The sequence below is a fragment of the Pelobates fuscus genome, chromosome 3 (assembly GCF_036172605.1).
Source record: "Pelobates fuscus isolate aPelFus1 chromosome 3, aPelFus1.pri, whole genome shotgun sequence".
Lineage (NCBI taxonomy): Eukaryota > Metazoa > Chordata > Amphibia > Anura > Pelobatidae > Pelobates > Pelobates fuscus.
In genome coordinates, this window is record NC_086319.1 from 259,819,657 (window position 1) to 260,108,014 (window position 288,358).

Consider the following 288,358-nt stretch of genomic DNA (forward strand, 5'->3'; position numbering starts at 1 on the left):
ATTGCTGAAACCACTCATATGTAACAGATTTTCCTCCACAATAGCCCCTCCTCGCCCCGTTCAGGTGGAGGGTCAGGAGGAGTATGAGGTTAACTCTATTATTGATTCTCGAATCTCCCGGGGGAGAGTACAATATCTGATCTGGGTACCTCAGGAGGATGTTCATGCTCCCCGTCTCCGCAGGGCGTATCACTCTCGCTTCCCATCTCGTCCCGGTTCATTCCGCCCGGTGGGCGTATCTGAGAGGGGGGGTACTGTCAGGGTACCTGTGGTCTCTACCTCCGAAAGAGGTAGAGACTTAGCTGTTCCTCCATCCAGACGGTCTGATGGCTCCCTTCCCCGTGGTCTATCCGGTCATGCTAGGCCGGCGGCGAGGGAGTGACTGCCTTTTACAGCATCTAGGCAGGAAGTAGTCATCAGGACACTCCCCCGGAACAACCTGTCAGTCAATGGCTGCAGGACCAATCAGGACGCCTTGGAGGCGTGGTTACTGCTCTGAACAGGGTATTTAACAGAGCTTCTTTCATTAGCTCATTGCCCTGTCGTGGTTCTAGCTTGTTCTAGTCACTCAGTGCTTGTGTATTCTATTATCCCTTTTGGTTTTGACCCGGCTTGTTTACCTTACTCTGCTTATCTCTGTTACCCTTGATTCGGCTTGTCTCTCGCTTACCTGTCTTCTGTTACCCTCGACCTCGGCTTGTCTTTGACCATTCTATACTGTACTACTTACGTTAGTCCGGCCATTCTAAGGTCCGGTATACGTATCTGGCTACTGTTTGTACTCTGCGTGTTGGATCCCTGTCCCGATCCTGACCACTACAAATTTGTTGTATTAGTAGAGCCCAGGCGATGTATGGTCTCCCCGCACCCCCACACCACCCATAAAGCACCTTTTAAGTGATTAAAGCGTTATTGTATAATGCAACAGCTGAATTTCACCCCTCTTTTATTAAAAAATTTTTTGTCAATGGCAATTATGTTTCTCTCTTTTCCGAATTTGGAGGACTTGTATCCTGAGGTACAGAGACTGTCAGCGGCTTTGTCCTTTACTCTGGAAATACAATGCTACATTAGATTTTATTGATATTCATTGATTTTCCAGTAAACTTAATTATGGAATTGCAATCTGTGACCAAAATAGTATGGTTTAGTTTTTTATAAATACATTTCTAAAGACTATCACACAATGAATTAGAATTATATCCAGGACCCTAAGACCAATATGCGTTGCACCAATGCAGTATACATGCTTACAGCTGCCGAAAGTCTTTTTCCACCAAACCACTGACACCTTTCCACCTGCCTGTATAGGTTTAGGATTTTCTGTTTCAGCATGTTTTAGAATGAATGTAAGGATCTATCTGTATTTAACCACCTGTCTATTAAATGCAAACATCCCATTTCACTTCACACTGGATGCCAAACAGCTGACAGGGAGCTAATTTTTTCAGTCCTAAATGATAGCTCTGTCTGTCGATCTGTAACTGAAAAAATGAATAACACATTTGAACAATTAATAAAAATTTTTATATGAGACACAACCAAAGTAAGCAAAAACAAATTAAACAAACAGAGGACAATATCATATAAGCTTCTCAAGCAGTTTGTTAAAGGTGATCTCAGTGCCGCCATCAAAATACCCCCCACAGTATTTGTCTAACATAAAGACACATTTACTATGCACACACACATACACATCATCCACCACACAAACTGCATCCACTACACAAACACACACATAGCATCTACTACACAAACACACAAACTGCATTCACCATACACACTCTGCAGTCACTATACACACTGCATCTAATACACACAAACACTACATCCACAACACATGCACACTACATCCACTACACACACAGTACATCCACTACACAAACACACACACTACATTCACTACAGAAACATACACTCTGCATTTTCTATACATACACTACATACACTACACAAACACACACACTACATTAACTACAGAAACATACACTCTGCATTTTCTATACATACACTACATACACTACAAAAACACACACTCTGCTTTTACTATACATACACTACATCCACCACACAAACACACACTCTGCATTCACTATACACAAAAAACATCCACTACACAAACACCCACTGTGCATTCACTATGCACACACAACATCCACTACACAAACACGCATTCTGCATTCACTATACACACTACATCCACTACACAAACATACATTCTGCATTCACTATGCACACTACATCCACTACACAAACAGGCACTCTGCTTCCACTATACACACAATACATTCACTATACGAAAACACTCTGCATCTAGTACACACAAACATACAATCTGCATCCACTATAAACACTGCAACCATAACACACACACTCTATCTACTACACAAACACACTCTGCATCTAATACACACAAACATGCAATCTGCATCCAGTCTAAACACTGCATCCACGACACACACCACATCCACTATACACACACCAAATTCAGTACACACTTCATCCTTGTGGGTGGACTCAAGATAGGCCCTGTGGTTGGACTCAAGGGCAGGCCATGTGGGCAGACTCGGGGGGCGGGTCATTTGGGCTGACTCAGGGGCCCAGACCTTGGGCTGCATCAGGGGCCCCAAAATTTCCGATGGCAGCCCTGGGTGATCTCTATGTATCTATAATTTAAGTGTCTAATCTAAGAACAAAAAGTCATTGTGTGTTCAGAAAGCAGCTCATGCACAAAACGGCTCTCCAAAATCCACTGTGCAAGGCCAAAGGCATAATTTGTTTGCCAGCTTTGAGGGACATCAACCAACAAGACCCCATAGATATTATACTAGAACACTGCCTGGATATGCAATGGCACCCATTACAGTGCCCATCTTCAGGCACATGGTCAAGGCATGTTTTGCTGGTATATTACAAAATGTCTATGAGCGTCCATCGTCTTTCCCTCATTTGTTTACTTGAAATTATTTTCTAGGTCACTTGAATTTCTGCTTGTGGCAAACAATAGGGATTGTGGCTCTTGATATTATTGACTTCTTATTTCTCCAAATTGTATTTCATGCCTAGCATCTAAACTATCTAGCTGATTGCCGTGGTCCAGCTGTCATGGTGCAAGGTAATTTTGGCAATGTACAGTTTATGTAAAGCTGATTTGAGAATTGTAGAGAATACTTCAGACAGGTCATTGTGAATGGTTAAAATTCTTTAAGTCTAAACTGAAACCAGCTGCCCCTTAGATTGGTCTCAGCAGCTGATTGACAAGGTAAAGAAGTTTCTCCTTCTCTTACCTTTCCAAATAAAGATAGGTATTTATGTCTGACACGTATAAGATTCTGTGCTACATTGGGAAGCAATAAAGTCATTTCCAACAAATGCATAGATTGATACAGAAACCTACTTGATGATCTCTTATGTTCCCAAGAAAATGTAACTCACCCCAAATGACGCACATAGCATTTCATAATGCCATAACACATGATATCTGGGGGACACTTATATGTTTTATGGTCTCCATGTTTGTAGGTTTGGAACTTTGCCACCACTTCACAGCAACGTGAATTTAAAAATGAATGTATTGAATATCCATTAGTTTGCAGTTAAAAGCAGCTTTTCAAAGCATAAATCGGTCAAATTTGTTGCAGTGGCAGATCCAAGGAGGGAGCATTGCGGCAAATGCTTCTTCAAGAAGCCTGTGTATTTATGTATGACTGGCCTCAGTCAGGAGTCGGACAGGCGCTAATTGAGGGGTCTCCCCAACCCTGTCCCTAAATTCCTGCATCTAAGTTATTAAAATATTTTTAGAAATTCCATGGTCACCACTTGTTGAGTTTTCCACTTACAGGTGGAAAGGGGCCATTTAGTGGATTTGCCAGGCAGGAATCAGGATATCAGTGTCAGAGCAGACGTTGCATGCCTAAATGTGTGTAGGTAACTGCCACTATATGCATATTTATACATTTGTACATCTGTATTTTAAAATTCGCCACATATCTTCAATCTAATATCTTTAATAAAATGGAAAGCAGATGAAAAAATGCATGCAAAAAAAAAAAAGCAACCCACCAACTATAAAGGGGTCTCTGAATAATTTGTTACAATAAAAAGACTAATAATAACTACGTGTCATGCTGATCAACTGTGACAGCATATACCAGTATCTTAACATACTAATGGTGGAGAATTAGTGTTCTAATTAGTGTTCTTTCCATTCCATCTGCAGATCAGAGCAATAAATACATACACAGTAAATCATTAGGACCTCGAGAGACATTAGGACTTTGTTATTTTTCTTTTTTGCTCCCTCACCATGATGAAGGGGACGTGTATATTTAATTTTTCTGTAATAAAAGTTGTGTTTCATTGGGATTCAGATTCAAGCGCTGAATTTTCTGCAAATGCCTTTGCTGCATAGTGGAAAGATGTTACCTGCATCTGAGATGGAACTTCAGGACAAAACATATAGGGCAGAAATAAGTGTGGAGGACACCATGTGATAAGAAAACCACGTTGATAAAGTGCTTGCATTATTATTTGATTTAGGAGTGCTGGGGATCCTGTGATGTATATAAAGAAAACATACCCCAGAAATTGTCTTAACACCCCTTGAAAACAGTTGTGTTAAAATTGTAGAACCATCTGATTCCGCATTTGCCTGGACAATTGGAAAATAGTTTGGTACATTTGTCGCTTATCATGATTCCAACTAAATATTTATATAATTAAAATGTATCAATATATTTTCAACTGGCAAGCACCTGAGCTATACCTACTTCCACTATTTGTGCCCATAAAACCTCCCCTGATATAGGTCATATTTTTTTTGAAATTGTGGTGTGTATGTTGCTGTATTCTGCTTGTGATATTTATGGGTGCTGCAGTTGCTTTGTAACATTGTATTTGTGCATATGTGGGCTGTTATATTGTATATGTTCACGAGTAGTTTGTGGTATTTTATATGATACCTCTAAATATGGGCTGTGTATAGGGACTCCTTGTGGGATTGTGTTTGTGGATGATGTCACATTATGTGTTTGGTATGTATATGTGTGGGACTGCTTGTGGTATTGCATGTGAGAGGCTGCTGGTGGGGTTGTGTTGTGCATGTGGATTGTCATTGGTGTCAAGTATGTGTGGACTGTGTTTGTGTCTGGGCTATTTCTATTATTTGTATGAGGCGGATGATTCTTCTGCAGCTTCGTGGCTTTCCTGGGGTCCAGTGGGACCGGGCTGGCCGGGTACAGGTCAATGGCAGGAGACACGTGGAGCTGTTGTGGGCTGCCATACTCCAATGCGGATCTCCATTGTCAAGTGCAAGGAGGAAGTGATTTGACATCACGTGTGCCATAGGTTGCTGATCCCTGATCCCTGGTCTAAATCAATACAATCATTTATTGAATTATATTACAATTATATTACAAGTTAATGTATACTTGCCATGGTAAAAATAATGTATAATTAAACTATATTGAATAAAAGAAAAGCTATGCAATGTTCTGTCAAATTGTAGGAGATTTGTTTATTACATTATATATAGAGAGATAGCACAAGAGAAAGATGTACATAACTGTACTGTAAATCTCGTATTAGGGGAAAATAACCCCATTGAGGGGTTATAGAGACATCACAATAAACCACAATTCGGAATCATCCCAAAAGGGCATCATAATTCTTGCTTCACTATTTTGTATATACGATATTAGGATTGGTGTGTTTGGCTTGGAATTAGGCGTAGTGCTATAGTTAATTTTAGGTAACTGAAGGGGTTAAGTTAAAGTGTTTTTTGATAGAGCAGCATTTGGATGTGCTGAAAAAGCGTGTATTCTACAGGTAAGTATATTTTATCATTTATACATATTCCAACAGGTTTCCTAGTACAGTGCATAGATTAAATGTATGTATATACCATTGCAGCTGATGAAATGCAAACCGTGTCCAGTTCTCCTTGGGATGTGGTATGTCTCTCTCCTTTTGCTCCTCTGTTATCTGTGTACGACAGGTCTGCCACGATTTTAATGTCTTTTAAAAATTATCATTTATGCACCTAAGGTAGCTTCAACTCCTTCTTCCATCTATTTCCCTCTGTGGAGTGCAGGAATTTGAGATTTCATACTATGACATACCTGGAGCTACCATTGGGAGTCACACGTTTAGAGGATGTCAGGTCCACTATAAACATTATTTTAATGGGATGTATACCTCAAAAACAACTTCCTAACCATGACTTTAAAAAGGAACTGTCACATCCAGAGATATTCTGTTCAGATCTGCAGTGACTAATTCATTTGGATGCTTTGCCCAGTGTGGCTAGCAATGCATATAAATTATAATAAAAATAAATATATATAGAATTTTAAAAACATTTAGTTAGTCATTTGTATTTCTCATATGGAACAGATGTACCACCTAAATTTAGTTTTATATATTCGTACTTTTAAAAGAACTTTATCAAAGCAGCTTCCAATATATCCTCTGTCACGAATCTCATTAAGTTCAGCCTTCCAGTGTTATTTTTACTGTAGGATACCTGATTCATTTGAAGCACTCAAATAGAACTGTATAGTGTGGTTATTACCCTATTATTAATAGACATATCAAAATGGCATATCTCAATATCAGTGAGCAGAACCATTAAGGACCACTGCCTCAATGTAATATTTTAAGATGCAATTTTATATTTTAGGATAAACTTTTTAAATGATTTAATATTATAAAGATATTTTAAAATGTTGTTTTATATATATATATATATATATATTTAACGTTATTTCTCCATGTCTTTCATTTACTATAAGTAAAATTTGTGCAGGTATTTTGACATGCATATCACAACTGTATTGATACCTCTTTTATATCTTACGGTGACATGTCTACGCATATCTGTGTTTTTGTCATTGCTCTACAAAAATAAAATTGCCAAAAATATATATATTTCTTGTTTCTGATTTCCCTAGTTTAGAATCTAAGTATCCAATCAACATTTGTATGACATGCTAAACACCAGACAATTTCAGACGTGCTGGGAGGATGCTGCACATTGTATATCAATTAGTGACTGCCAGTCAGGATGAGAAAGTCTGTCTGCTTAATGACTTGACTGATGTGGATTGAGACTAGTCAGACATCAGTGTTTTGACCTCTGTGCTTGTGGATTGGTCCTAGTCAGTTGTGTATGTTTAGACTGCTTTAGTTTGAGTTCTCAGATTTGTTTTTGTTGACAGTTCGTGTAGAAGTCAATACACATACATATTATACTACCTAAAGGCCATAATTAACAGTACATATAGTTCTTTAGTGTCGTTAATCCTAATAAATCTATATACAGCGTACTCAAACGGCCTAATCTGAGTCCAACTCGGTTTTTAGAAATCAGTGGGATTTATATGCTAAAAAAATGAGATGTAGCAGCAGTTAATTTTGGTTTTAAGATTTAGGTTACAGAAGCTGAGATGGAAAATTACATATTGAGACATATTGAGTTATGCAGTTTTTTTCTTGCATCTTGTTTTTTACAATCTTCATTTGAAAGAGAATTTTACCAAAACAGTAGAAATCATTTTGACATTTCCATAGCCAAATGTATTAAAGTAAACAACAACAAAAGTTAATATATGCATTCGAAATTACACCGTGATTTGTGAATTTAAACTTGATAAAAAGCATAGTTATCATCACAAAATTACAGCAGATGACTTGTCCAAGCAATGGAGTGTGCTGACATTCTGTCTTCTCTTCCATAACTCAATTTTTCTCTTTTTTAGAGACCAACTATTATTAATGGAGCTTGGGGGTACTGTCAAGTTCCACTTGAGGGGAAGCAGGGACTTGGCAGCATTTAGCATGTGCCTCTTGCGTGTTCTGCTGTTCTGGTCTAATTTTTGCAAATCAATGTTCAAGCCATATCAATTATGTCTTTTGGGAATTCCGGCCAAAATTATGGAAAGCAAGTGCTCTTATGTATCGAGTACATTTTACTTACATTTATTTTGAATTATTCACTAAAGAGAGGAATGTGTTTAACTGGAAACTACATTTATATTTTAAAATTTTGGATAAAGCAAATATAAAAGTTCTCACCTTACCCCTTTGCCGGTCCTTACGCTGAATTCCTATATCCTTTAGCATTCTTTTCAAATCCCAGTGCTCAACTACAATGCAAGTTGTACCTATATACAAAGCTTGTCTTTCCAATTACATGTATATCCTTCTTGTCTATTGCAAAGTGCAGTAGAATATTCTAGCACTTTGTATATATTAGCTATATTAATAATTAACACATAATTACTAGAGAAAAGGATTTGTTCTGTGCGACCCAGAGTCACATTTTAATTTAGACCGAAAAAAGACACAAGTGAGTTCAATAAATATAAAGTTGTGTTGAGAACAAACATGCAACATTTAGCCCATAATAGCAGAGATGGATAAAATCTCAGCTAATTATATTGTATTTCAATATTAATTTATGTAATGGATAAAAGAGATATAACATACTGGAAACGTGATAAAAATGTATTTATTTGAGACCATGATAAATTGTAATTGAGTCTGTGCTATGTTTTGACCATGATAGATAGGAAAATAGTTTGTGGAATAAAATAAAATGTGACAGTGATAAACCATTTGTGTAGTTTGATTATTTCCTTTAACCATATCAACTATAAATAGGAACACCAATAAAATATGCACTGTGCAGTTCAGCAGTAATGTTCTGTTACATACATTTTTGCATGGCTATCTAGACCAATAATAGCCTATAGCAGGGATTCCAAACCCAGTCTACAAGGCACCCCAATGGTCCATGTTTTGTCAGTATCTCCATGGGAACAGAACTGTGGAATGTTGCATACTGGGCAGTTTCTGTGTATTGAGGACTGGGTTGGGAAGAAGTGCTTTACACATCCAATGGGATACACATCCAATGACTGGTGAACTGCAAACCCCATGATTCATTGAAAGTAGTAACAAGTAAAAAAGATGACTGGTGATCAGTGAATCATGCTGTAGATAGTGAGGTTTTTGAATGAACTATGCTGCTGCTTAATAGCATGGGATGGGAATGATGTCTGCTAATCATGGGATGCCCTAAATATAAATGTATAGTTTTTTTTCCACTTACCTGAGGTTTGTGGGGAACTGGCTAGGCTATGGGATTTATATTTTTATACTAAATTAGCTGATTTGGGTAAATAGCCAATTTGTAGATTATTTCCAAATTGTGGTTTAAAATTAGAAGTATGTTTTTGAATTGACATCAGTTGCCAGTTTAGTGAATAAACCTTTTTAAAGTTATTTACTAAATTGCAAACTGACTCAGGAAATGTACATGTTGTCTTGAGTATAATATAGTAGGGTTCGATAATGTTTCCAACTCTGCTATTTTGGACTAAATATATCATTTCTTTTGTGTATTCTCCACATGTCAGTTTAGTGAATAAATATCTATTATGTATACCTTGTTATTGCCTTTATTAGTGTGGAATGTGAATTAATTCACCATTTGAATATCTTCCTTGGCCATTTAAAATTATGTAAACACACAAGCAATTCAAGTATCATACATTGTCCAGAGAAATATAAGAACAACTTCAGAATGCTAATTCAAACTTGTATTTAATATATTCATAGCAATTACTAACAAATACATAACATACAATACATATAAAAGCTTAAACAGTTTACTCTGCCAAAATATATTTATTTTTCCTTCATCTTTTATATATACAGTATTATACAGATCCATATATACATTATATACAGAGTAGACGTAGGGCCACTTATGATACCCCTGCTGATGTTGTTGATCTGGAGAACCTCACAGAGGTAGAATATAATCTTTAGCAGTTGGAGACCCAGATAAGTCCTTTCCATACTACCATATAAAGTCACTTAAGGATTCTGGTCCTTTACAGTAAATAAATTAGAATACAAACAGTTTATTGTAATCATTAAGAAAAAATATTCAGCTGCACCCACATTCCTCAACAACCATGTCCTCGTGGTGCTTCAAAACGACGTCATTGCCTTCAAAATACAACATAGACAATGCACTCATCTTCACTGGAATGCAGGCTGGACACTCCACTCGTTCCGGTTGATACAGCTTAACCACACTCTGTAAATTCATCAGAGAAAAGAAAGGCTTGTTAAAAAATTGTCAAACTTTATTACTAAATACAATATATGCATACATCTGTAAACAAAGCACCGGAGGGATTCTTGATCTTGGTGCAATCAACACAGCATCAGACTATCTATTAATAAATACCTAATTTTTAGAGCATTTTCTGATATATAACAAGATGCTATCAACATTCGCCCTCCTAGTCAGTCTTAAACAGCTCGGCTGCCTGAGAATTTGTAAATAATGGTTTGTCACATTTGTCTTGTTGGCTTAATGTTCCCACTATCTGTAGCCAGCAAGTGGCCAGGGATGATGAGAGTCATGCTTCAAATGCAGTTAGGACGATCTATGGTCACCCAAATCTACTTGAAATTACTGTTTAGCAATTATTTTGCTAACATTTAGAAATGTATACATTTTCTATATTCAGGTGTTTTAAATGTTTCAATGATAACAAAAGAGTATTAAACTCAGTTGTATCGTTACCTTCATGTAAGCATGGTTCGTTGGCTTGAAGGTCTCATTCAAGGGGATTGGACAGGCTCCTTCACACCGGTATGCATTGTACTTTCTTGGATAGACAATCCAGCTCTCCCAACCAATTTTCTGAAAATCTACAATCATGTCTACCTTCCTGCAAAGATGTTTCCCAACTTCCACTGGATTTGAGGGTCCATTGCCCGTGAACAGATGGTGCTTTTCATTCCTGTTCCTTCTGTGTCTCCTTATACTTGACAGTCTGGTACTTTTCTCAAGTGTAACATGCTTCGATGTCTCCACTGTTTTGATGAGGCTAAGGGAACTAGAAAGGTTGGCAGATGGCTTGTCCTTGGAAAACACCACCAGCATAACTCTTTCTGTGGTGATGAAGGGCACATCCACACTATCTGTATTCTGCCGAAGACTATTTTCTGTCTGAGCTAACATTTCTGCTACCCTTGTCTCCATGTTATTTCTTTCTGTTCTCTTAATCCACATATCTTCTGTGTGAGAATATTTGTCTAGTTGATTGAGGTAGCGCTGAATTATATCAGTAAGATTGAAAACCTTCCAGGAGGAGTTTTGTTCAACAGAAAAGTCAGTGGCAAATGACCCTAAAAACATATTATGTCCATTCTTGCTATGATAGATCTCCACCGTCACATTGCGTGATGTCTCCAGAGATGGAAGATGGATTCTTAGCTGTGCCAACCTTAATTCATTGTTGTTGGAAATGGAAGACATGTCAAAAAGCAGTGCCCAATTACCGTCTTTTTGAAAGCATTCTAAAGAAGATTAAAAAAAACACTCAAAATTAATAACCTACTACAAAGTTAATATTTAATGTTTTATATTATAGAGGAAAAGAAAAGGTAGTAGACAACTCAAATAATCTTTCAGTAGAACTAATACTAGGCAAGTTCATAAAACTATGCTGAGTATGAATATAGTAATATAAGCATGATAATTCAAAAGAACAAAAAGACACTAGTAGCTGAATGCATTCTGTCTATGTTTTTGTCTGTTTTATAATTTCGTTTTGTTAAATTTTTCTTTATCATTCAGATCACTATAGACTGAACAGCAGTTACTTCACCAAATGTAAAAAACATTGCATCCTTGTTTTGTGGTAAGTAGGTGCTATTTTTACATGGGGCCAAGTCCCAATACACAAAATCTAATGAGCCTATGATTGTTTTAACACTCGTCTGAGCAGGGGGCTGTCTGATAAATGATGGTCCATCTTAATCACAAGGGAACAAACACAGGACCAATGACATAACACAACAACAAAAACATCAGTTAAGTAAATACAGAATCAACATTCACTCTTAGTTACATTTCTACTAAATAGTTTACTATTCTATTTTTTTAAAAATGTATTTTGAAAATCGCATATTTTTTCCATACAAATATTTTACCATTGTGGCTTTAAGTTATAAATAATTCAAAATGTCATGTACAAAAAGATGTAATTAAATGAACAGAATTACGACAGTAAAATAAGCCAAAGCAATAAATATTAATAAAAAAACAAAAAAAACTATGGCGAGTAAACATTAAAAAGTAATAGTACATGTCATCTACATACCTTTAGCAACCAAGTTTAGAACAGTGTCATATTCTGGAAGGGAATAATGTTCAGGCATGGGAACGTCTGAGTGGCGTCTGTTGCTTAGAGTTTGGTAGAGCTGCATCATGTAAAATGGAAATTTTGTATCTTGGTGATGCCTCTTTCCATAAAGAGTGCTTAATACCTTTGATCCTAAGTCAGATCCAGAAAAGTGCATTCTGGCTTCTCCTCTGTCTACAAAGGAGGGTAAGCAGTGGACCAAGCAAAAGAGAGTAAAGCACAGAACAGTTTTAAGCACAGCCATCTCTTAAGTTCTCTTCTGAATTGCTGTCTCACAGCAGATGTTGATTGCTAACTAACTGTTTCACGTTTGACCTGGCTGAGGAATACCCTGGCTTTATATAGGAGGTGAAGCCTGAGCTTACATGGCTTTTCACACCTATGACCTTTTTGATCTAAATGACCTCACCATCAAAAAGCCAAAAGGCCCTAGGACTAATGTACAATTAATGGCATCCTACTGTTAAGCTAACAGTCCTAAGACTGCAAGTTCTCTAACATTTCACAGATAGATATAAAATACATGACACACAAGGATGCAATTATTTCCTGCATCTCTGAAGCAGAAATAATACAAGACAAGCAAAAAATCATGCATAGTAACACAAGATTAAAAAGGATTACATTTCTAGCTGTTGAATGCAAATTATATGTATATTCTGCTGCAACTGTAATCTGTACACCAACCTAAATAATGTTATTATCGAGCTTAATGACGGCTGGACGCACATCGTGCAAACTCCAAGCTTGTTGCTCAAACTTTAGGGAATAACAGATTTCCAGCTATTCAAAACACTGCACTCTGAATCTTACCTGTGCAAGGAGCCTTGGGCCATCCAATTATTGCACCTATCAGAGGTTACAGCGGGGCCCAGTGGACCTAAAAAGCAGGTAAAGCTGCTCTATCGCAGGAACACCTGGAGGTCCCATTTCCCCTCCCCCCTCTGGACCAGTGGGGGTCATCCCGGTCCCCACCTCTACCACGCAATAATCACCTGCGCTTTGACTCACTATACTCATACAGCGGTGCGCTGACTACTCGGCCTCAAGATGGGGACGGATCTAGAGCCCACGCAGGGGTCCGTGGCACATTTACTCACGAGGTGGAGGGAAGCCTTTATGCCCGCTTTGACCAAGTATGTGCACGATGCTGGTCAGGCCTGCAACAGAGAGCAACCACAGCCGACTCACCTAATGGGAAGAAGCAGAGTGACAGAGGGTCTCTTTTGGATCCTGAGGCCGACAAGCCACCTTTACAACCGCTTAGAAGCACCCAATGTCAACTAGCATAACGGAGGTGGTGGAGGCACTTTCTGCACATCTCGAGGCAGGTGGGATGCAGACCGAAATCAGCACTGCATACTCTTATCATGAAAAGGGGGAGTGTGAGGAGAGATACAGGATGGAGAAGGCAGCACCCGCATGTTCAAGAACCACGACTGACACTAATGGCACTGGGCCTGCAAAATGGCGATCTTGACTGGGATAGCATCCTCCCCTTAACAGGAATCGGCTGACCGCAAGGCTGAGACTCTTAATGCTTGTTTGCGCATTGCCTATTGATTGCTCCTGCTGACCACCCATTGTGAAGTTATGTTATGTTTAGTTCTAGTATACCCAGATAATAGCCGTCATCTTGCTATAATAATCTCTCTGCTCCTTGATGTCCCCTCAGCTACTTGGGGTGGTATATCTACTTATAGTTTACACATATAGAATTAGCCTGCTAATCCTTCTATCATTTATTCATGCATTCTAAGCCTGTCTATTAGAACAAAGTTGATGAGTTTGGATCCTATGGCCTCCATTAGCTGTAATCCACATGTCTACTTTTAACTCACTACTTACAAGCCTAGTTTCTGCTCTGTGAGTAGACTTGTTTTTTTCTCCTTTCAGTTGTTATTTTTTTCTTTCACTAACTTAAAGTTATCCATGTCAAACAATTGTCTGTCTATGTCTACTGAAACGCTGGCAACAGCTGTTGTGGCATAGCAAGAATTCCTGTAATGTGTATTATCTATGCACGGAAAATAAAGAATTTTAAAAACAGAATTAAAAAAATAAAATAATGTTATTATCTGATTTTGTATTTTTTAATTAGTATCAATCTGTAAGTGAATACATACATTTGTTTAAGAGTAATTGTCATTGCTGTATCTTGCCACCCCAGTCGGATGCCTCTTGTGATGGTTTCGCAGGAGTCATGTGCAAATTTTTCCTCTAAAGCAAAATTTTATGGTGTTAGAAGTCTGACACATGGAGGGATTACATCTTTTTAAATGGCCTGTCCATCAGAGGTGGTCATTCCCTTGATCTGACAGCTCCTAAAATGCTCAAGGATGCGTCCAATCCAGTACTTAATTATTTTGATGCTCCTGCGCCATAAACCCTGCATTTTTCTATTCCTGCCTTCCATGTTTTGTCCTCTGTTTCCTGCTCGTGCTCTTCATTAGTATTGGATTCTAACTTGACCAACTGCTTCCAAAATTACATTGCTTGTCCTTTGCACTGGACTGACCATTCTTTACCTGAACTCTCTTGAATATTACATATTAAATGCCTTTGTTCTAATAAAGACCCCACAGACCACTGCATACCTCCTGGAGCCCTGATGCAATCATCAAGCCCTCCTGAAAGTTTATACTTAAGATTTCTAATATCCAAAACTGTATTCCTGCACCAAACTAAGCCCTCCACCCTTGATAATAATTGATAGCAAAAGAAAAAATGTCCAATAGCAGGAACTTAAATACCTAATTATTAAATGGTAAGTTCACACAAGCTGCTCTATCACAGGAACACCTGGAGGTCCCCCCAACCCTCCTTACCAGTAGTGGGATTAAATTTTTTTAGTAACCAGTTTTAACTCCACAGAGTCGGCCCAAGACATTGTGCTGCCTGGGACAAAGACTCCATCCCCCACAGTCATTCATGCACACACACACAAGCACATCAACGCAGTCACACATATATACCCTGGGGGGGGGGCAAAAATACCCTGGGGGGTAAGGGAATGCTATTAATGCAGTAAATGCATACATCTTGTAAATTATGCCAATGAGCAATAACTGAGTAAACCTTGTATATCATGCCAATGAGCAATAAATACAAAAATTAGGTATACCATACCAATGAGCAATAAATACATAAACTTGATGTATCATGCTAATGAGCAGTAAATGCGTAAACTTGGCATATCATGCCAATGAAGCTATAAATACATAAACTAGGTATATCATACCAATGAACAGTAAATTCTTAAACTTTGTATATCATGCCAATAAGCCAAATGTGCCTCCAAATAGTCTACTAGTGCCACGTGTCCCCAAACAACCTGCCAGTGCCATCTCTCTGCCCTTAGCCTCATCCCTGTGTGGGATGGTGACTATGTGGAGATAGTGACAGTGTGAAGGGATGGTGACAATTTTGAAGGTGGTGACAGTGTGAGGATAGTGACATTGTGGGGATAGTGACAGTATGGTAGGTGGTGACAGTGTGGGGATGATTATTTAGGGGGTGACAGTGTGGGAGGTGGTGACAGTGTTTCGTATGTGACATTGTGGAAAGTGGTGATAGTGTGGGGGAAAGGTGACAGTGTAGGAGGTGATGACAGTTTGTGGGGTTAGTGACAATGTTTTGGAGGTGATAGTATGGGGGTGGTGACAGTGTGGGGGGATGGTGAAAGTGTGGGGGAATGGTAACAGTGTGGGAGGTGGTGACCGTGTCTGAGGACGGTGACAGTGTGTGGGGATGGTGACTGTGGGGAGGTGGTAGTGTGTGGGGAAGATGACAGTGGGGGGAGGTAGTGTGGGGGAAAGATGACAGTACGGGGAGGTAGTGTGTGTGGAAGGTGACAGTAAAGGGGGAGGTAGTGTGTGGGGAAGGTGACAGTAAGGGGAGAGGTAGTGTGTAGGGAAGGTGACAGTAAGGGGGGGAGTAGTGTGTGGGGAAGTTGTCAGTGGGGGGAGGTAATGAGTGGGGAAGATGACAGTGGGGGAGAGGTAATGTGTGGGGAAGGTGACAGTAGGGGGACTAATGTTTGGGGAAGATGACGGGGGGAGGTAGTGTGTGGGGAAGGTGACAGTGGGGGGGGGAGGTAGTGTGTGGGGAAGGTGCCAGTGGGGAGAGGTAGTATGTGGGGAAGGTGACAGTAGGGATGATGACTGTGTGTAGGGATGATGACTGTGGGGAGGTGGTAGTGTGTGGGGAAGGTGACAGGGGAGGTAGTGTGGGGGAAAGATGACAGTACGGGGAGGTAGTGTGTGTGGAAGGTGACAGTAAATGGGAGGTAGTGTGTGGGGAAGGTGACAGTAAGGGGAGAGGTAGTGTGTAGGGAAGGTGACAGTAAGGGGGGGAAGTAGTGTGTGGGGAAGTTAACAGTGGGGGGAGGTAATGAGTGGGGAAGGTGACAGTGGGGAGAGGTAATGAGTGGGAAAGGTGACAGTGGGGGAGAGGTAATGTGTGGGGAAGATGACAGGAGGGGAGGTAGTGTGTGGGGAAGGTGACAGTAGGGGGAGTAATGTGTGGGGAAGATGACGGGGGGGAGGTAGTGTGTGGGGAAGGTGACAGTAGGGGGAGTAATGTGTGGGGAAGATGACAGGGGGGGAGGTAGTGTGTGGGGACGTTGTTATTTAATTACCAGCCACCAGACCCTGGTGGTACAGTGGTCTCCTCTTGCCCCATGGTGGTCCAGTGGGCTGGGTATGTAGTCTCTCAGAGGCTCCCTGTCTGCAGCTATGCCGGGTGCAGAGCTGCAGACTATGGAGTAGAGATCTCGCGAGCTCCGGTAACAGCGTTGACGTGGTAACCTGCGGCAACGCTGTGATTGTCCGGAGATCGCAAGATCTCTAATCCATGGTCTGCAGCTTTGTGCCCGGCAAAGCTGCAGACAGGGAGCCTCTGAGAGACTACATGGAGGGGCCTTGCACCTGGCGGCATACAGGGCAAGCTGCCGGGCCCCTTTGTGGTGTCGGCCCTTGGATGTACCGAGGAGCCGACACTTCAGTCAGCTGTGTGAGCAACCAGTTCGGCGAACTTGTTAAATTTTAATAACAGGTTTGCACGAACCGGTGTGAACCGACTGAATTCCACTACTGCTCCTTACCACCTATTACCTCAACCACTTCAGCAGCACACTCACACCAGTTTCCCTCAAGTAATATCATTCATCACTACCTCAGCAGCATGTCGTTCCAGAATCTAAAACCTATTCTAAAAGCCACACTCTCTGAGCTAAATGTTCCCTCCTATTTCTCCACAACAGGTTTAAAGGGACACTATAGGCACCCAGACCACTTTATCTCATTGAAGTGGCCTGGGTGCAGTGCCCCTGTCCCCCTTAGTCCTGCAATGTAAAACATTGCAGTTTTAGAGTTCCAAGACTGCATCTAGTGGCTGTCTACCAGACAGCTAGAGGCACTTCCTGGAGTTTGACTTTTGACAACCTTACACTTTACATAAGGACATCCAGCTTCAGAGAAAACCGCACAGGAAAACATTGAGGCAATGCTTATCTATGAGGAACACCTAATACTTGTGCATTAGGTCCCCCCCCACCAGATGACGTCAGATGAGTCAGACCACAACCTAGCACCGAGGGACATCGGCACTGGCATCACATAAGTAATTCAAGTTTTTTTTTTTTACCTTTTATGTGCCTGAGATGGGGGGGTGGGGGGAAGGGAGGGAGGGCGCGAAGGAGGGGGGGACAAGAGGGCATTATAATGTTAGGAACACAACTTTGTATTCCTAACATTATAGATTTCCTTTAAGTCATTCTACCTATGCAGCGTAATGCACATTTGTAAGCCATTTCCTCACTACTTGCTCGTTACTATGAGAATATTCTACTCATTCCAGTTCTTCTTTAATCCACAATACTTCAGCAGCTTGCTCTTTCCAGTTTTCATCTCCCTTAACTCGCAAGTCTTTAACAATTAAAAACTGTAGGTCTTAAAATAGAAAATGAATTAATTAATTTCTTACAGTCTTTTTAAATACATCATATTATAAAATGTATAGTGTTTAGACAGGGATAATATATAAAAAATATTATACAAATTAATGAACCATTATAAATATTAACTCGCCAACATTATAACTGGAATGATCATAAGTATACATTGCTGGACAGGGATTTATGGGATCAGTTTAGACCATATACATTAGAATGAGAGGCTTCTGATTTCATGAGCATCGTTCTGGTCTTGGAGTGGCTCACTGTGGTTAACCTGAGCAAGAACAATAGCTGTATGTGCTGAGATCAAGTGGGTTACCCTTAGAAACTGGATATTTGATCTCTTGTAATCCACACTCACAGTAATTAAAGAGGACTGCTTTAAGTAGTAAGTAGAGTAAGGCCTACTCTGGACATTAGGGAGGGCACTACATCATTGGGAATTAGGACATATAGTAGTATTGTTACGGCTGCAATTAGAGTTAAGGGATCCTGTAGGGACCATAATGCTTCATCTAATCGATGTGGTGATAGTGTCTGGAGTCCACTGGTACTGTCATTTCATTCAGTATTAAAACCATTTTAATGTTTTAATGCTAAACGTAAAAGTTGAGTATATACGAGACCTATCTGGAAAGTATCCAGCCAGGTAATTTGAAAAATAGAGATATTTAAAGAAGAAGATACAAGAAACATTGTACGTAAGTCAATGCCGCTTCAGTCTCCTTCAAAGTAGGCACCTTGGTACCCCACACAGTTCTCCCAGCATCTCTTCCGCTCTTCAAAGCACTCTGCAAAATCCTTTGATGGAATCGCCATCAGCTGCCTTGTCCAATTTACCTGAACCTCATCGACAGTCTGAAATCTCTTCCCTTTTAAAGGTGATTTTACTTTTCAGAAAAGCCAGATGTTCAACATTCTCAACCATCTTTGAAGTGTTTGTGCCACACTTTTATTTGCACTGCACTCATTGCAGTGTGCCCGAAAGCCTTCTGAATCATCCGAATCCGGAGGAATGTTCAAGCTTAACTTAAAATTTGATGCAGATTCGTTGCTCTACTCACTCAGTCATTTTGAATGTGGTGGCCACACACACAGTACACATGCTCACTCAACAGCATCTAGTACTCCCACTGACTAGTACAGTGAAGTCGTCATTGTTCACGCATGCGCATGCGCATTCCAGTCCACTCTCCTTGGTTGTGACGTTACATCAGTATTGGCAATCCGTTCTTGTTATAGTAACAATGACTTGTACAGTATATATATTTTTTTTATTTTTGTTTTACATTTATAATGACGTTATTTTGTATTTTTATGCATTATTTATATAATGTATTAATAAAAAACTGACCGCTTCCAGCCTAAGGTTTCCCTTACATAAGGGAAGTCAGTTGTTTATATACATTATATCATGAAAGTGTAAGCACTATATCTGAATTGTCTTGTTTCTTTGGTGATACGTCAATGGACATATATTCACTAAACACTGAATTGGGGTGAATTGAAACAAATTGCACAATTTAGTCAAAAGGTACAAATGTGGAAAGATTCTCCATTTCAACTATAGTTACAGCTTAACTATTTTAGCTAAAAGTTTGCAATTTGGTTTTCAATTCACCCAAATTCAGTGTTTAATAAATAAACCACTTAGTATTAGTGCCCATGGTAAGACACAGTGGCAGTGACATCTAGTGGTCAATTTTTATTTAACGGAAAGTTCCTTAAATCCAGGATCTCAAACTCTTGTCCTCCAGAAGCTAATGGCACAGAATTTTAATATTTTTGTAAATGCAGTAGATGACCAGAGAATCATGAGAGTTGTAGTTCAGCAACATCAGCTGGGAGGGAGGAGTTTAAGATGCCTGCTTTAAATAGAAATGTTATGGTTATTCAGTATATAAATCATGGGAAACCAAGCAATAGGTGTTCTGCCATTTCTGTCTCCTTTAAAAAAATCCATGCCCTGTTCCCTTTAAATGGACACCCACAACCAGTTTATTTATAGGGTACAGAAAATTACTTACATTGCCATCATCGTAACAGAGACACTACCAGGGAAAAGCAGGAGTGACTTCACGCATCAACGCCGGAAAAAACAGAACTGACTTAACCAGGAAGGCTTTACCTACACAGCACGTCCATAGTAAACCAACACAAACAATAAACCCTGGCAGCTGTCCCTGGTATCGATGGTAGCAAAATGTGTAGTTAAATTAAAATCACAAAAAAATAAATTCACAAGTGTAATACACAGTAAAGTGCACAGTGCTTAATAAACCTTACGATACTGCCACTATTATTATATTTACCTTAGGCCACTATTAAAGGTATACCATTCTGACTAAATGTATTAAACTAAAGACTAGATAGTAGGCAGGAATAAAAACTAGAATTTCATACATGTGAGTAAGTCAGTCTTAAAATGACAAAAGTATGAATCCACAGTGACTAAAAGTGCAAAATAATAGATCAAAATATACAAAAAAAGTAAAAAAGTATAACATTAAAAATAGTAAACTGCAATTACATATCCATTTAATAGCCAACTTCTATACACAAGTCTGGAACAAATAGTTTCACGATCTGGGGAAAGTGTGACAGACCCACACAAGACAAAAATCCACAAAACCTAAAAAAATGAATACAAATAGATTAAAAAAATAACCAATTCTAATTAAATAAAATTAGTCACAACCTAGTTCAAGTTTCAACTTTTTTGAAAAATAGAATCCAGTTCCCTGATCCAAAAGGCTTTGTGTAACATCATTTTTTTCATTCTATCTTCACCCTGTATGGTTCCAGGTATTTGGTAATATTTTGAAACGTGAGAGATATTATGTTTAGCAGTCTCAATGTGAGATGCCAAAGAAAAATCCGTTACACATGTATGTGTAGTGGACTTATGCTTGGAAAATCTCTATTTCATCCTTTGAGTAGTTTAACCAACATACATGGGACCAAAAGGGCATTTAAGGAGATAGTTGACAAAAGAAGAGCTAGAAGTCACGAAATGTTGGACATTGTATTATTGTCTATATTAAGGTGATAGAAAACGTCCCCACGAATTACATCAAACTCGGCATGGAAAATTACTTTTCTTTGTACTGCTCTCCCTAGAGTTCTGTAGTCCTGCATTAACCAGCCTATCCCTGAATCAAGGGCATCTTTTGTAATCTGCCATAGGAAGCACCAAAAATTCCTAAATATTTGGATTACAGTTGGACAAAATACTCCAATGTCTCTTAATAACCTTCTGGGAGACCAATTCCAAAAATGAGAAACAAATTTAATAATTTTTGTACTTCTGTCTAGTTTTCATATTAGTTAAAAGATCATAACCCCCCAATGTATACAACATTAGTTGTTGCTCATACCGTTTATATTGAAACACAATCATTTTACTTCTTGTAAATTTACTTTTTATTATTAAAATGTAAAAACAAAAGGTGGATGAAAACTACTCAAAGCTAAGAATAATTGTTGGTTGGCTTTCTATATAAGATAGCTTGTAAACAAAATATTGTTGGAGATCAACATCAAGGTTACCCCGTTTACTGTATAGGTTAGAATAAAAGTCAATGCTTTAGAGAGGATGGAAAGTGCATCTATGGTAATGTCATATTGTCACACTCGATAAATTAACTACAGTATATTCTTCCTTTTTTATTCTCATGATTCTCCTTTTCCCCTCGAGATGTGGTGTCTCCCCTAAAAATAAGAGAGTGCTATTGTGTGAGTTTTCAGATCCCAGATAAGAATGTGGTTCGGGAACAATTCTAGTTTTGTCTTTATTTGTAGGCATGTTGGACTCCGGGCGCTATGAGCATGCCCCCTTTTATGACCCTCCCTGATGTTTTGAGGGGGGTGGTTTTAAAGCAAAACATGCTCCCCTATAAATAGAGCTCCTTTTGCTTTTGTTCAGTGCCATATTGTGGTATATCTGTTTTTCCTTCTGGTGCTATTGTATTTCCGATTAGTGTTTACTGGTATTTTTGACTTGGCTTGAATTTGGATTATTCTACTTACCTGGTATCCTTGATTCGGCTCATTTTCTCGTTTATCCTGTTTTCTGGCTTTCTGACTCAGCTATTCCTTATTGTTATCCTGATCTCTGGTTTTCCTAGACTTTGGCTATTTCCTGACTGTTCTCTCACTAACCACATTAAATCGGACCATTCTTAGGTCCGGTAATACGCTCGGTCTATTTAGGGCTGCATTCTGCGTGTTGGGGTCACTTTGTCGTGACATTTACAGAGCAATCTTATTTACAGTAATGTAGGCAGTATAAGGGTTTTTAAAGGACCAATAAGACCATTGTGGGAACATTTGGCTGGAGTCATGATGTTATTGCAGTTTCTATTGTATCTTATAGGGAGATATTTTTTTTCTTAATGTAAACCCTTAATTTTTTTGGCATTGCATCCCTAAGCAAACATTGCTCGGGATTCCTTCTTGTACATCTCCTTTTAGAGTTTTTCCCATAACTTTTGCCTTGTAGCTTCTGTTTCTCTGTCTGTATTTTCCTGGTTTATATATTTTTTTTTTTTTCAGAATGTTTCTATACATCATACACTGAATTTGCCTCTGTTCACTGTTCTCACCATCATTGTTTTGCTCAACTTCCTACTATTTATGCAACTCCTCTGTTTCCCCCATTGTTTCTCCACCAGCCTCCTTTACCTAACTTGAAAATTTGTAATTAGAGATGGGTGTGCAAGTGTGTAATGGGAACTGTATGTGAATGCATTTGTGTGTGGGGAGAGTTGCATTTGAAAGTGGGGCTGCTGCATGTGCATAACAGGAGATGTGTGTAAAGGGACAATAAATGCGTGTGGTGCCTGCGTGTGTGTAACTGTGAGTGTGCTGGCAGTTACATGTGTAGGACTACAAAAGTGTTTGCAACTATGATGGTGGTTGTGTGTGTAGAGGGCTTATTGTGTGTTTTAATAGGTGTCTGATTGGCAGCATGTGTGTTTGAAGATGAGTGTGTGAGGTGCATGTCCGAGTATAAGGAAATTGAATGTGTATTATGGTAATTTGAAAAGGTGTGTGCATGTAATGGATGATGTTTGTGAAGGTTGTGTGTGGAAAGACTGCTTTTGTTACTCAGGCAGTCACTCAAGGACACTCACAAGAAACAATCATGCAGACACAAACAGGCATGCATTAGTAGGCACACATACACACAACTACAGACACATTCACTGATACATTTTAATTTGACCCACTTTATTATTAATGTACAGTATTATGTGTGTACAGTAGGGGACCATATTTCCAGCAATAAAATCAAGAAGTTGTGTTTTGATGGATGGTCGCATAATCGGAGCAAATCTATTTACAGAATCAATGTGAATATTCCACTATTGAACTAGATGGTGTGTGTTTAGTAAATTGAAGTAAGAATAATAATCTACAGACTGAGAAGTGGATTTATGGGTTATATAAAATATAATTTATGTTAGTAGTTAATATTGTGATAAAATTATTTCTTTAGCATTATAATGACTGTTGATAGAACCTTTGTAGTGAAACACTGCTCATTTTCATATATATTAATAATAATAACAACAGCAAAGTATTTAACCAGGAAATTACACTTACTCTTGTTTCCAAGTATGTCCTGGGGATGTTACTTAAGCCCAACATCCAAAGGATGTTACTATTACCCCATTTTTTTTTTTTGAATTCTTTATTTTTGTAGTGCAGTATTATGCAAACAGCTTCATGTAGACATTGTTAAGGGTGAAACAAGATAAAGCATTGGTGGAACATACAATATCAGGAAAAAATGCACTGTTTTTATATTAATACATGACATGGTGGATCAGCATGTGTCAAACGATTTTCAGACTATTACCCCATTTTTAATGGTACTCATTTATTTACCTCAGAAGGATGCAACCCCAAGGGTTGAATATTTTCTATTTATGGTGCATTAACCCGCTGAGGTATCTCACTGGCTATATCCTATAGCATAAAAAAAATATAAGAAAATGGTCAAGTAATTAATTCTCACTCAACTTCATCCTTTTTAGGTTGACATATGGGTCTTTTGGTGATCAATGTAATCAGAGCCTTCACTATAGTTTTCATTAAATGTATCATAAGCATTGTCCTTCCCCAACATGTGGGTTTTTTCATGTGCCTTGAAAATGGAGTTCTGGGTAAAGGATTTCCCACACTCTCTGCATATATATGGTCTCCCTCCGGTGTGTGATATCTCGTGCATAGTCAGACTAGCCAGGCTTTTAAATGTCTTGTCACAATCCACGCAAGCAAAAGGTTTGTCTCCCTCGTGAGTTCTCTGGTGAATAACTAGGCTTGAACCACGTGTAAAACTTTTTCCACACTCAGAACAAACATATGGAGTCTCCCTTTTGTGAGTTGTTTGGTGTCTGGTAAGGTAGGACTTGCGGGTGAAGGACTTCCCACAGTCTGCACAAATGTAGCATTTTACACCTTTGTGGACCCTCTGATGTTTACATAAGCTGGAGTTACTGGTGTAGCTCACACCGCATTCCTCACATGTATACAACCTAAATCCTTTATGCGTTTTCTTGTGTTTAACAAGCCGTACGCCTCGTGCAAAACTCTTTCCACATTCTTCACACACGTAAGGCCTCTCATTTGTGTGGATTCTTTGGTGAACCACCAATGTGGAGCGATCTCTAAAGCTTTTCCCACATTCTATGCAGGTGTAAGGCCGCTCACCTGTGTGACTTTTGTAGTGCGTCACCAGAGCAGAACAGCAGTTAAAACTTTTCCCACATTCTGTACAATCATATGGCTTTTCACCAGTGTGCGTCCTTTGATGTATTACCAAGTTAGAGCTCCGAGTATAACTTTTCCCACATTCTGTGCAGGTGTATGGTTTTTCCCCTCTGTGGTCTCTTTTATGTCTAGCCAAGGTTGAACTATGATTAAAACATTTGCCACACTCCAGACACAGATACAACTTCTGTGGTTTTTCCTGTGTTGATGTTTCCGCTTCCTCCTGGACAGTACAGTCTTTTCTGCAGCCAGCTTGTGTGGCACTGTCTTTTTCTAAACCAAGCTTGGTAGATTTGGGTTTGGGTAAATTATGATTTTGTAGATTCTCTGTTTCATTGTCCAAAGAACAATCGTCTTCCTTTACTTCTCCAGATGATCCTGTGTCAGAAAGTACTTTTTGTCTTGTGTCAATGCTGTCTGTCTTGATTTTATAAGATGAATATTTGTCTTTATCTACCATATTCTGATCTGGAAGGTCTTCTTTCATACATCCATTAAAGAACTTATCTGCAATAAAAAAAGATCAGTTCATTATACAATGTTTAAATGTTGAATAGAAAATCTAATTTTTATCTAAAGTTTTGGAAATATTGTTTTTTTTTTGTCTAGTAAACCACTGCTGTTACTTTCTATCCAGTGGTGGGCACTCATCAAGACTGAACACAACTGCAGGGACGTAGTGAAGAGCAATCAATGTAGTGAAGCTCCAATAAGAAAACAGACAGTGAAGATGTAATTTAACAGACATGCCCACTGCAAGTCATTTTCACTGGGCGCCTCTTTACACTATGCAACACAGAAGCACAGATTATGGCCTTTTTTTTTTTACAAGTTACAATATATCTGGTTTATCTGAATGAAGTGGAAAAAGATTCCAGGTACTAGGGAGTCTTTGCTATGATATTAAAAGAGAGAAGGATCAAACTTGAGGTAAACCAGGAGGACATGGATGCTGATCTTGTTAATGCCAAGATCCCAGCATGGGTTCCCTCAACCAGAGAAGAACAAGATATTTTGAGTCACCCAAGCCATCAGCAACATGATAACCTTTAAGAACATATTGCAAGCCTGGCTGGAGGAGCAGATACATGTATGGCAGATACATTTCATATTAAATAACTTGCCCTCCATCACGTTCAAAATAAAACACGTTCAGGGAAAAACAGAAAGCAGCTGTTGGAATTTAACAGATCAGTACACATTTTAACAAAAACAACAATAGCAGATCTCTAAAAACACTATGTTTTAGCTTGCTCTATTGGTGTCTACATGAAAAATCTATAAAAGTTAGACTAACACAGCTGATCAATTCTGATTTAAAGAATATTCTAACAATTCGGGGGTGTGCCTGACTTCCGGCATCATCGGACGCATGGAGTGAGAGCTCCGTTCCGTGAGAGCCTTGAGAAGCGAGTGTTTCGCTAGAGAAGCGTTTGGCCACTACTTACAGTCTAACATTTATCTGCTGCCTTTGCTGCTGTTACTGCCTCCAGTGCATAGAAAGCTGGCGATTTTGGGAAGCTTACGAGGTATTTAAAAAAAAAAAAATAGCTCCCGGTTTCAGACTGCTAAAAACTGTTGGTATGTCTCCAGCTAAACAAACTAAGCTGACAGATACAGCACGGTATAGCAAGAGGGAGCGCCAAAAACAGTCCCAAGAGGACGCCCAAGATGCCCAGATCAGAGCACATTCTCCGGAGTCAGGGGATCAGACGGAAAGTCAAATAGATACAGACTCGCCACAAAGTAGCATGGAAGACGGGTAGGTGACTAAAGAATACCTGAAGCAAATACTACAAGACTTGAGGGTTACCATCCGAGATGACTTCACCAATAGCTTAATTATTGATAATATGGAGGTCTTGAGTTAGATAGTCGGTATTATTGTATATCAATTCTATAAGTTTATAGACTATCTAGTTTGTTCTTTTATGCTGTAATGATGTAAAGCTGATATGAAGCATTTGTGGCTTATATATTTTTAAGTTCCCACTCACCCTACTATTCTGCACGATGCAAGGTTGCACAGCTGATAAATCAGCAGGTTGTAAGAGAGGCTATATATTAACAAGCTCAAGGCTTATTTTAGCTGTTTGGTATGTTACAGGGTAGATATGGCAACATGCTATACTCGTGGTTACTCTCTGAGCAGCATGCAGCTGGATGGTATGCTCGGATTCATCAGTGGCAAATACAGTAGCAACTTATTGTTATCGTATCTAGTTTCTTTTTGCTACAACATTTCTAAAAGCCAATAAGACAATTAGTTGCACTTAAAGTTAAAGCTTATACACCGATTAGCCTGCAGTTTAGCTACTTTGATGATATGTGTTACAATGTTGCAAAGCTGATAAGCTAACATGCTATAGCAAGGGTTTATACTTCCATAAATCTTTATGAGCTTTGTATATGTTGAGTTGTAAAACTGACAAGTTAACAGGTTGTAACCCAGGGTGTATATGTATATATATAATATAAAAGGAAGAAAAAGAAGAAAAAAATAGAAAAAAAAAGTATATAGTTTACTTATTTTGGTTTTTAGCTTACAATGATGCAAAGTTGAAGAAAGCAGCAAGTTATACCAGGGGGTTATATAGCTATATATTTACCCAATTTATTTATTTGTATTATGTAATATCGCTAAGCAGACAAGATAATGTGATGCACCGGGTCCAACTCTTTGAGAAATAAGATGTTGGGAGCTATCCCTATTTTTATCCCCATTTGTATTTTTTCAATTATTTGGAAGTTGCAATAGGTGATCTAGATAATTGTTAACGATGTAAATCACTAAAACGCAGGCATTAGTATTAATAGATATTAAAGGCGATAAATAACAATGTTAGATTAAATAGATTAAATAGATTAAAGGCTCAGGAACGGGACCGTTCCACACAACCCCTCTTAGGGACGTTTATTGGGATGTTTCCCAATGTGACCCCAAAATTATTCTCAAATTTGAGAATTACTGTAAATATTTTTATTTTTGTTTTTTCTATTTCTTTTTCTTTTTTTCCCCCACTTACATTTTTTTTTTGTTTGTTCTTTTTTTTTTTTTTTTAATTTTTTTTTTTTGCAGTGCATTTAGTGATTACAACAGGCTCTAGGTACCCCAACGGCATTCCTTGAGCTTCATGGCATAGAGAAGACATAGGGTAATTGCTAGACAATGCACATTTTTTGTATAATAGAAACAGGTTAAGGTTACATGCAGGTAATACATTCTTTTCTAAGTGTGTAGGCAATAGTTGTACCTCCGTGTGGGTTTAGATGCGTGTGGCTGTGTGGAGCTATGTGTAACCCCGGCCGCCAAAGCAGGAGACAGGAGTATTAGCTTGCAAGGTGTGTGACAGGTGAATGTGCAGTAGCTTGTCTGACCTAGGGAGTTTGGTGGTCAGTTAGATCAGGTATGTGGTCAGTTAGATCAGATGTGGTCGGTTAGATCAGATCAGGTTTGTGGTCAGTTAGATCAGATATATGACAAGTGAAAAGAGTCCAGTAATGTGTACAGGAACATGTGCACAAACTTGTAAGTTCGGATCATCAGAGCTTAAGTGTCAACGCTTGTTTCTGGGTAGCGTCCATTGCGTTGGTTGCCTGTATTTGGTGAGTCATCCTATTCCTTTAGCGGGGATCTGTGGCAATGGCGACGTGTAAGCACAGGTGTTGGCTAACCGCCAAGAGCAGGCCGACTTTTCCCTCCAGCTCCGGGCCATCGACAAGGCCGGCATTGTTTTCCCACGGACTCGGGAGCTGCTAGAGACCGGGTCCTTCCCTGGTGGGACAGGTCTGGGGGCCTTGAGGTGTTTGCCCCGCTTGCGGCGGGCAGGCCTCCGCCTGCGTGGGTGATGCGATGGGGTTGTACCCCTAGCGGCCTTCGGCCCGGATGGGCTGATGCGGTGAGTGACAGGCTGTTTCGGCGAAGTAGTGCCCGAGGGTTGTTCAGGCCCCCTCCGAGTGTCGCCTCCCTGTGCACTTTCGGTGCTCCTGATCTCCCGCTGCTGGATCCGTGTAGCATTGTACCTCGACTCAATCTTTGCCCAGAAGTTGCTGAACAATTTGTTCAGGCGAATGCTCAGAGGCTCGGTGGCAAGGTTTTGGTGCTCCGTCGGCAAGCTTCCTGCGCTGGGGCATGTGTCCGCCATGTCAGACTGGCACGCGGCCTGCAGGTTTTGTGCGTGGCTGGGAGTTGTGTCGAGTCTCGGAGACCACGGAGGTATGATGGTCGAAGCTGTTTGGACAGGGATAACCCCTGCCGGTCCTGTGGGGGGGGGGGGAGCCAGAGGTCGCGGAGGCTGTTTGTAGTGATGGGCTGGGAGAGCGGCCGTCAAATTAAACATAAAAGAACCTACATTCACAGAGATATGCCTGGCTATTACAAGTTAAAGCTAACAATTATTTTTTTCACTTGTATGTCTATGAATGTCAACGGGTTAAATAGCCCGATTAAGAAGCGAGTAGCACTGCAGGAGATAAATAACTCTAAAGCATCAATAATATGCTTTCAAGAAACACACTTTTGTATAAGGAACCCTCCTACCTTTAAACCCATTAAATACCCACAGATTTACCATGCTTTCTCCCCTCACAAATCAAAAGGGGTCTCTATAATGTTCCATCAGGATTGGATATTTAAACAGGACATAATATATAGGGACAAGCTAGGGAGGCTACTAGTTGTGGTAGGAAACTTAAATGGAATACAATTAACAGTTGCCTCAATATATGCCCCTAATAAGTCACACATTTCTTTTTTGAGTTTTCTAAAATCATAACTCTTCGCAGAGGTCATACTATAATATGCGATGATTTTAACTGCATATTAGATCCAAACATGGATATAAAGAGGAGTAATGGTAAACATCCGTTACACCAGACCACCCTCTTGAGTACAAAATTTTCTAAACTCATTAATTCGTGTGATCTGTATGATACATGGTGCAGTTTATACCCAAACGATAAAGATTACACCTTTTTTTCAAATGCCCATAGCACTTACTCTCGGATAGACATGTGTCTAGTGGATAAATTAACATTAATGAATGTCTCTGAGATAAAAATAGATACTACTTTGGTCTGATCATGCACCGGTTGTCACCACCTTTAGAACACAATTCGCAGTAAGGGGTAGAAGCACATGGCGCCTTAATGAATCTCTTTTAAATCAAACAAACCTAGTCTCCCAAATAAGTACGGCAAAAGGGTCTTTTTATAATGATCATCTCTTTGATACTTCAAGCACTGTAATAAAATGGATGACATTTAAGGCAGTCTTGAGAGGGTTATTTATTCAAGCAGGCTCAATACAGAAAAGAAAGATATTGGCAGATAAAGAAAGTCTCCTAAACAAACTCAGTGAATTAGATAAAGCAAATAAATTGAACCCCACTAAAATAATATCTCAACAGATAGCTAAAATTAAACAAGAAATACAAGAGATGTCCGTAAATATAATAGAGAGACAATTAAGGAAACTAAAACAGACACATTACTCGCAGGGCGATAAGGCTGGTAAATTATTAGCAAGCAAATTAAAGTCCCAATATTTACAGACTAAAATTCCATTCTTGATAGATTCAAACGGCATAAAATTGTACAATCCGCAAGATGTAGTGGAGGAGTTGGGCTCCTTCTACCAGAAATTATATAATTTAAGACTGGATATAGCCTTCAAAAGATGAAATATCTACTTTTCTTAACGAGGTTAATTTGCCTAGATTAACTACTCAACAATGTAATGTTCTTTCTTAACAGTTTTCTGAAGATGAAGTAAGAAAGGCGATATATACACTTCCTAAAAATAAAGCTCCGGGCCCAGATGGGTTTCCAAATAACTTCTATGTAATTTTTGAAGCTCAACTTACACCACATCTTGCAAATTTATTTAATTATTTTAAGGTAGCCGGGTCCTTACCGGAAGAAATGCTTTTGGCCCATATTATTACTTTACCCAAACCAGGTAAAGTGCCTAATAAATGTGTTAATTTAAGACTGATTTCTCTACTAAATACAGACATAAAAATATATGCAAAAATTTTGGCTACACAAATAAAACCTATGTTAGCAGATTTAATTTCACCGGAGCAATCAGGGTTTGTACCGTCAAGAGAACCAGGAGACAATACCCGCCATTTTTTAAATGTAATCACTTGGGCACAAGTCAGCAAACAGAAGGGTTTATTATTAGCCCTCGACACAGAGAAAGCGTTTGATCGACTAAACTGGTCTTATATGCAGGAAGTATTGCTAAGAATGGGCTTCCCCCTAGCTTTTTTGAATAATATAAGGGTTCTTTATTCTAATCCTGTGGCCAAAATATATAACTCTGGATTTTTGTCCAGATTATTTCAAATTACAAATGGATCCAGACAAGGATGCCCACTATCCCCACTGATTTTTATTTTGTGCATGGAACCCCTAGTAAGACATATTAAAGCCCAGAAAGGAATTAAGGGTTTAAATACCCCAATAGGGGATTTAAAAATCGCTCTTTTTTGCGGACGATGTCCTATTATTTTCTATCAGATCCAGAATCATCAATACCTCAATTATTGAGCATGCTTGAAAGATATGGCCAATTGTCATATTATAAAAATAATTCAAAAAAATCACAGGCGGGGGCGGAGTCTGACCACCGAGGCGAGCAGACGTGCAGGGACAGGGCTCCCAACGGGCAAGCGACAAAACGAGCAATACCGGCAGTAGTATAGCCCACAGCCCACCCCAAAGTGTGCTACCCACGTCGGGGACACACCAAGGAACCGGGGGATACCCTCCTGAAGCCGAACGGGGCATACAGCCCAATAATCTGTCTGCGGCCTGCGGGAGATGGAATCGGGGAGAGGCGGCCGCTCTCTCCGGAGCCGGAAAACCCAGCAATCACCACTAGCCACTGAACCCCCCCCCCTATGGACCGGTGGGGGTCATCCCGGTCCCCGCAAGGCAAGCGGACAAGCGACGGTAAACGAGTATGCTATAATGGCAGACATACAAGTCAAGCGGGGCGCGCCCAAAATGGCCGCCCAAGAAGGAACGCAGAGGAGACCCGTGAGCACTCATACACTGCCTTCCTCTTTGGAGGCCCTGGACTGGCTGTGCTCAACCTTCCATAACCTTCTGTGCGGCAGAGGTATACCCTATCTTCACGCAGCGCGGGCGGTGGCTGGGTGGATTCGACCGGTGACCCGCAGACGCTACTTTGGAGACCCACTGCAGGTATCCCGCTCGCAGACCATTCAAGCGGCTCCCGCAGGGGAGAGACACACACAGAAGAAACGCACTGGGCCCCACACATCGCCCCAACATAGGCTAAAGCAGCAGCAAAGCTACCGGCACACAAGACCTACCTCTGTCCATCACGGCGGTCTTCCGACACCCTTGTCTTCCACAGCCCGTGTACCTGGCCAGATCCACATCCCGAGCTTGAGTCCCAGAGGTTTGGAACACCTCTCTGACCTGCTGAACCGCGGGAAACGCCGCCACACGCCGGATACCTGGCACTCCGCCGCAAACAAGCTTCGGACACCCCCCTCACTAGCCTCTTGCTCCAGATCAGCAGCCACGGCCTCCAGAATGGGTATCGGCTAGGCACATAGGGACTACCTCATCTCCTGGCATCCAGCCGCTGCCCATATTCCCACCATGTGGACTGTGCTTATGCCCGGACGCTATCCTGTATGGAGGCTGAACTTTGGAAGTACCCTTCAAATTTGGACTCCTATTTTATCGCACATTTAAGCGTGACCAAAATTGTCGTTTTCACTACTAGCCTAACATGCTTAATGTCATGTCGTTAATAGCATGATTTAATAGCCTGATTAATAGCCTGATTAATAGCCTGATTTAAGAGCCTGATTTAAGAGCCTGATTTAAGAGCCTGATTTAATAGCCTGATTTAATAGCCTGATTTAATAGCCTGATTTAATAGCCTGATTTCATAGCTTGATTTCATATTTTTGATCTAATAGCCTGATTTAATAGCCTGTTTTAATAACTTGATTTAAAAGCCTGATTTCAACGCCTGTATTTAAATCCTGTTTTCTATGACTGATTTATGAACCTGTTTTCTTAACCTGATTTATTTAAAAAAAACGAAGCATCGCTATCCCAGAAATGTCATGGTTTAAAGCTGACAATGTTTAAACCCTCTACTGTAATCAAATTATGCGTTTCCCGCTTTCTCTTCTGTACCCCATCAAAAATGCTTCAATAAAAGAAAGATTGACAAAAAAATCACAGGCCCTGGTATTAGGGCTCTCAACAGCTACTACACAACGCTTAAAATCACTATACCCATTTGACTGGCGCAAAATATCCATATCCTATTTAGGTATCAAACTTCCCATAACACAAACGCTGATAATAAAAGAAAACCATTTACCATTAATACATAAATTAGACCACCAACTCAAAAAATGGGAAAATAAAGAAATATCCTGGTTGGGTCGTATACAAACAATAAAAATGATGATTTTGCCCCATATTCTATATCTTTTTCGGACATTACCAATTACCATTCCAAATACCATACTTTGGAAGTTCCAGGCACTTATCAATGCACTTATCCCCCTACGAATCGCACAAGACCAGCTTTGGCCCCCATTTGCGAAAGGTGGCTTAGGTGTTCCAAATGTTAAAACTTATTATAAGGCTACACTACTTGCTCAAGGTCTTTCAATACTTGAAAGGGTTTCTCCTCCGTTATGGCTGGCACTAGAAAGTGCACGGTTTTTACAAGGCTCATTATCGTTCGCACTATGGTCTGGGAGTATAGTACCTAATAAGGCAACAGAGTTGTTCCCAACTACATAAACTCTTCTCCATATATGGAGAGAGTCGATTCTTAAAATTTCAGTAGGACAAGATTTACTATTTGGTGCACCCCTGAAAACTCTGACTGTTTTTACGCCAGACCTGCAGCTGGAACCTTGGACACAGCTAGGTCATTACTTAATGGCTCAGGTGCTAAATCATTTCCCGAATTGGTTAAAGAGTACTCCCTACTACCCAGAGAAATATTCACATATCTAAGGATTAGGAATATTCTACACACAAACAAAATTAAAGAGATTCAGTCACCACTAAAATGCATGAGGAAATTGCCTAACAGCAAAGCATTGTCTTTTTGTTATAACACTCTGTTAACACAGGGGGAACCTAAGAAACAGAAATATGTTCTAAAATGGGAAAGTGATTTAGGGGAATCATTCCCGCTAACAACTTGGTTTCAGGCACAAAGGAAAACTAAAGAGGTTTTCTGTAGTCTTAATCACTGGGAAACTTACTGCAAAATTATTATGCGATGGTACTGGGTGCCAGCCAAATTAGCACATATTTTTCCAGGGACGAGCAACTTATGCAACTTATGCTGGCGTTGTTTAAAACATGAGGGGTCTATACTTCATATTTTTTGGCATTGCCCGAGCATTACTAAACTATGGGAGGATATAGAAAAAATTTTTAGGATAGCATTGAAGGTTACTATTCCATTCAGACCAGAATGTTTTTTACTCCATATATTTCCTAGACAACTCAAGGAAGAAGCAATATATATGATTATTCATTGCTTAACAGCAACAAAACTTACCATTGCTTATAAATGGAAACAAACACAAACACCAACAATATCAGAGGTCTTGAGCAGATTTGATTCTTTTAGCCTCTATGAAAAAATGGCAAGCCGAGTTAAGGGTAGAGAGGATCTATACCAGTGGTAGTCAACCTTTTTTTACCTACCGTCCACTAATGCATCTTTTTGGTTGAAAACATTTCCTTACTGCCCACCAGTTTTCGCGCAAATGCGGAATATTTTTTAGAAAGGAGGGTGTTTTACAAAAAATAAATGTACGTACATTTATCTTTTTATTTCTACTTAATGCAGGTTTATAAGGTTTTTAACTTTATAAAGTTTAATGAGAAAACAAAGTAAATTGAAATTACCTTTACTAGTGATTAATGAGATCCTTGAGGTTGATGCTGCGAGACTAAATATTTGATATCTGGTTCGATTTTCGTAAGGAACAAACGAAGGTCTCTTTCAGTGATATTCAGACGACTTCTCTGTTTGCGCATAATATGATTTCTCATTTGTGCGTCAGCTCATCTCCTCTCCCTCCTCAATTCCCCTCCCCACCTTTTTTTTCCCTTTTTTCTATTTTTTAACCTTCCTTGTAGCAATGCCCAGTAGGAAGGCTGAGCTAGGTAGCCCACTTACTATATAGTCCACTATAACAGACAGACACACGTACAAGACACACGTACAAGACACACATACAAGACGCACATACAGACACACATACAAGACACACATACAAGACACACATACAGACACACATACAGACACACATACAGACACACATACACAAATACAGACATACATACACAAATACAGACACATACATACACAAATACAGACACATACATACACACACACACACACACACACACACACACACAGACACACATACATACAGACAGACACACATACACAAATACAGACACATAGATACACACACACGACACACACACACACACACACGACACATACATACACACACACACGACACACACACATACACAAGACACACACGACACACACGACACATACAGGAACACAGACAGACACACATACACACAAGACACATACATACAGACACACACACAAGACACACATATATACAGACACACACACACAAAGACACACACACACACATTATATTTAAGTCACCCTCCTGTTTCCTACCTTTTAGATTCAGGAGGGTGACTTTCCCTGGGGTCCAGTGGTGGCTCAGGTGGATGGGAGTCAGAGTTCCCACTCTGACTCCCTGGTCTTCCTCCCGCGTGGCTCTCAGTGTTAGCTGGGAGGAGTGACGTGCAGTCACTTCCTCCCAGCTCTGCGATGTCATCACAGGGGGCCCGGTCGCGCTGTTAAAGCGCCCAGCGCTGACCGGGCCCCCCCACAATCCACATCCATCGGGTGGCCCTGACAGCATGGGCCACCCGATGGACCCCTCCATATGCGGCCCAGGCGGTTTGTCGCGCGGGCCGGGGCCGCAAATTGTCACGGCGGTACCCAGTCGCAGGGTTACCGCCGGCTCGCACCCACCCGACCGGTCGTCAGGTCGTCAAAACCTGGAAATCCCTACCGCCCACCTGAAATCCTAAAACGCCCACTAGTGGGCGGTAGGGACCAGGTTGACGACCCATGATCTATACAAACGAAGCTGGCATCAGTGGTTGGAAATAAATCAGTATGTGCCAATGATGAATATTGCTACATAGCCCTTTAAAAAAAAGAAAAAAAGAAAAAAGCGAAATATGAAAAGGAAAAGAGAAAGCAAAGAAATAAATCTTTTAAATCTATTTTTTTTCTTCCTCCCCACTTGTAGACAAGATAATGGATTGTAATATACGTAAGAGAGATAAATGATACTGCATGTGATGATATTGTTTAAAAATCTATATTCAATTGGCAAAAATGTTATGGTCTGTTCCCCTCCCTCCCCCCCCCTGTTTTTTTTTTTTTCTTTCTGTATCCTATGTATTTGATTGTTTTTTGGGGGGTCATATCTTCAATGACCGATGTTATTAATATAAAAATTAAAAATATATATATATATTCTAACATTATAAATTACCCCAACATTTTTAAAGCATTGGGGGCAAATGCCTTGTTCTGCCAATCTGATGCATTCAGGGGCATCATGCTGTGCATTTGAGACACAGGATGCATGTATAGCAATCACAGCACTCTGCCAATTCAATGCTTCTCATGCTGTGTGTGATGACGCTGAACTAGAAGACCTTTGCCTCATTACTACAGGGGCAATTGGCAACTAGAGTGATATTCTAAAAGCATTATCAAAGAATCAAAGTAGTATCCATTATTTATTTATTTTTCTTTCACATACATTAACATTATTTCTCACAATAGGTTTCATTACAGTTTACCATATGCTACTACAAAGGTCTGTTTACACTTGGGGAAAAAAACTGTTCATGTGGCGTCTGATCAATTTGAAGTTTGACTTTATACCATGATATGTAACCTATCCTCAAATTCACCACTACAAGTAACTTACTAATCTGCCAACTGGAAGCTTTGATGATATGATGTGCTGAGGTGGTCTACAGTAATAAAAGTGAAGCAGTCACCATGGAAACCAATGTAACCAGCAGAACATTCTATTGACAACTCTGCCCTTTTTCCATGTTTGCACCACTTTTCGGAACAGACACTTTTTATATATTAGGTTTTCTTTTAATCCATCTTATAACTGACGTGGCACAAGCACTGCTACTAACTTTAAATGCAAGTATAATATGGACAGTATGGGGCTGATAAAATGCATAATGCAAACAGCCAAAGCAAATAATCCTATTATGAGTGCTACACAGTGATGTGAAGAAGAATTCTATTTTCAGTGAGATCTGCAATACATGCATATCAATGGGAAATTGTGTGAATGTGTGTCTGCAAAGTTTCAACAAATTAAGCTCGGTGTGCTGTATAAGCACTCAGTGGTTTATAAGGAGAGCCCACTACCACAGCCCTATCATATTATCCCCCTCCCTCCCACCCAAATAATCCTACCTGCAAACCCTGCAGCCTTTGTGTCTGTCTCTGGGGGCTGTACACTAATCAGGCCAATAGAAGAATCCCCAGTGAGCTGTAGCCGAAATGCATTGAGGGACGAGTGGTCCGTCTCCGTATGCGCACCGCAGGATAACTTGCGAAAAGAACTACAAATCCCGTCAGCCGACGCTGACCAGACGCAACTAACCAATCAGCGCCAAGATCTAAAACGAGGCGTGGAATACACGTGCGGCTCAACCTGTCCTTTCAGTAATAGTAAATAAAGCAGCCCTGAGTTTCTTAGAGTCCAGTCTTAAGACTGTGTCTGACATAGCTATTCTTGCTTTCACAAACATGTTTAAGTTTAATAGATCTTACCGTGCACGCCCATGGTGGTTTACATGGTTATAATAATTTCTACTGTAATAAACCTGATTTGTTATTTAACATTGTCCAACAGTGGTGTTTATGACAATATTACAAATGTTTGCATTACAAGACTTAAAAAAAATAACCAAAAGTATGTTCCTAGGTGCTCTTCTTTCAATAGACAATCCTTGATTCAGAGCTAAGCATATAGTTTGGTGCAGGGACCTGAAACTCTGCCTCTCTCTGTTGACGGCCTCTAACTCTCAATTATTTGAATGCCATGTATGACCAAATAATAATTGGTGTTGAAGTTCAGCAACATTTGGCGGGCTAGAGTTTAAATAGCCTGTTTACTGTATCTCAAGTGATAACATTGCACTAGACTAGAGGATATTATAAAAGCAATACTTTTTCAGTCTACAGGGCCTAACTGTGCTTATGAATTCAAATAGTAGATCTGGAAATCAGTGAGAAAAGTTAGTTTGTATATGCAAAATTATTTTAAAAAACAAACAAACAAATTCTGTCATTCATTGCACAGAACAAACGTATAGTCTAGTTATGTGGTAGGTTTATTTTAAAATTATTTTACAAACATTATATCTATTTACATTATTAGACTGGGCGCAACATTTCTAGTGCTTCTAGACTTGTGCACAAATGATTTTCAGTTATTTTTAATTGATCTAATTCCTTTCATTCTAAGCCCAAATGAATCAATCAATCAATCAATCTTATTCACTAAATAATATGTCTATAGTAGCTATTGGCAAGTGCAATTCAACCCTGGCTTGCAGTGGCTTGTAAAATTTAGGCCTGACTATTAGTTTCAGACTTGAACTGTTGACCAGTTATATCTGATATATACATAGTTTTGCTATACAACTGCACCGTTTCTAGTAACTAATTATTGTAATGTAAGCATCCGCATTAGATTCCTTTTGTGATGAAGGAGGAGGCAGAGGCAGAAATGGAGCCAGCGACAAGGGCATTTGTCACTGATAACAGGTAAGTGGTGAGAGTGTTTTTTTTTTGTAAATCTTTCTTTTATTATGGCATATACGTCATGGGGTACATAAGAGAAAGAGGAGGCATTGTGGGGTAACGTGAGAATAGTATCAAGATGGTGTGCAATGCACCTCAAAGAAAGATTGCCATGGTTTTTTTTTTTTTTGTGAAACATTCAAGTAAACAGAGTGGTACAAGCTTGGGTAAGTAACAAAAGTAATCAAAATCAGAGAGAACAAGTAGCCCTGGTGCGCCATAACATCGTCTTCAGGGTAGACTGGTATACGTTTGCATTCATTGCCATGTCATTAGCTAGCTATGCACAGTTTTATATTGTGAAGGCTGATAACAAATCAAATTCTCGCTTATATGAGTAAAGTAAAGGTCAGAAAGTAGGAGTCAGAGGAGTGACAAAAGGGAGAGCACCTGACATATATCTGATTGCCAGCATTCATTAGATAATACGTGATATAGGTATGCAAGTGAGTTGTTGCTAGGTAGATTGTTATATACATTTTAGTGACACAACATAGAAATTATCATCGCTAATTCTGTCTCATTAACACGTGTAGCATTGCTGAGTGATCTAGCTATGCAGTCTTAGAAAATTAAACATGTTTAACGGTAACATTGTCAGTCTAAAGGCATTGTTGCTGCACATTCTGACGCTGTTATGGTCAAGCTAAATAAGACATCTGCTTGTAAGCTTTTGAGGCCACGGCAGCTTAGACAGACACGTTTGTACTAAGTATAACAGTAGCATGACATTTATAATTACTGCGTTGAGGTGAAGACCACTGGGCTAATCCTCATTCCTATCTAGCTGAACCTTGCTATACATGGGTGAAAACACATTGATACCAGATTTAATAAAAATAACGTGTCAGGCTTTACGAACTCGGAGCCGGTAAGCTGGGTTAAGTCCCTGGTTCTCGTAGACGGTCATGCAGAATGAGTGCGGGACTTGGGAAGGTCGGTATGTATTGGGACAGTCCACTAAGGGAATCCTGTTGCCAAAGACAGTCCATTGGAACTTGCTGGGGTTCGGTGCCATAGTAGTGGAGTACGGTGGTGTGCACCCGACGGCCTCTCCTGGTTCAGCCGATGCCCACGTGTGGAAAGTTCGTGATGGCGGTAAGGAGTTTACCGGTGTTCTGGAGTGTTCGTGTTGCGGCGAACAGGAGTCTGACCGGGCTTTCCCGGCACTCAACTCCCCGCTCCACGTTTCTCCCTCTGCACTTCCTGGGTGCTCGTCGTCCTGGTGTCGTGTCTCTTCGGCCCGAGGCCTTAGCAGGGGCCTGTGCCGCATGTCCATTTACCCCATCAACAGGGTCGGGGGCCCGAGGGCGTGCCTGAGCACAGCTATCCCCTCGGGTATATGGGCGGCGTGGGAGGATCACCTCCAAGTAGGCCCCCAGCTCGGAAGAAGGGTACACTGTCCCAGTATCGATTTTCTCCTTGTGAGCGGTGAGGTGCGCCGTTCGGCCCTTGGGTGGTCCCCGTGGGTACCCCAGAGTGACTCCGCTAGGTAGGGTTGTTGTAGGGATCATGACTGTGCGGCAGCGGTAGGTGATACGTCTGCCATTAGCCCGCTTTTTCCTTCTGCGGGTTTTCTGTGGTAGCGGTTGACCCTTTAGTGTTATGAGGCTATTGTAGTTTGGCTGTCGGCATTTGGGAGGCTGCTGAGGTCGCCGCTCAGTGCGGTTTTGTTTACCTCTGCCTGGCTTCCGTGTAGCTTGTGCCGGTCTCATGCGTTGCTGCAGCTTGGACCAGAATTTGTCAAATATGACCTCCAGGGTGTCCGGAACTAGGTACCTGGGGTCTGCTGTGTCCGATTGCGCTATTGTCTGGCCCATCGTCTCAGTGCCTGGTGCATCCGCCATCTTGGGTGGCTTCCGACCCGCTTGATAGTTCCGTCGGGTACCCAGAGGCGTTGAGACCGGAGGCAGAACAGGACTTTGGGAACCGGGATAACCCCCACCGGCAGGGGGGGGGGGGTAGGATGTGTGTGCCCCCTCGTCTGCCAGAGAACCGGGAGAGCGGCCGTCCCTCCTCGGCTCCCACCCGCACAGGCCGCTTGCCGCACGTGGTCCGCCTGGCACCGGAGGACCAAGTGTTTGGTATCCCCGGGTTCAGGTTGGTCTTTTGCACTCGATTAGTGCTGTCAGCAGTCTGTGTGCTCGGGTGGTCGGGCGTTGTGCCCGGAATCTTGGGTCCAGACTCGGGAGCCCACTCCTTGTGCGTCTTGTCCGTTTGGCAGTCAGGCTCCGCCGTGAGAGTGTTTTTAACCCTGTCATTGAAGTGTTAGTTAAAAGATGTATTCCCTCTGGTGACTCTCTGTCTGATAGCCACTGGGGGCATGTTCTTGACCAAATGTAAACATTGCCATTTTTTAAGTCAATTCTTTTACATTGCCAGATAAAAAGAACAGCATATACGCACAAAAAACCACTACATTAAGATACAACAGTTTTGGTGCTTACAATGACACTATAGTCACCAAAACAACGTTATCTTAATAAAGCAGTTTTGGTGTATAGATCATGCCCTTGCATTCTCACTTCTCAATTCTCTGCCATTTAGTGGTTAATTCACATAGTTTATACAGCCCTAGTCACACCTACACAGCCTTCCTAAACACTTCCTGTAAAGAGACATTTAATGTTTAAACTTCCTGTGTAGCATAGTCTTTAATTTATACTTTCTTATCTCCTTCGCTGTTAGTAGCTTGCTATACCTTGCAGGAGCCTCCAGTGTGTGATTAAATTTTACTTTACAGAGCAAAAGATAAAAACGAAAAAAGCTAACATCTGACTGAAAATGAAACCTTTTCTTTTTCATGCAGGCTGTGTCGGTCAAAGACAAGGGAGGTGTGGCTATGGGTGTATAAAGAGAAACAAAAGTGATTTAACTTCTAAATGGCAGAGAATCGAGCAGTGAGAGGGGCATGATATATATACACCATAATTTCTTCATTTGGCTAAAATAGTTTGGTGACTATAGTGTCCTTATAAATCAAGCATGTCAAACTCGCGTGCCGCAAGCAGCCCACAATGGATATCTTTGAGGCCCGGTGAGCCGCGAGTGCATGCTTAGTGTTAAAGCAGCGTAGGCACCTGCTTTCTCCCATGGGGGCACCCTCAGGGCACTATAGTGCCAGGAAAACGAGTATGTTTTCTTGGCACTATAGTGGTCCTTTAAGTTCTTATGATGCCTAAAGGTGCCTAAACTTTAAGTCATTACAGTCACTAGAGTGGATTCCTCTCATACAACTGAGTTCAACATCGATATCAATCAAATGCTGCACATGCATACTAGCCTCCCAATACTTCCAGATGGGAAAGCATTGGATAGGCTGAAATCATCAACATTGATCATCTTCTCAGCCAAAGAGCTGGAGCAGCTCACTTTCGAGCCGTCACACGGCGGGGAAAGGACACTATAGCTTTAGGAATATATGTGTTTATTCCTAATGTTATAGTGTTCCTTTATTAAATATGTATTTGTGAAGAATGATATATAAAATCCACACCTTTTTATCTTGCAATCATGCACCTCCATCTTAGCTCTCTGTCAATCATAGTTACATACTCTGTCCTTTGCACCTGACAGTCAGTCTCGAAAAAGCACAAGGAGCAGAGGAAAAATGAAATAATGTTTATATTTGTAATCTTCATTTGCAATCTTAGCCCTAACTTTGCCTTGTCTGAACTGTGTTATATCACTTGATACATTTTTAAATGTAAATTTAAAAGAGGATTAAGCATATAATAAAAAGGATATCGCGATTGATATACATTTTGAACCGAGGCGAGCGGTCGCACTGATAGAGAGCTCCGAGGCCCAAGCGAGGAAACCTGGCAAACAATCAGCCATCCTGCTACCAAACCACGGCAAAAGCCCTCGACACACACCCCAACACCATGGGGTGCAAAACCGGAAAAAAAAATCCGGGGAAAATCAACCCGGGACTCACCATAGGAGACATGTGGCGGCAGGCCCGAGGCACAAACGAAGCCAACATGGCGACACTCCACGGAGGCTGTTCGGATTTTTCCGATGACCTCTCAGGGGAGGAATACCTACCGACTCACACTACCAGACGTCCCTCGCCACCGGCCAACCCCCCACAAGACTCCATGCCAGTGACAGTGGCGACCCTTCAGCAAATGCTTGCCGACCACCACAAGGACTTCCACAAGGAGATCACTGCGCTGAGGGGAGACCTACAGGGGGTGACGAACCGCCTAACCACCATAGAGAACCGAACCGAAATGCACGCTGAGGACATAAGGGACCTCCAACGCACCGTGCAGGAGCTGCAGCTGCGGCTACGCTCTCACGACCACCGCATGGCCGAGAACGAAGATACCAGGCGGCGTAATAACTTGAAACTCAGGGGGCTCCCAGAGAACGCCACAGATGCGGACCTGACGCAAACCGTCAAAAGCCTACTCGCAAAGATAATGCCACCAGCACAGGCAGAGCGCATCCGCCCAGAGCGCATTTTCCGGGTCCCCAAGTCACCAAAGGCGCCCACTGGATCAACTAGAGACACCATAATAGCATTCCGGAGTAGCTCCGACAAGATGGCGATATTGGACGCCCTGAGGGGTAAGGCGCCTCCACAACATGAGGGCAAAGATATACATTTCTACGCAGACCTCTCCAGCAATACCCTAGCTTGGAGACGGTCCCTCCAACCACTCACCGCCATCCTCCGCAAAAAAGGCCTCGGCTACCGCTGGCGGCCGTCTCACACCCTTGCGGTCCAACAGGGTCCTGAAATACACCGCATACGTGACTTAAGTGACGCTACGCCACTCCTGCACTCCTTAGGCTTAACTACGGACTCCCTCACACCACCGATCCAGCAGAACCAATCCTCCCCGCAACATCGATGGGACCCAGCCAGGACTGTCCCATTTGTCCCACAAGGCCTAACCCCGGACTCTTACGCTACCATCACCACCTGAACGGAGACGGGTGACCGCATGGACTGCCGGTCCCTACAACCAGCACGCATATGGAAGTCGAAGTCTAACGGCTCAATCCAGCACTCCCTACCACTGACTGCCGTCTTCAACGCATTCACCACCCCGGAGCCTTATACAGGGTTGGCGCACAAGGAACAGTGACAATTGGACTGAACGGTACTGCACCCGTGGGGCGCCTCCCCAACCCTAGACCCAACTATTGTTATGTTTTTGTTCTCATCAACCCTGCCTCCAACCCCGGCTTGCAAGCACAGCACATAGAGCCGGCATCGGCTGACTGAATAGAATTACACCAAAGACATTGCTCTCACCTTGTTGACACCACGTAATTTACATTTATGTTTAAAGTATTTATTTTAATTTTTTCTATTTCATCTATACTGATGTTGCCTCAGACGAAACTTGCACCTAATATTTTGCAGTGCAAACAAGCATTGGTAAGGTTAAACAAGCCTGTATCTCTCTCGTTACTACCAGTCCGATGAATGGACCCAGCCTGTTTACAGCTTAATTATACACTTTAAGTTGATGTTATACTGCATTAAACGACCTTGCCTGCCTATATTACATATTATAAAATTGTGCCTGTTTAACAAGAACCCCGCACGTTAAGCGAGAGCACCTCGAGCCTGCCTTGTAACATTTTGTACGCGACAAACATAATACAATTTAAAAAATAACTGCTATGTCACACACCTATAACCCTAAGCATAACCATAATTACCATACGCTCGTGTAACTAAGCATCAACACTGTTTTATTAATGCATCAAAGCTTGATATTCTCAATTTAAACCTTGTTTTTTATGCTATTTTGAACCATGCGAGCTTACCCTTTGTAATTGTTTTATGCCTGCTTTCAGCTTAAACTCTATCTAACTAGACTAGCACCACTAGCCGGTGCACTAATGCACCTCCCTAAAGAAGCTGAGCCAGCCTGCCTGATACTCATGTAATCCGCCCCACCGTCTACACTGTATTACTCACTCGGTAGACACAGGAGCAAGTTATTATTTTCATTATATTTTAGTACATTGTAGGCTTTAAAGTGTGATCTTGCCTAACTTAAATGCTAGCCACCTTAACAAGACTTACCTGCACTTAATGTTGAGCTATTTACGATTTGTTCCTATCGTCCTGTTTTACATTTGTTTAATTCATTTCACTCCTGATGATTCAATCGCTTAGTGTAAACTACCATTTTGACTGTTACTTTATGCGTGCTATTAATCTACTGAAAAGCCTGCTTAATATAAAATATAAAATGAGGCTGTCATTTGTAGGAGATGTACTACTGTGTTAAAGCGATCCCACTCTGTACAAATACTGTGCATCCCCTCTTCTTTATTCTGTACCCCATTTAACTCCTGCCTCAATAAAAGAAAGATTGACAAAAAAAAAAAAAAAAGGATATCGCATGCGATAGGTAATTTCAAAAGGGTTTATAAAATGGCGTAAATTTCAGAGAAGTGTCAGGGCCCTTTAAGAAGCATTAAGAAAACCATATTCACAATAAACATATTTTTAAGAGCATTATGATAATAAAATACTGATGTTGCAGCAGGTACAAGGTAGAATTCAGAGAGTAAAATCAAATGTCTTCCTTTAAGTTCTACCAACATGATAAATTGAGATTATGTGATAAAAGAAAGGAAGGACTGTATAACTTACAAAACCTTTTGCTAAAGTCTGTGATGGCAGAAACAGTCATTCTGTGATGTGCAGGCTTAAGAGAATTTTTTTTAATAAAATCTACATATTTAGGCAAACATCAGAAATCATAATCTCCCAGACCCATTTAAAATGAATTTAACAAACTATAAGAGGTTATAGATAGTGAAGTTCAGGCAAATCCAAGATTAGCAAATCAAGCAGGGTCATGCTAGAAAAGCTTTAACAAACATCTTAAGCAGGGCACACAAGGGAGACTAAGGCACAGGCCAGGAAACTTTGTATAGCTAAATTAAGTGACTCATATTTAGAACAGATTGCTACTTATGAACAGTTGTCAGCTTTATAAGCTCAAAGTTCCCATGAACAAAAGAGAAAATAACCCCAAAGGACACAAAAAAGTTGTACAAAGAAAGTGCAAACAGCAATATATGCACGTGAACAATAAACCACATACCCATATACATATCAGATACAAAGATAGATGCTCAGTTATGAAACTCACAAACCCATAACAATATAGGCCTACTAACCCAGAGCAGGAGATACAGCAACCCCAACGTTTTGGCATCCAGCCTTCCTCAAGGGGGATCTCAAACAGTGTGGTCTATGTTCCTATTTATATACCCAAAGAACTTAGGGGAATTGTAGAGGTTGAATCCGATAGGTCTACCTGACACACAAGATTACATCCTGGTTCCGATGATGTCATCGGAAACCGTCATCGGAACCCGTCATAAATCTTGTGTGTCGGGTAGACCTATCGGACGTGTGTTCTGCCCCTTTTACATTTCTGTTTCTAATTAGGCTACAAAATTCCCTAAGTTCTTTGGGTATATAAATAGGAACATAGATCACAGTGTTTGAGATCCCCCTTGAGGAAGGCTGGAAATGTAATTAGGCTATGAAATTAAATTTCATTTTACAGAGCAGGAGATAAAAACTTTTAAAGTAAGTTACATCTGATGAAACCATTTTGTATTCATGCATGCAGTGTCAGTCACAGCCAGGGGAGGTGTGGCCAGGGCCTGCATAAACAGAAACAAAGATAATTTAACTTTTAAATGTCAGAGAATTGAGCAGTGAGACACCAAAACTGCTTCCTTAAAGGGACACTATAGTCAGCAGAACAACTACAGCTTATTGAATTTGTTCTGGTGAGTAGAATAATTCCCTTAAGGTTTTTTTGCAGTAAACACTGTATTTTCAGAGAAAATGCAGTGTTTACATTACAGCCTAGTGATAACTTCACTGGCCACTCCTCAGATGGCTGTTAGAGATCCTTCCTGGGTCATGGCTGCTTAAATTCATCCAAACATTCAGTGTCTCCTCCCTCTGCATGCAGACACTGAACTTTCCTCATAAAGATGCATTGATTCAATTAATCTCTATGAGGAGATGCGGATTGGCCAGGGCTGTGTTTGAATTGTGCTGGCTCTGCCCCTGATCTGCCTCTTTGTCAGTCTCAGACAATCCTATGGGGAAGCATTATGATTGGATCCGGTTACCACTTCTGCTGATGTCAGCAGGCAGTGGGCAGGTCTAAAGGAAACTGTGACAAAGCATGCAGCTCCAGACTTGAATAAAAGTAAGATTTTACAATTTAGGGAGGCATGAGGGGACCAGGGGGGCTAGATGGTGGTTTTAACCCTATAGGGTCAGGAATACATGTTTGTGTTCCTGAACCTATAGTGCTTATTTAAGCTAAAGTAGTTTTGGTGACTATAGTGTCCCTTTAATAGTGTATAGATGCTATATGTTTTAGATTTATTATTATTATTATTATTGTAACCCTACAATCTGGTTTCCCATAAGCCTGCAAATTTGGGAATATATTGGTTGTCTTCTGTGTCTCGTAAGAATGTAATTCTAATTCCGAAGGAAGGGCAAGTAACTTTTGGCCTGGGGGAAGCACAAAAGCATGACCTTATTTTCGGGCACAAAACTCACAGATCTGCTATATATAGTTGTGACTCGTGGGCTAGAGTTGAAAGGTATGACATTTTGTGCACTGTCTTACCTCATTCTGCAGCCATTTTGCGAACATCTTTCAGGGACACCATACATACTCATAGTCTGCCAGTTAGCTTGGCCTCAGGTATTGCAGTATCATTGGAATATATCACAGTGGCCTGTACAACCCTTTGGTTTTATCCTTACAGGTAAGAAATCACCAGGACCTGTTGTTATGGTGCACCTACAGTTCCTTTAAGACCATTTGCACTATTATGTTATTATGCATTTTTAAGGTACCTAATAAGAAGATTAGGCTATTGTCTCATTTGGTAATTACCCCTCTTATTGTAAAACGCTGCGGAATAAGCTGGCGCTATATAAATACCAATAATAATAATAATAATAGTAATGAGCAACAAGGCAAAAGAAGCATATGTTTTTGTATGGGCTTCTGGAAAAAACAAAACCTGGTCTGTGTAGTTTGATTGTGCTGTATACACATCTGAATGCAAACTGAGCTAAACAATTCTGAAACATCATTAAAGTGTTAATATAACATGCAGCAAGTAACGACGCTCAAACTTAGCTATGCTTTGTCCTGCCATTGGGCAAATAGTTTTTACTTTCCAGTGTTGTTGTTGTTGTTACCCATGGTAAAATAAGTACCTCAACATGTGAGAGATACTGAAATATCCCAAATGCAGATCACAAGGTCCTAGGGTCTATTGAAGAAGAGTTTTTTGGCAGTCGTATTACAAAAACAGCATTGTTCGGAGGCGACAACCACAACTTTCGTGACATGATGTTTTGATGTCACTCTATAAATTTCCCTGGGACATGCATTTCCATTTTTTTTTTTATTAATTTAACTCCGTTCTATCATTTATAGAAGATGGTTCAATTATTTATCTCACAATTGTGAAGTAAATCATTCCTAAAATGTAAAAATAATTTGCTAATCTGATAGCTCAAGTGGAGAATTCCGTTATCATATGTCCCATTTGTTTGTGTTGCTGGGATAGCGTAGTTATTGGTGTGGTTGTTGAATGGAGCTGCAGCATAGTCCTGGTTTATTATTGTTGACTGATTCGCTAGTAAGGGTTTAAGCAATTCACAGGAAATGTATCATCTTTTCCTCCTATGTTTATTGTATTATTTAAAATGTGTGAGCAAAAACCTATATTGACCATTGTTAAATAGTATTATTTTGTATCGGGACATGGGTCTCTTAGAATGAAAGCATTCTTAGATATCTCCCATTTGTACTCCATTGTTAACTTTTCGAACATTCCAGTCACTGGGGCACAAGAATTAAAGGTAATTTATTTTCAACATGCCACTGCAGTTGCAGTGGTTGCAAAATTTGCCAGAAAGGAAGATTTGTCTAAGAAAAGTAGGGGAGGGTTCCAAAGGCAGAAACTATATTGCAAAGTTACACAACAGATATATAACATAAGAAATGTGTAGAACAGAACATCTTAAATTGTGGCTCTTGAACATGTACCATTGCATGCAGTTGAATTTAGGCAGAAGGTTCATAATCTCTGCTCAGTTAGCATTCTGGCTAATACATTGACCAACCAGAAATGTAATCCATTCCTTGTTAAATGGCATAGCAGAAGTACCACTTGATCTAACGAGTGTGTAAAGATTATTCAGTATTTATAGTTTGCAGATATGGATGTAGATAAGACCCCTGAGAAACAAAATCTCTGATTGTCATTAAAGGACACTATAGCGTTAGAAAGACAAACATGAATGCCTAACTCCGTAGTGTCAATAACTTTATAGATCTCCCCATCTCCGGTGATGAAAAGGTTAAAAAACTTTTTACTTACCTCTTTCCAGCGCAGAGGATCTGTCAGCGCTGACTATGACTCCACCTCCCACGGCATCATGGTGATGGTGAGTACTAATGCGCAAGCGCGGTACTCGCCACAGTGGATTAAAGCTTGCCCATAGGGGGAGATGTTAGATGTCTTCATCCAAAGTGTGAGAACGTCCAACGTTATTTAACACAGTACAACTCTGTTAGGGACTTCGGTGGAGTTAACCACTGCATTGTAGTTATTGCAGTTTCTCACAAACTGCAATGGGATGACGCAGTCTGAGTACCTATAGTGTCCCTTTCAGCAATTGCTGAACACTTGAAGAAGGATAATCTCAATTACAAATATATTCAAGCAGAGAGGCCTCTGAAACATTATAGAGTGACATACTTTCACAGTCATTGTCTGGATTATACAAGGCAGTTGATTGTATAGCATGTCCATCACTGTTAACCTTAAATATTTGTGACCCGTGATCCAGTATCAATGGATCACTGTGTCCTAACTGGTGTCCATATTTTCAGTTTCCTCTATGCTGTTAACTTTTAAGCCCAATTCTTTATTGACTCAAGTGAAGTACAAATTTCCATGACAACATCTGGGAGTTTCCAAACAATATGAGGCATATTTGTACTAAGTAGTTTTCTGAAACGCAGTGTTCACATGCTATACTGCACTGAAGCTTTTCCCAACATTGCTTAAGTGATGCTATAAGGGCCGTGTATTTTTACAGATTATGCTTTAGATTAATTTAACAGAAAAACTATTTTTGAGTGATTTACGTCTTTAGGAGAGCTGTTATAAAAACTGTCCTAGAGGATTAACACAGTTTTGAAAAGGGCTTCGTATTACTAGGAGTTTAATGAGGTAAGGCTTTCTATGTTGTAGTCAAATATTTATTATTATGAATATTTACTAGTCATATGGTATTGTGGTAAAAATAAGTGTAGTAAAATGTGGTAAAATACACTACACCCTGTTCCAAATTATTATGCAAATTATATTTTTCTCATATACCATAATTCTCATGTTATCAACTATTAAGAGTACAATTCAAATTTTATTGAACAAAACCTCCTAATGATAACAGTATTTGTAACATAAAAAACTTACAATGCACTATTCCAAATTATTACGCACAGTAAGTTTCAAAACACTTAATAGGTTGTAAAGAACTGAAAATTTTAATTTGTTGTGTTTGCAGCATATTTACTGAAATCAAAAGCAATTTCAATCAAACTTATAACAACATTTTAACTTTTTTTTTTTTTTTTTTTAATTCTTTATTTTTCGTTGCATGCAGTAACAAAACATTGGACAATGCCACAACGGCATATAATAACTCAGGTACAACACAGTTTGAAATAGCTATGGCATGTAGGTAACAGCACATTTTTAAATATATTATGATCAGGATAGGCAAACATGTCTATGTATGGTTCTCAGCCGGTTAAGTTAATTATGATTCAATTTTTCTCGTCTATAACATAACAGGTAAGAGTTAAACATTTAAACATTTTCATAATCACCGCTTTGCTATCTAGTCATGAAATTCTCATGCTGAGTCAAGGGTTAGTGTGTGGGTACAGGCTAAGTGTAAGTATAAGGATGAGTTTACGATGGTTGTAGGTACATGCAAATAAAGCCTGCAGGATCGGGATATGTCATGCTATACATTAACTTAGGTTCCATACTAGCGGTAGGTAGGTGCCTACATCTAATTATGTCGGCATGGCCGTAGAGTAGCGGCACGATTCGTAAACGATGTAGGCTACATAAACATAAAAGTATAAACAGGCTTCCTTTCACAGTCCTAAAATTAAACGATGATAATACCTTGGAGGTTGACCAGACACAGGCGTTTAGCGGTTGGGCCGCAACTTAGACAGGCTTGTTCTGCCATGGTGTCAGAGCATCTTGTAAGTTATAGTTTTACCCAGAGACTATACATCGTGCCATATCAGCGCATTTAAGCGGGTTCCTAACATTCAACTTAAAGGTTATTCCACTCAGTTAGTGTGTGTATCACTATGTATTGCTGGGCGCTGGTGAATAAAATAGAAAAGCAACAACAAACTAAATGTAGTCTGATCGCTGGTTTACCTAGCCAGTCTAGGGTATATGGCGGTAACTACTTGTCGCTAGACCGCTAGGTGTGCACTGTAAGCATTGTTAGTATAGCTTGGACAAGGCTGCTGAAGTATTAAGACACAATAGTAATAGAGTGTTTACAGTTCAATAGGTACATAGATTGCGAGGTAGGTGTCCGGGCTGTGGATTGTTGCCAGTGGTAACCGTGTTTCTTTAAGTTAGTCCCCTCAGCCTATGCCCACCTGGCGTACCGACCTGTCCAGCATGAGGGTACAGAGCAGGGACTCTGTGCGGTCAGGAAAAGTGTTAAAGTCCTTCAGCGTAGTCAGAGGCATCAGCAGCTGGGGGTGAGTCATGTACTTGCAGGTGCTGGTCTGCCGTGGCTCGTCCGGTCCCTGCTTGTCAGGCTGGAGCTTGCACCGTGCTGCTGTTAAGGACGTTGGTTGCTGCTGCGGCTTCTCTGGTGAGGTCTTCACCCTGAGTTTGTGTTTCTGCACGGTCTTAAGCTTGTGGGGTGAGTGGTGCATGGTTCGCTGCCTGAACGGAGTTTCCGCCGCCGGTGCCTTTGAGGACTGTGTCTGGCGACCTCGGGGTAAGCGCTTACCCGGTCGTGGGAGGGCGGTCGTGCTTCGTGAGGCGGTTTGGGTCGGCATACCTTGTACCGGACAGGTGGGGCTGCCTGAAGCTTTACGGCTTCCCCTTGCTCCCCTTCTCCGTGGGGTCCGACAGGGCCCAGACTGTCCCGATCTCGGCGCCATAGAGGCGTTATGTTGAGGGAGGCAGGTCGTTGTGGTGCTGTGTTTTGTCCAGCTCCGAGTACCAGTTTCTCCTGCAGCCTCTTCCAGAAGTTTGCAAACAATTGGTCGATGCGGGCTGGCAGGTCATCGCTTAGTAGTTGTGGGCCAGCGTGGCGCCCGTGTGTCATTCCCCTGTATGCAGCCGCCATTTTGGGTAGGTGCTGTATCATTGTGTGTTCGGCTTGTGCTCCTTTGGGTCTGGAGCTGGACCGGGATAACCCCCTCCGGTCCGGGGGGGGAGTGGGGAGGAGGGCAGCTGTGTCGCAGCAGTTGCTCCGCGGCTCCGAGGGCTGAGAGAGCGGCCGCCTCTCTACAGCACCACGCGGTGTAGGCTGCAAGCCTCGGTCCGGGGATTCCAGTAGCTTAACCCCTTAAGGACACATGACATATGTGACACGTCATTATTCCCTTTTATTCCAGAAGTTTGGTCCTTAAGGGGTTAAACACTCGTGAGGGGTATCCCCCCGGTACCCAGATGCTTACTGAGCCTGGTTCTGCCGGTTCGGGTCCAAATCGCCAGGTTGGCCCGTGTTTAGAATCCAATCTGCTTGGTTAGGCCCAGGAGCTCTTACAACGTGCGTCCGTTTAGCTCCACAGCCAGGCTCCACAGCCAGGCTCCACCCCCCAACATTTTAACTTTTTAAACATTTTAACAGGTCACGTTACATTTTAACATAGGACCCCTTATTTGATAGCAGCTTCACAAGTCTTGCATCCATTGAACTTGTGAGTTTTTGGACAGTTTCTGCTTGAATTTGTTTGCAAGATGTCAGAATAGCCTCCCACAGCTGCTGTTTGGATGTAAACTGCCTCCCACCCTCATAAATCTTTTGCTTGAGGATGCTCCAAAGGTTCTCAATAGGATTGAGGTCAGGGGAGGATGGAGGCCACACCATGACTTTCTCTCCTTTTATCCCCATAGCAGCCATTGATGCAGAAGTATTCTTTGCAGCATGAGATGGCGCATTGTCATGCATGAAGATGATTTTATTACGGAAAGCATAGTTCTTCCTTCTGTACCAGGGAAGAAAGTGGTCAGTCAGAAACTCCACATACTTTCCAGAGATCATCTTTACACTTTCGGGGGACCCTAAAGGGGCCGACCAGCTCTCTTCCCATGATTCCGGCCCAAAACATGACTCCACCACCGCCTTGCTGACGTCGCAGCCTTGTTGGAACAGGGTGGCCGTCCACCAACCATCCACTACTCCATCCATCTGGACCATCCAGGGTTGCACGGCACTCATCAGTGAACAGGACTGTTTGAAAATTAGTCTTCATGTATTTTTCTGCTCAATGCAGCTGTTTCTACTTGTGAGCATTGGTTAGTGGTGGCCGAATAGAAGGTTTATGCACAGTTGCAAGACTCTGGAGGACTCTACACTTTGATGTTCGTGGGACTCCAGAGGCACCAGCAGCTTCAAATATCTGTTTGCTGCTATGTAATGGTATTTTAGCAGCTGCTCTCTTGATCCGATGCATGGATCTGGCAGAAATCTTCCGCGATGTGCCTTTATCTGCACTAACCCTTCTGTGCTCTGAATCAGCCACAAATCTCTTAATAGTGCGATGATCACGCTTAGGTTTTCAAACAATTCAAACAATTGCAAACAATTGGTCGATGCGGGCTGGCAGGTCATCGCTTAGTAGTTGTGGGCCAGCGTGGCGCCCGTGTGTCATTCCCCTGTATGCAGCCGCCATTTTGGGTAGGTGCTGTATCATTGTGTGTTCGGCTTGTGCTCCTTTGGGTCTGGAGCTGGACCGGGATAACCCCCTCCGGTCCGGGGGGGGAGTGGGGAGGAGGGCAGCTGTGTCGCAGCAGTTGCTCCGCGGCTCCGAGGGCTGAGAGAGCGGCCGCCTCTCTAGAGCACCACGCGGTGTAGGCCGCAAGCCTCGGTCCGGGGATTCCAGTAGCTTAAACACTCGTGAGGGGTATCCCCCCGGTACCCAGATGCTTACTGAGCCTGGTTCTGCCGGTTCGGGTCCAAATCGCCAGGTTGGCCCGTGTTTAGAATCCAATCTGCTTGGTTAGGCCCAGGAGCTCTTACAACGTGCGTCCGTTTAGCTCCACAGCCAGGCTCCACAGCCAGGCTCCACCCCCCAACATTTTAACTTTTTAAACATTTTAACAGGTCACGTTACATTTTAACATAGGACCCCTTATTTGATAGCAGCTTCACAAGTCTTGCATCCATTGAACTTGTGAGTTTTTGGACAGTTTCTGCTTGAATTTGTTTGCAAGATGTCAGAATAGCCTCCCACAGCTGCTGTTTGGATGTAAACTGCCTCCCACCCTCATAAATCTTTTGCTTGAGGATGCTCCAAAGGTTCTCAATAGGATTGAGGTCAGGGGAGGATGGAGGCCACACCATGACTTTCTCTCCTTTTATCCCCATAGCAGCCATTGATGCAGAAGTATTCTTTGCAGCATGAGATGGCGCATTGTCATGCATGAAGATGATTTTATTACGGAAAGCATAGTTCTTCCTTCTGTACCAGGGAAGAAAGTGGTCAGTCAGAAACTCCACATACTTTCCAGAGATCATCTTTACACTTTCGGGGGACCCTAAAGGGGACGACCAGCTCTCTTCCCATGATTCCGGCCCAAAACATGACTCCACCACCGCCTTGCTGACGTCGCAGCCTTGTTGGAACAGGGTGGCCGTCCACCAACCATCCACTACTCCATCCATCTGGACCATCCAGGGTTGCACGGCACTCATCAGTGAACAGGACTGTTTGAAAATTAGTCTTCATGTATTTTTCTGCTCAATGCAGCTGTTTCTACTTGTGAGCATTGGTTAGTGGTGGCCGAATAGAAGGTTTATGCACAGTTGCAAGACTCTGGAGGACTCTACACTTTGATGTTCGTGGGACTCCAGAGGCACCAGCAGCTTCAAATATCTGTTTGCTGCTATGTAATGGTATTTTAGCAGCTGCTCTCTTGATCCGATGCATGGATCTGGCAGAAATCTTCCGCGATGTGCCTTTATCTGCACTAACCCTTCTGTGCTCTGAATCAGCCACAAATCTCTTAATAGTGCGATGATCACGCTTAGGTTTTCATGAAATATCTAATGCTTTCATACCTCGTCCAAGGCATTGAACTATTTCACTCTTTTCGGCAGCAGAGAGATCCTTTTTCTTCCCCATATTGCATGAAAATGGTGCTCTGCTTAATAATGTGGAACACCCTCCTTTAGTAGTTTTTCCTTAAATTGGGCTCACCTGGCAAGCTAATTCTCACAGGTGTCCGAGATTGTTTTCAGTGATCGAAAGAGCCCTGAGACACAATGCCATCCATGAGTTAAACTGAAAAACAAAATATTTAATCTTTGTGACACTTAAATAGAATTTGCATAATAATTTGGAACAGGGTGTATACAATAAATATGGTTTTATAGAGAGAGTGTCTGTGTGTGGAGATATTTAAGCATGGGCCTAGGGAAACATAGTGGAGAGGAGTGGCAAAATTAGTTTTTTTTTTATTTGACTGATGATTTTTCTTTTAAGTTTTTTTTTTTTACTGTGTATCTGTTTCAACTCTTCAATACAACAGCAGGATTACAATTTAGTAAGTCCATTTTCTTTCTATGCAGTAAGCAGATGTAAAGTCAGTGATTGCCAGGATCTAAGCTTATATCCTGACAACTAATGATTGTTAACAAATTAATTTAGTTTGCAAATTATGCCATAACTACAGTTACAGATCTCACAATGCAGCGGCACAGGGAGCCGCTACATTGCAAGCCTATGAACAATGAATACGGAGACTAGCCCTCTGTATTCAGTGCTGCAAGCCCATCCTTCAATATAACTACAGCTCCTTATACACACAATGTAACCCCTATTTATTTTTTCACTTTGGGTATTAGTTGGGGCCTCATGTTTGAGCTTCGCGTAAGGCCCACAAAGTCTATAGCCGCCACTGATTGTTGCGATACAGCAATCTTCCTCCTTACTTCCTTGATAGGCAGCAGGAATTGCTGGGCCTGTCACTGCTGCCTAACTCTCTTCATCATTTTTTTTTTTTATAATTCTTTATTTTGCAATGACAGACATAAATGAATAGTGCAGTCACGTGGCTTGCGCAGAAGCCTAAGTAATGTATTAGAGAATTGCATGACAAGCCGTTTACATCCATTGTATAAAATATCAGTCTGTCATCGTTTTTCAATAATGTGAAAAGATCAACACTTAGAAACATACATAACTTAACATGTAACTTTTGATCAAATAACAAAGTTGTCGTTTTTGTTGCCGTGGTTTTAGTGTGTCGAACCTATAGGCCGGGTTACCGGTAAACTCTGCCTATAATCAAGGAAAGGGGGTAGCGGAAAACTGGGTGTAGAAAGGAGGGGGTCGGGGGTGGGTGGGGGGGGAAGGGGGACGGTCCTGGACGTTACCTGTGGCTAATCAGTCGTCGGTGTAGTTATCCCATGGTTCCCATACCTTTGTGAATGTTGTCATAGTGCCTCTCAATTGGGCCGTTAGTTTGTCCATGAGATGACACTCTTTCTAGCAGCTAAGGCAATCTTGTTGAGTAGTTGTTGTTCCGATCTGGGTAAGTCGTCTAGGGGTCTGGCTAGGAGGAAGGTCCAAGGGTCTAGGCCTATCGGTCTGTGTAGAATCCCTGATATAAGCTGCTGGATACTTTCCCAGAATATTTTGATTGTGGGACAGAACCACCACATGTGTGTGTAAGTCCCTTTTTCTCCGCAGTTATGCCAACAGAGATCTGTGGGTGATCTTTTCATGTGATAAAGTTGGACCGGAGTAATATACCACCTCATCATCGTCTTATATGCCTGTTCTTGCATCGTTACACAGATGGAGGTTTTGGAATTGGCTTCCCAAATATCCTGCCAGTCTATACCCTCTAGGGTTTCCCCCAAGTCTGTTTCCCATTTCTCTGTGTAATGTAAGGTCCCCCATTCCCGTGTGGTGGAACAGAGGTGGGAGTACAATTGGGTGATTAGGCCTCTCTGATATCGTTCTGTGAGGCAGATGTGCTCAAAGAAGGTTGGGTTGGTTTTGGCGGCTGTTTTCACTGTTGCTTGGGTCGCGTAATGCTTAAGTTGTAGGTATCTAAAGAAGTCGGCTGGCTTTAAGGTTGCTTTGGCTTGTAGGTCGGGGAAGGTGACTATCGTGTCCCCTTCATAAAGTTGGTAGACCCTCTGGAGTCCGGCATGCTCTAGTCCTTTAAAGTCCCAGGGTCTCATGCCTGGTGTGAATGCCTTATTACGGTATAATGGGGTGAGGGGGGAGGATTTGGTGGTGAGTCCGTGTTTGATGGCGTAGGTGTCCCATAACTGGATTGAGTTAGTAATAGCTGGGCACGCCGTTCTCGGGAGCGCTCTGTGCTCCTTCGGTGTCCAGATATAGAATTGTGGGAGATCAGATCTCATTAGTGCTGATTCTAGATCTACCCATCGTCTAGTCTCTGGGGGTGTGTGCCATAGGGCTATTTGTGCCATTTGTGCGGCTATGTAATAAAAGTGTAGGTGGGGCAACCCCAGACCTCCTTGCAGTCTAGGGCGATACAGTATGTTACGGGCTACCCTGTGTCTCCTATTTTGCCATATAAATCTATCTATTGCTCGTTGTAAGGGAATGAGGTTATGTTTCGCGATGGGGATGGGTAGAGCTTGAAAAAGGAACAAAATTCGGGGTAGAACATTCATCTTAATTGAATGTATTCTCCCTATCCAGGATATGGGTTTGTCCGCCCAGGTCTCCATGTCCGAGATGAGTTTTTCTATCATGGGTGTGTAATTCAGTCTATGGAGTGCGGTGGTGTCTGCTGGTAACTTGATGCCCAGATAGGTAAGGTATGTTGGTGTAACACGTATGTGGTGGTCTGAGGTGATTCTGTGTATGTCCGTCTGCGTGAGGTTAATTGGGAGTGCGCTGGATTTGTCTACGTTGACTTTGTATCCCGAGATCGTCCCGTACTCACCCAGGAGTGGTAGTAGGGCCTGTAGCGTGGGGGTGGGTTCAGTGATGGTCAGCAGGATATCGTCTGCATACCCCGAAACCAGGTACTCCTGGTTGTCAACCGTGACCCCTTTGATTCGTGGGTGTTCCCGAACGGCTTGGAGAAGCGGTTCGAGTGTCAGTACAAAGAGTAGAGGGGACAGGGGGCATCCCTGTCGGGTGCCATTGGTAATTGTGAAGGACGGGCAGGCCGTCCCCGTAATCTTTATTTGCGCTGAAACGGAGGTGTATAATGCACGAATGGCTGTTATGTAAGTATGGGGCATGCCTAGGTGTTCCAATAGGGTAAACATGTAGGGCCATTTCACACGGTCGAAGGCTTTCTCCGCGTCGAGAGAAAGCGCTAAGGATGGTGTTTTTGTGTCGGCTAGCATCCCTATCAAGTCGATGTTGCGTCTTGTGTTCTCGAACAACTGGCGTCCGGGTATGAACCCCACTTGGTCTGCGTGGATTAGACTTGTCAAGTATGGGTTCAGCCTACCCGCTAAGATCTTGGCGAAAATTTTGCTATCGTGGTTTATGAGTGAGATAGGTCGGTATGCTTCCGGCTGTGTGTGGTCCTTGCCTGGTTTCGGTAGTAGGATAATGTTTGCCCGAGTCATGTCTCTGTCTGGCGGAGTTCCCGTCATTAGGTCCCTGAATAAGGATTCTAGATGTGGGACGAGGGTTTCTCTGAAGGTCTTATAATAGCTGCCCTCAAAACCGTCAGGGCCGGGGGCTTTGTTGCTTTTAAGAGAGGATATGGCTGAGTCGATTTCCTCTTTTGTGATCGGTGCTGCCAGTTCCGTTATGGCTGTATTATGCAGTTTTGGTAAATTTAAGCGGGTGAGGAAGTCGGCTATTTTCTGTTTCTCTATTGCATTTGTTGCGTCGTCTTGTGGGGAGTGGTTGTATAGTGCCGTGTAGAAGGTTGTGAAAGTTCTGGCTATTTCGGCCGGGGAAGTTTTCAGGGTACCGTCAGGGGCTCTTATCTTGGTGATATGTGGGTGATGCGTTCTGGGGCGTAGTGTGCGGGCCAGAAGGGTGTCCATTTTATTGGACTTGTCATAATATGTTCTTCTAGTCCAGGTGAGTGCTCTGGCTGTGTCGTCTATGAGCAGTTGCCTAATCGTAATGCGGGTGTTCTGGAGAAGTTGTAGTGTTTGGGGAGTCGGGTCGGTTTTGTGGCGTTGCTCCGCCGTGCGGAGGGTGTCTAGCAGTTGAGTGAGTTTCTGGTTTTTTTTTTTTTTTTTTTATGGGTAGCTATTTTGATGAGGGAGCCTCGAATTACTGCCTTGTGGGCCGCCCACACTGTGGTCATTGGGATGTCTGGAGATATGTTTTCCATAAAGTATGAGGTTAGTTGTTTCTGTATGTCATCTACTACTAAGGGGTCCTTAAGGAGGGATGTGTTCAATCTCCATGTCCATGGGGTAGGGCATTGGAGGCCGGTAAGGTAGATTGCGATGTCGGCATGGTCGGACCATGCGATGGAACCTATGTCTGTTTTTTGCGTTTTCGTGTAGCCTGTATGGTTGGTCAAGAACATGTCTATGCGCGAGTATGTGTCGTGGGGCGGTGAGTAATATGTGTAGTCCTTATCTGAGGGGTGTTGGGCCCTCCAAGCATCTATGAGGCCTGTTTTACGAATAAAATTGTGTAGTTGTTTGTCTTGAGTGCCCATGCCGTGGGATCTAAGTAGTCCTGGGCGTGAACTTCTGTCGATGGCTGGAGCGGGTGTTGCATTTAAGTCTCCCCCCAGGAGGGTTATCCCGGGGGGGAGGGCGAGGACCATATCTGACATATGGTTCCAGAATTGGGGTGTGTGTGTATTGGGGGCGTATACATTGATTAGGTGGATGGGTTGCGAGTGGATCCGGCCGGTTGCTAAGACGTATCTACCGTCTGGGTCTGGTGTCACTTTTGTTATGTGAATCGGGCATCGTTTGTGTGTGAGAATCGCTACTCCGTTGTGTTTACGAAAGGAGCGAGCCTCGGCTGTCGAGCGGTATGTGGAGTCACGGAGGGAGACCTGGGCGGACCGAGGTAGGTGTGTCTCCTGAAGGAATACAATGTCTGGATTTAGCCTGCGGAGTTCCCTATACAGTGTTCTTCGTTTGCGGGGGGCGTTAAGGCCTTTGACATTAAGTGAGGATATTTTAAGAGCCATGGTCATGAGGGTTTGGTGGGTGCTTTTGGACCCGATGGATATTCGGGGGGTATTGGTGTCGCCTAATGGGTCGAATGGCGTATGTGTGTAGAAGGTGGTGGGTTGCACTCCCACCTCTGTTCCTTTGAGATCTATGTCGGGACTGGGATTGTGAGTGTGTCAGTTGCGCCTCTAGTTTCGTCCAAGACCGGCGTGGACAATAGGCGGGGGGGTGTTTAGGTGGAGGGGGAAAAGTAGAGGGTGAGGAGGGGAGAGGAAAGGGAAGGTACGGTATAGCCGTACTTGTCTGGTCTTATACCTCGCCAGACGGTGGGGGGGTGCATGAACCCTCGTCTCCGTGACGGCTATTCCAGTCAGGGAGTGATGGGTCATGAACCTGATAGCCGGTGCGGCCCCCTAATACCATAAAACGTTTGCCTACTATAACTTAAGTGTGTCATGAGCTTTCCGATAAACCTAGTGGGTTGTTCGGCTCCACCGCCTCTGGTTCTCAGGTGCTATGTGGCTGCAACGCGGAGGTGGGACGGGGAGCTCTTGTGTTTTTTTTTTTGGGGGGGGGGGGGTGTGGGGATGGGAGGAGGCGTAAGCCTTTATGGGTGAGTCCCATGGTGTCGTCTCGTATGAGTCGTGACGGCTCTCCCAGCAGTGAGCACAATAGCGCCGGGGATTTCTTATGTTGCATTTCTCTCTTTTTTTTGTTATTTTAAGTTTTTTTTTTCGTTTTTAGATAGAGATTAAGGGATGGGAGGAAGAGGGCCCCACCGCCAGAATCCGTGGTTGGTCCGTCTAGTGGACAGAAGCCGGGGGGGGGGGGGGGTGGGAGGAAGGGAGGGAGAGGGAGGGGGAGGAGGACGAGAACCGGCCCGTGGCAGCCGCATATAACATCACAAGACAATACATTTCACATCATATTATGACAGAACAGGAACATGTCTACCCCGCAATCTCATCCCTGCACGTTACATTGCTTTCCTTGAGTAGACTTTGTGTCCCGAGAATCGTGTGCTCTGCAACCTGCCCTAGCCCCCCACGTCCCCCCCACCCACCCACCACCCACCATCCCACCCCACCACCCCCCCAAGTGACCCCCGTCACCGGCCCCCATCCAAGTATAGTATGTCTGTGCGGTGGGATGGTGTCTATTATGATGTGTTGCGCTTACAGTGGTATGTGTGTCCTGGCTAGCTGACTCAATACCTCCCACCGGTGTTATTGGTATACATTACACTTCCATGCGATGTCGGAATTGTGACAGCCGGTACCAAAGTCTCTTTTCGGTGTCAATATGGCGGCAACAGTCCATAGATAGTCTCACAGTACAAAGTACAATATACTTGGAGCTGTCGCCGCGACAGGTGTCGTGTGGGTAGACAGGGTCTAGGAAGCTGGTGTAGTGGGTGTCTGCGGTCGCTGAGGAAAAGAAAAGTCCGTGTGCTGCAGCGTGTGGCTGAGATGTTGGGGTCCCTCACAAAAAAGGAGTCTTGAGTGACGTAGCTTCATTCCGAACAGCGGGTAGGGCGACTCTCTCTGCGTATAGTAGCCCGTTGATCTGCTTCTGGTGGATGGGGAAGGGTGGCAATGGCGCTATGCCGTTTGTCGAGAGGGGGTCAGGTGTGCTCGCTCCTGGGAGGTTGGGTATGCCTGATAGGTGTTTGTCTGCCGCCTCTTTATTCTCCGGCGGTGTACCAGTCGCGTGGTAAGGGTTGCAAGGCTGGGAGAGTGGTGTTTGGCACCGAGAAGCCCTCTGGCAATGTGATACCCAATTCTCGGAGGAAAGGTGCTGGGTCAGTGCCTGGCATGAGGATGTGTGGTCTGCCTTGCTTAAAGACCATTAATTTAAACGGATGCCCCCAGGCATACCTGATCGTGTTGGCCCTAAACAGTTCCGTTATCGGTCTCCACTCTCTTCTGCGCTGGAGGGTGATGGGGGCCAAGTCCTGAAAAAGGGAGATTTCTTTGCCCTGGTGTTTTATGGGGTTGTCCCTGGCCTTCCTCAGCACTGCTTCCTTTGTCTGGAAGTGGAGGAACCGGACTATTATGTCTCTGGGCCTTGTGTTGTCGTCTCTTCGGGCACGCAAGGCCCTGTGGGCTCTGTCAATGTGCCAGTGCTCATCTGGTATCTCCGGCAAGAGAGGGCACAGGATCGTGAGAAGCAAGGCCGAAATTGGGCCTTCATCTTGTTGCTCAGGTAGGCCGCGCACGCGGATGTTGTTGCGGCGCGACCTGTTCGCCAGGTCCTCTAGAGCTGCCTCAGATGCTTCCAGCCTGGCTGTGAGCGTGTTGACATGGGCGGACATCGTGTTGTGAGCCACCGTGGTTGTTTCCACGCGGTGCTCAAGGTCTGCTGTTCGCTCACCCAGCTTGTGGATTTCAGACATCACCGCCTTCGATGACCTGTCTATCTCCCGGGCTAGGTAGCTCTTAACCGCCGCCAGTTCGGTCAGTATGTGGGCCATATCCGAAGATGCCGGGCCGTGAGGCTGAGGTGTGTTCAGGGTCGTTGGTGAGGCTTGGGCTCGCGGGCTGGATCCGCCGCCATCTTGGGTGTCTTGGCGTGGCGTGCGGGAGGCTGCGAACAGATCGGGTACCGTGGCGGTAGTGTCTGTGTTTTTTTTGCCCGGTTTTCTCGGCAGGCGCTTGTCCATGGCGGGTCAGGAGAAGGGAGGTAAGGTTTTTTTTTTTTGTATTGGTCGGTTTATCGCCGTTGTGAGCTGTTGGTATAGGGGGCTTAGCGAGGAGCTCTAGGCTTGCACGTCCAGCTTGGTTCCCGGTCAAGCCACGCCCCCAACTCTCTTCATCATTAATACTTGTGACATGGAGAGTTAGGTTATAGGTACATTCTAAACATCATTGTAGTCTATTCATTGCATAAGTTATGATGATACTTGTAACAGCACGCAATTTGATGCATGTACATTTACATACACAATGCAAGTGTGATATCAAACCAAGGCGGCCTGCGCATGCAGGGTCAGTAATTTGAATGAGGACTGTCAATAAATTACTTGTCAGACATGCTGGTTGGGGGTTTATGGAAAAATGTTTGAATACATAGACCAGAATGAGGTATTCCTGGGGCTGTATGCTGCTGCAACTTTTCAATCACCCACTTTAGCTCAGTGGTTATTTCCAAGTCTCTTTCTCAGTGAGAATACTAAAAAGATATGGACAATAGTGCATGGCTTGGTGTTTCCTTTCAGGGTGAGTGGTATGCTCAGAAGTGGGCTTAGGTGCTCTGAGTTGCTGATGAATATGACCTTCTTGGAACTTTTCTCCATACTGGTTGCTGTCGAGCACGGGGTCCTGAGTTGGTGAATGTTTGTGTGTCAAGCGGATGATATGAGCGTTGTACATGTTCTTAATAGGTCTACCTGTAGCCAACTGCCAGACCCTACTTTCAATGTTGCACTGCTTGGCGTTTAATATTTGGATTATAGAACGCCATGTGCTGTGTAAGGATAATGTGGTAGTTAATGCTTTGTCTCACTTTCAGAAGGACCATTTCTGGCAGGCAATTCTGGAGGCATTGAGAGGGGGGCGGGTGAGTTCCCTTGTCAGTGGTGTACTCATGTATATAATCTAGTTGAGAATTCATTGAGAATTCATTGGCAGAAGCGACATGGAAATGTTACGTGCACATTTGGCATGATTGGTGGTGACTGGCATGTGGTGAAAGGCTACCTTCAGATCATCTTGTCAGTGTGAGATCTTTACGTTTCTGGCAGAGAGTTTTATGTAGGTTGTTGAGTTAGGATGAAGGCTGTTACGCATTGGTATCGGCTTCTCGCTTTATACCTAATCAGGTCCAAGAGGGGTCATTTAATGGATATTGGGTTGGGCATCTTTAATGTTGGCCTCCAGACTGGTGTGGAAGTGCCACTGGTGGCAGGAGGTGAAAGTACAGGGTTTCTGCTGTTTAAATAGCTTCTTTATAGAATAGTTTGAATCGCTGTTATGAATAACCCCTGTGTTAAAGGGAGCGCAATATGTTGGAAGGTGGTCGCACCATTCTTGGTGGACTCTGGAGAGACATGTTCTGCAAGATGCCTATGGCTAACAGGGCTAGAGCTCAGGGATTTCAGCTGCCTGTCTACTTTGTGCAAGGACAGACTAAAGTGTTGTGATCAAGTCAGTGTTATTTGGTTATGGGATTAAAAAATGTTGTTGCCTATGCCCTTAACCAATAAGTGATGTGTTGGTATTTTATTTATTGGAATTGGGTCGGTATGGGGATCTTGGATCAGCAGACATTTTAATGCAATTTCTTGTGTGGCCAGCAGGTGGTAGTATAGTATGGTCTGCACTTGTTGGGAAGTGTAAATCAAAAATAAAAATGCTATTATTTCTATTATTATTTATTTTCTGCTATATTGTACTACAGGTGCAATAACAAACAAGTATTTGCAACAAACAATTCTGAGATATAGGAACAGAAGTTTGTAAGGACCCTGATCAAATAAGCTTACAGGTCCACTGTGAAATACGCTAAAATTAATCATTAGAAATGTTCACCACATTTGGCATTACATTTTTTTTTCTAGTTTAGCAGGTACGTCAAAGGAACACTATACAAACCTGTATTCCTAACACTATAGCTTTTCTGTCCCCAATTTAATAGGGCCCCACCTACAGGCATGAAAGAGTTACAAACCCTTTTAACACTTACCTCTTTCCAGGACCGAGGGTCTCTCGTGATGGCTAGGGCTTCTCCTTCCACTACATCACGGCGATGGGGGGACCTAATTTGCATGTGTGGCAAGTGCAGCGCATGCATGAAAGCATCCCCATAGAAAAGCATTGAATGAATTCTGGATTTGAAGATGTTTAATGTCCTCATGTGTGAGAACGTTCAACATCATTTCACAGAGTAAAACTCTGCTAGAGAACATTGAGCACCTATAGTGGTTGTCTGGAAAACAGCCTTTGGAGGTAGAGTTAATCCTGCAATGTACACTGCAGGGTTAAGGGGACAGGGGCACTGCACCCAGACCACTTCAATTAGATAAAGCAGTCTGTGTGCCTATAGTGTCCCATTAAGAATATGTTTAATAAGACTAAATGTATTTATCTGAAAGCTATAAGCACAGCCCCTAGAGAAAAGTGTTTCAGGAAAAGGAAAGGGCAATGCTAAAGATTGTGTTAAAAAAAAAATAATATATATATATATATATTCCAATTTAACATTAAGGGAACCCATACTGCTATGCTACAGTTGCAGTGTACAATTTTTTTTAGACTATTCATATCCTGGCAGGCATAATTACAAAAAAAAACACCTTTTTTAGGTGAGAATTTTCAGGAATTCAAAGTGAATATTAAGTTAAAGGCCAAAATAGCCAAACTGGAAGAATATGTGATTTGTATAATTTTTCCATTTCAGCTATGGACTTACATTTGAAATTCCCTTTGAATTCACGGTTTTGACTTTAGTTTAGAACCCTGCCATTGTGCCTTCGCTCACTACCGTTAGATAAATAGTGACAGACACAGCACCTTCCTGAACTGACATATGTCACCAGAAAAAACACGTATAACACATATGTTTATATTAGAAAAGGTCTGGGTTTATATGCCAAGTTTAAGAGTTAAATTGATATTCCAGGCACTACATTTACTACTAGCATGCAAAATGTATGGTATTACGGAATAACCATCAACCAGTCTTTTTGGACGTCCTTCTGCCAGCTATGTCAGCTTCGTAAAAATGTCCTGCAAGTCCATGGCTTTCTTGTGACATTACGTTTCCAAGTCCTGCAAGTGCTGTCATCGTTCCCAGGTTAAGGCAACTAGAAGATTAGTCCCTGTTACTAGTAATTGCTACTTAGTCAGATGTGTAATTATTGGCTGCTGGATGGTGACCATGACTTGTACTTTCAGTATGGATGTAATAGCAGGCCTTCAATATTGAGGGCAGAACAAGAATGCTGAGTATGTTCTTTATCATAGATATGTACATCGATTCATTGTAAATAGAAGGACAAGTTGGTTAGTCTGGACAAATATTTGTAAAAACTGCTGGTCTATTGCAAAAAAACAAAATACTGAATTAAAAATAGTTTATATAATCATAAACAAAGTACGGGGGCGTGGCTAACCGCCAAGCAATATGGCCGCCTAAACAATTGCTCCGGTGTATGAGCGTCAGAACAAGCAATACTTCCAACTGCAGACACTTTGCCAAACTTCGAGACTGCAGAGATGTCACAACACAAACAAAAGCTGGAAAACTAAACTTTTTTGGTCCAAAGCTGTCTCCTGTGCTTCTGGCTTCCCAGGCCGACTCACAAGATGGCGGCGAGGATTCTGATGCAAGCAACAAGGCCAAAGACCATAACAACCCAACCGAAACCATCATAACAGAACACATAGACAAGCTACAACCATGACAACCAAGATCGTATTGTCTGTTAGTATTGATTAAATAAATGCATGGGTATAACTTTAACCCAATGAAAATAATGCAGGAAGGAGTAGATAATATGAAGGGTACATGAAAAGGTAATTATAGTTAACCTATTTTTGCGACAGACAATCCCAAGATCATAGAAAGTTTCAATTGCGCATCAGAATTAGGATGGGTGACATAATTCCAAAGAATTTACATAGGTTGGTGAACGCTGCTCTAGAGCATATTATCCATCACATTATGCAGATTTATCCCTATATTTATGCATCCATTTTGTTCTCCATTGTCTATGATGTCAACTGTGAGTCATTCAGTAGGATTGATTATATGAATGGATTGTGAGTAAATTTGACAGCTAAAATTGAACTTTGCTTAAAGGGATAACATAAGTGCCAGGAATACAAAACTGTATTGTGAGATGCTTTAAAGTGGCACCACTGTCATGCCGAACTTACCTTTTAAAGAAAACTAGATCAGAAATAAAGAAAAGGAGAAGAGATTCTGAGAGAGGAAGAGAAGAGGAAACAATAGGGGGAAGGAAAGTTTGGCATGACAGTTCATCCACATGGTCAATTCTCCATAACATCTCTGGCTGCATGGCAGTTTATGTAATGTGGTGAATGAACCATGCATGTGGATAACAGCTGGTAAATGTGTTGTCTCTAGATGTTGCATATGTACGGATGAAACTTACATTGTATTGTGCGTACTCTGAGGAAATGCTAAATGCTGTCTGCTGCCTCAGCAATGATGTGTTTGATCACACGTCACAGTCATAATGTGCTATTCATCAAAGCTAAATCTGGGGACTTTCAGCTAAATATTTAATTAGCATCCTTGTCTTCAAATGAATCTTCTTTAAAGTGTGTGTGTGTGTGTGTGTGTGTTTGTGGTTTATTCACTAAACCATCAGTAGATTGCAAACTTAATTGCAAATTTCGGAATTGAAAACTAAGCTAGTGAAGATCATACCTCAAAAAGAGAGCTGTGGAGGAGGCAAGCAGTGATGCCCTGCGGACTCCAGGTAAGAAGATAAACTGTTCTAAAATAGTTTTACTACTATCAATTTCTCTTTTTAAACAACACACACACTCTAACACACACACTCACACATTAACATACACTCACACACATACACACACACACACACACTCTAAGACTAACACACACACTCACATTAACATACACGCACACACACACACTCTAAGACTAACACACACTAACACACACACACACTCTAACACTAACACACACTCACATCAGTACGCGGCGCGCGAGGGAGCTGAAGAGGAAGCACCCAGGAGACAGTGCTCCCTCGCGCGCCCGCAGGACCGGCCAGCCGGGTGACAGCAGGGCCAGCAACACCACTGGACCCCAGGGAATCCCCTCAGCTCTCCCACAGGTAAGGAGGCTGGGGGGATTAAAAAAAAAAATGTGTTGGTGTGTGTGTGTGTTAGAGTGTGAGTGTGTGTTAGAGTGTGTGTTAGTGTTAGAGTGTGTGTGTGTTAGTCTTAGAGTGGGTGTGTGTGTGTGTATGTTAATGTGAGTGTGTGTGTGTTAGTCTTAGAGTGTGTGTGTGTGTGTGTGTGTGTGTGTGAGTGTATGTTAATGTGTGAGTGTGTGTGTTAGAGTGTGTGTGTGTGTTAGTAAGTGTGTTAGTGTTTGTGTGTGTGTGTTAGTCTTACAGTGTGTGTGTGTGTGAGTGTATGTTACACGTCTATTTGTGCATGGGTACACGAGTAAGAGAAGTGAGTGAAGGCATGCTTATACACGTTAAACACTATATTATGCTTAAAAGATCGAGGCATAGACACATTATCAAGTAATTATATTCTACAAGTATTATAGTAGTCGCTTGTCACCCTGGTTGGTCTAGAGTTCTTAAGTCGATGTATGTTCCAGGGGTCTGTGACTTGGTAGGTCCGAGGCCTTGTTAGTAGCCGCGGGCCTGTGCTCAGCCGATGCCCAATCCACCATGTTGGTACGACCGGGTGCGGGTGTCCGTCGCTGTTCTGGCGGTGCTGCTCCAGGGGTGTTTCTGTGTGCCTTGTGAGTGTCCCAGGGGCTTTCTCCCCAAGTAGCCAGGAGTGCTTTCTCTGAGGTGAGTGTCTCTTAGGGAGTGTGCTTGGAGGACGTTTGGTAACGTGTGGATGGCAGTCGCTGGTATAGATAAGTGGTGTGCGTCGGGAACCCGTGCGGCCGCCATTATGGGTCTGGCTAGGCCTCCTCCGTTATGTGCCTGTGATCTGGCCCGAGGTGTTGGTGGGTGAGTAGTCGTGTGCAGGGCTGCGGTGCTTGGTATGGTGGGCCTGGACTCTTTCTGCCTCCTGGGCTCTTTCTTGGAGGCTTTATTAGTCGCTCCGTTCAACGTCATGGAGCAGTCACCTCCGCCGATCTCGGCACACATGGCATCCGCCATCTTGGGTGGTGTGTTCAGGCGCTCGAGCAGGGTGGCCTTGTTGTCGGGCCTTGAATGCACAGGTGGGGACCGGGATAACCCCCGCCGGTCCATAGGGGGGGGAACGGGGCCAGGTCCACCCGTGTCTCAGCTTCCAAGTCGGCACCTTTAGGCAGGATAGAGGGGCAGCGGCCGTCCACCCCTCTCACCGCCAGCTTAGGCCCCCACTCTGTCGTCGAGGGCTGCGCCTCCAGGGGACTGCAGCTCCGTGGGCCAGCCTCTCCCTGGATCCGGTGTCTCCGTGTCACCAAACACCCATGCTTTCGGTTTGTTCTTGGGTTGTTTACCATGTTTTTGGTGTTTAATTAGGTGTGCTCAGCAGGAGCTGGACGTGAATGCGACCGTCCAGCTCGGCGGTGCGCCCCGCCCCCCCGTGTGAGTGTATGTTAATGTGTTAGTGTGTGTGTCTGTTACTGAGTATGTTTGTGTGCATCTGTTAGTGAGTGTGTATCTATGTCTGTCACTGAGTGTGTATCTATGTCTGTCATTCAAACCGCCCATAGGAAAGCATTACTCAATGCTTTCCTATGGACATTCAGCGTCTTCTCACTGTGATTTTCACAGTGAGAATCGCAGAAAATCCTCTAGCAGCTGTCAATGAGACAGCCACTAGAGGCTGGATTAACCCTCAGTGAAACATAGCAGTTTCTCTGAAACTGCTATGTTTTCAGCTGCAGGGTTAAAACTAGAGACCTGGCACCCAGACCACTTCATTGAGCTGATGTGATCTGGGTGTCTGTAGTGGTTCTAAGTGTATGTGTTTATGCATGCACTGGCGTACATACCGCAGTCGCACAGGTCGCAGCCCTGCGACCCGGTGCCCGCCGCCATGTGTTGCGGCCCCAGCTTGCGCAGAGTAAGCACGCATGCGCGGGGGGGCCCACGGATCAGTTTTTGCACCGGGGCCCCATGGGTTGTGTGTACGCCACTGAATGCTGGAGTATACACATCTGCCTGAGAAACAAGGCTGGAGGTTCACGTGTAAAAACGACAGACATGAAAGTCGTTAATTAGTTAGAATGGGTAAGTAACAAAATAAGCTAGCTAGGTGAGGTTTGATGCCTGGTTGCCGCCGGGTATTTAACTTTGCGGTGACTGAGGATAGCCCTCATGATGCTAGTGACAAAGCTAGTGCTAAATACCGTGTTAACAAACAATGAGAAATTACGGTAGCGCTATGCTTAACAAGTTAATAACAACTGATTAGATAATAAAAGAAGAGAGTCATTGCGCGCTACATGTATGTATTAGAGGACGTTTTAGACAGAGCTAAGCAAAAAGAAAAACAAAACACAATAAGGCACAGATATTATCCACTGTGTTAGAGGTAGTTAAAAACTAAATAAACATGTGTTTGTCAAGTTACATCCCCAGGAGGTTCTCAGGGTTGCGGGATAGATGGTAAATCAAAAGTGCAAGAATGACCTAGTGTGCCAGATTAACAGTACACGCAGGCTACACCTGACAGAATCTATGTGTAGTAGAATGCATAAGCAATAATATGCACTAGACATTCCAGGCACGGAAACTCTGCTATAGGGAGAAAGACGGCTATCAGCTTAAGAATGCGGTATGTTCCCCCTGAGCCTGGCACCCCCCTGCCCCACATAAATCATAAAATTAGCCAAAATGTAGTCAACTAATAAACACATTTGTAGAGTAATAAACAGGCGTAAACATGTTATGTCAGAGGTGATACTTAACACGATATACACATATTGAGTTGGCTGACAATAACAATAAGGAAAGAGGCAGTACTGTCTCCCTTGAGGACATCCTATTTGTTGTATTATGCAGGCTAGTGCATCACTTGGTATGCTAGAGTGGCATGTATGCTTATGTTCATTAATGCTGCGGTAAGCAAGGGGTTCAAGTTGGGCCCTCAGTGAACCTATCTGAGCGCATAGTGTCCCTTTCTGGCAGCTCTGAGGTCTAGTGTTAAGTCCAGCATCAGGATCAGCCGATCCCCGTCAGCGGTGGTGGTGGTGCCTGGTTAGGTAAGTTCTGAGAAACTTAAGTATCTATTAAGTAGGAACCGTGTTCAGCTGCGGTAAAGAGAGTCTTTATAGCTGCAGTCCCAGGGTCTACTAACAACCGCACTTTGACACAGACTGTGTGAAGGAAATTCGCAGTGTCTCTGCATTTGGGCCTGTAGGGGCACAGTCTGTGTCTGGGTCGGTCCGTCTCAGTCAGCCGATGCCGGCTCGGAGAATGTGGCATGTGGGTTCGGGATGGTGGTAGCGTGCGTGGCTTGATTGGGTTCTGTCTCCCAGGGAGGATCTCCACATGGTTCCGTCCTCTGTACGGGCCCGCTCGATATGCCGATTGTCCTTGCTGTCCTGTAGACGCTGGGATGTACTCTATTGGTTGAGGGCTTTAGGTGCCGCTGAGTGGTTAGCGGGTCGGGCGTACTGTAGAGTCCCGTATTGGCATGCACAAGGGCTAGAGTAGGCATCCGTCTGGTATGTCTCAATTACCTGCCGCCCCGATCTGACACCTCGCCTCCGTCTGCGGGCCCCTCTGGGGGCTTGGGGCGGGTCTCCGCTCATTTGGCGCCAGGTGGCAGGGTGAATCCACGCCGCCATTGCTTTTAGCGCCTGCCTGTAGAGCCTTCCCCTGGTGTAGAACTTGGTCCATAGACCGGTGCAAAGCCGCTCATAGAATTTCAGTGTGCAGTTGGGTGGTTTAGCAGGGAGGCTTGTAGTCGTGGGTTGTGCTTGTGGCGCCATCTTGCTTGGGCCTCTGCCGCCTCGTTTTCCTGTTGTCGTTTGGTCTTGTCTCGCTTTGGGGGAATTCGTCCCCCACGAGGACCGGGATATCCCCCGCCGGTCCAGAGGGGGGGGGGGTTGCAGGGCTAAGTTAATGTCTTGCGTGTAAGCGGGTCCTGTGCCAGGCGATCGGCCGCCTCCCCCAGGCTGCAGGTTCCACTTCAGTTTAGGCCGCGTGGCCGAATCGAGTGCTCGTGTGGCGTATCGGTACACGTTTGGTACCGTTTTGGTCCTGGTGTGGTCCAGTATCTTTCTTTGGGAACCATGGGTAATTGGCAAGGGTAATTTCTGTTGGGTTCTCGTTTTTATGCCCACTGGTGCACGAGCTCTTAGGGAGCACGTCCGGCCATCTTGGCTGTCAGGCCCCGCCCCCAAAATCACATTTATTGGTCGCACTTACATATAAGAATCTCAGAAAGAGCGTGTCTCCATATAACATGGAACTCCAAACAGTGTGGTCACAGATCCAATATGAAATTCAGGAGCAGGTATATGCAGACAGCCAAATACACATGAATAATAAAATACAAAATAAAATACGAATCAAAAGTCCATAAAGAGGCTGTATGCCCTTTGCCCAGTCTGCATACTGACCTATAGCTGTTTTAAACTTGCTGATTATTTTATTGTGTATTTTATTGTTGCAGGCTATTGTGACTGAGTGTTCATAGGTTAGAGTTTCTGTACTCAATTACTGATCCAAGTATTTTGATGTCATATATTTTATGTAAACAGTGATTCTCTTAAAGTGACCTGTTACAGTGGACACGTGAAGTGAACTTTATTCACACACTAAGTTTAATGTGTAAATAGTGTGCAGCTAAATGGCCAGTAAACATACATGGATTCAAAAATAAATTTACCACATGCACTCACATGGTTTAACATGTAACAGGCATAATGCGCATCAGAACATGATGCAATCTCCATCTTAAATAAATGTCTACATTTGGAGCTATTTGTCTAACACAGCCTGTAAAACAAATATTATATATAACTAAACACCTTATCTTTGTGGCACTCCCCTCCCACTCTCCCGCGCCCCCCCCCCCCCTGTATTAACTTTGCTTTTGTATGATCTTGTACACACCATTCCCATCACTGACAGCCATCCTGAAAATATTGTCCTCTGTGACATCGTAGAGTACTGTGAAGGTGGGGTGTTGACAATGAGTACATGTGAGAATTAGTGAGGGCGAGTAAGTGCACCAGGGGTTAAGGAAGCAGATTTGGAGAGGGAGCTCTGTGATTGGCTAAGCACTTGGCAGTGTCTCCTCACACTCCCTGCAATGCAGCGGCTTATTCACTGCAGCTCCCAGCTCAGAGAGGCAAACCCCAGGGAGTAGCAGAGGGGAGTCCTCAATAACCCTAACTCTAGTATGGGGGGGGCACTGTCCCAGAAAAGGAAGGGGCAACAAAATACCAGCACTGGGTGAGTAACTGAATTATTTTACCATGTATAATGTACTGGGCTATAAACATGCTGCCTCTCAGAAATCTATAATAAGGATTGAGCTGCTTGTCACAGCAATGCTGAGAATTCCACAAACACTTTGTAGAATGTACAGAAACTTACTAGCCAAGTGAGTAAAAACTGAGTGTCTCTGTGCAGAGATTATTGTATATATTTATACATCTATTATAATTCAACCCCTAATGATGACTGTACTGCAATGTATAATGATATGGAGTATCTTCACTTTATAACATGTTAAACTGTCAGGTGATAAATGTCAGTTAATAAACATGTAGTGTGTTATAATGCAGGTTATCCACATAAAGTGTATTTGATATACTGAATCCAGACAGGTTGATTGGGAATAAGATGAATTATATGAGGATGCTGAGTATCTCTGTACTCTGACATAAAATATGTTGATCAAGATAATATAGAACTATCTCTAAGCACTGATAATAACAACACTACACTTTATGAAGTTGTTCTGAGTTTTTTCTGTGCTCTGATAAACAAGTTGCAAGTTATTATTATGCTGAGTAGCTTTATATACTGGCAAGGAACGTTTTGAACTGTATAATGTATCTTGTGGAGAGCAAAAAAATGGGTGTATAATGTATCTTAACCAATAACGAATGTGCTGCTAATGTTCTGTTACAGACGTGTAATTGTATATCAGTTATAATGCAATTTATATTTATGTACTTATATGTATATTCCATTAAGTATCACGTTGCAGTGTATTTATATACAAAGAAGAATTGTTTGAAGATTGGGCATTCCCTAGTGTACAAAAGGTCACAGGCCAGAATGGTGGAATTATTATTATTATCGCCATTTATATAGCACAACAGATTCCGTAGGGCTTTAGGTAGGTTGAAGAGGGCCCTGCTCAAAAAAGCTTACAGTCTATAGGAATCAGAAGTTCACCAGTGATTGAACACTTGGCATACTGGTATGTCATTGCTGTGAGTTTCTGTAAAGATTATACCAAATAACAGCCCAATTCAGTGCATTACGCGAGTGTAATAATTTGATGAGCAAACTACAGGGCTGAAATATAGCTAATCTAATCTTAATCTTACATTCTTTTTGCAGTTACTGACAATGCTTGGTTTAGTGACTAACTTTAATATATTCTACTTATGCCATGTGACACGTTTAAAATAATTAGAATTAATACTATTGGTTGTCTTTAAAGGAAAATATTATCATTGATGTGATACAGAGATCAATGTAGTTGAAGGCACATATTTATTTTTTTATCCTGTCACCATTAAACCAAGGTTTCTCAAATTGTTTCCAATAGCCACTATTAAAATATTAACATATGTTTCCAGTAATGCAAATCTAACATAGGCTTTTATATAGTTTTGGAAGCACCCACTCCCCATTTTCACCAGGTATATGAGACACGACAGAAGGATTATATTGTGTTGGGTGCAACCTGTGAAGAATGATGGGTGCACGTTGGAAAGGTAGGAGATAAGTCAGGGGTGCCCGAAAGGTAGATTCACAGGTATTGTAGAACTAAAAGTCCCATGATGCTTTGCGTGCTTTAAAAATGCCTTTGGAATGACAAAGCATCGTGGAAGCTGTAGTTTTAAAACATCCGGAGATATACCTTTTGGACACCGCTGAGATAAGGGATGTATTGGGGAAATCTTTCTACGGTGACTTTCTGCACACGTGTAGTGTCTATTTCTATAAACCAATGAACACATTGTACTATATTTCTGTACACTAACCATGAACATGTGCAAGGTTCTGACACATGCTAAACAGCAAACACAGCTCTTGAAAGAAGTGTGCACAGTATGTAAGTGCTTTCCTCCATCTATATCTAAAATTCATTCTAAGAGGCCCCATCTCACCCCTTGTTTCTGTTACCATAATTTGTTTGTCACTGTTCATTTCTGTATACTTTATAAACTCAATATATTGATATTCTAGATATAATTGTAATCTTTCCACGGTGAATAAAACTCTGCATTTGTAGGCTGGCGTCTTTGAAAGATGATGCATCTGTAATGCAGGACAAATCTGCTCACTTTGTTACTTTGAAATATTTTTACTGTACCAGCACATATTCATGCTATTTCTGGGTATGTGAAACATAACCTTGAGGCTCTACAGTAGCACATTTTTTATTAGAAAACACAGAATATGCTGGGCAGTAACATCTCCAAAACAAATTGTGGATTTGTTCTACACGCATTGGGGATAAACCTACCATGAAAGGTCTGGAAAGTAGGGCAATTGCCCACTTGGACCACGGTCACACAGAGGTTGTGGGCTGCAGCCTCACACCTTTCTTCTGCAGTGTGTTGTGCTGTCTTTTGGTGTTGAGTACTGCAGGAGTGAGCCAGCAGGCTTGGTTTGTGCGTGGCCTTTTATAACCCAGCACTGCGTGGGTGGGTGTTTGGGCTGTTGGCCCAGAATCTCAATGCTCTCCAGGCTTGGACAGTACCACTGGATGATTTCCTTGTGGATTGTAGTACCTGCCAGACCGTGATAAGTATGTATGATGTCATTGGAGATGTTTACAATTGACCGAAGAGTGACATGACATTCAAAACAAACGCCAGTTGTCATCGGTGGCAATTGAGGTTGCAGTAAACAGAGCCTATGTCTGTGTGAGACTTGCAGCAATCTCAATCTGTCATAACTATGCATTGCATAATCTGTGTTTGTAGGAAAATTCACACAGAGATCTGTGAGGTTTGTGTGCAAAAAGGGCCATTCATTTGTACTTGCCTCCAGGCTAAAAGTTGCCAGTTCACCCTTGGAACTGACTTTGAAAGTCTCCATGTATAAGCCACATTTTCAGGGACTAATGGGCTGATTTCTCAGGATTTCAAGCATAAACAGGCGGATTATACTATAAATCAACATCTGCATTCATATTCTAGTCACTTGGATGATCCTTTAGACTCTAATAACGTACACACTGTTTCACTCTAGTATACTGCTTTTTAAATTTCTGCTTAAATACAGATGTCTCAATTAAAGATATGTTTAAGTCCTGAAAAGTAATGGTCTTCTTGAGGCTCAGTATTAGAATTACTTAACCAGCATGGTGAAATGGTACACAGAATCTTTGCGATTTGTTGTAATTTTACAGTCTGAGATCTGCATAGTTCCCAGATGAATTGTGAATAATATTGTTAAAGTAAAGCGCCACTGCCTAAATAATGGAATAAAAATGACTGTTTAGTAGATATACCCCCATTTAAACATTTTAATTATGCGTGTTTCATTGGGAGATATTGCAAAGGCTGCAGGTCTCTCTGTAAAAACGTCTTACCGTAAGGTAGAGCTTCTAGAAGATCGTCATGGCCCATACACTAGTGGACACCGGGGGCCCTCCAGTTATTAACTATAGCAATCACACACTAGTTGTTTCTGAATGTTGGTAATTGTAGTCCATCAACTATAAGTGAATAGTGTTACTCAGATTTATGCAGTTTTTGTCTATGAATGATGGATGGATCTGCAAAAGCATGTAAACATGCTCTCTATTATACCAACAACGTTATTCATTCAAGTAAGATCTGTTAAGAATCCAAAGTTGATTAAAAGTTTTACCCTTTAAGGACACATGACATGTGTGACATGTCATGATTCCCTTTTATTCCAGAAGTTTGGTCCTTAAGGGGTTAAGGAAAAGTACACAAACTGAAAACAGAACGGATTTTTCTGATTTGGCTATTTTGGTCTAATTTTTTTAATCCACTTTAAATTCTAGAAATTCTCACGTCCGTGAATAACCCTGTCAGCGCGGACTCTGCATTTCTGCCCCCAATGTGGTCTTTGTTAAACCATTTCAAAGATTATGTAAATTACTTGAATACATTGCTCCACTGAGACAACCAATCATTTGAACCTCTCAAAATGACCTAGAGTAAGGAAAATCACATAGTATCACAACATGGCTGGCCTGAATTGGTCCTTAATATGTTTACACTGTACACAACGGTAGCAGTATTAAGCCTTAGCTCTTTTTCATGATTTTGTTTTTTCCATCTTGATCTCTTGCCACAGCTCGCCTAATCTGATTATGCAGCCATCACTCTCTCTAGTTATGTGTATAGCTTCAGCTAATCTCATCTCAGAAAAAAAACATCAGAACTAGTACAAACAGCACATTACTTCCAAGATCAAGTTCGGTAGTCACCTTAAAAGAACACTCCAGATCCCTAAAGCAGTGTTTCTCAACTTTTTCCTGAGAAGCACCCCTGCAGGTCTAAAAATATTCCTAAGTACCAGAGAAAGTAGTTTCTATGTATTTAAATTCCAAATTAAATGTGTAGACACTGATATTTACATTAATCCCATACTGAAGGACAAGCCTGTTTAAAGGTAACCTGGGACGGCTGCACCAAGCACAAATATCCATGGGGTGCCACGCTGCAAAGTGGCAAAACGACCTCCCGCATGCACTTTGGGCCACCCGATGGCCATCTTTGATTAGGGGCACTGTCAGAGGCCCTTTAACAGCGCCATCGCCAGCGCCACCCCCCTAGGCTATATAAAACTGCGGTGCCTGGAGGAAGTGAGTACAAGTCACTTCCTCCCTGCTTACCAATGAGCCACGTGGGAGAGCGAGAGAGAAGAGGACTAGAAAGGAGGGAGAGCCTGGACCTGACTCCCATCAGACCCAGCCAGATGCTACTGGACCCCAAGAAAGCCACATCTCTGCACCAAAAAGGTATGAAAGCAGAGGAGTGAGGTAAAGATCTGCAAATTGTGAAATTGGTGTGTATCTTTTATATGTGTGTGTATGTTTGTATAAATGTGTTTATGTGTTATCTGTGTGTGTGTGTCATTTATGTATATGTGTGCCCGTGTGTGTACATGTGTGCATCTGTGTGTGTGTATGTGTGTGTCAGTGGATATCTGTGTTTGCATGAGTCAGTGTGTATCTGTATGTCAGTGTGTGTGTATATCTGTGTGTGTATATGTCAGTTTGTATATTTATGTGTATGAGACACGGTGTATCTGGGTTCTTCAGTGTGTGTATGTGTCATTGTGTATGTGTGTGTATGAGTCAGTGTATATCTGCATGTGTCAGTGTGTGTCTTTATCTGTGTGTGTGAGTCACTGTGTATCTGTGAGTGTCAGTGTGTGTATCTGTGTATTTGTGTCAGTGTATGTATCTGTGTGTGATTATTTATGTATGTGCAGGGTAGTGTATGTGCATACATACCAGCAATTAAACACCAACTCTATATACAAACACATTCAAACACAAACACTAAACACAAGTACACAACTGCTTTCAATTAGCAACAATACATATAAACATACAACTGCATCAAATGCCAACACTACACACAAATAAATACATACATACATACATTCAGACACATAAAACATGCTTACATTTGTCAGCATTTATTCATTTAATCTCTTTATCAACAAATACTATAGTATTTACATATGTTGGATTAGGCTTCCAACCAGAGGGACTGGATGAATGAAGGTTGCGGGGAAAGGGGGCACAAAGTGTTGTTCTGTCTCAGGCAATCTTGACTTTGGTTGCAACTCTGACATAATGTGAGCATTGCGTATGTAAAGAGGAGTGTATGAATTATTAATCTGAAGTATACACGTAAAAAAAAGAAAATAGAATCCACACAATAGTTAGAGGACAGTGACATACAGGGGATACTGGCACACTCACGCGCACATTTACACACAGAGTACATTGACAGGCACACTTTCACTGATTTGAAACACACTGACAGACAAACTTACTGACACACACACACACACATTCACTGGCAGACACACACTCATTGACAGAAACATATGCATTCTCTCATATACTCACAATTTTATTTTATTATTATTTGATACCACCCAGCCTCGCTTGTTTTGGAAGAGATGAAGTGGATCCTCGAGTGCTCCCTCGAGTGCTGTTTAGTGATGTCAGAGTGATGTCCCAACTGGGCCCCTGGCATTACCGTAGGGCACGAGGGAACATGAAGAGTATAGCTCCTTTGCCACCTCCTAGGGGCGCTAAGGTGTCCAGCCGGCCAGCTCCTGTCTGTGCTGCACGTGTACCATAGGTTGAGCAACTTAGTCCAAAAGGACTTCCACTTGCTGCAGTGCTTTATATGTGAAGAGTGTGTCCTCTTTTTCATTTTACAATAAGTACATATTTCAAAAGAAATTGGCTCTTTTATAAATGAACCTTGTTACACCCCTGTCAACGTGCCTTGCAAAGACTTCTCATTGAGCTGCATTGAGGTGTCTGATTAGACAACCACAGAAATCATGGGCTGGGTTAGAAGGGGATGGCTTGCAAGAGATCTGCAGCTTATACAGGCTGTTTTTATATTAAACTATTTTTTGAAATGCATGATTTTGTTGATGGCATATCTCCTAAGCAGTAGTTTAAAAATGTATTTGGGCAGTGGAATGTCCCTTTGACCTTTATCAGTGACCGTATAAAAATGATGTCCCTATGAACAAACATATAATGGTGATATACAACATGCCATGTGTGACAGAGCTCCAGTACTCCGAGTGCTCCGCCAAGTCCGCTTCCTCGCTGCCACAGGGGACTCTGAAACACTTCAGACCCCGACGCTGAAGCTTCACTGGGGAACTCAGTGCAAATATACCTGAATATGCAAATTAACAAGCGTTGCTATTTAGGTAGTGCATATAGCGGTTTCAAAATCCTCACAACAAACAGATGGTGTTGTACAGGCTCCCCACTAAATCCACCTAGTTGGTTGAGATAATCAGCAGGACAGAAAAACACAAAACATATTTATCATTAAAGGGACACTCCAGGCACCCAGACCACTTCTGCCCATTGGAGTGGTCTGGGTGCCAACTAACTATAAACTGCAATAATTACCATGCAGGGTTAAGTCCTCCTCTAGTTGTTGTCTATCAGACAGCTACTAGAGGGACTTCCGTGTTCATAGTGTTCATAGTGTTTTAAATGATGCTGGACGTCCTCACGCTATGTGAGGACCTCCAGCGTCGCTGAAATCCCCATAGGAAAGCATTGAATCAGCGCAGAGGGACTTCGGTGCTGGACTCCGGTAAGTCGCTGAAGGGGTTTTAACCCCTTCAACAACATGGGATGGTGGGTTGGAGGGAGAGGGGCACTGGAGAGTCCCTTTAAACAATCGCATAATGCACACTCTACACCCACAATGGGCATAGGGTGACTAAAACATTACAACTCAATTCAAAATTTGTAAATTCATTACAATTCAAAAACCTATGTAAAATGTACATTTTCTGCTCCCAGTGATGATGACTATCGTTACATTATGTTTGTTATTGACGTATTGCATGTGTCGTTTTGTATTTTTGCAATTGATTAGTCTTCTACACTTTTTTATAGCAGTAGTTCCAAACCCAGTCCTCAAGTAACCCCTTACCAGTCCAGGATTTAGGGATTACCTTGTTGTGTCTAAAGCAGCGGTTCCCAAACACAGAGGTGCCGTGGAATGTTTCCCCGGTGCTATGATTATAGCACCGGGAAACATAACTGCTGAGCAGGGGCCGGTCGGGTGCCGCTGTCATTTAAGACCGCGACCTGCCCCTGTAATGTCGGCCAGCTGGGAGGAAGTGACAGCATGTCACTTCCTCCCAGCGTCATGCAGAGAGAGGGAGATTAGGCAGCCGCAGCATGAGTGTAGAGGAGCATTCCAGAGATGCTCCAGACCCCTCACACGCAGCAGCCAGCAGGACTCCAAGCCACCCTCCTGGGCATACAAGGTAAGCTAACTGGAGGGTGGCTGGAGATATAAAAAAATATCACTTGTGTGTGTGTGTGTGTGTGTATGAGTGTGTATATTTGTGTGTTTATGAGTGTGTATGTGTGTATATATGAGTGTGTATATTAGTGTGTATGTGTGTATAAGTGTGTGAGTGTGTGTGTACGTATGTGTGTGTATGAGTGTGTGTGTGTGCATATATGTCAGTGTGCTTCTGTCAGTGTGTGTGCACACGTCTGTATGTGCATCTGTTTGTGTGCACACATCTGTGTATGTGCATCTGTGTGTAAGGGTGTGTGCATGTAACAATGTTTGTATGTGTCAGGGTGCGTGTGTGTATATGTCGGTGTATGCGTGTGTAAAGGTGTGTGTATGTGTCGATGCGTATCTATGTATCTGTGTGTTAATGAGCATGTATATCTGTGTATGTATGTATGTGGTAGTGAGTGTGCATACATCCAAGTAGTCAAACACCAGGGCAACATACAAGCACACTCCTGCAATCTAACACAAATATTACATACAAACACACCCCTGCATTCAACCTCCAAAAACAATATACAAATACACCCCTTCACTCAAACACAAATACTTTACACAAATATACACCTGCATTTAAAAGTGAAAATTACATTCAGACACACCCCTGCAATCAAACTCAAACATTACATACAAACACACCCCTGTATTAAAACACAATAACTATATACAAGCACCCCTTCAAACACCAACACTGTACATTACACTATAGCGCCAATACACAATGCACTGTACAGATATACAACCTAGAAATTTTTACTTGGGGTGCCTTGAACAAATATTGAAATATTAAGGGCACCTTGAACCTAAAAGGTTTGGAACCACTGGTCTAAATAGTTTTTTTTGTTTTTTTTCTAAAATCCCCTTAGAAACAACTGGGTAATCCCTAAATCCTGGACTGTTATAGGGTATTTGAAGACTGGATTGGGAACCACTGTCCTACAGGATGCATTTGTCAGGTGTACTATAGATTTCCAAGATCTTGTCCCTTGGTTCTTCCATTATCTGGCCATTGTAATGGCTATTGTTTGTTGGAATGTGGTAAATGGCTAAAAAAGCACACTCTTGTTTCGGCAACAGCCATTTGGCTCAACCTCTGCATTACATTTGGAGCTGTATTTAATACCAAAGGAATAAAGTAAAGGATTTCAAAATAGGACACAATATTTTAATTTGTGTTGGTTCGTTAATTCTGCAAGTGACATCAAATACATTTCTACTATACATTTGGAGCTTTCTTTACTAAATGCCAGATTGTAACGACTTGAAGTCTGAATGGCAACAGAGAAACTAAAATAACAAGTTCTGGCTATCGCAGAGTTAGAGATGTTTGCTTTCCAAATGGATTTCAGTCCAGCACAGTTTAGTGAATAAACCCTCGAAAGACGCTACTTAGATCGGGAAGCAAAAGGAAGACCAGTTCTGGAGAGATTTTATTCTGGTAGAGCTTGAAAAAGAAATGTGTTCACATGTATATTTCTACTTACACTATCGCCTTTCGTCACCACACCCTAAGCAGGATGTGCACCTGCTCTGCACCATCTGATTTTCCGAGTGCAAGGTGTCCTAAGGTACAATTATTGGGTGTGCCAGTGTTGTTCATTCGGAGTTCTTACATATAACAGTTTAAAATGGTAGTAGACCAAGATAAAAAGTATCCTCTATGTAATTAGACACTGAAGAACTAGCCAAACTAGTAATGCAAATTAATACAGGGATTCAAGATTTCTCACTCTCATTCCAGGAATTCCCTGCCACGTCAGTTTTAGAAATCCATTTAATCTAGATAGATTTTTATATTTTTAGAATGTCGCCTTCAAAAAAGATGCATTCAAAGCTTGGAATCATTTTGGAGTCATTAGAATGCAATCTAGCATAGTTGCACCATTTCCTGACCTAATAATAATACATAAATAATAAGTAGCCAAAATGGAAAAAAAAGTCAGCTTTCAGTTTGGTTACTCAGGCCTTCAATTTGAATTCACTTTGAATTCATACTTTTGTAAAGAATCCTGTTAGAGTTTTGTGAACTATCCATGTTAACATTCCCAGCCAGGCAAAGCTTGAGAGTGACAGGAGTTAATATCTACTGCATCCCTTGTGTCTCTAAAGCAGCTATCCAAGCACCTGCCCTGCTTTGTGCCTTCATGGGCTGGTGGGGAGATCAAAGACGGCCGCCGGCTGGGGAGGGAGACAGGAGAGGACCCGGGGAGCTCTGGCTTGCAGGTTTCCTCTCGTGTGGTCGGAGCATTGCTGCGGTTACCATGGCAACGCTCTGATCTCGTGAGAGCGAACTCTAGCCCCGCAGACTAGAGTTCACTCACCACTAGGACCACCAGGGATGGCTGCACGGTCCTCACTCCCAGGCAATAGGTAAGAAGGGAGGAGGGATACTACACTTTTTAAATCAAAATAAAAAAATATATACTTACATTAATCTATCTCCCCCACACACACAAAACCTCCAAACATATTTACTCACACAGCACTCTCTCTCACACACAGGCAGCACCCTAAAAAACAGCACCCCTCACATACACACACACACAGCGCCCCTCACATACACACACACACAGCGCCCCTCACACACTGCACCGTTCACACACACACACACAGCACCTTCACACACTGCACCCCTCACATACACACACAGCACTGCACCGTTCACACACACACACACACACACAGCACCTTCACACACTGCACCCCTCGCATACACACACAGCACCCTTCACACACTGCACCCCTCACACACAGACACAAAGCACCCCTGACACACTGCACCCCTCACAAACACACACAGCACCCTCTCTCACACACACATAGCCCCCTCACACACTGCACCCCTCACATACACACACAGCACCCTCACACACTGCACCCCTCACATACACACACACACAGCACCCCCACACACACGGCACATACAGCACATACAGCACCCGTCACACACACAGCACTCCGTACACACACACAGTGCAACCCACACACACACTCCCCTCACACACACAGCACCACCTCACACACACTGCACCCCCCCAACAAATTACACCCCTCATACACACTGTACCCTTCCACACATTATATTCCAGACACACACTAGATCCCTTACACAACTCTGGATCATCTACACACACACACTAGATCCAGATATACTGCTTCTTTAATTAAAATTAAAAAAAATATATATTTACATTAATCTATCTCACCCATGCACACAATACCTCCAAACATCACCCTCACACACACAGCACTACTCACATGCAGCACCCCCCCACACACACACAAAAACCTCTCACACACACACAAACCACACCCTTGCACATGCACCCCTCACACACACACACAGCACCTCTCATACACACATTACATTCCAGACACACACTAGATCCCTTACACAAATCTGGATCATCTACACACACTAAATCCCTATGTACATTCTGAATCCTCTATACACACTAACACACTAGAGCTCCTATTCACGCTGTGGGTCCTTCAAACACACAATAGGTCTCTTTCACACATACTACATTCCTGACATACAAACTCTGGATCCTCTATGCACACACTAGATTCCATGTAAGCAAACACATACTACATTCCTTAAACACACACACTCTACAACCTCTATAAACACTATGCTCCCTATATATACTCTCTCACTCTCTACAGCCCCTAGCCACACATTACCCCACAAACACAACACAACACAACGGAAACTGACCTATTTACACAACATCACACCACAATCAGCTCACTCTACACACACGCAATCCCACAAGCAGGCTCCAAACACATGCACAATACTCTTTCCTGGCCCTTTTGTCTCCTGGTATCCCACTCATGGAGACACCAGAGATAAGTTACAAGCAAACACAGCACAAGTATGTTAATAAAAATGCTTGCGCTGCACAGAACAACTACAGGGTCTTTTTCTCATGCTAGAGCCCTTCAGCAGAGCTCTGCGCATGGTCTGCCCTGAAAGAGCATTGAACCAACATGCTCACTTTGAGAGGGGGCATGCTTGCCATCGGTGATGACAAAACGCCCGTCCCCCCCGTCTGGCGCCGCCCCTTCTCATTGGGCCGCTGTGATTAAAAAATGCCTAGGCCAAAAAGAAAATAATTACAGTCCGGCCCTGCTTCAACACGTATCTTCAGTTGCGGCCACGTCACCAGAAGTGACACGGAATTAGCGGTTTGGACTAGATTTCGCATCCTGTGCATGCACAATATACATGTATGATCCCTTGACCGTCTCTCTAACATTTTGAATTTTATTTACAATATAGTAATATAACATAGCCAGCCCGAGTTGGTTCTTCTAACCTTATAGATTTATTTCTACAATAAAATTGTAAACAGTATAACGCTATTGGAGCCTCCCTGGGTTCTCTGTGCTTATTATCCAAATTATATAGATTGCTACATATGGAAAAGAAGAAAAGTGTCACATGCCTCATCTATTTTATGCTGATACACCAAGAGCCAGTTTGCAACAGCTCTGGGATTTGTGAGTGTATTTCTTTGGGGATTGTATAAAGTGGGGTATAATATTACACAGATAGTCTGCACTATCAAGTCTTGTTGTTTTTTTTGTTTGTTTTTTTACAGATATTTAAAAATCCTTAGGGAAACAGATGTTTTTATTGGATGTATAAGTATTATAAAAAGTGTACTTTATGAGTGTTTAGAAAAATGCAGCGCAGTACTATTTATGGTGACAAAATGTCATATACCCCCCTCAAAAAAACATGCAAAACAAATTTCGCATAAGTATTTTTTTTTTTTTTTTGGGGGGGCAGTGACAGAATGGCCCTAGCCCTAGAATACCTTTGCTCATATGTATTGGAACGCTTTTTTTTATTAGTTTCATCCATTGTTCCAAAGAAGGAATATTGGCCTTAAAAGTGAATGGTTACTTCAAATCCTGGACCGTTAGTAGACTGTATAAAAATATTTATAAGAATTTTGCTTAAGAAATGTAACCCACCAAAAATGTTTTAAAGGTATATAACACATTTCTAACGTAGCAATGCAGTGGTGTCAAATATTACATATAATTTCTACATTCCACACTGGAAACAGATCATGGAAACTTACCTAGCCCTGTAAATACCTAATACATCGTGTGTGATTCATAACGGAACAAAAAGGGTTACTGATAGAGTGTGTGAGCAAAATGGCCAGAGACTAAGACTGTCAACTCCTGAAAATATTTCTACCAGCCATTGTTTTCTTGAGTTTTAAAGTGAATATCTGTGAAAACATGTTTTTTTTTTTTTTACTATATCAATGTTGGCAACATGTACAATTACAAAACATGATACATTATGAAAAAAACACCTTTTCATTAAACAAATCAATTATGACATAGTTTGGCAAAAATCCACTGCGAAACTGGTCTCATGTTTTACATGAAGACATAATTGAGGATATAATATTTAGCATGAATGTAGATACAATGGGGGATACTTGTTATAGCACCTATCATTACATCTCAAAATGAAAGCTGTACATGTTGAGCATAGAGAGGAAGTACCAAGTCTAAGATCTTTATCTTCATAATATTGAAAACCTGCACATTTGCTAAGTATTAACTAAATATGTCCATTTATTATTGTATGAGTCTCTGTCAGGACTTATAACCTGAGAGTTTTAGAAACATGGGTGTAGGAGCCAGGGGAAATGCGGGCACTGATACCGCTCATAAATCAACTTATTATAACATTGGAAGAGGAGGATTTTGAGTGAGGGACCGTTGAAACGGACGTATTATGACCTAATTTGCGTGATTAGGAGAAATCAGGAAAGGCACGAGGGAGGGCATAGGCTGCCTGCAGATCACCATGAGGGCATTCCTGAAGAGCTAAAACACAAGGTATTCCAACATTACCCCCCACAAGGACTACTCAGAGGGCGGGAGGCACCAAGGCAACCAGGAAAACAAGAATGGAAGGGCTGAGCATGGACATCAGAAGAATAAACCAAGAACGTTCCTCTGTACCATTAGTCTCCCAATTCTCCAAATATTGGAGACAATCCCAGGAATATCTGGACTTAAGAATAGAATGGATTTTGAATTCCTCTTAGTGCTCAACCTGAAGTGATGATGGAGGATGGACATGTCTGGTCAAGGGCTTCAGCAAGGAGACAAGAAAGGTGTTAGGTATACAAAAAGCAGATGATAACACCAATTTATAGGCCACTGGATTGACTTGTTTTAGAACTTTGGGAGGGTTGATGTACCTTGTTGATGTTCCATTGTAGGTACTTTTAATTGACTATGCCTAGTACTAAACCAGACACTATCACCCATTTTGTAAAAATGCGCTGCATTGCAAACGTTTCTCAGCATATTTATTTTGAAGAAATAATTCCGTTAGCAGGATGTGTTTTCAATTTGTTCATCTACAAATGGCAATCCTTGTGAAGGGAATGCTGAGGGAAGAGCGATAGTATGAAAACTATTGTTAAGAATGGAAGGACTGATCTGGGTGAACAACATATCCAAAAATCACCCAGATCAGAGCAGGGGTTCAAAGGTTCCATGGAAGTCACATTTAACCGACCGCATGCACATTTTCATGCCCAAAACAGTTCCAGAGAGTTTGGCTGTGCGGCACGTCTATTTCCAATAGTTCAAATATTAAGTTCCGTTCGAATGCACGAACGGGGCCGTCCGTGCAATTACTCAAAGTTAAAGTGGCGTTCGAATTGTCGAACGCACTTCGATTTCCGTCGAAGTCTGGAGAAGGTAAAGTTCAGCGGTGTTTGTGCCGTTGCGTGTCCGATTTGAGTTCCATGAACTCGACGACCAAACACAGCTGAAATGGCCGCCGCAAACTACTTCGACACTTCGGCTGTTTCCGAAGTGCCACTTCGAAAGTGCAAATCCTCTCCAATTGTATTTAAAGGGGTATTAAGAATTTTTTAGAATCCAATATGCCCAAAAAGTGCTTTTAAGCGGCAATACAACCCAGGGGCCATAGTCACAGGGAAAGAGGCTGGCAAGCAGGCCTCTCCAAAACCCAGTGGCGAAGTGCAATTCGTCACACCTTCATATAACAGGCATTTGTACATCAAATGCGCAAAGCAAAGCTGTGCAAAAAAGTTAACATCCTTTCTTTAAAACTATGTGTACGATGAACGGTTATCCATATACAGAAACCATGTGGAAAGTGAACCAGAAAAACCCATAGAGAAACCATGTAATGAGTGAACAGGCCTTCATATTATTATTATTATTATTATAATTATTATTTATAAAGCATCAACAGATTTTGTGGCGCTGTTCATATGATGAAATAATGCCTGTAGGGAATTTGACATAAATATACGGGAAAATGATGAACTGCTGTTATTGCAGCAAGTCCATGCCTAGAGTGAATACATCCATCCATACATAGTGAAACTATGCATAGCGTAAACGGATATACATGTAATTAACTGTGTGTGAAGTCAACTCATATCATATAACAGAATGAATAGTGAAACAGTGCACGGAGTGAGCTGGCATTCATATAGTGACACAATGCATAGAGCGAATGAACATTCATATAGTGAGAAAATGCTGAGAATGAACAGACACTCAGGGCCGGCGTGTCCATAAGGCGGCACAGATGGCTGCCTTAGGGCGCACCGCTCGGGGGCGCAAATGTCCAGGTGGCCGGCAGGAGGGAAGCACATGGTCACTTCTTGTAGGGTTGCCGCGCTCGAATCTGTAGTGCCGCGGACAGTGTGGAGGGGGCAGGGATATGAGCATGTCATATCTCTGCTCCCTCCGTAGCACACAGCACGGCTGGTGCCCAGCAGGGGCAGAGCTACCGCCGGCCCCCTTCTCATCAGGAGCAGCAAGAGCAGGAGAAGGCAGAGAGGAGGGGGGCTGGGCAGGACCAGCTCCTCCAACTCCCAACTACCTCAGGCAGCACTTGGTATCCCAGGTAAGCCACCCTTCTGAACCCACAATGTAAGAAACAGGAGAGTGGCTAGAAAGGTGTATATTTTGACCAGCATGTGTGTGTGTCTGTGTGTGTGTGTGTTTGTATGTGTGTGTGTGTGTATGTCTTTCAGTGTGTCTGTGTGTATGTATGTCAATGTGTTTGTGTGTGTATCTATGTCTGTCAGTGTGTGTTTGTGTGTATGTCTGTCAGTATGTCTGTGTGTGTGTATGTCTGTGTATGTGTGTGTGTTTGTGCATGTGTGTCTGTCAGTGTGTATCTGTATGTCTATCTGTGTGTATCTGTATGTCTGTCAGTGTGTCTGTATGACAGTGTGTGTTTATCTGTGTCTGACAGTGTTTGTGTGTATCTCTATATGTGTGTGTATCTGTGTGTTTGTCTATCTGAATGTGTATCAGTTTGTGTATATTTGTATCTGTGTATCTGCATGTGTGTCAGTGTGTGTACCTTCGTGTATGTGTATCACAGTGTGTGTGTGTGTGTGTGTGTGTGTGGCAGTGTATGTGTATATGTGCATACATCTCAGCATTCAAACGCCAACACTACACACAAACACACCCCTGCATTCAAATGTCAACACTACATACAAACACACCTCTGTATCAGACACCAAAATTATATATAAACACACCACTGCATTCAAAAACCAACACTACACATAAATGCATGCTTGCATTCAGACGCATATGTATGTCTCTGTATCACTGTGTATGTATGTCTCTATATGCCTATCTCTATGTTTCTTTATGTCTGTGTCTGTATTTCTCTGTGTGCCTGTGTTTATAGGAATGTATGTCTGTGTTTGTATGACAGTGTACATGTATGTGTAGATTGTATGACTGTTTGTTTGATTGTGTGCCTTTTATGACTGTGTGTCTGTATATCTTTGTGACTGTGTGCCTTAATAACTATGTATGTGTGCTTGTATGGTTGTGTGTCTGTATGTTTGTGTATTTGTGCATATATGTATTTTTATCTGTATCTTTTTCTATATGGGGAGGAAAGAGACAGAAAGGGGCTGGCGGGAAAGTAAGAAATACATAAGAGGGGTTGATGGAGAATCACTAAAAAGGGGTGTAAGGCACAAATGGACCAAAGGGGTTAGACATTCAAGAGAATGGATATGAAACACTAATGGGGATAAGAAATTCAAAAGGGGGGCCACGAGACACAAAGGTGAAGATGCATTTTTTGGGGGGGGAGAGGGGGTGTCAAAATGCATCTTCGCCTGTGTCAAAAATCCTTGCACCGGCCTTGCAAACACTCATATAATGAGACAATGCAAAGAGTGAATAGGCATTCATATAATGAGACAATACAGAGTATGAACAAACACTCATATAATGACACAATACAGAGTTAACAGTTATTACTATAGTGAGAATGCAGAGAATGAACAAACATTAATATACTGAGACAATACAGAGAGTGAATGAAAATTAATATAGTAAGACAATGCAAATAATGAACAAACATATGTATGGTGAGACAGCTCGCAAAACGAACATATAGTGAGACTTTGCACAGAGTGAAGAGACATTTATATAGTGAAACTATGCACAGAGAAAATAAGAATATATACAGTGAGACAATGCACAGAACGAACTGACATTCTTATAGCGAGACAATGCACTGAATGGACTCATCCTCATATAATCAAATAATGGATAGAGTGAACATTCTAATGGTGAAAGAATGCATAGAACTGATGTTGTATATGAAACTATAGGAAGAGTATACAAACCGCAACAGATGTGACAATATCTATGATTAAACCTAATTTTTTCATGCTTTGGATTTTGCACTTGCTTGTTTTTAAAAAAGGAAGAATGATTTTAACTTTTCATTAGGTAGTGAGACTTAAAGGGACACTATTGTCACCAGAACTACAGCTTAATGTAGTTGTTATGGTGCACTAGATGTGCTTCCTCGGTCAGTGCCGACCTATGTTCAGCGTCTAGACGCTCTGCATGCAGACACTGAACTTTCCCCATAGATATAGTTACATAGTTACATAGTTAGATAGCTGAAAAAAGACTTGCGTCCATCAAGTTCAGCCTTCCTCACACCTGTTTTTTGCTGTTGATCCAAAAGGAAAAAAAAAACAAAAAAAACCCAGTTTGAAGCACAATTTTGCAACAAGCTAGGACAAAAAATTCCTTCTTGACCCCAGAATGGCAGTCAGATTTATCCTTGAATCAAGCAGTTATTACCCTACATTGAAAGATTATATCCTTGAATATTCTGTCTTTGCAAGTATGCATCTAGTAGCTGTTTGAACATCTGTATGGACTCTGATAAAACCACTTCTTCAGGCAGAGAATTCCACATCCTGATTGTTCTTACAGTAAAAAAACCTTTCCTTTGCCTTAGACGAAATCTTCTTTCTTCCAGTCTAAACGCATGGCCTCGTGTCCTATGTAAAGTCCGGTTTGTGAATAGATTTCCACACAATGGTTTGTATTGGCCCCGAATATATTTGTAGAATGTTATCATATCCCCTCTCAGGCGACGTTTTTCTAAACTAAATAGGTTTACATTTGTTAACCTTTCTTCATAGCTGATATGTTCCATTCCTTTTATTAATTTTGTAGCCCGCCTCTGCACTTTTTCTAGTGCCATGATATCCTTCTTTAGAACAGGTGCCCAAAATTGCACAGCATATTCAATATGTGGTCTTACCAGTGATTTATAGAGAGGCAAAATGATATTCTCGTCCCGAGAATGAATGCCCTTTTTCATGCATGACAATACCTTACTGGCCTTGGCCACTGCTGATTGACATTGCACATTGTTGCATAGTTTGTTGTCTATAACAATTCCCAAGTCCTTTTCGTGTGTTGTTATCCCTAATTCGCTTCCATTAAGGGTATACGTTGCTTGTGTATTCTTTACGCCGAAGTGCATAACTTTGCATTTTTCAACATTAAATTTCATCTGCCATTTGAGTGCCCAGTCCTCCAGTCTATCTAAATCCTTCTGCAGCAAAGTAATATCTTGCTCACATTGTATTATTTTACAAATTTTTGTGTCATCTGCAAACACTGAAACATGACTTTCAATGCTGTCTTCAAGATCATTTATAAAAATGTTAAATAGAAGGGGTCCCAGAACAGACCCCTGAGGGACACCACTTGCCACCTCTGTCCAGCTTGAAAATTTACCATTAACGACAACTCTTTGTATTCTGTTTTTAAGCCAATGTTCTACCCAAGAACAAGCATTTTCATCGAGACCGATTTCCTTGAGTTTGAACACTAATCTTTTGTGTGGAACTGTATCAAATGCCTTGGCAAAATCCAAATAGATCACATCCACTGCAACACCCTGATCTATACTTCTACTTACTTCTTCGTAGAATGCAATCAAGTTAGTTTGACATGACCTGTGCTTCATAAAACCGTGCTGATTTTTGCTGATAACCATATTCTTCTCAAGGAATTCTTGAATATTATCCCTTAATAACCTTTCAAATATTTTACCAGCCACAGAAGTTAAGCTCACAGGTCTATAATTTCCAGGCAAGGATTTTGAACCCTTTTTGAATATAGGAACCACATCTGCCTTCCTCCAATCCTCCGGAACACTTCCTGAAAGAAAAGAATCTTGAAAGATTAAAAACAGAGGTTCACTTATTTCTACACTTAGTTCCTTAAGTACACGTGGATGGATACCGTCAGGCCCTGGAGCTTTGTTTATATTAAACTTTCTTTAGTTGCTGCAGCACATTGTCTTGAGTTAACCAATTACAATTATTCTGCAAGTTTTTAGTAGCAATCATTTGCACATCTATTGCCATGGGTTCTTCTTTAATATATACGGAGGAGAAATAGTTATTTAGAATTCCTGCCTTTTCTTGGTCTTCATTAACTAACACCCCCGTTTCAGTTTTAAGTGTACCTATACTTTCATTTTTGGGTTTTTTGGAATTTATGTACTTAAAAAATGCTTTGGGGTTGGTTTTGCTCTCTTTAGCTATCATTTTTTCATTTTGAAGTTTAGCAAGTTTAATTGCCTTTTTGCACGCATTATTTGCTTTCTTATATCTTTTATAAGATGCATCTGATTTGTCTGATTTAAATGCTTTAAATGCCCTTTTCTTATTTTTAATCTCTTGTTTTACTTCTCTACTAAGCCACATTGGTTTTAATTTGTTTCTTTTATACTTATTTCCCAATGGTACATACTGAGAAATGTACCTTTCTAATATTTGTTGGAAGATGATCCATTTATCCTCAGTGTTCTTTTCACTAAAGAGTTTATGCCAGTCAATATATTGTAAAGCTTCCCTTATCTTATTGAAATTGGCCTTTTTAAAATTATATGTTTTAGTATACCCCATGTGCTTTTGTTTTTTTGAGTTTATTTCAAAGGACACTATATTGTGATCACTATTTCCCAAGTGCTCACCTACTTGAATGTTGGTCAAAAGATCAACGTTGTTTGTTAAAACCAGGTCCAGACAAGCGTCCATTCTAGTTGGTGCTTGTACAAGTTGTGACATGAAGTTGTCATTTAATATGCATTGATTCAATTCATCTCTATGAGGAGATGGTGATTGGCATCCACCCCCACACCGCCTCCTTGCCTGAGATCATCAGAATTGGCAATCTCAGCCAAGCCAATGCTTTTTTATAGTGAAAAAACAGTAGTATACCAACTAACCACAAATAGTTAATCTGCTAGATTGAAAGGGTCCCAGGTGAACCTCACTAACACCCAAAGTAGTACAACAAGAAACAACAAAGTGGAAACCACAATCAAATAAGCATACAATTAAAAATACAACCTGGAAAATATATCCAAAATAAGAATATTCTATAAAAGAATATAGTGAAATCTGTAAAGATAAAAAATTTACATCATAGCGTAACACAGTACAAATATATTATTGGAAATGTGATGCAAGTAATGAACTCACAAACGAAAGTGAAAATCAGGCCTCTCACCCCCCTGGGGTATATGTAATGTGGACTTGATAGTAGATCCAAACAAATGTATCTTCAAAGAGATGGATAAAAAGAGCCATACATGGTGAAGTACGTATAAAATAATACAAAAAGAGATTTATTGGTATCACTTACAGACATAAATAAGTGGTAGGCATATCTCCACTCTCAGTGGAACTGGATGGCAGTGTGGAAACTGGAAGCACAAATCCAATTGGAGTAGCAGAGACCACAGAGACAATAAATGAATATCATATAAATAAATAAAATTGAATAGAAACAATAAGAAAGTCCGGTATACAACGTGTTTCGTCCGAAATATAAAGGACTTCTTCAGGGATATGTGAGAGTTCTGGTGTAGAAGGACTTCTTATACCCGTCGTAATTTTCTCTAACGCCGTTCACCGGCAAAATGCTTTCCAGGTTGGAAGCAAAGACGCATTTCCTGTGACGTCCATCCGTCTAAATAGCGCATGCGTGAAGAAGATCAGAGTTCTAGGCGCTCGAGAATTGAGCGCATCATAGCGCATGCGTGGAGACCTAAATACTGAAGAAAATAGTATACACAACCGGCGAAATGTCGCCACATAGATTAATAAAAACGAAAACTGAAATATATGATATACAAAGCTCTTAGAATAGGAAAAAGACATAAATAATATATGTATCCAAAATATAAACATGAAAAATATATAAAAAATATATCCTCACTGCTCCCTTGCACGCGCCCTCTGTAATGATGCCGGGTGCCGGAATATGACATCATTCGGGCCTGGCGTCACTACTCACGAGGGAGCAGTGAGGAGCCGGATGGGAGATCCCCACTGGACCCCAGGGAGAGGCCCCACACCAGCTCCCAGAGGAAGGGAGCAATCAGCAAAAAATAAAATGATTTGTGAGTGTATGCAAGAATGTGTAAATGTGTGTGTGTCTGTCAGTGAGTGTGTGTGTGTCAGTGTGTGTCTCTGTCAGTGTGTGTGTCTCTGTCAGTGAGTGAGTGTATGTCTGTCAGTGTGTGTCTGTCTGTTAGTGTGTGTGTCTGTCAATGAGTGTGTGTTGGTCAGTGTTGTGATGGCCACGGCTGGACAGTGGAGTACCTGGAGGTGCACAGAGGCACGCAACGCCACATCACATTTAGACGTGATGTCAACATGCTCCACCTTCACAGGGTTTCAAGGAGTAGCGGGAGGATCCGCTTGGCACAGGGTGCGGACGGTGCCATTGGGGGTATACCTGAGGCTTGACTCCGGAGTCCCATACTGGCAAGGGCAATGTGAGTGGAGTCTGCTTGTTGGCTAATATTTATTTTTTGTTTGTTTGTTTTTAAACAGGGGCTGGGGTTTAGCAGAGGGGAATGCTAGGATTTAGTATAGAGGGGGGGGGGATTTAGTGAGGAGGGGGGGATTGGGGTTAAGTAGAGGGGGGGGCACTGGTGTTTAGTAGAGGAGGCTGCTGGGGTTTAGTAGAGGGGAGTGCTGGGGTTTAGAAGAGGGGGATTCTGTTTTTTTTTTATTCTGTGCTTTTAAAAATAAACCTACGTTTCTATGAAAATTTTACCTTTTTTTTTGCGGCCCACGTAAACTTAAAGGGATCCTATAGTGCCAGGAAACCAAACCTGTTTTCCTGGCACTATAGGCTCTTGGAGTGCCCCCCTCCCTCGGCGCTGAAGTGGTTAAAACCCCTCCAGCCACTTACCTTAATCCAGCGCCGGGCTCTCTTGGCGCTGGTGACCTCTTCTCCCCGCCGATGTCAGTTCCTGAGTGGACCTGCATGCGCAGCCAGAGGCACACGCACATTCAAATCCGCCCATAGGAAAACATTACTCAATGCTTTCCTATGAGGATCTTATTTGACGCTGGACTCGTGGAAGCGGCCTCTAGTGGCTGTTTTCAGCTGCAGGGTAAAAAACCTAGGGGGTCCTGGCACCCAGACCACTTCATTGAGCTGAATTGGTCTGGGTGCCTATAGTGGTCCTTTAAACCTTGTTAATTTGGCCCGTGCAAGCCTCCGAGTTTGACATGCTTGGTCTAAACAGTCCATTTGGAATTTAAATCATTAGAAATTACTTTCTCAAATAATACTTAGGAATTTTTATTTGGGCTGCGTGGGTACTACAACGTAAAAGATTGAGAAACACTGATGTAGAGAACAAAACTGGCAATTTGATAGCGTATCTACTGTTACAGATCTGCAGAAAATGTTTGTTCTTTGTAAATAATAAAAACATCCATACTTATGATTGCTGGAAAGGTGTACAGAAGCCAGTGGTTGCAATTACCATTTATCTCCTCCAGGGTGTGCCCTTTGCACATGAATTTGCACAGAGATCATAGTTTTTCTTTTATATGTGTGAATGTGATTATTTTTATGTAAGCCTTTCATGTACATATCTGTATGTAATATTCCCCACCAAGGCATTATCATAGAGCCAAACACAATGTTATTGTGTGTATGTTTGCAGAGAATGACAAACCTACCTGTACAGAAACATAAATGTATATACAATAACCATAGATCAATACTTAATTCCTCTTTGTACAAACAAAGTAATGATTGTGTTATGCTGTAGAATAGAACAATATGCTAATCTGGGTGAATAAAACAGCACATTCATCCATCTGTTCGTGGTATTAATTAAAGAGACATGCTATGTTGAAAAAAACAAAATCTTTTAATTTGTCTTTATTTTAGACTACTAGGCCATCCCTTGATTTTTTTAACATTACAAAAATCTTTAAACTTGCGTTTCTTCTAGCCCTGGGGCAGACTCCATGTTGCAGCCTACTCCGGTAAAGTCGCCAAGACTGGACTTTTGTCCAATCAGATTCTTCTCATAGAGAAGCAATCAGGGCACACAGTACATGTGTTGCAATCACTGTTATCCACCAATCAATTGTTTTTTCAAGCAATAGATATAATGTTAATTGTTTCTTAAATTTTTCCATTACCTCGTTAACTACCCACATGTTTCAGGTTTAACTCAAGGCCAATACCATTTAAAAGGTCATACCCACCACTACTTCCTGCCCAATTTTCTGGACATAGAGATAACACGTTCTGTGCAGATGGTCATCCCAAAGAGGGTGGCCAGACGAACTGACAGTTTGTCCCTTCAAGCAGACCATGGATAATGCTGTTCTGCGCATGGTTTTAGTGCCCAGCCACCTGCTAGCAAAAGTCAAAATGCGGGAGAGGCCTCCGGGACATATTTTTGCTGGGACAGTACCCCAGACTGCAGTACAGTGCCAGCAAATTCGGGACTGTTGGCACTTATGTAAGACAGACGCTAGAAACTTGGTGTCGATGCATGTTATTGAGGGTACTGGTGATTTTTTTTTTTCTAAGCCTCATACATTTTAACTTTCGTCTGTTAGGGTGATTATTAAACTCCCCTTCCTTTATCAAGGATGTGAGCACTAGGTGGGTAAATAAAATGCAAACACAGATAACTGTGTAGCAGGAGGGCCTCTTGATACAGGGGGACAGCCAGCTAACACAGAAACTCAGGATAAAAGGACCAGACCAACAACATTAACATTAATGAACTGGCAATCAAGAAAGGGTGATGCTCAACTGAATAGGGAGAAGTTAATCACAAAGTAAGGCCAGCTGGGAACAGAGAGAGCTCTCAGTCTGGGTGCAGCAGCCTGGAATAGCACCACAGAGAGGTAGTGGCACTGTGAGGTACAGCACCAGACTGAGAATAAACCAAATTGTGCCAGCCTGTTAGTCAGCCTAATGTGGATTCATACCAGTCTGTCGGAGAACATTTTTTAGTTGAGCCCTTATCAGGCATATTTGCCTCATTGGACATCACCCCCTATGACACATTCACCCTCTTTCCCAATTTCATACCTTCCGAAGAACAGAGCGTTATGTACAAGCTCAAGCTGTATTGGTTTTAGTGATAGTTTGAACATTAGGAAGAGGTGTTCTACTGCAAATTTTGATCTTTTCCAAGGTGTGGTGTCACTCTTGACCATAACCAGGTAGTACTGAGTATTGGACAATTCTCACTGAATATCATTGAAAGACCTGATTAGATAGTGGATGTGATTAGACTTGGGCACAAATCACGTACAGCTATGCTGAACTAATCAAAATAACTGTTAATCACTGAACGGGCAAATCGATTTCTTCATCCAGCGATTAACAAGCATTTGATTCGTTCAGCGCAGCTAGATCAGCGTAGGTATGATCCCCATCATTAAAGGCAGGGGAAGGCTGGCGACCTTTGACCTGGGATAAAAGTGCGAAAGAATTTCTTTTATTTTGCGAACAAAGCTTACAGATCTCAGGGATATTGTCCTACTGACATGGAGAATGCAGTATATGTAGATTTCACAGTTGGAGGTTGCTGAAGTTTCAGAGTGTCATTGTATATCCCTGCCCCCTCCATCCGTGTGACCTTCCCAGTGTGACAGAAAACTCATAGAGATCTGTGCATGTCCAAGAGATGCAGATTCTGTTTCCCACTGACATACTTGCCATCATCTCCTCTGTGTTATGAATGCCATGATCAATGTTTTACATCACTCTATTACTGTTACTGTAAATGGCATACATCTCCAGAAATCATACATGCTCATTAGTCTGCTAATGGCCCTAGCAAGAGGTGAAGGGCGTATTGATCAATGATCCCCTTATCAGCCCTCCCATGATTAATAAAGGGATACTCTAAGTACCATAAACACTATGACTTGCTGTAGTGACATTGGGGACCGGAGTCCCCTGGTGCAATATCATGGTAAGCTGTCACACTCTCCGTTAATGAATAATGTGCAAAGTTGAAAGTATGAACTTCTGCTTTAATTTATCAGTGTCAGCTAGAAGGACTGTGTAATTCCCAAAAGAGCAAAATGTAAAACCATTCATAAATATGGGATCGTGCCTAGGGACACCTGGCACCATAACCATTGTGGCCTGCAACACAGACAATGTGTCTTAGCCTTTCTTTTTATGTAACTGTCTGAGTGGCTCCTCCTATCTGTATCTCTACTGCATGGTGTCAGTCATCTTACCATAACCACATAGTTAATAGTTATGATGCTATAAACCTTTTGGTGCCATCCCATGTTTTTGTTACACCACTAAAAAAAATGGCATCTCAAAAACTTAAAGCTGATTCATTATTAAGCTAATGTCATACAGTTAAATATAATTATTATAATGAAATATTGGTTTTATGTATGACACATTAGAGTTTTTATTTCTTTGAGCTGTAAGTGACATACATATTTAGTACTGAACTAAGTAATCTAAATTCGAACCCTTTATTTCAATCTGTCCTTGTGACTGCATTTTGTCTGCATCAGTGACCCCTGCATATTCTTCTAAATGCCCCTCTCATTAGGCCTTTGCAATTATTCATTCTTGTCCTCCTCTGACGTTTTTTGGAAATTTCTCAATGCCTGCTTGAATTGAATAGTGTTGGCAAACAGTGCACTAAATGAGGGTGTTGACAAGTGATTGGGAGACAACTGGAGCAAAGAGTGCATGGAGCCAAAAGAGGTCAAGAAGGGAGGAGACGTGCTAGAATCCCAAAAATGAATGCTGCTATGAGTTCTTAAAGCTGTTCAGTGGGTTGCAGACCAATCTTGATCACGGATTGTCGATTTCCTACCTCACCAAAAGTGTTTGTTTCCAGGGTCTACTTCTTATGTTTTCACATGAGAATTTATTTTTTTGCTATTCAATAGAGTTTGTTAGGAAATCTGACTTTAATTAGCAGTCTAGATTGAAAAGAAACAATATATATATATATATATATATATATATATATATATATACACACACATATACATATACATACACAATATAATATTATGGCCCACCTCAGTAAGGAGTTAAAAAGTATTTTACTTACCATTTCACCATTGCCGCGCTAGACTCGCCACGGATGGCCCTGCCTCCATGGTTGAGATAATCAATCTGAGATCTCAGCAAATCCAATGCTTTCCCATAAGAAAGCATTGGGAGGTTATAGCTCATGCTTGGCAAAACGCCGAGCTACACCAATCAGCAATTTTTCATAGAGATGCATTGAATCAATTTTGTCTAAAAAGGCATCAATTACAGTGCCCAGCCTGAAGGGACAGGTTAAAGTTACCAGAACCGCTAAAATACGTTCCAGTGGTTATGGTTACTATAGCGTACCTTGAACCCTTGAATTTTTTTTTTGTCAATTTTTCTTTTTTAGAGAAATACAGTGTCATCCCCCTTCACTCAGATTACTTTTTTGGGAGGGGAGATCCCATACCTTTACCTGGTGGCGCAGTGTGTGTAATGCCTCTGGTCTCTCTCTGCCGGCAGCAGACCTTAAGCATTGGCTCTCTTGAGCTCCTGGCTGCATATCATTATTATTTCCATTTATATAATGACAATTTATTCTTCAACACTTTACAATAATATAAAGGGGGGAGGGGGAGAAATGTAACAATAAATGAGACAATTACAAAATGTTACAGGAACAATAGGTAGATGAGGACCCTGCTTGAAAGAGCTTACAATTATAGAGCATAGTTTCAGAGCGTTGCTGTTGTAACCCAAGGCAATGCTCTAAACTGCCAACGCTCATGGGAGCCATGTACCTGCTCTGCACCCGGCAGAAGGTGCAAGCAGAGGCTCTTTGGGCTCCTCCACTACCCCAACAGTGTGGGCAGAGATCTTTGGTTATAGGTCACCACAATGAAAGCTCAAGCCCCCCACCCCACAACCACCATTTGTCCATGCCTATGTGTCTGAATTTTGCATATAGAGTTGGTCTCCCCATTTTCCCACTTATGCTCACTACACCTCAACTACCCACATGTATCTTTCCTTCTGCTGAACCTCACACTTTTGCTTTTCACTATATTCCAATTAGGGTTGCCAGATAAACCATGTTTTCTTGGGCACATAAACATGTGGGTGAAGCTGCCATGGATTATATAAAAAAAAAAAAAAGAAATTGGCCACATCATTCATCATTTAGACCACAGGGCAGCACTATTCATGCTCTGTCCCTGATGGGTCCAGGAACACATGGACTGTGCAGCATTAACACAACCCTTAATTCTCTGTTCATTTAATTTACAGATAGTGCTGTCACTGTAGACTGTCACTGGTTGAAAAGGTTAATCTCACCCCTTTTCATATATACTATATATTAGCTTATAATGCTCTGCAGTGCATTATGTACTAGTCCTCCTCTTATAAAACTATAAATAAAGGGTTAAACTCACTAGTAATCCAGTGACTGGCTAAGCTCCCAGCACTGCCTTTCATATTCTGATCATACATCTGCAGCACCAGATCATGGTCCAATTAAATGCTTCCCATAGAGAAGAGTTTGATTGGACTGTTTGCATTGCGTCAGGTAGGGAAGAGAAGAAAGAGGTGAACAGGAGAGGGGTTAGTCAGAAATGCAAGCAGGAACACAGCACACATACAAACTTCTACAACATTGACCACTTTTTTTTTTTTATTCTTTATTTTGTGGTGCACGAAAGCAATGCCACAACCAGGGCTGGCCTTAGGCATTTGGGCGCCCTGTGCAAAAAATCTTCACAGCGCCCCCCCGCCCCCACTCCTTACCCCTTCCCACACACCCTGTCACACACACACACACACAGGCAGGCAGACAGCCATACACACACACACAAACACACTCAGGCAGTCATACACAGACAGCCACACACAAACACAGACATAGAATGTGACGGCAGATAAGAACCATTCGGCCCATCTAGTCTGCCCAGACAGTCACACATAGGCAGTCACACACAAACACACACACACAGGCAGACAGCCACACACACACACACAGGCAGACAGCCACACACACAGCCACACACAAACACACAGGCAGACAGCCAAACACACAGAGGCAAACAGCCACACACACAAACAGTCAAACACACACAGACAAACAGTCAAACACACACTGTCAGACAGCCACACACACACAGTCACACACAGACAGACAGACACACACACACTGGCAGACAGTCTCACACACACACACACACACGCAGACAGTCACACACACACACGCGCAGACAGTCACACACACGCGCAGACAGTCTCACACACACACAAACATAGGCAAACAGTCACACACACACAGGCAGACAGCCACACACACACAGTCAGACACACACACTCACTAACAGACAAACACACTCACAGACACACACTAACAGAAACACACACACTAACAGACACAGACACACACTAACATACACAGACACACACTAACATACACAGACACACACTAACATACACACACACACTAACAGACACAGACACACACTAACATACACAGACACACACTAACATACACACACACACACACACTAACAGACACAGACACACACTAACATACACACACACACACTCACAGACACACACTAACATACACACACACACACACACACACACTCACCCACATTAACACATTTTTTAAAATTTATTTAGACCCCCCCCCCCAGCCTCCTTACCTTTGGGAATGCTGGGGGGGGGGGGTCTCTTCCTCCCTGGTGGTCCAGTGGCTGCTGGGCGGGCGGCGCTGGCGGGCGGCTGGCGAGGGAGCACTTCCTCTGAGCTGTTTGCTCAGCTCCCTCGCACGCCGCAGAGTGAGGCTGGGAGCCGGAATATGACTCATATTCCGGCTCCCAGCCTCACTCTGCGGCGCGCGAGGGAGCTTAGCAGACAGCTCAGAGGAAGAGCTCCCTCGCCAGCCGCCCGCCAGCGCCGCCCGACCGCCCAGCAGCCCGGCATGTCTGTTAGCCGCAAGGGCGCCCCCTGCACCATGGCGCCCTGTGCGGCCGCACAGCTCGCACACCCCTAAGGCCGGCCCTGGCCACAACAGCTATTGCCGGCTTTTAGATCAACATTTAAAGACAATTGTTTGGCATATCTGAACATTGCACATTTTAGGTTATAAAGTAGTTTCAACAATGGTTAAATCAACACGTCAGTTGTAAGGTAAGGCAGACGAGGTCCTGATTCAGTTTAACAGACTGACTTATTGAGGTGCTAGTGTCACCAGCTTAATTAACAAAGGCATATCTTATTTGTGTGAGTTAAAAATAAAAAGGAAATCATTAGGCATACCATTGCTAACAAATATCAAGAACATGCTAGGTCTTCTATGAGTATTAGCTAATAAAAGAAAAATGTATGGATTCAGTGAAGATTGAAAGCAAATGGATTCAATACAAAACAAAATAAAAACATTTAAAAATAAAATAAAATACAGGAGTCCACCATATGAAAAGTAAGCCAGGAGGAACAGGTGTCTTCGGGGCAGCCACTGTAAGCCCCCTGCCTTATCACCCGATCCCCAGTTTGATTAGAGACTGCTGGGAACTCAGACACCTTGAGGGTAGGCTTATGTCGCTTGGAAGCACGTACAGTGAGCCTTCAGCTGATGTCCCCTGATCCGTGCTAGTACTGGAGCTGCCATTTTGAGGAGTAAGGAGACTGAGTGTCCCTGATCTTTGGGCTTTTAGTAGGCCTCGCTCTGTGGTTGGTTCAAAATCAGGGCTTGAGAACTGGTCAGTGCCTTGTTCTCTTGGTCTCTGCTGTGAAGAAAAAGGTGCTTCGCAGCTAGTCGGGCTACCAAGAGACCTCAAGGGCTACGTGGATTGGAGTGGGTGAGTGGTTTGTGGTGATGGGTCTGAGAGCTGTTTGTCAGCTCAGATTGCTGTCTCGCTTCTATTGTGGCCCAGAACCTCTGAAACAGGAGATCCAGTTTAGTCATGAGTGTGGCAGTTTGGGTCTCGGCTGAGTCTCCAGCCGCGATCGCCGCCATCTTGAAAGCCACGCGGTGTTTACGGGCAGAGCAGTCCCTGTTGCCAAGAGTGTCGGTGAGAGACCTCCTGGGACCGGGATGACCCCCACCAGTCCAGAGGAGGGCAGGGAGTGCAGATGTCCACTCTGAGTGTCAGGATGTTGCATCTGGAGAGCGGCCATCCCTCCGACGCCTGACAAGTGAAGGGAGTGTAGTCCGGTTCAGGAAAATGCTGAGTCCTGTACTGACCGAGTCACCAGATTCCCCACTATGCGGTGAGTAACTTCTCGGAGCTGAAAACGTTAGTTTGGCAGAAATATAGCTTTTTTAGCAGGTGTTGCTCAGGAGCTCGCCTTGCATGCGTCCTCTCTGCTTGCCAGTCAGGCTCTGCCCCCAACATTAACCACTTTTAAAAACAGAAGTGGTCATGGTGGTTGGAGTAACCCTTTAAATTCTATCTGAAATGCTGATGAGTATCTTATGGGTTTGTGTTGTCGTGGAGTAAAGAAGATCTTGACAAAATTCCATAGTTGGTTGAGGATAATGAGAGTTTCTGGATGGCCTCAGCAGTCCTGAATGATTTGTAGTTCTGGACAGTACTTGCTACAGATTCCCAGATTCTTATGGTTTATGCCATTTTAGAATGATAACGAATTACATTCTGGGAAGTTTGCCAAGTGAATAAATTGTCAGGTCTGTAGCATAACAAGTACCACGAATCCTGGATAGTTTCTGAACTCCCTGTGATGTCTGCACTACACTCAAAAGACCTAGGCCGTCCAAGCTGTTATATAACTTCTATATATTTCTGCCAACCTTAGCCTGGCATGCAATTAGTAACCGAACAGTTGCTAATTTGGTCACCTCTCGTTAAAAGCTTTAAGATCTTACAACAGAAAATGTTCTTATTTTTTGAGAATATTTTTTGAATAGCTTCACATTTTATAGACTGATTGCCCATAACTCACTTTTTCTAATGTGGGCATTTATAGTATTTATTAAGATAATATAAGGATAAATTCGGGTTATTGGTTTAAGAGTGCATAATATAAAGCCTCAGTCAAGTGCCCTGCATTAGTCGCCTCATTAAAACCAAATCAGCATACCTCTAGACACCATGGACCCTTTTAAAATCATACTCCAGGACAGTATTTTAATTATTTTTCTTCTTCTTTTTTCACCCCAAGGGTAAAACAAACATTCAGTGCTGTGGAACTTGTTGGTGCTTTCTAAATAATAATAATAATAATAATAATAATAATATACGAGGTAAAATGAATTTCTTCAACCCCACCTTAAATATAAATATGACAACCTTAACAAGAATAGAGGAACCACAGCAATAAGAGCACATCCTCCTGCGGTGTGCCCAGAAGCTGCTTAGCAGGAAGTTCTGGGTCTGAACAGCTGTAACATGGATAGGAGATTTTTTTTGTAGTCAGGTTTCCTATTACAGGCTGACTTATATTGTATTCAGTTAATTCCCACACAATTGAGACTAAACCATTCAACAGGAGGTAGCTGGGAGCAGTAAAGGAAGACAAAAACAAAACAATTGACTCAGAGTGTGTTTAACCCTTTAAGGACCAAACATCTGGAATAAAAGGGAATCATGACATGGCACACATGTCATGTTTCCTTAAGGGGTTAACAGGATTCCCCTCTAACTGAGTGGCACAGTCCAACCTAGGGAGGGGTTAGCAATGTCCAGGTGCCGGGCAAGTCCAGTTGAACTTTAACTTGTGGGGGGAGCATCATGAGTGAAAAGCTATATATTGACGTGGCTATGTCACAAGTCACGCTCTTTAAACCCTCCCTGTGTTTAATAGTACAGTCTCTATAATAAGAGTTTCATTATGATAGACATTCCATCAACCTGTTGATTGGTTTTATCATACAGTAACAAGTGGGATGGGGGTATATTATAATCTTAAATATTTGTATTTCTCTTTTAGAGCTGTGTAGGAGGGGAATTCACCTTACAAGGCAGATCTATGTGGTGTGGTGAAAGCAGGATGTTTTCAGGGTGAGGTAGTACATTGTGCAGGCTGCCAAACTGCTGCTAGCTTTCAGGAGGATGCCACATGCATATATCCATAGACACAGCACATCTAGACAGATATCCAGAAACACATAACATCTAGATATTCAGAAACACAGCACATCTATATATCCAAATACACAGCACATCTAGATATCCAGAAACAGCAATCTAGCTATCCAGAAATACAGCACATCTAAATACCCAGAAACACATCAATCTAGATATCCAAATACACAGCAATCTAGATATCCAAATACACAGCAATCTAGATATACAGAGACACAGCACATCTAGATAGATATCCAGAAACACAGCTCGTCTAGATAGATATCCAGAAACACATAGATCTAGATATGCAGAAACACAGCACATCTAGATAGATATACAGAAACACAGCACATCTAGATATCCAAATACACAGCACATCTAGAAACCCAGCAGATCTAGATATCCAGAAACAGCAATCTAGCCATCCAGAAACACAGCACATCTAAATACCCAGAAACACATCAATCTAGATATCCAAATACACAGCAATCTAGACATACAGAGACACAGCACATCTAGATATCCAGAAACAGCACATCTAGATATCCAAATACACAACACATCTAGATATTCAGAAACAACACATCTAGATATCCAGAGACACATCACATCTAGATATTCAGAAACAACACATCTAGATATCCAGAGACACATCACATCTAGATATCCAGAGACACAGCACATCTAGATATTTAGAAACAGCACATCTAGATATTCCGAGACACAGCACATCTAGATATCCAGAGACACAGAACATCTAGATATCCAGAGACACAGAACATCTAGATATCCAGAGACACAGCACATCTAGATATTCAGAGACACAGCACATCTAGATATCCAGAGACACAGCACATCTAGATATTCAGAGACACAGCACATCTAGATTTAGAGCCTGCAGATAGGTTCACAGAGAGCTGTGTGTGCTGTGATCCTCCCTGCTGTGTGCAGTAGTACAGTCTGCTAAGGGGGGAGAGAGGAGGAATAATAGCACATAGCACGGTGATGCCAGACAGCTGATTCCCACAGCTACATGCAGCATCGAGGGAAGAGATTAGCCTTTTAGGATCTCAGTGTTAAAGATTAAGTTTTCAGGATCCTGGTCATGGTGTACAGAGGGAGTTAGTCCCAGCTGCGAGCAGAGTTGGAGGATAAATCTGGTAGCAGTGGGTTGATTTATAAGTATATAGTTTTCTATATTTTGGAGGGTGGGTAGTTTTAATTGTATATTTGTGTTAGTGTTGTTTTATAAGGATGGCATTCAGCCCATGGCAGATGCTGTCACCTGTTCAGTGGGCAAAATGGACATGGTCAGCAGTGAGAGGAGGAGGGGAGGTTGAGGAGGAGGATCATTCCCAGGATTCTGGGTAAGTACCCTACACATTGCCCATCTCATTTACTATACTGTATATTAGTAGTGGCTAACAGTATTGACATCTTACATGCATGTTGATCATGGCTCCCATGATGCTTAGCCAGCCGTTGAGAATGGCAATGGTTAGCCTTCTCTTGCCATTGCTGGCGAGTAACTTGGTGTCTTTGGGGTACACTGTCTTTTTACAGTGACATTGAATGTGCATGGTGTAATGTTTGTGTGTGTCTTGGAAATGTGTGTTTGTAGCTGATCACATGCTGCACTATGTATAGCAATAGTATATATGTTTCCTTATTTTCTTTTAATCACTTACAGTAAAGCTTGTATTATTGTGGATTATTTAGTACTGAATGTATTAATGGATGCATTATATTGCATAGTGTGATACTGCTAGATTTGCCATTGTGCTGAAATTGGTTTTATTTTCATAGCCTGCCTATGAACCTTGTGATAGACTTTCTGTGCTACTAAAGGCAAAACACAGGACATTCATCCACTCTAAATAGGTCACTGTCCATGGGCACCAAGCATAAAACCTGCATTTACAGGTCACACACAGAGAATCCCCAAGACATATATCGGTTTATATGAGGCTTTTAATAATGAATAATATATAGTGTGTGATCTTACTAAATTTAAGGATATTCAATGTTCAATGAATACCTATTTATTTCAGTGGTGGCTGTTTTAAGAGCTTACAAGGGGGGACACTTTCCAGATTCAAGGTTCCACAAGGTGGAGGTTTTCAATATGTTTTCCATTTAACTCACTGGTGCCCAAGAATGTGATATAGTGTATTGTGTTTTCTATTCAATTTTGACAGTGTTGGCCCCTTGAAATTATGGTGGTCAATATAAATAAATTTAAATATGGCCACTCTTGGCCCAACTCAGACATGTATTAATCACAGGAAAAGGAAAGGAGGTTTATTTGTCATGCAAAGCACTGACAGGATATAAAGACTGTGCTGCACAATGCTGAAGGGAATCCATTTTGCTGAGCAGTTTTTACTCAAACAATGATGAAGCTGTGAGTGCACTCTCTCACTCTGTGCTTTGAACATGTGTAATGTTTGATGAAGTATGTCGCATCTCTTGTATCTTGCACATGGCTGTTCACTTCTGTACACTGTACAGCACTGCGGAATTTGTTGGCGCTTTATAAATAATATCATACAGTGAGAACGTATAGCTGTGAAATAAAGCACATCCTGTATTCTTTGAAGAAGCCTTTTTAGGCCTTGCACTACTCTTACATAGCTAAGCAAAGAGGAAGGAAATGCTTCTGCCCGCTCACTGTGCTGTGACAAAATACCACTTTTTATTTTGAACAGCCTCCATAGCAACCACCATACCAAATGGCACTGTGTAAAAACATGTGACCTAATAAACATGGCAACTACAAAAAAAAGAAAGCATCCGTCCTAAATTCAAGTTCTGATTCTGGGTGCTTCTTCTTAATACAGATGTTTAAGCTGCTGCCCATATTATTTCTAGAGCTCTCTTTTGTTGAAATGGCATTTTGCAGTTCAAGCACTATAACTGTGCCATTAGAGCTGTCTTTATTTTTTTTCTTTGATGACCTGCACAAATGTTAAACTGCATAGAAGAGGAAGGTGACCAGATTAAACAGAGAAATCATTTTTGTTGGATTTGAGATACCTCGATGGGCAAAACGAATAATCCCTTAAAAGAAATTGTAAATTTTTTTTATGGAAAATAATTATTACATTTTACCCTTTAGTCATTGCTTGTCTCAGCCCTGTAAATTGGACAAGTGATTGGGACACATGGGTCACCCACTGACCTTGATGTATTTTTGTTTTGGTGGGATTAGGACAAACAGCTGTGATCACCGCGGTTCAAATACATTCTAATCTGTATTTTTTCTTCACCTAATATGTTTAAAGCTTTTTTTTTTCTACAAATTTTACTTTTCCCAGAGTTTTACAAATCCTGCTCAACTTTCTGCTTGTCACATACTATCAAAACAAATGTAAAGCTAAAGGAAAACATACCATCCTAAATGAAAGTGTACAGTGTTGTTTTTAATATTATGTTATCCATTGAAGCTAGGGACAGACAATATTTTAATTTCTAGAACTTGGCATTTTGGTTATGCACATGGCTAATCTACTTATAAAAACATTATGCACCCCCCTTTCTCCCTCTCCCCTTTATGGAAAACTCCAAGTACCATAATCATTACATATGGCTAATGCATTAAATGCATGCAAAAAATAGCAAATAAATGTTAAATGTTAAAAAATGCTTCCCTTGATCTTCTGCAACTGAGCATTTAAGAGACCGTGCCTGCACCCCACCCTCACATAAACACCAAGAGGTTCCACCAATCAGAAGCCTTTCACTCTGTTTTGGAGGGTGTGACTTTATCCTGTAAACATGTATCCTGCAGGGGTTTATGGTAAAAGTTGCTTACTCCCTAGCCACAGTTCTGCTATTCACATATGAAAGATCCTTCCCATTTGGTGTTCAGCATCATCCTGCGTATGCATACACACATGATAGATTAAATCGGCACTGTCATGGCTGAATCCCATTTTTTTTTGCCCCCCTCCCGACTCCACTACATCTAACTGACCCCCTAGTCACCCCCAAATGCCCCTAAGCCTCCCACATTACCTATTTTTTATCTTTATTTTCTGCCCCGATCTATATTCAGGGCACCGCCATATTTGTGTGGGTAGAGGAAGTCCCTGTGGGATACGTCATCTGCCCACACTAGACAGACTGTGAGATTCCTGCACATGCCCAGTGAAACACTTGGGCTTGCGAACGGGAATTTCATCCATTCATTCGTCAGAAAGACGAATGAATGAATGAATGGATATTTCAGACGAACAAACAAACACTGAGTATCAGTGTTCGTTTGTTCATTCAGTTTATTACAAGGAGGGAACTACTGGCGCACAGCTCCCTCCTTGTAACATGTAAAAATAGAAGTGGCAGGGAGCAGTGCTCCCCGCCACTTCCTAAATCCCCCATGTCCTCCTTACTCTATGGGGGTCAATATGACCCCCATAATAGCATAAGGGAGATTAAAATCTCCCAAATGCTCCTACTCGCTATATTTTATTTTTTTTATTTATTATTGCCATTTATATAGCGCCAACAGATTCCGTAGCGCTTTACAATATTATGAGAGGGGGATTTAACTATAAATAGGACAATTACAAATAAACTTACAGGAACAATAGGTTGAAGAGGACCCTGCTCAAACGAGCTTACATTCTATAGGAGGTGGGGTGTAAAACACATTAGGACAGGAATTTACAATCAAATAAGGTGGGCTGCCCTTTAGGAGAGGGCAAGAGACAGGTATGTGAGGTAAGGGTTAGTCTTGGAGGCCATAAGCTTTCCTAAAGAGATGGGTTTTAAGGCACTTCTTAAAAGATGCAAGACTAGGGGAGAGTCTGATGGCGGTAGGCAGGCTATTCCATAGGAAGGGAGCCGCCCGTGAGAAGTCCTGCAAGCGCGAGTTGGCCGTACGAGTGCGGACAACGGACAGGAGGTGGTCACGGGCAGAGCGGAGAGACCGAGAAGGGACATACCTATGGATCTGTGAGGAGATATAAGAGGGGCTAGAGTTGTTCAGTGCTTTATAGGTGTGAGTTAGTACCTTGAATTGACTCCTATAGCATACAGGAAGCCAATGTAAGGACTGGCAGAGGGGTGAGGTGTGAGAGAAACGACTAGAGAGGAAAATCAATCTAGCAGCAGCATTCATTACAGACTGTAAGGGTGCAGTACGGCTATTGGGAAGACCAATCAGGAGAGGGTTACAATAATCCATGCGGGAAATTACTAGAGCATGGCCAAGCTCCTTGGTAGTATCTGGTGCAAGAAAGGGGCGGATGCGGGCTATGTTTTTAAGATGGAATCTACAGGATTTGGCAACATGCTGGATGTGAGGCTCAAAGGTGAGACCAGAGTCAAGTATGACGCCAAGACAGCGCGCTTGCAAGGATGGACTGATGTTGGTACCACAAACTTGGAGGGAGAGGGAAAGAGGAGGATCAGTATTAGGAGGAGGAAAGACAAGGAGCTCAGTTTTTGAGAGATTGAGTTTCAGAAAGCGGGATGGAAGAAAGGCAAGCAGTGACACGTTGCAGGACGGCAGGGGAGAGGTCCGGGGAGGAGAGATATAGCTGGGTGTCATCAGCGTACAGGTGGTAGTTGTCACGACAGTGACCCCTTCACGCAGAGTGCAACCTAACTATAGAACGTATACCGGACCTTAGAATGGCCGGGCTCACGTTAGAGTAGTCAAATGGGATAGCCAGAGGTCAAGGGATAACAGAAGACGGAATAACGATTAACAAGCCAAAGTACAGGGAACCAGAGAGTAGAATAGTCAAATAGAGTAGCCAGAAGTCAAATACCAGGAGAGAATACCAATAAACATAAAGAGCACTATGGGAACTAGCAAGAACCACACTAGGGCGTCTTACTGCTGTCAAGACAGCCCTTTTATAGTGTGGTGTGTTTTGCTTTAAAACCACGCCCCCAAAAGGTCCGGGTGCGTGGTTGCGTCATGATTCTGTCGGCTTCCAGCCGACGGCAGTGGCGCGCATGCGCCGAAGTTAGAAATTCCGCTCTGAGTGAGCGGCCGGCGTCAGAGGTGCCGTGCCGCTCAGTGAAGGAGGATGCTGTACTGCGTGGGTCCGAGGATGACAGGTAAGGTATCGTGACAGTACCCCCCCCACAAGGACCGCCCCCAGGGCGGTTAGAACGCCTCCTTTCAAATAAACGAATCAGGCGGGGGGCGTGCACATCAGAAGCGTCCACCCACGAACGATCCTCAGGTCCATAACCCTTCCAGTCTAAAAGGTATTGAAGTTTACCCCTAGAAAAACGAGAATCCAAAATAGACCTCACCTCATATTCGTTTTGTCCCTCCACAACTTCAGGAAGAGGAGGAGGGGTATTACGAGTAAACCGATTACAAATTAATGGTTTGAGAAGTGAGACATGGAACGAATTCGGTATTTTCATATTAGAGGGCAAACGAAGACTGTAACAAACAGGGTTGATACGCTTGAGAACCTGAAATGGACCAATAAATCTGGGAGCGAATTTCATAGATGGGACCTTAAGTCTAATGTTACGGGTACTTAACCACACTTTATCCCCGATCATGAACGTGGGAGCAGGTTTCCGATGCCTATCCGCATTGGCTTTGTACACACTAGCCCTTTGAGTCAATATTTGTTTAACCCCTAACCAAGTCTCCCTCATGTTCCTAACGGTGTCATCTACACTTGGCACTCCGGTAGAATGAATGGAACTCGGTAAAGTTGTAGGATTAAACCCATAATTAATAAAAAACGGGCTGTGTAAAGTGGATTCATGGATATGATGATTGTGAGCAAATTCTGCCCATGGTAACAGGTCCGCCCAGTCATCTTGATGAACCGAAGTGAAACAACGGATGTATTGTTCCAGGCATTGGTTCATCCTTTCTGTAACCCCATTAGATTGGGGATGATAAGAAGAGGAAAGGTTAAGGTTGATACCTAACTGTCCACAAAATGATTTCCAGAAACGAGAAATAAATTGAGGCCCTCTATCAGAGACAATATCTTGGGGTACCCCATGTAAACGGACCACTTCTTTTATAAATATATACGCCAGTTCAGATGATGTAGGTAATTTATAAAGAGGAACCAAATGAGACATCTTGGAGAATCTGTCAATTATCGTTAATACGACAGTGTAGTTCTTAGAAGGGGGTAGGTCTACTACGAAATCCATAGCAATACTTGACCATGGAGTCTCTGGAACAGGTAAGGGCATAAGGAGTCCTATAGGACGACCCTTAGGTGATTTTGTAGTGGAACAAATATTACAAGCAAGGACAAACTCACGCACATCCTTTTTGTAGGAAGGCCACCAGAATCGTTCCGCCAGCAATGATGTGGTTTTATGTATCCCTTGATGCCCTGCCATTTTGGAGTCATGCATGAGGGATAATACTTTATTCCGATAGGTTAATGGCACATATAGTTTTCCTTGAGGAACAGTCAAGGTAGTACGATCTTGGAATGTAGAGATCTCCTCTATTAATCCCGATGAGACTTTAGCAAAGACAGTTGCTACAATACGATTATGAGGGATTAAAGAGGACATAACTTCATTGGAGGAAGTAACAGGTTCATATTGGTGGGATAGAGCATCCGCCTTAGTATTTTTTGACCCTGGCCTGTATGTAACAACATAATTGAAACGATTGAGGTATAAAGACCAACGTACTTGTCTGTCAGACATTTTCTTGGCTTCACTGAAGTAAGAGAGGTTTTTATGATCTGTAAAAATGGTAACAGGGATGGGTGACCCTTCAAGCAAGTATCGCCATTCTTTAAGGGCAGAAATAATTGCCAACAACTCTCTCTCCCCTATATCGTATCTCTTCTCAGTTTCCGTTAATTTTTTTGAAAAAAACCCACAAGGATGCAATGGTTGATCATCCGAAGGTCTTTGAGATAGTATTGCTCCTATCCCTGACTCGGATGCATCTACTTCCAGTATGAAAGGACGAGAAGGATCAGGGTGTCTTAATACTGGTGCTGAGGAAAAGGCTTCTTTCAATAAATCAAAAGCTCTTTTAGCTTCAGTACACCATTCCCTGTGATTTCTTCCCTTCTTAGTCATAGCAGTAATAGGGGCTGTTATTGAAGAGAATCCTTTTATGAATTTTCTATAGTAATTGGCAAACCCCAGGAAGCGTTGGATTGCTTTGAGTCCAACTGGTAAGGGCCATTGCTGAATGGCTTCTAACTTTTTCGGCTCCATTTGGAAACCCGTACTAGAAATGATATATCCCAGGAAATGCACTTCTTCCTTGTGGAACAAACATTTCTCCAATTTACAATAGAGACCATTCTCTAATAACCTTGAAAGAACCAATCTGACATGTTCATAGTGTTCGTTTATGTTTTTAGAATAAATCAGGATATCATCCAAATATACGATTACAAACATTTGTAAAAAGTCTCGCAACACATCATTGATGAAGTCCTGAAAGACTGCTGGGGCGTTGCATAAGCCGAAGGGCATAACTCGATACTCATAATGACCATAACGAGTATTAAAAGCAGTCTTCCATTCATGCCCTTCTTTTATTCTGATTAAATTATATGCTCCCCGCAAATCTAGTTTAGAAAAGACAGTAGCTCCTTTTAACCTGTCAAATAGTTCAGTCACTAAGGGAATAGGATAAGCATTACGGATAGTAATCTTATTCAACCCTCTGTAATCAATACAGGGTCTTAAATCCCCTTCTTTCTTAGATACAAAGAAAAACCCCGCACCCGCGGGCGATGAGGATTTAGTGATAAACCCTTTCTTTAAATTCTCGGCAATGTACTCCTCTAATACTTTATTCTCGGCCATCGACAGGGGATAAACCGTGCCTCTTGGAGGCATAGTACCAGGCAACAATTCAATAGGACAATCATAGGGACGATGGGGAGGTAACTTTTCTGCCTCTTTAGGTTCAAAGACATCTTTAAGGTCAATATATTGGTTGGGTATTTGGGTAGTCAATGGTTCCATAGTAGGTATATTGATTAAGCCTACTGGTTTAATCGGAGTAATGCATTTACTGTGACAAGAATCTCCCCACTTAATGATCTCCTTCTTTTCCCAGTCAATCGACGGATTATGCTGGACTAACCAAGGAAACCCAAGTATTACAGGAAAAATAGGAGATGTTATCTGTTGCAGAATGATAACCTCCCTATGAAGAAGACCTGTAGATAATACTAGAGGAATGGTCTCCTGGGTAATAAGAGGTATCGATAATGGTCTACCATCTATGGCCTCAACGGCCAAGGGTGCCGATCTTTTTTGGAATGGAAGGGTATTTTTCTGCCCGAATGAGAGATCTACAAAATTCTCAGCAGCCCCAGAATCAATTAAAGCAAGGGTGGATATTTTCTTTCCCTCCCATTCTAAAGTAATAGGTAGAAGAAGCCGGAGATCTTTTTTATCATTGAAGGAGGACATACACATAACACCCAAGGCCTGTCCCCCTTGTGAACTTAGGTGCGAGAGTTTTCCGGCCGGTTAGGACAATTCACTCGTGTATGTCCCTTCCTGCCACAATACAAACATAAACCTTCCCTCCTACGGTATTGTCTCTCTGTCTCAGACAATCTTGTAGCCCCTAATTGCATGGGTTCTGGAGGGGTTTCGGACGAGGGATAGGTTAGAGCAAGACGTTCCGGTACTCTCCTAGGTCTCTCTCTGGTGTTCTGCCTGTACCTAAGACGTTCATCAATATGAGCTAAATATGTTATTAGCTCCTCTAGAGTATCTGGTAAATCTCTTGTGGCCACTTCATCTAGGATTCTATCAGATACTCCATTCAGGAACACATCTACGAATGCTTGTTCGTTCCATCTGACTTCTGCAGCTAAAGTACGGAATTCCAAGGCATAATCTACTAGAGAACGGGTATTTTGTCTTAAACGCAATAAGGATTTGGCAGCGTTAGTCTTTCTGCCTGGGGTATCAAAAGTTCTCCTGAAAGCTGCAACAAAGTTAGTGTAATTAAAGACTATGGGGTTGTCATTCTCCCACAAGGGATTAGCCCAGGTTAAAGCCTTATCTACTAACAGGGTTATAATATACCCAATCTTAGCTCTATCGGTAGGGTAAGCTCTAGGATGGAGTTCAAAATATATGCTTATCTGATTTAGGAACCCCCTGCATCCGTTAGGATCACCCCCATACCTGAGAGGTGCTGTAGCCTGATTGGAAGTACCTGTAGGTAGCACTTCCATGGGATGTTCTTGGGGTCTCAGACTAGGAGTCTGCTCCTCCGGCTGGAGATAAGCAGTGCGGTTAATTAAGGTTTGTACGGCGAGGGCGATCTGGTCCATACGATGGTCCAGCTCCTCAAACCTATTGTCCGCACCAAGCCCAAGAGGGTTAACACCTGCAGGGTCCATGGCCCTAGTGTAATGTCACGACAGTGACCCCTTCACGCAGAGTGCAACCTAACTATAGAACGTATACCGGACCTTAGAATGGCCGGGCTCACGTTAGAGTAGTCAAATGGGATAGCCAGAGGTCAAGGGATAACAGAAGACGGAATAACGATTAACAAGCCAAAGTACAGGGAACCAGAGAGTAGAATAGTCAAATAGAGTAGCCAGAAGTCAAATACCAGGAGAGAATACCAATAAACATAAAGAGCACTATGGGAACTAGCAAGAACCACACTAGGGCGTCTTACTGCTGTCAAGACAGCCCTTTTATAGTGTGGTGTGTTTTGCTTTAAAACCACGCCCCCAAAAGGTCCGGGTGCGTGGTTGCGTCATGATTCTGTCGGCTTCCAGCCGACGGCAGTGGCGCGCATGCGCCGAAGTTAGAAATTCCGCTCTGAGTGAGCGGCCGGCGTCAGAGGTGCCGTGCCGCTCAGTGAAGGAGGATGCTGTACTGCGTGGGTCCGAGGATGACAGGTAAGGTATCGTGACAGTAGTGAAATCCAAAAGAGGTAATAAGTTTGCCAAGAGAGGCAGTATAAAGAGAAAATAGAAGGGGACCAAGGACGGAGCCTTGGGGAACTCCAACCGAGACAGGGCAAGGGGAGGAGGTATCATTAGAAAAAGAGACACTGAATGAGCGTTGGGAGAGATAAGAGGAAAACCACGAGAGGACAGAGTCGCAGAGACCAAGCGATTGAAGAGTTTGAAGAAGGAGAGCATGATCAACGGTGTCAAAGGCCGCTGAGAGGTCAAGAAGAATTAGTATGGAGTAGTGGCCTTTGGATTTAGCTGCGATTAGGTCGTTAGTAACTTTGATAAGGGCAGTCTCTGTAGAGTGGAGAGGGCGGAAGCCAGATTGAAGGGGGTCAAGGAGAGAGTTGGAATTGAGGAAATGAGACACACGGGTAAAGACAAGTCTTTCCACAAGCTTTGAGGAAAAAGGGAGCAGAGATATGGGACGGTAGTTAGAGGGGGTGGATGGGTCGAGGGATGGTTTTTTTTAGTATAGGTACTACAGTGGCATGTTTAAGGTCAGCAGGGACGATGCCAGAAGAGAGCGAGCAGTTGAAGATGTGTGTTAGAGAAGGCACGAGACAAGTGGAGAGAGATCTAATAAGGTGAGATGGGACAGGATCGAGCGGGCAAGTGGTTGTCAGGGTACCTGAAGCCTCTACCTCCGAAATAGGTAGAGACTTAGTAGTTTACTCCTCCAGCAGGTCGGCTTCCTCCATCCCTCGCGGCTCCCCTAGACACTCTCACGCCGGCCGCGAGGGATCCGTCTCATTTTATGACGTCACGCACGCTGCCCGACGTCATGACGTCAGTCCTGTCCGATCTGTCACTCAAGTGACTGGAAGCCACTCAGGACTCATCGGAGGCGGGCATACTCACTGTAACCAGGGTATTTAAACCTGTTTCTCCCATTCACTCATTGCCCTGTCGTGGTTCTAGCCTGTCTAGTCACACAGTGCTCTGGCAATTTCAGTTATTCCTTTGGTTCCGACCCGGCTAGTTTGACTTACTCTGTTTCCATCTGGTATCCTTGACCCGGCTTGTTCCTCGCTCACCTGTCCTCTCGTTCCCTCGACCTCGGCTTGTTTCTGACCATTCTCTTTACTCTCCATACGTTAGTCCGGCCATTCTAAGGTCCGGTATACGTACCCTGTCCTGTTTGTACTTTGCGTGTTGGATCCCTGTCCCGATCCTGACATTACGACAGGGCCAATGGATTCTGCAAGTACAAACAGTCAGGTTGGTCCCTCTGATTCCAGGTTTGACGCCATGGAACACAGAATGGACCAGATGGCACTAGCACTACAGGCGCTATTATCTCGTGCCAATAACCCACCTGAGGAGATCCGTACTACTTCCATCTCTCCTGTAAGTTCTGGTCTAGAGGTAGCCACTGTAGGTGCCTCTTCCCATATTACCCCACCTGTACGTTATGGTGGTTCACCGGAGAAGTGTCGTGGTTTTTTGAACCAGATTAGTATCCACTTCGAACTACAACCTCGCTCCTATCCCACAGATAGGGCGAAAGTTGGATTTATTATCACCCTACTCGTTGAGAAAGCTCTGAGATGGGCCAACCCACTATGGGAGAATGATAACCCATTGGTATATAATTATAATGCCTTTGTAGCTGCATTTAGAAGAACTTTTGACCCTCCTGGTAGGAAGGTTAATGCAGCCAGATTACTGTTGCGCCTGAGACAGGAGAACCGAACACTTGTGGATTATGCACTAGAGTTCAGGTCTCTGGCGGCAGAAGTCAAGTGGAATGAGCAGGCTTATATAGATGTATTTTTGAACGGGCTATCAGATATTATCCTTGATGAGGTTGCTACTAGGGAGCTTCCTGAGAATTTAGAGGACTTAATTTCGTTCATTTCTCGTATTGATGAGCGTTTAAGAGAGAGACAGAACACTAGAGAGAGGAACTTCAGACCTGCCTTTAAATTAGCCCCTACATTTCAAAGTCCTGATTCCAATACCTCACTGTATCCTGAACCTATGCAGATAGGCAATACTCGCCTCTCTGAAGAGGAGAGGCAGTACAGGAGAAGGGAGGGTTTATGTATGTATTGTGGAGCCAGAGGTCATTTGCGTCTGAATTGTCCTACTCGCTCGGGAAACGCCCGCACCTAAGTTTCTCTAGAGGACAGGCCTTGGGTGTTTCTATTTTGTCCTCTACGCATAATTATAAAGATCACAGGCTTCTGCTACCAATTTCTTTAACGTGGGAGAAGGGAATGCTAAAGACCATGGCCTTGATAGATTCCGGAGCTGCTGAGAATTTTATCGACCAAGTCTTTGCTACTAAACACACTATCCCATCCCAGTTAAGGGATACACCCTTGGCCGTTGAGGCCATAGATGGTAGACCTTTACTTGAGCCTGTTATCTCTCATGAGACTATACCCATTAACTTAACTATTGGTATCTTACACGAGGAGAACTTATCACTTATGCTCATTTCATCTCCTTCTGTTCCCATAGTCCTGGGCTACCCATGGTTAAAGAGACATAACCCTATTATCGATTGGGAATTAGGGGAGATAATCTCATGGGGCCAGGGTTGTCAGGAGAGGTGTTTACGCAGGGTGTCTCCATTGGCTATGATTAACACACCAGATAGTTCTACCCAGTCTACAGGGAGACAGATACCTCCTCTGTACATAGACTTAAAAGCAGTGTTCGATAAGAAGAACGCTGATACACTACCCCCACACAGGACCTTTGATTGTAAAATTAATCTTTTGCCCGGCACCTTGCCCCCCAGGGGTAATGTATATCCTCTATCCATTAAAGAGAATTCTGTTTTAGAGGAGTATATTCAGGAGAATTTAGACAATGGATTCATTAGGAGATCCTCTTCTCCCGCCGGGGCTGGATTTTTTTTTGTTAAAAAGAAGGATGGCTCACTCAGACCATGTATTGATTACCGAGGTTTGAATAAAATAACCATTAGGAATGCCTATCCGATCCCCTTGATTACCGAGCTCTTTGATCGGCTAAAAGGTTCTAAGATTTTCACCAAGTTGGACCTCAGAGGGGCATATAACTTGGTGAGAATTCAACAAGGTCACGAGTGGAAGACTGCGTTTAATACCCGCTACGGGCATTATGAGTACACGGTCATGCCTTTTGGCCTTTGTAACGCACCGGCAGTATTCTAGGATCTGATTAACGAAGTTCTTAGGGAATTTCAACAGGATTGTGTTATTGTATACCTGGATGATATTCTCATACACTCTAGAGAGATTGTGACCCACCATAGACAAGTCAGAAAGGTATTACACAAACTTCTACAACACGGCTTATACTGCAAATTGGAGAAATGCAGCTTTGACCAGACCCAGATAGATTTTCTTGGATACGTGATTTCTGGGGAAGGCTTTAAGATGGATCCTGACAAACTCCAGTCTATTCTAGATTGGCCATTGCCTAAGGGACTCAAGGCTATCCAGAGGTTTATTGGGTTCTCCAATTATTATAGGCTCTTCATTAAGGGTTACTCTTCTATTATTGCACCTATTACCAATATGACCAAACAAGGGGCTGATACTAAGACTTGGTCTACTGAAGCTCTCGTTGCTTTCAAAAATCTCAAAGAACTTTTTGCTTCTGCTCCAATATTAGTCCATCCTGATACGTCCTTGCCGTTCCTACTTGAGGTCGATGCCTCTGAGACAGGAGTAGGTGCCGTTCTCTCACAAAGGTTGGGGGTGGATAAACCGTTACATCCTTGTGTTTTTTTTTCCAAGAAACTTTCTGGGCCTGAAAGCAGGTATGACATCGGAGACAGGGAATTGTTAGCAGTCATTAAAGCCTTGAAAGAGTGGAGACATCTATTGGAGGGCACCTTACATCCGGTTACTATTTTGACGGACCACAAGAACTTGTCCTATATTGGGGAGGCTAAGCGTTTGTCCTCTAGGCAAGCTCGTTGGTCCTTATTCCTGACTCATTTCAATTATGTGCTTACTTACAGACCTGGCTCTAAGAACTCTAAGGCCGATGCTTTGTCTCGACAATATGAACCTTTCACTGTATCTGAACCGATTCTTTCTTCTATAGTTCCTAAATGCAAGATTGTTGCTAATACGAATCTCAGGATTCATTCCCCGTTACTGGCCGAGATCATTAAGCTGCAACATCTAGCACCTAAACAGACTCCTGAGGGTCGACATTTCGTTCCTCCTACTCTTCAACTGGAGCTGTTGCAATGTTTCCATAACAGCAAGATGGCGGGACATCCTGGTATCTGCAAGACGTATGCTTTGATTTCTAAAGACTTCTGGTGGCCTGCTTTACGTAAAGATACTAAAGATTTCATCGCTGCGTGTGAAGTGTGTACTAAGACCAAACAACCTCATACGCTCCCAAGTGGATTCCTGCATCCCTTAGAGGTACCAGAGAAACCATGGTCTTGTTTGGCCATGGACTTTATTGTCGATCTACCTATCTCTAAAAAACAGACTGTTATCCTCACCGTGGTTGACAGATTCACCAAGATGGCCCACTTCATTCCCTTGCCTAAACTTCCATCCTCCCCAGAGTTGGCAGAGATATTCGCGAGGGAGATTTTTCGCTTACATGGGATACCTTCCCAAATCGTATCTGACAGAGGGTCCCAATTTGTTTCCCGTTTTTGGAGATCCTTTTGTTCTCAACTAGGTATTAAATTAAATTTCTCTTCTGCCTATCATCCCCAGTCTAACGGAGCTGCTGAACGTACTAACCAAAAGATTGAGCAATATCTACGTTGTTTTGTTTCCGAACACCAGGACGATTGGGTCGGTTTGATTCCTTGGGCGGAGTTTGCGCACAACAATCTCGTTTGTGACTCTACTCATTCAAGCCCCTTCTTCATGAACTATGGCTTTCATCCATCTATTCTTCCCTCGGTTTCTCCTTCCCAAGGTGTACTGTCGGTTGATGTACATGTTGCCAATTTGAGGAAGTTGTGGGATCAGACTCGACAAATTCTTCTACACAATTCTATGCTGGTTAAGAAACACGCCGATAAACGTAGAAGGGCGGCTCCGATTTTCGTTCCAGGCGATAGAGTATGGTTAAGCACTAGGAATATTCGGCTTAAAGTTCCTTCCATGAAATTCGCTCCTCGATATATTGGTCCTTACAGGATCTTGACTCGAATTAACCCAGCGGCGTATCGTCTAGCTCTCCCAGCTGCCTTACGCATCCCTAACTCCTTTCACGTTTCATTGTTGAAACCCCTAGTCTGTAACAGATTCTCCTCCACGATCGCCCCTCCTCGCTCTGTTCAGGTGGAGGGTCAGGAGGAGTATGAGGTTAACTCCATCATTGATTCTCGTATCTCTCGGGGGAGAGTACAATATTTGGTCGACTGGAAGGGATATGGTCCTGAGGAGAGAAGTTGGGTACCACAAGAGGATGTTCATGCTCCTCGCCTTCGCAGGGCGTTTCACTCACGCTTTCCGTCTCGTCCCGGTTCCTTCCGCCCGGTGGGCGTATCTGAGAGGGGGGGTACTGTCAGGGTACCTGAAGCCTCTACCTCCGAAAGAGGTAGAGACTTAGTAGTTTACTCCTCCAGCAGGTCGGCTTCCTCCATCCCTCGCGGCTCCCCTAGACACTCTCACGCCGGCCGCGAGGGATCCGTCTCATTTTATGACGTCACGCACGCTGCCCGACGTCATGACGTCAGTCCTGACCGATCTGTCACTCAAGTGACTGGAAGCCACTCAGGACTCATCGGAGGCGGGCATACTCACTGTAACCAGGGTATTTAAACCTGTTTCTCCCATTCACTCATTGCCCTGTCGTGGTTCTAGCCTGTCTAGTCACACAGTGCTCTGGCGATTTCAGTTATTCCTTTGGTTCCGACCCGGCTAGTTTGACTTACTCTGTTTCCATCTGGTATCCTTGACCCGGCTTGTTCCTCGCTCACCTGTCCTCTCGTTCCCTCGACCTCGGCTTGTTTCTGACCATTCTCTTTACTCTCCGTACGTTAGTCCGGCCATTCTAAGGTCCGGTATACGTACCCTGTCCTGTTTGTACTTTGCGTGTTGGATCCCTGTCCCGATCCTGACAGTGGTGGGGCGAGAGGAGCAAAGAAGAGCAGCCACCTCTTGGTCAGTAGCTGGGGAGAATGTCTGAAGGGTAGGAAAGGCATGATCTATGTGTGATTGAGAAACAGAAAGGCAAGGAGGGGAGAATTCTTTCCTTAGCTGTTCAATCTTGTCAGTGAAGTAACATGCAAAGTTATCAGCAGTAAGGTTAGTTTGGGGGGTGGCCACAGCAGGGTGAAGAAGAGAATTAAAGGTGTGAAAGAGACGCCTGGGGTTGCGGGAACATGAACTAATGAGAGCGGAAAAATAGGACTGTTTGGCAAGGGCAAGGGCTGCACTGTATGAACACAATATGAATCTATAATGGAGAAAGTCTGATTGGGTGCGGGACTTCCTCCAGGAGCGTTCAGCACAACGGGAGCATCTTTGCAGGTAGCGCGTTGATTTAGTATGCCATAGTTGGGGGCGGGTCCTCCTCGAGGTGCTTGTTTGGAGTGGTGCTGCAGTGTTCAAGGCAGATGTAAGAGTAGAGTTATATATGGAGATGGCCCGTGAAGGACAGGAGAGGGAAGGGATGGACAGCAGTTGAGAATCAATGTCAGCTGACAACTGTTGGAGATCAAGAGAATTAAGGTCCCTCCTGAGTTGAGGGGGGTTAGGCTGAGGTTTTTGGGTGAGGGGGTATGTGAGAGCAAAAGCTATACCGCGAGTAGGGGCATGTCTACTAAACAATGAGCAGCATGTGGATGATCACTGTAAAAAAAACTACCCTACTATCCGGCCCCTTCACCCCTGCGCGGCGGGTGGGGGCACTAAATAACAATAAGGGGGGGACCTATTGTCCTCCCCCCTGGCCCCCACCCCTGAGCGGCGGGTGGGGGCCCTAAATAAGAATGTGGGGGGAGGGACCTATTGTCCTCCCCCCTGGCCCCCACCCCTGAGCGGCGGGTGGGGGCCCTAAATGAAAATTCCCCCCCAATCATGGTGACTAGGGGTACCCAAGCCCACCCAAATAAAAAGTTACCCCCTACCTACCCTCCTCACTCTAAAAATAGTGAGGGGGGAATAAAATAACTAACATGTAAAGAAAAATTAAACTTACCATTTGACGTCTTCTCTTTTCTAAAATCTCAATTTTTCAGCCCCTCAAAACTCCAAATAATCATACCCGTCGAACTTAAAATAAAATAAAAAACCCGAGCGCAAAAAAAACCAGACGAAAAAGAAAAAACCTGCCGCAAAAAAAATAAATCCATCTTCACCCATGGAGGGCTCCGCGCAGCCTGCAATTAGGCTAAAAACACTCTGATTGGTTGGTTTAAGCCAATCAGAGTGCTCTTTGTCATTTTACACAGCTTGGGAAAATTCCAAAGAACTTTCCCATGCTGTGTAAAATGACACAGAGCACTCTGATTGGTTAGAAGCCGGGGGGCCGGGGGGGGAGGATAGTAGGTCCCCCCCCCCCACATTCTTATTTAGGGCCTTTTGGTAGATAGCTCCCTGATACCATGGGAATTAGGGAGTTATCTACTAAGTGGCTGCAAGATGCAGCCGCCGGAATGAATAGGATCGGAGTTTCATTCATTCAAATGAAATTCTGATCCGAGCAAAGTCCCTACTTTGTCTTAATTTTTAAAGAAAACTAGAGCAGACAGGAAGAAATGATCCTGAGAGAGGGAGAGAAGAGGAATTGATTGGGGAAAGGTAAGTTCGGCATGACAGTGCCGCTTTAAATTTACACATTACAAGTGAAAACTATGCTCTATGTTGTGTCTGTGACAGGGGCTGGTTTATTAGCAATTTTTTACACATTGTTTCTGTCATAAGTGAGTATACTCTCTGCACCATACCATTTCTAATTATAAAATGTTGTTGTGGTGCTTTGACTGACCCTTTACAACTTAAAAATACTCCATTTTAAATTGTAACAATATCAAATAATTTAACCAGGCAGGGTAGATTTAGCTTTCACTAGGTTTTTAAGTACAGTATGTCCTGTTGTGTGGACTACAGGTGGTAAAGGTTACTGTAAGTGATATCTGTACAATTTAATTTGTTCTCATCAATATTGCATTTCAACTGATGAGCAGATACTACATCTGAAAGGCATTAACAGAAAATTCCAACATTTTAGATATATTTAGAACGTTGGACCAGGAACTATACCAAGTCTGTACAATTCTTTAAAAAGATCATAACTTTATATCTACACATTTGCTAGCACACAATGTATAGATAAAAATCATTGGCATCATAGTACCAAACTCTGCATGTTTGTCATGGCAGAACCCCTTTAACATTTGTCTCTCATCCATAGGAACATTTGCAGAGCTTTAAAAATCATTAAATGTTTCTCAAAGCATTATACATTTTATGTCCCTTAGTATAAGCAAATGTTCCTACAAATAGTATCCTGAGTGGTGTGCAATGGTCATGATTCTTTATTTTTTTAATTTTTTTTAAAATTGTCTTTTATTTTGCACGCATGATAGCAGACATAAAACAAGTTTAAATGGTGATTGTAGTATTGCCTGCGCAAAGGCATATTTTGTCAGACCATGGTAATGCACAGTACATTTTTCACATCAATACCGCTTTGAATGACAATTAGCTATTCATATCATTTGTATATCCAGTCTACGCCTACATATAATAATCATTTAAGCTACCGTAAGTCTTAGTCGCTAAATATGTACTCAGTGGGTCATGCTTAGGAACTTATGTTTAAATTCGTATGAGTGGTTGGAGGGGAAGAGCGTTGGTAGCAACAGAACAGAAATATTTATATTGATCTCTTGCATATTTATGTTAACCCCTTAGGAAGTAAATGCAAACTTAGAATTAAAAAAAAGTATGAGCTATACAAGGTGGCCCTGTCAATCCTCTGAGCCGTCTTAAACAATGCATAGATATGCTATTACACGCTTAGGAGTTTCAAAACGCACTTAATAATAAAAAAAAAAAAGGAAAACGCAGGAAAAAAAATTAAAAATTTGAGTCGCTTCACTGGAGCGGGTGATTTGGCGCCCTGTGTGAGAGAACTGTCCAGTGCAAGGCTTCCAGCTGCCTAGTTAGTGTGTCCGCGGGCTACTCCAGTATGGCTGCGCCGTAGGTTATTACGGGGTTTGTGTGCGCTCAGTAGGTCAGTTGTTCCAACCTGAGTCCCCCCAGCTCCTCCTGTCACGGCAGGTCCCCCTTCTTCCACCCCAAGGCTTGCGTCCGTGCCCGCGGTAAGCTCCACCGCGCTGTGGGCACTCAGAGGCCACAGTTGTCTAGCTTCTCCCCCCCCCCTGTAAGATCAGCCAGGGCTCCAGCCTCCTGCACCTCCCCAGCTGCAGCAGAGCCCCCCTGGAGCTCCAGTCCCGACTTGCCTCTCCCGCCTCCTGTCTCATACATGGCGCCGGTGTGCGTCCCTCCGGCCACCGGTCCGCCGAGGGGCCCTCACCCTCTAGCGCCACAGGGCTCACATATGTGGGGGCATATTCTCCGGACCACCCCCGAATCCAGAGGTCAGAGCCGGCTCCGTGCCGACCGGTCCGCCGCCTTTGGGGCTCAGTCGCGGGATCCTCCGTTCTCCTCCTCTGTCACGTGTGCGCACGTTGCCCCTCGCTGTATTAACGTGGAGCGTCCGTCTGCCATTTTAGCTCCATGTGGTCATACCTTGTGTGTCTGGCATGTCCCCATCTCCAGTTTCTGAAGCATGGACTCTTGGGCCGGGATCACCCCCACCCTCCAATGGTCATGATTCTTAAAGGGACAACATGCAATTTTACACCAGCACTGCTGGCTGCACCAATGGTTGGATCAATATTTTGACATTATTAGTGAACACATTTTACATATCTTCACTTGGTAAGTTGGCACTGGCAGATGAGTTTCTGCTACTGGTGTTGAGTGATGACCAACGCTATTGATTACATATTCAGGGTACAGTAGCTGAATCTTGCTGATGAAACTGGACTGCTTGCCTCATTCTGCTTTGCATAAAAAATGTGATATGTAGAGGTATTTTTACTTTTCTGTTGTATTTTATTTACGAATTTAATTAGTTCAATAGCAAAGTTCTCTCACATGCATCCCTCACTGATTCTTTCATGCTATTATTTTTATTGCCATTTATTTAGTGCCAACTTATTCCGCAATGTTTAGGGTAAGGGGAAAATGACATGTATTTTACATTTTTTCAAAGTGCATTAAATTTTTTTCTGATGATAAAATAAATTGTAGTGGGGGAGAGGAACATTTCAATGATTATTTACTGTTACCTGTCTCTTTACCAACTCTTTTCCCAGCAAACCTATATTGCATATGAACATTGTATAACATATCTAGGGCTTAAAATTCCCAATCAACACTACCCATTGGCAAGTATTAGAGTTGCTTAGCAGTATAATTTCACTATCTATTGTACGGTACATTTGTGGCACTATCCATATAAACTGTGGATCCATATATTTAATTTGTGGTGCTGTATATTATGGCCCTTTATAATATGAATAACAGATCTAGCAGTGCTGTTGTAGATAGTAACATTTTTAGATGGATTAAAAAGAGCCTTAAGATCTTCTAAAAACCTGTGCCAGTGGAAAGCAAGATACTGAGCTAATAAGGTGGTGCTCATCCTAGGTATTCAGGCGACTGGTAGGTATGCATGCTTGTGGGATTGAAATATGGACATGAAATATGTCAGACTGCATTGAGTTATGACAAGATTTAAATCTGCTTACTAACCATGTCAGGAATCTAACAAAACTGGTTTAATTTCCATCCCAGTTCAGACTCGGAGGGACACTTTGACACACCAGAGGCGGCAACACCAGTTCCATCACCTGTAAAGGAAGCGGCCCGAGGTAATTGGCATGCTCCTATATCTCTGGGTTATGATGCTGATAATGAAAATGCTCTATTACATGAAGATGCTAACTGTGTCTCTTTAATGATAATAACATACTGTATAATGATGAACAATGTGTCTCTATACTCATCAATGGATAGAAATGCAGAGCATCTATGACACACATAGTAATTGGGTTCTACTGACACTGTCTTACCTGAGCACTGGATTTTGGTAAACACCAACATTATTATGTATGTGGAACATTTTATGATTTACCGAGTACTTTTTTGTTCTAAATTTGAATATGTGAAGACTATGATGATGATGGACCTGGCACTTTGTATAAACTGAGCATGTGTAGCAGAGTTGTGCTTTTTTCAGACTGCTACTCCAATCATCTAACATCTTAAGAATTTTTGTGCTACAGTGACTACTGTGGGGAGTTATAGTCTATTTAGAGTCTGAGAAGTCAGATTTTTTTTTATCAATGGGTGTTTCTGTAGTTCAGTTAATATATTTATTTATTTAGGGTTTGTTTACCAGAAAGAATACAATGACATTTTTCTCCTTTTCAAGTATGTTTCCCAGCTAACTCTCAGTAAATGTCAAACCTTATTGTATAACAGCTCTGATCATTCCTTCTCTGCTCTATTAAATGTTCCAAACTTCCTGATGCTTTGTTTTTCTCCTCTTTTGTGCTTGTGATTCAGACACAGTATGTGGGTGAATGACTCACAGGATCTGAGGAATCCTAAAAATATCCCACATGTGCATACTGCACAAACCGCGCACAATATCAAGCCAGCCTCTAAGATCATATTTTTCCCATTCCAAGAAAAGTCTTTCTATATCTCCCTAGCAACTCTCCAGTAAAGCCTCTCCTCCCCTTAACATATTGCTTGCTACAGTTTAACCACTTCCAGTAAATCTTCTGTTATACCAATAAAATTATATTTGCTGCTACTTCATAAAATCACACTTCTGTTATTGCACTCTACAACATCTCCTTCAAACTCCATATAATCTCTCTATAACCCCTCCTATTACTCCCTATAACTCCTCCTATTACTCCCTATAACTCCTCCTATTACTCCATATAATCCCTCCTATTACTCCATATAATCCCTCATATTACTCCCTATAACTCCTCCTATTACTCCATATAATCTCTCCTATTACTCCATATAACCTCTCCCTATACCTCCTCATATTACTCCATATAACCTCTCTCTATAACTCCTCCTATTACTCCATATAACCTCTCCTTATAACTCCTCCTATTATTAGATATAGCCTCTCCATGTAACTCCTCCTATTATTAGATATAGCCTCTCCATGTAACTCCTCCTATTATTCCATATAACCTCTCCATATAACTCCTCCTATTACTCCATATAACCTCTCCATATAACTCCTCCTATTATTCCATATAACCTCTCCATATAACCCCTCCTATTACTCCATATAACCTCTCCCTATAACCCCTCCTATTACTCCATATAACCTCTACATATAACTCCTCCTATTACTCCATATAACCTCTCCATATAACTCCTCATATTACTCCATATAACCTCTCCCTATAACTCCTCCTATTATTAGATATAACCTCTCCATGTAACTCCTCCTATTATTCCATATAACCTCTCCATATAACTCCTCCTATTATTCCATATAACCTCTCCATATAACTCCTCCTATTACTCCATATAACCTCTCCCTATAACCCCTCCTATTACTCCATATAACCTCTCCCTATAACCCTCCTATTACTCCATATAACCTCTCCCTATAACTCCTCCTATTACTCAATATAACCTCTCCCTATAACTCCTCCTATTATTAGATATAACCTCTCCATATAACTCCTCCTATTATTCCATATAACCTCTCCCTATAACCCTCCTATTACTCCATATAACCTCTCCATATAACTCCTCCTATTACTCCATATAACCTCTCCCTATAACTCCTCCTATTACTCCATATAACCTCTCCCTATAACTCCTCCTATTATTAGATATAACCTCTCCATGTAACTCCTCCTATTATTCCATATAACCTCTCCATATAACTTCTCCTATAATTCCATATACCCTCTCCCTATAACTCCTCCTATTACTACATATAACCTCTCCCTATAACTCCTCCTATTACTACATATAACCTCTCCTTATAACTCCTCCTATTACTCCATATAACCTCTCTCTATAACTCCTCCTATTACTCCATATAACCTCTCCCTATAACTCCTCCTATTACTCCATATAACCTCTCCCTATAACTCCTCCTATTACTCCATATAACCTCTCCCTATAACTCCTCCTATTATTAGATATAACCTCTCCATGTAACTCCTCCTATTATTCCATATAACCTCTCCATATAACTCCTCCTATAATTCCATATACCCTCTCCCTATAACTCCTCCTATTACTACATATAACCTCTCCCTATAAGTCCTCCTATTACTCCATATAACCTCTCCGTATAACTCCTCCTATTACTCCATAGAACCTCTCTCTATAACTCCTCCTATTACTCCATATAACCTCTCCCTATAACTCCTCCTATTACTACATATAACCTCTCTCTATAACTCCTCCTATTACTCCATATAACCTCTCCCTATAACTCCTCCTATTACACCATATAACCTCAATATAACCCCTCCTATTACTCCATATAATTTCTCTCTAAATCTACTCCTATCACTCTGTATAACCTGTCCCCATAACCTTATCTATTGCTACGTATATCATCTGCCTACGAACTCCCTATCTTACTCCTTTACTATAACCCTTCCCATTAATTCATGTGACATTCTTGTATAGCTCCCCCTTTTGCACCTTAGATAATGTCCTCCCATTATCCCATATGATGACTATTGGTAATAAGGTCTTCATAATTAGCAGTACTCTCTAGCATAAATATTTTGTGACCTATTCAGTGCCATTCATTTTTTTAATTGGCTTCCCCACTAATTTATTGCCCAAGATTGCCTCCTTCATAACCACATGGTAAAAATCTGTGAGCTGTGGGTCACTCATACATCAAATATACAGGAAAACCTCAGTAGCCAAGTAGTTATGACTCCAATAATGTTACTGTTGGTAGCTTACATCTTCCAGTTTATGCTGATCTCTGAGGAAATATATCTTCCTGAAAGCTGACAATGAAAAAAATAACAATATAAAACACTCTCGACAGACATTTGTCCAACCCTGTACATGCCTGAGGCACCTTCTGTCACCCTGCATGATCGCCTTACAGTGCCCCCTGTCGCTCTGTGTCCTTAGATACATTTTTAATACATATTTGTGTTGTTTCTTCATATAGTTGTACAGCACTGTGTTATATGTTGGCGCGACATAAATAATTGTAATTGTGTAGTTTAGTTTAATTTGCTGAGAAAATAATTTTAAAAAATGCATATATTTCCAAATATTTTAGAGAGAGCGCCGGACTCCTACAACTTGTCTACCCAGTGTACTATGGGAATGAATTCCCTTATCTTTTTTTCTAGTGTATGATTGTAGTAGCCCCTAGAAAGAGCCACTGGTTAATCAGTTTATCCTGTATAACCTTGTTGAGGTTGAATGTTTGTTCTCGAAGTGCATACCATTCATACTTCAAATAATTTTGAAATAACCGTGCCTTCATAAAAAGGATTCTTGGGATTTTTTTTGTGGTTTGCCTCATTAGACATCTGTTTAACCTAATGACTGTATTATACTTGAAAGCCGTATAATGTACACCTTGACTTTATTATCCCCATTGTACAGCGCTACGGAATCTGAAGGCGCTATATAAATAATAAAATAATAATAATTCGATAATCCTGCTAATTTGCATATGGGAAAGTTTTATTTATAAAAATCACTGTGCAAATAACGGTTTAAGCATGTCCTATTAGTTTATAGTAAAGAGGCCCCCGGACAAACCTAGTACCCCTAGTGACTTCTTATCCTAAACCCCTTCAAAACTAAACAAAAAACCTGTGTATTTAAACATGTCTAATTAAACATATTAATTCAGATAAAGTTACACTACTTTATTATTATTATTTTCAGACATGCCGAACAAAAATATCTTAAGACATTGATTATATATCTAAGTAAAACAGTAGCTTTATAAAATGTTACAGGATAAACAGCATATGAAATCCATGACTTGAACATGGAGCCATTATAGAAAATCATTTTTCCTATAGAGCAGTCTGCTATATTTAACTATTGCTTTTTTTTTTTACCAGTTCTTGTGCTGTTCTTGTGAAGTGGAAATGTGTAGGAGCAGTAAGTAGCTCAGAGTAAAATGATAAGCCTCATATCTGTAATGGGTAGAAATCATCCAGCCTTATGAGGATTTTATTTATATTTTTTTATGGAGAATTTGGCTGAGCACAATTTATTGTTTTTACTACAGTAGATCACACCAGGTTTCCCAAATACAACAAAAGCATGTACACGTTAAAATTAAAGAAACGTTTTTTTGGTGCTTAGAGTGTGTGGGGAAATGTAGCGTTTCCACTAAAACAAAAATGCAGTCAATTGAAGCCCATTGCAAAATGTATGCAAACAGTGCTGAGTTGCCAAAATCTCAAATTCAGCTCTAGTCACAGCAGGTTGGCCATTTTTGTCTAAAGTCAATCCTGCAACACCAGGAGTCACACCAGCATGATTTTGTCACGACTAGTAATGTGGTCCAGCACGCAGAAATATGTATACATATACATAAGTCAGAAAAGGAAAAATAACAGGACAGAGCGTAAACCGGACCTTAGAATGGCCGGACTAATACGCTAGAGACAGAGAATGGTCAAAGGGAAAGCCGAGGTCAAGGAAGCCAGAGAATACTCAATACTGATAAGACAAGCCAAGTCAGGGAAACCAGAGATCAGAATAACCAGAGAAACGCCAAGGATCAGGATACCAGGAAATCAGAAACACGAAACTAGCACTTTCAGGAAACCAGGAAACTGAAACCACGACATGGCAAAGTACTAGGGTGATTTAGGGGTTTAAATACCCCTCTCTAAGCTATGATTGGTCAGAGGGCGACCTCTGACCCCAGAACGTGCGTGTGCGTTGACGTCGTGACGTCACGCACACGTTAGTATAATTCTCGGGGGCGGGGCTATCCATAGACGCGACCACGTGGTCGGCGCCATATTGGATTCGGGCGTGATGCCCGGAAGAACTACATGCGCGGTTCCCGGCTCGCCGACGAGCAGGTAAGCTCGTGTAGTCGGAGCGGTCGTGCCGGTCGGGCACGACCGTGAGGCTCGGCGGGCCGGTGACCGCAACAGTACCCCCCACTCGAAGACCGCGCACCGGGCGGGAAGGACCCGGCTTAAGAGGAAAGCGGTTGTGAAATGACCGGATAAGACGGGGCGAATGGACCCGGTCAGCAGGAACCCAACAACGTTCCTCGGGACCATAACCCTTCCAGTCAACGAGATAGGACAAGACACCTCTGGATAGTTTGGAGTCCATGATAGAACGGACTTCGTATTCTTCTTGATCACCCACTACCAAGGGCGGAGGAGGAGTGGATACCCTGGTGTAGCGATTGCAAGTAAGGGGCTTGAGCAGAGACACATGGAAAGTATTCGCTATTCTCATATGAGCCGGTAGTGCCAAAGTATAGGTCACTGGATTAATACGTTGGGTAACTCGAAAGGGACTAATGTACCGAGGGGCAAATTTCATGGACGGGACCTTAAGCTTGATATGTCTTGTGGAGAGCCACACCCTGTCACCTGGAAGATAGACAGGATTAGCGCCCCGTTTCTTGTCAGCTTGGACCTTTGCTCGTAATGAGGCTTTTTGCAGAGCTGAATGGACGGAATCCCAGGTATCATGAATCGATTCTAAACGGGTGTTCAAAGCGGGGATTTCTGTGTCTGAGAATGCAGACGGAAAAACAGTGGGGTGATAACCCTGATTAACAAAGAATGGACTGTGATTAGAAGATTCATGAGTGGCGTTGTTTCTGGCGAACTCAGCCATGGGTAAGAGCTCGTACCAGTTAGATTGATTGGCATTTATAAAGCAACGTAAATAGGCTTCTAAAGACTGATTCGCCCTCTCTGCTGCTCCATTTGTTTGAGGGTGATATGCTGACGAAAAGGAGAGTTCGACGCCCAATTGTTTGCAAAAGGAACGCCAAAACCTAGAAACAAACTGGGTACCTCTGTCAGATACTATGCTTTTGGGTACACCGTGCAACCAAAAGATCTCTCTCAAGAATATTTGAACTAGATCTTGAGCAGATGGTAATTTTTTAAGTGGGACGAAATGTGCCATCTTCGTGAATCTATCAATAACCATAAGGACTGTATTAAACCCGTTTGAACTGGGTAGATCCACAATGAAATCCATGGCCAAGTGGGTCCATGGAGCACTAGGTATGGGCAGTGGTTGTAACAGTCCAGGAGGTGACCTAGGAGGAACTTTAGAAACGGCACATATTTGACATGCCCCAACATAATCTTTGATATCGTTTCTAAGAGCAGGCCACCAAAATCTCCTGGAGATGGCAGAGAGAGTTTTATGGACTCCAGGATGGCCCGCTGTGAGGCTGTCATGGAACAAATCTAGTACCTTCTTTCGAAACTGAGGTGACACATACAGTTTGTCCGGAGGTTTTCCCACAGGTGCCTGAGTTTGATCTGCTATTATGGCACAGAAGAGTGGAGAAGACACTTCGGAAACTGTAGTGGCAACGAGGCATTCAGGAGGTACAATGGGATATATCACCTGTTCCGGAACTTCATCTGTCTCAAACTGCCGAGAAAGTGCATCTGCCTTGGTGTTTTTAGTACCAGGTCTGTATGTAATTACGAAATTGAATCGGGAGAGGAACAATGACCACCTAGCCTGACGAGAGGACAGTCTCTTAGCGTCCCCAATATAAGCCAAATTCTTATGATCAGTAAAGATCAAAAGTGGCTCTTTGGAACCTTCCAAGAGATGCCTCCATTCCTTAAGGGCAAGTACAATGGCCAAAAGTTCCCTATTCCCTATGTCGTAATTCCTCTCTGCAGGTGTGAGTTTGCGAGAGTAAAATCCACAGGGATGTAAAGGCGTATCAGGACTTTCTCTTTGAGACCGAATGGCTCCAACTACTGTCTCTGATGCATCCACCTCTAGGATAAATGGTTTGGATGGATCAGGATGGGTCAGGACAGGTGCTGAGGAAAATAAAAATTTTAATCGTTCAAATGCCTCTCTTGCTTCTTTGGGCCAAGATATACAATTTGCTCCTTTTTTAGTTAAATTGGTTATAGGGGAAATCACGGAGGAAAATCCCCTTATGAATTTGCGGTAGTAATTCGCAAAACCTATAAAGCGTTGAGTAGCTTTAAGACCCTTGGGTAATGGCCACTGTAAGACTGCCTCCAGTTTGCGAGGATCCATCTGGAAACCAGACGGAGATATAACGTATCCAAGGAATTGTATCTCCGTTTGGTCAAACTGGCATTTCTCCAGTTTACAGTAAAGGCCGTTCTGTAACAGGGTTTTCAGAACAATTCTCACATGTTCGTGATGTGTCTCTAGGTCTGGGGAATAGATGAGAATATCGTCCAAATACACTAGAACGAACATGTGAAGGTACTCTCTTAGGACATCGTTAATAAAATCCTGGAATACCGCTGGAGCGTTACATAATCCAAACGGCATAACCAGGTATTCGTAATGTCCCATTCTGGTGTTAAATGCGGTCTTCCATTCGTGACCGTCCTTAATCCTGACTAGATTGTATGCACTTCGGAGATCGAGCTTGGTAAAGACTCGAGCTCCCTTCAATCTGTCAAATAGCTCTGATATAAGGGGAATAGGGTAGGCATTTTTTATGGTAATCCTATTCAAACCCCTATAATCGATACAAGGGCGTAGGTCTCCTTTTTTAGAGACAAAGAAGAATCCAGCCCCGGCTGGTGAGGAGGACCTACGGATATGACCCTTTCTGAGAGCATCCTTAATATATTCCTCCAAACAAAGATTTTCCTGGGGGGACAAGGCATAGACTCCTCCTTTGGGAGGCATAGTCCCTGGTAATAAGTTTATAGTACAGTCATAAGGTCTATGAGGAGGTAACCCTTCTGACTGGACCTTGTTAAATACCTCTTTCAAATCCATATACTGCTGTGGAATTTGTGTGGTCAAGGGAGGTGTAACAGGAACATTAATGGTGCCAATAGGTTGTAGGATTTGCTTAAAGCAAACACCTTTGCATCTCTCACCCCAACTCACAATCTCTCCTTCAATCCAATCCAAACGTGGATTGTGTTTCAGGAGCCAAGGGAAACCGAGTATTATCGGAACTGTAGGTGAAGATATGATTTGAAAGGTCATTTCTTCAGAGTGGAGAATACCCACTGAAACAGTGATTGGCAGAGTTTCGTGTGTGATGAAAGGCTGGGTAAGAGGCCTTCCATCAATGGCCTCGACTGCTATAGGTTTCTCTTTATGTCTTAAGGGCAGGAGATGTTTTGCAGAGAATTCTTTGTCTAGGAAATTCTCCGCTGCCCCAGAGTCAATCATAGCCTCACACTGAACAGTAGTGTTCTCGAAAGATAAGGTTACTTTGACAAGGAAACGGTTCTTAGTCAATTTAGGGGACATATACATCACACCTAAGGTCGGTCCCCGTACGTGCCTTAGGTGTGCAAGTTTTCCGGCCGAACCGGGCATGACGATCTTAGATGTCCCTTCTTGCCACAATACATACATAACCCCTCGTTACGTCTGTGTTGTCTCTCTGCCTCAGTGAGTTTAGCACTACCCAATTGCATGGGTTCAGGTTCTGGAAGAGGCGTTTGGCTACTCACCACTGGGTTAGAGAAACGAGGAGCTATGGACAAATTAGAACGTCTGTTACGTTGTTTGTTTTTCTCTCTCTCTCTGAGCCGGTTATCAATGTCTATCATGTAGGCAGTAAACTCATTAAGATTAACCGGAAGGTCTCTAGCTGCAGTCTCATCTTGTATATTCTCAGCTAAACCTTCAGAGAAAGCAGCCACCAGACCGCTATTGGTCCAATCAACCTCAGATGCTAATGTCCTGAACTCTATTGCATAATCGGCTACAGAACGACTGCCTTGCTTGATTCTCATAAGGGCTTTGGCAGCGTTCTTCTCCCTGCCTTTAGGTTCAAATGTAGCCTTAAAGGCCGTAAGAAAGGTACTGTAATCACGGGCTATTGCGTCACCACTTTCCCATAAGGGGTTAGCCCAAGTCAAGGCTTTTCCAGTTAATTGGTTCATCAGATAGCCTATTTTAGATCTATCTGTTGGGAATGAACCTGGGGAGGCCTCAAAGTGGTATTCTATTTGGTTTAAAAAACCTCTAAATTCCTTAGAATCACCTCCATAACGAGGGGGCGGTGACAAGGTTATGGACGGTGGTTTATGCGGTACGGGAACCACTACAGGAGGCGGAACCACAGGTGGTACAGGAGGAACCTCTAAATAGGCAGTCCTCTGGAGCAAGGTCTGAAATGCCTGGGCAAATTGGTCTAACCTGTGGTCCATATCCTCCACCCTATTTTCACAGGCGATCACATGTTTGCATAGTTCTGCAGGATCCATGGCCATGTCGTAATGTCACGACTAGTAATGTGGTCCAGCACGCAGAAACTATGTATACATATACATAAGTCAGAAAAGGAAAAATAACAGGACAGAGCGTAAACCGGACCTTAGAATGGCCGGACTAATACGCTAGAGACAGAGAATGGTCAAAGGGAAAGCCGAGGTCAAGGAAGCCAGAGAATACTCAATACCGATAAGACAAGCCAAGTCAGGGAAACCAGAGATCAGAATAACCAGAGAAACGCCAAGGATCAGGATACCAAGAAATCAGAAACACGAAACTAGCACTTTCAGGAAACCAGGAAACTGAAACCACGACATGGCAAAGTACTAGGGTGATTTAGGGGTTTAAATACCCCTCTCTAAGCTATGATTGGTCAGAGGGCGACCTCTGACCCCAGAACGTGCGTGTGCGTTGACGTCGTGACGTCACGCACACGTTAGTATAATTCTCGGGGGCGGGGCTATCCATAGACGCGACCACGTGGTCGGCGCCATATTGGATTCGGGCGTGATGCCCGGAAGAACTACATGCGCGGTTCCCGGCTCGCCGACGAGCAGGTAAGCTCGTGTAGTCGGAGCGGTCGTGCCGGTCGGGCACGACCGTGAGGCTCGGCGGGCCGGTGACCGCAACAGATTTACAGCATTATGTAGTATGCATGAGATGCATTGTGGGTGCTAGGAGTCAAGTCTTGGGTTCACCATACCTTCCAAAGCTTTGTTTTGACAGACTTTTTTTTTTTTTTTATAATTCTTTATTTTAGTTGTGCATAGTAATACATAAAAAAACTTGCCCAGCCACAACAGCTGTTGAAAGTACAAAGTAAAACATGAGATAGCATTTGCATGGCTTCAATAAAACTGCACAACATATCCAAAAATCACGCAGATCAGTTCAGGGGTTCAGGAATTCTATGGAAGTCCCATTTTGACCGACCGCACGCATGGTTTCATGCCCAAAACAGTTCCAGAGAATCAGGCTGTGCGGCCAGTCTACTTTGAGGATTCAAAATAATGTTTGAATTATCGAACAAAGCCGTTCGTGGATATAGTCATTGTATGTCTCTTGTTCGTGGGTTTCTGTTTACCATTCGACTCCCGTTCGAAAAGCCGAACCTCTATGGAAGGTAAAGTTTTAGCAGTATGTGTGCCGTTGAGTGTCTGGTTTGAGTTCCATGCACTCGACGGCCGAACACTGCTGGATGTGTTCGACTAAACAAGATGGCCTCCGTCATGTGTTCGAATGGCTTCAGGAGTTCGGGAGTTCGAAGTGCCACTTCGAAAGTTCGAATGGTTCCTGTCTAAGCCCACACAGGCACAAACAGAGTCTTTAACCCACAAATCATTACAGGGATCATAGTCACAGGACAGGAGGCTGGCAAACAGGCTCCTCCAAGAACCAATGACGAGGCTACTTTTGTTACACCCCGTCCTACTGTCCCTATAGGACAGACATTTTATTTTTATTTTTGGCTTACTTAAGGGTTGCTACCTTTTTCCCCAAGGGAGTTCAGTCTCTCGTCCTTGGGAAGCTTCAGAATACGGCTCTGTGCAAAGGTGTTTCCCAGAAGAAGCTCCTTTATTGACTAGGGTATAGCTTGCAGTTACCCTAGGGGTAGCAAGTATTATATGCCATTACCCTCACTTCTGCAATGATCCCAGGGCTAGCAGGGTTGGGCAGGCACATATAACCCCCTCCTACCCATGGTTTATAATAGAAGGTTTTTTTATTTTAATTTATATATATATATATATATATCTTGGCCAATCAGAGTGGCAGCCAATCGCGGTGCCCCTGCCCGGCGGCACTGCTCTCTTCCTGAATCTAAAAATTCAGAAGCTTGATGCTGCCAGGGCAGAAGTGGACATTGCCGCTGGAAGCAACTTCGGGGGGTTAAACCATTCTAGAACGAATTAACCCATTGAGGTAAGAGCGCCTCCTACGGGCTTCCTGGCACCATAACAACTTCATTTGGATTAAGTTGTTTTTGTGCCTGGTGTGTCCCTTTAAGGTTTTAAAGTTTTAAAAACAAATATTGCAAGGAGTGAGTTACAATTTTAGAGCTAAACCTTTCACAATTTATTTCTGGGATGGCTTATTCTGTGCAAATGTCTATACAGTGTGCCACTCATAGGCTGAGAGCAGTCAGCTGACACTCTCAGTAAATAAATCACTGGATCAGCCTCTGCAACTCTGCCTAAGCTGGAAACACATTACTAGAGGGGAAAGGAGTCTCAGAGCTTGGCACGTTTGAGAAAATTTTGCCTCATTACTGGGGAACAGGGCCAGGGTACTCCTGGCATCATAACCACTGCAGTGGACTGTAGTGGTTATGATGCTTAGATTAACCCTTTAATAGTCACTAAATCCATTGAATCAATGCATCTATGAGTTAAGTTCAGTGTCTGCATGCAGAGAGAGGATACACTGTATAGCAGTACTGCACACAATTTAATTGAGATAATGTTTTTGGTGCCTGGTGAATTCCTTTAACCGTTTTTGCATTAAATCTGCTGGTTATATTTCACAAATCACATAAAATATAGAGTGTAATACAACATCAAAACTGAGGTTATTACAATTTCAAATAATATATTTTCATGATTCGTCACTTTACATTCATATACATAGACAAATTGCTTATTCCCAGATAAAACTATTGTAAGGCCTATTCAACCCTTATTCTTATTCCTTCATTATTGTCCTATTTTGCTTCCATCCTATAACTCCAACCCCCCATAAAAAAGGGAAAAAATAACCCCTATATAAATTTCTCCCTCCCTCTAACCTAATCCTACTTGACCCTAACAAAAAGGATTCCCTCAGCTGATGTCACTGCTCACATCAGGAGAAGGATTTCCCTGCTTTCACAGTACAGACCACCATGTACTTTGTGACTGCAGCAAGCGATGGAGATCTGCCTCACATATTGAAATCTGTGTGCTGTCTCTGCTGACCACATGGTGATTAGTGCTGGAGAACATGCACAGCCCACTGCTTGTCACTGTTGGCAGGGAAGCATAATTGGGGTCTTTTCAAATGCTATGAGTCTCCTGGTCTCTTGGAGGATTTCCAAATCTCCCACGATTCTTAGAGGATTACCCTAGCTGAAAGCAATTGTTTAACTATAGTGATTTCAAGAGCTGTACACAACTCATACGCCAATCTGGGGCCATTAATTATGGCTTGAGTTCACAGAGTGATATCTGGGTCTTCCCTGTACCTGCAGGGATCTAGCCCTGCTGGTACCTTAAAGGCATGACATCTCACACCTCTTTGGTCTTTAAAGCTTTAAAACAGTTTAACCGAGTTATAAAGCTGTAAGTCTGAGGATGGTACATTAACTTAACCTGTGACAGGAATTCAAAATCATTTGTGTTTTCTATGACTTTCTGTGTCATGTGAGATTACAGATAGCTCTGCTTCATTCTTTAATATGTGCTTTTTTTGGAGAATTCAAACCACAATTGGAGCCAAATTATTCAGCTTTTTGGTGTTCTGCATTCAAGTGAATCCTTTCCCACATACAAAGTACACGATAAAAGAACATCACTAAGAACAGATTCACTTTGTTGTAGCTGTGAGAATCTTGCCAGCCTCTTCCAGTGCTATGTTCCTTGTGTGTTTTGATTGGAGTCCAGAAGAGACTGAAGAGAAACTGATGTAAATGATTGCATTCAAAAGGCCCTAATGTGCCAAGTCTTTTTCATTATAGTTAAAGGACCACTATAGTGCCAGGAAAACATACTTGTTTTCCTGGCACTATAGTGCCCTGATGGTTCCCCCACCCTCAGGGACCCCATCCCGCCGGGCTCTGGGGAGAGGAAAGGGGTCAAAACTTACCTTTCTCCAGCGCCGGGCGGGGAGCTCTCCTCCTCCGATCCTCCTCCTCTCCTCCCATTCGGCTGAATGCGCACGCGCGGCAAGAGCTGTGCGCGCATTCAGCCGGTCTCATAGGAAAGCATTATCAATGCTTTCCTATGGACACTTGCGTGCTCTCACTGTGATTTTCACAGTGAGAATCACGCAAGCGCCTCTAGCGGCTGTCAATGAGACAGCCACTAGAGGATTTGAGGGCTGGATTAACCCATTTATAAACATAGCAGTTTCTCTGAAACTGCTATGTTTATAAAAAAAATGGGTTAACCCTAGCTGGATCTGGCACCCAGACCACTTCATTAAGCTGAAGTGGTCTGGGTGCCTATAGTGGTCCTTTAACCCATAGGGTTTTGCTTACCATTCCTCACCTGGGCCAGCATGCGTGAAATCAATTAATACTGTTATTGCTTTTCTGTATAATTATATGCAATTATACTGTCTATTACACTATAATAAAATCAGACCTATTTATTATACATTCATACAGAAGTAAACTCATTTTGAGATGAATAATGGTATCATTTAATAGAGTTTTTAGCATCCACAGGTATTGTGTGCAGTTAACTGGACATTTCCCTGTGGCTAGTTTTGCTTTCTGAATTGTCTGGCTAGCTAAATATTTTAGATACAGTATGGTTTCCTCTTTGATGGTGGTTATTTGATCAGGTTATTTGGTTTGTAGAGTTTTGTATGGTGCATATAGAATAAGAGGATAGGAGCTTTGAAATATTAAGAGGTGTTGTTACTGATCTGGCAACTGTAACATTCCTAAAAAGAACCTTTGGAGGTCACTATATTTATGTATTTATTATTGTTATACACATTAAATGTGAGACATTGCTTGGCATTCTGTGTAAATAAGTATTCTTACAGTAAATCAGGGAAATACTCGGATAATTATAGTTAAAGGGACCCAATAGTCACCAGAACAACTATGAGCTTATTGTATTTGTTCTGGTGAGTAGAATCATTCCCTTCAGGCGTTTTGCAATTAAACAGTGTTTTTTCAGAGAAAATGCAGTATTTCTATTATAGCTTAGGAATTCCTCCACTGGCCACTTCTCAGATGGATACTAGGGGTGCTTCCTGGGGCAGTGCTGCACAGTGTTTAGCACCGACATTCAGTGTCTTCACCCTCTGCATGCAGACACTGAACTTTCCTCATAGAGATTTATTCATTCAATGCATCTCTATGAGGAGATGCTGATTGGCGAGGGCTGTGTTTGGCTTGTGTTGGCTCTGCCCTGATCTGCCTCCTTGACAGTATCAGCAAATCCTATTGGTAGGCATTGTGATTGTCTCAGGTCATAATTTCTGATGATGTCAGCCAAGCGGGCAGATAAGCGACAGAGCCAACAGCAGGAGACTGGATTAAAAAAGTAAGATTTTACTGTATTTGGGTGGGTTGTGGGGGCTAGATTGTGTTTTTCACACTATATGGTCAGGAATACATGTTTGTGTTCCTGACTCTATAGTGTTCCTTTAAACGTGTCTAGGGTGTGCAGAATTTGCTTGCATGGTTCCGTGCACACCAAAGCATAGATTTCATAGCATCATGACTTGAACTGTCTGCAGCAGTGTAAAACCCAATAAACCTGCTATCAATCTCTTCCAGGATGTCTCCTCTGCAAGGAGCCATCTTTGCTGTGACTCTCAAAAGATCTGCTTTAATACAATTGTAATAGTCTGTCTTTTAAGATAGAAACAAAGGAATAGAAGTGCCCAAAGGTAGATTTTCAAATTAGAACTAGAAAAGCTACAATTTCTGGGGAAATTGTGTTGTGTTCCTGCCTCCACCAGTAGTCTACAACTGGAGTGAGCGGAGTAACTGGGTGGAGTGGCTTAAGTAACTGTTGTGTGGTTGGAGTGGCTGGAGTAACTGTTGTGTGGTTGGAGTGGCTGGAGTAACTGTTGTGTGGTTGGAGTGGGTGGAGTAACTGTTGTGTGGTTGGAGTGGCTAGAGTAACTGTGGAAAGGTTGGAGTGTGGTTCACTCACTCTACAGCAAAGGCAGAGAAGAGCTTTCAAATCTTTCAAATCCCTCGAACATTCCACCAACTGCCAACAGGAACTAAGAGATTTCAAATAGGGCAGAGAAAAGCGGTTAAAAACAAACTGCTCTAAATTGCTCAATAAGAATAATAATATATATGTGAGATAATAGTAAGTGGTCTTGCCATGGAGGGATATAAATTTATATCAAAACGTTCAGCTATCCCTGCTGCCACTATTATGTTTTGTACAAATCAGTCAATAATTCCTGTATAACGAAGTACTCACTTTATTAATACATATATAACAGCATCTTCATATTGCAGCCTTGTTACCCAGGGTTTCTGCAGCCGCCATTTCAAATCCCTCGAACATTCCACCAACTGGCAACAGGAACTAATAGATTTCAAATAGGGCAGAGAAGAGCGGTTAAAAACAAACTGCTCCAATTTGCTCACTTCACTGGCGGTTGCCATCTTCAAACAGTCGTATTTTAAAAAGCGAAGAGCTTTATATTGTGAGAATCACAAGACCCAGACCTACATTTTGATGCATAGTATGTCTCTGGAAAATTAAAAATGAAGGCACAGTCGCAGTTTAGATATTGCCTTTCGAATTTGAGGTGGCTAGAGTGGAGTTTTAATGAATGTCAATGGACAGCGTGAGTTGCAAACAAATGGTCATATTGTGAAAACTATCAGGACTATGGCTTAGCCATGGACATGTTTAGTGGCAGCAGGGATAGCTGAACGTTTTGATATAAGATTTGTGTAGGTGGACTTGAAAATGAGGGAGTGGTGGCAGTTTAGAAATCATGTCCTGAGTTTTCAGCTTTTGCCAGCTCCCACTCTAGTTTTGAACATTTTGCCATTCATTCCTATGGGACCAATTTCGCCACAAGAACGACGATATTCCGTGAACCATTCGGCGAAACGTTCCACAAACTAATAGCGATCCAATCGGGAACAATCTTTTTGGTATATTACTGTCTATGTAGTGTAAAAACTGTGGGAGGAGTTAGGGTGGTAAGTTTGGCTATAATAATAATATATATGAATATATATGTGAGATAACATTAAGTGGTCTTGCTATGCAAGAACACTTAACTACAACTTCAATTTTTTGCCATTTTAAAGGCTAGCAAAAACATGGGCATATAAATGCATAAGAATGATTTTTCTATGCTAATTTGGGAGATAGACCACGGATTGTGTTCTGCTCCATGTATGATGTGTCGTTTGGAGGGAATATTAATATTTTACCCAAACAAAGTTTAAAACATCACTTTTCCTCCATATATATATTTCTAAAATCAGACATATATATATTTTAAAAGCACTTTTAAGATAGTACACACATGATGTTTGGGCAGGTGGCTTATATTCCTTGGCCATACAGTGGTACCAAAATCCTTTCGATTATATCACTTGGCTATATGTTTGTGCAACCCTTCAAAAGTAATATTTTCATTAAAAAAAAAAAGGTAACTTTGCAGTTCTAAATATTCAGTCCACTCTACTAGAAAAAAAAAAGAAAATGGATAATGTAGGGTACCAATTTTACACAGACTTGTATATAATATGTGTAAGCACACATCCTGGGATGGTACACCCATAGGCATAGTGAGAGGTTTAACTGGAATGGACTATATAACTGATAAGGTAGTGGACTTTATGGATCATTAGAATACCACGTAGAGATGTCCCGAACAGTTCGCTGGGAACTATTCGCCAGCGAACATAGCTTGTTCGCGGTCGCCGTGGCGGGCGAACATATGCGATGTTCGGTCCGCCCCCTATTCGTCATCATTGAGTAAACTTTGACCCTGTACCTCACAGTCAGCAGACACATTCCAGCCAATCAGCAGCAGACCCTCCCTCCCAGACCCTCCCACCTCCATGACGAATAGGGGGTGGACCGAACATCGCATATGTTCGCCCGCCGTGGCGACCGCGAACAAGCTATGTTCGCCGGCGAACAGTTCCCGGTGAACTGTTACCTTCAGCTTTTGAGGCACAACAATTCTCATGAAGATTTTTTTAGACAAATCGAAAGTCTGACTTATGAATATGCTTGTACCAAGGCAAATCTTTTTTTTTGTGCCCACTAGCAGTTTCAATTAGCATTCAGCTTGCTTTCGCTTACCTGAGCCAATATGCAGGATATAAATTACTGCGGTAATTGGTTCGTGTATAATTATGGATTTTATATAATTATACCAGTTATTAGATTAACATGAAAGCACGTTATTAAGAGTCTATTTTTATAAACTCTTCTGGAGAGTTAAAACCTGCTGTAAGTTAATACTTTGAAGATAAAGCTTTTACATAAACAAGTAGTGTGTAAAATGTGTCCCTGGTATAATGATTAGAGACTTTGAGAGAGAGAATCCCCCTCCTCCACAAAGCACAGTGTTCCAGTCTGTGCCAAAATAAGAATCCATTGTAAAGTATAACTTTGTTGTGGATATTATGATTTAAACTAAGGCACATAATGAAAATCTAGTGGGGGTGGGGGAGGGCTGAGAGGGAGAAGATCCCCCAGTCATGATGGTGTTGGTTTTAATTCATGTTTTATTGTTTACAAAAATATATTAAAATCAATTATTTATTTTTTTAAGGGATATTTTTCTTCTCCACACAGCTTTTAAAATAATTACAACTCAGAGAGAAGATGCAAACATTTTAGTAGAAAGGACTTTACTGAATAATTAAAAACATTAATGCCAGTCTTACGAAAGGCTGTATCCACCAGATGTTTGATTTTGTCACTGTTGTTTCCATACTCCTGGCAGGCATGAGTGCAGGATTTGACGGTGGGCATATCAACCTAGTGTGCATGCGCACCATGCTGCCTCCATTTCTTCCGGCCCACAACTCAGAGTTCAACAAGTGTGTTTACTATCACAAATTGTGATGCACATATACACACACAGATATACTCTGACATACACACAGATACATGCAATGACACATACACAGATACCCACACTGGCACATACACACAAATATATACACAATCAGAAACACACACTGGCACATACACACAGATACAGACTGGCACATACACACGCACATACACACAAATACGCACATACACACAGATGCACATACACACTGACAAACATACACACACACACACACACAGTCTAACACACATTGCAGCGACCTGTTAGCTTCCCTTTTGGGGTCTGTGCTGAGGCTGATGAGAGTGAGAATGTAGCTGCTCACTCTAGCCTTTCCATGCTGCCTGTGGTGGTGCTGTCTCCTCATTCGTCCCAAGGGCTGTCTTTTTAGCTAATATTCACTATTGTAGACCTGACAATGAGAGTAAGGTCTTTGTATTTATGTAAAATATAGTCACAACTGTTTTACATAAATTTGAATTGACTATTTTTACTTTTCATTTGACATACATGCAAACCATTTTATGTTAAAAACATGTTGCATAACTGGTTATGCTTTATAGATAATACTGGGAATTGGGTATTTTTATGTCATGAAAAAATCTTTTGGATATGTTGGTAATCTAATTGTTTGCTATATTTTATTTTATATTTCATTCTATTTTTATTATTTTAGTTTTGTTTGCAGAACCACAAAAAGAGATTACACACCTTGTATCTGAATTATCTTTAAATGACAATAACAACTCTCATAGCAATGACACAGAACATGTCTTGGCAAAGAAAACAGGAAAAACAGACAACACATCCAACTTGAATTTAGATGAATCCTTTCCACAGTTTAAAGATGAAACAAGCGGTACACCTGTTGATTTACCAGAATGTCATTCAGAGAAAACTGTTGTGCAGCAACCAGAAAAGCTACCAAAAGACGAATCTCACTTTCAAGGATGTGACCATGACATTCTACAGAAGAAGCTGTTTGGGGAAAATGTAGACATTGGGTTTATAGATAAAGTGAATGTCTCCAACAGTGGTGATGAAGACTGTGGTAGTGATGGTGTGCTTCAACCTGACCACGCTCAGTCTTCTGTCTTGGAGGTCCAGGATCAAAACTACACAGAACCTACCACGGTGACAGAAATCAATGCAATAGATGTTTTAGATAATGAAACCAAGAAAATTTCACCAAGAAAAATTCCTAAATCTGGCAACAGACTTCCATCAAAAAAACAGAAAGATACTGCTAACAGAACTACCAGCTTAGAACGTTTGGACAAGAATGTGGAATTGTCTTCGTCAACTGACCCTGATGAGCCTCCCATACCAAAAACCTCCTATAACTTTGATCCAAGCCAGTGGGATGACCCCAACTTTAACCCATTTGGAGGAAAATCTGCTTTGCACTCCTCACCTACTCTCCCCAAAGCATCCAACAGATTCAACAAAGAACCAATAGATGACAATACAGACAGTTTTGGGCCAGAGAAAAACTCTGTTGATGGTGATCTTAAGTGGGAATCCAAACAAAGAATGGAGCCTGGAAGCAATAGTTCATCACCAAAGATGGCAAGATCTCGTCTGATCACGTAGGTTTCTTTCAAATTGTGTTTGGTTTAACCTTAACATATATGTTGCATTTTAAACTGTTAAATGCTTCTTAAAAAGGTACTTTGGATGAACTTTATAGAACGACTTATTATATATACACACGTTTAATGTTATGAAAGAGAGCAGGGCAGAAATGTGTCGAAAATTCAGCTTGGACAGTTAAAGGCAGATCAGAAAAGGTTGTGTTATATCATCACCAAGGACAAGCACGACCCCACTGATGAGTATGTTAGTGTGATGCCCCTCTAGAGCATTCGGTAGCTCTTGGATTAAGAAAATGTCCTGTTGTTTTGGGGTTGTTTTTTTTTTTTTTTTTTGCACTATGCAAGCTTGTGCGTTTAATAGTGACTTGTCTCTGGTGTCCCCAATAGTGGGAACGGAGAACAAAAGTGGAACAGGGCTGTTAAAGTGCGTTGTGCATGTGTATGGATGCTCCCTGTGGTGTTGAATGTGTTTGGAGGTTGTTTGTGGAATGTGTGTAGAAAAGACTATTTGTGTTATAGTATATAAAGAGGTGTGTTTGTGGTGTACTTTGTGTGGCAAGGGTCTGTGGTTTGTGTGTCTCTGGGTTTTAAAGTATGTGTGTGTATCTTGGAGTTGCAATGGCTTGCATTGTGTATATGGGTTGTAGTGCACGTGTGTGTGTGTGTGTGTGTGTGTGTGTGTGTGTGTGTGTATAGGGGTTTAGTTGTGCATGTATGTATAGGGGTATAGTGTGTGCACAAGAGCTGTAATGTGTGAGTGTGTATAGGTATATTATATGTGTGTATTTACAGGGAATATAGTGTGTTTCTGTGTGCATGCTTCCTGATTCTTCCGCTTACTTATCCATGCTTCTCATAGAAGGGAATAAATATGCACAAAGTGCCCTTACATTGCTCTCTACACATGGTCCTAGTGCCCAAAACATAGTGTGTCTGGTGCTATTACGTTTCACAAGTGAGAGACTGAAGCCATTCTTTCTCACTCCAGGATTTTAAACAAGTGTCTATATACTAACTATGTACAAAATTACAGCATCCCTCCAGGGACCTCTGTGTGGGGGCACAACCAATGTGAAGAAACCTTTGCCCTCCCCTAAAGTACCTCTCCCCAATCTTCTTTTTTCCCCAATCTCTCTCCTTCTTTCTTCCTTAGTTTTCCTTAAGATACTTTAGTTTTTGCTGTATTGATCACGCCCCTGCAGTCTCACTGCTCAATTCTCTGCCATTTACAATTTAAATCACTGTTTATGAAACCCTAGTCACTACTCCCTGCATGTGACTTACAAAGCCTTCCTAAGCACTTCTTAAAATGTTTACACTTCCTTTAATGCACATGTTGTTTAATTTCAAATGTTGTATCTCCTATGTTGTTAATAACTATTTAGAGCCTTCAGGAGGTTCCTGTGTGTGATTAAAGTTCAATTTACAGAGCAGAAAATACAAATTTCGGAACTTAAAGGATCACTATAGGGTCAGGAACACAAACATGTATTCCTGACCCTATAGTGTTAACACCACTATCTAGCCCCCTGGGCCCCCTAATGCCTCCATAAATATAGCAAAATCTTAATGTATTCAAGCCTGAAGCTAGATTTGCATGCTGTTTGACTCAGAAAAACAAGCAGTCTTCTGACATCATCAGAAGTGGTAGCACTCACAGTGCGTCCCCATAGGATTGGCTGAGACTGACAAGGAGGCAGATCAGGGGCAGAGCCAGCATGATTCAAACATAGCCCTGGCTAATCAGCATCTCCTCATAGAGATTAATTGAATCAATTAATCTCTATGAGGAAAGTTCAGTGTCTGCATGCAGAGGGAGGAGATACTGAATGTTTGCATGCGTTTTAGGCAGCCATGACCCAGGAAGGATCTCTAACAGCTATCTGGGGAGTGGCCAGTGAAGTTATCACTAGGCTGTAATGTAAATACTGCTTTTTCTCTGAAAAGACACTGTTTACAGCAAAAAGCCTGAAGGTAATGATTCTACTCACAATAACAAATTCAATAAGCTGTAGTTGTTCTGGTGACTATAGTGTCCCTTTAACATCTGATTTAAAATGAAACCATTTTTTCATACCAGCTGTCAATCACAGTCAGGGCAAGTGTGGCTAGGGCTGCATAAACAGAAACTAAATTGAGCAGTGAGACTATAAGGGCATAATCTATACACCTAAACAGCTAAATTAAAGGGATACAATAGTCACCAACACAGTGAAGCTGTTTTTGTGTATATGTCATGCCCCTGCAGTCTCACTGCTCAATTCTCTGTCATTTAGTAGTAGTAGTAGTTAAATCTCTTTTCTTTCCGTTTATGCAGCCCAAACCGCACCTCCCCTGGCTGTGACTCACACAGCTTGTATGAAAAAAAAAAAAAAAGGTTCCACTTACAATTAGACATTAACTTGCTTTAGAAGTTTTTTCTCCTGCTCTGAAAACTTTTTTCACACACGGAAGGCTCCTGCATGGTCTAAGAGGCTATTTGCAGAGCAGAAGATAACACATTTAGATTAAACAGACTGTGCAATACAGGGATGTAGAGTATCTAAGTTCATTTTCAGGGAGGTGTGGCTAGGGCTGTATAAATAAAGTGATTTAAGTCTTAAATGGCAGAATAGAGTAGGGACACTACATGGGGCATGAGCTATAAACCCAAACTGCTTCATTAACCTCAAGTTGTTTTGGTGCCTATTGTATTCATTTAAGATAAAGTTGTTTTGGTGACTAAAGTAGAGACCTTAGTCTCTTGGTTTTTTGTTTTGTTGATTGCATGTATTCTAGTCAATAAAAATGGAATTGCAAAAAAAGTGAATTACCATGGAACAAACCCTGGACAGTGTGATAAGACCCAGAATTAGGGACTGTCCCACCAGATTTGAGACATAGACATTTGGAGCTCTATTATTATTACTGCCTGTTTATTAAGGTAAATAATTGCATGGATGATGTTCTCATCTATTTTGTACAAGGATAGAAAACATGATCTATCTGCCTGTTGAAATAACTGTACTTTTAAATCCCTCTTTTTTATATACATTTTGAATTGTTGTGAACAATTTTGTAATAAATAAGAAGAAACATTTCAATATTTAGGTGTTATTATATTTAAAGGACCACTATAGTGCCAGGAAAACAAACTCGTTTTTCTGGCTCCATAGGGTCTTTGTGTCCCCCCCACCCTCAGGGTCCCACTCCCGCCGGGCTGAAGGGGGAGTAAGGGGTTAAATTCTTACCTTTCTCCAGCGCCGGGCTCCCTTGGCGCTGGGGAGTCCCCTCCCTCTTCCGACGTCATCCGCTGAATGCGCATGCGCGGCAAGAGCCGCGCATGCATTCAGTCAGTCCATAGGAAAGCATTTCTCAATGCTTTCCTATGGACGCTGGCGTCTTCTCACTGAGAAAATCACAGTGAGAAGTGCGGAAGTGCCTCTAGCGGCTGTCAATGAGACAGCCACTAGAGGCTGGATTGACCCTAATGTAAACATTGCAGTTTCTCTGAAACTGCTATGTTTACAGCTGCAGGGTTAACCCTAGATGGACCTGGCACACAGACCACTTCATTGAGCTGAAGTGGTCTGGGTGCCTATAGTGGTCTTTTCAATTCCAATTACTTATGTGATAGAGGTCCAGCATGCGTCACACGATAGAAAATTTGATTTTAGTCTTTCTTTGAGTGTAGTGTTCTTTACTTTAGTGAGTGTATGTATGTATATGTATGTGTAATGGAATATTTTGTTTGATATATTTTTCAATTTTTTTGTTTTTGTTGTCTATTCTATGAACATTTACTTGTGACTAAAATAGCAGTGATGAAATAAACTTCACTTGTGACAGATTATGCAATTCTAATATATTGGACTAAAGGTCATCTTGAAACTGAACATATAGTGAAAAACCTAACAGAGTTATTCACTAAAGTGAGAATTCAAAGTAAATTCTAAATTTAAGGTCAAAATTGTCATTTACAATGTACACTATGTTCTAGATATTGCAGTAATGGCTAACCTGGGCACCGCAGGTGTTTGGAAACTGTGTGGATTATGCATATACATAGTGATGTTAGAAGGAGATTTGATATATACCTATGTTTGTGTTGTCAAGGCACAAATGTTTGCGCAAATTAGGTGAGGCAAACTATATTCAACACAAAAATGTTGTGCATTTTTGATTTGTGTTTTTTGAGGTCATATTTTCATGTATTTACATTGTGTCCATTGTACCTCATTTATGTAGTTTTATAGCATTTGTACATGCTCATGGTTATTCCAAGTCCCTAATATCCGTAGTTCTCAAACTGATCTACGCTACACTATGTACAGCCTATGGTCCTTCTAATGTTTATGGTAGGTTTTCTTTAAGCATGGTATGAGATTTGTGACAGAATACATACTGCTAATATATATTTTTATATATATATGTATATATATATAACATAACATATATTTAACTTAAGATTTTTGATGCAACGTGTGAAATGGATACAGCATTGAAGATGAGCTGATAAGGACTCATGATTGATGACGTGGAAGCCATATTGTGCAAGTTTCTGTTTTTGTCTTACTGGGGAGTTCAGCATCTCAGTATCGTGCTTACTTAAGTGCTTACTGGAAGGGACACTCTTAGCACTTAAACCACGAGATCTTAATGTAAACCATTGCTGTTTCTAGGAAATGGCAATGTCATGCCTCTAGTGGATGTCGGATAGACCACCGCTAGAGGTACTTCCTGCTTAAGACCTTCATGTTCAGTGTCATGACTCACATCTATTAAGAGCAACACTCTATCACTAAAAATGCATATAAGTATGTAAACGGCAAATGTTATGTGATCTAAAATATATATATTAGCTCAATAAAATGGGCTGCTACGACTATTTTGCTAACTTAGGCCTCTATTTTAATATTTTCGGATAAGCTTTTTGAATGATCACAATCTGTTGTTAGAAAAAACACGGTTCAAATTATTTATTTCCACAAGTCTATTAAGGAATTTTTGTCAATAAATCATTTAAAAAGTTTTCAAAACAAATTGTGATGATTTGAAAAGCTTACCCAAAAATATTAAATCAAGTCCTTCTTTTTCTAGGTTGGTTTTATTTTCTAATTTGGTTCCATTTTAATTTTTCAACCATATTAACATAATGGGAAATCTAGAAAAAATGACATTATCTCCTCCCTAATCCTCTTCCTTTTACACCATGTATCCTCTCCTATAACTCCTCCAATTGCCCCTTATAAGCTCTTCCTTTAACTCTGCCTGCTCATGTTACCTTCCCCTATAACCGTACTGCTTCCTGTTACCCCCCTATTACTCCATGTAACCTCTCTCTGTAAAGCCCGTTACTCCATGTAACCTTTGTAACCACGTAACTGCTCTTTGTGACTCATATTGCAATTACTAACAAGCTCCTACCTTTCCATATAATCTATATCTGTGAGTTTATATTACAGTAACAAAAAGTCATTTGTTTTCGGGTTGTTGTTTTTTTTTAGTTTTTTTCATTTGTTTTATTCCTCTTACTCCATCTGTCCTATTTTCTCTTCCTTTGCCTCAGGACTTCTGAGCAAGTGAAATTTCTCTGTTTTTTGTTGTAAGTATCTCTTTTCTATCTGCTTTTAGTAGGATCTTTGCATGTTTCTGCAGTAGGAGAAATTATAAGGAGCGTTTAAAAGAAGAGTCCGTTAAAATGTTATAAAGCGCAAAATTATGAAGATATATGGGGCTTTGATAGGAATGATATTGATATGTTATAGACATGAAATTATATGGATTAGAAGAGGAATTAAATAAAGAGGTTATATGGTATAGGGATAGGTTGGATAACAGTACAGATCTCGAATAGCAAGCTATGACAGCTCTATATGTATCCCACAAAAACCTTATATAAAATGATCCACAGCTGTATTTTTTGCTTTATTTGTTTCTGCACTTTTTCTGGAGTGTACTTCAAGCACCATAACCACTTCAGAGCACTGTAGTGGTTATGATACCAAGAGTCTTCTTGTGCCATTCCCTGATAGTGACAAAATATGAACTTCTATTTTAGCATATTTGTGTAACCATGAGTAACGTGGGCGCCGAATCATAAACGTTTTAAAGAAGCACTCCAAGCACGGTACGCATTACAGCACTCTGTAGGAGTACCTTGATAACCCCCTAATTTTAGAATTATTTGACTTGTTATGGGGGTCTGCCAGGCACCACTCCCTGTCTCCACTACTGCTCAGAAGCTCCTGCTCCTCCTCTGCTTCCATTGGCTATCTTGGCTAAGCCCCACTGTGGGGGTCTCTCAGCACTGCTAGTTTTAGCTCAGTGAAGAGAACTTCCAGCTTTTACTAGGCAGTAGTGGAGGCACGGAGTGGTGCTTGCAGACCCCACGTAAGAACTCAAACCCTTCTAACATGGATTGACTCCTTACAATAAGAATGTGTAAGGGCACTCCTTGCACCATAACCACTACAGTGTGTTGTAGTAGTTATGGTGCTTTGATAAGAGATTTTGAATGGCTTATTGAGATGCGTTACATGACACTGTTATGCTGCGACAGGGCAAGCCTATTGCTTCTAGCACTTCTGTCCTCTATATTTGTAATCTGTGAACCATGCCGGCTTTACCTCTTATTTAAGGGAATACTCTGTCAGTTAAAAAAAATGTATACTTTACTAAAAAAATAAACTATTCTCTTTTAAAGATTCACTTTGACTTCTTCAGCTATAGTGTAACACCCAAGATGGAAATCGTAGATTTAAATATAAGTAAACAAATGTTATGAGCAATAAAATGTGTCCAGTCAGTTGTATTTTATAGCATGAAGTATGGCATTAAATTTAAACTTAAATGCAGCGTCTCTTGTATCATGAAAAGCTCTGAGTTACAGAGATTGGAATAACAACCTTGGAATCTTCCTCTAGGTTTTAGGATTTGATGCTAATCTTTGAAGCATTTGGGATTCTTTTGATAACCTCCATGCGATTAAAATGCCAAGCATTCCAGCACTTAGGGTTACTGTGTATTGATTATACATCAAAGTCTTCTTTTTTCCAGGGCCATCTAGGGTTATTGCTGATACTTTGTAAGTATAGAATGTCAGTGAGCTAGGGACAAGTAAGGGCATGATCTACTTACTTTAGGCTTCTCTACAACTAAGGAAGTGAGAGCTACCTCACTGGCCTCATGCAGTTATGTTTTTTGTTTACCATGATGCTCGAACAAATAATTGATGAAAAACACATATATATTACAAATAGCAACCTGAGTGAAAAAGGCTTCAGATAAAAAATTTTAAATTGGACAAATGTCATATTATATCATCATAAATATAAAAATCAACTTTAGTATGAGCTGAATGATGATGAACCACCCCTAGTAAAGTGTACAGTTATATGAAACACTAAGAAGGAGATTTAGCATAAACAGGTGCTAGTCAGGGGCAGAGTGCTATATAAATATGGAGCAATCACCATGGAAACCATTAGGATGTCTGTCAGTATTTAGTCCTTTGCATTCCAAAACATAACCTATTTTTAGCCATTATAAAGCTCTCCCTAAATACCTAGATGGCACTCACAGCAATTTTGCATATACACGTATGTATGCATGCAGAAACATATTTCACATTTTCATTTGTATCATTTAAAAAAATATTGGGTGTTTTTTTAAAAGACAAAACACATAAACATCTACAAGCCAAGTCTAAAATTACTTACCACCACAAATAGAAGTGAACAATATTTTGTGTTTGATCCCTGTTTTGTGAAATCTCTTGCCAGAGGTCGATTTCTATTTATCAGTAATTTATTAGTAATAAAAAAAATCTCAGGCACTCACTGTACTTGGTTCCAGGCAGGTTTATTACAACGTTTCGACCTACGTTGTAATAATTTCTATTTATCAGTCACAAGAGGGAGAAAATAGGAATCATTAAATACTTGTTGTATATATTTGAATATGCTTGATGTTCAATAATGGTTCCCACATATTGTTGCTCTCGTCTAACCCTACTAAATTTGTGATATAACTGTCTGTCACTTGAGATCTTCACAGTTCTGTATTCCATGGCAAAATGTTGCTCCCAAAAATTGAGATTTTTCAGCCCGGTTAAAGGCACAGTACAAATATCATAATTACTATTGTTTATTATAGTGATTATCCCACAGTCTCACTTTTACATCTTGCACCTAACCTAACCACTTAAAAAGATCTACTCGGGTGGTGTTATGGGATCACCCTCACCTAAACCCATAATTCGCTTGGTAGTGGAAACCATTGTAAGTGTCAGATAAAAGTGTTAGTATTTATTTCTTCTTGTCTAGGTGACTATATTTTCTCAAATGTTGAACTCATATTCAGCAGTGTTTGGCACTTTGGCTGCCAAAGTACCGGTATCCCTGTTATCATGTTTTCATCATGTGTGATAATTGGCACTGCTTTTTGGGGATAAACTAGTTATGCCATAAATTATTGCTGGTCATGTGTTTATGGGATAAGATCAGACCCCATAAGACAGAATACGAAAAGGATTCTTCTGAAGCATCTGTCTCCATTGTGCTCTATTTATATGGGTCTCGGATATATATATATATATATATATATATATATATATATATATATATATATATATATATATATATATATCACATTATTTGAATGCATTCTCTATGGAAAACATAAAAAAATAGGTAGTGCAGTATTATCCCATAGATAATTAATATTTTACAGTTACGATTTTATTCAAAACAAAATGTATTTGTCTTTTGGATTGCTGGCAATGCATCTGTTTTCTTTTCCATTTACTGTGATTTAAAGCCGCACTGTCATGGCTGCATTTTTTTTCTTCTTGACTCCACTACCTCTAATTGACCCCATATGACCTTTTTTTAAACTTTATTTTGTGCCTGGGTGCCACCATCTTTGTGTGGGCGGATGAAGGCCTTATGGGACACGTCATCTGCCCACACTAGATAGCGCTATGAAATTCCCGCGCATGCCCAGTTATACACATGGGCATTCGCTACTGTCCGGAATTCGGACGGGAATTTCGTCTATTCATTCGTCAGAAAGACTAATGAATGAATAGAAATGTCAAACAAACACCGAATGTGGGTGTTCATTTGTTCAGTTTATTACAAGGAGGGAGCTACCGGCACGCAGCTCCCTCCTTGTGGCTGCTTACTGTTGTAAAAATAACAATAAAAACAACCTCCCCTCTAATAAAGTGCCCCATTATGGGACACCTATTCAAACAAATAACGGGGGACATAGTGTCCCCCCCGAACCCCCAACCGTGCTCTGCGAGTGGGAGCTATTCAACTAAACGGGGGACCTACTGCCGCCCCCACCCATTAGCGGCGGTGGGGGCCCTAAAAGACAATGGGGGGGACCTATGGCCCGTCGCTCTGGCCCCCACCCATTAGCAGTGGGTGTGGGCCTAAATAACAATAAGAGGACAGTCGAGCCCCACCCATGAGCGGTTGGTGGGTCCCTAAAAGACAGTAGGAAGGGGACCTATTGTCCCAGGCCCCCACCCACGAGCGGCGGGTGGGGGTTCTAAATGACAACAGAAGGGGATTACCTATTAACCACCCAGCCCCCACCCATGAGCGGCGGGTGGGGGCCTTAAAAGACAATAGGGGGAGGGGACCTATTATCCCGGCCTCCACCCTCTTGTCATTTAGGGCCCCCACCTGCCGCTCATAGGTGGGGACCAGGGGGACAGGACCATAGATTCCCCCCTATTGTCTTTTATGGCACCCATCCGCCACTCATTAGTGTGGGCCAAGGGGGACGCCACTCGCGGGCCATAGGCGGGGGCTCGGTGGGGGACACTATGTGCTAGTTAATAGATTCCCCACCACGGTGGCATTTATTATAAAAGGGGTTAAAATCTGTGCTCTACTCTTGTTTATTTTTGTTTGTTTTGTTTGTTCTAGTGTTCCCTTTCTGGGACATGTTAAAGACCCTTGTGAGCATATCCTTCCTTGTCTTGTGTGGGACTATTGCTAGACATCTGCACTTTAGAGAGTCTTTACTCGGCTGTGTTTGCTGTGGTACCGTGATTTTGTTACCCGGCAAATTTAACACCAGTTGCTGTCGCAAACCCCTTTATTTATTTAGTTAGTTGCACTTCCCTATTGCATTTTTGTGACCCGACCCACCCTGTGTGGACTAGACAGTCTCCTGCCCCATTTTTCATAACTTTTAGTATTGAGAAGGGGGGTATGTATGCTCATTTGCAATAAAACTAATGGTCTTAACATTATAAATCAATAACTAGTAGTGCCGGATTAGATGCCTTCTCGATCTGCATTAAATGTTTTGACGGACTTCATTACACTCAAATTTATCTGGGCATATAAAAAAGTGATTTTACTTGGGATGGTGCCAGCACACTCCTGGTACTATAACCACTGTAGCACGTTGTAATGATTGTGGTTTTTGTAGTGTTTCTGCAAGCATACGTAAAGCAGCTAACTGCATGCATATTTATACAAGACTTTGTAGTTGAATGTAAACGCATAATTATAATGACATCCATGCTTGGCCCCTTTTTGACAGTGCCATGAAGGGGAGGGGCATAGTCATTATCACATAAAGCCAGGGTGAATAGCGATTTCACAACTATGGTGTCAGGAATACATATATGTATTCCTGACACTATAGTGTTCCTTTAATCAAATAAAAGGAACATTCTGGTCACCATACCAACTTCATCTAAATGAAAATGCTTTGATGCCAGGAGGCCCATGGGTGCCCTCTTTCCTTTAAGGGGTGAAACCTCTCTCATATGGTTTAACCCCAAAGACTTCCTCCAACTCCAGATCTCCCAGTGATATTCGGCTTCTGAAACGGAGTGTCATAAAGTGCAGATTGACGTCAGGCATGGGTGCTGCAGATTGGCTAGAGTGGTCAGTTGACGCTTTAAGCCAATCGCTAGTTCCCGGTTCATAGAATGCCAGCTGACCGCTCTAGCCAATCAGCGACACCCCTACCCAGCAGCACTCTGTGCTTCCTGACACTCAGTAAATAAAAGTGAACACATTAACACTAATATTGTTTTTACCTGGGGAGATGAGAAGGTCCAAAGTTTCCCTGCCAGGCCCAGGTACCAAAGCCTTATGATGTGGTGTCCAGAATGTAGTGGAGGGATCACTTCACTTGTCCTTCCTGCTCCAATCTCCCTTTCTTCTCCTTCAGTTGACACAGTCTTCTTTTTCTTCTGACACTGTCTTCTCTCCTCCTTGGCTCCTTTCTCTTTCTGATCCCTTTCTGCGCCTTCTCCTACTTTACCTTTGAGCTCCTTCTGCCCCTCCCAGCTCCTTGCTGTCCCTTTTTGCTCCTTGCTGTCACTCCCTGCTCATTTCTGTTCCTTCTCCTTCCTGCTTCTTCTCCTACTTTACCTTCCTACTCCTAGCTGCCCTTTCTGCTCCTTGCTGTCCCTCCTTGCTAATTTCTGTTCCTTCTCCTTCCTTCTCCTTCTCCTACTTTACCTTCCTGCTCTTTGCTGCCCTTCCTGCTCCTTGCTGACCCTTCCTGCTCCTTTTCCTACTTTACCTTTGTGCTCCTTCTGATTCTTTCTGCTCCTTTATCTTTGTGCTCCTTCTGTCCCTTCATGCTCCTTGCTGACCATTTCTGCTCCTTGCTGACCATTCCTGCTCCTTGTTGACCCGTTCTGCTCCTTCTCCTACTTTACTTTGTGTTATTTTCTGATTCTTTCTGCTCCTTTACCTTCCTGCTACTTCTGTCCCTTCCTGCTCCTTGCTGTTCCTTTCTACTCCTTGCAGCCCTTTCTGCTCCTTCTTCTACTTTACCTTTGTGCTCCTTCTGATTCTTTCTGCTCCATGCAGACCCTTCCTTCTCCTTGCAGACCCTTCCTACTCCTTGCTGCCCATTTCTGCCCCTTCCTGCTCCTTGCAGACCCTCCCTGCCCCTTCCTGCTCCTTACAGACCCTTCCTACTCCTTGCAGACCGTTCCTGCTCATTTCTGCCCCTTCCTGCTCCTTGCAGACCCTCCCTGCCCCTTTCTGCTTCTTGCAGACCCTCCCTGCCTCTTCCTGCTCCTTGCTGCCCCTTCCTGTTCCTTTCTGCTCCTACTTTACCTTTCTGCTCATTCTGTCCCTTCCAGCTCATTTCTGACCCTTTTCACTCCTTGATGTCCCTTCCTGCTCATTTCTGGTCCTTCTCCTTTCTCCTACTTTACCTTCCTGCTCCTTGCTGACCCTTCCTGTATGCTGCCCCATCCCTAACTTACCTGATCTGTGGACTGCCCGCCCATGCCTCACTTACCTGATATGTATGCAGCCCACCATTCCTCACTTACATGATCTGTAGGCTGCCCCCCCCCCATGCCTCACTTACCTGATCTGTAGGTTGCCCCCCCCCCCACACACACACACTCACACCTCACTTACCTAATCTGTAGGCTGACCCCCATCCCTTACTTATCTGATCTGTAGGCTGTCCCCATCCCTCACTTACCTGATCTGTAGGCTGCCCCCCATCCCTCACTTACCTGATCTGTAGGCTGCCCACCCCCATCCCTCACTTGCCTGATCCATAGGCTGCCCCCCCATCCCTCACTTACCTGATCTGCAGTCTGGGAGTTGCTGGCTGCACTCTGTGCTGCTCCCCTGCGGATTCAATCAGGATTGAGAAGCAAGAATAAGATGTCGCTTCCTATCCCTGTCTCTCTCCATACATAGCGCCACCTACTGTACAACGCCGGTATTGCAGTGTATTCTCAATCTCAAAAGAAAAATATCGGCACAAGCTGAAAAATCCACGGGGACAAGTGCACCCCCTTGCCGCCCCCCCATCCACCCCGCGGACGCCCATGGTAGTTTTCAAAATGTATTTACTGATCGATCAAACTTAGCAGGTTTAAACACTGACTAGATGCGACCCAGTGATAGATGCTTTGAAAGCCCTGTGACCGGTGTTCTCTTAGTATAACATTTGCGTGAACACCGTAAAGGGGTCAAAGTTCAATGAATGATCAATAAAAAGATAATGAATCTGTCAACCAAGTGATGTCATATATAATTAACAGTGAATGCATGAGATATGTTTTCTAAGTAATCCACTTCTCACATCAGCATCAATAAATCAATCGACATGCAAACAACTCTTAATGAAAAATTTATGTTTGGTTGGCTCTGACAGTTTACCATATTTTTTTATGTTTACACTTACATTTTACACTTAAACATAAACAGCTTACTTACTAAAGCCAAACTAAATGTGCATATGCTTGAATGTATCTGTGAACAAATAGTCTAATTTTAACAGTTTCCAAAAATGTGACATTATATTTATTTTATGCAATTTTTGACTATGGTTTCTGACTATCAATGGAACATAAAGAAAATGGTTGGTAAACTAATTGATGCCACTATAACGATTATTTGTGCAATGTTTTTCCATAGACTTTCAAGGAGGCAGATCGGGGCAGAGCCAGTACAAGTCAAACACAGTGCTGGCCAATCAGCATCTCCTCATAGAGATCAGTTGAATCAATGCATCTCTATGAGCATAGGCGTGCGCAGCCTATTGCATTAGGGTGTGCACCCTAAGGCACAAACACACGCTGCGTGTATATGTATGTATGTATAATATATATACACACATACATACACTGCTGTGTGTGTGTGCTGTTAGGTTGCTGTGTGTGTGTGTGTAAGGGTGCTGTGTGTAAGGGTGCTGTTAGTGTGATGTGTGTGTGAGGGTGCTGGTAGTGTGCTTTGTGGGTGCGAGTGTGTGTGTGTGTTTGTGAGGGTGCTGTTAGTGTGCTGTGTGTGAGGGTGCTGTTTGTGCATGAGTGTGCTGTGTGTGTGAGGGTGCTGTGTGTGTGTGAGAGTGAGGGTGCTGTGTGTGCTGTTTGTGTGAGAGTGCTGTATGTTTGCAGGGATTGCGGGGTGGAGGTAGGAGTAGATTAGTAAATATCCCCCCTCCCTTCTTACCTTATGTAGGGAGGGGGATCCTTGCTGCCATGTGCCATCCCTGGTGGTCCAGTGGAGAGTGAACTCTAGCCTGGGGGGCTAGAGTTCACTCTCACGAGATCTGAGCGTTGTCACGGCAACGCTCAGATTTCGCGAGAGGAACCAGGCGGAGCTGCTGGCTAGAGCTCCCCGGGTCCTCTCCTGCCTCCCTCCATGCTGCTGTGGGCCGGTGAGGGAGATCCGGTTTCAATCCATAGGTGTGCCGCAGGGATTAGGGTGTGCCCCGGCACACCCTGTGTGCACGCCTATGTCTATGAGGAAAGTTCGGTGTTTTCATGCAAAGGGTGAAGACACTTAATGGCAGTGCTGCACACTATGCAGCATTGCCACATGAAGCACCTCTCGGAGCCATCTGAGGAGTGGCCAGTGGAGGTATCCCTAGGCTGTAATGTAAACACTGCATTTGCTCTGAAAATACAGTGTTCACTGCAAAAAAGCCTAAAGGGACGGATTATACTCACCAGAACATATACAATAGGCTGTAGTTGTTCTGGTGACTATGCTGTCCCTTTCATTTTCATCTGTTACAGACCTTTTTTGTTCTTTGTCAAAATGTTTTCATGCAGTTTTACAAAGACCTGATAATTCCTCAGCACCCATTTTCCATCCCCTCAGCTTTATCCATGATAATGATGAAGATCCGTCTATCCCGGATAAGTGACACAGGCTTTAATCTCCCTGTGAGCCTATGTCATTTCAGTCACAATAAAAAGTTTAACTTTGACACGGCACCGGTAAATCCTGTATATACGTGTACATATTTTGACTAATAATGAGAATGTGAAAATTCTTTATTATCACGTCTCAAGCTGGGGGTCCTTAGTTAAAAAAAAATAAACTATTTTTGATAATTCTTTAAACTTCGACCCTGTGTGCAAGTAATAACGGAAAATTTCAGAAGGAGTTTAGTAGAGACTAAACTATAGAAGAAAGGGCTCTAGATTGATATTTATTGCTGGTATATGATTTTTAGAAAAGGAGGGTGACTTGGGTCTCCTTTAGACCATTTTATTGCAAAGGATGAACTACTGCAATAGTCATTAACAGTCAAAAAGACCGCTGCTTTTTAATAGCGCTATAAATACTACAGGCCTGGCACACTTTCAGTGTAATTAACTTTTTGATTGAATTTCACGGAGCATCAATATCTAGTTTCACAATATTTCAGATTCTGTTTGCCTTCAAGAACCGCATCTTTTTACAATGAGAGTGTCTGAATAGATGAGATCACTGTATTAACATTACTATTATTCTTTCCACAGAAACAGCTGCAAAGTACAGAACTATGAAGGATCATCACTTGTGCTCGATGTCTGCACACAGGTGAACATATATATATATGGCTGTTTTACGCATGACAGTTTCTGTTTGTTTGCATTAGCACCGCTAATATTAAGCTATGTTGCCAGTAACTGTGAAATATAAATCCTCTCTACATTCGCAGGGTATTTTTAGTTCCTGTGGACAAAGCAAACATTTATTCCTGACCCTATAGTGTTTAATCCACCATTTAGATGGCTTGCCCCGCCTTAGTCCCCTTAGAAAATGAAAACTCACCTTATTTCCCGTGCCGCGCAGGTCTGCTGACGCTGGCCGAAATCCGCATGGAGGCAGGATGGGGCAGGGCCAAACACTGTTTTAGACAATCAGCACCCTCCTTATTGAGATACATTGAAACAATAGTGCTGCCAACTGTGCAGCACTGCCCCAGAAATCACCTCCAGTGGCTATCTGAGGAGAGGCCACTTGGAGGTGTCCCTGGAGGGAAATATAAATGTTCTCTAAGAAGGCAGTCTTTGCATTAACCCCTTAAGGACGGCGGGCGTGCTATGCAGTGCTTGGGGAACCGGCTTTGAACGCCGTGGACAGCATAGCACGTCCCCGCCGCCCTACTCACTTACCCAGTCGCAGGCGATCCCACGCCGATGGTTGCGGTGGGGGGACTCACCTGGCATCCCAGGGAGTCCCCCTGCTTCCGTTCCTGCCCTCCTGGTCAAAGACCTCACGATCACATGGACGGCATAGCCATCCACAGCAATGCCAGCTGGGGGAGTGCCTGTAATGACAGATACTTCCCCTGCTGCCTGGAAAAAAAAAAGTTTAAAACAGTGTACAAAAATACAATTATATATACTTGGATCATATATATATATATATATATATATATATATACATATATATATATATATATATATATGATCTAAGTAAATATATATACACATAAACATACATACACATAAATACACATACACTGTCTAAGTGTATTTTAATATTGAATGATATATATAAAATAAGTAAATATGTTAAATAAAAATAAAAAATAATTTACAAAAATAAAAAATATATATGTGTAATTTCGTTCTTACTGTATTTTAAAATTAATATATATTGATATCAAAATACAAGTGGAACGAAATAATATATTTATCTATATACATAAGTATATATCACTATATATATATATATATTTAAAAGAAACCAAGAGGGCTGCACTCACCTAAACATGCACACATTATAGGGTGCTGCTGGGGCCAAAATATACAAAACACAGAATCCAGCGCACTCGCTTATTAACACCTCACCTTAGGTGAGTGCAGCCCTCTTGGTTTCTTTTATATATTTGGGAGTCCCAGGACAACTCCTTGGTTTTGCACCCCTCCCTGTTACAGGTGCCTCATTCCAGGACCCTATTTAGCCTTGACTTGCAGAGAGTCCCAGTAAGGGAGTATTTCCCAAGTAAGTGGATTAATCTCATAAGAGCAAGCATTAGGACCTGCCGAATATGGGGTACTTTGACGTAGTTGGCAGGCTTATGCAATGTATGATCATATAATGTTACTAAACCCCCATAATTTTTTGCCTAGGTGAGGTGTTTTTAAATAAAACTATTACAATCTCTAAGATTTGAAATCACTGTTTAGTTAATAAGCGAGTGCGCTGGATTCTGTGTTTTATATATATATATATATATATATAAAAATATATATATACAATTCTACATATATATTTATGTAATAATTTAACATGATTAGGTCATTTTATTAATTACAATTTGCATGACCTGCCTGACAACCCAGACCCAAAGTCCAGGGAATTTAATTTGCTAGCACTATATTTAACCCTGTAACTTTCCAAGACACCATAAAACCTGTACATGGGGGGTACTGTTTTGCTCGGAAGACTTCGCTGAACACAAATATTAGTTTTTCAAAACAGTAAAATGTATTACAACGATGATATCGTCACACAAATGGCACTTACATGAACTATATAATTTTTGTGATTAGTTTTACTGTTTTGAATCACTAATATTTGTGTTCAGCGAAGTCTCCTGAGTATAACAGTACCCCTCATGTACAGGTTTTATGGTGTTTTCAAAAGTTACAGAGGCAAATATAAGGCTTGAGTTTCAGTTTATTCTGACTCCCTCCTCTCCTTTCTCCCGCGCTGGCTGTCTGTATGCTGGGAAGAGTGACGTGCAGTCACTTCCTCCCAACTTGTGATGTCATCGCAAGGAGCCCAGTCGCGCTGTTTTAGCGCCCTGCGCTGACCGGGCCCCCTGACAATCCATATCCATCGGGTGGCCCTAACAGCATGGGCCACCCTATGGACCCCTTGGACGGCGGCCCCGGTGGTTTGCCGCACGGGCCGGGGCCGCAAAAGGGCGGCCGGGCCCCCTGGAGTGATGGGCCCAGTCGCAGCTGCGACCCCTTCAACCGCGGTATGTATGCCAGTGAAAGATGATTATATTAAAACCTAACCTTTTATTTTTCTATAATAAAAATTTGTTATCCTCCATTCTGCCGTAATGTTATCTATTTATTCCTAACTTAATTTAATTTTGAGAGTGAGGTTCAGTCATGTAAATAGGAAATGCAGAGTGCATGAACAAGTATCCTGGGGGCATCTTCAGCCACATTAAAATGAAGGCATGCACTCATTTAGTTGAAAATGGGAGGATTTGGAGAACAGTTTGATGTGAGGTATGAAAGCGATGTCAAAAGCAAGAAAGAATAACCAGAACTGTAGTGCTCCAACTTGAAACAGGCCATAAGGAGGAGGATGTTGGCAAAAAGAACACTGAATGAGTAAATGTAAAATTAAGGAACAATGAAAAATAACTTTTGAGGCTGGATTGTTTGAAGAAGAACCACATGGTTGTTAAAGACGAGAGAGATGAAGAAGGATTAGTAGGCTATAGTGAATTTAGAAATTATAAAATTATTGTTTTTGATCAAAGCAAAGTGCTGAAAGTGTAGGCCATGCTGATGACAGCCGAGAGTTGGAGTTTAGAGTTGGTCATATGTCCAAGATGTCTGGAGGCAAAAAGGAGGAAGAATGTGAGAAAATAGTTAAGTAGAGATGTTATGTTGAGGTAGCTGGTAAGAAACTAAATAGAAGCGAGACTGAATGCATCAAATATGGAACAAAACTGGTATAGCGAATTGGTAAGGGAACTGGATAAAGGGTGACTTAAAACCAGAAAAAAGTACAGAATCCTCTCCATCAGTAACGTTGTTAGATAAGAAGAGTGTTGAGATAGACAGTTGTCAGGTACTCTCAAAAATTTTCCTTTGCTTGTCTGTCCTAATTCTAACACTGCAATAATGGTCCATGTTGCTTTGGTTAGTACTTGCTACACATATACATTCAGTGCATAGCTTAACATCTAGGTTTTTTATAACACATATGGATGGCTTATGCCTCTGGTTGTATACTTAAAGCTAAATAGTATGTTTTCTGTTTTAGTGAGGAAAAACTATATATCTTGTGCATATATATATATATATATATATATATATATATACATATATATATATATATATCTATATAACAAAAGACACGGTCCTGCACTCACAGCACTCCTCCAGCCTTTTAACAATACATACACTCGAAGAGATGCACTTACCTGTCTTCATCAACATTTTAGTCCTCATCTGGACTTTCATCAGCATCCTGACATTACTGAACATTGGTGAATAAAGTTTGCAAGTTAAGAAGACAAGTGAGTGCCTGCACATAATTGATCCAGCACATAGAACTGTATCACACCTAGGACTAAAAGGTAACGTCTTACCGGGCCTTAGAATGGCCTGACTTAACGTACCAGATAATAGTAAGAATACTTGCCGAGGTCGGGGACACAGAATGAGACACAATGATGAGAGAAAGCCCAAAGTCATGGATACCAGAATACATGGAAGTCAAACGAAGCCAAAGTCAAAAACCAGAAATAAACGCTCAAGAACACACTCTCGGACAACCACGACAGGGCAATGAGGATTAGTAAAAATGCATTTAAATAAGCCTTTTAAAGTCTGATTGGCTTTTGACCCCAGAATGTGCGCGCGCATCTCCCGCGTGACTTCATACGCGCGTCGACATCGTCATCACCATGGGCCAACGTGGGGCTATAATTTGGCGTGGATCCGCAGCGGCCAGATAGGAAATATCAGCACTCCAAGGTATTTCAAAAGGTTTTACTTGAAAAAAAGAAGCCACAGACACTAAGCACTGTGGCATATATGTGTGGTGAAAAAATGCAAACAGAATAAGTTGGCGCAATTAGAAGAATTATCGAATATGCTAAGGATGTAACGAAAATGCAACCTACAATCTACAGGGAGTTCTGATACAAAATCTCCACCAAGTAAGAATCTAGAAAACAGAAGTATAGGTGCGCAAAGTAAATATGTGGAGTAGTCCTCAAAGTCAAGCTACAACTGACATAGCATAAGGAGATGTGTTAAGCTGAAAGCACTTCACTCTTTGACCGGTTAGGTATAGAAAGAAAATCCATTTATTAACACTTTTAAAAACAATGTGTAGGCTGGAGCCACTGCTGCTGATTTTTGCATAAGAGTTCAGCAAGTCCAGGGGAAATAAGGTAAACCGTGAAAAATGTTTGACCCCACTCTGTGCCCTGTTTTTTGCCGGCCGCTCTCTCTCTCAGTACAGTTGCTTCCGGGCTCCGGTCCACGCACTGCGTTTCGCCCCGCCTCTCGTGGCTTTCTCAAGCGTGAAGTGCTTTCAGCTTAACACATCTCGGATCCTACGATCACAAGGGGCTGATCCTCCTGGAACCCGATAGTCTGGAGTGGTACTTCAACCACTCCACAATTATTGGACTGCCTGAACAGACCTATGCAAGTATATGTTTGACTATTTTTATATGTCTATCTGCATGGTCACAATGTGATTTTGGTGTCAACCTATTGTACATTACTGCATTGTTGCACAATTTTACACAGTTTTTCCCATATTGGGGTGACACTCTGTTTTCTCCTTATGCTATGTCAGTTGTAGCTTGTCTTTGAGGGCTACTCCACATATTTACTTTGCGTACCTATACTTCTGTTTTCTATATATGTATGGTGGCAATGAAGTAGTTAACCTGTTTTGTCAATCTTTCTTTTATTGAAGCATTTTTGATGGGGTACAGAAGAGAAGGAGGGAAAAGTATAGTTTGATTACAGTAGAGGGTTTAAACATTATCAGCTTTAAACTATGACATTTCTGGGATAACGATGCTTCGTTTTTTAAATTGTTAACTTGTCGTTCAGGAACAACATAATATATTCATGAGCACTGCATGACGTGTTGGGATGTCAAAGGAATAGCAAAGTACAATATAATTTCCTAGACATGCAGTTAGTAATATAGCACGATTCAGGCTGGATTCGCTCCAAAAACTACCGAACATATCACATCAGAATATTACCACTGTAGCGTAGCAGACAATCACATAAATTAAGCGGGTAAGACCTGCGTATGGACTAAGTGAACTGTAACACAGCTTCCATTGGTGTCTAGCGCCTCCTGCCCCTTAGTATCACCCAGTTAGACTAACGCTTAAACGGTTTGGTTTTGGGCATGTAAACAATATTAAGGTACCCCTATGCACCGGTCCCTGTCTGTACAGTGTAATGCCTGTTTATAAATCAAATGCATGTGAGCATGTGTTCTCAAGTGTGTGTAAGGTCAGATGGCAGGTATGTGTCGGTGTTGCATAACTGTCTAAGCTCTAAAATGCTTTTGCTGGCAGCATATAACGTGTATCTGTACTTGCCACTGTTAACCTACATAGCAAGGTATAAGATCAGTTAGATAGGCATCATATTGTCCAAAAGCGTGTCCGTCCGTCCGGTAGGATCTACAAATCCGTTGTTAGAGCATGTTAGTGCCCAGAGTATGCAGGGCTAGCAGAGTGACAGTGTCCCGTACCAGTGCTTACATGCAGCCTCCATCCAGTTCTCTATCACCCGATGCCGGCTCTGCAAAGGCGATGTGTGACCGACTCTCGGTAGTTGTGGTTAGCTGCAATTCCTGTGTCAGAGAGGGTGTCCCCCCAGCCCCAGGCTGGAGTGCAGGCCTGCATCTTCGTTCCACAAACTCGGTTGCCTCTGGGGTCCGGGTTTCCTCCTCTTGTGGGAGAGACGGAAGAGCGGGTCGTTGTCTGTCGCTTGCATCTCTGTTTCCTCCGCCGATGTGGATGATGCTTACGGGCTCTATGCCCTACGGCCTGCTGCCCGGGTGGGTATGGTTGCGCTTGGATGGGTAAGTGAGATGGGTTTTTACCCGGGGTTAGTCCCCTCCTTCCCCAGCATTTACAGTTCCGTTTGTCGTTCTTCTGTGGTGGAGGCGTTTTGGGTCGGGTTGCCTGTTGTCTCCCCTTAGGTGAGTCCCAGGGGTGGGACCGGATCGCCTCTGGGCGCCTCAGTAGTGCGGTCGGTGGCTGCGACATCCTCTTCATGCGGGATAGTGTGCCATCCGCCATTTTAGGTGGTCTCGTTAAGGTCTGCTGATTAGTACGCCCGTGTCATGCTTGTGCGGTCTGCTCGGCTGCGTGCTTTTGGAGCAGATTGCGGACCGGGATAACCCCCACCGGTCCAGGGGGGAGGCGGAATAGAAATGGGTGCTTGAGAGGGTCGATATCTGGCATTACCATCCAGGAGAGCGGCCGTCTCTCCCTGGCTCCGGCACAGATAGGCCCCATACACGGATTTCGGGTTTCCGGGCGATTTACAACTCGTTTGTGGCTTCATTCGACGCCCCATGGTGACCCTGATTAGATGGGTGCACTCAGGCTCCAGAACGTGTCCGTTAGCGGGGTTTATACCCCCTTTTTCGTTGTTTTTTGTGGGAGCTGATTTACAGCACGTCTGGTCGGCTCGGTGGTTAGGCTCCGCCCCTCAACCTGTTTTGTCTAGGATTTGAATGTGAGGAATTTTACATTTTGTGGCAGTTGGTCAGTTAGTATCTGGGCAGAATTGATGACACAGCTGTTTCTGGGGGCTGGAGCTGGCATGGGATTGGTTGAAAGTTGCCAGCAGAAAAAGAGCGGGAAACTGGTACAGTATAAAAAGAAGCAGCACAAGTTTAATCCTGTCATAATGGACTGAAGCAGGAACGGTGCGAATGGATCCCCCCTCTTTACTTTTATTTCATTGCATTGTCGTGGTGTTATGAGGCTTTGGGACAAAAGTCATCATCAGGGTCAAGTTCTGAGGAAGGATATTGTGGTAAATGGTTTTAAATAAAAGCCGGTCAGGTTAGTTATGACTGACTGGCTATTTGGTGGTTAATAAAGTAAAAGGTTTTGAAAGTTGGTAAACCATATGTTATATGATTATGGTTCCAAATATATGGTTCCAAAGTTATGTTTGTATGCCCCTTGAGCTTTAAATAAACACCACGGCCAAGCCCATTGAAAAGTAATTAAACGTTGTCTGTGGTTATTGTGTGGTCTCGTTTTATGTATACGAATATTGCCTACCATACATAAGATGTGTCAGGTAAAGTCAACGTTTCGGTTCCACATGGGAACTTTCCTCATGACAAAACACCTATATATATATATATTGTGAATATGTATATTTATACATGTGTGTATTTGTATTTATATAATGCAGATAACCATTTCTGCTATTTTGCATTATTTGCAATAGTTTTAATTGTTCATAAATCATTTCTGCTGCGATGAAAATATCTGTCCCTGGATGCATAGAAGATATCCAGGAGAAATCATTGCACTTATTCAGAACATTGTACATAACAGTAGCTTTTAATTTACATTTTGGAAGATATATTGGTGTCCAACCCTGCATCTTCCTTGTTTTGTTTATTTGGTGCTGTAAATCGTATTACTAAAAGCTTCTGAAATCAAATCACTACTATTGGCATTCATGCAGTCTAATAGCTGGTATGTTCCTCTTGTAACAACCAGACCCTGCAGTGCTTGCATTCCATGCACTAATGAAAATACCTCTCTTTTACAGTCAAACTGAATTCTGAAATCCTCTATATTAAGTCATTATAGGTTAATCCCTTCAAAGCCAAAGGCAAAACAGACTTGATAACAAGAGGGTTGCATAAACCTAAAGCTGCATTGATTAATAATGAATCTTGACCCACATGCAGTTGAACATATCTCACTGACAAGTTTTTGAATCCATCTCTTTCACATAAGTGAGAATATGTTTTACTTAGATGAGCTAGCTCTAATCACAGCCTCCATGATAAAACGCATCATGGTTTTTCCAGACGGCCAGTGGATGATTTCAATTCTAAGCGAATCGCCAAATAATGAGAACCTTGTAGGATCGTGTTATGACAAATTACGGATTGAAGACTTTCTTAAAATCAACTTGATAACTTTGCGTTTCAATTCTCAGGAAAGCACTTGGGGCAAAACAATCTTTTACAGTGGTATTGTGACTTCTCTGTTTGTTATGTTTATTCCTGTCAGCAGGAATGTGGGATCTCTGATTGTACTATAGATAAGTGACTTTCCTGAAGTAAGATCTGACTTAAAGGACCACTCTAGGCACCCAGACCACTTCAGCTTAATGAAGAGAAACTGCTATGTTTATAAATGGGTTAATCCAGCCCTCAAATCCTCTAGTGGCTGTCTTATTGACAGCCGCTAAAGGCGCTTGCGTGATTCTCACTGTGAAAATCACAGTGAGAGCACGCAAGCGTCCATAGGAAAGCATTGATAATGCTTTCCTATGAGACCGGCTGAATGCGCGCGCAGCTCTTGCCGCGCGTGCGCATTCAGCCGAATGGGAGGATCGGAGGAGGAGAGCTCCCCGCCCGGCGCTGGAGAAAGGTAAGTTTTAACCCCTTTACTCTCCCCAGAGCCCGGCGGGAGGGGGTCCCTGAGGGTGAGGGCACCCTCAGGGCACTATAGTGCCAGGTAAACGAGTATGTTTTCCTGGCACTATAGTGGTCCTTTAACTACCTAATGCAGCTGTATCTGCACATAGATTTTTTTTGACTGTGGTGGTTTGTGTCTTCCTTATGTGACTATAAACCTACTCTACATTTTCACTATAAATGAAATGGCATGGTATACATTTTATATTAAAATATTATAGATAGGGGGCGGAGCCTGACTGGCAAGCAGGCCAGACGTGCCTCACATGAGCTCCCGTTATAAAGCTAGAAACTCTGTGATTTTTCAGACCCAGGTGCCGGACAAAGGTACCCAGCGAGCCCTACCAACGGCAATAACTTACCCGCATCTTTTGAAACAGGGATTAGAGCTCCAAGCGGCCGGGAACCGTGGCAATCAGATGCAGCCTACCAAAGAGAGCGCGGGGGAGAGATGGCCACTTTCCCCCTGCGAATACGAGACATGTCTGAAGTCAGAGTCTCCCCCCGACCCGCCCCACCATGGACTGGTGGGGGTTATCCCGGTCCTTGTTGTGCTGAGCTACCACAGCCTAACCCGTCCTAAAGACCCTGTACTACTCCTGAACGGGAGCGGAGGGAAACAAAATGGCAGATGCCCAAGGCATAACACATCCGTGGCAGAGCCCAGCACTACAGCACCAGACACCCTTGACATAATCTTTACCAGGTTCTGGGCAACATTGCTGGGCCGCACACAACGTGCATGAACTCAGCGACTGACACACACAGGAGCACAAGATGGCGGTGCCGGGAAGAGTGGGGAACACCTCAAGGGCGCACACTTGTCCCCAAGCCAAGAAGGTCTCGACCAGAAGGTACCGACTACACAAGCGGAGGGTTCCGACACGCCATTGGGGCCCCACACTACCTACAAGCAACACCCACCGCAACATCCCTCCCGGGAAGACCCTGGACCGCACAGGACTCCAGGTTTGTGGTACAAGGGTACCGGCTCCCCCACAACCCCAGGGCTGGAGGGACACCCCACCGCCACGTGGCCCCCCGGCGCAGACAGAGTCCAAAAGCAAGCGGCGACCCCCGTAGGGGCATTGGCTGACTGTCAAGAGTACAGGCTGGAGGGGCGAGCCTGATTTTCCGTAGCACTGGCCAGCGCAAGACTTTACTGCCAAGCCCTCCCGAGGACAATGTCGGACCAAGAGCAATACCAGGAGGCGAATGGCACAAGTCCGGAGGGTTTATCGTGTGACAAACCCATACACTGCAATTTCGTTTTACTCTTAAGTTGTGTTCCTTCTTGTATACTCTTCTTATTTCCATGTCTAGTTTACCAGAATCTACTTACATGCCTTTTCTCTCCCTAGAGCCACTACTAATTGGCGCACCCTGCAGTGAGACTGCATAGACATAACTAGCCTGGTCAGATAGCAGACTTAACCGCCACCTACTCTGGCCGTCACAACAATGGCACAGGAAACATTCACGTACACAGGCTCAGCACCACTAACGCCAAATTAACGCTCAGCCTATATCACTGTCTAGCCTTCCACTTTGCAGGGGCCACTCAGAGACACACGCCTATTGACCCTCCTAAATCAACCGTTGTACATATGACATATTATATGGCTAACCGGTCCCCCAACTTAATCACAACTGGACACTTAGTGGCACAAGCCGCAGGCCTTAACCCTGCCCTTTTCTTTTTCCTATGTTGATATACCTCGGAAGTAACGGAACCACACTTGTCTTATATAATACCTAGACTATGCTACTCTTGTTTAACCTCTCATTAATTATAAAAATTGTACAAGATCTCTCATATACCTCAATGTAACCAATGGCTACACCACGCTAGTGGATTGCCGTTGGGGTACCTCATAAGCGACTGTTATCTGCATATGCACTACAAAAATAATTTAATTTTTTTTTTTTAAATATTATAGATAAAGGTGTAGATGAAAAAATAGCTGTTTATTAATGTCAGCAAATATAATGTTCGTTCCTCTCCTGCAGCTCCTGTCAGCTCTCTCCTCCTCCGCGCCGTCCGTTCAGCACCTCGGTCAGCTCCCAGTGTAAATCTCGCGAGAGCCACGGCTCTCGCGAGACTTACAGTGGGAGCTGACAGAAGAGCTGACCGGACGGCGCGGAGGAGGAGAGAGCTGACAGGAGCTGCAGGAGAGGTAAGTTACAGCTCTCACAGCCCCCACAGCCCCCCCACTGAACTGCCAATGCCACTGGATCACCAGGGAAGGATAGCCCCCCTCCCTGCCATACATCAAGCAGGGAGGGGGGACGAAAAAAATATATAATAATAATAAAATAATAATAATTAAATTAAATGAAAAATAATAAAAATAAATAATAATATAAAAAATTCAAATAATTAAAAAAAATAAAAAAATGCCCACCCCCCACCAAGGCTCTGCAACACACACACACACAGTGCACTCATACACATACACACACTGCACTCATACACATACACACTGCACTCATACACACACACTGCACTCATACACATACACACACGGCACTCATACACACACGGCACTCATACACACACACTGCACTCATACACATACACACACTGCACTCATACACACACACTGCACTCATACACACGCTGCATTCATACACACGCTGCATTCATACACACGCTGCACTCATACACACGCTGCATTCATACACACACACTGCACTCATACACACACTGCATTCATACACACACACACTGCACTCATACACACACTGCACTCATACACACACTACATTCATACACACACGCTGCACTCATACGCACACGCTGCATTCATACACACACACACTGCATTCATTATACACACACTGTAAATAAATATTCAATTGATATATTTTTTTTAGGATCTAATTTTATTTCGAAATTTACCAGTAGCTGCTGCATTTCCCACCCTAGTCTTATACTCGAGTCAATAAGTTTTCCCAGTTTTTTGGGGTAAAATTAGGGGCCTCGGCTTATATTCGGGTCGGCTTATACTCGAGTATATACGGTATATGTAGAAAGATGGAACATTCCAATTGTGACTTTAAATGCTCTATAAACATTGGATTTTATAGCAGGTAGCAAAGTTGTCATTAGTGTAATATAATTTGTTGATTCTCAGACCAATAGATTTGTATTCTATCTGTATTCTAATTGGCTGAATATTTTGTGTTCACATTCATGATTCCAGCAGTTTTAAAAATGTAATTCACACACCCTTTGTTGGAACATTAATCAAGTGGCTAGGCACATGTCTTTATATTTAACTCGTAGACTTGGATTGTTGCAGGTTTAGATTTTTTTTTTTTTTTTTAGGGGAACAGTGAAGTTGGGTTTTTACACCAGTGTTCTGAAATAGGATATATTTATTTACAATCTTAACAGCAAGAAGATGAATCTCCTAGCCTAGAGAAGAGGGAGGGCCATGCTACAGATGAGGAGAAGCTGGCATCTGTTCCTGGTCCCCAAACCACAGGATCAGGCATCAAGAATGATGATGAACAAGAATTCTTTGAGTGTTCCAATGACTCTATTACAGGTATTGATAATATTCTTCATTTGCAATCAATGGGGTACACGTCACAGGGTGCAATTACAACTGGGCCCTTCACCAGTATAATAATGGCTTAATACCGATGTTATTTCCTCTTTCAGTCTTGGAAAAGAAGCTAGCTGTTGAACACCCTGATCCTGATTCTAATGTAAGTTTTTTTGTTTTTTGTTTTTTTAAATTATTTTCACACTATATAACTTTGCTAATGGCAAGTGACTGATCTCTAATGAAAATTTGACGCCCAAAAAAAAAAAATTATATATTTTTTTTTTTAAATTTATTTTGGTTTTGAGATTCCAAAGGAAGTAACAATCGGAATTTCAAAATACCCAATATAAAATACACTATACAAATACATTTGCAGATTATGTGAGGATTCCTCAAATACATAAACAAGAAAAGAAAATACTTCTTAGATACCAATACAAACAAACATAATCTGCAAAAAAATATAAACAAGGACCACAAATATAAACAAGGACCACAAATAGTGTAATATGTCTAGACACCAAAAAAAAGGCTTTAGGGTATATTGCACTCACAGACTTAAAGAGTGCAATATACAAAAGAAGGAAATAAATAGAATAGAAATAACTACTATACCAAATCCAGTCAATAATGTTTACCAAATAATATTAAAATGAGGTCAAAATATACAGGTTGTGCCAAATGTTGGTGTAGAGATGTTAAACAACACTAATAATAAAAAATAATAAAATAGTTTAAAAAAAAAAAAAATACAAACCTAAAAGAAAAGGCTCAGCTGTAAATGTCAACAACACTCCCATAAACTCAGTAATAAATGTAACCAGAATGGGAAATTACAAATATTTTAAAACTGTTCTTCTTCTACAGTCGAAATTTTTTTTTATAAATATAGATATTTATATATTAATAAATATTTATTTTGCTACTACACTAAATACCTTTCCTGGTTACAAACAGCAGGGGGCAGCAAATACACGCAAAGTGTAAAAATAAACCTAGTCCCTGCTTGTTCATCTTTAAATCTCCAGATTATTTTCTCCTCCTGGAAGTTTTATTTACGGATTTTCATATAGATTTCTGTTTGTTTTGTTTCTCCACATATCACAGTATATATCACATGTCAAAAATCTGTCTTTATTAACAGTTCTGATTTAAAACTGCATTTATCCTAAGATGCAGAGTGGTGTGCATGAATGTGTACATAACTATAGAATGTGAGCACTTTGAACCACTGTATAAAAGCAATTTTTCTAAATCAACAGAAAACATTAACATTAAAAAAAAATATTGTTAAAGTTGAATTGGGCCTTTTAGAGATTAGATTAATGTCCCCTCTTAAAGAAAGAATACTAATAAAATTCCTATAAAACTCAAATTTATTAGCCATGGGCCAGTCTCTTCAAAGATGCTCCTCTGTCTCCTGTTTAGTTCACAGTAACGATAACTTTTGTTCAATCCAGTGCTTAGAGAATCCCTTTGAAGCAAAAATAATGTGGAGTGAATTTTGTAGAAACAATAAAATAGTTTTTAGTTAAATGGGTTTTTTTTGTGTGTTTTTTTTTTCTGTATTTGGGGGGTTGTATTCATACTAATGAGAATGTTTATACTGTTTTCCACTATGAGCATATTAGACACAAACTAGAAAAGCTACAATTTCTGGGGAAATTGTGTGAAGTGTTATTTTTTTTTTTTTTTTTTGTCAATCTCTTTTTATTGAAATTTGTTTTTTTTTTTTTCACACCCTTGCGGGTCAAGAGTATTTGAACTGTACATCAAACATAATCATGAAAACATAGTACGGCATGAACAATAGCAGTTAAACAAAATTATGTACTAGAGAGTGTGGGTCCGCAATGGTGTGTTATCGTGAGTGTGTGTATTGCCTCGGGAGAAGGGGTGAGTAACTATAGTATGTGTGTAGTGACCCTATCGGGTTCTGAGTTATGGCCTTCTTCTATGTATACCAGAGCCCAGGGGGGTCTGGGGGGGGGTACGTATGTTTGGAGCGGTCGCTCCCTCTTGTCAGTGGGGGGGGATGAGGTGAGCTAGGAGTAGTTCAAGGTCAGCAGAATATGGGTAGTCATAACTGAGCAACGTAAGACATGTGTGGTAAAGTCTCTGTTGTTGGAGTCAGGCCTCAGGAGTAGGTCACTTGTCAGTGGCCTGGTTAGGTGCGGGTATGCCCAAAGCGTGACAGAATGTCGGGAACTCTTCAAGAGTGGAGAGTTTGTGGACAGTTCCGTGTCTAGTGACCACCAGGAATCTGGGCGACCTCCAGTGGTATTCTATCCCCGCTTCTCTGAGGGTGCTGGTGACTTGGTTCAGCGATCTGCGCCATTGTAGCGTGGCTCTGGTGAGGTCTTGGTAGATGTTAAGCTGTGCGCCTTCAAATGTGAGTGGCGTCTTGCCCCGGAGAGCGGTCATCAGGATTCTTTTGTCTTGGGAGGCGGCACAGCGGACAATCACGTCTCGGGCCAATCTTGGGGCTGTCCTACCCGAAGGTGGCAGGCGGTATATCCCATCCGTGTTGAATTTCTTGGCCTGTGTGGGTGGCAGGATGGCGGCCACGAGGCGTCTCAGGTAGTGAGGTAATTCGTCTGAGGAGACGTCGTCTGGTACTCCTCTTATTTTTATGTGGTTTCGCCTTGTCCTGTCATCGAGGGCGATATAGTGTAGGGAGAGTGCTTGCTGTTGAGTCTGGAGTGCCAGTACTGTGTCCTGCATGGTTGTCAGTCCCTGTTTGATGTTAGCAACATCGTTCTCTGTGGCCTGCACCCTGACATCTATAGCCTGCACTTCAGATTTAATGGCTGCTATGCTGGTCGCCAGGAGGTTTTTTATTTCCCCAATTAGGTGCTGGAAGTCCCGCTGGGTGACTGGGGCAGACCCATCAGTGGTTCCCCCTGGTGTAGGTACCTGTTCTGGGGGTTGGGCATGTGGGCTGGGACCCCTGAGTACCTTCATGGTGTCCTGCTCCGCCGCTCCCGCCATTTTGGCTGGCGGCCTGTGTTGCTGCAGCATGGTGCTGATGTCTCTGGACCCTGAGGCCGTCTCCGGTGGGGGTTTCTGGGACCGGCGGCCCATTTCTGCCCGAGTGGGTGAGGGTGCTATGTAGGGATCGTCCCCTGTTGAATCCTCTGGCTGATCGAGGCCGTCGAGGAATGCCGTCCAATCGAGGGCTGCAGCCGGCTTGTAGGCCGCGGGTCTGCGCTTCCGGCGGTTAACCCGTGCCGGACACACAAACGGCATGGGAGGCTGTAGGGGAGAGTGTCGATGGTGCCCCTGGTCAGGAGTGGGTAAGTTGGGGGTTTAATTCCCCACTTGTCAGGCTTTTATTCGGGTTGCGGTCGGGAGCCTCGCTGAGGTGCGACCGCTCCGGCTCGTGGTCAGGCTCCGCCCCCCGTGTGAAGTGTTATTATTTATTTATATAGCACATTTAATTGCAACGTTGTTGCCCAAAGTGCTTCACAGTTACATTAAAACATACAGTTATAAAAACATTAGCAGGTACAAAAGGCCCTGTATATGACATCACTTGCTGCTCCAGCCTGGCACAGGTCAGAGTATTTTGGCGGTTTCCATCTTCAAACGGTTGTATTTTAAAAACTATAAATCCTACAGCGAAGAGCTTTATATTGTGAGAATCACAAGACCCAGACCTACATGCATAGTATGTCTCTGAAATATTAACAATGAAGGCACAGTCACAGTTTAAATTGCCCTTCAAATTTGAGCTGGCTAGAGTGGAGTTTCAATGAATGTCAATGGACGGCGTGAGTTGCAAACAAATGGTCATATTGTGAAAACAATCAGGACTATGGCTTTGCCGTGGACATTTCTAGTGGCAGCAGGGATAGCTGAACATTTTGATATATGATTTGTGTAGGTGGGCTTGAAAATGAGGGAGTGGTGGCAGTTTAGAAATCATGTCCTGATTTTTCAGCTTTTGCCAGCTCCCACTCTAGCTTTGAACATTTTGCCATTCATTCTTATGGGACCAATTTTGTCTCGAGAACGACGATATTCCGTGAACCATTCGGCGAAACATTCCACAAAGTAATAGCACACCAATCGGGAACAATCCGCACGTTTTGGTATATTTTTGTCTATGTAGTGTAAAAACTGTGGGAGGAGTTAGGGTGGTAAATTTGGCTATAATAATAATAATAATATATATGTGAGATAACATTAAGTGGTCTTGCTATGCAAGAACACTTAATTACCCATTTCTCTATGGACATGTCAATTGAAGATATTTTCACTGTTCTAGAAAGATTACTTTCAGCTGTGGTGTGTATATGTATGTATGTATGTGTGTGTGTGTGTGTGGATACGTATGTGTGTGTGTATATATATATATATATATATATATATATATAATGCATGTTGCTTAGCACAGCAAATCCTTAAAGATTATCAGATTCAGCAGTATTTAAGACACGTTTAACTAGGATGATCCTTTCCAAGGACTTAAGGGTCAACACATGCTTTAAGACTCGCATTCTCCCACTGACCAAAGAGAACCTTGATTAGTTAAGATGAACATTTTCCTGATCTACCATTCATTGTCACAAAGAAAACAAAAAATATATTGTTGCTCTTTCATATACTTGTACATCAATAAGCAGTGATCATATTGAAAAATGTAATAGTTAGAACCTGAAAAAAGTAAATAAAAAAAAATAGCAAGAAGAAAGTCACTTCTACAGAATAGTTAACAAAACAAACACATATACATGCATTTTAATGTGAGATCTGCTACGCTAAAAAGGTTCTGAACCTGAATACATGATAGTTGGAGTCCAAAGCCCATCATCTTGCCTGGGTTAATTTAATGTTAGGAAGTTAAATTTAAGATCTGCTGTAATTCGTGTATTAGATATGTCTATATTTACATCCGTAGTTTCTAAACAGGGGTGATGATGCAACTTATGATTTTGTTTACTGTGTCATGTAAAAATTCAGTACGACACCTCATCACCCAAAAAATTACACCAAGTTATTTTTAAAAAAAAATTGTGAAAAGGTTAAGTATTCATACTTTAACTCCAATTAAATGCCACATAGAAATATTAGTTTAACCCCTTAAGGACCAAACTTCTGGAATAAAAGGGAATCTTGACATGTCAGACATGTCATGTGTCCTTAAGGGGTTAAAAAGAAAATATTAATTTCATTAAGATTTATTCCTTTTTCTCATGTTTACTGAAAAGAAGGGAGAAAAAGGCAGACTGTCTATGACTAGTACTTTACTGCCACACGTTTGTAGTCAGCCCAATGCTCAATGTATTTACTTCTCCTGACTTTCAGTACACCCGTGTCTCTGAGGCTCTTCTTGTGTCTATCACTCCTATCTTAAAGGCTTTATTAGTAACAACCCACCACCACAGATGTTTGCAGGCCCTCTTAGCCCCTTTTGCTTCCCCCACACTGTCTCTCAGACAGCGCTTCAATATTTCAGCTGACATTTGTCAGCCATTCCCATAATTCCGTATGCATCCTTTTACTCCTCACCCTCATAAGCCAATTTCTTCCAACCTCACTACCGATAATCGTATACCCTCATTCCATTGCTGTCATGATCCTTCCCAAGTCTTTCTTCTCCATGCAGGTCCATATTCTGTCCACACTATTCATATTTAACCTCTTTCAGTCATATATCCCCTCCTACAGCAATGTTTACACCAACAAGGGCTTATTTTCAACCTCCGAAACCCATATTCTTCCCCACGATTTCACCACTTGTTTAGGTGTTTCACTCCAGAATTAGTATCTAATATTTAAGGTGGAGTTTTATGGCTGATATCTAAACTACGAAAAATAGATATGTGTCCTGTGAAAAATGTAGTCCATGATACTGGCTTATAATAATCCTTCAAATATTTTGTGGTCTTAAAATGTACAACAGGGAAGTTTTAATTGTGCATTTTTGGAATTTTTTTTATTGATCTTAAACCATAATGTTCCTGATACTCTAGCAGGATTTGACTGACTAAAGATCATGTTACAGTTCAATAGCTAAACAAACACTTTTTACAAAAATTAAGCTATCTCGTGCACTTAGGTGTCTAGGGAAAGCATCTTAGGGTAGTTTGTTCTAGGTTTTGTTCTTCATCTCTGTTTCATTTCTTTTTGTCTACAATTTTGCAACTGTCCAGATGACATTGAGAAACATTTGACATTACCACAGCGAGGAGCAGATCTGTGCTTTGGGCTTACTGATCCCCTTCCCTTTTTGACATTAAAGGAGAGGATAATGAGTGAATCAGAGCTTTCTTGTTTCAGCAGAGTTCAAGGGGCGAGAACCAAAGTCCCTTGGACAGCATCACTCTGAACGAGTCTGACCAAACTTCTGTGCTTTCCATGATCAGAGAGGAGGTAACCCACATCTTGTATAGTCTTCTCCATAACTGTCATTTACATTGACATGGTCATTAAAGGAAACACCCACATTATTATTTTTATAATTTGTTTAGTATCTTCTGCCAGCAGAAATTGATTCTTGGAGGGAACTGCTGTTATGCCTTTATTGGAAGAGCAAATAGAGCAGTATGTCTCGCTACACCCCTTTTTCTCAAAGCAGCAATTATCAGTGGTTACGATCAAGTCTTTCTGTACTGAAATAGGAAGTCTAGAAATACTGTAGTGTTAGTTAGTGGTTCTGAGATCCATTAGTCCACTTGAGGAACAGGTTTGCGATTTCTTTCTCTCTGTTTAGCAAGTCACTAGTCAAGTCATCTCTGATCATTGTCAGTGAATCTATTGCCATGTATCTTGTCGTGAAAGGGATGTGCTTATATTTTAGCCAGATATGACTCTGCTTTCTGCTGCTCTCTCCAGATTAAAGTCTTGTAGAGACTGTTTTCTCTACCATATCCACAGAGACCCTAAACTCAAGTGGGTGAAGTCCTGAGGTTTTTTATGGCTGTAGTTTTTGGTAGTACATTCTAACTTCTGTTCTGGATCACACTACCGTGCTATATGGTGGGGTTTTATTGCTAGATTACAGTTGATTCAATTTTTTAAATTTACTTTGTAAAAAGGTAAAGACCAATTAAATAAAGTCTCAGTGATCCCTGCATGTACTAACTGACTGCAAGTGGTAGGAGCATGTTTACTGTTGGCATGTTCAGTAAATGCCACATTTGTGTAGAAATTATGTTGTTTTTTTTCAAAAGTTTAAATGTACAGAATATCGGCATCTGTTATCATTCCGAAAGGTAACCAATAACTGTAACGGCATCAGTTTATGAAAAATTATATTGGTCGATCCCTACATATTGTTGCTATATACAGTATCTCACAAAAGTGAGTACACCCCTCACATATTTGTAAACATTTTATTTTATCTTTTCATGTAACAACACTGAAGAAATGACAACTGCTACAATGTAAAGTAGTAAGTGTACAGCCTGTATAACCGTGTCAATTTGCTGTCCCCTCAAAATAACCATTATTTTTTTCCTAGATTAGGTGTTTTTAATAAAACTAGTCAAATCTGTCAGCATCAAAGTAGCTGTTTAGTTGATAAGTGAGTGCGCTGGATTTCTATTTTTACTGTACTTATTGGCCCCCAGCAGCACCCCATTTAAGCATGTTTAGGTGAGTGCAGCCAGTCCCTTGTTTTCCCACATATATTTAGGAGTCTAGCCAGCTCCTTGGTTTTGCACCGCCCCCTGCCACAGGTGTCTCATCTCAGGACCCTATTTAAGCTTTGTACTGCAGAGAACTCGAGATGGAAGGATTTCCCCAAGTGAGTAGCTCATTTAGTAGACAGTTGGCAGTGAGAGTAGGACCTGCCAAAGATGGGGTACATTGATGTTTGTGGCAGGCTTATGCAATGTATGATCATATAGTGTAAATAAACCCCCATTATTTTTTGCCTAGATTAGGTGTTTTTAATAAAACTAGTCAAATCTGTCAGCATCAAAGTAGCTGTTTAGTTGATAAGTGAGTGTGCTGGATTTCTATTTTTACTGTACTTATTGGCCCCCAGCAGCACTCAATTTAAGCATGTTTAGGTGAGTGCAGCCAGCCCCTTGTTTTCCCACATATATTTAGGAGTCTAGCCAGCTCCTTGGTTTTGCACCGCCCCCTGCCACAGGTGTCTCATCTCAGGACCCTATTTAAGCTTTGTACTGCAGAGAACTCGAGATGGAAGGATTTCCCCAAGTGAGTAGCTCATTTAGTAGACAGTTGGCAGTGAGAGTAGGACCTGCCAAAGATGGGGTACATTGATGTTTGTGGCAGGCTTATGCAATGTATGATCATATAGTGTAAATAAATAAATAAAAATGATGTCATATTCCGGCTCCCGGCATCAGTAGACAGCCTGTGAGGGAGCAGAGCGGAGAGATAATAGCTCCCTCGCCACCTCTGATTAGAACAGCCGCCAGCCTCACTGCAGCCCCACTGGACCCCAGGAACTCATCCATGCCAGCTTTCCCAAAAGGTAGGGAGGCTGGGTGGAGTGGTAAAATGTTAATTATATTATTAATGTGTGTGTGTATGTATGTGAGTGTATGTGTCTGTTAGTATATGAGTGTATGTCAGTGTGTATGTGTGTCTGTTAGTGTGTGTATGAGTGTATTTACATCTGTTAGCGTATGTACGTGTGTGTGAGTATATGTACGTCTGTTAGTGTATGCATGTGTCTGTCAAATCAGTGAGTCTGACTATTAGTGTGTGTCTCTCTGTCAGTAAATGAGTGTGTGTGAAATCGGTGACGTCTGTGTGTTTGTCATTGAGTGTGTTACGATCAGTGTGTATCTGCCATTGTGTCAGTGAATGTGTGTGTCTGTCAGAGTGTGTGCTTAAAGGGACCCTATAGGCACCCAGACAACTTTAGCTCATTGAAGTGGTATGGGTGCAGTGTCCCAGTACCCTTAAACCTGCAAGTGTAATTATTGCAGTTTCTCTGAAACTGCAATAATTACCTTGAGGGGTAACTCCACCTCTAGTGGCTGTCTACCAGACAGCCACTAGAGGGACTTTTGGGTTTTTAGGTGACCAAAAGTCACCTAATTGTTGCTGGACATCCTCACGCTGTGCATGAGGACATCCAGCATCTGCTAAATACCCATAGGATTTTAACCCCTTCCGTGTCGAGTGGGGGAGGGGAGGACACGTGGGAGAGGGGCACTATAGGGAATTATAGTGGCAGGAAAACAGCTTTGTTTTCCTGGCCCTATAGTATTCCTTTAAAAGGAGCAGGAGAAGGTGGAGTCTAAAGAAGAAGGGGTGGGTTCTTAATCAGGAAGAGATGCGCCCTAATGGTAAATTTACATTAGGGGGGGGTGCCCAGGTTTAGTCATGCCTAGGGCAGCACAAAATTAAAATACACCACTGCCCCCACCCCTTCAACCTCTGCAACAATGCTGGCAGCACTCCTGCATATATTTCCCAAAGACAACCTCTGGAAATGACGCTGAGCACGTGCACTCAACTTCTTTGGTCGACCATGGCGAGGCCTGTTCTGAGTGGAACCTGTTCTGTGAAACCGCTATATAGTCTTGCTCAGTGTAAGGGTCTTGGCAATCTTCTTATAGCCTAAGCCATCTTTATGTAGAGCAACAAGTCTCTTTTTCAGATCCTCTGAGAGTTCTTTGCCACGAGGTGCCATGTTGAACTTCCAGTGACCAGTATGAGAGAGTGTGAGAGCGATAACACCAAATTTAACACACCTTAGACCTTGTAACACTAACGAGTAACATGACACCGGGGAGGGAAAATGGCTAATTGGGTTATTTTGAGGGGACAGCAAATATACACTGTTATACAGGCTGTACACTTAATACTTTACATTGTAGCAGAGTGTAATTTCTTCAGTGTTGTCAAATATATAGATATAATAAAATATTTACAAAAATGTGAGGGGGTATTGTCACTAGCCATATTTGCCAGCATCCTTGCTCTAGTGAGGTCTTCCAGAAAATCACTAACCACACCCAATATTACTTTTTATAAATTTTCCATAGTTATTTAAGATTATATGTATTCAAACAGTTGCTGGCCAGAGATACTAAATACTTGTTACTAGTAACTTACACTCACACTTTATTTCTCCTTTTACTCTGTGACTTTAATGTTCATAAATGTTTCTAGTGTAAAACACTAGTTACTATTGTAAATTAAAAGTCATGATTAACATGTATATAGATGTTATGAATGCAATACTAATCCTAGAAACGGTGTAAATAACTAGCAGCTCACATTATAAATATGCTGTAACAGAATTGTTAAAGTCATAGAAAGTTTTCATATTGAATTATTCAAAATACAAAAATACTTAAAAATAAGCCTCATTACTCTCACTCAGAAGCAGACATAAAACTGCAGTGTGTATACAAATTATTATGGTCCTTCAGTGATCACTTCCACATCCATAGAAGCATGTATTATTGTTAGCATGCCCTCACTCAATATTCTGTAGCCATTTCTTTGATCATTGGTCTTGCTAGCTATTTCCATTGTGGTTAGTTTTGGTAATATCACTCCTACATTCATGAAGTTCATGCATTAATCTCCATGAATTTTATGGTCGATACAATTCTATTGGTTATTGTATATGAAGATACATTGCTTGACGAATTTATATTTACATGTGGGTTAATTTTCCACTAATAAGCAATAGTATATAGTTAATCTGAGCCATGTAATATGCAGAGGCCCTTCACTCATGTAATTGCTACTGTCCTCATTACATTGCGGAATGTTCTGTCTGCCAATACTTTCTGTCTTTGGTTTATAACTGCCTGTAAGCTCTTCGGTCACATGGTTATTACTGTCAATGGGAAGTTCTGGCTTAGGAGTGTCAATAGTATAGCAATCTATTTATTTCAATAGGCCTTTCAACTACAGTGCTACCCATAGGCTTTTTATACACTGAACTATGTTTGTTAAAACACCCTTCATTTACGGATCTACTAATGTTGGTATAACCTTCAGCCACTGGCCTTTAAATTCCTCTGGGCCAGGGGTGCCCAAAAGGTAGATCCCCAGAAGTTTTAAAACTACAACTTCCATGATGCTTTGTCATTCTAAAGACATGCACAGCATCATGGGAGTTTTAGTTCTACAACATCTGGGGTTCTATCTCTTGGGCACCCCTGCTGTAGGCTCTTCAGAAGCAGGTAATATACTCTGAGTAGGCCCTTCTATCTCAAAACTACTGCTGCCTGTAGACGGTTCATTCACAAGACTATTAATGCTTCTAGGTCCGTCATATACTAAATTGTTGCTGTCAAAAGAACCCTGAACTACAGAACTGTTACTGGCATGATCCCCTTCAATTATAGAATGATTACTGTTCAAATGTTTGTTTTTTAATTTTGTGATGAATGCTAGGCCCCCAGACATGTTTGCTTCTGTTAAAGAATTGGTTCTGTCATTAACACAGCTTGTTACAGTGTTATTGCTGTAAATGAAGCTAATCAGTGACATTTCTGCTACTACAAATGACGACCAAAGGAGTGTTGCAGCAGTGTAAGTGGCATGTAGCTTTTTCTTGAAAGTCCTGATCTTTTATCTGTTTGGTTCAAAAGATCATTATAAAGGAGATTGAAGCAAAGGACTGGAAAGTGAAGTATGAAGAGAGCCGCACAGAGGTGCTTGAAATGAGGTGAGGACCAATGATCTATTTCATATGCTCACATTCAGTGAGCTTAGTAGTCATGTACATGCTGTAACTACTGCAGGTGCCGAATATCTCTGTAGACTGGTATAATGAATATGACACTTGCATAATCATATGGGGTATCTCTGGCCTCTGGTAAAGTGAGTATGGGAGTTGTTAATGGGGTGTTTTTTTATCTCTCTTCAGGAAAATTGTTGCAGAATATGAAAAAACTATTGCACAGATGATTGGTAAGTATAAAATTTAAGTTTCATCAATCTACCAAGTTTTGCTGAGTATTATCACGACTTTGCACAGGGTTCAGTTCATCCGTCTCTGACTCACTTACACAAGTTAGTAATCAGCATGTGATTCACGGCCCAGGGGTTTTGAATTACACTATTTTTTTTATTTCTCATTAAACCCATACCAGGGCACCAACTGAGCAGAATTCTTCCTGTAACACCATGTGTTTATGCTGGGAATTCAGACATAGTGCTCACCACGCATTATTTTACATGCATACGCAGTGTAAAGACACAAACACCATCAAATGCAAACAACATGAAACTTGGATTCAGCACTGAAAGCTTTGTCGTACTTAGTTGGTGATTATGTCACATAGCATTTGAAATAGACATGACAGACACATAATAGAATTATATTGTATAATAGAATTGTGTTTTACTAAGGAACTAACGTAACAATATGGAAATCAAGGTTTTAAATAAAGTTTCTTTGACTAACACATCCTTGTAAAACAATACCCTCACTGTTTTAAAAAAAAAAAAAAAAAAAAAAAAAAAAATTCTTTGTTTTTGTTGCGCATAAAATAACAAACAAGCGTACCGTGCCACAACAGCAGGAACACGCCAAATATATCCATATATTAATACACGGTTATGTCAATAAAACAACAGCACAAAATGTTTCTTTTTTTATGAATGCATGGTCAGGTGCGTGGTTCTCTTAATAAAAAAGTAATAGTTACGTGTTATAGGAGCTGAGTTTTGTTGCGGTTTACTGATGATGTGCTAACGTTTAACTCAATGAAAAGTAAATCAACTGAGAAGCAATGGGGGCATAGCAAAACAGTAGATTAATAGCATAATATCAGCAGCAAACCACTGTTATTGGGCACTGTGAGGCCTTCAGGTGGTGACTGCAGCATAGGTGCCTTGTCTAGGCTGTCTCGGCACAAAGGCCGTCACCCTCTCTGGGTCCCGTCTGGCGGTATCGGGAGGTGTCACACCCTCACTGCTTTTTTAAAGCAGACTCCATAGCTTTATTGTAACAGTGTTGTGGAAAGGTAACAAATGTAGCCAGGCATTAGTTCCTCTTACCTTGTCTCTTGGTAGTGTTGGCTTGGTAACCCACTCTTAATTTTTAAATTAGCTCAGAATTCCATTCTTCAATTATAAGATTTATGTTTTAATACAAATTAGATTCAATGTTAGTTATCTCTATTACATTGGGTTGCTTCTACACTAAATTTTTGATGTGGGCATTTGTCTGGGTCTTGAAGAATATGATTTGTCTGTTCTAATCGACAGGCTCAACAAAATGGTATGTGGCTATGTCAGCGATTAAGATTTACTTCTGTCTTGTAATGCTATTTTCTATTTTTTGTTTTTCTTAAACAGAAGATGAGCAGAGAGGCAAGATGGCTTCTCAGAAGAACCTCCAGCAACTCACTCTTGAAAAGGACCAAGCCATAACTGACCTCAACTCAGTGGAACGTTCTCTCTCTGATCTTTTTCGGCGTTACGAGAATCTTAAAGGTGTTCTTGAGGGGTTCAAGAAGGTAATGTCACATAAAAATACAGGCACATGTCAGTATAAATGATGTCCAGTGTACACATTATTCATGATAAGACTTTAAATGGTTACTTCAGATACTGTTTGTTTTTGTTTGTTTTTTTTAATTCTTAATTCTTGTTTTTTTAATTCTTAATTCTTGTTTTTTTTAATTCTTAATTCTTGTTTTTTTTTAATTCTTCTTGTTTTATTACTTTTATTCTATATATATATATATATTTTTGGTCTTCCCAAATAACCTTTAAAATATTATAAAACATACCTGGAAACCAGCCCAGGGCAAAGTTTTCCACTCTTTCTTTGTCATCACACCATTTCATCTTCAAATAAAATACTTTGGCATATGTGCCAGTCAGAGCCAAGGAGGGAGGGAGTGTGCAATGCTAAAAGGGTGGACTGTGGTTGAACAAGGGGAGGGACACTAGAGTGAAAGGGATACATATAATGCAGGGAGGGATTACGGAGGGAATGGAGTAAGGAGTAACCCCAAAGTCTGTGTTCCGGTGCCAGATTGCTCTGCTCCCCTGCACTTCTACTTTCTGAAATCCTACATAAAGATGGCTCAGGCAGGGGTGCCACTGACTGGCTTAGAGTGGTCAGCCTACTGGTCTAAGCCAACATGCGTCATCCTTACCCGATGCTAGCAATAGTGGAAGGACAAAAAGGCAGAGCGATCTAGCACTGGAGCACAGACGTTAGGGTTAAACCATTCATGAACTATTTAACCCCTAAAGTTAAGCCAGCGCCAGTCTGGTGACATAACAACTACATTTTGATAAAGTTGTTATGGTGTCCAGACTGGTTTTCTAAAAAAGAATCCCATACCCATATTGTGTACATTTCTTCAACTTCATATACAACATTATCCGGACGCGGTGGTGGTGGAGGGGACAACAGGCACCATGTTAACATGTTTGGGAACTGAAAGTAGAGTTCATATGAGAAACATTTCCAAGTAAGTGTTAGAGGAGGAAGAGCTAAAGAGGAAGAGAAAAGAAAAAAGATAGTAGCGTTAGAAGAAAAGGGAGAGTTAAAATGCAGACACTAGGCTACCCACACCATACTTGGAATGCTCGAAGTGGACCCACTAGCTATTGGGAAAGGACTCTATCTGGCACCAGGGAAATAATGACATAGTTGCTATAACTCAAGGTACTTTAGTAAGGCACTTTTTATCACTTTTCTCCATCTTTTATTTTTGTAATATTACTGTCCAAGAAATGTCAATGCATAATGTACAATTTCCTCTTGTCTTTATTGTGCTGTATTTGAACTACCTACATGTGTACTCGGTTACCTACACACTTTTTATAATGGAGAGTTAGACCGCCAGATCAGAACCTAGTACATAGGTGTGTTCTAAAGGACAGAAAAGCACTGTCTAAAATACCCAGTTACTTAGGATGAGGCATATTGTTTCAATTTATTGATATCTGTATATGTTGATTTGTGGCTTAACTCATGCAAGAAAAGCAAATGTTGGCATACATCCAAAAATAAAACAACATTTGGATGTATGTCTATAGTGCTTTTTGGTGATTCTTAGGCACTTGGGAGTAGTTGCTTTCCTGATCAATAGCGCCAATCCACCCATCTATTTTTCTCTGGTTTTCCAGGAATTATAGTTTTGTTTGTTCTCGTTAAATGTTGGCATGCCTTGACAAAATTCCAAGACAATCGCTGTCTTTTCTAATAGAATGTTTCTGCACTATAAAATAAAACAAATATAATGCACCTCTTGTTCTTTTATTTTGCCAGAATGAAGAAGCCCTTAAGAAGTGCGCCCAGGATTATTTAGCACGAGTAAAGCAAGAGGAGCAGAGGTACCAAGCCCTGAAGCTCCATGCAGAGGAGAAGCTGAACAAGTAAGGCCTGTCTGTATTCATGGTTTAGAAAGCTATCCTCTGTATTGGTCTCAAACAGTTTTACATTTATGTTTAATAAATAATATTAATAATGATGTTTAATAAATTCATAATTAAAAAACAAATGGAGAGGGGCGGGGCCGACCGCCATGCTGGCAGGTCGCACAAAAGAACAGCTCCTGTGTCTTAGCCCAATTTTCACAAGAAAAATAGATTTAATACCCATCAAACGACTGGCAAAGGCGACCCTGTGTAAGGACACCTGGTCCTGAGGTGAGGCTTGCTGTAGAGTTTTAGTCCCTCAGAGGGGCTCCTCTCCGTCTCCCGCGATGGGGAGCGCTCGGCGGTGAGTGAGGTGGACGGCCGCTATCCTGCCCACCAGTGGCACGAGCCGCAGACAAGGCTGAGTGGGTCTGGCCCTGTTCCCCCGGTCCCCACCCTGGGCCAGCCAGCAGCCAGAAATACTAGCACTCCAGGCTGTGACGGAGCCCCAGAACTCGGAGGCCGCAGCCAAAATGGCGGAGACAACATGCAGAGTCCCCAAGCCAGCAAACGACAGACGCACCCGCCCTACACTGGCAGCAAACTGACACGGGACGCGTGGAAACCGACATGTACCTGCCAAGACCCACTTCGGGTCAAGCTGAACGGTAGTGGAGAAACCGGAACCAAGTCGCACCCATGCGAGCAGCAGCACAATAGGTCGGTGGAGACCGACACCGGCGAACTACCACTCAAGCACATCCACGTGCTCTTATAGAGAGGACCCTCAAAGAGAGAGACATGGCACCTGCGACGAACCCTTGTACACTGCGAGCACCGCAAGGCAGCAGACCCACATTGACCAATAGCCCATAGCTGCGAAATCACCCTGAAAACGACATGGCTGCAGAGATCTTACTCCTACCCGAGGCAGACACTGTACCAAACCGCAAGTACACCGTAAGAGAACTATCAATCTGCCAATTGCCTGGACTGCACCTAATATGGCTGTTCCTAAGCTTGAGCCCCTCTGCAGTCACTACACTTCAGAGGCAAGCCTCACGGCACACAGACACTGGCGGGGGGTTAACCTGGGGTGGTAAAATTCTTTATTGATCTACTAAACTGATTTGCTTTGGTTAAACTGTTGACAACACCAACTATGGTAAGACAATCTCATAAGACCTAGCTTGAATGTCATGATATGTTTTAATAGCTCTAGCCTGTCTAAGTCACTAGCGTTGCAAACCAGAGTTAATTGTATCACCCATAGACTAGCTACTGTACTGCTTAGGTCTGTTCACTATATATGCTTATTCTACTCTATACCTTATTATACAAAATGTGCCTATTAACCCATTGCTCCTACTGTTAAGCATGAAAAACGCTCGAGGATTGCTATTGGGGCACCACGAGCCTGCCTGTTTTTATCACAATGCACAATAAAAATACATTTTTTAAAAAATGGAGTAAATGCTCATTCAATCTGAATAAATTACTTGAAATAAAAGCTATTGTGTGCACCAGGTACCATTTTATAATTGAGATAAAAAAGTGAGGTGTGTGTGACAATATTATAAAATAAACGGCTAAAGAAAAGTGAGGTGTTAGGTGTGTGTGTGAGACAGTATTATGAAATAAACACATCATACTGGGCTGTACATAAAAAATAAATCTGCACAACAATATAATAGTCTCCATTGAAACCAGCCTAACTGGATAATTCACTAATGTGAAAAATGAATAAAGGCCAACATAGCCTCAGTCAGCTACGCTTCCAATTCAGCTATTTTGGCCTTAAGTGTGAAGTTCAATTTGAATTCTCACTTTAATGAATACACCTGTAATATTCCTACTGACAAGTACTACTAACACCAGAGCTTTTTATCAGTGATTTCCAGCCTGCAGGAGCCTTCTGTGTGTGATCAAAGTTCAACTAACAAAACATCTAAAGTAAACACCCTGTACTGATTGATAAATTAAACAATTTATTTTCCTGGTTGCGGTGTGACTAGGGCTGCATAGACAGAAAACAAATGGGATTTAACTCCTAACTGGCAGATAATTGTACAGTGAGACTGCAAGGACATGATCTATATTCATAAAACAAAAGTTGTTGTTGCTGAGAATATCCCTTTAATATTAAATGTATATACAGAGATAAGTAACAAACTGAACCCATCCTTGACTCTTTGCATGGGTGGTGTATTTTGTCTTGGCACAATCTAATCTGACCACTGAAGAATTGACTAGGAATTTAACGTTCATATTCGCTTTTGTCTGGGAGAGGAAGCTCAGAGAAATGTTCATTGCTGCTTTTGGCCATGCTAGTACTGGCTTAGTTCACTGTAGGAATTGCAACTGTGGTAACTGGGCCATATAATCTGGGTGATCTATCTATTTTGTCCCAACCATGGGATGCCATTGCTGTTTGCAGTGCTTCTGCATTTGTGCTTCTCTTCACAACCATGTGTTGAAGCCAGCCCTGGGGAGTTCTTGTGGTATTTTGTAAGCAAGTAGTCTTTGCTTAATAGTTTGCATGGTCTTTTTGGTGTTTTTTGATTTTCTGAAATCATTTATTTGAATTTGGAGGCTATATTTTAACTGAGTAATCAAGATCACATATCTTGTTTGTGTTTTGAAAAGTTAGTGTATTAGGCTATCTCTTGATGATAAACCGCAAATCAATTACAATTTTGTCTTGTGTCTCCATTTCTTAAAGAGCCAATGAAGAGATTGCCCAAGTTCGGACCAAGGCAAAAGCAGAAAGTGCAGCTCTCACAGCCACGCTGAGAAAGGAGCAAATGAAAGTGGATTCGCTGGAAAGAGCGCTTCAGCAAAAGGTGTGTATGAGAATTTATGTGCAGAAACCATTGGATGGCATCTCCCAATATTGCAAAAATAAAAACCTTACCTGTATTCGTAAGGTCTCTCTCTGGTTAGCAGTCTGATTCATGCAAGATTTATATCATGCACGAAGATCTCTGGTCATAGAGATACTGCTTGTTTAGCAACATCGTTTTGTGTTTACGATGACACCAAATGCAATGGCCTTTGGAAATAAAAGGTCTGAAGGAGGAAGCGCTTCTAGTGGTTGTCTGTCAGAGAGTGTGGCAGTTCGCCGCTGTATCACCGTCAAGAGTTCCCTTTCCCGTAGTGTTGGGGGTAATGTTAGTAGTAGATTTTATTAGGCACTGCACTTTCATTTATACACGGAGCCCCAGCATCTGGTCCCTATTCAGTTGCAAATAATCCTGCCCTGGTTCCTCTGTGTCTCTGAGATAATTGAGTTGCTGCTCGCTAAACTGATTATCTCCCAGGGCACAACAAAAATCACCTTAAAAACATACCAAGATCAACAGAAACCCCAACACATAACCCTGGATAGCTCTGATCCAACCACCCATGTTAACAAGATAGCGGATTCATGAAGAATTAACAAACTGCCACCTGGGTAATGTTTTTGACTGGCTGCTTACAGAGTCCATGCCCAAAAGAGGTCCAGGATACATGTGACTTTGGCCGGCCAAATGTTGGGCGCTCCAGTGGACGAAATGGGGGGCGCTTCCCCTGGCTTTCAGGTAGCAATTGTTCCACATAGTTCGGGGTACCTTACCTCCAAAAAACGCTCTTCTAGCTGTTTGGGAAGTGGGGGATTTCTGGACTCCTGGTACAGCCAAAGGAAGGGGCGCTCCTGATCTGGTGGAAAAGGTGATGGGGGCTAGGCAGTGAGAATAGTCTCTCGGGGAAAACATAGAGGAAATCAGCCTGGAGGCGGATGGTGACTAGGTGGTTTGTCACAGAGAGGCTATTTCAGCCATTGCTCGGAGATGATTACGTTTATCTAATCTATGGAATAATTTTGTTCTTTTAAATAATGCAAAAAGCATCTTTCTGTACATCAAATAGTGTATAAGATTGAGATTTTAAGATTTAAGTCTCGGTACTTAATGCTCCTTTAAGGATATTACGGTCACCAATTATAATAAAATTGAGAAATATAATTTCATTCAAAACATATTATTGGGAAACCTGAACATATTTTAGCAGGAAAAACTGTGCAAGCATTGACCTCATAAAGCTATGTCATGCATAATTAAGCAGAATACTTACCTGTTACGCTGCCTGCATAAAAAGTCCTGACATACACTCTTACGTACGGTAATTCCCATTTTTTTGGTTATATTTATATAACTCTCCAACCACACTGATTTTACATTGATTGTTTCCAAACTGCAATACACGTGGAAATATATCTCCCATGTTTAAAATTAAACTGGGATCCATCAAGATTGAGCACTGTGATGGCCTAAACTTTATATTGTAATATGTGAATGAATCCCCCTTTTCATCTAAAAGGGTTTTATTGCAATGATTTAATGATTTCTGGATTGTGTAATATTGCTGTTTGATGATCCGTTCATTATTGTGTATCCCTTGAAAACTTGTTAGAATAAACATTCTTTTTTGGAGGGGTGGGGGATCTTGGTATAGATAGTGTGTGTGCATATGGAATAGACATCACAAATTATACAAAGGAGTATGAAAATTAAACAAAATATAAATGTGACTGGAATCAGTGCACAAAAGTACCACTTGCCAATAGGCACTAGCGAGTGAACATTTATCCCTAGCATGAGTGTGCCATACAAGATTTTAAGCCTGGCTGAAGTAACCCTTAAACAGGTCTAATAATTAGAAAGCAAACCAGCAATGCCTTGAGAAACATAACTAAAAAAAAAAAAAATATATATATATATATATATATATATATATATATAAAAATGAAATAGGAAACCCACTTAGCATAACTAACTGTAAACTAATCCACCACATTGCACTTTTCGTATTGAGTAATTTGTTCTATATCAATTATCATGCACCGGGCCTAATATTTTTTAGATTTGTACAGAGGTCCCTGTGCCCTGCAGAAAATACTTGATTGCTGACCGTTACATCACAGTACAGCTGAGCTTTGCTATTGTTTTCTGTTTCCAGAACCAGGAGATCGAAGAGCTAACAAAAATTTGTGATGAACTGATTGCTAAGATGGGAAGGAATGACTGATGAACCCCCACGCTCCCCAGAATTAATGAATTAACCTTCTGCTTCTTTGCCTGTCTGAAATTGATTGGTCCACTCCTTTGAACTTGAAGAGGCAAATGTTTATTTACACACGTATCTGATCCTTGAATCTTATTTTAAATGATACAAAAGGCATCTCTTTCTACACATGAAATAGTGTTTATGGTTATGTTGTATGTGATGTGTGATACTCTGGCGAAGACACTGATGAGAAGCTTGTTTGTTCTATGATGATAAAGAATGGGATTTCCAGTGACTGTTCTCTGAGAGAATGAATCACTTCCTAAGTATGTTCACACAGACCCTCCTGTTTGTGTGGTTAAAAGGGGCTTTTATGCTCGTGGTTACTGTAAATGAATAGGGTTGTTGAGTATTATATGGGTAATATTGATGCCATCTGTTCCTGCAATGTTACCCCTATTTGTGCTTCAACTGTATTTGGGTATGTCAGTAGATTACCTGTCCCATTTGAGCATGATCCCAGTCTTAAGCCTTTTTAGCTGCAATTAGTGGGCCTTACAGGATTTCAGATAGAGTATGCCTGCTTCACAATGAGGACATACCACAAATAAACTATTTAACGCATTCTGATACAAAACATACATTGTACAGCAAAAGAGTATATCACCAAGTGCTTATAGAAACCAGGGATTAGAGATTTAATAGTTCCCACTCTTCTGCATTAAGAGGTTTCAGTGAGTAATGCAGGATTAACAGCCGTCATAGCAGCCAGACAACTGTCTAATTGTTGCCAGGAGATTAGAACTCCCTCTTTTTTTATTGGGTTTGAACAATGCAGACATGATGTTCAGTGCTGCAGAGTGCAACAGGTTTGTCCTCACGGGGTGGAAGTGCACATAGAGGCAATGTATACTGTAAGAGGATGAAATGAAATTCATTTTTGACTATGATCTCTTTACTGTACACAATATTGGCTTGTCCAATGTAATCTCTGTAGAAAAAAAACACAAAGTTGCAGTTCCTTAGTTAAATAGCTACCCCACCCCGTCTAGTTTTTATTTAGCTGCTTTTTGTTTACATCAAGGGGCTTGTAGATTCATTTTGAGAGGTCTGACAAAATATTGGTACATAGAAGACCAGGCTTTTAGAGTTAAAGCTATATTTAACCAAATTTAGTTGTTTTTCAAGTGGCCGTGACATTTTGCAACAATCAGAGGCACACAAAAATATAGATGAGATACGTTTCTTTATAGAGGGATCATATTCTCTTAGCAAATATTTTTTTTCTCATTAAATATTGTAGATATTCTTATTTTCTTAAGCCCACAAAAAGTGCCCTTCACACTGTCCATACCATGAATATTAACTTAAGTGCCACCATTTTGAAAATGGTCAACTTTGACTGTGTAGAGCTAAGGTAATAATCGTGGTCTCTCTAACCACATTTTATTTTGTTTATCACTATAGTATGGTCATTTTTTAGGCTTGAGGACCCAAAAAGGTTAAAAATGAATAATTTTGTAATGGCCTTATTTAAAAGCATTGTTGCCCTGAGAGATTTATAAATTTTGAGCTGCTATCCCTGTTTGCCAGATAAAATCTATGTTAAAGGATATATTTTTCCATATATACATGGAAGCCAAATAACGTTTGCATTATGGGAATCACAATCATAGCGTAATGGCAAGTGATAAAAAAAAAAAAAAGGCTTCGTAAATATTTAACGGCAGTATATTTTATATACAGCAAATGTTTTTTATATGTTCAGGTAAATACTTGACAGTTCTGACACAAACAAGATTAAATGTGACTAATATATGAATACATATATATTTTTTTCCTTGTTTGATTGTGTATGTATAAACTGTGTTTAAAATCCATTTGATCCTGCCTTGTTTTTCTTATTTATATAATTTAAATATTAACAGATATATGTATGGTAAACATGGCAAAACATTCACTAGGATTCTTCTCCTACAGGCATCTCCCTTCTCATTTCCTTTCAGCGTGTCAGATATCATAGTTGATGTTGTACAATGGTCCATTTCGCAGAGAGGTTGACTTGTCATTGCCTTCGAAAAAAGTATGGAACTGCACTCACTCCCATCAGTCAGAGCCTGGGTGCTTTCTGTGACCAGAACCAAACACCAGATTCCCAGGACCAATGAAGTAAAATAAAGGGGGTCCAGGCACTCCTTGGTTCAATACAGGCACTTTATTGGAATCACAGACCATAGACTTGTCATTGCCGTGACAATGGGGAGAGTGTAAGGGTGAAAGGGGTTGATGGCATGCAACCAAATTTACAAACTCTACCCTGCCACAGGGCACTAAATTATACCAACTGATCACCCTCATCATAACTATATCTCCCCAGGTTATCATTTATCCACAGCCCCCACCGTGACTTTATATATATATTCCTTTAAATAACCCTTAGGGGGACATTCTAGGCACCATGGCTACTTCATTGCAATGAGAGTGTACATTTTTAAACTCCATTTTCTCAATGTGAAGCTAGTGATAGACTCCGTATCAGCTGATGCTCTCAATTATCAGCGGCATCTGGACCGAGGAAGTAGAGGGGCAGAGCAATTTTCTAGAGTTAATGAGCTATTTAACACTTACAGTAATTTTACTCTTGTGACCTCCTTGCACCATAACAACGTCCTTGCAATGTAGTTGCTAGGGTGCTTGGAGTGGTCCTTTAATATAACCCTGACAATTTAGGTACATAATGTATGCCTACACTTCCACTAAATTAATATTTTGGTAACATGATAAACCAATTTTACCTTCATGGGAAATTGTGTAACCAAACAAGCAATTAGAGACAAACTTATACCAATATCTGATATCTAGAGAATGAAAAGAATTAAAATGTATTATATAACCGCTACATACAGCCGTGCATCACTTAACACTACGTAGCACACCTATTTGTGCTTAATCATATGTATAGCTTCTAAAATGTCTTCTCCAAAGCAAAAACATAAACTTTCCTCAGAATTCAACATGATATCCCTATTTCATGAAGCTCTTCAATATTGTAAATCATCTTCAGTATAAAATCATTAATGAAAAATAATAATCCGATCTAACTATTACATGTTTGCTCGAAACCCAGAAACAATGAAACCAGTTTATAGTAAATACATTCCCATATAACTACACATCATCATAATTATTTAAATCATTTATGTCCTAATCATAACCTCTCCAGGTTGAAACATTATTAACAAGTATCATGTATCGATTAGTGTGTGTATAAATATATAAGTAGAACTCTCATATTTAGTCTTTATAGAATATCATGCAGATGTGTATTTGTGATAGTGATAGAGAAATATTTTATATACTGTTACATTAAAACTATTTTTATGGCAAGTGTAGTGATGCATACATTGCTACTACTAATATTAAGGTCTCCATGAACTGTAAAACGTATCCATTAGTGTATTAGACTACAGAATGACACCACAGGTGGCTGCGCTCTGCCCTTGGCTCAGTGTTCATAGAGCAGCATTAAGTTCATCTCTTGCCATAATCATGTCATTGTCAGATGTCTAATCCTATAACAGAGTTAGCACCCAGAGTTTAGTGACCAGTTCCTTCCACCACACAGCCTGCAGCATCCACAAGACTCATCATGAGGGGCCTGCTGCTGATCACTTTCCTTCTCACACTACCCCTGGGAAGTAAGTACCGTATTACCGATTCATCTCAAAGTAGGATTCGTGTTGGAAGCGCCTGTTACTGAAGCCCCTGTAAATTCAGTATCTGTGTTAATTTTCCCTATGGAATGCTATTAAAGATGGATAGAGGTTAACTACTGACTGAAAAATATTTTGAGTCATTATTACAAATATATGGGTTTCAAGGTGTCTTTTTCTTATTTAAACAGGCACTCAGCACTATTACCATTGCAATAGTTATGGTACTACATTTATTTCTGTGCTGCCCCCCAATTGTTGTCAAAATCTTTTATAGTACTTAGACAAAAGAATGAGCTCTCCCCTTCTGGGGTTCGAATAATGTTGAGATTTCTAATTTCAATTGCCCATATCTTTTCACAAGATGGATTGAGTGAAATGCATCCCATTTTTATAATAGAGATTTCCTCTGATCTGTATGTCAATTTATTGATCTGTGTCTCACACAGATTTGCGTAGGCATTTTGGTGCATAATATGCCCACTGGAGAAACAGAAAATGTGTAACCTGTAATTAAAATTGTGTTTGATTAGAAAGCTTGTTAAATAACAGTAAAATAATTCAGGTTTCCCAGTTTCTGTGCTTATTGCCCAGTCTAAGGTTATGACTGTGTTTTTATGAGTTTTTAAAAGGCTTTACAAGAATATCCAAATCCAAATAATTACTTTAGGATTATAATCTCTAATTTTAAAAACTTCCATCCCTCACTTGTCTAATTTTCTCAATTACAGTCTACAGTACCCATCACAGATTTTATAAGCTTTGTTTGATAACAGGGCGGTGAAAGCATCTGCCGTAAAAAAAGGATGTTTATAAGTATATTGTAGTACAGCTGCACACAATGAAAAAACATTTAAAGACACTTAATATTTGTGGCTTAGTGTTTTCACAGGTAAAAATTGAGTTCATGGCATTGGATTATTAGACCGGTAGATTGCTAGCATAGGAAAAATAAGATATTTTCCAAACTGAAAGGATTTCAAATGTTTAATTAGTATGGCCAAGGGGCTATAAACAATTTCAGGCCACTGAGAGTACTAGAAAGACCATTTGTCCCATGTTGACCAGTACATCATTTAATATTGACCTTCAAATAATTATTTTACCAATTGGTCCATCGTACTTCTCATATTTCTCTTGCTACATAAATACATTTTTGGCTCTTATTTAATTTGTGCTATACTTTTTCATGACTAAAGTTGTGCTAAAATACTTTTCTGCTCTATAGGAATAGTGGAATTTCAGAAGATCACATGAACTCTCTACCTTATTTGAGTTATTATTGATCTGTGAACCATTCTCAGCAGGTCTGTGTATTTCCCTTGGGCTAGGCTAGGGTGTACCGTAGCAGAACAGGCCCCTGTCGGGACCATTTTAGCAGGGTGAATTCTGATTAACATGGGTGCATGACTGTCATCAGTCTGTGCTCTGATTTAACTCCATCTTCCTAATGAAAGCAGAAAACATGCCGAATATTGACCTACAAATCATTTAGTATGGCTAGGGGATAGGGGTTAACCTGTAAACTGGAAAATTGATACGTCAAGTGAGGAACGAAATCTTGCAAGGAATGTTATTTATGACAATGAATATAAGGCATCATAAAATATTGCACAAGGGGATATTTAAAGGGACACTGTAGGCACTATATCTATTAATCTCATTTAATTGTTTATACTGCCTGGAGTCTCCTGTAGCTGTCTCTCCATTCAGTGTTAAATAATTTTCGAGCAGTTTAACACTAAATCAGTCCTTACACACTTCCTTCTGTGATTTTAAGTGGTCAGTGTGCCTGGAGTTGCTTTGAAACGCTGCACATAAGGAATTTAACCCCTATGCTGCCGGACGTGTAACTCTATCGGTACCGGTCTACCAAAATTAGAGTTCTGGGCTGGCTAATGTTTATCTGTGCATATTCCAATGCACAAAATTGCATTCATTGGCCACAGGAGATCTCTTGGTCCTGTGAGAGACCCAGTAAGAGGGTAAACCATTGAAAATGATTTGTCCCATAACTGAGAAACAGCGTCTGGGTACTCTTGGAATCATAACCAATACAGCCACTGTACAACCACCTATCACAATCTGCTGTCGTTTTTGTGATGCTAACTTATTTCTTACAAAGATACTATTTTTTTTTTCCATATTAAATTAGAAAACACACAATTATTCTGAATCTGGAAGAAACAGCGGATGCCATATAATCTCTAATACTTAATATATTTCTATATATTTGCAATGGACAAATAGATTTCTTTAATCAGGTCTGAACAATTAACATATTAGTAACATAAAATATATTTACTACACTTACATTACATATCTGTTAAACATATAGGGGAGTCACTAAACTCTTAATTGTAGCAGATTGAAATCCAAATGGGAAAATGTAATCAGAAATAGCTACGGTAACCTGGAAAGATTCTCCAATTTTGCTTTATTTATATCTCTGCTATTTTTCCTAATATGTTGCCACTTGGGTTTTCATTTGCTACAATTCAAAGTTAAGGGGACACTACAGTCATCAGAACAACTGCAGCTTAATGTAGTTGTCATTGTCAGTATAGCCTGTCCCTGCAGCCATTTTCATGTAAACACTGCCTTCTTGCTGAGACGGCCAATAGTGGTGCTTCCTAGGTCAGTGCTTTACAAAGTGCAGCACCGACGTTTAGCATCTCCCCGCCCTGCATGTAGAAACTGAACTTTTCCATAGAGATGCATTGATAAAATGCATGCCAATGAGGAGATTCTGATTGGTCAGCAGGGTGTTTAGCTCCACCCTGCCCCCTCTCCCTGGCTGAGATCATCAGAATTGATGATCTCAGCCAATGTAATGCTTTTGTCAATTCTGATGATCTTAGCCAAGGAGGTAGATTGGGGTGGGACCAGGTGTGAGGAGCCCTGCACAGCGGTGGAAATAGGTGAGATTTTAACTTATTCAAGTTGGCATGGGGACCTAAATAGTGTTTTTAACACTATAGGGTCAGGAATACACGTTTGTATTCCTGACCCTATAGTGTTCCTTTAAGTAAATAACCCTGGGAATATTTTGCATGGAAATACAGAGAGGCAGAGTAATGCAGTGATTTCAGACTTGTGGGAGATGTTTTCTGGGAGGTTCATAGCTTTGTCTAGATGGTGTTTAACCTGCTTCCCTTCTGTTAATCGAGAAAGTCAGGCTATTTGGGGTGTGGGTGGTTGGAATAAAGAGCTTTCTGCAGAAATAGTAGCAATAAAACAAGGACAGGTGATGTGTGTATCTGAATTGGTGATTTGGTTGATGGTAATAATAATAATTTCTATTATCTTATAACATGTTACAATGGTGGGTTTTGTATTCACATTTTATTTTTCATTTAGCTGAACCTAAAAATATCCTTTGTTCCTTCCTGAAGTAGTGTTACTCGATAAAACTTTAAGAAATTAATTTCTCACATTTCTAGCACATGTAAGATCAAAAATGTTCAAGTTGATATTTTCGTAATATGTGCACAAGAGGGCGCTATAGTATGACATTTATTAAGATTTTTATTTTACTCAATGTAACATCCAAGCAGAGTATTGATGGCGACCAGGAGAGAAATGACTATTATTTATACAGCGCCAACATATTCCACAGCACTATAAAAGAGGTAAACAAGACAAAAATTTAGGTCTAACAAGACACGTATGACATACAGGAACAGTAGGTGAAGAGGGCCCTGCCCAAATAAGTTTACAATGCAATGGAATGCAAGAATTAGAATTAGAATTAGAAGTTATATTTTTTTTATATATTATTGGACTATATTATTATTCTATATTGTTATTGTAGGTCACTATCTAATATATACAATTAGAATTAGATAGATAGATAGAGATATATGCAATTTTTCACCCAATAAAAATTATTGCATCTTGGGGCGGAGCCTGACCGTCGAACTAAGCAGAAGCAGGGGACACGAGCTCCTGCTTGACAAGCGGGAAAAAAGGCACTATCGAGGGCTATACTGCCCAAGGACCCACCAGGGTGCATCACCCACGTCGGGGGTGCACCCATGAACAAATCAAGACCTTTTTGAAGCCCGTGGGAGCTAGGAAAGCGGGATACCAAGCGCGGCCTGCAGAAACCGGAGCCGGGGAGAGGCGGCCGCTCTCTCAGACACCGGACCCCACAAGCACCTAAACAGGTCTCCAAACCCCCCCCCCCTTTGGACTGGTGGGGGATATCCCAGTCCCCTCTGGACAGACAGACCTGGCAAACTGATCAGTCCTCTGGCTAAGGAACCCGAAATCGGCAGAAACACGAGGCAGGCGGAGCGCGTCCAAGATGGCCGCTCGTCGCAGTCCACAGAGGGGAGCCATGAGTAACCATCCTCAGCCTTCCTCCCTAGAGGTCCTCGACAGGCTCTGCACAGCCTTCTACGAGCTGCAGTGCAGCAGGGGTATGCCAAACCTCACAGCGGCACGGGCGGTGACCATGTGGATCCGGCCGAAGACCCGCCGAAGCCATTATAGTGCCCCACTGCAGGCATTCCAAGTGGGCACCCATACAAGCAAGCACCGACAAGCACACAAGGCAGCTGCGATGAAGCCGCGAAAGACGCAGCCGACATACCTAAAGCCACAGAGCAACTCGAGTCACCAAACCTCCCTGAGCAGCACCAGAACACAGCGGGCGGGACTCCGGCGGAACACTAAGAACAGACCTCAGCCAGATCGCTCCCCAGCATATGATCACTCACAAGAGCAGCGGGGACGGTCTTCAAGCTCCACAATGCCACAAATCCTGTCTCTACCTGGGCATCTGAACCCGACTGCCCTGCTGTATCCCACTCCACGTCTGCCGATAGTGGGCGTAGGATGAAGCTTCGACTAGAGTACCAGAAGGGCTCGCAGTTCCGGACGGACGCTATTGACACCATATAACTGCTAGCCTGGGACACATGCCTAACTAACACGGTACCACACCATAGAACAACCTCACCTGACTAATTCTTAGGCTAAGTGACCCCACTCAGGTCACCCTTCTATGAATAAGCTTGTACATATTTAGTTTGATTTTTAGTTCGCTTTCCTTTATGTGTTTCGTTAAATCACACATCTATGTGTTCCCTGCCGGGCTCACAGCCCATTAGTCCCCTTTTGCAATGGGCTTTGATTAACGTTGAATGCTACACATAAGTCGAGAGCACAATTAGCGAGGGTTAAACAGCCTGTCAACGTGACTAAAATACTCAGACAAGCGGCTCAGGACCACCAGGTTTAACCTTTTATTCCTCACACCACCAGTTAAATATGCATACGTTCACAGCCTACTGATAAACACAGCTTGGTAAACGAAGCTTCATCTGTAGATATAGGAAGTGAATGATAGTCTCTGTTAAGCTACAGACCCTGCAATTTAATATATTTTCCAGTATGTAGCTGCCTGAAAATACACACTGTCTTAGGCTTGATAACCTACACACCGCAGTTGATGCTGGCTATAGCTGTTGATTATTGCTTATGAATATTACTATTTGTTTCAACAACAAAAAAAAAGTGCATGTATACTTGACTACCCCATTGTCACATATGTCTCAATAACGCATGAGGATTGCCGTTGGGGTACCTCACATGCGTCTGTTCATCTGATATGCACTACAAAAATAAAGAATTTAAAAAAAAAAAAAAAAATGATTGCATCTTGACATCTTGCAATATAGCTCTTACTCTTACTCTTTATATAGAAAAGACAGGGAAGGCAAGAAAGGGGGAGGGGTGGCCCTGTATGTAAAGGATAGCATAAAATCTAGCCTAATAAAGGTTAGTGAGGCGAACATAGAGTCCGTTTGGGTTACGTTAGAATTTGGTAATCACACAGTAACTCGTGTAGGTGTGATTTATAGGCCCCCAGGACAAATTGAAGAGTTAGATAATCTACTAGTTGAAGAAATAGCTAAAATGACAATGAAGGGGGAAGTTATCATCATGGGTGACTTTAATCTTCCTGATGTGAATTGGAAAACAAAAATAGCTACTTGTGCCAGGAGCACACATATTCTAAACTCCCTACTGGGATTGTCTCTAAAACAAGTCGTTGAGGAGCCAACTCGTAAAGAGGCCATACTAGATTTAGTGTTAACAAATGGAGATTTGGTATCAGATATTACTGTAGGTGAAAGTTTAAGATCCAGTGATCATCAGTCAGTGTGGTTTAATATAAGAACAGTGACTGAGTCACACCACACATAAAGTTTTAGACTTTAGAAAAACAGACTTTTCTAAAATTAGAATATGTGTAAAGGAGTCATTATCAGACTGGAGCAATTTAAATGGAGTCCAAAAGAAATGGGATTATTTAAAAGTTGCACTACTGAAGGCAACAGAAAATTGCATTAGGCTTGTCAGTAAAAGCAAAAAATTCAAGAAACCACTGTGGTACTCCGCAGATGTGGCCAAAATAGTAAAAAACAAAAAGTTAGCATTTAGTAATTATAAAAAAAACCAGAGTGAGGAAGACAGAATGACCTATAAGATTAGGCAGAAAGAGGCTAAACAAGTTATAAGAGCTTCCAAATCACACACAGAAGAGAAAATAGCACAGTCAGTAAAAAAAGGGGGACAAAACTTTTTTTAGATATATAAATGAGAAAAGAAAAGTAAAACAAGGATTAGTCAGATTAAAAACAAAAGAAGGAAGGTATGTAGATGAGGATAAAGGTCTAGCTGACTGCCTCAATGAATATTTTTGTTCGGTATTTACAGATGAAAATGAAGGAAAGGGACCTCAGTTAAGAAAAAGGATAAATGAGTCATTTATTACACGTGGGTTTACAGAGGAAGAGGTTCTATTTCAACTGTCAAAAGTAAAGACAAATAAGTCAATGGGACCTGATGGAATACACCCAAAGCTATTAAAAGAGCTTAGTGGTGTACTAGCAAAACCATTAACAGGTTTATTTAACCAATCATTGATAACAGGAGTAGTCCCAGAAGATTGGAAGTTAGCGAATGTTGTGCCCATTCACAAGAAAGGTAATAGGGAGGAGTCGGGCAACTATAGGCCAGTAAGCCTTACTTCAGTAGTGGGGAAAGTGATGGAAACCATGTTAAAGGATAGGATTGTTGAACATCTAAAAACACATGGATTTCAAGATCAGAGACAACATGGGTTTACTTCAGGGAGATCATGCCAAACTAATCTTATTGATTTTTTTGATTGGGTAACTAAAATTATAGATCAGGGTGGTGCAGTAGACATTGCTTACCTAGATTTCAGTAAGGCTTTTGACACTGTTGCACATAGAAGGTTTATCAATAAACTACAATCTTTGAATTTGGATTCCAATATTGTTGAATGGGTAAGGCAGTGGCTGAGTGACAGGCAACAGAGGGTTGTAGTCAATGGAGTATATTCGAAGCTTGGGCTTGTCACCAGTGGGGTACCTCAGGGATCTGTACTTGGACCCATTCTCTTTAATATTTTTATTAGTGATATTGCAGAAGGTCTTGATGGTAAGGTGTGTCTTTTTGCGGATGATACTAAGATATGTAACAGGGTTGATGTTCCAGGAGGGATAAGCCAAATGGAAAATGATTTAGGTAAACTAGAAAAATGGTCAGAGTTGTGGCAACTGACATTTAATGTGGATAAGTGCAAGATAATGCATCTTGGACGTAAAAACCCAAGGGCAGAGTACAGAATATTTGATAGAGTCCTAACCTCAACATCTGAGGAAAGGGATTTAGGGGTGATTATTTCTGATGACTTAAAGGTAGGCAGACAATGTAATAGAGCAGCAGGAAATGCTAGCAGAATGCTTGGTTATATAGGGAGAGGTATTAGCAGTAGAAAGAGGGAAGTGCTCATGCCATTGTACAGAACACTGGTGAGACCTCACTTGGAGTACTGTACACAGTTCTGGAGACCCTATCTTCAAAAGGATATTGATACCTTAGAGAGAGTTCAAAGAAGGGCTACTAAACTGGTTCATGGATTGCAGGATAAAACGTACCAGGAAAGGTTAAAGGATCTTAACATGTATAGCTTGGAGGAAAGACGAGACAGGGGGGATATGATAGAAACATTTAAATACATAAAGGGAATCAACACAGTAAAGGAGGAGACTATATTTAAAAGAAGAAAAACTACCACAACAAGAGGACATAGTCTTAAATTAGAGGGACAAAGGTTTAAAAATAATATCAGGAAGTATTACTTTACTGAGAGGGTAGTGGATGCATGGAATAGCCTTCCTGCTGAAGTGGTAGAGGTTAACACAGTAAAGGAGTTTAAGCATGCGTGGGATAGGCATAAGGCTATCCTAACTATAAGATAAGCCCAGGGACTAATGAAAGTATTTAGAAAACTGGGCAGACTAGATGGGCCGAATGGTTCTTATCTGCCGTCACATTCTATGTTTCTATGTTTCTATATGGCCAAGCACCCCCAAAATTGACGGGGTTAAACTCTAGGCATCAGCTACAATTGGCAAAAGCCACTATTTTCCAAAACTTGGTATGCTGGAAGAGGAGCTGAGGAGATAAGAGTTGAGTTGCCTCTTCTGTTATGTCAGTAATGGGAGATTAGCTGAATTAAGCACAGCCACAAATAGCAGCAGCTACCAAGAATTGCAACTCCACTAATTTTGGGTGGGTCTGCCCTAAGGTTTAAGGAACCAGAGCTCTAACGTCTAAAAAGAAAAACCAACAACCAACCACTCAATATGAAAGACACATAACATTGATGCATGTGTTTTGGGTAAATAATACCATCTTGGGGTTGTGGAGAAATTTACTACTTGACCTCTGTTCTCTTTGTTTATTATGATGTCTTTGGTTGGCACCCTTTGGCTGAATGACTGAATAATTTTCCCACAAGGCCAACTTTACTGTAATATATCCTATATATCACACAAGGCAGCTATGCACATAATACATTTCTGTAATTGAACATTAAAAAGGTATACATGGGTTAATAATAATATAAACTAGTAAACTGATAAAAACAAAATATAAAATTGTTAATTAATGTCTTTTAATCTTGTTGGTCCAGAGCTTGAATGTCAAGCTGATAAATTGACTTCCATAAAACAATATTTCACTTCTTTATTGTATCTAAATGTCATTCTAAATCAAATATCCCCTCATATGTCTTAATCCCTGAGAAATACAGTACTGTGGTGTACACCAATTAGAGGTGGTTTAGTTTGAGGAGTTATCATTAGAGGAGGTGCATAGGGTGAGGTGGGACATAGCGTTAGGGTGTTTAGTGTAAGTGGGTTATCTGCTTTTAATGCACCAAGGGGTTGAAACTTGAATGATTATCAGCCAGAGATAATACTGAAAAGTCTCTCTAAAACTGCAACTAAGGGGTACTTCCTGCTTCCATTTCAATGCTGTATCTACTTTTTGCAACCACATCTCTTTAGAATAATCCTCTACATAAAAGAATCTTAGACAAAAAAGCAATGTCATAAAACAAGCTGTAGTTTGTATGTGCATGAAAGCAGGTACAAGTGGCATCATTGGAACTTATTGTTATTTAGGAAGCAATTCTAAATGAATCAATGCCTTAATATGATGTTCTCTGATTGGATGATAAATGATGATATGACCGGCACATAGGTTCCAGACCAAGAAAATGCTGCATGGTTAAAATAGTTGTTTTTTCATGTTCTTTCTGTAAAGGTAAAGGGCTGCGGTGTCACAGCTGCATAGCGTCCAGTGAGGAGGAGTGCTACAAGCAGGGATCCCATGTCTGTCCACAATACGCCGAGGTCTGCTCCACCATTTCTGCTCCAAGTAAGTCAAAATGGATTCATTAGAAAATAAAAATAAAGTCTTATTCACATCAAAGTGTGTATTTGGTATGGGCTGTTCATAATAAATGACTAATGACAAAGAAACCTTTACCACTTCAAAATGGCTGCCTACAGTAGAAGGTATCTGCATAATAGAAAATGTGTAACTTATTCCTGAGAATGCACTCCAGAGAGACTTTACGTTAAAGGGTGCTGTGCTTTAATATGTTTACTGATACTTGCCCGGTCCTCCAGCTGTTTGGAAACCTAAATAACTGAACGAATCCCAAGGGACGTAATGTCATTTATGACTGACCAATCAAATCACACATAAGAGTATTTAAACTCCTCTGGCACCATTTACCGTGCCCTAACGTAGTTTCTGTTCTCGGTACCTTTTAGTGCGTTCCTTGTTACATTGTCATATTTCTGGAAATGACCTTGGCTTGGCTTTTTTCCTGACCCTGAGTTTGCCTAGGCTTGTATTTCACTAAATTTCCTCTCTATTGTACGTTAAACCCTGCCACTCAAAGGACTGGTAAAACATCAATTTCAGTCCACTCTGTTACAGTTATCTTAGCATCTGTGTGTTGGGGTTATTCCTCATGGCAATATATTGGGGCCCTTTCATTAGCAATACTGGAAAATATTGGTATCTTACAAAATTTCAGTTTACAGCGACTGTTAAAATATTAACAAATGTGATATTATACTAGATGAATGAGTATAGGTTTGAACTCCAGTACTATAATATATAGAGTTTACACAACAATTTGATTGGAGGGATTTATTTCCCTTTCTGGTCTTGGCGGCACTCCAGAATTTAAGAGATTCCTACACACATTAACAAAATGCAAAGCAACAAATAAACTCCAGGAATGACTCAATGAGAAGATTAGGGAATAAGGACTACAGTCCAGTGTAAGTAATAAAGATTCTCAATTTAAAACCCAACAAAACTGGGCTACTTATTTGTGTAAGAAAATCACTTTTAATGAAATTAGTGTTTTTCTGTTATTTTTAATGCAGTAGTCGAGATGGAAGATGATTATGGCCTACCAGCACCATAGCTGTATCAGGTGTTAGACTGGGACATATACAAGCTATGGTTTTGAGATTGAAGTAACAAGGCAGTGAGCCTGTGGGGTAGAATTGATGGCAGCACCATTGACCTGGAGGGAGAGAGACATGTGGGTAGTGGTTCTTGGAGGAGGAAAGATGACAGGATATGTATGCTTAGAAACTGTAATTTCTTATGTCCTTGCTACTTCTTTGAGGATAGTGTCAGAGTTTCTGGAGCAAGCTTAGTTTTTGAAAGAAATACTAGTTGTATAAACTCAATGTCAATGTAACCTACCGGGCATATAGCTTGAACTTAGTCATCTGTATATACCATGGCTTCTTCCAGTGAGGCAGATTTGTCTGTAACGTTTTCTTTATTTTATGAAAAATTGTTAATAACACTCTTTTTACCACATATCTCTTGTGCATATCTGAAAAATTCTAGATGCTGTACTTTCATTCAGGAAAATAAATAAAATAAAGAAATGTTGACGCTTGATAAAAATATAGAAAAACATATATTGGGAGTACACACATGACATTCCTGACTATATAATGATGCACAATATATTAATTGATAAATACATTTATATTTGGTTAGTGTTATATTTGGTTAGTACTTGTATTACCATCCAGTCCTAACTAAATCTGACTTTTGAATTTCTTACACAACTATGACAAAATCTTTATGACTAACAGAATGACCCATAGGGGTAAATAAATGCTTTGTAAACATCTGGAGCTGCTGAGCAACATTTTGTGTTACAAAATAAGTCACACAGACAAAATTAGTGTTAAGGTGTTGTGGTTTTGGCCTGTGTTCCGTCTGGCATTACAAGCTTTCTTTTGTGATGTGTCACCTCATTTGTCATCTTACTCATGTGTATATATAGACAAATGCATGTAAATCTAACTGCAACAACAATTTTAGAACAGCAATCATTTAGGTGGCATAGTTAAAGGGACACTATAGGCACTTTAACTTAATTAAGTAGATTTTGGTACATACATGCAGTTTCATTGTTCAATTCTCTGCCATTTAGGAGTTAACTCACTTTGTTTATGCAGCCCTGTTCACACCTCCCTGCATGTGACTTAAACAGCCTTTCTAAACACTTCCTGTAAAGAGGCATTTTATGTTTATACTTCCTTTATTGCAAAAAATGTTTAATTTAGAATTTCTTATCTCCTGCTCTGCTAATAGCCTTTTATACAATGCAGGAGCCTCCTGTGTGTGATTAATCACAACCTCACAAAGAATGATATAAAAACTTCTAAAGTAAGTTAACATTTGATTGATAATGAAAAAAATTCATGCAGGTTGTGTGAGTCAGAGCCAGTGGAGTGGAGATGTGGCTAGGGTAATTTCACTCCTAAATGCATAAGAAGGGGCCCAGCTGCGCTGTTAAAGCACCACAGCACATTAAGCCCCTGAGGGTATGTGTCTGTCAGGTGGACTTAAAGGGACTCTCCAGGCAGCCAAATTTACTCACCTGGTTCCAGCGCCGGGAGCTTTGTGAAACCGCACCCCCTATTTCGTCAAAATGACGAAATAGGTGGGCGCGAGCAGGGAGCAATCAGACGCTTCCATTTGGAAGTGTCATTGCTCCCTTGTGCGCATGCGCGGCTTCGCCACACATGCGCACATACTTCAGAGGGCGGCATTCATACTTCAGAGGCCGCCCCCATCCTCTGCTGACAGGCTAGAGAGAGAAGGCACACACACAGTGCCTTCTCTCTCCTGCACACGTCAGACGTATTTTAATACGTCTGACGTGTACAGGGCCTTTTTAGGGCCCTGCATGATAGGAAGTCCGTCTGAGTGACGGCCACTGGAAGTATTCCTATCAATCAATGTAAACACTGTATTTTCTCTGAAAATACAGTGTTTACATTAGATTGCCTGCAGGGAGCTATAGATCATACCTGAACAACTACATTAAGCTGTAGTTGTTCAGGTGACTATAGTGTCCCTTTAAGTGCTACCCGTTCAAGTAAAAGCAAACCTCCCTTAACAGTAGAAGAGAAAGTCAAAATATGGATACACAGTGTTCTGAGAGCCAGTGGCGTACACATGACCCATGGGGCCCCGGTGCGAAAATTGATCCGTGGGCCCCCCCCTCGCGCTTACTCTGCGCGGGCCGGGGCAGCAACACATGGCGGCGGGCACCTGGTCGCAGGGGTTGCGACCGCGGTATGTACGCCACTGCATGCAGATGCACACACACTTAAAGGACCACTACAGACACCCAGATCACATCAGCTCAATGAAGTGGTCTGGGTGTCAGGTCCCTCTAGTTTTAACCCTGCAGCTGAAAGCATAGCAGTTTCAGAGAAACTGTTATGTTTCACTGAGGGTTAATCCAGCCTCTAGTGACTGTCTCACTGACAGCCGCTAGAGGCGCTTCCGCCATTTTAAGACACTGAACGTCCATAGGAAAGCATTGAGTAATGCTTTCCTATGGGCGGTTTGAATGCGTGCGCGGCTCTTGCCGTGCATGCGCATTCGGAGCTGAGAGGCGGAGGGATCCCCAGCGCCATGGGAGTCCGGCGCTGGAGAAAGGTAAGTGCTGAAGACACACACACACACTCTCACGAACAAATGCATACACACTAGCTAACAGACACACACATTTACTGACAAAGACACACTCAGCGGCAGACATACATACACACTCACTTACAAAACATACACTCTCACTGACAAACACACACTCACTAACAGACATCAAACAGACTCACTAACACACACACACTCAGTAACAGACACACACAGTAACACACTCACTGACACTCACTAGCAGACACACACTCTAACACAAACACCAACACTCACACTAACACACACACACACTAACGCTCACACACACTAACACACACACACGCTCACACACACACTAACACACACACACACTAACACTCACACACACACACACACACTAACACTCACTCACACACACACTAACACACACACACACTAACACACACACACTAACACACTCACACTAACACACTCACACTCACACACACACACACTAACACTCACACACACTTACACTTACACATGTTTTTTTTTTATTTAATCCCCCCATCCTCCTTACCTTTTGGAGTGCTGAGGGGATTCCCTGGGGTCCAGTGGTGCTGCTGGGCTCCTGGGGGGGCCGGTCACCCGGCAGGCTGGCTGGTCCTGCGGGCGCGCGAGGGAGCACTCTCCCCTGAGTGCTTCCTCTTCAGCTCCCTCGCGCGCCACGTACTGATACCGGCGCCCCGGAAGATGACATCATCTTCCGGCTCCGGTATCAGTGCGGTGCGCGAGGGAGCTGAAGAGGAAGCACTCAGGGGAGAGTGCTCCCTCGCGCACCCGCCGGCCGCCGGGTGTAAGCAGGGCCAGCCTCGGGGGGCCCGGAGGTGGCCGGCTCCTGGGCCCCCCCAGGAGAAGAGGCTGGCCCAGAGCGTACATACCGGGTCGCAGGGGCGGCCGGGCCCCCTGGTGGGCCGGGCCCGGTCACAGCCGCGACCCCTGCGACCCTGGTATGTACGCCACTGCTGAGAGCCTGTCCCATTGCAAGCCAGTTTTGGGGTTTCTAGTCAGTTTAAGGGAACACTATAGTCACCTAAACAACATTAATTTAATGAAGCAGTTTTAGTGTATAGATCATGCCTCTCCGGTTTCACTGCTCAATTCACTGCCATTTAGGAGTTAAATCACTTTGTATCTGTTTATGCAGCCCTTGCCACATCTCCCCTGACTCTGACTGACACAGCCTGCATTTAAAAAGAACTGGTTTCACTTTCAATCAGATGTAATTTACCTTAAACAATTGTATCTCTTGCTCTGTAAATTGAACTTCATCACATACAGGAGGCTCTTGCAAGGTCTAGCAAGCTATTAACGTAGCAGGGGATAAGAAAATGTAAATTAAACAGAACGTGTAATAAAGGTAGGATAAACATTAGATGACTCTTTACAGGAAGTGTTAAGGAAGACTGTGCAAGTCACATGCAGGGAGGTTTGACTAGGGTTCATAAACAAAGGGATTTAACTCCTAAATGGCAGATAATTGAGCAGGGAGACTGCAGGTGCATGACCTATACACCAAAACTGTTGTATTAAGCTAAAGTTGTTTTGGTGACTATAGTGTCCCTTAAAGTTCCAGATACTCTTGTTTAAACTGTGACAGAAATGGAGGTGTTTGAATCTTTGTTGATTTAGATAATTTACCATTTACTAAATATGCTGGGCATTTCCTGAGTAAAGTGTACTTTGATATTGACAAAGTATCTTTTCTAACCTCAAAAGTAACCTTTTACACATGACTGTGAGGCTCCCCAAGATTAAAATATGAATGCATCTATACATTTTATACTCAGGTAATCAGGTTCCTGGTCCAAATGCCAATGGCACAATTTATCAATTTGTGAATCCGTTTCCAAAGTTAATTGCCAAGGATTGTTTTATTGTGGTATCTTGGCCAGAAGTGTCCGTTCATGAGTAGACTGTTTGTGTTTGCTCATTACAAATTATCTGTCTTATAGTGTGGCTGATGAATACCTTGTTTTAGCTTTTCCACACGGGAGTATTTACATGTATATTTACAATGAGTGTACGTGGAATGGGTCTTACAGGGTCTTTGTCTCTTTTTACAGACAGCATCATCAAGTCGTGCTCCTACAAGTCCTTCTGTGACCATGTTCGGCAGAACGGGAATGGGGCCACCGTGGAATGCTGTTTTTCAGATGATTGCAACGGTCCACCCCAAGGAAATCACGCAGGCCTAAAGAACTCTGCTGCTAGCCAAGCACTGCCCCCCATCCTCCTCATTACATCACTACTGATCCTCAGACCCCTGTGACATGCTGTACAACAATGTATCTTAATCCTGAATATATGTTTAAAACATTTTCTGATAATGGGACTTCAGTATTGTCTTCTATATTATATTTCCTGGCCCAGATACTGCACACGATGTAAATCCCATAAAATGTTAAACTTCAACGAAAAGTATCAGAATGATAATAAATGTACAGCACTGGGTGATCATACTAACCATCTCTAGATGCTAATATTGAACAAGTTGCATTGTGAAATTATGCTGATTATCTCTGCATTAACAATGAAATGTATTATTTGATTTACATTTAATTTATTTATGCGTTTATTATTCACAGAGCTTTCTATACATTAGTGATTAGCCATGAACACATTAGGCAATAAAAAATAGAATTACAAGGAATCAGACCAGATTAATATTTGCATCTGGAGGTAGTACATTTTGGATCATGGGTACACCAATGACACAAATATAGAGAAAAAGTAATAATGTGCTCAATTTAGAGATATCTGTGTGGTTAACCTCACAGAGCTTGTCAATAGGGTTAAGATGTTTGTGAAAAATACTGATGGTGGATTCTGATTGGTTTAATGAAGGAGGGGAGGGAGTGGAGGCAAGAAGGAGACTGAATGGAACTGAGAAAAAGGAGGAAGAGTGTGAAATAAAGGTTTGTGAAGATGAAAGAATGGAGAGGACAGGTAGAGCTATAATGCTGGACATGCTAGCTTAGTGAAAAGAGTTTAGTAGGTATGAGGACATACACTAATTTATGCCAATAGATGTATATTTTGTATGTATCCGTTTGTCTGGTAACTATTGTACACAGTTTGGAACCTTGTTTAGCCCCTTAAGGACCAAACTTCTGGAATAAAAGGGAATCATGACATGTCACACATGTCATGTGTCCTTAAGGGGTTAATAGCAGCCGCATACTGTGTCATTGTTCCTAAGAGCCCTTTTATATTGTGTCAGTAGAACAGATACAAGCACAGGAAGATTGACTTACTGATTATATTGTATGCTTAGGGTTTATATATTAAAACCTCTTTTTATACATCCTCAAATGACATGTGATCTGCCAGTTAATGTTATTACTATAAAAAGAAAGGACTCAATGAGCAAATATGGGAGTAGGCCAAGAAAGCAAGGTATGACTGTTCACTGTGCTCCATGCCGTAAACATACCACAATGTGTGTTCATTCTGAGTACCTAAATATATTGCTATCGCTGTGTGCAGCACTGTATGGACAGACTGCACACTATCTGTGTATACTAGAAAAGATATCCAGTGCAAACCCATACTAGTGTTTCCATTCATGAATAAATGTTGCACTGTGAAATTTGTATACACAATGGGCTGCAATATGAGCAGTAATGGCGATTCACATTACATTTGCTAATTAATTATTAGTTTGAGGTTCACTTTAAAAAAGATAATTTAAAAATGTACAGCACTATAACAGTGGCACTAATTAAACCCTTACATTTTTTTAGCCCTAACTGTGGGCAGCCCTCAATCCTGGAAAATACATTGTATTACAACCGGGTTTTCCATTTTTAATTAATAATAAAAATAAATATTAAAGGCATAATTTTAATTAATAAAAACAAAAAATATATATTAAAGGCATAATTATGGATCAGGCCACCACTTCTAATGATGTCAGCAGACTGCTTGTTTTTCTGAGTCTAACAGCATGCACAGTTACAGCTTCAGGCTTGAATACAGATTTTGATTTATTTATGGAGGCATGAGGGGCCCAGGGGGGCTAGATGGTGGTGTTAACACTATAGGGTCATGAATTCATGTTTGTGTTCCTGACCCTATAGTGATCCTTTAAGGTAATGCTGACTTTGGTCTCTCTAACACTGTGGCATGTTCCCTTTCTTCTACACTCACTACATACAGCTTTTCTCTGTCCAAGACTATTTACCAGGAGCTTCTGCCTGCTAGTAAGAAGGTAAGGAGACAAGTGGACCAGCGAGTGCTAGGACAGTCCTTAGAAAGCGTTTAGCGAGCGCTTCATTAGACACATTTATGCCAAGCTCAGGGTGCTGTCTGCATAGTATGTCCTTAGTTGGCCAGCTGCATGATTGACAGGCAGCCTGACATGCATTCATGCCAGGCTGGCCTTCTAATTCTTTGGGCAGACATGTCCTCTTTTTGGGCATGTTCACCCCTTTTGGCAGGTTACGTGATTTGTGTCAGTGGCACACCCTTTTACCATGCCGATTGACTTCCTGCTTGACTGGACACTGCTGTTAGGGGTTATGGATTTACTTGAAAGATGAAAACATAAATTAGAGAGAGATTAGCATAGGGTATGTGTTTTCTTATAGCTGCTGTTTTCTTTCTCTCCAGCACCATCTCCATCGGATACGTGACGCTTGAGAGTGTTTTACTGGTTTTGGTCAATATGATTCTGTAATTAGGCCCGTCATAATTGTCAGCACCAGGCCCACTGGGCTCTTAATTCTAAGGCCCACCTCTCCCCCTCCCCCACAAAAAGGCAGATAGAGAGAGTTTAATGATATAATTAACTTGACTTTGCAGTTATAGGAATCATGTATTCATATTAGGCAACTGTATATGTAAGTGCATATTTCTGCTTGTAATGTACTTTTTGAATCTGTGAGTATAGTGAGTTTATGCAGCTGTGTAAATGCGTGCAGGGTTACAGACATTGTTAGAAGTGGTTAGGGTGAAGAGGGATTTAAGGTTAGAGAGAGAGTTAACGCCAGCGTTAGATTGCATAGGATGTTTAGTGTTAAGAGGATTAAAAGTTTGAGAGGGGCTATAGTAATTGTATAAGGGCTGATGAGGATAACTGAGTTTAGGGTTAGAGTGCAGTACATTTAGTTTTAGGGTACATGAAACAGGAATGTGATTAGTGTTTAAAAGGAGTCAAACTGAGGATTAAAGAGACACTCTGAATACCAAAACAACTTTAATATTAAAGATTTGGCTTTGGTGTATAGATCATGCTCTATGCAACCTCACTGGTCAATTTAAGGCATATGATTTTCAGGTTTAAGATTTGAGTGCCTAAACATTGGTCTAAAGAAATGGCTTGTTTGGGTTTTTTAAGGGGTGAGGTTTTTGGTGAGGAAAAGGGGATGTTTAGGGCATGTAAAGTATAGGAGTTACCATGCTATATAGTCTGTAGCCCTGTCAGTTTCCTATGGTAGCTTTTATATAGTGTGCATCACTAAATGCTGTCCTATGATACATAGTGTGCAACACTCACTGTTTCACATACTCCACTTGGAAGGCATTTCCTGTGTGAGAGGCTGCTAGTGGGCAGATGGGAAGTGATCCCTTCCACTTCCTGTCCAGCCTCACACACAGACACTGGAGGAACAGGGACAGCACTGAGTATTACACCCTCTAGAACTGTTTCTGGAGTTCTCCTATTAAGACTGAATGGACTATAGAGAACACTGGTTCTCACCTCTCCCCATCAGCCTACTTAACCTCCCTGGTGGTAATCCCGAGCATAGCTCGGGCCTAATATTCTGTACCAAAAGCAGTAACCCCGAGCCACGCTCAGGATTACACTGTCGTATCACTTACCTTGTCCCTACGAGCCCCTGATGTAAAAAAAAGACACACAATACATTGTAAAAACAATGTACCACTTTAACATTAAACAATACTGACATAATAAGACCGCCAGGGAGGTTAAGTCAAATGTCTCCAAAAGTCACATTATTATTGCTGTAAACAGGCATCTCCTATAGGGCTACCTATATGAATTGGTGGAATTTCATAGAAGGTTCTATCTCTCTAAAAAAATTAAACTCAAAAGGAACAAGGCAGCTTTAATATTATTATAATGATACTAATACCATACTATTGGGAAATTTAACCCAGTGTATCAGAGTGATGGAGGAAGATTGTTCAGCTATGAGAAGTTTCCACAACAGGGTAAATCAAATCAAACCATGGACAGGCCAGGGCACAGGTGGCACAGTAGTTTAACACCCACAGAGCTGCGCTTGACTGAACAAAAGTAGTGTTAGTAGCAAACATTTTTATGTTGAAAGTCTAATTTAAACTTTCTGTGCTTTTAGGGGCAATTTCAGTTAAAGTGAACCTGTCATAGCAAATGTAGAAATCCACACTTTATTATCTTGCAAAAGGGCACCTCCCTCTTAGATTCCTGTCAACCATTGTTGTAAATTATGACCTTTGCATTTGGCAGTCAGAGGATTGTGAGGCAAATCTTTACAATAAATTAAAAGAAAATAGTTAATCTCATTAAAAAAAAGGTTAACACAAGTTTTAGGTGATTCAATGTGTCATTCAATGGTACAAATTCCTGAGAAGTTACAGTTCCCCTTTTAAATGATCCACCAGTTAGACTGGGACCTGGGATATGCTCTACCACACTTCAATGTCAGTGAAAATTTAAATTAATCTTGCACGCAAATGAAACACCACTTGAACGTAATCTCTTGTCAGGAAATGCAGTGTGCCTTGTGGTATAGTGATGAAGAAAAGTGAGCCGTACTTCTCAGAATAATTTTAAAGTTACCTTGTTCCTTTTGAGTTTTTTTTTTTTTTTTTTAGAGACATAGAATCTTCTCTGACATTGCACCACAATCAAAATGTATCATAAGACAATCTAAGCAAAATGACAGTGTAGGGATTATGGCTTTTGGAAGGGTGGAATTTTTATTTTTTTTAAATGTGGTTAAAGGCTGAACTTCAAACCGTTTCAGTCTACCTCATTTTGCAACTTACTTTAGGAAGATGGTGGAACAAAGGAAGGAGAACTATTTCAAATAAATTAAAGAATTATATATATTATGGCAAAAATGTGTTTTAATATGCATAAGCAGTTTGAGGAACTGTTTAGGAGCTCCTGCTTTCATTCATGGAAAAAAAATAGCTTTATGTTTGAAGAAATTACCAAAAGATGAGATGGATTAAAGAAAAAGAAAAAAACAAAGAGGGTGGAATATATTTCAAAGAGTAAATATTAGGGATATAGAACACACTACAGAGAAGGTTTAAATGTGACGTAAGAATATATTACTTCACTGACATAAGAATATATTAATGTACTTAAGAAGTTGTGGAATGTATTGTAAAATCTTCCAACAGAAATGTTAACATGAAATAGTACCATGTTTCCCCGAAAATGAGACCAGGTCTTATATAAATTTCCCCCCTAAAAAACGCACCAAGGCTTATTTTCAGGGGATGTCTTATTTCGGGGGAAAACTGTAGCAAGCAAGTGCTAGAAAGCAGGTCTACGGTGAATTCCCCTGAACAGATACCAGTTCACTAGCACATGGAATTCTGCAAATCTATTTGGGGGAAACTTTCCCGAACATAAATTAGATTATTAGCGCGTTGAATCCCGCAAATCTATGTTCGGGGAAATTTCCAAAAACATAGATTAGCGAACTTGTGACTAGCAACTAGGGCTTATTTTCAGGGTAGGGTTTATATTACAAGCATTCCCCGAAAATAACCTGGAGCTTATTTTTCGGAAATGTCTTATTTTGGGGGGGAAATGGTACATTTAAACACCAACACTACTTAATGTGCACCAAGTGCACTGTGCAATCCCATGGGAAATATGTTACAACTAAAAATTCATGCATATGTTTCTGTTATACTGCATATACAAAAAAAATGCTGGGTGCATATGCTTTTGCTTAATGTATATATATTTCTACTTTTTTTTAATCTATAAAGTAGCTTAAGATACATGTAAGCGCACATTATGTGTGCATCTCCGTGTCTTTCTACACTGATCAGCCTCAACATTAAAACCACCTGCCTAATATTCTGTAAGTCAGAAACCGCTCTGATGCTTCAAGGCATGGTCTCCACAGGTCCTGTGGTATCTGGCTCCAAGATATTGGCAGCATGTCCTTTAAGTTCTGCAAGGCGCTAGATGGGGCATCTATGGATCGGATTTGTTTTTCCAGCACATCCCACAGATGATCAATCAGATTAAGATCTGGGGAATTTGGAGGCCAAGGCAACATATTGAACTCTGTCATGTTCCTCAAACCATTCCTGAACAATGTTTGCAGTTTGACAGGCTGCATTATCCTGCTTAAAAAGGCGAGTGACATCAGGGAACACCATGCCATGAAGGGCTGTATGTGGTCTGCAACAATATCTAGGTAGGTGGTACGTGTAAAATCAACATCCACATGAATGTCAGGACCCAAGGTTTACCAGAAGAACATGCCATTCTGCCTTTTTGTCATAGTGCATCGTGCTGCCATCTTTTCCCCAGGTAAACAACACGCATGCACCCAACCACTTACCTGATCCAAAAGAAAACATGATTCATCAGACCAGGTAACTTTCTTCCATTGCTTCATGGTTCAGTTTTGCCGCTCATGTCCTCATTGAAGCCGCTTTCGGTGGTGACTCTGACCAGTCTGTGGCTATGCAGCCCCATTTACAGAAAACTGAGAAGCACTGTGTGTCCTGACAGCTTTCTATCATGGCCAGCATTAAGTATTTCAGCAATTTTAGCTACAGTAGCTCTTCTGTGTGATGGTACCAGATGGGCTAGCCTTTGCTCCCCACATGCATCTGTGCGCCTTGGGCACCCATAACCCTTATGCCAGTTCACCTTTTTTGCACTACTTTTGGTAGAAACTAACCACTGCTTACTGGGAACACCCACAAGATTGTTTTGGAGATGATCTCACCCAGTCATCTAACCATCACTATCTGGCCCTTGTCAAAGTCACTCTTTTCGCTTTCCTATTTTTCCTGCTTCCAATTCATGAAATGCAAGAACTGACTGTTCACTTGCTGCCTAATTTATCCCACCTCTTGACAGGTGCCATTGTAACGATATAATCAATGTCATTCACTTCACCTGTCAGTGGTTTTAATATTGTGGATGATTAGTGAATATATATAAAAGGTATTACAAGATAAGAATTGTATCTGTTTTTTTACATCTATATATGCACTATATGTATAAAGTGCATGGTCTAACTGAGGTCAATCAGAATTGTGTCAGAAAAAGGAGTATATAATTTAGAAACTAAACCAAAACAAACCTTTTGGCACAACATTACAGAACTATGTAATATCTAAACAAGATACATGTGATTATATGATGAGAATCTCAGACTTGGGGAACTGAGGTTGAGGAAGTTGCTGCCTGGGAGATAAATGGGATTCTCTTATCAAGTCCTACTTGGGGGTTCCCATTGTCTGGTTTGTTTCCAGTAAGAGACCCAGTAATTGCAGAAACACATGAGCATCTGACATATAAATCAACTGCTATATGTTACCTTCTTTATGCTGTGCCAAATGGAGTCTCCATTGGTAGCTGATATTTTTGTACCACTGGTACGGGGTGCACAAATTGACGTCATGTATCTGGACAAGTCACTGTAAAGAGTTGTAGAACTGTATTGCCTTGGCACAGAAAGACAACCTCTTTGTTTGATTTAAAAAAAAAAATGTAACAGTATGCTCCATACTGGATCCATACATTTGATGTTTGTATCAATTAAGTATCATTTGATGTTTGTATCAATTTCTCTCTTTACTCACATAGGAAACATGTAAATCAAGTACAATGTTCCAATTTAAGTGGACATTTATGATCTCAGGTTCCACTCCCAATGTTGCTCCTTGATGTCCTGCATCCGAAGGAACAGTCCCGGCCAGCAAAGTGCAAGCATCATTAGACACACTTTGGACCAGTCGGGAGGCTGTCATTCAATTTTGCGTGTCTTCACACTCGTCTGGCACGCAGAGCAATCACAGAAGAAGGCAAGTAAAGTTAAAGCGGCACTGTCATGCCGAATCCCATTTTTTTTTAACCCCCCTCCCACCTCCACTACATCCAATTGACCCCTTAGTCACCCCCAAATGCCCCTAAGCCCCCCAGTTTACCTATTTATTAATCTTTATTTTCTGCCCGATCTTTATTTAGGGCGCCGCCATCTTTGTGTGGGTAGATTAAGGCCCTATGGGACACGTCATCTGCCCACACTAGATAGCACTGAGATTCCCGCACATGCCCAGTTAAACACTTGGACATGCGAACGGGAATTTCATCTATTCATTCATTCATCAGACAGACGAATGAATGAATAGAAAAATCAGACGAACAAACAAACACTGAGTATCAGTGTTCGTTTGTTCGTTCAGTTTATTACAAGGAGGGAGCTACCGGCTCCCTCCTTGTAATATGTAAAGACAGAAGCGGCAGGGAGCAGTGCTCCCCACCACTTCATAAGCCCCCCAGGTCCCCCCCCTCACTCTATGGGGGTCAATATGACCCCCATAATAGTATAAAGGAGAATAAAATCTCCCCAATGCCCCTACTCGCTATACCGTGAGTATGGGGCATGTCTACTAAACAGTGAGCAGCCTGTGGCTGCTCACTGTAAAATAAAATCCCTACTATCCGGCCCCCACCCCTGCGCGGCGGGTGAGGGCCATAAATTACAATGGGGGGATAGGGACCTACTGTCCTCCCCCCCCCGTACCCACCCTTGAGCGGCGGGTGGGGGCCATAATGATAATGACGGGGGGGACCTACTGTCCTCCCCCCCCAGGCCCCCACCCCTGTGTGGTGGGTGGGGGCCATAATGATAATGAAGGGGGGGACCTACTGTCCTCCCCCCCGGTCCCGACCCCTGGGCGGCGGGTGGGGCCATAATGATAATGGGGGGGACAACCTACTGTCCTCCCCCCCTGGCCCCTACCCCTGGGCGGCGGGTGGGTAAGTTCGGCATGACAGTGCCGCTTTAAGTATCTGTTAGTCAGATAACAATATAATCTAATCCAACATGGCTGATCATTTTTTTTCACCCAATATACATCATTTTAAAAATATCATTAAGTTTTATCAAATGTAATAAACTTTAAAAAAAAATGACAGTTGCTCTAACTTTCCATGCAAATGGAAATTGTTGCTCTAGCTTTTTGTATCTGACACTTCGACTTTATCAACATTTTTTTATATTTACATTTTTCATATGTTTTCTATATCCATGTGCCCAAGGTAACTCTGTTTAATAAAGCTAACATCTTCCAACTACTGAAAGGAACACTATAAGCAGCCTGAGGAGGCGGAGCACTAACCCAGCCCCAAGGGAGATTGGTGCTGGAATCGGGTGAGTACAGTAAGGGTTTACTGAACCTTACAGTGCCTGGGGGAAGGGTGGGCAGTGAGGGAGGGAGGAGGAGGCCAGAGGGAAGTAGAGTGCTAGGAATACAGATTTCTATTCCTAGCACTATAGTTTCCCTTTAAATTACTTTTCTAGACACTTCTCTAATAATTAACTACAATAATTAACTTACTTTTATTTTTCTCTCTAGAGAAGATATATTTTTGTTTTGGAACAATTCCACTGGAGCCTAATAAACATTTTTATTGGCTTTCCTTTTAGTCCCAGTTAGGGGAAATGTGACTCTTGATACCAGTGGATGGAGAAATAATGGTTAAAAAGATAAAGAATGTCAGGTGACAATTACAGACCCATCTCCATTTTCCTTCTCAGTCAATTCAACCTAAAAGTGTTTGCCAAATCACTCAGAAATAGACTTAATCCAAACCTAACCAATGTTGGTCCATCCACACACCCTTGCTAGACAGAGTAAAACACCAAATTAAGGACAATTTCTTAATGTACAAAGTAACAGCCCACGTTAGAAACTCTGTCCCAGCATTCCTGAAAATATGGGCTCTGTGGAAAGAATATGAAAATAAGGGCAACCTGTAAATTAAAGGTTTTTGGGTGCTTTTCACATAAAATTCTAGCATACAACCTGTACACATAGATGAAGCGCATCCTCTCACTCATCCTACTACAAAATCACCATCCCTAGAACTAGATACTACTGTAAATATCAATGTATAATTGTCAAACCGTATCTGAACATTGTGCATTGAAGACATCACAAGAGGAACGCACAGCAGTGTCCGAAACAACCCGTTTGGGGCCCAAAGCTGTTAGAGTTCTATCTTGTTGTAAACATTACTTTGGGTTTGTTGCCCAAGTTGAGAATATGAAAACACGCTGTTATATCACTTGCATCATGTATATGTCTATGTACTCTAAATACAGAATGTAAGAAAAAAATATATAGAATGCAACGTTACAGAGTAATGGTAGAAAAATGATGGTTTCTATTTTGAGTGTGTGTATAAGTCCCTATATGGGAGAGATATGTTTGGCGTCCGTGTTGGTTGCCGCTAACCTTGGGGGACAGTGGGGGAGGGGGGGGGGGAGGCGGGGGGAGTTGAGGCAGTCACCACCACGCTTAGGGTAGCGTAGTGAGAGTTGTCCTGTCAGGTTAGCGGTTAGCAGCATAGATAGTGCTGCAACAATTTCAACTTATAGTTATGTCTATGATCATCGCCCTACGTGGGAACAAGAGTAAGGCTGTAAATCATGGATAAATGCTTATCAACAGAAGGAAAAGGAAACAAGGAACATAAAATAAATTAAAACATCTGTTCATGTAGGCCTGTATGAGTGGCCATATGTGGACTGTATTGTCCCCAATCTGGTTCAGGTCACAGGTTCATCTGAGCAGTTTTTCCTCTGAGTTGCAGGGGTGATGTCGCCTCGGTTCAAGGACTCCTCGATGGTTCCAGCAGCAGGCGGTAGATGTGGGCAGTCCCTGTGCCTCTAAAAAGGCTGTTGCCCCTGTCATGGCTGTGAGAGAATGAGCAATCCTCTCATGGTGGACCAAGAGACATCCAGTGTGCCCCCATCTGTAGGGTATTCCTGCTTGTCTCAGGTAGGTTGTCACCGGTCTGAAGGTCTTGCGTCGAATTAAGGTGGCTCTGGTGAAGTCCTGAAAGAACGTTAGCTGGGAGTTTTCAAAAGCCAGCGGTGTTTTGATCTTGATTTGTATCTTGTCGTGCACAGTCACATAGCGTAGTATGACATCTCTCACCACTGTGGTTTAAGTGTGCTGGCTACACAATAGATCCCATCCAGAACAATTTTTTGGGCTGTTGCGTGTGACAAGATTGTAGATAGCAAGCGCCTGGTATAGTGCGGCAATTCTTCGGTTGAGGCCGAGGTGGATAGTCCCCATATTTTAATGTGTGTTCTGCGCTGTCTTTCCTCTAGGAACATCATTTGGGCGGCTAACACTTGTTGTTCAGCTTAGAGGTGCATCACTGCGTCCTGGAGGGTGGTTATGGCCGTGTGAACAACAGTTATGTGTTCTTCTGCATGTTTGTCACTTGTCTGCATGTCTGTCACTTGTTGTATGTCCCCTTTAATCTTAGTGAAATCAGCTGCCAGTAGTTTGTGTATATCGGCAAGTAGGATCTTTAGATCTCGCTTGGTGGTCGTCGGATCTGAGTCGTCAGGGGAGTGGGGAGATAAGGTTAGGTCTGCTTGGGTGGTGTCTGGGGTAGTTGGCCCCTTGTAGTCCGGGCCCCTGTGTCAGGGTACCTGCTGTCTCTACCTCTGTGGAGGTGAGACACTTGGACGATCTTCCTCGCAAAAGGGTTGAATCACTCGTTCCTCGCGGTTACCTCGGCCGTTTACACGCCGGCCGCGAGGGATCCACTTCCTTTTATGACGCGGCGTTCAGTAGCCGACGTCATGACGACATCCCAACCCGATCTGTCAATCAAGCCCCAAGCACGAATGAGGATTCGTCGGGGGCGTGATTACCTGTTTAGAATCAGGGTATAAAAGAGGGCTTTCTACGTTTGTTCATTGCCCTGTCGTGGTTCTAGCTTGTCTAGTCACTCAGTGCTCTTGTATGCTGTTAGTTTCTTTGGTTTTGACCCGGCTTGTCTGTTCTACCTCGTTTACCTCTATTACCCTTTGACTCGGCTTGTCTCTCGTTTACCTGCTCTCTCGTTCCCTCGACCTTGGCTTGTCTCTAGACCATTCTTTACTACTACTTACGTTAGTCCGGCCATTCTAAGGTCCGGTATACGTACCCTGTACCTGTTTGTACTCTGCGTGTTGGATCCCTGTCCCGATCCTGAAATTACGACAGGGCCATGGATCCTGCAGGTACAAACACTCAGGTTGGTTCTTCCGATTCTAGATTTGATGCCATGGATCACAGAATGGACCAGATGGCTCTAGCGCTTCAAGCTTTATTATCTCGATCTAGTAATCCACCGGAGGAGATGCGAGCTACGTCCATCTCTCCTGTAAGTTCAGGTCTAGAAGTAGCCACTGTAGGTGCTTCTTCCCGTATTACACCTCCTGTACGTTATGGTGGTTCTCCGGAGAAGTGCCGTGGTTTCTTAAACCAAATTGGTATTCATTTTGAATTACAACCTCGCTCTTACCCTACAGATAGGGCAAAGGTTGGATTCATTATCACACTCCTCATTGATAAGGCTCTGAGATGGGCCAATCCTCTGTGGGAGAATGAGAATCCGTTAGTCTATAATTATAATGCCTTTGTCGCTGCTTTTAGAAGAACTTTTGACCCTCCAGGTAGAAAGGTCAATGCAGCTAGATTACTATTGCGCCTTAGACAAGATAACCAAACCCTTGTGGATTATGCACTAGAGTTCAGGTCTTTGGCGGCAGAAGTTAAGTGGAATGAACAGGCCTATATAGACGTATTTGTAAACGGATTATCTGATGTAATCCTAGACGAGGTGGCTACTAGAGAGCTCCCTGAAAATTTGGAGGATTTAATTTCTTTTATTTCTCGTATTGACGAACGTTTAAGAGAGAGACAGAACACTCGTGATAATATTCGTAAACCTTCCTTTAAACTAGCGCCTTTATTTCAAAGTCCTCAAACCACTATCCCAGTTTTTTCTGAGCCTATGCAAATAGGCAATACTCGCCTCTCAGAAGAGGAGAGACAGTACAGAAGAAAGGAGGGATTGTGTATGTATTGTGGAGTAAGAGGGCACCTTCGCCTAAATTGTCCTAATCGTCCGGGAAACGCTCGCACCTAAGTTTCTCTAGAGGACAGGCCTTGGGTGTTTCTATTTTGTCCTCTATACACAATTATAAAGATCACAGGCTTCTACTACCAGTTTCTTTAGCATGGGAGAAGGGAGTAATAAAGACTATGGCATTGATAGACTCCGGAGCTGCTGAGAGCTTTATCGACCAAGTTTTTCTCTCTAAACACTCTATCCCATCTCAGCTAAGAGATACTCCCTTGGCCGTTGAGGCCATAGATGGTAGACCATTATCTGAACCTGTGATTTCTCATGAGACTATACCTGTTATTTTGACTGTTGGTATCTTACACGAGGAGGATATATCCCTTATGCTTATCTCTTCCCCTTCTGTTCCTATAGTTCTGGGGTATCCATGGTTAAAGAAACATAACCCTATTATTGATTGGGAGCTAGGGGAGATAACTTCATGCGGTCAGGGTTGCCAGGACAGGTGTTTACAGAAAGTCTCACCACTTTGCGTAGGTAATACACCGGTTAACTCCACCCAGTCTACAGACTCACAAATACCGTCTCGATACATAGATTTAAAGGCAGTCTTTGACAAGAAGAATGCGGATACTTTACCTCCACACAGGTCCTTTGATTGCAAGATTAATCTCCTACCTGGTACTATGCCCCCGAGGGGCAATGTATATCCTTTATCCACTAAGGAGAACTTAGTCTTAGAGGAGTATATCCGTGAGAATCTAGACAAGGGATTCATTAGGAGATCATCCTCGCCTGCCGGGGCCGTTTTTTTTTTTGTGAATAAGAAGGATGGCACGTTAAGGCCTTGCATTGATTACCGAGGTTTGAATAAAATAACTATCAGAAATGCATACCCAATTCCCTTGATTACTGAGCTCTTTGATCGTTTAAAGGGTTCCAAGATTTTCACCAAGTTAGATCTCAGAGGGGCGTATAACTTGGTGAGAATTCAGCAGGGAGACGAGTGGAAAACAGCGTTCAACACTCGATATGGGCACTATGAGTACACGGTAATGCCTTTTGGGCTCTGTAATGCACCGGCAGTATTTCAGGATCTGATCAATGAAGTTCTTAGGGAATTTCAACAGGATTGTGTTATTGTATATTTAGATGATATACTAATACACTCTAGAGAAATTGAGACCCACCACAGACAAGTCAGAAGGGTATTGCGCAAACTCCTACAACATGGATTGTACTGCAAATTGGAGAAATGTAGTTTTGATCAATCTCAGATAAACTTTCTTGGTTACGTGATTTCTGGGGAAGGCTTTAAAATGGATCCGGATAAACTCCAGTCTATTTTAGATTGGCCATTACCTAGGGGTCTCAAGGCCATTCAGAGGTTTATTGGATTCTCCAATTATTATAGGCGCTTCATTAAAGGATACTCTTCCATTATTGCTCCTATTACCAATATGACCAGACAGGGGGCTGACACTAAGAATTGGTCTACTGAAGCTCTCGTTGCCTTCAAGACACTTAAGGAACTTTTTGCTTCTGCACCAATTTTAGTTCACCCCGATACAACTTTACCTTTCCTACTCGAGGTAGACGCCTCAGAGACAGGTATAGGTGCCATCTTGTCTCAAAGGTTAGTCGTGGATAAACCATTACATCCATGTGGTTTTTTTTTCCAAGAAACTATCTGGGACTGAAAGCAGATATGATATTGGTGACAGGGAACTACTAGCTGTTATCATGGCCTTAAAGGAGACATTTATTGGAGGGGACTTTGCATCCTGTTACTATTCTGACGGATCACAAGAACTTGTCTTATATTGGGGAGGCCAAGCGCTTATCCGCCAGACAAGCTCGTTGGTCCTTGTTCCTCACCCATTTCAATTACGTGCTCACTTATAGACCTGGTTCTAAGAATTCTAAGGCCGATGCTTTGTCTCGCCAACATGAACCTTCTACTATATCTGAGACGGTTTTCTCTTCTATAGTTCCCAAGTGCAATATTATCGCCAACACTAGCCTCAGGATTCATTCTCCGTTGCTTGCCGAGATTATGAAGCTACAACATCTGGATCCTAGACAGAGTCCTGAGTCACGGCATTTTGTTCCTGCTGAACTCCAACTAGAACTGCTACAATGCTTTCACAATAGTAAGGTGGCTGGTCATCCTGGCATTCGTAAGACATGCTCCTTAATAGCCAAAGATTTCTGGTGGCCCACCTTACGTAAAGATATTAGGGATTTCGTCGAAGCATGTGAGGTCTGTATGAAGACTAAACAACCTCAGACGCTTCCATGTGGGCTTTTGCATCCCTTGGAAATTCCCGAGAAACCATGGACCTGTTTGGCTATGGACTTCATTGTCGATTTACCTTTTTCTAAAAAACAGACTGTGATTCTCACGGTGGTTGACAGGTTTACTAAGATGGCTCATTTCGTGCCCTTACCTAAACTTCCATCTTCTCCTGAATTGGCTGAGATATTCGCTAAAGAGATATTTCGTTTACATGGGATACCTTCCGAAATTGTTTCTGATAGAGGTTCCCAATTTGTTTCCCGTTTTTGGAAGTCATTCTGCTCTCAAATGGGTATCAAATTGAATTTCTCTTCTGCCTATCATCCCCAGTCTAACGGAGCTGCTGAACGCACTAATCAAAAGATCGAACAATATTTGCGTTGTTTCGTCTCCGAACACCAGGACGATTGGGTTGGTCTGATTCCTTGGGCAGAGTTCGCACACAACAATCTCGTTTGTGATTCTACTCGTTCTAGCCCCTTTTTCATGAATTATGGCTTTCATCCCTCCATTCTTCCCTCGGTTTCTCCTTCCCAAGGAGTACCGTCGGTTGATGTTCATGTTGCCAATCTGAGGAAGTTGTGGGATCAGACTCAACAAATTCTTCTGCATAATTCCTTGTTGTTCAAGAAACACGCTGATAAACATAGAAGGGCGGCTCCAGTCTTTGTTCCAGGGGACAGGGTATGGTTGAGTACCAAAAACATTCGCTTGAAGGTTCCTTCTATGAAATTCGCTCCTCGTTACATTGGACCTTACAGGGTCCTGACTCGAATTTACCCAGTTGCGTATCGTCTGGTTCTTCCATCTGCCTTACGCATTCCTAACTCCTTTCATGTTTCCTTGTTAAAACCCCTAATATGTAACAAGTTTTCCTCCACTGCATCCGCTCCTCGCCCTGTTCAGGTTGAGGGACAAGAGGAGTATGAAATCAATTCCATCATCGATTCTCGTATCTCCCGGGGGAAGTTACAATATCTGGTTGATTGGAAGGGATATGGTCCTGAGGAGAGGTCTTGGATACCTCAGGAGGATGTGCATGCGCCTCGCCTCCGCAGGGCTTTTCACTCCCGTTTTCCATCTCGTCCCGGTTCCTTCCGCCCGGTGGGCGTTTCTGAGGGGGGGGGGTACTGTCAGGGTACCTGCTGTCTCTACCTCTGTGGAGGTGAGACACTTGGACGATCTTCCTCGCAAAAGGGTTGAATCACTCGTTCCTCGCGGTTCCCTCGGGCGTTTACATGCCGGCCGCGAGGGATCCACTTCCTTTTATGACGCGGCGTTCAGTAGCCGACGTCATGACGACATCCCAACCCGATCTGTCAATCAAGCCCCAAGCACGAATGAGGATTCGTCGGGGGCGTGATTACCTGTTTAGAATCAGGGTATAAAAGAGGGCTTTCTACGTTTGTTCATTGCCCTGTCGTGGTTCTAGCGTGTCTAGTCACTCAGTGCTCTTGTATGCTGTTAGTTTCTTTGGTTTTGACCCGGCTTGTCTGTTCTACCTCGTTTACCTCTATTACCCTTTGACTCGGCTTGTCTCTCGTTTACCTGCTCTCTCGTTCCCTCGACCTCGGCTTGTCTCTAGACCATTCTTTACTACTACTTACGTTAGTCCGGCCATTCTAAGGTCCGGTATACGTACCCTGTACCTGTTTGTACTCTGCGTGTTGGATCCCTGTCCCGATCCTGACACCCTGGTAGAAATGGGGTCCGGTGGGTGCTCTGCCCGTGCAGGCTCAAGTTCTGCTGGCCTCTCAAGCATCTCCCCTATGTCCCATCCGGGTGTGGTAGTGGCCGTTTTCTGTGTGCGTCGGCTCATTGTTGGTGTGCCGAGGAGGGTGTTAGGTATGGGTTTCTCTGTGGGTGTTCGCAACTCACCCGGTTCGTCGAGCAAGGTCTAGAGGCTGAGCAGTGGTGTTGCGCGGTAGGCCGCAGTCTTGCTCCGCTGTCTGGGCTGTTTCGGGTCCTGGAATGGCATTGATCGACTCCATGTGGCCTCAGGATTAAGATTGGGCCGGGTGTGGAGTTGGATGGGCTTCGGGTGAGGAGGTAAGTAGCTGGATTGTGCGGGCTGCTGGAGAGCTACCCGAGATGGCGTCTGCTCACGATGGCAGGTAAAGCTCCGCCATCCCCTATTGTTTTCTGTTAACATAGTGACAATGTATAATTGTTCCTGTATACAGATTGTAACGGATCGCCTGGCACCCCGACCGGGTACCTCCGTTAAAGGATGCTCCTAGCGCTTCCTGAGGACTCCAAGCACTGCAGCAGACACCACAACCACTGAATCAGAGAAGCATATGAATCCTCTCAAGCCTCTGAATGCTGTAGACCGTTGAATAGGAACCATACGAATAGGCTTACACTCCTAGCAGTCAACTGGAACAGCATGCAATAAATCCTTCCCCCAATAATGAGACGACACTTCACTTTGAGGGTTAAACAGGAACTCTGGACTGGCTCATCCAGCCTGGCTTTTATTTCCAACTCACACATACAGGCCACACCCAGGGGGAGGCATAAAAGAACCAATGACATAGATGTTACCTCCCACACATCCCCTCCCCTTAGTGTGACACATAATCCCATTATGCATACAGTGTAAAATATACTTTTACACAACTTTCATAACTTTAAAACCATACATCACATTCACATAAAAATACATATCCACAATCAATCCATTCAGGGGAACAACATATTAAAAAATGGCATGAATCCGACCAGGGGTTCAAAAGTTACTAAAAGTATCTTTTGTTCCTTTCTGGCTGGCAGAAAAACATCCCCACAATGCACCCTGGTTTCCTCCCTTCTGCCCTGGAGTTAATTGGAGAAGTAATCCAAGTACCCAGGACTAAAGGCAGACTCCATTAACCACATGGTTGCAAAACGACATAAAACACTTTAAAATACATAAAGTCACATTTACACATAACACACAGACATTTCACCTATCCCCAGATAGCTGGGATCTGCACGCACAAAACTACCGAATAGCGCGCAGATCCTACTCACACAGTACAATTGCCATGGAGCTAAAGTCTTTCCCATAGTCTTTCATTATATGAATAGGCTCCATGGTATGGCTATCTGGGGTATCACATTCCCATAAAGTCTGGTCCATAGTCCAAAGGCAAGAGGCGGGCAATCAGCCCCCTCCAAGGACACGTGGCGAGGTCGGTTTCGCCACACTTCTCCCCTTTACCCCCCAGACTAACAGGGTACTTGACCTCCTGCCGGTCAGTGCCCTTGTTAGTCCAGCAGCCCACCCACAAGACAGAAACAGCAGAGCAGCCCACCCACAATAAACAGTTACTACACCTGGGTGAGGGAGAATCTTGTCCAGGTTCAGGTGCCTCACCACGGCTGTGTGGGGGACTGGTAGGCTGCCTTGGTAGGTTGCTGAGGGGGCAGAGACCAGCGGTACTCTGTCCTGTTGCCAGCACTACCACGGGAGTAGTCTGGTTGGAGCCTGGTTGCTGGAGACCGACTGTCTCCCCTTTAAATACACCGCTCTGCTGCTGGAGACCGACTGTCTCCCCTTGAGTTACACCGCTCTGCTGCTGGAGACCGACTGTCTCTTCTTGAGTTACACAGCTCTGCTGCTGGAGACCGACTGTCTCCCCTTTAGTTACACAGCTCTGCTGCTGGAGACAGACTGTCTCCCCTTTAAATACACTGCTCTGCTGCTGGAGACCGACTGTCTCCCCTTGAGTTACACCGCTCTGCTGCTGGAGACCGACTGTCTCCCCTTGAGTTACACAACTCTGCTGCTGGAGACCGACTGTCTCCCCTTTAGTTACACAGCTCTGCTGCTGGAGACAGACTGTCTCCCCTTTGGCTAAACAGCCCTGTTGTGGGGGGGCAGGATCGACCGTCCCTACCCCCTGTGCTGGAAGTGCAGAGACCACGGTCCCATCTGCACAGGTGTGGGGCTTACAGTCTCCCCCTGGTACATTAAGCTGCCGCTGGGGAGAGGTGGTAACCAGCTCCTCTCCCATTAGAACACTCTGCCGCTGGGGAATGGAGACTGGGCTCTCTATTCCCTGTACATTAATGATCCGCTGCTGGGGAGAGGTGGTAACAATCTCCTCTCCCATGCATACTTCCCGTCTCTGCGGAGGGAGACCGACTGTCTCTCCTCCCAGCACAGAGTCCTGCTGTGGGGGAAAGGGGGCTGGGCTCTCTATTCCCTGCTGGATACTCTGCCGCTGGGGAATGGAGACCGGGCTCCCAATTCCCAACAAATCACACTGCCGCTGGGGAGGGAGGACGGCTCCTTCAGCTCCCTGTAACTTGGGCGCAGAGACCACGGTCCCATCTGCGCTGGTGTGGGGCTTACGGTCTCCCCTTGGTGGGTTAGGCTGCCGCTGGAGAGAGGGTGTAACAAGCTCCTCTCTCTGAACTGTAACCTGCCGCTGGGGATCTGGGCCGACTGCCCAGCATCCCTGTAGGGCCGGTAGAGAGACCTCGATCCCATCTCCACCTGCCATCTGTGGGTCTCTCCAGGACCAGTCTATGAGGTCCCCTACTTCTGCAACTGGTAGTGAAGCAGGGGGTACCTCTGCCGCGTTTTCCCAGCTATAGGCTAGCAGGTCTGGGTCTGCCACACAGTTTTCCCGGTCTGCGTCCCTGCTCTGCGGCTGGCAGGAATTTAATAGTTCTACATAGTCCATCTCCAGCTCTCGTTCCATGGCAGCGAAACGGCGGAGGTCTTCTCCCAGTCCAATAGATCTCGGGCCCTGTATCATCTCACCTCGGTAATGAAAGATAGCCCAGTACCGTGACTCTGCTGGACTGCCAAAGTCGACATCCTCCACTAAGGCTTTCCACAACAGGCCAGGGCTTGTGTAGTTCTCCCCCTCTGGCTGGATGCCCTCTGCCCTCCACGTCTCTGGCTGGACAGTGCACCACCACAGTGCCCGGTATGAGGCGTCCAGGCTCAGTTCCCTTTCCACGAGGTACTCGAGTTGTCTTACCCGCTGCCCTCCAGGTTGATCTCCCAGAAGTGGCATCCGCCAGGCCATTTGTTCCTCCAACTGGTATGCGACACCAGGAAGGCGCTGCTGCCGTTGATACTGGACTTCCTCCAGGGCATCGTACCATAATTCTTTCCGGGCATTATCTCTCCATTCTAATTCACTCTCTTCCTCAGGTGTGTGTGTTGCCCAGGGGTCTACGAACCCCATTTTCCCAAATCTTTGTGTAGACAGGGACGCTGTAGGCACACTAGCGTCGCCCTCAATTTGTAAATCCAAACGTACTGTGTCTCCGAGCTGCTTTACCTCGCACTAGGACGCCATCCCACCGCTTGCCACCAATGTAACGGATCGCCTGGCACCCCGACCGGGTACCTCCGTTAAAGGATGCTCCTAGCGCTTCGTGAGGACTCCAAGCACTGCAGCAGACACCACAACCACCGAATCAGAGAAGCATATGAATCCTCTCAAGCCTCTGAATGCTGTAGATCGTTGAATAGGAACCATACGAATAGGCTTACACTCCTAGCAGTCAACTGGAACAGCATGCAATAAATCCTTCCCCCAATAATGAGACGACACTTCACTTTGAGGGTTAAACAGGAACTCTGGACTGGCTCATCCAGCCTGGCTTTTATTTCCAACTCACACATACAGGCCACACCCAGGGGGAGGCATAAAAGAACCAATGACATAGATGTTACCTCCCACACATCCCCTCCCCTTAGTGTGACACATAATCCCATTATGCATACAGTGTAAAATATACTTTTACACAACTTTCATAACTTTAAAACCATACATCACATTCACATAAAAATACATATCCACAATCAATCCATTCAGGGGAACAACATATTAAAAAAATGGCATGAATCCGACCAGGGGTTCAAAAGTTACTAAAAGTATCTTTTGTTCCTTTCTGGCTGGCAGAAAAACATCCCCACAATGCACCCTGGTTTCCTCCCTTCTGCCCTGGAGTTAATTGGAGAAGTAATCCAAGTACCCAGGACTAAAGGCAGACTCCATTAACCACATGGTTGCAAAACGACATAAAACACTTTAAAATACATAAAGTCACATTTACACATAACACACAGACATTTCACCTATCCCCAGATAGCTGGGATCTGCACGCACAAAACTACCGAATAGCGCGCAGATCCTACTCACACAGTACAATTGCCATGGAGCTAAAGTCTTTCCCATAGTCTTTCATTATATGAATAGGCTCCATGGTATGGCTATCTGGGGTATCACATTCCCATAAAGTCTGGTCCATAGTCCAAAGGCAAGAGGCGGGCAATCAGCCCCCTCCAAGGACACGTGGCGAGGTCGGTTTCGCCACACAGATAAACATCAAGATGTAGCTTTCCTTCTTCTTCTCTACAACCTATTTGTGCTAGACTATCTCTGTAATAGAAAAGTTTTCAGTTTAAAAAAAGAAAGAATATTTAATGACTTTCTTCCTACGTACCTTTATATATGCAAAATGTTCATTGTATATCTCTCTTTTTCAGTTACACGTTATCAGAGGCGGCTCTAGACTTTATGAGGCCTTAGGCGAAACGCAAACATGAGGCCCCACTAACAAAAAAAAGTGTCACATATACACATTGATGCACTGTCTACCTGTGTATGTGCCTGAGAGTGTGTCTGACAAAGAGTATCCGTGTGTGTGTGAATGTATGTCTCTGAACATGTTTGCGTTTTTGTCTGAGACCCTATGTGTATGGGGCAGCTGCTTGAAGTGTGTTGTGTGTATGGGGGCGGGGGGAGAGGCGGGTGATGGTGTGGGGGTGATGGTGAGAGGGGGGTTGATGGTGAGAGGGAGGGGGGGGTGATGGTGAGAGGGAGGGGGGGTGATGGTGAGGGGGGGGTGATGGTGAGGGGGGGTGATGGCGAGAGGGAGAGGGGGGGTGATGGCGAGAGGGATGATGGCGAGAGGGAGAGGGGGGGTGATGGCGAGAGGGATGATGGCGAGAGGGAGAGGGGGGTGATGGCGAGAGGGAGAGGGGGGTGATGGCGAGAGGGAGAGGGGGGTGATGGCGAGAGGGAGAGGGGGGTGATGGCGAGAGGGAGAGGGGGGTGATGGCGAGAGGGAGAGGGGGGTGATGGCGAGAGGGAGAGGGGGGTGATGGCGAGAGGGAGAGGGGGGTGATGGCGAGAGGGAGAGGGGGGTGATGGCGAGAGGGAGAGGGGGTGATGGCGAGAGGGAGAGGGGGGTGATGGCGAGAGGGAGAGGGGGGTGATGGCGAGAGGGAGAGGGGGGTGATGGCGAGAGGGAGAGGGGAGTGATGGCGAGAGGGAGAGGGGGGGTGATGGCGAGAGGGAGAGGGGGGGTGATGGCGAGAGGGAGAGGGGGGGTGATGGTGAGAGGGAGAGGGGGGGTGATGGTGAGAGGGAGAGGGGGGTGATGGTGAGAGGGAGGGGGGTGATGGTGAGAGGGAGGGGGGTGATGGTGAGAGGGAGGGGGGGTGATGGTGAGAGGGAGGGGGGGGTGATGTTGAGAGGGAGAGGGGGTGATGGTGAGAGGGAGTGATGAGAGGGAGAGGGGGGGTGATGGTGAGAGGGAGAGGGGGGTGATGGTGAGAGGGAGAGGGGGAGTGATGGTGAGAGGGAGAGGGGGGGGTGATGGTGAGAGGGAGAGGGGGTTGATGGTGAGAGGGAGCGGGGGGTTGATGGTGAGAGGGAGCGGGGGGTTGATGGAGGGAGGGTAATGGTAATGTGAGAGTGAGAGGGGGGTAATGTGAGAGTGAGAGGGGGGATAATGTGAGAGTGAGAGGGGGGATAATGTGAGAGTGAGAGGGGGGATAATGTGAGAGTGAGAGGGGGGTGATGCTGAGGGTGGTGGTGGGGGGTGATGCTGAGGGTGGTGGTGGGGGGTGATGCTGAGGGGGGTGGTGGGGTGGTGATGCTGAGGGGGGTGGTGGGGTGGTGATGCTGAGGGTGGTGGGGTGGTGATGCTGAGGGTGGTGGGGTGGTGATGCTGAGGGTGGTGGGGTGGTGATGCTGAGGGTGGTGGGGGTGGTGAGGCTGAGGGTGGTGGGGGTGGTGAGGCTGAGGGTGGTGGGGGTGGTGAGGCTGAGGGTGGTGGGGGTGGTGAGGCTGAGGGTGGTGAGGGGTGTGATGCTGAGGGTGGTGAGGGGTGTGGTGCTGAGGGTGGTGGGGGTGATGTTGAGGGTGGTGGGTGGTGAGGCTGAGGGTGGTGAGGCTGAGGGTGGTGAGGGGTGTGATGCTGAGGGTGGGGGGGGGTGATGCTGAGGGTGGGGGGGGTGATGCTGAGGGTGGGGGGGGTGATGCTGAGGGTGGGGGGGGTGATGCTGAGGGTGGGGGGGGTGATGCTGAGGGTGGGGGGGGGGGGTGATGCTGAGGGTGGGGGGGGTGATGGTGAGGGTGGTGGGGGTGATGGTGAGGGTGGTGGGGGTGATGCTGAGGGTGGTGGGGGTGATGCTGAGGGTGGTGGGGGGTGATGCTGAGGGTGGTGGGGGGTGATGCTGAGGGTGGTGGGGGGTGATGCTGAGGGTGGTGGGGGGTGATGCTGAGGGTGGTGGGGGGTGATGGTGAGGGTGGTGGGGGGTGATGGTGGGGGTGGTGGGGGGTGATGGTGAGGGTGGTGGGGGGTGATGGTGAGGGTGGTGGGGGGTGATGGTGAGGGTGGTGGGGGGTGATGGTGAGGGTGGTGGGGGGTGGTGAGGCTGAGGGTGGTGGGGGTGGTGAGGGTGGTGGGGGGTGGTGAGGCTGAGGGTGGTGGGGGGTGAGGCTGGTGGGGGGAGGTGATGCTGAGGGTGGTGGGGGGGTGATGCTGAGGGTGGTGGGTGGTGAGGGGTGATGCTGAGGGTGGTGGGGTGATGGTGAGGGGTGAGGGGGGTGAGGCTGAGGGGGATGATGCTGAGGGTGGGTGGTGGGCGAGGCTGAGGGGGGCTGAGGGTGAGACTGAGGGGGGCTGGGGGTGAGACTGAGGGTGGTGGTGAGGGTGGTGGGGGCTAGGGGTGGTGAGGCTGAGGGTGGTGGGGGTGGTGAGGCTGAGGGTGGTGAGGGGTGTGATGCTGAGGGAGGTGAGGGGTGTGGTGCTGAGGGTGGTGGGGGTGATGTTGAGGGTGGTGAGGCTGAGGGTGGTGAGGGGTGTGATGCTGAGGGTGGTGAGGGGTGTGATGCTGAGGGTGGGGGGGGGGTGATGCTGAGGGTGGGGGGGGGGTGATGCTGAGGGTGGTGGGGGGTGATGCTGAGGGTGGTGGGGGGTGATGCTGAGGGTGGGGGGGGGTGATGCTGAGGGTGGTGGGGGTGATGGTGAGGGTGGTGGGGGTGATGGTGAGGGTGGTGGGGGGTGATGGTGAGGGTGGTGGGGGTGATGGTGAGGGTGGTGGGGGTGATGCTGAGGGTGGTGGGGGTGATGCTGAGGGTGGTGGGGGTGATGCTGAGGGTGGTGGGGGTGATGCTGAGGGTGGTGGGGGTGATGCTGAGGGTGGTGGGGGGGTGATGCTGAGGGTGGTGGGGGGGTGATGCTGAGGGTGGTGGGGGGTGATGGTGAGGGTGGTGGGGGGTGATGGTGAGGGTGGTGGGGGGTGATGGTGAGGGTGGTGGGGGTGATGGTGGGGGGTGGTGAGGGTGGTGGGGGGTGGTGAGGCTGAGGGTGGTGGGGGGTGGTGAGGGTGGTGGGGGGTGGTGAGGCTGAGGGTGGTGGGGGGTGAGGCTGGTGGGGGGAGGTGATGCTGAGGGTGGTGGGGGGGGTGATGCTGAGGGTGGTGGGTGGTGAGGGGTGATGCTGAGGGTGGTGGGGTGATGGTGAGGGGGTGAGGCTGAGGGGGATGATGCTGAGGGTGGGTGGGGGGCGAGGCTGAGGGGGGCTGAGGGTGAGACTGAGGGGGGCTGGGGGTGAGACTGAGGGTGGTGGTGAGGGTGGTGGGGGCTAGGGGTGGTGAGGCTGAGGGTGGTGGGGGTGATGGTGAGGGTGGGGGGGGTGAGGCTGAGGGTGGTGGGGGCTAGGGGTAGTGAGGCTGAGGGTGGTGGGGTGATGGTGAGGGGGGTGATGCTGAGGGTGGTGGGAGTGAGGCTGAGTGGGGAGATGCTGAGGGTGGTGGGGGCTAGGGGTGGTGGGGGGTGATGGTGAGGGTGGTGGTGAGGCTGGGGGTGGTGATGGTGAGGGTGGTGGGGGCTAGGGGTAGTGAGGCTGAGGGTGGTGGGGGGTGAGGCTGAGGGGGGCTGGGGGTGAGACTGAGGGGGGTGATGCTGAGGGTGGTGGGGGTAGTGGTGAGGGGGGTGATGCTGAGGGTGGTGGGGGCTAGGGGTGGTGGGGGGTGATGGTGAGGGTGGTGAGGCTGAGGGTGGTGGTGGCTAGGGGTAGTGAGGCTGAGGGTGGTGGGAGGTGAGGCTGAGGGTGGTGGGGGGTGATGCTGAGGGTGGTGGGGTAGTGGTGAGGGTGGTGGGGGCTAGGGGTGGTGGGGGGTGATGGTGAGGGTGGTGGGGGCTAGGGGTGGTGAGGCTGAGGGTGGTGGGGGTGATGGTGGTGAGGCTGAGGGTGGTGGTGGGGGGATGGTGAGGCTGGGGGTAAGGCTGAGTATGGTGATGGTGACTGGGGGGGGTGAGGCTGAGTGTGTTGGGGGGTGATGGGGAGGGAGAGCCTACCTTGATTTCCCTGGTGGTCCAGTGGGCTCCCTGGTGGTCCGGTGGCCACTGCTCTCGGTCTGCAGCTCTGCAGAGCTGCAGACCGAGTAGTCTCGCGAGATTTCAGAGCGTTGCCGTGGTAACCCGCGGCAACGCTCTGATTGGCCAATTCTCGCGAGTCACATGGTCTGCAGCTCTGCACACTGCGGAGCTGCAGACCAGTGTCTGCGATGGTGGCCGGGCAGCCAGGAGGGGCCTCGCACCCGGCGGCATACCGGGCAAGCCGCCGGGCCCCCTCCTGGTGTCAGGTCCTCGGTCACTGACCGAGGACCTGACACACTCTGCTCACAGGCGGTTTAGGCGGCCGCGAGGCCCCAGCCAGCGCGAGGCCTTAGGCGGCCGCCTAAACCGCCTAATTAGAGAGCCGCCTCTGCACGTTATTATAATTTGTAACCCTTGTGTTTTGTTCTATATTTCCACAGTTCCAGAGCTGCCTAAGCTTGTGTTCTTCTGAGGCTTTTAAAATTTGATTATCAAATATATGGAAATAATTCAAACCCTGCAGTGTATTCCATGTGTGTTCTACGTGTTTTCTTTTCAGCAAACTGAGGAAGTAAGATAATAAATTAGGAATGCAGGTCACTCACTCGTTTTAAGAATGATAAGCAAGATCCTATCAATATGTCATACACAGTGTTAATGTTGATTTTGTTTATATGAATTGGGAAGTTAGAAGCTCTTGCTGTCTCTGTGGTACAAAGTCACACCAAGATAGATTCATATGCAGAATGGATATTCTGATCACCAACTATAATATCTAGTCATCAGGGGTGATTATTTCAGATGACTTAAAGGTAGGCAGACAATGTAACAGAGCAGCAGGAAATGCTAGCAGAATGCTTGGTTGTATAGGGAGAGGTATTAGCAGTAGAAAGAGAGAAGTGCTTATGCCATTGTACAGAACACTGGTGAGGCCTCACTTGGAGTATTGTACGCAGTACTGGAGACCGTATCTTCAGAAGGATATTGCTACTTTAGAGAGAGTTCAGAGAAGGGTTACTAAACTGGTTCATGGATTGCAGGATAAAACTTACCAGGAAAGGTTAAAGGATCTTAACATGTATAGCTTGGAGAAAAGACGAGGCAGGGGGGATATGATAGAAACATTTAAATACATAAAGGGAATCAACACCGTAAAGAAGGAGACTATATTTAAAAGAAGAAAAACTACCACAACAAGAGGACATAGTCTTAAATTAGAGGGACAAAGGTTTAAAAATAATACCCTACAGCGGAAACTGCAATATACTATTCACCAGTCCCACCGCTTCTTCTATGAATATTTGGATAAATGCGGCCGCCTCCTGGCCAGAATGCTCCAGAGGAAGAGACGCTTGTGTCACATCACCAAAATTAGAACTAAAGAACAGACAACGACCCAGATGCCGGATAAAATAGTGGAGTCCTTTCGGGTGTACTATGAGACCCTGTACAACCTACCCACCACGACTACACCAGACACGATTCAACGGAGGGAACTGCGGATGTCGGAGTTTTTGCGGGAAAATGTCACTAAGACGCTGAACCGAGATGCAGTGGACGCATTGGAGGCGCCCATTTCGCTGGAGGAGCTGCAGGCGGCGCTGAAAGGATCGAAGCTCAATAAAGCCCCAGGCCCGGACGGACTACCGGTAAAGGGACCTCAAGGAGTTTGGGGATGTGCTGCTGCCCAGATTCCTGACGGGCATTAACTCCTTATTAGAGGGAGGAACGCTCCTGCGGGACTCCTTAGCAGCGACGATAACCGTCATCCCAAAAGAGGGCAAGGACCCAGCAAGTTGATCCAGCTATAGACCAATCTTGCTTCTGAACGCGGATCTGAAGCTCTTCACAAAGATACTGGCCTCCCGCATCCCTACCACACTCCCGGACCTGGTGGACCCTGACCAAGTCCGGCCTTTGTGTGTCATGGTTTGGCAGAATGAATGCCATTAAAATGAACCTCCTGCCGCGTCTGCTGTACCTCTTCCAGACAATCCCGATACGAATCCCGACGATGTTCTTCAGCACCTTGGACACAGCTCTCTCCGGATTCGTATGGCAAGCTAAGCCCCCCAGGTTGAAGAGAACTCAACTGCAGCAGGCAAAAACACAAGGTGGAGTGGGACTCCCCTCAATCCTAACCTACTACAGGGCAACACACTTACACCGCATAGTGGACTGGCACACACGGAAGACGGACAAAATATGGATACACATGGAGCGGGAGCAGGCAGAGGGGACGCTGCTGGCAGCTGTGTGGCTGGACGAGCATATGAGGAGCAAGCCGACGCGGACTCACCCCTTGATAGGGGCGACACTACAGGTCTGGTACTCCATACGGACCAAATTCTCGCTGACCACAACACCAGGGCTGCTGACCCCAATCACCCACAATCGCGCCGTAGCGGGGGGCCTTAACCCGCAAGACATCAAGACGTTTGGAGCAACGGATTTCACGTACATGCAGCAATGGTGTGCGGCGGACACCCTTAAACAACTCCCAGACCTTATCCCAGACAGAACCCCGACGAGTCTGGAGAGATTCCGCTACTTCCAAATAAAGACATACTACACCTCACATGGCGGAAGATGCCTGTTCCACAGGAGCATGACGGAGTTCGAGGACCTCTGCAGGGCCCGCTCGCGCCTGAGCAGGGGTGTATCCACACTATACGCGATGCTCCAAAAGGCAGCCCGCCCGGAACCGGCAAGATACATGGCGCGATGGGAGGACGCCACGGGAGTCACGCTCACTGAACAACAGTGGACGAAAATCCACATACTCACACATCAAAGCTCAATGAGCTCAAAACACCAGGAGCTCAACTACAAATTGCTGACTGGCTGGTACAGAACCCCCGAGCGGCTACACCGGATGAACCCAGACGCCACCGACTTATGCTGGAGATGTGAGGAAGCAGTAGGGACGGACCTACACATTTAGTGGTCCTGTAGAAAAATAACCCAATATTGGACTCAAGTCCACACACAGATCAAGATCATTCTGGACACCGACATCCAGCTACACCCTCTTCAGATGCTCTTCCATCACACGGAGATGCCCGTATCGAAATATAAAAAATCGCTTACAAAACTTCTGCTGAACGCAGCCAAACTGCTCATCCCAGCCAGATGGCGTACCATGCAGGTTCCTGACCTTCAACAGTGGATGGACAAGGTAGAAGAGATCCACGGGATGGAGACACTCACAGCATCTCTATAGGGAACCACGGAGCGATGCCTACAGACGTGGACACCGTGGATAGACGTCATCTCCCGAAGAGGGACCTAGAGCCCTAGCTCTGCGCACTGGAAGGATGGAACACTGGGAGACAGCTCAACCTGGACCCGGGAGGAAGTGGATGGGACGCATGACTGGGACGGACGTGATCGGCTGGGGATGGCGCGGGGGCGGGCCCCGCTGCCTGGGCGGGCACCTGGGGGGAAGTCTTTCCCTGCCCTCCACACACCTAGTCCTCTGCTCTACCCCAACCCGTTAGACTGCCCACCACAATGGCCCTAGCACCGAAGCACACTTAGTACATCCCCGGCTCGGACACTAACCTTACACCACCCAGAACGAATCTCGACCCCTAACAACTGCACCTGCGCGGATGAGGGGACCATAAGACCCTGGATGGATCCGAATTAGAGGCTAAGCCGCAACTGGGAGCCCATCAAGCATAAAGGGGAGCCACAGATAGCACACACTCAGAGATTGAGTGGGGATATAGGAGGCACATTATTGGTATTTATATAGCGCCAACTAATTCTGCAGCGCTTTACAATATTATGAAAGGGGTATATTTAAAATAAATGAGACAATTACACAGTGACACAGGAACAATAGGAAGATGAGAACTTGAGTCCCATCAAAACAACTTAAATAGATTTATTCACTAAGCAGTGAATTAAAAATTGAAGCTGAAAAGTTCCTAATGCTGATAAATTCTTCAGTGTTGGTATATATTCTTACATTTTCCAAGTTCGACAATATACTGTTTATTGGATAATCTCTAGATGATTGTGATTGAGAATGAGGGAACAAGATCCACGTATGGCATGTACTGCCAAGTACGTGGTCAGAGATTTCTAATCCCTTAGCAATTGAAAGTGAAATATAGCCCTTCACCTCCTTTTCTTTAAAAGGAAACTATTATGTAAAAAAATATATATTTTTAAAATAGATTATGGCATCTTCGTGACCCTCCTTTGCTGTTAAAATTGTAATCTAAATAACCATTTATTTACCTTTTTTCCAGCACAGAGACTTGCAGTTGCATTTTTTGACTCACATTTCGTCTTCTATCCCTTTTGACTTCTCATCCAATCCAATGCTTCTCATAGAGGAGCATTGTGAATGAGTAGCACATGGGTGGCAAGCATTCGAACAATCAAATTGCTGTATCACCAAATTGCCATTATTTTGCATTTCAGGAGCAAACTGCCTCTGGTGGTACTGCACACAGACCAGTTTGTTAACATTTTTATTATTATTATAAGTAGTAGTATTTATATAGCGCCAGCTTATTCCGCAGCGCTTTACAATAAACATGAACTTGTCTGGGTGCCTAAAGTGTAATTTTACATAATACAGATTAAGAAACAGCGCACACATAAAAATAGAGTTTTACATTTTATAAGGCTACTAAACATCTCCTCTCTCAGCAAACAAATATGGGGATTCACTTATACCATATGGCCATATTGTGTTAAACCCACCACTACTAGACAGTACCCCAATATCGGTGGGTCCTACACGAATTCCAAACGCGGGAGACAAATTAAACAGTGCTATAAGCTAAAGTATATTTTAATAATCTGTTGCAAGGGCATAATACTCTTTTAATTATCAGAAGAAAATGATCCATTGAGATAATTTTAAAATGGAAAAAAGGGTACAAAGCTAAAGCCATGTACATAAAATGGGGCCATAAAAATTGTAATGTAAGACGATCTGTCTGCAGATTATCAGGGCAGGCTCATTCATTGCTGAGGATGTATTTTATCGGAAGACATTATCATATATAACTCTCTGTAATAAAAAATATTCTCAGTCTTTGCATTTCGCAACCTAAAATATTGACTTTCTCTGCAGCAAACGGTTAATTCTTTTTTTGCATTTTTTTTTTTTTTTAGCAATGTTTCGGTTTCAATCTGCTGTCTTATGCTTAAGAAAAGAGGAACTGTCTTGTCTTAATCAGGGTAAAGAAAACAAATCTACATTTTTACAGCCGCAGAAAAAAAAATTCTTATTGTTTTGTCCGTTATATGTCATTTCCTGTTGGAAACAAGTTTAAATGGCAGCTGGAGTTCACAAATTCAGTATAGTGTTCAAAGGCACATTTTCATGACCGCATGTGTTTTTAAGGTGGGTTAGGGTCATCTTCTTGTAGAATATATGGGTGACTGTTTAACATGTTAAATGAGTTCTGAACTTCAATAATGCTTCCATTGAAAAATTCAGCTCAAATATCTTCCTTTTGGGATGACTAGGAATTCTCTGGATTGTTCTTGAAAGGTCTATGTTCTAATCAGTCATCAACAATCTTCTAAAATACAGTACTAGTCACAGGTTTGTTAAAACAGGGCCTACATCTAGACACATCGCAAGTGTCTCAGTGCCCCCATGTCTCCCAGTGTTCCCGGGTCTCTGTGTCCCCTAGTATCCCAGTGACATGGGGACACACTGAGACATAGGGACACTGGGAGAAATCGGGATACTGGGAGACTAGGGGACTGGGCAACATGGGGACACTTATGTCACTTCTTGTGATTTACATCATGTGATCTCACTCATAACTAATTCATTATACAAAGTCTGGTATTTTTTTCAAAGAAAGCTGGCAACCCTAACTACTCTTCACATACTCTTGCTTAAAGGAACAATCATGTATTTCTGACCCTATTATGTAAAAAACACCTTCTAGGCCCCCTGGCCCTCTCTTGCCTCCCTAAAATATTGTAAAATCTTACTTGTATTCAAGTCTGCAGGTGCTGGCTCTGCGTCTGAACTGACTCTGTCTGCTGACATAATCAGAAGTGGTGGTCTGAGCAAATGACAATGCTTCCCCATAGGATTGGCTGAGCCTGTCAACTAGGCAGATCAGGGGCAGAGCCAGCACAAGTCAAACATAGCACTGGCCAATCGGCATCTCCTCATAAAGATAAATTGAATCAATGCTTCTCTATGAGGAAAGTTCAGTGTCTGCATGCAGAGGGTGCAGACACTGAATGGCAGTGCTGCACACTAGGCAGTACTGCCCCAGGAAGCACCTCTAGCAGCCATTTAAGGAGTGGCCAGTGGAGTTATTTTCTCTGAAAAGACAGTGTTTACTACAAAAAGCCTGAAGGGAATGATTCTACTTACCAGAACAAATACAATAAGCTGTAGTTGTTCTGGGGACTATAGTGTCCCTTTAAGTTTGGAAGCTTACGAGGGATGTATGGCAACAAAACCTGTGTGGACTGGCTCACAATAAAATTAGTTTAGGTAATGCAGACTTTGGTTTCTCTAACACTGTGGCATGTCCCCTTTCTTCTACACTCACTACATACACTACACTCACTACATACACCTTTAATCTGTCCCAGACTATATATCAGGAACTTCTGCCTGCTAGTAAGACAATAAGGAGACAAGTGGACATGTGAGTGCTAGGGGACAGTCCTTTGAAAGCGTGGAGTAGGAGCATCATTTGATGCATTTATGTCAAGTTTAGGGTGCTGCCTGCATTGTATGCCCTTAGGTGGACAGCCTGTATGATTGGCAGGCAGCCTGGCATGCATTCATGCCAGGCTGGCCTTCCAATTCTTTGGACAAACATGCCCCCTTTTTGGGCATGTCCGCCCCTTTTGGCAGGTCTGGTCACGTGATTTGCGTCAGTGGCACACCCTTTTACCCTGCCCATTGACTGTTAGGGGGTATGGATTCACTTGAAAGATGAAAGCATAAATTAGAGAGAGATTAGCATAGATTATGTGTTTTCGAATAGCTGCATCCTTTCCCTCCAACACCATCTCCATCAGATCCATGACTTGGGAGGTATGGTTGTTTCAGTGTTTTTGGTCGATAAGATTCTGTAATTAGGCCCATCATAATTGTCAGCTCCAGGACCACTGGGCTCTTAATTTGGCCCTGCTGACAAACACACACACACACACAGATTGGACACAATCTGACAGACACACACAATCACTCATAGACACACAGACAGACACACACACACTGACAGACACACACACACTTACTGACATACATACACAGTCCCTCAGACACACTCACTAACTCACTCACTCACAGAATCACACACCCACATTCATTGACAGACACACACAGGGCGAACACTAAGGGAGGGAGGGAGGGTGTGGAGGATAGACCACTAGGGGAGGGTGGGGGGAGAGTAGAGACTACTAATGGAAAGGGGGCATGAGGAGAGACCACTTACGGTGTGGGGGAGACCACTAATGGAAAGGGGGGGAGAGAGGATAGTCCACTAATGGAAAGGGGGGGCAGAGGAGAGCAGAGACCACTAAGGGGGAGACGAGAGACCACTAATGGAAAGTCGGGGCGAAAAGGAGACCACTAAGGGAGGTGGGGGGGAGGAGAGTATAGACCAATAAGGGACAGGGGAGGAGAGGAGAGACCACTAAGGGGCAGGGGAGATCTCTAAGGGACGGAAGGAAGAGCTTTATAGGACAGGGGGCAGGACAGGGAGCTCTTTCACACTACGCGCACACACACACACACAATGCATCCCTATACATACTCAGAAACACACAATGCATCCCTACACACACAGAAACACAACATGCTTCCCTTACACACAGAGAAACACACAATGCATCCATTACACACACACACACACACACAATGCAACCCTTACACATAAAGACAATGCGTCCTTTGCACACATACACATAAACACACAATACATCCCTTACACACACATGCAAACACACATTGCTTTTCTTACACACACACAGAAACACAATGCATCTTACACACACTCAACGCACCCCTTACAGACACACACACACACACTGCATCCCTTACACACACATGCAAACACACAATGCATCTCTTACACACGCTCAACGCACCCCTTACAGACACACACACTGCATCCTATACATACACAGAAACACACTTTGCATCCCTTATGCATACAAACACAGATTCACACAATCCATCCCTTACACACAACGAGAAACACACAATACATCCCTTATACACAAACACACACTGCTTTCTATCCCTTACACAAAAACACACTGCTTCCACTATACACAAACACACTGTATCACCTACACAAACTGGTATCCCTATACACTACATTCCATAAGCACACACATTAGATCCTCTACCATAACACATCCCCTACACACTCCACTTCTTGTGAGCGAACATATGGATGGACCTTATGGGCATACTCACCGTCAGGCCCTGGGGCCCAGACCTTGAGCTGTGTAAGGGGCCCCAAAAAATGGAGCTGCTTCCCATTCTCCCAGAACATTGAATTTTGTGACCACAGTTACAAACAGCCTCCAGAGATCCGGTTCTACACCAGACCAGTGGAGCCAGACTGCAGCCAGAGCCCATCACCATCCTCATCTGGTTGTAAGTAGGCAATCTAGTATATTATTAGTGACACTAATCTCTAATTTACCTCACATTAAAGATTAAAGGGACAATTTAGTCCCCAGAACCACTGCAGCTTAATTAAGTGGTTCTGGTGTCTATAGTTTGTCCCTGCAAGCTTTACTCACTGTTTGCAGCACTGGCGTTTGTTCATATGGCAGATCATATGTGTAGGGCATTGTGATGTCACTGGGGGGTGGGGGTGGCAAATCTTTCTTTTGCCTAGGGCTGCAAAAATCCTTGCACCGGCCCTGGACACACACGCTCGCTCACTCACAGACACACACATACTGACAGACATACACACTCACTCACTCACAAACACCCACCCACATTCACTGACAGACACACATTCACTGACAGACACACACAAACTCACTCATTCACAGACACAGGCTCACTAACAGACACACTGACTAACAGACTGACACACATTCACTGACAGACACGCACACTCACTGACAGACATACAAACACACACTCATTGACAGACAGACACACTGACAGACCCACACACTTTCCCCCAACACTCACAGATGGTTATTTTTATTATTTTTTAAAATTTAAATCCACCCAGCCTCCCTACCTTTGGGAGAGCTGGGTGGATATTTTACCTGTGGTCCAGTGGGGCTGCTGGGCTGGCTGATGGCCTGGCTGTTGAGGCTGCTGGGCAGGAAGGTGGGCAAGCATGCAGGCAAACAGGCAGGCATGGAGGCAGGCGGGTGGGCGCGCAATGCAGGCTGTGAGAGACCTGAGCATTTCTTGCTCTGCTCCCTCGCGCACCACAGAGTAATGCCGGGAGCCGGAGTAATGTCATATTCTGGATCCTGGCATTACTGCAGGGCTGAGCAGGAAGAGCTCACAGATCAGCGCTCCCTTACCGCCTGGGACAGAACTGGCTGCCCGACCCGGTGGGGGCCCAAAGGTTGCCAGACGGTCAGCTCTTGAGCCCCCTTAAAACGAGGCTAACAAGGCATTTGCCTGGGTTTTTGCAATTGCTTTGAAAGCCTCAAGGTAAAAAGAGCTTGTAGTACTCCTACTATGACAACTTTAGTTTTATAATATGAAACATAAGGCGCACTGTGCTGTCAGAAATGTCTGCCATTTACCTCCATTGCCTTATCCTTCCTGGCTTTATAAATATATTAATTATATATTTTAATAAATTCCCTTGCTTAAAGGGACACTATAGTCACCTGAACAACTTTAGCTTAATGAAGCAGTTTTGGTCTATAGAACATGCCCCTGCAGCCTCACTGCTCAATCCTCTGCCATTTAGGAGTTAAATCCCTTTGTTTATGAACCCTAGTCACACCTCCCTGCATGTGACTTGCACAGCCTTCCATAAACACTTCCTGTAAAGAGAGCCCTATTTAGGCTTTCTTTATTGCAAGTTCTGTTTAATTAAGATTTTCTTATCCCCTGCTATGTTAATAGCTTGCTAGACCCTGCAAGAGCCTCCTGTATGTGATTAAAGTTCAATTTAGAGATTGAGATACAATTATTTAAGGTAAATTACATCTGTTTAAAAGTGAAACCAGTTTTTTTTCATGCAGGCTCTGTCAATCATAGCCAGGGGAGGTGTGGCTAGCGCTGCATAAACAGAAACAAAGTGATTTAACTCCTAAATGACAGTGAATTGAGCAGTGAAATTGCAGGGGAATGATCTATACACTAAAACTGCTTTATTTAGCTAAAGTAATTTAGGTGACTATAGTGTTCCTTTAATCAGACCTCAAGCAGACACTGAGGCTATTTGGGGAGAGAAAAATATTGTACATTTACATTTGATAGCGGCCAGGATCAGCTGCTTTTCTTCTGTGGGCGCCCAACCACCTGGTGCTATGAGCCAATGATGGCCCCTGAATACGGAGGCCAATAGCGTCTACTTATGGGCCGTAGGCTGTGCTGTCCGCAAGGGAATTCAATGGGAAAGCCTTAAAATGCCTTCTTAAATGATATTAGGCATGTACAAAACAAACTGGAACAAGACAGATTTCTAATATGTCCCATTTTTTGACATGCAATTGATGTAGATTAATTTAGAAATAAACAAATATGTTTAAATGTCTATCTGTTCCTGTCCAAATCTGAGATGATTAAATTGCGTATACGCAGAAGTAAGTTCACACTGACACATGGAGTTCAGGTTAAAAGCACTTCGAGAAAATTTAATGGCATCTGATTAAAAACGGGCTCGCAGACCCTTATAAGAGCAATATTACATCATCATTGCATATCAAGATAGCAGTAAATAAACATCATTAATTGGATTAGTGTTAAGTGGTTATGTCAATGTCCACCCATCAATATTATTAATTGGCTCAAGAACTAAGTGGTTAGCTAGGTGTCCTCCCACCGGGAGGTGGTATTGTTCTGGACACGGGTGTGGACAGATGGCTCAAGCGCCATCTTACCCAGCACGAGGCTTACTCGGTGGGAAGGGGGGCTTGGGCGTCATCTTGGGTAGTTAGTGATGTCAGACTCGTGGTCAGGTTCAGGTTTCTTTTATGAATAGAACATTTCATTAGGCCAGCTTTCCCGTGGCCTTGGCTATACTTTGTTGCATGTTACAGGAGATTCAATAATTCCGGGGTTAGTCATGTCTTTATAGAAAATACAGTCTCTATTCATTATACTAAATGCTGTTAGGAAATTCTGTCATGTAATGTAGTTAAAATGGAGGATCTGTCATAATATGAAGTTAAAATGGAGTTAGTGCAAAAATTCAACACAGGTTTTTAATAATTCTACATCAGTCCCCCCTATGAAATGTTAGATTCTAAAAAGATAAACTTTATTTGTTAATACCAGAAGACGTGTTAGCCCAAAGGCACAGAAACCCCGTGGCCGCTAGCTAGGTGTTATTGCAAAGTGCAATTCTGTCCCTTAATCTGACCCTGGTAGGCTAACTCATCCATCAGCATGGCTCTCGAACGCTTCACTCCCATGGGTGGCCCACGGTGGCTTATCCACCACTTCTCCACACAGGAGACTTTTCCCATTACAGACGGATGCTGTCCCTAAGCTGGTCCCTACCTAGAACTCTTGCACTTTATCAATAAAATGGATAGTTTGCAGCGGAATACAGGGTGAGTTGAGATCTTGGAAATCTTGGTCATCAACTGCCAGATGTGCAAAAGTTGGTGTTGCTTGGTCTACAGTCTTCTGTAGGAATTTTCTCAGACAAGGGAGGACACAACAAACGAGAAGAGCAAAGATACAAAGAGAGATTAGTATTGCCATACCAATATGCATTAAAGCTTTTTGCCATCCTGTCATCCTGAAACAACCAAACCATCTTTCCCAGGGATCTTTTATCCCAGAATTCCTTTTTAACTCTTCAGAGAGCTCATTTAATTTTTCTATGGCTAAGGTGACTTTACCATTAGGGCCTGTGTTTTCTGGGATGTAAGTACAACATGTCATGGTGTCGGGCAAAATTTTACATACACCCCCTTTTTCAGCTAGAATCATGTCTAAGGCCATTCTATTCTGGAAGGACATTTGGGATGTAGCCTGCAGCTGTTCGGCTAATCCCTGGAGGGCATCCCTGGTGTAGTTAACAAAGCGTTGTTGGTTGTAATAAATGTAATTTATCCAATTCAAATTCTTGTTTGCAGTAACTATGGTAAAAAGTGATCCAAATCCTGCAGCAACTTCATCTCTTGCTTTAAATTCATTGAGCACCCCCCTAGGCACCCCAATGGCATCAATGTAAATGTGAGGGTCAGAACTGCCTTTTACTGGGGCTTCACGCTTAACCTTGGTTGGTGTGTGTTTGGACTCATGTGTGTCAGGGTGTGTGTCAGAGATAATATGTATAAGCATGATGGCTTTAGCCAGAGTACACTCCCCCCACCATTCCTTGTCCATCCTGGATCTTAGCTGTAAATCCCCACACAACCAGTAAATATCCCTCAATGACCTAGTATGGAATTGCAGCAGGTTCATGGAGACAGTTCTGTAGGTGGCACAATACCCTTTGGAGAAGTTACCCAAGAATTTACCAATTCCATCATAATTAGCATAACAGGTGTAATTACCTTTATAGACTGTAACACCGTCTGGGGGTTTGACATCCTTGGCTAAGAGAGGATATTCCACTGTCCATGCTTTGCAGAGGGACCTATTGAAATTGTAGTGGTAGGCAAAAAGACTCAAAACACATTCTTCTATATCTACTGGCAAGGTTAAAGGTACGGTGCCGAGGTGAGGTCGGGCACCACCACACACATAGCATGCGGTTCTGTTATGTTTGTTGGCATTATATTTCATCCATTCTAACCATAGATTAACATCATTAAAACCTGTTTCAGCGGCCATAGTATCTTCAAAGGTGGGGTTATCAATGGCCATCATGTCTTTAAAGGACTGGATGTGCGGTTTTAATGGATTTGAGACCATATGGGTGGCCCCTTGCCACTCTGGAGAGTGGCACATATCTTTAAGGTAGAAATGCCCTAGCTTGTTATAGGAACCTTTCTTCCAATACATCCCCATTACATACTGGTCTGCATCTGTTGGACTGGGATGCTCAATATTTAGGATTAATTTCATAGGTATACCTCCTCCAGGTTTCCTTAGAGTCATTCTTTGGAGAAGGGATCTACCATGATCATCTACTTTAGATAAGGCACGTTTTGGTTTGTAACCCCAGGCAGGCCCGGCATTCCATCCCGCCGCCCCCCAATGGTTACAATTGTGCCCCCATTGTTTGTCAACTACACAAACATAGGGGTCCTTTGAATGAGGGATATCTCTATAGATATTTTGAATCTGTGATGTAGGGAACGGGCATTCTACAATGTCACAGTAATCAAAAGTATAAGTAGCCACACGGGTACATGAAGAATTGTACCAGAAGGTATACCCACTGGCATCTTTGGTGATGGCTACTTGCTGGGTCTTAGTTAGGCTAACTAAGGAGAAGATGTACCAGAGGTACATGGTTGTGCGGTATCTGCTTCCTCTGGGGCAGGAGCTTTCTTGCAATGGGAAGCGTGGATCCAATGTGGCCTGCCGGCCAACTTGACGGAGGTTGAAGTGATCAGGAGAACTTGGAATGGTCCGTCAAATCTTGGTTCCAGGGTGTGTTTCCGCACAAATTTCTTGACCAGAACCCAATCTCCGGGAAGCAGGTTGTGGGTACCCGTATCAGATTCGGGATCTGGAATTGAAGAGAAAACTTGGGCATGTATTTTGTTCAAGGCATTTGCAAGTTCAGTTACATAGTCTACTAAAACATCAGTTTGAAGTTGTAATTGTTGCGGGTAATAACAACCTAGTCTGGGTGCAGTCCCAAATAGAATCTCATATGGGGATAGTGAGTGCTTCCCTCTAGGTGTGTGCCTAACTCTGAATAAAGCTATTGACAGGCTTTCTGGCCAGGGCATCTTTGTTTCTTGTGACATTTTTAGCATTCTGGCTTTTAGGGTGCCATTCATGCGTACCACTTTGCCACTACTTTGTGGGTGGTAAGGGGTGTGAAAAGCTAGGGTCACCCCCAGTGCAGTCCAAATTTCTTTAGTCACTGTTGCTGTAAAGGCTGGGCCCTGGTCACTCTCAATGACTTCTGGAAGTCCGAATCTACATACAATATCTGTAAGTAGGCGTCTTGCAGTTGTCTTTGCAGTGATATTAGTTACTGGGTAGGCTTCAGGCCAGCCTGAAAACATGTCCACTATTACTAGTGCATATTCATGAGGCCCACTCTTGGGCATTTGTATGTGATCAATCTGAATTCTCTGGAATGGGTACATGGGCTTAGCCAGGTGTTTCAAGGGCACTTTGGTTGGTTTTCCTGGATTGCATTTTGCGCAAATGACACAGGCCCTACAGAAGCTGTTGATCAATGTTGTGATTCCAGGTGCTTCATAATACTTCTGTATGAGGGCAGTCATTAAGTCTTTTGACAGATGTGCAGGTCCATGTGCCCATTGGACAACTGCTGGATATAAATTTTTAGGAAGACAGAATCTAAAGTTGTTGTAGTATACTCCATCCTTTAGGACTGCTCCTTTCTTCTTCCATTTCTGTATTTCTTCGGGGGTAGTTGCAGCTTGCTGCTCCCGTAAAATTCTTAGGTCAGTAGGAAGAGTCTGTAAGGCAAAAATAGGAATTTCTTCGTGTCCGGACACTTCTTCATCCACTTCCTGCAATTTTCTTGCCGCTTGCTTAGCAGCCTGATCAGCCAAGTGGTTGCCCTTTGCCTCATCTGTATCCAACTTCCCATGTGCCTTCACTTTCAAGATGGCCACTTCTTCAGGGAGTAGGAGGGCATCCATTAGCTCCTTGATTGCAGAGCTGTGTTTGACTGGTGTACCGGCAGTGGTAAGAAATCCTCTTGTTTTCCAAATTAGGCCGAAGTCATGTGCCACACCCAGAGCGTATCTTGAATCTGTGTAGATGTTGGCACGTTTTCCTTCGGAGATTTTGCATGCTGAAGTCAGGGCTTGCAATTCAGCTTCTTGTGCAGACATTGCTGGTGGTAAAGATGATGATTTGATAACTTCATCTGTTGTGGTTACGGCATATCCTGTGTGGTATTTTCCTTCTTCATCAGCATACCTTGAACCGTCCACAAACAGAGTGAAATCAGGATTTGTTAGTGGATTCTCATGTACAGTTGGTAGATGTATTGTCTCCATTTTCATCTGTTCAAAACAGTCATGAGGTGTCTCTGGGTCATAATCATTCACTATGACCAGATCTTGAAATTCATTCTCCAGGAAGTGGCGTGGCCATGCTTCAAGATGGTCAGTTGTTGGGTATTTGACAATGCCATTTTCCTGTAGCTGTGATTCATCCATGGTGGCCCATAATTTTGCCATGGGCCCAAGATCATTCCATGATTTTGTTTTCAACTTGGTGACAGGGACATGTGGAATGGCAGTATCCCAATGACGGTACAAGTAGTTAAGTTCTGAAGGTAGTTGAATCAAGGCCATGCTGTTGCCTTCAGAGTCACAGTAGAAGTCTTGAGCAGTGAGTTTCACCTCCACCAGGTGATAAAGCTCATCTTCGTAGCAAGGCTCAGGAGTGCTGTTTGGCTTATACCACATGGTACAGAAGGCATATCCTGGTCCCTCGCAGAGAGGAGCTTGTTCATCATGAAAGGATAAATCAGGATGCATTCTCTTGATTGTACCAGCAAGAAGGTAGATGTAGGTTTCATCCATGATAAACCCATAGTAGATACCTCCCTCAGGTAGTGGGAGAAGAGTGGACGGATTGAGAACTTGACATCTTTGTATGGTAATGTTGTCAGGTAACAGGAGATGACATTGGAGGCGTAGGTGTCTTGAAGGAGACACATGCTTGAGTTGTACTTGGTTGATGATGGCAGAAATGTCATGAGGGGCCAAGACAACTAGAGGGTGTCCAAGGACCAGGTCTGCAGTTCTTTCAATTAGTTCTCTTGCTGCAAAAATGGCCCTAGGGCAAGAAGGGGTCCCTCTGGCCACGATATCCAGCTGGCAGGAGAAAAATCCAATAGGCCTTTGACGGCCTCTTAAGTCATTTGTTTGGGTAAGGACTCCTGTAGCATGGCCTTGTCTTTCAGAGACAAACAATTTGAAGGGTTTGGTATAGTCTGGTAGGCCTAGAGCAGGAGCAGATGCAATGGCACGTTTTAGTGTATTGAAATTATCCAGTGCTTCATTGGTCAGGCAGAATGGGTCTGACTTGAGTGCATCATAGAGTGGTTGCATGAGCAGAGAGGCTTCTGGGATCCATGCTCGGCAGTAGGAAATGAGGCCTAAGAAGGCATGTAGAGATTTTGAAGTCCTTGGAGGTGGAATATCCAGTACTGCTCTAACTCGGTCACGAGTGAGATGTCTGGTGCCTTGAGATAGACAATGTCCAAGGAAGATTACTGTAGGTTGACAGAATTGCAGCTTGAGAAGTGAAGCTTTACATCCTTGTTCTGCTAAATAACAAAGGAGACTAATTGAACATTCTTCAGTTGTAGGTATGTCATCTCCACAGAGCAGTAAATCATCCACATACTGGAGCAGGACAACTTTTGGATGGTCTGCTTGCCATGGATCAAGGATAGAGCACATGGCCTTTGCAAACTGACTTGGAGAGTTTTGTGCCCCTTGGGGCATGACAGTCCATGTATACTGTTGCATTTCATGTGTGAAGGCAAACAGGTATTGGCAAATTGGGTCCAGTGGTACACTGAAGAAGGCATTGGCCAAATCAATGACTGTGAAGTATTTTGCAGAAGGTGGGACCCCAGAGAGCAGAGTGTGTGGGTTTGGCACAATAGGGGTGTCCAGGACTGTTGCTTCATTCACTGCACGGAGATCCTGGACCATTCTGTACTTCTCTGGTTCACCTTTTGGAGTTTTCTTCTTCACAGGAAATAATGGGGTGTTGCATTTTGATTCACATTTCACGAGAGCACCCTTCTCCAAGAGTGCTTTGATTTGACTTGAGATAGCTGCAGCTTGAGCTGGTTTTAAAGGATATTGTGGTTTTCTTGGTAACTTAGCTCCTGGAATGAGCTTTACCACCACAGGTGGAACTTTTAGGTGACCTATGTCCTCTGGGCCTGAGGACCATAGTTTTGCAGGTACCTTTGTCTTTAGTGAATCCGGGAAATTGGACCTCTGTTCCTTTGCCTCCCCACGGGGTTCTTCTAGATGGAGCATCAAAGGCAGGGAGCACAAGGCTGAGGTGTCTGATACAGATAGAGGAGTAGACAGTTCTACCTGTCCATCTGGAGTGAAGATGATAGATGCCTGCAGGCGTGAGAGGACATCAGCGCCTAACAGGTTAATTGGGCATGTGGAGGATACCACAAAACGAGCAAGCAAGCTAGGGTAGTTGCCAACTCGTAATGGAGTTGTTAAGGGGTTGTGTCTTGGTTGGCCATCCACTCCTACACAAGAGACATCAATATTTGATAGAAATGATGGGTCTGGCAGGTCTTGTTCTCGTAGAACACTTCGGGCTGCACCTGTGTCAACAAGAAATGTAGTAGGTTGTCCTTCAATTGGTAGAGTCACAGTGGCCTTATCCCCTGAAGACACTGCCATGACAGGGGTTAATGACACAGGCTTGCCAATTTCCTATTCATCAGGTTCCTCAACTATTGGAACTGTTTTTGAGGCCTTGGGGCTAGGGGTAGGCTTGGACATCTTCTTGGGTTCAGGGCAATCATTTTTGAAATGTCCTTTAGCTTTGCAATTGAAGCAATATCCATCCTCGGGTTTGGTGCCTTTAGGGACAGGTCCGGTGCGGGACACCATGAGAGGAGCTGAATTGGGCCTTCTAGGAGTCTGGGCAGATTCCAGACCCCTAGCTACTAAGAGTAAGGTATCCAGAGGGACTACCTTATATTCAGGGCGTGCAGCAATGATTCCCTTGCGTATGGAGTCTTTAACACCTTGGACAAATGCACCAGACAGCATTTGAGAATGGATCTTGTCTGTCAGATCAAATCCCAAATCTGTAAACAGTTGAAACAGTCTTGCATGAAACCTTTCCACTGATTCTCCTTTGTCTTGTACAATATCAGTAAGGCCTGCAGCCTGATCTGCAAGTTTGTCCTTAGCCCATTCTTTTAGTTGGTTGCAAAAAGTTACTCCGGAGGGGTAATCAATGTCACTTATAAGCAGATCTGTACTGAGGTGGCGGGCCATACTGGGCCAGTATGCATCCCCGGCTTTAATAGCACAAATGCTCAGTAAATCACGCCATGCTGCAGAATAAGTCTTTTGAATCTGAACTATTCCTCTGTAAAAAGGCATAGGTTGCTTTTCTGGGTCAGGGAGTGATTTCATCAGGGCACTAGCCTGAGTAGGATTAAAAGCTACATATTTAGGAGGGGCCCGATCCCCCCGGCCCGTATGTCCGAAAGGATCATCGAGGGAACGGCGAGGTAGAGGCCCCGTGGCATCCTGTGAACGCTGGGATCCCTCCTCATACTCATCTTCGTCTGTGACCTGGACCCCTCTGATTAATGGGGCCATTTGAGGTGTCAGAACCGGGGGAAATGAGGGAATCCCAGAAGCTGGAGTGGCCAGTGGATTATGAGCTTGGGGTGAGTAATCACCGGGAAGTACCGGCATTAGGGGTGCTGGATGACTGGGGGCCGCCATATTGGAGGCGTGAAAGGAAGCTGCATTAGGGTTAAGGGAGGAAGTGGCGGCCATGTTGGATGTGGGCACATCTGGGGCAGACTGTGCCGGATTGGGCATGACTGGGGTCTGGGGAGTGGCTTGGGAAAGGAAGTAGGCTTGGTTTGGATAGGGCAGGGCCAAGGGGTAAGGGAAGGGGTAGGGCCAAGACAACTGGGTAGGGGTTTGGGCGGAACCTGGGGAGGGTGGGTTAGTTGGGCAGGGATTAGGGAAGGAGGTGGGACATCCTGGATACGGATATGAAACTGAAGGGGTGGGAACCTGGGCTGTGGGAGGGGTGGGAAGGAGAGAGAGCGGAGAGAGATTAGCAGAGGTGGGTGTAGTAGGAGGGGCCGGAGCGGTTGTAGTGGGAATGACAGCAGCGGATGAGGAGGGGTTAGAGAACTGGGTGGATGCAGACGGGAGGGTAGGATTACTGACGGAGAGAGAGCGTAGAGGAGGAATGGCGGATGAAATGCTTGGATTAGGCAGAGAAGGTAGTGCAGGGATGGATGAGGATGATGGGAATGTTAGGGATGATGATGGGGAAAATAATGATCCATCAGAATTCAGGACCTGACAACAAGGGGAAATGACGGGATGGGTGATGGGATGATTGAGAGTGGGGAACATGGTCAGCTGGCTGTCACTTATTGCTGACTGAACCTTGGGGATGGACATCCCCTGGGTGCCATTTTGGGGCGCTGGCTGAGGGAATGCCCCAGCAACACAATTATTATGATACACAAACAATTTTACACCTTTGTGATCTATTTCTTCCTCAACCCAACCTTCCTGCTGAATAGCTTTCGCTACTCTGTACCATGCTTCAGCAGTACGTAATAAATCATTATCTGTAAGCTTGCCTTTCTTCTCTGTCAGTAATCTACGCCAGCTTTCTGGCTGCAATCTACCACATGAAGGCACAGCAATTTTACACACTTTAGCAATCTTTTCAACTCCTTTAACCATCTCTTCACCCTCACTATCCTCAACTAGATCACACGCTAACCAGCCCTTACCGGGCTTACTCAATCCCTGTCCCATATCCCTCTATAAAAGGCGTCCCAGATATAGGGAAAGGAAAATGAAACAGAGCGTCTACAATGCTCGACTGCCACTCGGAAGGGTGGGTCCCCTTAAGTGCGTCTTCCCAAAACGTAGACTAGTCACTAAATCCGCCTACCCGAGGTGGTAGTCACGGATTGGAGCGGGGTGAGAAGTGTGTGACCAATCACTTCTCTCACAAGAGAAATAGGAGTGGAAAGTGTAAATAACACAGGAAGTAGAGTAAAAGTAAAAGTAAAGTGAAATTTAGAGACAGACACAGGAGTTTGAATGACTCCCAATTAAACAAAAAACAACAATTCAATTGAAATACAGTGCATGCATCACAGTTCAAATAAAATCAACAGTAATCACTTTCCTTTACTCATGTGACCAAAGTCACCTCCCTCAACCTCGTAGTGTCCCCGCTCGGAGAATGACTTCCTCGAGTCTCACTACCAGCGGCCAAGGATAACAGCTAACACCGGCCCGAAATCCATATGCCTCCCTCGTTACAGCAGTCCACTAAGTGTGGCCACCACTATCCTCACCCCCGTAGCGCCCCTATGAACCCACTCATAAGTCTCACTACCCCGTGGTGATGGAGACAGCAATGCCTGCCCGAATCCACGCACCACAAATAAAAATTGGAATGACACCAGCCTCAGCGCTCGAAGCTGGAGGGTACCACCTCTCTGCAAGCAGAGCTATGTGCACAATGAGGCTAGCTAGGCTATCAAAGTGACACCATGGGGAATCCCCAGGAAGCAATGTGTCTACACCCCTCCACAGATTCCCCCAACCTCTTTTTCCTTACTGCTGCAGCTACCCAGCACCTAAAAGAGGTAAACAGGCAAAGAAGACCCCCAGGAAAACTTCCACAGGTCCACCCCCCTTTTTCCCTACAGCCACAGCCACGTGGCTCCTAAAAGGAGTAAACAGGCAACAGAGGACCCCCAGGCAAACACCCACAGGTCCACCCCCCTTTATCCCAAAAGGGGTAAACAGACAAACAGAGGACCCCCAGGCAAACTACCACAGGTCCACCCCCCCTTTATCCCAAAAGGGGTACACAGATAAACACTCTACCCGGGCACTTAAACTAGAGACAGGCCAATACAAACACACCCAGGCAACAGATAGACTAAATGCAGGTAAACAGGTGGGTAACAATAAGGCACCGGGCAAGATATTACCTGTCTTTGATGTCCTCTCGGTAGCAGTCACAGACACGTGGACGGGTCAATCAAAGGGGCTGGAACATACCGGATAGGCTCTGCAGTAGTCTCTACCGTGTACAGGGAGGTGATCAATCTCCTTTCCTTCCCCCCGGATTCCTCCGTCCAACAGCGTCTTCCTTAGGACGGCTTACCGGCCAGAGGCCATAGCCCGGTGCCCCACGTTGGATGCGCCAAATTGATGTAGATTAATTTAGAAATAAACAAATATGTTTAAATGTCTATCTGTTCCTGTCCAAATCTGAGATGATTAAATTGCGTATACGCAGAAGTAAGTTCACACTGACAAATGGAGTTCAGGTTAAAAGCACTTCGAGAAAATTTAATGGCATCTGATTAAAAACGGGCTCGCAGACCCTTATAAGAGCAATATTACATCATCATTGCATATCAAGATAGCAGTAAATAAACATCATTAATTGGATTAGTGTTAAGTGGTTATGTCAATGTCCACCCATCAATATTATTAATTGGCTCAAGAACTAAGTGGTTAGCTAGGTGTCCTCCCACCGGGAGGTGGTATTGTTCTGGACACGGGTGTGGACAGATGGCTCAAGCGCCATCTTACCCAGCACGAGGCTTACTCGGTGGGAAGGGGGCTTGGGCGTCATTTTGCGTAGTTAGTGATGTCAGACTCGTGGTCAGGTTCAGGTTTCTTTTATGAATAGAACATTTCATTAGGCCAGCTTTCCCGTGGCCTTGGTTATACTTTGTTGCATGTTACAGGAGATTCAATAATTCCGGGGTTAGTCATGTCTTTATAGAAAATACAGTCTCTATTCATTACACTAAATGCTGTTAGGAAATTCTGTCATGTAATGTAGTTAAAATGGAGGATCTGTCATAATATGAAGTTAAAATGGAGTTAGTGCAAAAATTCAACACAGGTTTTTAATAATTCTACATCACCTATTTGCTCATTTGAAAGCTTCCCCAGAAAGCCACACGTCAGGAGGGAGGGGCGCTGCAGAACTGAAGCCTTTTATAGAGTTAAAGAGAAACAGATTTTTAATTGTACACCAATTTCTTATTTGATACTAATAAAGAATGACTGGTGTATATTATCTACTTTGTTCCCAGATATTTTAGTTTTTCCTTCCACCCCGCCCACTCTGAAAAATAATCTTAGAGGTTCTAAACTACTGCAAATATTTTCATTCCACATAAAATCTGGTAGCGTGCTGCCCTTAGTTTCTCCCATTCTCCCATTCTCCCACTTTCTCCCATTTTTCCTACATTCCATCATTCTCATTTATCTCGAGAGAGATCCAGTCCCAGAACGGATTATGAACCCACGCTACCTATGAACATACAGAGACAGCAGTTTGTGAACAGCAATTAAGATATTTCAAGTGTTGGTTGTGATTCGTACCCCAAGGGAGCTGGAAAGCAGATGCATCGGATACATATTAGTCAGATCTGACTTCTGACTTCCTCCTACAGACTTCTAAACCAGGCTTAAATCAGTAATTAAATGTGCTGAATATACAATCCAATTAAACACTTAATCTAGAACTGAAAATGACGTGTTTTTTGGCTGAAAGTGTGTGGATGACAAATATAGGTTTAAAATAACAGTATCACAAACAAAATCTACCTTGGTATCCACAGCCCTATTGATACCATGTTGATAATGCACTAACTCCACTTCAGTGAGATTTGCCCAACGTGTACTGCAGTAATTGGTGGTGAGAACGTGTTCTCTGCCTATTCTTGTAGTGGTTATGGTGTTTAAAGTTCCAGATTAACCCCCTAAGGACCAAACCTCTGGAATAAAATGGGAATCATGACATGTCACACATGTCATGTGTCCTTAAGGGGTTAAACAGGTTTCCAACTTTGGTGCTTTCAGACAGTCAGGAACAACTTTGGTTACTTTTCTTTCTTTTCTCATCACCAGTCTCTGTGTGCACATTTAAGCATGGTCCTCATTCATTGCTTGCCTCTTTTAACATTTGTCTTAGTTTATCACATTTCTGTTATATCCCCACATGTAAATTGTAAAATATGCAGAATATGTTGACGTATATATGTCAAAAATGTCAAAATAATAATGAACTGTGAATTGTTAGAAAGTGAAATTCAAACTGTAGACTAAAATAGCCAAGTAGAAAAATAAAGTTAGTTTTGTTTAAGTTTAGCTGTATTAGTTTAAGAATTGAAAATCGGATTTCCAGAAAAGGGGACAACAGAAGCAGACACATGCAGCAAAGCCCCACACGAGGCCAGTTAGTTTATGTTGCAATACGTACGCCACCAAAAGCACTTCACCATTCTTCCAGTGCTGACCATTATCCTCCTTCCTGGCTGCCATTGAGCACAAGTATGCACCAGCCACTGGAAGACCCCAGAGGTCTTTGACCCGAGCACTGCCAAGAGGCCAACCACCACCTTGGCCACTTGGAGTGCACTGCAGCTTTAAGAACTCTATGCAGATACCTACTTGCTGAAGGTAGACCTTGTGTCCTACATTTTGTCTTTAAACTACCTCCACATGGCATCCAGAGTCATCAGGCTAGCACACCTACCATGTTGTTCGCCTGCTTACCTGAGAGACTTCCAACACTATCTACCAGGCTGCACTCCTATCTGGGCCTACAATTCTACAAAGAAAGATTTCTTTCTATACTTTTGTTTATTTTTCCTTAGTTATCACCATATCTGACCACAACATTAAGACGGTGAAGCCTCGAAGCTTTAATTTCAACATTTATTTAGTCGGTATCCCATCCACCACATATTATAATGCAGGATTCTGTATTAAACCTTATACTGCTTTATGCCTCTGCAATATTGCAACTGCTCCTTGGCGAAAAGGTGTCTCACAACTTCAGGAACTTTAAATATTTTTAGGACTTTATCTGTTCTACCGATCCCAGTCACCTCTGAAACTCTCCTCACACCATAGTACAGCTCCTCTGACAGACAACATCACTGCTTCTCTGTGGCCTAAGCTAGAGGTGAACTTTGATGTCATACACTATTTTATAAGGGATCTCTCCATTAAACTCTACCAGTCAAGAAAACAGGCAGGGACTTGAAAGGTTCTTCCACTCGCCTTCATATCCAACTTTTAAGAGCAAAACAAATGCAAGAGATAAATAAAAGCTGAATAATTTAACAAAATGAAGTCTGCCAAACAGGTAACCCCAGAGGGGATATTTCGCCTCCCACGGCCAGCCAGAGCCTCAGATACCCTAACCAGGGACATAATAGTACGTCTCCCCAGCAACAAAGATAAAATGGCAGTGATGAATGCAGCCAGAACCCAGACCCCCTACATATTTGAGGGCATGTCGCTCTCATTTTATACAGACCTGTCACGGTCCACGATGGCCTGGCGCTGCTCTCTCCAACCCTTCACTTCCCTGCTTCGCGCACAAGCTATCACCTACAAATGGAGGAGCCCACATGCGCTACAAGTAAGCCACGGAAACAGCCAATACACTGTGCAAGACATGCAGGGCGCACGCGACCTTCTGCCCACGTTGGGCCTGCGAAAGGACTCCTTACCATCAGGAGGGCAAAGGCCGACCACAGCACCATCTGAGATGGGTGACCCAGCAACGTCTCTCCCTTTTGTCCCCCGAGGGCTCACTGCCGCGAACTATGCAGCTGTCACGACCTGAGGGGACCACAAGGCCGAATATGGGACTGTGACCGCATCTATATGGACTTCCCAGCATAACGTTAGATATAACACAAGTTGACTTACGATTTATTTCTGTTGTTGTTTTTCTTTTCTTTTTTATCCTCTCATATACCGGTATATATCTGCTTGGTAGGCACTGTTATCAGCCTCCCTTCCCTCCGGGTTTTAGGGTAGATCCATCTTTTACCGCCCGGCCCTACCTTAGGCCTAAGCGAGAACGACTTACAAAGCGCAATGCGAGATAGGCTTTCACTCCCACAGCACCAGATGCCAAAGGGCACCGCACACTAGTCACTGACAGAGAACAAGCCACTGGTACACCTCCCCCCCCCCCCCGCACCCAGGGTTATAGGGTACTTACTAATAATAATGCTACCGTCCACACTACACACATAAAGTGGTTCACCACCACACCTTAGCGCCGGTATGCATTTAAGGCAGGCCGAGCACACCTACGAAGATATGGCCTTCGTCTCAATACTACATACTTCACATCATGTAGGTCTGCAGGACAACGTTATAAAAACATAAAATGCACAATACAAGCTATAGCCAGGTTATTGTTTTGTGTTGATTGTTTTATCAGGCTTGTCACGGCTATTGTGGCTTTTCAAGCCGATGTGTTACACTGTGCAAATAACTAACTACTTGTATTAACTAGTTAACCTTGATATATACCTAAAAATGTGTGTTAATCCTATTTACAATCTACAATCTGACTTGAGTACTTCAGCCTGAAAAAACATAATGCATATTTTCTATACTTATGTTTATATTAACCTATTGACTTTCTGTTACTTATTAAAAAAAAAATGTGCTGTACTAACTGCCGAGACTTAAAATGTTATATATACTGCCTGTAAATGCTGTCTTGGCGATGTATGTTTGTCACCACGCATCGCACAAGAAAAATAAAGAATTAAAAAAAAAAATTAAAAAAAATAATTGAACAAAATGTTACCTACGGCAGCAAACATTGAGGAAAAGGACTCCTTCAACTCTCCAAAGGTTGTACACAGCAAGAACAAAACAAGAAGCAGTTGTGCCTAATAACAAATAAATAATGTATGGAATCCAATTGTACAAAAAACGCAGTCCAAAATATACTTGTCTTTTGAGTTTTGATTTCTTGGAAACGCTTGAAATTTTATTTGTGGGTACATGGGGAAAGAAAAGAGAGAGAGAAAAAACAATTGTGCAGTATATCTTAAAGGGACACTATTAGTCACCAAAGCAACTTTAGCGTAATGAAGCAGTTTTGGTGTATATATCATCAGTCTCCCTGCTTAATCCTCTGCCATTTAGGAGTTAAATCCCTTTGTTTATGAACCCTAGTCACACCTCCCTGCATGTGACCTGCATAGCCTTCCTAAACACTTCCTGTAAGGAGAGCCCTATTTAGGCTTTCTTTATTGCAATTTCTGTTTAATTAAGATTTTCCTATCCCTGCTATGTTAATAGCTTGCTAGACCCTGCAAGAGCCTCCTGTATGTGATTAAAGTTCAGAGCAGGAGATACAATTGTTCAAGATAAATAGATAAATTACATCTGATTGAAAGTGAAACCAGTTTTTTTTTCATGCAGGCTGTGTCAATCAGAGTCATGGGAGATGTGGCAAGGGCTGCAAAAACAGAAACAAAGTGATTTAACTCCTAAATGGCAGTGAATTGAGCAGTGTAACCTGAGAGCAGGGCTGGCCTTAGGGGTGTGCGAGCTGTGGGACCGCACAGGGCGCCGTGGAGCAGGGGGCGCCCTGCGGCCGACACAGCCAGGCCCGTCGCTACTCGACAGGCAAACCAAGCAACTGCTTGGGGCCCCGAGCTGGCCTGGGGCCCCAAGCAGAGCCGGTGCTTCCTATAAGGCTGCAGCCGCCTGAGCGCTCTATAGAGAGCCTCAGGCGGCTGCAGCACTCCTTTCTCGTCAGTGGTGTACTAAGGGGGGGCAGGGGGGCAGGGGGGGCAGGGGGGGCGGCCCGCCCCGGGTGCCACTGTCCAGGGGGGTGCCATGACTTCACGTGTCATGTGTCGCCCACCCGGCCCCAATCATCACGCTGCGCTCAGCCGTACCTTTGAGAAGGGGGAGGAGTCTTTGGGACGCGGCGTGATGACGCCGTACGCAGCGCCGCCGTCCATCCGCCTTCACGGATCTTCAGCGCAAGGATCCAGTGGCCGGTCTCGGAGGGAAGGCATCATCAAAACGTGAGTAGTAATGTATGTGTTTTTGTAATTTATGTAATGTTATTTAATTAATTAAAGGGGGTGTATTAATTATGGGGGGGGTGTATATTAATTATGGGGGGGTGTATATTAAGTATGGGGGGTGTATATTAATTATGGGGGAGTGGATTAATTATGGGGGTGTATTAATAATGGGGTGGTGTATATTAATTATGGGGGAGTGTATTAATTATGGGGGGGTGTATATTAATTATGGGGGAGTGGATTAATTATGGGGGTGTATTAATAATGGGGTGGTGTATATTAATTATGGGGGTGTATATTAATTATGGGGGGTGTATATTAATTATGGGGGGTGTATATTAATTATGGGGGTGTATATTAATTATGGGGGGGTGTATATTAATTATGGGGGGGTGTATATTAAGTATGGGGGGGTGTATATTAATTATGGGGTAGTGGATTAATTATGGGGGTGTATTAATAATGGGGTGGTCTATATCAATTATGGGAGGTGTATTAATTATGGGGGGGTGTATATTTATGGGGGGTGTATATTAATTATGGGGGAGTGTATTAATTATAGTGGGTGGATTAATTATGGGGGGGTGTATATTAATTATGGGGGTGTATTAATTATGGGGTGGTGTATGTTAATTATGGGGGGTGGATTAATTATGGGGGTGTATTAATTATGGGGTGGATTAATTATGGGGGTGTATATTAATTATGGGGGGGTGTATTAATTATGGGGGTTGTATTAATTATGGGGGGTGTATATTAATTATGGGGGGTATATTAATTATGGGGGGTGTATATTAATTATGGGGGGTTTATATTAATTATGGGGGGTATATTAATTATGGGGGTGTATATTAATTATAGGGTGTGTATTAAGTATGGGGGGTGTATATAAATTATGGGGGTGTATTAATAATGGGGTGGTGTATATTAATTATGGGGGGGTGGATTAATTATGGGGGAGTGGAGTGTATTAATTATGGGGGGGTGTATATTAATTATGGGGGAGTGTATTAATTATGGGGGGGTGTATATTAATTATGGGGGTGTATTAATTATGGGGGGGTGTATATTAATTACGGGGGGTATATTAATTATGGGGGTGTATATTAATTATGGGGGGTATATTAATTATGGGGGGTGTATATTAATTATGGGGGTATATTAATTATGGGGGGTGTATATTAATTATGGGGGGTGTATTAAGTATGGGGGGGTGTATATTAATTATGGGGGTGGTGTATATTAATTATGGGGGGGTGGATTAATTATGGGGGAGTGGATTAATTATGGGGGAGTGTATTAATTATGAGGGGGTGTATATTAATTATGGGGAGTGTATTAATTATGGGGGGGTGTATATTAATTATGGGGGTGTATTAATAATGGGGTGGTGTATATTAATTATGGGGGGTGGATTAATTATGGGGGAGTGGATTAATTATGGGGGGTGGATTAATTATGGGGGGTGGATTAATTATGGGGGGTGTATATTATGGGGGTGTATTAATTATGGGGTGGTGTATGTTAATTATTGTGGTTCCTGTAGGCTTTGCGTGCGTAAGGTGGGGAGGGCGTGGAGGGGGGGGCCTCCATGTCTATTTTGCTTGGGGCCCCCAAATTCCTTCAAACGGCCCTGGACACAGCTCACAAATGGCTGGCTACCCGGGTGGAGGATTACATTATTCTCCACCCAGGCTTAGAAAAAAACCTCCCAGCATTGAGATGGGGGTGTGGCTTACCTTGCGGCGTAGCTTAAATGATGGCAGGGCGGAGCTTAAATGCCGACGGTGGCGAAGTTAAAATGATGACTGCATGGGAAGCAGGAAGGAGTCCCTGCTTCCCCAACAACCAGAGCTGCACTGCCTTCACTCCTCCCAGACCATAAAGGACAGAGGTAACCATGTATGACTGACTGTCTGTGAGTGTGTGTAAGTATGTGCAACTGTCTGCCTGTATGTGTGTGAGTACCTGTGTGTGTGTCTGGCAGTCTGCCTGTATGTGTGACTGTCTGCCCCTGTGTGTATGGCTGTCTGCCTGTGTGTGTGTGACTGTCTGCGTGTGTGTGTGACTGTCTGCCTGTGTGTGTGTGTGTGACTATCTGCCTGTGTGTGTGTGTGTGTGTGTGTGAGTGTGTGTGTGTGACTGTCTGCCTGTGTGTGTGTGTGTGTGTGACTATCTGCCTGTGTGTGTGGTTGTCTGCCTCTGTGTGTGTGAGTACCTGTGTGTGTGGCTGTCTGCCTGTGTGTGTGTGTGTGTGTGACTGTCTGCCTGTGTGTGTGTGTGTGTGTGTGTGTGACTGTCTGCCTGTGTGCTTGTGACTGTGTGTGGCTGTCTGCCTGTGTAACTGTCTGCCTGTGTGTGTGTGTGTGTGTGTGCCTGTGTGACTATCTGCCTGTGTGTGTGTGACTGTCTGCCTGTGTGTGTGACTGTCTGTATGTGTGACTGTGTGTGTGTCTGTGTGACTCTCTGCCTGTGTGTGTGGCTGTCTGCCTCTGTATGTGTGAGTACCTGTGTGTGTGGCTGTCTGCTTGTGTGTGTATGTTTAACTGTCTACCTGTGTGACTGTCAGCCTGTGTGTGGCTGTCTGCCTGTGTGTGTCTGTGAGTACCTATGTGTGTGGCTGTTTGCCTGTGTCTGTGTGTGTGTGTGTGTGTCACTGTCTACCTGTGTGTGTGTCTGTATGTCTGTGTGTGTGTGTGTGTGTGTGACTGCTTCTATGTGTGTGAGTACCTGTCTGTGTGTGGCTCTGCGTGTGTGTGTGTTTGACTATCTGTCTGTGTGACTGTCTGCCTCTGTATGTGTGACTGTCTCTGTGTGAAGCTGTCTGTGTGTGTGTGACTGTCTGCCTCTGTATATGTGACTGTCTGCATGTAACTGTGTGTGTGTGTGTGTGTATGAGAGACTGTATGTATGTCTGTATGTATGTGACGGTCTATCTGTACCTGTGTATTTGTCATTGTCTGCCTGTAACTGTTTGTGTATGTGTGTGTTACTGTCTGATTTTAATTGTGTGTGCGTGTGACTGTCTGCCTGTAACTGTGTGTGTGACTGTATGTAACTGTGTGTTACTGTCTGCCTGTAACAGTGTGAGTGTGTTTATCTGCCTGTAACTGTTTATGTGTGTAACTGCCTGTACCTGTGTGTTTCTGCCTGATCCTGTGTATTTGACAGTGTATATGTATAACTGTGTGCATCTGACTGTGGGACTGTGTGCATGTGACTCTGTGAAACATCTGGCATGCACTTCTGTTGGCTGCAGAGCACTGCCACAGATTACCACAGGACACTGTAAGTCCCTGAGCTTGCGAGACAGTTAGGCATGGTCTGCACCCAGTGGAGAGGCAGACCAGATAAGATCAGCATGCCCCTCTCCCAACTAGGTAACAACAAGAAAGGAGGAATTAATATTTGTTTTTAAATCATTATTTATTTAATACACTATAAAAATATTGACGGGGGGGGGGGAGGGGGGGGGGACACGCTGCGAAGATTTTTCGCACAGGGCTCCTAAGCTGTAGATCTGTATGCTGTTTGCCTCAGACAAACAAGCTGTCTGCTGACATCATCAGAAGTGGTAGTCTGATCCAATCACAATGCTTCAACATAGGATTGGCTGAGACTGACAAAGAGGCAGATCAGGGGCAGAGCCAGCACACAGATTCAAACAAAGCCCTGGCCAATCAGCATCTCCTCATAGAGATTAATTGAATCAATAAATCTCTATGAAGAAAGTTCAGTGTCTGCATGCATAGGGAGGAGACACTGAATGTTTGGATGCAATTTAGGCAGCCATAACCCAGGAAGGATCTCTAACAGCTATCTGAGGAGTGGCCAGTGAAGTTATCACTAGGCTGTAATGTAAACACTGCTTTTTCTCTGAAAAGACACTGTTTACAGCAAAAAGCCTGAAGGTAATGATTCTACTCACCAGAACAAATTCAATAAGCTGTAGTTGTTCTGGTGACTATAGTGTCCCTTTAATAATGTTTTATCGTCACTTGCCTATTCATTTTTATGAGCATATTATGTCAACAATGATATTTTAAGGCAAGCAGCCTCATACAAGTCTAAATGTATTAATGCAAGGTGATTTATGTATGCCTTCATAACACACAAGTGATAAAATGCAATATCACAGGAAGCACATTATAAAGCCCTACAGCTACACATATAACAGAAAAGTATCAGAATGGCAGACTCACAATTCAGCTTGCTAATATATAAAAATAGCTACATAAAGGCTGCAGTTTAAGTTAAAATGAGAAAGTGTTTTGATATAGAGCAAAAATCACTATACATTTTTAGTTACTTTTTTCGATATTCTTTATTTTTGTAATGCATTGCATATCAAATAAGTATACCAAGACAGTGTTCAAAAGATTGAGACAAAAATAAGAACAAACATTTCAGGAACTGTTGAGATTTTATTTTCTATTAAATAGCAAAAACCATCAGGCACACAGTGCTATGTAGAGGAATCGGAGAGAGAAAGACACCTGCTATTGCGTAGTACTGTTGATAAATGAAAGATATATAGAAACCACTGGATCTTTAGATTGAACTATGGCTGATATTCAATTAGGGCGCGTTAACAGAAAATTGTTTCTAAAATAACATAACATAAAACAATACAATAACAGCTGCTAAATGCGGTCATGATAGATACAGCCCAGCTGCAGATAAAATCTGTGTATTATTCAGCCGATTACCAATGAGGGAGAGTCCCAGACTCCGTTAGCGCTAGCCACCTCAGCCAGTTCTTGTGTCCGCCAACCGTAAATCTTATGTTGCCTGTAACATGAGTGACAGGCCTCCGAAGCCTGCAAATTGTAGTAGGATTGTGTGTGTTCACTTAACTGGGATAGGTGCGTGTTGTGACAAGGGTGAGGGCCCGAGCAATGAGGTACTAAGCGCCGTGGCGGCCTCATACGCTACCTCCTCCGCAGGGCTAAATCCTTTTATAAAATAGTTATTACTTCGATACATTAGACTACATTGTAAATCGCATGTAATTGGCAACATATATCATTGTTCCAAATGACACATTTTATCCGACATCTCACATTTCTAAAATTCTACTTTGTAAATGTCCCTAAAACGCTCCTTATTTAGAACTCTGCGTGACCTAGGAACCCACCACTAGATTCATCATTCAGGGTTATTCGAAAAGTGAAAATTCAAGGTGAATTCTAAGTGAATTTCAAATATAAGGTGAAAAAAATAATCTAGAAGCATTCTCTAAGTCAGCGTTGCTTTTAATTCGGCTATCCTGGCTATAAATTAAAAATTCACTTTGAATTCTCACTTTAGTAAACACGTCTGCTATTCAGCAAAGCCAATCAACAGCATTCTGTTTAGGATAAACAGTTCAAGTAAATGTTTGGGGTTCCCATCTGTATGTGACATATAATCTACTGCATAATGAAACTAACTGATAATCTTTTATAGTCGTGTGTATCCTGCTTTACTGAGGTCCCCCAGCACATTCTAAAGGTATTTATTAATGCTGACTGCACAAACTCGTTAAGCAGTTATTTACATATCTTTACTATTTACATTTTTTTTTCAAAGTACAAAAAAGTAGTTTTTTTATTAAAGACAGCACAACTTAAAGCATCTAGAGAAATTAAAGGGACACTATAGTCACCTGAACAACTTTAGCTTAATGAAGCAGTTTTGGTGTATAGTACATGCCCCTGCAGCCTCATTGCTCAATCCTCTGCCATTTAGGAGTTAAATCCCTTTGTTTATGAACCCTAGTCACACCTCCCTGCATGTGACTTGCACAGCCTTCCATAAACACTTCCTGTAAAGAGAGCCCTATTTAGGCTTTCTTTATTGCAAGTTCTGTTTAATTAAGATTGTCTTATCCCCTGCTATGTTAATAGCTTGCTAGACCCTGCAAGAGCCTCCTGTATGTGATTAAAGCCCAATTTAGAGATTGAGATACAATTATTTAAGGTAAATTACATCTGTTTGAAAGTGAAACCAGTTTTTTTTTCATGCAGGCTCTGTCAATCATAGCCAGGGGAGGTGTGGCTAGGGCTGCATAAACAGAAACAAAGTGATTTATCTCCTAAATGACAGTGAATTGAGCAGTGACATTGCAGGGGAATGATCTATACACTAAAACTGCTTTATTTAGCTAAAGTAATTTAGGTGACTATAGTGTTCCTTTAACATTGCTCATGCAAAACCAGTATTACAAGTGGGAATGGTTAGAAGGTCCAAACCTCAGTATGATGATAGCTAGTAGAAACCTCGTCTAGTCTGTACATTTTAATAAACTGTTCTAGATGAAATAAATTAAAAAAATTAAAATAATTTACAATAAATGTTTTACAAGTATATTAAGGTATAATTTAGCATGTAGAACTTGCATCACATCATACACACATTTTTACACAACTTCAGTGTCATGACAATGAAAAGAAAAAGCACAGAACATTACAGTATAGAACAAGGCAGCAGAGATTGCAAATAAAACCATTCTCTGGTCATGGCTAGAACAGTATCCCTTTAATTCCTAAATAATGAAGATGAATATATCTAAGGCAAAATGGATACTGGGCACTTTAATTCAGAAATGTATACTGCATGTAACTCAACATACATTTGTATGATAATATACATATAGTAACACATATGCAAGGACACACTCCTCATAAAAATATGGAATGGATGCAGTGGCGTACATACCGGGGTCGCAGGGGTCGCGGCTGCGACCGGGCCCGGCCCACCAGGGGGCCCGGCCGCCCTGCGACCCAGGTATGTACTCACTGGGCCAGCCTCTTCTCCTGGGGGGGCCAGGAGCCGGCCACCTCCGGGCCCCCCGAGGCTGGCCCTGCTTACACCCGGCGGGCAGTCAGGCTGGCGGGCGCGCGAGGGAGCACTCTCCCCTGAGTCCTCCCTCTTCAGCTCCCTCGCGCACCGCACTGAAACCGGAGCCGGAAGATGACGTCATCTTCCGGCTCCGGCATCATTACGCGGCGCGCGAGGGAGCTGAAGAGGGAGCACTCAGGGGAGAGTGCTCCCTCGCGCGCCCGCCAGCCTGACTGCCCGCCGGGTGACACCACTGGACCCCAGGGAATTCCCTCAGCTCTCCCACAGGTAAGGAGGCTGGGGGGATTAAATAGAAAAAAAAACAAAAAAAAAAACGTGTGTGTGTGAGAGTGTATGTTAGTGAGTGTGTGTTAGTGTGAGTGTGTGAGTGTGTGTTAGTGTGAGTGTGTGTTAGTGTGAGTGTGTGTTAGTGAGTGTGTGTGAGTGTGTGTTAGTGTGAGTGTGTGTTAGTGTGTGTATGTTAGTGAGTGTATGTTAGTGAGTGTATGTTAGTGAGTGTATGTTAGTGAGTGTATGTTAGTGAGTGTATGTTAGTGAGTGTATGTTTGTGAGTGTATGTTAGTTAGTGTGTGTGTGAGTGTATGTTAGTGAGTGTGTGTTAGTGTGTGAGTGTGTTAGTGTATGTTCGTTAGTGTGTGTGTGTGTTAGTGTGAGTGTATGTTAGTGTGAGTGTATGTTAGTGGGAGTGTATGTTAGTGGGAGTGTGTGTGAGTGTGTTAGTGTGAGTGTGTGTTAGTGTGTGAGTGTATGTTAGTGAGTGTGTGTGAGTGTGTGTTAGTGTGTGTGTGTGAGTGTATGTTAGTGAGTGTGTGTTAGTGTGTGAGTGTATGTTAGTGAGTGTGTGTGTGTGAGTGTGTTAGAGTGTGTGTGTGTAAGTGTTAGAGTGTTTGTCTTAGTGTTAGAGTGTGTGTGTGTGTTAGTATTAGAGTGTGTGTTGGAGTGTGCGTGTTAGTGTTAGAGTGTGTGTCTGTTAGTGAGTGTGTATGTATGTTTGTCACTGAGTGTGTGTCTGTCAGTTAATGTGTGCGTGTGTGTCTTAAGCACTTACCTTTCTCCAGCGCCGGACTCCCTTGGCGCTGGGGATCTCTCCGCCCCGATCCGCCTCTCAGCTCCGAATGCCCATGCGTGGCAAGAGCCACGCGCGCATTCAAACCGCCCATAGGAAAGCATTACTCAATGCTTTCCTATGGACGTTCAGCGTCTTCTCACTGTAATTTTCACAGTGAGAAACGCAGAAAATCCTCTAGCGGCTGTCAATGAGACAGCCTCTAGAGGCTGGATTAACCCTCAGTGAAACATAGCAGTTTCTCTGAAACTGCTATGTTTTCAGCTGCAGGGTTAAAACTAGAGAGACCTGGCACCCAGACCACTTCATTGAGCTGATGTGATCTGGGTGTCTGTAGTGGTCTTTTAAGTGTATGTGTTTATGCATGCACTGGCGTACAAAACGTGGTCGCAGGGGTAGCAGCCCTGCGACCAGGTGCCCGCCGCCATGTGTTGCGGCCCCAGCCCGCGCAGAGTAAGCGCGCGCGCGGGGGGGGGCCCACGGATCAGTTTTCGCACCGGGGCCCCATGGGTTGTGTGTACGCCACTGAATGGATGCCAATTAAAATATATATATATATTATATATTATAAGCCATCTTTGCAAGAGCAGTTATAGGTTTGACTTGCCCATATTGCATTCTCTGTGGTTTTCGAGCAACATTAAAACCTTGGAAGAACAGAGCTGTAGGTAATTTTTATAATTTGTATCAAGGTATATACTAAATTATTTAAACACTAAAAAGATTGTCTCATTTTGGGATTGAACTGATTTAAGCAAACTGTTTAACCCCTTAAGGACCAAACTTCTGGAATAAAAGGGAATCATGACATGTCACACATGTCATGTGTCCTTAAGGGGTTAAAGCAGGGCTGGCCAAAAAGATAGATCTTGTAAAACTATAACTCCCATGATGATTTGCATGCCTTTAGAATGACAAAGCATCACAGAAGTTATTCCTGTAGTTTTCAAAGGCAGAAATCACTGCTTTAATTTAAAAAAAAAAAGATATAGGCAGCATAAGACATTGAAAGACAGCTATTGATGATATAATGTGAGGTACAGAAAAATGTTAAGGTGCGATAATGGGGTAGTGCATACAAAATAAATATATTGCTGCACTAATTGGCATATAATCATGGCATTTTAAGAAAACCATGCCCAAAACGATACTTCATATGCTTTCTGAACCACTTTAACCCCTTAAGGACCAAACTTCTGGAATAAAAGGGAATCATGACATGTCATACATGTCATGTGTCCTTAAGGGGTTAAACAATGTTATCGGGTTATTTTTTCATATTGCCAATTCTTGCGTAGAAGAAAATCTACCAGACAATCTTGACAATAGATATAAAGAAAGGAAAAAAAAAAGAAAGAAAAAAACCCTCAATCCCACTGCAGTATAACCTACTTCCAGTTGGATTCAAATAAGGGTTATAAAATTAAGAGCAAAAAGTTCGAGAGTAACTTTTCCTGTGAACTTATATGTATTGAACTGAAGTTTAAAGAGGCAGAAAAAATGCAAAGGAAATTGCAACAGGACACAGTGTTAAGAATCAGGAGTAAAGTTTGAGACGTTTTGAAGCCCATGGAACAACGCAGTGGGGGAGTGGGCCTTGACAGAGCCAGGGAGTGGGCAGGTGCTAGTGTTTGGGCGTTGGGTTAGGGTAATGGAGCTTGGGGTGGAGATAGGGAGTATAAAGAGCAGCCATGTTAGAGTAGGGGCCATTTTAACCAGAGCCTCTCTTACCTGTAAATTGTCCCACCCACCCTCCCTAGTTTTAGCAGTTCCGTTTAGTCACAGCGGCGGAACAGGGCGTAGTGTGAATTGGAATTTTGCGTGGAGTTTGAACTGGACAGGCCAAGGTAGGCCTGATGGAATTAAGGACTGGTTGGATCTAGTTCTTCGGTGGCGACGAACCTGGGGGTGTAGGGGTGTCTGAGGTACACCCCTACAGTTAACAGTATAATGTGGGGCCTCTTTGGTAGGCCGTGTTTCAAGTGAATTGTTATTTGGTTATTTATTGTTCAATTGGTAGGGTCATTGTCAGGGGTACTGTGTGGGGGGTATAGTAACTTAATGTATAGTTGGACAATGACCCTAAATTATGTTAATTTATTATAATTTAATTAATAAAGCTGTGGACTTTGTACTCCAACAGAATTAACTGTGTCAGTGTCTTATTTTAGTATAAGGTTATAGCACATGCCGAATAACGTCTGTGCAAATGTCATGGATGCCTTGCCAATGGCCACAAAACTAAAGGAAACACAGCCGCACTAGGAAAATCAGATGTTCACCAAAAATGTAAAACCTTTATTCCCTCCTTAATATGGGGTGAAAGAACCTTATGCGTTTTAGTACTATTTACATTTTAAAACATTTTAAGCGTGATCTCCCTTCTTCAAGTCAGTTGTGAAGTTCTGTTACTGAACAGATTACTAGATAACTTTTTGTATTGGAGTTATATATTGTCGTGTAATGTTAAAAACTCCCATCTAACATGACAATTTGTATAACACAAATAATATGTGAACAAATGCTCTTAATTAGGAAATGATACACTGAGAAAGGTAACATCTGCTCCAAAGACTAGCTTGCCACCACTTTCTTGTTAGCAGGCTCTTGCACACCAACAAAGTTATTTAGTGTAAAGTGATAACATTTCAAATTTAATTTTTAAATATTAGGTCAAAACAGGCAAAAATGTTTATAGTCTCCTATATGTGATGGTAGTCACCATCTCCCGGGGCTTCATACAGGCACTTTATGTAGGACCCCGACTACGCCTATGTCTAAATCACCCTATACCCAATATAGGTGCAGGGTGTGTATTTTTTTATTGTTATATGTTTTGTGTGCTCTCCTGTCCTGCTGATGCTTGCTACCAAGTAGGTGAATTTGGCTGTGGAGCCTGTTGGTGGCAACAGCAATATGCACTACCAGAATGAGAAGGGTTGTTAATTTGCATAATCAGGTCAATTTGCATATTGCTAAATATGCAGATAGGACAGATATTTAGTGGTAAATATTGTTTCCCCACCCCTTTATAAATATGATATTATGTTATTATAATTCACTGTATGTTTTCTGACATGTTTTGGTTATTTGTATTTTATTGTATTTTTTGAAGTTTGTCACAGCAAGCTTGATGTAATAAGCATGTGGGCTAGTCCCAAGTTAAAATAAAGCTTTGCATGTTAGTTGGATTTTTAGGGATACCAGTGACAGAGTCGTTGGACCTTTTGGCTGGCTGTGCAATCCCTCAAGAGAGCTAGGCCTGAGAAACACAAGTACCTTTGTAAAGGCCATAACAATCACTGTAAGCAGAGCTGTAGAGGTACAGGCAGAAGTGATGATTCCTGTCTGGAAGGAAAGCTGCAGAGGAATAGGCAGAGGGGACGATACCTGCCTGGAAGAAAGGCAGTAGTGGAATAGGCAGAGGAGGCGATACCTGCCTAGAAGAAGGACTGCAGTGGAATAGGCAGAGGGAACGCTATCTGCCTGGAAGGAGAGCAGCAAGCCAGGTGGTGCGGAAAAGCTCCAGAAAGACCCCAGTCAAGCTGAGGCTACTGGGGCAGAAGCTCTTCAGGTTTCCCAGTTCCAGCTAGGAAGCGAGGTTGACGGAGCTACCCAGCTGGGGTACAGGGAGCTTTGTCATAGTTTATATTTTCCAAGTTAGTTGTATTTCAGTTTGTTTAGTTTAGCCTCAAATTTGAAATTTGCTTTGAATTAAATGGACACTTTATTGAATAACCCTGCAGGAACTATATGAAGGCTCTATCGGGTCCTGGGTTTGACTCTAATTTAGGGCATTTTCTGGCTGATGCGTGATAACATTTTCAACATTGGATTAGTCTGGTCTCCTATATTACCAGGCTCTGCTTCAAGCAGGTATAATATTTTTTAGATGTGCAAGGTTGCAGATTGTTCTATCTATCTATCATAACTATAGATTTGTCAATTTTACAGAGTATGAGCAGGAACACAATGATTCTTCATTACTCATATTATGGTACATGCACTCCAATATTGTTTGAATAACGAAGTAATGTTTGATAAAATAAGTTTTCATGTAAAGTAGAAAACTTTGCATACAGCAGTATATAGGCAGGACAGACAAGGACAAAAGTTTGGTCTGGGCATTTAAAGTTAGACAGCCTTATAGTAGAAGTGGGGACAAAGAGGGGGCATATTATGCATTCACCAATTACATGCATGTCTTCCCAAAGTAGTAAGGCAAGTTAGTTTGATGCCCCTTAGGGGTAGGATGCAGAGCCTTGATGAAAAGCTCTCACATTGGAAAAGATACTGTGTTTGTTTTGCACAGTGCAGCACAAGCAAAACTAACAAAACATTTCTTCTGTGCTTGCTTGTGATTTGTCTCTGGTGTCTCCATAACTGCACTTTGGCTCTGGTTTAACTACTCTGGATTCTCTTTCCCTGTGACTCGCCTTGTACTTATCGCTTTTCCTAGTTTCTGGCTTTCTTGACCTCGGCTTGTCCCTGACTATTCTCTGTCATTGCTAACGTTAGTCCGGCCACTCTAAGATCCAGTATACGTTTTCTTATTTGCACTCTGCCTATTGGATCCTTGTGTTGTTCCTTACAATAAGTTTCCCTATGTACAATAGTGACATCCTCAGACAGTGCTTGCTCATAAGAGTAACATTTACAAAAAGGACCCAAATCAGAGGTATCTAGTCCGGGTAATCATCAGTCAATTAGTAATCAAAGTTTTGTCTGAGTTATCCTCTGATCCAACTCAGATGTCCAGGCTGCCGCCAGTTAAGTGCTGGTCAAAAGGAACAAATCTCTACAGTTCCGTAAAAGGGGGCTCCCCCTTTGTCCATATCCAACTTGGATTTCAGATGGGCGATGGGGATGCGGCTATCCCGGGCATGCTGAGCGGTCGCAGTGGTTGGATTCAAAGCACTCCCCTGTATTGGAGATGTTGTCCAAGAAGGAGAAGCAAAGCAGGATGAATATAAGCTCTTTTGCGAGAGTCCTGCGCCAGTTGTCAGTGCGACTGGAGCAGGCTCTGTCACAGCTATTATAATAAAGAGCTCTGACAGTTTCCCAAGTTTCTTTAAATTTAAAAAAAAACCTCTCTGTACATTCTATGAACATGTTGATAAATAAAACAATATATAAAGAAGTTTAGGGGTAGAACTCCCTATGAATGACTCATGTGAGAGTGTCTGGGGTTTTGTAAGTCATATGCATGTTTTCAGTTCATCAGTGAGCTAGAGTTTGGGAGTGGTTGGTTTTCTTCTGCTTCCTTTCATTTTATTTCAATGTGGGCTCAACAGTTGTTTGCACAGAAAAAAAACTCCAATGGGAACAGGGAGGGTTATTGGTAAAAAGAGATTATCGCCTACTGCAATTACGCTAAATAAATGCAACAAGAAGGAAACTTGCAATGACATGTCCTTGCAAACAAACTTGAACAATCTGATTGTGTTTCACAGTTTAGTAGCCATGTAGTAATAGCCCTAGCCACATGTGCAAGTGTAAAGAAAGAGACACACAAAGAACACACACACGTTTAACCCTTTACTTAACAACATGCATAAGTGTATAAACAGGTGATTCACATTTAAACTGTTGACAAACAACACACACACACACACACTATGTATTATTATGTTGCTATAATGAAAAAAAAAGAGTTGTTATATTATCAGCAAAAACATAAAATGGCACGTTTTGAGTTTGCGAAAAGGAATGTGGGAGACTCCCAAAATGTATGGAGGAAGGTGTCCTGGTCTGATGAGACTAAAATGGAACTTTTCGGCCATCAAAGAAAACGCTATGTCTGGCGCCAACCCAACACATCACATCACCCAAAGAACACCATCCCCACAGTGAAACATGGTGGTGGCAGCATCATGCTGTGGGGATGTTTTTCAGCAGCTGGGACTGGGAAACTGGTCAGAGTTAAGGGAAAGATGGATGGTGCTAAATACAGGGATATTCTTGAGCAAAACCTGTACCACTTTGTGAGTGATTTGAGACTAGGATGGAGGTTCACCTTCCAGCAGGACAATGACCCCAAACACTCTGCTAAAGCAACACTTGAGTGGTTTAAGGGGAAACATGTAAATGTGTTGGAATGGCCTAGTCAAAGCCCAGACCTCAATCCAATAGAAAATCTGTGGTCAGACTTAAAGATTGCTGTTCACAAGCGCAAACCATCCAACTTGAAGGAGCTGGAGCAGTTTTGCAAGGAGGAATGGGCAAAAATCCCAGTGGTAAGATGTGGCAAGCTCATAGAGACTTATCCAAAGGGACGTGGAGCTGTAATCCCGCAAAAGGTGGCTCTACAAAGTATTGACTTCAGGGGGGTGAATAGTTATGCACATTGACCTTTTCTGTTATTTTGTCCTATTTGTTGTTTGCTTCACAATAATAAAAAATAAAAAAAAATCTTCAAAGTTGTGGGCATGTTCTGTAAATTAAATGATGCAAATCCTCAAACAATCCATGTTAATTCCAGGTTGTGAGGCAACAAAACATGAAAAATGCCAAGGGGTGTGAATACTTTTGCAAGGCACTGTACATTGTTTTACTAGATGCTTTAATAACAAAAAAAATCACAGAAATATACTCCATGCTGTATCTTCTAATAGGTTTAGGATAATGGGACTTAACATTCAATGCACCCTGATGGCAGGTACCCTCACACCTCTCTTTAACTCCTCAGTCCCCCTCAAGATCCTCAAGATCCACTAAACTCTCCCAACTCTTCCCTTTCTAGCAGTGGTGGAACTAAGAGCATCCTGCTGCAAGGATGTTTTTGGGCCCATCTGTAGCGAATTTTAAGAGCTTTTTTCAGTTTGTTTTGTATGTTATGCATTCAATATATGTGATTGTTTTGCTTATGTTTCAGCGCCGCTTAGTGCATATGCCCTTGGCTTTTACTTGATTTTGAGGTCCTAGTTGTAGTGCTTGAATTTCAGGCATAAGCATATATTTTCAGGGCCTCCATATTATGCAGCCAGTGAGAAACATTGAGGGGCTATAGGAGGGACAGTGGTTTTGCAATAAAAGAGGAATTTGGTTAAAGTTAAAGGGTATGAAACGCGTAAGCTGCCGTTATCTGCCGATTTGCATACTGCATTTTTATACCCATACATGGGAGAATAAAGAAGATTGATTTTTTACTTTGAAATGTATTTGCTGTTTTCTATCTATTTTGGCCAAAAGGTGATCCCCATCTGTCATACAGCTGGGGATCTACCATTTGCCTATCCTTGCAGGGTTGTGTTTGTGAGCAGTGTTTGTGTGTTTGAATGTAAACATGTTTTTGGATGGAGTACGTGTGTGCATATAGTGGTTGATTTCTAATGCTGTGGAATCTGTATAGAATTTTGGTAGCTGATACCATCTCGTCTATGCTTTTTGCGTAATATTGTAGAATTGTAGAAGACTAGTTGCTAGAAGGCATCGGAAGAAATGTATCTGTTCATTATTATTCTTAAATTGACACTCTTGTCACCAAAACAACTTTAGCTAAATCAAGCAGTTTTGGTGTATAGATCATGCCCCTTCAATCTCACTGCTTAATACTCTGCCATGTGGGAGTTTAATCAGTTTGTTTATACAGCCTTAGGCACACATCACTGCATGTGACTTACACATCCTTCCTAAACACTTCCTGTAAAGACTCATCTAATGTTTACACTTCCTTTATTGAAAATTCTGTTTGATTTAGAATTTCTTATCTCTCTCTCTATTAATAGCTTGCTAGACCCTACAGGAGCCTACTGTATGTAATGAATGATACATTTACAGAGAAGGAGATAAAAATCTTTTAAAGTAAGTTAACATGTGATTGAAAATGAAACCATTTTTCTTTTATGCAAGCTGTGTCCGTTACAGCCAGGGGATATGTGGCTAGGGCTGCATAAACAGAAAGAAATGGTTTATCTCCTAAATGGCAGTGAATTGAGCAGTGAAACTTCAGAGGCATGATCTATACACAAATACTGCTTAATTAAGCTAAAGTTGTTTTGGTGCCTACAGTATCCCTTTAAGGCTATTTTGTCTCCAATTATCGCCAAACTGTCAAGTTTAAGTAAAAGTGCGTGATTAGAGGCCCATTGCAAAATCACATATTCGCTCTGGTTCCTGGATGCTGCTGTGCCATAGAGTGCCATAGAGTAAACCTCATCCTCCATTGCTTTAACTTTGGCCATGAGGTGTGAATTTCCCTCAGATATTTTTTTATCAGGTCTAGGATATCTTCTTTAGGTGCTGGGGCTTCTAGGTCTTTGTTAGCAAGGAGAGTAAAGCTACCCATTGTATTGGCATCTTCCTTGGAAGAGGAACAGCGATTTTCTGGTCAAAGCGCCGTTTTAGGCTTTGCATGTGCAGCAAAAAAATCCAGTATTTTTAGATCCCTTGTCTGGGAGCTGCTTTTGCTTTTCGCGTTCCCTTTCCCATTAATGCCAGGTAAAATTAGGCAGTATTACCAGGTAAAAGAGCAAATTATATTATAAATGAATACTGCAGAAACAAAGCTCTAAAGACATGCAGCCGTTCTCCTCAATGGCTAAACTACTTCCGCAATACTTCATTTTTCAAATATATTCCTTTTACCATGCTTTTAAATAAATATTTGCATCAGCTTTCATTAATATTATTATTATTATATTAGTTATTTAATGCATGTTTTCTTGTCCTCTGTAGTAATCCTTATAAGCATGGTGGTAGACACTCTCCATTTCAATGCAAGCACGATGACGTTTTTGGTATTAGTCATGTACAATATTATGTATTTTATCACTGTCTCATTATTGTATACTGTTTGTGTAACATTTCACATTTCACCTTGTGTGCAAACTAATTGTTGTTTGAGTTAGGTCACATGGCAAACACATAGAATAGTATTTAAATGGTAATTTCCTGGGTTGGTAACCCACACATTGCTTTTACCAGTCCATATGTATAGTTTCTACGTTGTAGCATGTGTTTTAATGGTGTTTAGTCATATAACCTTCTTATCTATATTTATAGACACTGGCAGTTTCTTGTTGTATTGCTTTTAATTTATATAAAAGTATAAAGAAATGGTTGAGGCATAGCCCGACCTGTTTCTCTCTCCTTTCCCCCCCCCCCTTCCCCCCCCCATAGGGGAACAGACAGAGACCGACTAGGGACAATATAGTTGCGCAGTTGCGCCTGTTCAGGGCATCTCCAATTAGGGTTTCAGTAGGGCGACAGTTCCAACATTGATCTAAGTGATTAGTCAACCAAGCTAACATACACCTGGGCTTAAGTGTGAAATTATGTAATAGAGCTGAGTTGGGTGGCATATGAGACCTATCAGGCAATCTCTGTGTTATAAGCATGACCCCCTAAGCTGAAAAAGGTCCTATGTATCCCACCTGACTCTGGGTGACTAAGCTGAGCCTCCCCTTTACAAGACGGGGCTGAAAATCCCTGGTTGAGTCTCCTGTTCCCTCAATGTAGAGGAGAACACCCAACCCGCTTTGTTCACCTATTTCGATATACTACTCCCACTGTGTATGTTTACTCATTTTCCCTTATAACTGCTTATATGTTTGTTATGTTATAATGTCTTGATAAAATCTAAATAAACACTCAGATTGTCAAAAAAAAAAAAGAAATGGTTGAGGCATAGCAACCAAAACAATGTTTTGGTGTCTGATTGACCTAATGGCTTTGGTTGAACTCATGCCTCAGCAGCCACAGCTGAAGGGTCTTCGATCCTAAAAATGCAAATAAACCAACGCAAGGTGTGAAACACAAGCTCCAGGAGCACAAAAAGCTCAGTAGCTTGCTCTATTAGTAGTTCCCACTAAGTAGGTCTCAAATTAGTTTTCAATTGACTTGTAATGTTAGAGAGGGTTCTATACCATTACAATGACAGAGAGATTTTACCAACACAAGAAGCTTTGAACTGGAGATGTTCAAAAACTAAAAGAACAGCAAACCCTGATGATAATATCAGCTGCTCATGGACCTCCTTAGAGAGTTATGGTTGAAGACCCTCTAAGAACAATAAGCAAGTCTTTTTTTAAAAAAGGCCAGCACCTTGATTTGCTATGTTGCAGAGTGCTGCGGCTGACATCAGATCTACTCAGAAGTCACTTTAAATATATAATATATTTTTATCTAGATCTAATAATTTATACATATTCTAGCTTGTAGGCTGACTTCTGAAATAACAAAACTTGGTGGTGGTAGCTCTTCCTTTTGTTAAGTTTTTTGAGTAGGGAATATATTAAGATAAAGCAGTCCCAACCTCGTCTTAGTATATCTTTTTATATTCAGTGAAATTCCAACATAGTTTATCTGAGTGAGAATGTAATCAAGATTTTATCTTCATACTCATGGGGGGAGGGGAGTTGACTACCAATCTCCTGGGTCCAATAAGTGACCCAATCCACCTTGGTAGCTAGTCCCCAAGCTACTAGCCACCCACCCCAAATGATTTCCCTACCTATTATTTAAATTAGTAATAGTAAAAAGTGACACATACACTAGAAAAAACCTGTAAAAAATATTTACTACTTACCATTTGAAGTCTTCTTTATTCAATCTTCTTTCCTCAGGCCCCAAAAAGAGTCAAATAAAAAAGCAGTGATAATGCCTTGCTTGGGACATGGTGACGTAAATGCACGGGCGCAGCAACGAATGGGTGGGACAAGTACCCCAATCGCACAGGCGTCAGCATGCCACCACGCAATTACATCAGAGGACGTGCTCTGACTGGACATAAAAGCCAATGTTTTTACTTGTTGACCAGGACCAGAGGTCCCGAGCGCGCATCCCCTAATTCAGACTGACTGCAGGACCACTCATTTTGGTTAATTAAAACTAAAATCAGCCCCACAGCATCAGTCTGCAAACATCACCCACAAGGTTAAAAGACTAATACCTATCGAAGTGGTGAGATCTGACCATTAGAAGTTTTCCAGACAATATATTGTCTATATTCACCGTATTTTTGCTACACAAACGTTTGTGCACATTTGTACTGTGATTCTTACATATGTACATATGTTATTTTTCTCTTTTTTAAATTGTTTTCTATATTGTTGATTTTTTTCTTTTTTTTCTTTTTTACTTTCTATTTTGTAAATAATTTTTGAGGGTACATATTACCTGGTACCTAGAAGAGGAACACTATTTAGCATAGGCCAGGACTTAAATTGTGGCTATAAACTGTGATGACATTGATTCTGGCATGAGAACTATGTACATTATATGTGGTCTCTAGATATAGCATGTATTTGTATTAGGGATACTTTTTCCAATAATTGACATGTTTATGTTCAAATTTGTATAAATATATTTTTGCTTTTCTTATACTATTTTTTCTTTTTTTGAACTACAGGGAGGTCGGAGACTATATTTAAAATAAGAAAAACTACCACAACAAGACAGTCTTAAATTAGAGGGACAAAGGTTTAAAAATAATCAGGAAGTATTACTTTACTGAGAGGGTAGTAGATGCATGGAATAGCCTTCCAGCTGAAGTGGTAGAGGTTAACACAGTGAAGGAGTTTAAGCATGCGTGGGATAGGCATAAGGCTATCCTAGTTATAAGATAAGGCCAGGGACTAATGAAAGTATTTAGAAAATTGGGCAGACTAAATGGCCCAATGGTTCTTATCTGCCATCACATTCTATGTTTCTATGTTACATGCATTATATCCCCATTACATTCTTTACTAAGGTACTAGTAACCTATGTGATATCTACTGCTTAGATATACAAGCATTATTTGAATAAAATACTGTAGTATATAGTCAGCATAGTAATCTAATTTATATCTAATACCCCTACCCTGCAACATAATTTGTGTGTCTTTACATTGATCAGCCATAACATTAAAACCACTTCTTTGTCATGTTCCTCAAACCATTCCTGAACAATGTTTGCAGTGTGGCAAGGTGCATTATCCTGCTGAAGAGTCCACTGCCATCTTAGAACACCATTGCCATGAAGGAGTGTATGAGATCTGCAGCACCATACTCAGCAAACTGTGTTACGCTGAATGTGTTCTGACACCTTTCTATCATAGCCAATATTAAGTTTTTAAGCAATGTGACCTACAATAACTCTTCTGTATGATCAGACCAGACAAGCCTTTATTCTCCAACGTGCACCAATGAGCCTTGGGCGGCCATGACCCAGACACCAGTTCACCGATTGTTCTACCTCGACCAGAGGCGTAACAAGAATCCATTGGGCCCCTGTGCAAAAATTGCCCTGGGGCCACCCTTCCATGTGTCTCATTCCCCCCATCCCTTGGTGTCTCATTCCTGCGCCCAGGCCTCCCCATTTGCCTCATTACCTCTGCCACACAACCCCTCCATGTGTCCCATTCCATCTCCACCCTCAACCCCTCCATGTGTCCCATAGGCTCATCCAGCCACTTCATGTGTCCCATTGTTCCCTCTCTCCCCATTCCACTCCCTGTGTCCCATTTCTCCCTCTATCCCCCTCACTTCAGGTGTCCCATACCATCCATTTCTCCCCCCTCCCTGTGTCCCATACTGTGACAAACTCCACTCTCCAAGTGAGTTTGCCACGAGCTCCTGGAG

General features: G+C 42.6%; 3 protein-coding genes across 5 annotated transcripts; 1 reads left to right on the forward strand and 2 right to left on the reverse strand.

Annotated features, from left to right (window-relative positions):
* Positions 1-9,955: 9,955 nt before the first annotated feature.
* NODAL (nodal growth differentiation factor) lies at positions 9,956-12,474 on the reverse strand. Its single transcript, XM_063445497.1, has 3 exons — positions 12,189-12,474; positions 10,604-11,382; positions 9,956-10,108 (listed from the first exon to the last, which is right to left on the reverse strand). The coding sequence occupies exons 1-3, from the start codon at positions 12,472-12,474 to the stop codon at positions 9,956-9,958; spliced, it is 1,218 nt and encodes a 405-aa protein (XP_063301567.1).
* A 9,423-nt stretch (positions 12,475-21,897) lies between these two features.
* On the reverse strand, positions 21,898-37,612 carry LOC134601745 (zinc finger protein 572-like). Its single transcript, XM_063446246.1, has 3 exons — positions 37,556-37,612; positions 24,904-25,470; positions 21,898-21,965 (listed from the first exon to the last, which is right to left on the reverse strand). The coding sequence occupies exons 2-3, from the start codon at positions 25,448-25,450 to the stop codon at positions 21,898-21,900; spliced, it is 615 nt and encodes a 204-aa protein (XP_063302316.1). The 5' UTR covers positions 25,451-25,470; positions 37,556-37,612.
* A 35,717-nt stretch (positions 37,613-73,329) lies between these two features.
* Positions 73,330-197,710, forward strand: TACC1 (transforming acidic coiled-coil containing protein 1). 3 transcript variants are annotated; one of them, XM_063448410.1, is made up of 13 exons: positions 73,330-73,464; positions 127,770-127,846; positions 146,884-147,796; positions 153,351-153,386; positions 163,053-163,113; positions 175,349-175,502; positions 175,619-175,665; positions 187,049-187,125; positions 187,327-187,370; positions 188,763-188,923; positions 190,696-190,802; positions 193,507-193,627; positions 195,783-197,710. In XM_063448410.1, exons 1-13 carry the CDS (start codon positions 73,412-73,414, stop codon positions 195,849-195,851), a joined length of 1,920 nt encoding a protein of 639 aa, XP_063304480.1. In that variant the 5' UTR covers positions 73,330-73,411; the 3' UTR covers positions 195,852-197,710. The 3 variants fall into 3 exon arrangements, with proteins under 3 accessions (XP_063304480.1, XP_063304478.1, XP_063304479.1); XM_063448408.1 differs by lacking the exon at positions 73,330-73,464 and adding an exon at positions 106,656-107,418; XM_063448409.1 differs by lacking the exons at positions 73,330-73,464; positions 153,351-153,386 and adding an exon at positions 106,657-107,418.
* Positions 197,711-288,358: the final 90,648 nt, after the last annotated feature.

Coding starts and splice junctions, on each gene's coding strand:
- NODAL (XM_063445497.1), bottom strand. CDS start 12,474: ATGGCTGTGCTTAAAACTGTTCTGTGCTTTACTCTCTTTTGCTTGGTC. Junction 11,383..12,188: donor TCTAAACTTGGTTGCTAAAG/GTATGTAGATGA, acceptor AATCTTCTTTAG/AATGCTTTCAAAAAGACGGT. Junction 10,109..10,603: donor CGAACCATGCTTACATGAAG/GTAACGATACAA, acceptor ATGAATTTACAG/AGTGTGGTTAAGCTGTATCA.
- LOC134601745 (XM_063446246.1), bottom strand. CDS start 25,450: ATGAAAGAAGACCTTCCAGATCAGAATATGGTAGATAAAGACAAATAT. Junction 21,966..24,903: donor GCACTACAAAAGTCACACAG/GTGAGCGGCCTT, acceptor AGACAAAACTAG/AATTGTTCCCGAACCACATT.
- TACC1 (XM_063448408.1), top strand. CDS start 107,306: ATGGCATTCAGCCCATGGCAGATGCTGTCACCTGTTCAGTGGGCAAAA. Junction 107,419..127,769: donor GATCATTCCCAGGATTCTGG/GTAAGTACCCTA, acceptor TTTCCATCCCAG/TTCAGACTCGGAGGGACACT. Junction 193,628..195,782: donor AAAGAGCGCTTCAGCAAAAG/GTGTGTATGAGA, acceptor TTCTGTTTCCAG/AACCAGGAGATCGAAGAGCT.